Source organism: Equus caballus, chromosome 17, assembly GCF_041296265.1.
Source record: "Equus caballus isolate H_3958 breed thoroughbred chromosome 17, TB-T2T, whole genome shotgun sequence".
NCBI classification, from domain to species: domain Eukaryota; kingdom Metazoa; phylum Chordata; class Mammalia; order Perissodactyla; family Equidae; genus Equus; species Equus caballus.
Genome location: NC_091700.1, coordinates 35,159,224 through 35,403,016, shown reverse-complemented (window position 1 = coordinate 35,403,016; position 243,793 = coordinate 35,159,224). Strand labels below are relative to the sequence as shown.

General features: G+C 39.8%; 1 protein-coding gene across 4 annotated transcripts; it reads left to right on the top strand.

Moving 5' to 3' along the window:
- Nucleotides 1-622: 622 nt before the first annotated feature.
- Nucleotides 623-231,556, top strand: LHFPL6 (LHFPL tetraspan subfamily member 6). 4 transcript variants are annotated; one of them, XM_070239294.1, is made up of 5 exons: nucleotides 623-1,080; nucleotides 2,591-3,164; nucleotides 67,959-68,039; nucleotides 202,312-202,410; nucleotides 230,439-231,556. In XM_070239294.1, the coding sequence occupies exons 2-5, from the start codon at nucleotides 2,780-2,782 to the stop codon at nucleotides 230,555-230,557; spliced, it is 684 nt and encodes a 227-aa protein (XP_070095395.1). In that variant the 5' UTR covers nucleotides 623-1,080; nucleotides 2,591-2,779; the 3' UTR covers nucleotides 230,558-231,556. The 4 variants fall into 4 exon arrangements, with proteins under 4 accessions (XP_070095395.1, XP_070095396.1, XP_070095397.1 ...); XM_070239295.1 differs by lacking the exon at nucleotides 230,439-231,556 and adding an exon at nucleotides 229,710-229,743 and having other exon boundaries at nucleotides 202,312-202,417; XM_070239296.1 differs by lacking the exons at nucleotides 67,959-68,039; nucleotides 230,439-231,556 and adding an exon at nucleotides 229,710-229,743 and having other exon boundaries at nucleotides 202,312-202,417.
- Nucleotides 231,557-243,793: the final 12,237 nt, after the last annotated feature.

Genomic DNA, 243,793 nt, shown 5'->3' with positions numbered 1-243,793 from the left:
GGAAGGGAGGGCGAGAAGGGGAAGAAACGAGGGAGGGAGGGAGAGAGAGGGCGCGCAAGGCCTTGAAAGCAGTTCCCAAAGAAAGTATCTCTTGGGAGAGGCGCGCTGGAAGTCTCCCCCTGTCTTCTTCCTGGGCTGTCTGCAAAGGCGGCCTCCTGATGGAGTTGCAGAGCCTCGGGCTCTCCGCTCTTGTCTCTCATTCCCACGCCCACACTGGCCTTGTTCATCTTCTTCCCAAGTGACTACATCCCAGGAGACTCCTGAAAGCTCAAAGGGGTCATTTTAGCCAGTCTTTAAGGGTCTCCTTCTATCTACATCTCCTAAATGCGGCAGGAAACTGGAGCTTAAACCCCAAACACCAGACCCAGAAAAGCAGACAGGGAACGTGTCGCATCTTCCGTGGCCCCTCGGGAGCAACCGAGAGACAAGCAACTTTCTCCCCTACTTTTCAGTCTGCCTGCCTCCTCCACTCTTTTTGAAGGAGTCTCGAGAGGAGGTCACGAAAGGGCTTGGGGCTGGAGAGCCACGAAATCTGTCCCCGGGGGCTGAGCTTGCACCCCGTCAGCAGCGGGGTGCGCCCCCTTCCCTCCCCACCCCACCCCACCCCACCCCACCCCACCCCACCCCACCCCACCCCACGGACTGGGAAGGTCGCCGGCCGCCCCGCGTCCCCGGACTGTCTGCTGTGGGTCTGCCGGCGCGAGGGGAGGGGACAGGAGAAAGAGGAGGGCTCGGCAGCGGAGGGGAGGAGGCGGTGCGTGCCTCGCCTGCCAAAGGGAGAGCCGCTCCGCTGCTTGCGAGCCGGGCGCCCGCGCGGCCACAGCGCTCCGCCCGAGCCTCGCCGTACACACGCGGGGAGCGGGGGCTCCGCTGGGCGCGCGCGGCCGGTCCTCCGCGGACTCTCCGCCTCCTGTCCGGCCCGCTCGCTCTCCCACGTCGGGCCCGGGATCGCGGCGGCTGTTAAGACAGCGGCGAAGGAAGGAGCGTCTTCTTTGCCGTGGATGTTCCGCCCGGGAAAGACAGCAAGTTGTGCGTGCGCCCCGAACTCGGGAGAGAAGGTGGCCGCCGCCCGCCGGCCATGTGAGTAAAGCGCTCGCCGCCCCGCGGGCGTGGGCTGCGCTCCTTTCTCTCCGGGCCCCCTCGTCCCCGCCGCCGGAGTTGGGCTGCTCCCGGGCTCCGGACTTCCTGAGCTTGGCTGCTCGCTGGCCTCTCGCTGCCTGCCGCGTCCGCTCTTGGCGTCTGCCTCCGGGGGGTGCTGCCTTCCCATCCTTATCCCTCCCTTCGCCAGGGGGCCGGCTGGAAAATGCCCCTCTCCATCCTTTTGGGTTGAGGGAGCATTGTGTTTTCAGGGTGCAGGGCGGGCGAGGCCACGGCAGGGGGCTGACTATGGGCTTGTCTGGGAGAGATGCCTTACCCCAGCTGGAGATGAGGGCCCTCCTCCCCCGGTGCCGCCCCGCGCTCGTCTTCCCCAGCCTCATGGCCCAGACAGACCAACTTCAGCCATTAACGCTGACCGCAGTTGACAAGATTTAAAAAAAAAAAAAAAGAGGTAGCCGGAGCTCCCCCAAAGTGACATATTGGACTAGAAATAAGACGGCGGGTGGAAAGAAAACGATAGGGGCGAGGGCTGGGAAAGGGGCGAGGTGAGGGAAGAGGGAGTTTGCTGTGGACTCAGAAAGCTGGAGTTAAGAGTTCTGGGCATGCAAATGTAGGGTGCGTGGGCTCTGTGCTGCTGTATTCATTTCTTTACGGAAAGTGTGGGAAATGGTTCAGGAACTCTTTCTGAAAGGGAAGGAGGGGTGGAACCATTTGAATGACTGGGGTTCGATGTGGAATACTGGAAAGTATGGATTACTTTTCAGATTAGACAATCTGACAATCATTCAGCAGGAGGGATGGTTCCATTAATTTTATTGGAACCACTGAATCAAAACTGCAGACAGGAGAATAAGTCATACACAGCCTTTCTTTCATTTTCACTAGAAGACAGTTAAGACCCAAGGAATTCACAAACGCTACTGAGTGAGAACTGGGAGTGCCTAATGGTTCCATCCATTCTATGAGCCTAGACACTACATAATGTTTGTTGAATTTATGGTGCTCTGCAGTTGTGAAAATGATCTTAATTATTTTGTTTGGGCTCATGCAGAGAGTTACTGCACCTAAAGGGACACAGAAAAGTTGCTGCGAATTATGAGCATGAACTTCCAAGCCAAATAAACCATGATATGGTTCATTTTATTGTAATATTCAGAATTATGTTTGCTGCCAGTAAAAATGCTACATTACCCTTAATGTGAGGATATGAAATGAATTCACTGGCATGGCAAATAAAAGTCCTGAATTTCTTTAGGTAAATAGCTGTCAGAGTTAATTTGGGAGCATTTATAGGAGATAAAGAAATGAAAAAGCTTTGAGCTAGTTTGACAAAACTTGAATTATAGAGAAGTTTATAGAATTAGTTCATCCCGCTTTTGAAGTGTTGAGGCAAGTTTGAATGTTTATTAACTGAAAGTTGTAGACCAACTGAATTGGTGTTATCACGTCTCTAAAAACATTTAACTTTTAATATTTCTTATTGTTTTACCAGGGACCATCATCCTTACTACAGAAGATGGGAACCTGATGCTCAGTGAGACTGAAGACCTGTTCCATTAATAGACACTCCCCATTACAGAACTGTGGATTACCTGTGGTTCCCTGGTGATTTCACAACTTCCCTCACTCCTGTAGTCCCAGGGCAGTCACTTTGGGTCCTCATTGCCCTATCTGGTGAAAGATGGCATCCAGCCTGACTTGTACCGGGGTGATCTGGGCTTTGCTCTCTTTTCTTTGTGCTGCCACCTCCTGCGTGGGGTTCTTCATGCCTTACTGGCTCTGGGGATCACAGCTGGGCAAGCCTGTGTCCTTCGGTACTTTCCGGAGGTGCTCATATCCTGTGCATGATGAGAGTCGGCAGATGATGGTGATGGTGGAGGAATGTGGGCGCTATGCCTCCTTCCAGGGCATCCCCAGCGCAGAATGGAGGATCTGTACCATCGTGACAGGCCTGGGTTGTGGCCTCCTCCTCCTGGTGGCTCTCACTGCCCTCATGGGTTGCTGTGTGTCAGAGCTCATCTCCAGGACTGTGGGAAGAGTGGCTGGAGGAATTCAGTTTCTGGGGGGTAAGTGACTTGCTAAACTTGAGTTGTTTACCAGAATCCCAAAGCAATATTGAAAATTATGTTCCAGTTGTCTACTGAGATTACTATACTTGACACTTGGAATGCTCGGGAGAAATAGGCACGGAATTGCTTTGGTGATAGATTGTTAAAGTCAAAGATTTTTACTGGAATTGCTTTACAACTTCAAGAACTCTTAATTCCTGCACATCCTTAGACATATATACATCATTGGCCTGCTAAGTACCACCTACGTGAGGCAGTAATATCTAGGTTGTTTATAATGTAGTAGGGGAGACAGTCTGCATTTCATAGCTTCTTGCTCTTTATGTTCAACAGTAAGCAATTAGATGATCTGTGTCTTTCTGGAATCCTCAGGTCTTTAGAGTTGAAGACTTCTTCGTAGAAAAGATTTTTGATTCAACATTGTCATCATGAGTCTTTAATACTGTTTGATGGATGAAAAATTGACCCTTGCCCAATCTTAAACTATATTTCTGAGTAAGTGGTAACTGTTTTAAAGGCGAGATCAGTTTTACATTAACAACCATGAATTTCTTTATGCTACAAAGATAGCTGTAGGCTTAATGACCTGGTTAGGATTGAAGTTCCCTCGATGGTCTTGCCGTGAAGGGAAAAAAAAGAATATTTAGCAAATGATGTGTGCTTGGCCCAAATGGACTGGGTAGTCTCACTAACACCAGGAGAGGTTTGATTTTTACTTGGGTTTCCTCCAACAAGTATTGCTTCAATATCTCTGGTCATATGGTTTTAATTATACTTTATATATTTTCCACTGCACCTTTCACCTCCATTTTTCAACCTGACGGGCTGAACTTGTCTGATTTATAATCTGCTCTGGGGAAATATGACAACCTTCATAGATAGTATAGAGTGAGGGGAAATAGGAAGCCAGGAAAACGTATAAAATATATTTGTAACTTCCTTACAAAGTAAAAGTCTGTTACTCTTCCATTTGGTGTTTTCTTACAGTCTTTTGTGACAAATCCAGAAGAAGCAAAAGAAATAAAAATGGATAGTTCTGAGATAGAGTCTACAATGTTGGAGAAACCCCAACAGATTATTTCAGAGTATTTAATATAAAACTTTCAAGTAACATTTTAAACAAGAAAATTCTTATGCTGAGAATACAAGTGGCAAAAAGTTTTGTGTTTTGAGACGAGATAGAGTTGTCTGCAGTTCTTTATTTCCTCACCGGATGTAATTTTGTTCTCATCTGTTTTTTTCCCTGTGGTTTTGCATCTCTGCCCTAGGATGCAATTTGGGGACTTAACCGTCCTCTTGTTACTGCTTCAGTGTTCGACGTCGAGTAACAGTCTTGCATGTGATATTCATACAGAAATACAGTAAAACTATTAGGACACATAAAGAGGTGGTTGTTGAAAGTTGAAATATAAATCCAGAGTTGGAAAACTTGTTGATCCTGCAGATTTTAAGAATAGATCTAATGCCAGGAGTATTTAAAATTTTTTTCTTTACGAATAAACTTGATTTGCTGTTCGTGTTTCACTTGGCTCAGGAAAAATGCTTAGGCAGTTTCTTTTTCTCCTCTTATGGTAAATGTTACTTTCCATTTTTTTCCTTCATTTTAGGGCAGGGACTGCTATTATTTCTGGCAGAACAGGAAAATGCTTACAAAGAGAAATCAGTTTTTATTGATTATCTTTAAATGTATAATGAAGGAAGGCACCAGGAAGTGAATCTGACACCCAGGAGATTTATGCTTCCCTCTGTAAGCCATGTATAGATTTTTTGGAATTATATAGAGCTAAATGTCCTACTTTATGGAAAAGTCAAGGGGAAAGACCGTTGGGGAAGTTGTATATATTTTTCAAAGGACTGTTTTGTTTTCTTTGTATATGCTTTTTGTGAACTCTGGCTTGGTAAGAACCACTGACATTAAGCTAAGGATGCAGTTTATTACTAGAGTTGGTATTCTCTCATTTCTCCTAATTATTTCTCCTATCTGTCAAAAAAAAATTCTGAATGTAAAACCTAAGAGGCTTTTTCCCATTCACACCTCTTGAAGGCACAAATAAGTAAGTACATCCCACTACCCAAGATAATAGTAAATTTTGAATAAAAAAGTAGCTTGAATTATGGAAAAGGTTTTGAAAAATCTGCCATTCATCACTATCATTATCACTATCAATTAATGGTAGATCAGTTGACAAACGCTTCAAAAAGAATTCCTCCTGTTGTTCATTCCATAATTGTTTGGATTTTATTCCTAAAAACTAAAGTGGTAAGTAAGTTTATTTTATGAGTTTTTCCTAAAATGGGTGCGTTTCATAAAAACTGCAAAATACCAAACCAGTGAGTTCTCTGAATTCCATAGTTGGCAATGCTTCAGACATGCAGTCAACATACAGACTGCTCTGCTAGAAGGCGGATTCTCTCGCTAAAAATGATCCACCCAGAAAGGTTATGTTTAGCTAAAGTTAGGGCTGCTCCAAAAACAACAGGAAGCTGGAGAATGGCAGAGTACAGAGGCATCCTGCGTAACCCTGCCTGCTGTGTCTGAGTTTGCACATATGGTATAACATCAGGCAGGGAGACCCCTGCAGGACTTTGGATCTAGTTAAAGGACAAAGTGTCAACCTTAATTTTGAATCGTCTTGCTATGCTTGGTTAGAGGTTAAAATGTCACCTGTCAACTGATAGAATAGCACAATGTGGGACTGTTGTCCATGGACGTTTGCTCCCTTCTAGGAGGAATGCTTCCAGGAATCAAGACGTTTGCATTTCCTGTGGTCACTGGCACATCAACTTTAATTGCTACCATGTCCATCTTACATTTTAAGTCACGTTTTTGTCATGATTTTTTAATTTCTTTTTTCTTTTTTTTGAGGAAGATTAGCCCTGAGCTAACATCTGCCACCAATCCTCCTCTTTTTTGCTGAGGAAGACTGGCCCTGAGCTAACATCTGTGCCCATCTTCCTCTACTTTATATGTGGCCCACCTGCCACAGCATGGCTTGCCAGGTGGTGCATACGTCCGCATCTGGGATCCAAACTGGTGAACCCTGGGCCGCCGAAGTGGAGGATGGGAACTTAACTGCTGCGGCACTGGGCGGCCCTGTCATAATTTTTAAAAACCAGTCTGTGTTGAGTTTTACCCTCAACTGAGTTTTTAAAAGGCATGTAGAAAGACTTTGAGAAAGGTAACATATAATAAAAATGTTAACATGTATGTAGTACAGTAATAGTGTTTATGAGAAAGAGGATTTTTTTTGCTTTTTTTTTTTTTGTGGAAGATCAGCCCTGAGCTAACATCTGCTGCCAATCCTCCTCTTTTTGCTGAGGAAGACTGGCCCTGAGCTAACATCCGTGCCCATCTTCCTCTACTTTATATGTGGGACGCCTACCACAGCATGGCTTGCCAAGCAGTGCCATGTCCACACCTGGGATCCGAACCAGCAAACCCCGGGCCGCCGAAGCAGAATGTGCGAACTCAACCGCTGCGCCACCAAGCCAGCCCCAAGAAAGAGGTTTTAATGTTGTCTGTTGAATATGAAATTATGTGCTTTTGAATACTCTTGTAGTGATTAAGTACTTTAGCAGAGTTTTAAAAGATTAATGTCAAACTTTTGATGTACGTGTTAGTAAAATGTCTTATTTACGTGCTCTGTAAGTGAAACATATAAGAGCATTGCAAAGACATATTAAATCTATCTATAAGTTCTGCCAACTGAGGCTTACGAACGTCAGGATCTGAATTTGTAGATTTCATGTTAGGAAAATGAGGGTGCTGTAAGGAGAGGGCACCAAAGAGAGTCCCCTAGTTCATTAGTTTGAACGTGAGTCACATCTATGTATAAAATGGGTGTGGAATGCTAATCAGTGGCAAACAACTACCTTTCCAGTTTAGACTGTGTTCTGTTCCAAGAAGCCAGGGGAGACCATCTCCTCAACTAATTGATAGTTAACTGCTGCTCAAGACATTAATGATGACAAATTGTTTCTTTGAGCATCCCTTTCTCTATGTGCTGGAAGCATCATTGCCTCTCCAGAGTTCCCTCACCGTAGGGTCCCACCCGGGCCTGTCTTTCATCCCTTTAGGATGAGAGCTTGGGACTCTTCTCCACTTGGTCCACTTTAACCCTGATCTGTCATATGATATGCCACATTACGCTTTCCTTCATATCCAGGCTCTCTGTCAAGTGACAGCTGAGGAGTAAGATCAATGATGTGTTGGCGTATTAAAGGGCATAGTGACTTTTTAGTGACAGTGTCTTAACTGAAAGATGTTGCCCTAATTTTCAGAAATGCGGGCATTTCTTGGGTCAGTTGGGGGAACAGGCAGTGCTCTTTTGTTCCTCTTTGAATTACACCTTGTAGAGTACGAACTACTCCTTTTCCATTCAGCTCCCTCGGACTTGTGATATCAGGTCCAGGGGAGGTGTCTTGAGTTCTGAGCCAGGGTTCTCAAATGTAAGTGTGCATCAGAATCACCTGCAGGACTTTTAAAACCGTTTTTGGAGCCCACCCAGGAATTTCTGATTTAGTAGGTTTGGTGGGGTGGGGGCTGATAATTTGCATTTCTAACAAGTTTGCGGTTGATGCTGGTTCTGAGACCACACCTTGAGAACCCTGTTCTAAGTTAACTATTTCATATTTTGAAAAATGTGACTTCGGGTAAATGGTTTACTTTCAGAACTTATACTAAGTTTAGTTGTATCATGATCTGATATAAACCTCTCCAATTGGACCATAAAACGACCCCCACCTCTGTAGTTTGGTATTGGCTGAGCACATCCTTGTTCCATCTTTTCTTGTTTTTGTCACAGAAAATTTTCCTGGAGTTCTCTCTCTTAATTTGTATTATATACTTATTACAATTATTTTTAACTTTAAACATAAAACTTCCAGTTGTTTTACCAGCAAAATGAATTTATTTGGGAATAGCCAAAGAATTGCAACTTGGGATATGCATGCTATGGTGGACCATATGCAAATCTAACAAACAAGGGAGAGGAACATTATTTTGTAGAGAAAAAGGAGGAAACTGGAAGGGGTTGTGTTGACTGAAAGTCCATTGGGGAAAAACAAGAGTTTGGGGTGGTGATAGTTTCTCCTTGGCTAGGTTGCTGGGGTAGTTGATTTCTGTTTGAGATGAAATGTACGCTTCTCCCTGTAGTTGAAGATTCTTTCTTGTTGACATCTTTTTGTCAGGGTCTGTAATTGACTGTCTTTCCTGTAATTGACCTCGAGTGGCACTATATGGGAGCTCCCCTTTCTGGCTTCCTGACTCCATTTTAAATGAGGTTTCCCTTTATTAATTTTCACATTATAATACATACATTATATAATATATTCATATATATTATATATATTCTTTCATTTACCATTGTCCTATACCAGAAACAAGATTCTGTAGTTGGAGAACTCAAAATAAGACCTTAATACGCCCTCTGTAGTTTTCATGCAGTGGATTTTCAGTAAGGAATTGCTAATTGAAAGACATGGAGACCATTCTGCAGATCACAGAGAGGAGCCAGGACAGCCCTTGGACAACTTGGTAAAGCCATGTGTATCTCGGGAAAGCAGAATGGTTACCCAGGAGGGCACTCAGGAATCAGCCAGTCTGAGCTTCTGCTGCCAGGGAGGATGGTACTTAAGTCAGCTTTGACAAAGGAGAAGCTCACCTGGTCTTAAACATCTCTAGGGAAGAAGATGATGCACTCTTGCTGACTAGTAGTACTTTCTAGGGCCACAGACCACACCTTTTATCACAATCAGATGTCCTATGTACATCTCTAATAAAGAGGAGCAAGCTTGAGATGGAAGCCTCAACAGTGCAACGGTGCAAGTGGGGCTTTGCCAGCCAGGAAGGAGTGAAAGGGAGATGCAGTGTAGACAACCCAAAGAAAAGCCATGGATAGCATCTACTCCAAGCTCTGGATTTGTTAAAGGTAGGGATGTTGACGAATTAACTGATGTTTTATAAAAACGAAAACACCAATTTTCTATGTTTGTATCTAATAATGTTTTAAAATTACATCTTCAAATAGTCATTGTTACAGCCTTAGTTTTTCAAATACTTATTTTTCCTCCAGAGGAACTTGTTTTACTAAGCCTTAGTTTGGAAAGTTGTTTTTTTTGTGTGTGGAAGACTGGCCCTGAGCGAACATCTGTTGCCAATCTTCTTCTTTTTTGCTTGAGGAAGATTGTCACTGAGCTAACAGCCATGCTGATATTCCTCTATTTTGTATGTGGGACGTCACCTCAGCATGGCTTGAGCAGTGCGTAGGTCTGTGCCCAGGATCTGAACCTGTGAACCCCGGGCTGCTGAAGCAGAGTGTGCAAACTTAACCACTACGCCACCAGGCTGGCCCCGTGGAAAGTTTTTCATTGTTTTCAGACTTTCCTATGAAGCCTCCAGGTTCTCCATATTGATAATTGACATCAGCATTCAATACAATATTCTTTTAGTTCTCTAATGGGCCTAAAAGTCACCTGAGAGTTTATTCCATGGGGAGAGTCCCGAGCCCTGTCCCAGAGAGTCTGATTCGGTGGGTGTGGGCCCAGGTGAGGCACTTTTAACAAACTCCCCAGGGATTCTAGACACGCATGATCCACAGACTGCATTTTGAGAAATGTGAACCAATTTAATTCACTTCAAACCTTACGTGTTACTGGAATGGGGGCATAGACTTATACCAAGTGTTAAGCTAATTATGGGTTATCAATCTCTTTCCATCCATAGTTATTATTTTGGGGACCATGTGATATAAGCAGCAAATATCAGAATTAGTGTAGGAACAGAGCAGTTTATAACTGTGTTCTCCTTTTATTATTTTACTGACCTTACGTGTTACTGGTGATGGTCACACCTGTGTATAGACTCAGAAAGCAGAACTAAATCTTTTCCATGCTATGCTTGAATGATGACTCTATTTCAATTTGTGACTCCAGCTGCAGATCACAAACACGCTATCATTCCCAGTGCTTGTTTTGCATCCCTCACCCTGTGGCAGTGTGCTGCTGCCAGTCCACGTTAGTTAGGATACGCTCAAATCCCCGTATTCTGTCCTGCCAGGTGTACTCAGTTTTTCCCTGTTTTGAGTTACTGGTTTTTACTTCCTGAGATTGTATCTCTGGAGTCAAAAATAATAATGATAGTATTTCTTAAAATGGTGAAGTAAAGAGTTATCCATTGCTCTTGGGCCTGTCACGTTAGCAACTACGCAAGATGTTTTGTCTAGAATTATTTAGATTGTTCTTTTTGACATGGTCCACATCTTCACTTACTTTGCCTGGAGTAGAGTCTTTCTAAGAGAGTGATTTGATTTTAACGTAACTTCCCTTTGTTACCACCAGCTGACACACCTGTAGCCAGATACTACTGAGGCCAGGGTCAGTGTGGGTTAGTTAGCCTCGCCAACACAGACTGCAAATTGATTAGCTGTCTTGTAAAAACGTGTTGTTATTTACAAAGAAAACCAACTGAGGAATGTGAATTCTTAACTATTCCTGTTTAAAAACCTCAAAATGCACACTCAAGAGAGCTTTACATCGTTCTCTACAGGATCACAAGATGCATAAAATTTGCGCTCCGCACAAAGTCATCATTGTTACACTGTTAGTACTTGAACTCTCCAGCTACCTCCAAGTGGGCAAGGGTGTCTTATGTGTGTGTTGGTTATAATTAGAAGGAATAACAGCATTAAGTTCAAAACTTTTATTGTTTGATGTCATTAAAATTCATCTTTTTCCTCTTAAGTCATCACTCTCAAGTGTGTTCTGAGGAACTCTGATTCCTGGGTGTACCAGCAGGTGTTAACAGGAAAAGTGAAAGTTTTGGGAACAAGTAAACTTGAGAAACACTTGGTTATGGAAAGTTAATAGATTTCCTTACAGCAGAACTCACAGAGCCTTTAGTATGTTGATACGTATAACCAGTCTCCTAAGGGGAATGGGGAAAGTATAGTATTAAGTGCAGAATTAAGTGTTTTCCTAATATATTTGTGTCCAGCACCCAGAATGGATGGGTGATCTGTGGAACGTAGTCAGTTCTCATTTCCCCCAGTGAGGCAGATAATTTATTCTTTTTTATAGTTGAGAATACTGAATTTTAGAGGACACCCAAAGTCATCCCATTAGTTATCCATTGAGCTGTTTATGCTATCCCCATGATATTAAAGTGTTAATTGAAATTCTACCTTGTATTATATATAGAATTCAGAATTTCTGACCATGATCGATAATAAGTCTCTTAATATGGATAGATATTTTTATTGTTTCTTTGGTCCTTAGTTTATGCTTATAGTAGGATAGAACCACTTGTAGTGTTATGATATAGCAACCTTTTGCCATTTCTTAAAAAATACGTTACAGGTTAATGTTAATAAGGTAGTATGTAGTAGAGAGACCATTAGGGGAAAATGCCAAAAGCAAACATTCTGTCTTTTAAAAATTATTTAACAGAAGAACTTGATCTCTCGTGATTGCATGCTGGCGAAGTTTTCCAGTGTAGGTATTCCATTGTTAGAAGGCCTTGTGATGATTCTTTGTTAGGGCTGAAGATAATGCTAATTCCAGAGGACATACTTAAGTAACAAAGCCAAGGAGCTCGTGTCTCTCTTCAGAAATGAAGGATAAGGTTCTACTTTTTCAATCTTGATCAATAAAATGTTATGATAGAAACAAATGGAGTTCTGGCTAGGTTGCGCTAACAGAGTCCAGGGGTTTCCCAGAGCTTTGGAATGTTCGCTGTTAGAAGCTCAGGAGCTTGGATTCAACACTGTCCCGGTTCTGGCGCATTGATATTGTTGACTAATGATTGTGTTGCGGGGGAGCCAATCCCTTGTTTTCTTTATATGGTAGATGTCATACCAGTTAGTTATTTACTCTTAGAATTTATGAAGCTCTAATTGTAATGGAAGCTCCAGAACTGACCTGCTTATAACTTCAGTAATTAATTTACCGTTGCGTATTTTCAGTAATCAGACAACACTAGATACCTTGATGTACTAAAACATGTGCAGATCTTCCCCGATGTACGATGGGGTTACACCCCAATAAACCCATCTTAACTTGAAAATTTGGTTAAGTCAAAAATGCGTTTAATACATCTAACCTACCCAGCATCATAACTTAGCCTAGCCTGCCTTAAATGTGCTCAGAACAATTACATTGGCCTATAGTTGGGCAAAGTCATCTAACACAAAGCGTATTTTATGATACAGTGTTGAATATCTCATGTAATTTATTGAATACTGTACTGAAGGTGAAAAATAGAATGATGCTATGGATACAGAATGGCTGTAAGTGTATCTGTGGCTGACTGGGAGGTGTGGCTCGCCGCCATTGCCCAACATCAGGAGAGAGGATCGTACTGCATATTACTAGCCCAGGGAAAGATCAAAACTCAAAATTCGAAGTACAGCTTCTACTGCCTGTCACTTTTGCACCATGGTAAAGTCAAAAAATCGTTAAGTTGAACTATCTTAAATTAGGACCAACTGTATAAAAATACTCTCAGATCAAAAGGAAGTTCCATTTTATTGTTCTCTATTTCTCTTGTATGTCTTACCTCTTCAAATAGAGCAGGAGCTAAGGTTTATATTTTTCTTCCAGCCCTACAGTGATTAGAATAGTAAATGACATCTTATAGATTCAATTAATACATGATGTATTGTTTAGTTTTAATTATGTATTAGCAACATTTTAAACTGTGAGGTGTGCCCTTGTTCCTCTCTACTTCACAGGAATATTTCAAAGGCAAAATAAAATAATGCCACAAATGTGAAGACATTTAAATTAATGCCCCCTTAACTCCTGTCCCTGCATAATGTTAGTCCTTTGAAAAAAAGTGTTCTGTAGTCATGTATGTTGAAATGATACTGCCTAATACTACCTCTCTCTTCAAGCACGTTTTAAAAGCTCTGAATGAGCTTTATTTATTTTCTGCAATAAAGAAACCAGCTGCTATGGTCTGAATATTGATGTCCTTCTGCAAATTCATTTGTTGAAATCCTGATGCCCAATGTGATGGTATTGGGAGGTGGGGCCTTTGGGAGATGATTGGGTCATGAGGGTGGAGCCCTCATGAATGAGATTAATGCTGTTTTAAAAGGAGTCCCAGAGAGCTTCCTTGCTCCTTCTACAATGTGAGGCTACAAGGAGAAGTCTGCCACCCAGCTGGCATCCATCCCTGACTTCCAGCCTCCAGAAACGGTAAGAAATAAATTTCTGTTGTCCATAAGCCACTCAGTCTGTGGCATTTTGTCATAGGAGCCCGAATGGACTAAGACACCAGCTTAACTTTGTTGAACACTGTGTTTCACAAACTTATTTGGGAATGGCAGAGTGCTATTTACCTGTAATAGGCATTAACATCTCTTTGAATTAATGACCAGCAGAGCAAACTTTGGGAAATGCTGAGTTAAAGTATGTTGTAAATCCAGGGGATTAGTGTTTACAGGAATTTAACAGTATTTGTTGAATGCCTCCTATACGTCAAATACCCTGGTAGGTGTTGGGATGCAAATTGAGATAAGGTGCCTGGAATTGAGGAGCTCACAGTCTTATGGAGAAAGCCAACATGTGAGGTGTAATTACAATGCAAAGGACTCATGATAGATAACACACACTTGCGTGTTTTGCCGCAGAGAGTCATCAGCTGGCAAGGCTCACTCGGCAGCCAAGTAAAGTGCTCAGCAGCCTCACATAGTGTGCCAGTCATTTTCCATTCTGCCCTCCTCCTGCTTGGCTGTGTATCACAGGAGATTACATTTCCCAGAAGCCTTGACACTTGGCATCTAGGTAGGTTCAGCCAGCGGGAGGCACTTTTGCAAGACAGGAGGCAGAGAGAAGCCAGTGTATTTCTCCCTCTCTAGCTCCTCCTTGGGTGATATCTCTGGAAGCAGTTGTCTCTTCTGGAAAGCCCTGCCCTTCATGGTCCCAGCTCCTGTCAGGAAGCCAGCGTCACGAGGATACCCTAGTTAGACATCTCAGTTCTTCTAGTCATTGGTAACACCATCTTCTCCCACTATCACTCCAGTCTAATGGATGAGAACAGTTGCCAATTTCTGGGTCACCTCTTTAAGTCTTGTTTGGCTTTTTAGCTCTTCCATCATGTGTGTAACCAATTTCCTGTGTTAAATTAACTTCTCTGCATTTGAAATACCTAGGATGGTTTCTGCTTCCCTGGATAAAATGTAATACATAATTCAAATTCCTACTTCAGCCAAGTGGTGGATTTTGTCATACCATGAACTTTTGTGAGTTTTGGTGAATAGACAAAAATCACAAGTGTTTAATCTAGGAATACCCAGAGTCCATTAAAGTGTGAACAAAATGCTGTAGGAGCACAGGAGAGGGAGTGACCTGTCTGGAGGGATCTGCGAAGGCTTCATAGCAGAGGTGCTAATTAAACTAGGTCTGAAGAATGAGCAGAAGACCCTGGGCCTTGGGGCAGAGGGTATGTCAAGTTCTCAAAGCCAAGGAGTTGTAAAAAGATCTGAGGTGAGTTCGGGGAATGGCAAAATACTATAAGGTATGAGGCGAGGGTGATGTGACACACGATAAAATGGGGAGGACATAGGAATCAGGTTGTGAAGGGCTCTGTTTATAGTCCATACTCAGGATTCTATACTTATTTAAACTAGAGCTTTTGAGTGGTTATAGGTAAAATTGACTTACAAACCATATAACCTAGTAACAATGAGGAGTAAAGATTGATTTGGGGAGCAACCAAAACCAGGAAAGGTAGTGAGAGGCCTGTTATACCTGTCTCAGCCAGAGATGGTGAGAAAATCATTGGAACTGTGGGAATAAAGAGAAAAGGAGTTTGAAGACATTTCTGAGGTAGAGGCACACCAGTCTTACTGCTCCTATTTTTAGAAGAATAGATGAGTAAATGAATGAATAGCTCAGTAATTTTATGTATCTGTTTATATAAGAAACCAGACATTTTCCTTTTTTTCCTTCTAGTCCCTCAGAAAATTACAAACAAAACAAAACAAGAAAATATGACTTAAATTACAGCAGCTCTGTTTTTGATTATAGAGTGAGACATTTTAAAAAGTAATAAGTAATGTTGTTACCATGGTGTGTAGATATAACTTACTGTACAATTTTACCATGTGGATATCTCTGATTTTAGAATTGTTAGCATATTCGTCTGTGTGAAAGTGAGAGCGCCTGACTGCTCAGCACACCCGGGGGCTTCTCAGAGGAGCATTTGGATGACAGCTCAAGTAGCTGTCAGACTCATTGAACTTCACTGGCTTCTCACAAGCAGACATTTTCTTTTTCTCTCCCTAAAAGTGCAGGAAATAATGTGTGTAAATATGTAAACAATAAGTAGATGTAAGATTGAATTTATACATCTTATTTTCATGAAAAATTTTGACATTTTTAGTTATACTTTTATTTATAAAGAAATGAATGTTGTTATCAACATGTTTATAGTTGGAAATTGCTGTTACCTGTAGTAAATGCATCTTTTAGTTTGGAAACCTAGTAGAGTGCTGTCATAGTGTGTGTTAGTCATGTTACAGCTGCATATTAAGGGAAAGCAAGAAGGGAAACTAGTTATCCTCTGATTATTATTGATGAGTTAGTGTTATGTCCCATGAGCCAACTGCATTGAAGGCCATGAATCACAAAATGTACTTGTGTCACCCCAGTGTAATTTATGGTTCCCATATATTTGTCACATCAAATTTTTGAGAAAAAGTAATGCGCCTTTGAGCTCTAAACTAGTATGATTCTGTGGTTAAATCTAATCCTCTTTTGATATAGTGCTCCTTGGTGAGAGTCACTATATGAGGCATAACGTTCTTAGCTGCTTCCATTTATCTCTACCACTAAGCTCCTGCATCTACAAAAACACACACATGCCCCTAAAATTGTCTTATGATGAGATTACCCAGATTGTCCTCTCAGCAATCTACTAACATTCCTCCCATTTCGTAGCAGATTGCAGTTGATGATGTTGGGTGGGATGAGCACACACAGGAAGTACTGGCTTCCCTACAGGACCTTGGCATTCCAGCATACATGTGGCTGGAAAGGGGGAACATAGGTAAAGGATCAAAGTCGGAATAGCTTTTTCTCAGTCCTGGCTACCGTTGGCTCCCCGTAACAATCTAAGCTCCCATATCATTTCTCTTACCGTACTATGTGTGTACAGTTGTCTTGGATGCAAATATAAGAGTTTCCTTGTTCTCTTCATGTCTAGAAGGGAACTACAATGGACTCAGTATTTTCTACAATTTGGTGTATGGTGCATCATTTCTGTTGCTGTTTGCTTATTTTTCTCATTTGGGGTTGCATTACCTCGTCTAAATGGAAAATTGTAATCCTTAGGTATTAAGGAAATTCCTTTATAGTCCCTTTAGTCACTTCTGAGTAAGTAAGAAATAATTCTCCTAATAGTATTCCAAGGAAGAACATAAATTTCAACTTTAAGAGAAGTTGCCCCAGTGCTTACAAGGCTTGAAAGTGTTGACATACTAGATGCAACTACATTAAGAAAAATGTACTGTACAGTGGTACTTTTTTTCCAGTCATTTATTCAACAAATGATTTTTAAGTGCCTGCTATGTGTCAGCTTCTGTTCTAGGCAATGGAGATACAATGCTGATCGGAAAGGTATAGTTCTTGTCTGCCTAGAATTTTAGTAAGAGAAACGAATGTTGATCAAATACTCCCCAAGGTGAATGTGAAATTACAAACGTGATAAATGTTAGGAAGAAGAGGTGCATCCTGGGCAATTGTGATCTAGGTAGGGGATGCTAAGGAAGGCTTTCCTGAGGACATCAGGTTTGAGTGGAGACCTGAAGTTGGGGGGGTACAGGGTAGGGGAGAGCATCCCAGGGAGGGAACAGCAGGGACAGAGCACTCAGAGTGAGCGAGCAGGTTGCCTTTGAGGTGAACTAGAGCAGAAAGCATGAGGGAGGATGAGTAGACGAGGCTGGAGAGGCAGGCAGAAGCCAGAGGGATTAGTGTTAAGGATTTGGTTAGGAGACTTGAGAAGTTTGAAGCCAATGAAGAGATGAAGAGGTGCTGCTTGTCCCTGTACCTGCTGACACGAAAAGTTTGTTCATTTAAGGCAGGTTGTTGAAGAGTTAAGTTGAGAGGTAGTTGGCTGGAAGGCACCTGGATTCTTTCGCTTATACCAGTCCTTTTGAGGTAGAGGTAATGATTATTATATTTGAAAAGATAAAAAGTCAGTGTGAACTTTCAATATATTGTTTGAATGGGTAAGTTAAATAACACTGATATCTAGGTATTTGGTTACAGGGTGCAACTCTTAAAATTTTGCACCCCGTACTTTTCTTTTACCAAGTTTCGCACACTTGTGATTACTTAATTTTGCAGTTATATGTATAATGGCTTTCTTCTCTTATTGGTATATCACCCTCAGGGCAGAGGCCTCCTCTGTTGTATTCACCATGCTATTCCCAGAGCCTAGCAAAGGGCCTGGGAAAGAATAGGCAATAATAATTTTCTCTCTGCCTGATACTTGATAATAAGGTCTCTTTGGAAAGCTATTATATGTGTGTTTTCAATCCAGTTCAATTTTGCAGCTGTTGATTAAAGTTATATTTTGCAAAATGGTAGATGTTAGGCCTGGTGTTGAATACTGACTTGAATATGAGAGTGTCTGCCTTCAAGAGGCTCAGACTCTAGGATGAGGAATTGCAGAGACAAGTGGGATGCAAGTGCTAAGAGGGTTCAGAGAGATGTTATTTGGTTGATGTCCTCAAGATCTCGTGAGATATATGTACTGAGTAGGCTGTGGAACAGGTCAGCTTCTGCCAGCCTTACCCAAACTCCTTAGCCTTTCTCATGAGTCTTCAGCATTGCCCAATGAAAAAACAAAAAGGGCCAAGCATGGGTATACCAGGAGTTTGGGATGTTTTGCTACTGATCAAATTCCTTTGTGAAATGCTTTTCCATTCGTTCGGGGTTAGACTAGGTAGCCACATAATCATTGAATTGCAACCTTCTCTCCTACCCTGCTTTACAGAATCGACTCTGTCTTTATTTCCTTGTATTCCCAACCCTCCCAGTCCCCCACTAAGATGAAAGTCCCACCAGACTGTTCTTCACTTGGTTAGGTCTTGCTGCCCACTCCCTAGAGATCTACACAGTGAGACTCTGGGAAATGTCAGAGTCAAAGAGAGATCTCAAAAATGGCATGAAAATGCAATCAACGTGACCTGGCAACTGATTGCGTTTGGTGAGAGTGAGCTCTCTGTGTTCACATCGGTGTCCCTCCTTGAATGAGGCTGCCGTTATGAAGAGTGGGATGTCTGAAGGAGGCGTGGTTGTGAGGCAAGATGATGAGTTCAGTTCTGGACAGTTTGTGGTTCAGGTTCTGGTTGGACTTCAAGGTGGAAGGTCAAGTGGGTAGCTGGAAACATGGGCAAAGAGCTCGTGAGAAAGATCAGGGTTAAATATATAGGTTTATAAAAATAGTGTCTTTGAAAACCCTCATGTAAGAGAGTATTACTTCATTTGTTCTTAAAAAGACATAGCTTTAAGTCCTGACATTTTCTTTTACTATTTGGCTCTCATGGTTGGATTGCAAGCTCCTAGCTATGTCTAACTTGACCTTCAGCTCTAAGCCTCTCCTTGGATAGCGCCAACTGCTTAATAGCCACTTGACTGGTGGACCAGGATTACAGAGAAGTTTGCACTTTGTAGGAACAGATTTTATTTTTCTGGAATAGATTGCAAGAAAAATCAAGGTAGGAAAAGAAATCATTCTGCATGATGTTCACTAACACAAAGGTACCTTGTGGAAAGAAGATTCTAGAAATGACCATGTAGTGAAAAAGCAGAGGTGTGAAGGATGAATATTTTAACCTGTCTGTCTCTCTCTGTTTTTTTCTGGTCTCCTGCTTAAAGATGGCATTCTATTTTGATCACCTAGGGAAAGAAAGTGAGTTCGTTTATCTCATCCACCCACTGGTGGCTATCCTGATTATAGCCTCCTGGTAGGCACTATTTAAAATTCAATTTGGCTGCCTCTGCCCTTGGTGCTCAGTAGGTTTCATTAAATTACACAGCAGTGAGCTTTTCTTCTCTGTGTGGCACCTTTTTATGTACATTTGACTTCAGTGTAATTTCAGACACTTGTGCATTGTGTGGAGTGGTTTTACCGTAATAATCTTGCAGTCCAGTTAGAGCAGATCTGGAAATCTGAATCTGATGAGATTTTAAGATGGTGGAAAATATTGGACGAAGGAAGTATTTTTATTTCTCTGTACTCTCCCTATTTAGCTTGTTAGGCTTCTAAATTGTGGCAGATTGTTTTTGTAACATTACTTACAGCATCAGCTTAGGATAACAACAGTTTTTCCCACATGGGATGCTTCAGAGTTTTACATGCAATCAGATCCTAGAAAAAACCATTTCTGTAAGACTGTAAGTAAAATGAAGTGTTAGTACTTTTTTCCTGTATTAGCAAATCTTCAAGTACTGCCTTTGTTCACGTGTTCACATTATTCTGCGGCCGCATGTTGTCATGTAAAGCAAGTGAACACAGGATCTGGACAGACATGGCTGAATTCTGCCACTGGTCTGCCTCATGGCCCCGGGCAAGTTACTGATGCTCCGCCTCAGTTCCTTCACCTAATACTACTAGTAATACTAACTCATTGGGTTTTCATGCAGTTTAAATATATGTAAGTCATGTAATCTCAGGCCTGGTACAGTAAATTGCCAATAAATGGTGACTATTACTCGTAGTTCATTTGGCTTCAAATACAGTTAGTGCCCCTCATTCTTTACTCAGATATTTATTGGATCTTCCTCTGTGCTAAGCAACATTCTAGATATTGGGGGTAAAGTAGTGAATAGAAGCCGACTAAGAAAGAACCATAGGGAAAGAACCATAAATAAAGAACTTCATTGGGTTATACTTTCGTCTACTTTTAGTGTGCTCTTGCTCCCCATGGCATTCCCCCAACCAATTTTTGAACTAGTAATATTCTTATCTGCAGGTGACTTATTATGAGGACCTAGTAAAAGCATTTTGTTACTAGCTGTATGTGACCTCCACAGATCATAGTTTGAGATGCAATATAGGTGTACATAGATATAGATATATATACAATATCTGTATAGATACTCTCAAAGTCTAGACAAGTGAGTTTCTTTAGCATATGGCCCCATGTTGTGGGTTTTCTCTGTAATGATGGTATTTTTTTAAAAACATATCATCTGTAGGTTCTGTGAGGTCTTTCCTTAAACCTTCCATCTCTCCTCCAATACACTCCCATGTATTTGTAGCCTAATTACTCCTTGTCCATATTTTAACCCTTTTGAATAACCACAAAGACCAATTGAGAGTAAATTCAACTTCCAAAGAACTCAACTTGGAGAGAGCTCCAAGTCAACTAAGATCAGCTATTTTTAATACAGCGTTTTATAAGGCACCAAACACTTTTGTACACATTTTCTCCTTTAATCTTAAGATCCTGCTGCAGCTCTGTGCTTGAAACTGTGGGAGGTGCTATGGGAAATGAAAGAAGTAAATATAATACAGGGCTGTGACCTCAAGGAGTTTACAAATTCATGGCTTTGGTCACTAGACTCTTTCCCTCTGAAAGAGGTCATTGTTATTCTACCCACAGCAAGCTGCAGAATTGTGTTATATAGCTCAATCATTATTTTATCTTGACAAAATGAACCATGCCAGTGATGTTTGCAGGTGTATGCTGAAGTGATATTCTCTAAGATTAGAGCTCAATTCAGGGGTTTTGGAGCTTTTATTTCTGATCCTCTGGGGAATTGAACAAAATAAAAAGAAAGTAATATCTTTGATGGTTGTGTCTAATTCTTTAAAAACTGTACCAAATATATTGTAGGAGACAGATAAAAAGTACTTTGAAATTGAAGATAGAGGAAGGATAGAAGAATGTGCTGTAAAGGTGTGAATTATTTTGATATTAGAGGCTGAATCCCATAGAATGATGATAAATTTTACTGTCTTGAATATCTTATGAGATAGTTAACGTAATGTGTAACTATGTCTAATTGGAACATGCTACTACAACGGTCATGATCTCTGTGTGACCATTTAAGATGCCACCTGACATTCAATATTGTTCTCACTGAGTGTCATGGTATACTCTCACATTTGTTTCAAAGGGCTCAGAAGACCTGTGCTAGACCTGTGCCATCACTGGCCTCCACTCCCTTCCTGCACGCCTGACTCCCTCCTGTCCATCTGCGGGTTGCTTCCAGAGTAAGCTTCTTGGCTGTGATCATGGCCCTTCATGCTCTTAGTACCTCGCTTGCTCCCTTTAGGATGAGGATCTTCCACAGTGTGCCCCCAGGCTTCATTTGTCACACTATCATCCACTGACATCCTTTCTGTGCGTTCCATTTTGGCCAAACTGAATTTTATGATGTTTCTTGTGCACTCTCTGCATAGTCCCACTCTGGAGCCTTTGCTGACACTGTTGCCTTCACCTTTTTCTTCTCCTTTTCACAGGCCTAAATTCTTGTCTTTCAAGGCCACATCTGAATGTTGACTTCTCCATAAAGTCTTCTCTGATTACACAGCTTGAAGGAATGCTGCCTTTTTTGAGTTTCCTTAGAACTTGTTCAACATTTTTCTTTGCTGGGGGGGACACCAAGGGGAAGCACTATCTACCATGTGTGATTGTCCGTCCCCTGCTGTAATGTCTCAGCACACTCTGTACTTACCACAATTTTCACTTTCGCTTGACTGATGATTTGCTTAAAATGATTCTGGAAATTATTAAATCCAGGTATTTGATTTGATTGCTGACCTGAGCATGATCCTAATCTGGGGTCTATGACGTGCTTGGCCTGTGTTCTCCATGTAACACTAAATTCCCCCCCTTTCTTTTGGCTAGGCCACTCCTTGTGTCCAGGACTGTCACCCTCATAGTAAAATGCAGATTCTGTGGAATTTTCTGTTTTGGATGCCAATAGCCCTATGTTTAAAAGAAAGATATTTTTAAATGTAAATCTTTCTCATCAAGTTAATTTCAAAAGATGATCTTATTTTAACCATTTTAGTTACATTCAAACTGCAGTGAAAACAGCAGTGAAATAGTCATCAATTGAAGATGTTACTGTGAGACAGCTCACAGCTATTACTTCGTGTTGGTTTAGTCATTTTTGTCAGAGGTCTTTAGCAGGGTGCTTTGGTCCTGTCACTCCGTGATGATTGATTCAGCCATTTACTGTAGAAAAAAACTAACTTGGTTGCTCCTCTCCTGAAAAGGAGAAAGAGAATTGTCAGTGATATGGGTTGAGACTGAGAAACCTTCTCTTCAGTTCAGTCTTTGTGGATGGAGAGCATGTCTTTTCTGGCAAACTGCCGGGACATCCTGGCTTCTGTATTCCCAACATTTCTATTTCAAAATATTAGCAAATCTGGCGTCAATATTGGGGTTATTGGAAGGAGACCCATAAGTCATCAATTAATGTGGATACCATGAGGTTCATTAGGGCCGCCACAACAGACTACCCCTGGTGGGTGATCATGATTCAGCTTGGGGGGGGCGGGGGGTGCGTGGAACCTGGCACTTTTGAGATAAGTGGAGCACTTGAGTGTGTGTGCATTGACTTTCATTCCCTTCACTTGTACTTGGAAGCACTTGTGCTCCTTTCCGAAATGCTAACCTTTCCACATTTATAAAATGATTTCCCAAAACTGCGAACTACAGTTGGCCCTCGAGTGTTGGCTACTTCTGTTCTGCTTGGAGGAGCTCTGCCTTGTTCCTCAGTGTGGAGCACGGAGGAGAGAAGGGGAAGGTGCTTCGGAAGACCAAGAGGATCAGCCAAGCTGGATGTATTTGTTCAATTTAGCAATGTGTCCTTTTTAACTGTCATGTGGAATTTTTGCTCAAGTTCTAAAGGTCAGTTTAGCACTTAAGTATTTTTCTTATATAAATGTTATCATTGTTTTCCTGTTTTGTTTTTTCTTTAGCCTATTAACTCCATGAGGATAATGAATATGTCAGTCAATTATTAGAGTTTCTCACATTTTAGCACACAGTAGGTCTCAACAAATAGCCATTGAATGAATGATTGAATGAATTATATTCTGTTAGGAGGTAAGAACATTAGATTGATAATGTTCACACCTCTCATGCAGGACTGGTGACATAATTTGTGTGGCTCAGTGCTAAATGAAAATGCAGAGGGGCCAGCCCAGTGGTGCAGCAGTTAAGTTCGCATGTTCCATTTCCGCGGCCCAGGGTTCACTGATTCAGATCCCGAGTGCAGACCTACACACTGCCCGTCAAACCACGCTGTGGCAGGTGTTCCACATATAAAGTAGAGGAAGATGGACATGGATGTTCGCTCAGGGCCAGTCTTCCTCAGCAAAAAAGAGGAGGATTGGTGGCAGATGTTAGCTCAGGGCTAATCTTCCTCAAAAAAAAAAAAAAGAGAAAGAGAAAGAAAATGCAGAGCCCCTTATTCAAACATTATTAAGACTTTCAAGATGGTGCCAGTGGAGTATTGAGACCAGGTGTGGCTCTATGCAGTTGTACAGGTCACACGTCATGAGGCCACCCTGCTCTAATGAGGAGGAAAGAAGCCAGAGGTTTGAATGCCCATCCTTCTTGCTTTTGCTTGTGAATTAAACATATTTTATTCTTTTGTTTCTCGTTAATAGCGTGAATGCTTTGCTTCTTGGATTCCTAATGAAATAGGGAGAACAAGTACTTAATAGTAGTACCCGTCACCCCACAAATTTCAACTAATGTTGAATTTACCGTCTTTGAAGTCAGGCTGTGCCAGTTTTCTTAGCATAAAATTTAGCACAGTAAGCTCCAGCAACCTGAGCAATCTTTTCTCATCCACAGTGCTAGTATTTTACTGACGCTAACTGTGTTGCACTAGTAAATCATTTTGACCCAAATCTAGTCTGTTTGAACTCTGGTAAAATGATTATAAATTAAAGCAGTGAAAAATGAGCTAATTTCCTCTTTAGCTTTGGAGACATAGGAACAAGTTCAAAATGGGACTGCCAAAGACTCACTGGTCCCAGGAAGAGGTGAGAGAAACCCTTATGTTTCAGAAATCCCCTGGGGTAGGTTTAGTTTACAAGAGAAATTGAATTGTAATAAAGCAGAAGGAAGAGATATCTCCTCCAGGGCCACTTGCACGGTACATAAACCAGAATGGAAAGTAAATGTTGGCTCCTCCGCGGTCTCCAGAGATTTCGAAGTAAATTGGTGATTTCTAATCAGACTTGTCAGCGTAGATTATCCTTCAGCTGCTGAAAGTAAATCTGAAGATCAGGAGCAGCCTGCAGTCTGCACCCGGGCTGCCCCACGGCTAGTAGTGAGCCGCGAGGAGAAACTGCACATCCCAGGCACAGGGAACTGGACCCCGCGGAGGATGGTGCCTCGCCACTTCAGAGCCGTCCCTGTGTCCTCTTACCTCGGGACTTTGAACTTTCCGAATGTCACGTTGCTACCAGGGTCCTTTGCTGCTCCTTGTCCTTTAGTTGACTGCCTTCATGGCGTATCACTTTTTACCAAAAACTAGTCCTTCTGGAATTAAAATGAAGCTAAAAATAAGTCTGGCCATTTGTGCTTCTTGATCCCTGGACATAAAGATTTAGTAGTGAAAGAGGAAGATGTTGTGACTAAAGTGATAAATTATGATGATCTGTGGATTTTCATTATATTAGTTCTTAAGTTATATAGATAATGAAATGCTAGTAGACTGGGAAAATGTGTTTAAAAGAATCATTACTGAATTGTATGTTAAAGTGTGAGATGTAAGGAAGTGTACTAGCAGCTTCTGAAATGATTGTCCTGTGGACATTAGCTGGATCACAAACCAGGGTTTATTAACACATTATCTTTCTGCCTTCACATCTATGCTCTGTGCTCTGCTACTCCCGGGAAAGGTAATATAGCTCTGGTCACCCATGTATGTGGTCATGATTGTGTTTTCATTTGGTGAGGCAGCGGGGAGGAGGGAATAGAATGAAAACTTGTTAGACTCAGCTCCTTTCCTAATAAATGTAGGAACCACATCTTAAGTCCTCCCCACACACTTCCAGCCTCTTGTAAAGCAGTCTCATTTTGCAAGGACCTCAGTTTGTCATCTTCGAACTACCTACTGATGCTGGACCTTGCTCTGCAGTGTACTGGGAGGACAAGATTTAAGCGCACAAAAATTGATGAATAATCTAAATGTGAAATATAATCTATTATATACATTCTGTAGGCTGAACACTTTTATTTGTAATCTCTACCACATTTCGGTAAGGGAAGGTTGGCCCTATTTTACAGATGAGAAAGCTGAGGGTTAGAGAGGTCAAGCACATGGTGAAGCTAGTGACGAGCTGTAATTCAAACAGGGATCAGGTAAGTCCCAAACTGTTTCTCTTCCCACTATAATAACATGCTCCTTTCCTCTCTATGACGCAGATGAATTGTAGTAAAGCTGGACATTTTCTTTCAAGAGACAAGTCAGTTTTCTCTGGAATGATCATAGAAAGTGCCATAGACCCATTTGTAGGTTTTGAACTAAGCCTGGAAACATCTATGGTTTGAATAATTAGGAAATAGACGAAAAATATTTCTGGCTTTTAAAAAAAATATTTTATATGTATTTACTAAAAAATTTCAAGAAGATTAACTATTAGCTAACTCATAAATATTCATATTAGAAAGAATTTACTAGATGCAAGATTATTTCCAATACTTTCTCGTGGGGCAAAGTAGAACAAAGATACACTGTCATTTAAAGATTTGTTGAGTATTTTGTAACAAGTTATATTATGTAAAACAAGAGCTTATAAAGTTCTGACCTTCAAGCCCAGGAATTTTCTACTCATGAGTGGTTGCTTTTCCTTAGATGTAGACATTCATTCTATTTTTATTGTAATCTATTTTGATGATCATTGGCCCCTTTAAATGGTATTCTTTGGGGGCTGGCCAGGTGGTGTAGTGGTTACGTTTTGTGCTCTGCTTCAGTGGCCCAGAGTTCACAGGTTCCCATCCTGGGTGTGGACCTAGCACCCGCTTATTAAGCCACGCTGTGGTGGCATCCTACATAAAATACAGGAAGATGGGCACAGATGTTCGCTCAGTGACAATCTTCCTCAAGCAAAAAGAGGAAGATTGGCAACCGGTGTTAGCGCAGGGCCAATCTTCCTCACACACACAAAAAATTGTCTGTTTTTATTAAGATCTTCTAAGTATTTCTTAATTCCAGAACAAACTCTATGTGGGAAATTCTTTTTTCAAAACATACATACGAAAGATGCTTTCCTTTTGAAGGCTAAGACCTATTGATATATACTCATGTTTAAATTGTAAAATAATCTACTCCAGGAATTAATTTGTTTCATCTGTTCTTTTTTTTCCTCCTTAATAGATAGAGGAGTATTTAAGCAAGAACAAATCTTTATTCTCTATTTTCACAGGAGAAAATCTCTATTAAATTTGTTTTGTACCCCAAATGTTTTTGTATTTAGAATTGTATACTGTACATTTTTAGAAATCTTAAAGAACAATAGCCATGGCTTTGGTTAGATAAAAATAGTATGCATGCAATACATTTAGTTTCAACCCTGGTTCTTTTTTCTTTATGGGAGTATAAGCTGGGAAGTCTGCCATTATTAGACATTAGATTGTGTACCTCGCCTTTAACTTCAATACCATACTTCATTACTTTCTTGTGAATTCTGATGCCCTTGCCTGTGGCTTTATGACCTAGTGGCTCAAACATCACGTGGCTGTGGCTGTCTTAGAGGAGGAGAAGGTAATGGTCACTAACTGAAGTCTCCTAATCCTCTTACTTAGGAGAATGATAGCTTTTTCCACCAGTTTTTGATGGCTCAGCTGCGTAACCTCGCAAGGTAAAGGTTGGCTATTTGTGCAATAGCTGAGGCTTAAAGCGAAAGGTGATGATCAAAACCGACAGAGGACAGAAAGGTCAGGAAGACAGAAAGAGTGAAGGAGATGTGGGGAAGCTGAAATATTATCGAAATGAATAGAAGGAAGACAAGTGGCCAAGCTTACCTTGGTTGAAAGTTGGACTGTGATGTGTGTGCCTTTTTAAAAGTTATAAAGCTTTCACTTCTTAAAGAGAAGTTTTTGAGTGACAGGAGGTACACATATGTATAATATCATTTAATGACCATAGGACTTGAACCTCTAAATTAGGACTTTTATTTCATACATTCATAGAAGGCCCAAGTCTGGGCCCAGCATTGGTGCAGGTGTGTCCATATCTGGAACGAGGTCTCAGACTTTCATCTGATCCCCAGTGGGGACTGAGACACACATACACAGTGTAAAAAAACGACAAACCACTACTACAACTCTGAGCCCTAGATGAGTAACTCTTTAGATTGTTCTGTGTCTTAAATGTTTTATTTTACATTTGATAGTATTCAATTTTAGGTGACTTTCAAGTATTTCTATGAAACTTACTAGTTTGCTGTCTGATTGTTACTTATGTAGAGCACAAATACTATTCTAGGAATTCCTTGTTCTGTGGTATATTGTAGTTGTCCAGCTCACGTCTTTTTCCCCTGATTTAATGATTACATTTATGATCTTTTCCATATGTGGTCAAAAACACTGGCTCTTCAGCCTGATTTGTGGTATGAGGCATCTCTTGAGAGTTCCTAAAAAGAATAAGATTGGCTAAAATTTGGACTACACGAAATGGTTAGTTTTTGTTGTTGTTTATACATTCCAATGGCTATATGGTTGTACTAATGGGAATGAAGGATTCTTGTTTACTGAGTCTGATTGGATGAGGAGATAAAGAATGTAAACAATGGGTGAAAGAAATTATAGGGTTCTCTCTACTTTGAACATTCCTCTTCAAGAGATAGCCTCATTTATTTTAAGCTATTTCCTTAAGCACTTAAAAGAAAACAACAACAGCAACACCACACAGACACACACACACACTGTTACCAGATTGACAGTTGATGTTACTTAAAATGAAACCATCTGACATCTGCCATGGCTTTAATCATGATTAAGCCCTTGTTGTCCGCAAATGCTAATTGTGTGGCTATTTCCTTGCTTAGCTTTTTGATTATCATTCTATCATTTAAGGTTCCACCCCCCCCCACCTCCTCTTTTCTTGCCATTGTTTTTTATGAACCCCGCTGGATAGTTTAAAATTATATAAATCTTCTCAGGGATGAAGCAAGATTTCCGTTATCTCAATTTTGTGAGTTTGTGGTTTGGAATATAAAGGAAATCATTGAGGGAAGTACGAGTTTCCCTTGCTTCAAGTCACCAGAGCCTTCCAAGAACATGTGAGGAACTGGAAAGGCGAAATGAAGAAAGATTTGCTTGTGTTGATTGCTGATCGATCCTGATATAACTTTGGCTTCCTGTGTTCCTGTGATCAGTTCCTGAAGAAGAGTTGGCAAACACAGCAACATGCGAGTTTGGTTAAAGGGAGCTTTGGAGTCAGCACGCCTTTGGGTTTTAATCCTTTCTCTCTGCTGTTTAAACTTGTGAGCTTAACTTTAAGGCTGTTTTGAGGCACTTGGACTTTAACTTGATGTGACGGTGAGACATTGAAGGGTGTAAGCAGTGCAAAGTTATTGTGGTTTTGTGGTTTAGGTAGACTACCTTCTGTAGAATAGATTTATAAAGAGGTGAGATGTAGGGCAGAGGATCATTAGGAGACTCATGTCCCATCTGGTGAGAAGGAGTGAGGGTGTAAACTAAAGCAGCAGTTGAAGTGGGGAAGAGGACTTGGGGTTTGAATCTATTTTGGAGGCGAAATCATCAGGACCTGGTATTGGGAATGTGTCTGTGGTTGTGTCACCAATTAAAACAGAGTTCGGGGATAAAGGTGTACTGAGGGATATCAATGATTTCAATTTTGAACACTATTGAACTTGCAGCAGGTCTGTCTCGCAACCAGTTGGATACGTGGTGGTCATGTTTGAAGGAGATCGTGGCAAGACATAAATTTTATACTTGTCATTATATGGTGATGGTAAAGCTATGAGAGTGAGTGAGATAATTAAGAAAGCATGTAGAAGTCAGTAGACCACTAAGCATAATATATGCTGAATAAGATATGCCTTGTAAGACTTACTAACATGACATTACGAGTCCAGGAAAGGTTAAGATAAAAAATATTTTTTAGAGAGTGGACGGGATGAAGAGAAGTTTAAAGACAGCATATGTGATGGGCCTTTGAGGATGAGGAGAATTTTAATAACGGAATAAAATTAAAATATTAATATAATTAATATAAAATATTAAAGATATCATCCAGGAAAAGAGAGAAGAATCTGCAAAGGTGGGAAATTGTGGGGTGTGTTTGCGAAACTACACACAGTGTAATTTTGCTGGAGTGAGGAATACAAAAGGAGTAAAGAAAGATTAGGCTTGAAAAGCTAAATTGGAACCAGAAGCTGCACATGTGGTTTTTCATTATGCCATTGTTCTCCTTCTATATAGATATTTCACAGGCTTCTAGATTTTTAAGGGAAAAGGCACATGATAGTTTACTCATCTCTCATCATTCTAAGTCATCCCTTCTAGACAGCCAGAGCCACCCTGTGCTTGAACAGGTGCTTAAGACTTCTGGAAATTGTTTCATCCGTTTGACAACCTTTCCAATTGTTAGAATTTTCATTATTTCGTTATTTAAGGTTATGCTTTCTTTCCTGTAACTTCTGTTGTTTCTACTTGGACCCTCTATATATACAAGAAGATTAAGGTGTTAATTTATTCATAATACTCTTTAGTAATAATATTTCAGTCAGTTTTGAATCCACCTTACTGTCCTGCCATCCAATTTACATTTTTTCATTTTGACCATAAAGAACATTAACGTTGTCAAATACCTTGCAGAAATCAAGACACATTATGCCTGTAACATTTTCTTAGCTTCTCAAAACTAACAATGAGGAGAATTTAATACAGTTTATTCTTAGTGATATAGCACTGCTTCCTGGTAATCTTTCCCTTGAGTAAATCTTTTAGACCACTTGGTTAATAATTAAATCTGCAATTTTGGGGGGGTTTCAATATAAAATTATTGATCTGTGGTTCCAAAAACTAAAATTTCAAAATCATTTTCCCTTTTGAAAATGAGAGCAATAGTTTGAAGGGTTCTAAGACCTGGTCATCTAGACTGTTTATGCTTGCTGATATCCTTGTGATCACTTCGTTGCTAATAGGTCCCTTATATTTATAAACTCTTAAGTCACCATGTTTAACGATTATTCAAATATGTTTGCAAAGACATTTGTAGATAAACATTGCATAGTTTAGAAACCAAGCATCATTCCAATGTTTAGAGTTTTCATCCTTCCATCCATCAACTGTCTATTCATCCAGCAATATTTCCTTTCTTTATATTTACTCTATGCCAGGCACTGAGCTGAGGGCTAAAAATATATAAGGGCTAAAGGTACAAAGCAGACATGATCTTTGCTCTCATGTATCTTACTCTACTGGGGTTTTCAATTTTCAAGCAGTAATGAAAATCAGCATGGAAAATGGTTTCAAGCACCAGTGAAAATACTTAACTGCTCAGGTTGAGGAAGGATGATTGAGGAGAATGGCTGAGGGTTCACCATATAACTGCCTCTGTTTGTTGACTCCTCTATTGTTCCTCGATCTGCAGAACAGAGGTCACTGGATAAGTTAACTTAGATTCTGGTCTGCTATTGGGCAGCAAGGGAAGAATCCTTCCCTGAAGGCCGTGTTAGCCTCTGCCTAAACTGGACAGGACCAACATTGGTGGTGGTTGGTGGGGAGCCAGAGCCTGGAGCTTCTGAGATGGGCAGGAAGATGTTTTGACTTATGGCATCAGGCAGAGGGAACGTGAAATACAAAATATGAAAACAATTTCAGAGTGCGTTCCAAATTTAATTTCTAGGATAAAATATTCTGTTTACAGAATAGAGAGAAAGCTGGCTAGTTGAGAAATGTAGCTTTTGGGAATGATTTGATTTGGGTTAGTTTTTTGTATTCATATAGGCAGATATCTATGGTGTTTTGCTCTGTTTGCATAGTTTTATGTTTTTATCTAGTCTGAATTGAAATTGATAGGTAGAAGTGTCACCAACTAATGGCCCTAAGGATCTCAGGGGAGGTTTTGGAAGCATTTAACTGTTTCTCCAAATTGTTGTGTTTTTTTTAAAAAAAATTTTGTTATGTTACAAGATGCAATCACCAACGGCCCTGAACCAGCCCCAGCCCCAGTGCAAGACCAGTGCCCATACAGATGAGCCAGCTGAGCCTGCACAAGTGAATGCCCACCTCTCCCTTTTGAATATTCATCCACCATTGGAAATAAAAAGCCCCTGCTGTCCAGTGCTCTGGGAGAGCCATGACTTTGGAAATGATTCTACATGGTCTCCTATTTGCTGCAAATAAACTCTACTTTGTGTGACAACTACTTCTGGGGGAAAGTCTGATTTTAACTCACCTGGAAGTGAACCCGCTTTGGTTTGGTAACAGAAGCAACATTTTCAGAAGTGAGCAGGTCATTGTCCTGAGTAAACTGATGGAGTGTGTTCTAAAGCACCATGCAAGCTCACCCAACATTCATAGACCACAAAAGGGTGTTTCTCCTGCTTAAGTTTATGTTGTATATTCTATTCTGGGTTTTTGGATCTGCTATTTCAGCTTTGTATTGCTTTCTTTTAACATTTCATAAGAGGCAGTATTTCCCATTCTCTGTTGTTATAAAAACTGTGAAAATACGTGCCATCCATTTAAAGAAACAAGTGGATGTCCAGAATTTTTCTCTACCCAACACTAGTTTCATGTATAAAATGTATTATGTTTCGGCGTTTATGGTGTTTAGCAGTTGCAAAAAAATAAATAATTCTCTAACTAAGGCCATTTATTCTTGCTCTTTCCATAGTGGGAATGGATAGAGAAAAGTTATATTAATGAAGCATTTTCATGACTCTACAACAGAGATTGACAAACATTTTCTTGTAAAGAGCCAGATGGTTAAGTATTTTTGGATTATGGGCCATAGGTTTTCTGTTAAAACTACTCAACTCCATTTTTGGGATGGGAAAGCAGCCATAAACAATTAGTAAATGAATTGGAGTAGCTGTGTTCCAATAAAACTTTATGTATAAAGACAGGCAGGATATAAGCTCTGCTCTGTTGTTGCTGAGCCCTGCTCTAGAACAGGAATTGGAAAACTATGGCCCTTGGGCCAAATCTGGCCTGAGGCATGTTTTTGTATGGCCCTAGAACTAAGAAGTTTTTAAAGAGTTGCTAAAAAAAGAAAAGAAAGAGAAGGAGGAGGGGGATGGAGAGAGGAGGAGGGGAAGAAGGAGAAGAAGTGACAGAGACTTTCTGTGGTCCGCAAAGCCTAAAATATTTACTGTTTGGACTTTTATGGAAAATATCCATCGGCTCTTGCTCTAAAAGATCAATTACTTCTTCCTTGATAATTTCAAGTTATGCATTTGATTTTGTGCTCATTTTCTATTTTCCTGTGGTTAAAGTCTCAGTGATATGGAACAAGAAAGCTTATTAGTCAGATAAAATGTAGACTTAAAGTTTTGATAATATGTTGGATATCAGAAAAAATAGTACTGTTGGTTTTCTTTGGTCACTTCATTCTTTTAAAATTTAAGATTTTGCAGGAAATTTTTAAAATGTGAATTATTCTGTTTTCTTGAAAATGTTAAGTGGAAATATAAGGCACAATTATGTATTCCTCTTTAATTCTGTGCCTGAAATTTTGAGTCTCCTGACCTTTATTTGGGACAGAGCATGCTCTATCAATGCCAAGACGTTAAAATAATTGAAATATTCTTTGATTTTAGCCAAAAAAATAATACTAGTTAACATTTATTCAGTACTTACTATGTGAAAGGCCCCAGACAAAGTACTTAACATACATTTTCTTACAGGGATTCTGGAAGATAGGTGTGATTATAAACCCCAGTTTTAAGGCTGAAGTGATCAATGCAGAAAGAAGTTAGGTAACTTTGTCCAAGGTAACACAGCCAGTTAATGGCAGAAATTGGATTTGAACCCAGGTTTTGGACAACTTCCCCAAGTAAAGGTCACTTTCAATTTTCCTTCAAGGCCCTTTAAAGTGAGCTCTTACCCTTTCTCACTTCATCAATCTCATAAACTTTCGTGAGTCATGCTGCAAAACATAACATATATGGCGAGTCATTGAGATACCATTTCTGCTTTCTAAGGATTTATTATCTCAAAATGATGCTTGAAGTATAGCAAGTAGAAAAATAAGTTGCCTTAACAGGAAATAAAGAAAAAGAAGGTGCTAGAATGTTAGCAGTCAGATGTTCCTTTGTTCCTCTCTACAGCTAAATACAATTTCCATCCTCTTAAAGAGGGGGTGAGCGCTTCCATTTGAAGACTTCCTCCTTCCTTTTCTTTCTAGTCTTTCCAACAGGATAAAATCATGCATTGACACTTTGAACTTGAGAGACATACACTTGCTATAAAAAGTACTTACAGTTTCTCAAGTTCCCAGAAGCTCTTTCTGTATTTGAGTTTGTGTTTCAGATGTATTTTTGGGTGTAATAGTTTAAAAATTGAGTTAAAATAGAAACAAAATGGCCTTGTGGCTTTTCTATTGATTTGGCTCTTTTTCACTTGGCAGCAAGCTTTCTCATCACCTTTGTTGCTCCCCACATGACTCCCATGAGCTGGTGTGGGTCTGGAATCCCCGCATGCAGTGGGCTGGGACTCATTTGGCCTGGAAGCCCCAGTGTAGGTGGCGGAGGCAGTGAGTCAACACGACTGGAATTTGCTCACTTCAGAGTGATAATTCTCATGCAAATAGTTCTCAGATTTTCAACAGAAGGGCTTGTCAGCCTCATACTTTTGAATTGACTCTGCCAGGAATTTACAGAGTTTTACTAGATTACACAGAATGTTCTTTTATAATACTCAAATGTTCATTCAGAAATAACCCAATTAATGCAGCTTGAAAAAACCCCCACCATTCCCACCCAGATCCCTTTCAAACTACCGGTCACCTCCTGACTCTGATTCTTTGGTCCTTTCCTCCTCATTTGGTGGCTTGTTTTCTGCTCTGTGATGATTGTGCCAGCTTCCCGTCTTATTTTAACAACTACGCAAATATAAAAATCACAACACCAAAATTATAGTTGGAGCTTCATTTTGCACTATTTAAGAACTGTATTGCTATATGTAATTTGCAGTAAACTTGAACTCAAAATGAAATTAAAAAACCTCTTTTTTTTGACCATAAGGTTTAGAAGTGATACTTTCTTTGACATAAATTGGATTATTTTCTTAAGAGAATATTTTATCCCTCTGTGATGGGATGTAATTTACTTTCATTGCTCCCCCTCTATTTTTCCTTCCTGGCTTTATCTTCCCTCTGGATAGGGGATGAGCTGACGGCAAGCTTATTTCAGGACAGTTCGCTTTTTATTCTAAGCAAATGGTATCTTTAAACAGCATTGATCATTCTGGTCTGTGAAGTGTTCTTAGAGCATTGGAATGTGGAAGAAGTGTTTATGTCTTGGGATTGCCACTCACCCGGAGTGGTTCCTCTGTGAGAATACAATCTTTAATTTATTGCCCTTTATATTTATTTTACTTATTATTGAAGGATGCTAGCTATACAATATCAAGATATAATGAGGTATCTAGGCAGATTGTGCAGAACATTGCCCCATCAGCATTTTTTCATTTTGTCATTTAGAATTAGTATACTGCCCCAAATTCCAGATGAGAGTTGTTCAATGGCAGAATATGGAAGTGGTATTCTTAACCCTTTAAAATCAAAGGCTTTATATTTAAATAAGTAAATTTAATCTTTCATCAGTGTTTCCATTTCCTAAGGTCCAAAATCAGTTGACTTGCTGATGGTTAGCTGCTTTCAACTTGTATGTTTCCCAGAGGCAACCAAAATAGTGTAATGTCACAGAACGATTTTATGGAAGTCTCATTTGGTGTCACCGTAATTCTTTTTGATATACAGTTCACCTGTAGGTGGGGTAGTTACAGGTGATGTATTACAAGCAGAATGGAGGACCATTATTTAGTGGTTTTGAGTTTTGTCCTGCGTGGGCTACTTACTGCAGTTTAGAAATATGAAGATGCACACATACTTGTTGCTCTGGCTCAGTCTGGATAACACAGTCTAGATGGATTGCGTATAAATAGATAGATATTTAATATTCACTTTTTCCTTTACTGCCTTCATTGGAAGGAATCCAAAGAGGTCACCTCATTTACTCCTGGCGGTAGACTTTACCATTTTTATCCAACACTCCTCATTAAGCCCTCTATATTTACAATGGTGTGCTAGGTGCTATATTCAGAGTATACTAAATAGAGTTTATCCTTGGCCTTGGTATTTGTCTGCTGATTTGGCTAAACCTGTGCTATATTTCTTTTAAAAAAAAAACTCTCCAGAGGAAAGCAGCCCAGGATTTCCTGGATTTGACGACTCTGGATGGCAGGAAGCCTTCCAATGCAATGATAACACAGCCCACATCAGTCACTGAGTGCTCGCCATGGGCCGGCAGGGCACTAGGAGACCGATGTCCATATTACACAGTTTTGGTTGGCTTTGAGGCCTAGACAACAAATGTCTGTTCTGTACTCGACAGCCCTGAGGGATTGTGTCTATTAGCCTCATTTTACAGGGGAAGAAGCAGAAGCTCTGAGAAGTAAAGGAACATGCCATTCTTTATTCTTAATTTTGTTTCTAATCCCCTGAGTTAGCTGTTAGACTTTACGACCTGATATTGTGGCTATAATCTGTTACCCTGGCAGGAATAATAAAATATAGAGACATGACAATGGACTAATAAAGACCTGATGAGGAGCAACAACCTCCAATCACCTTAAGAAATGCTGCTCCCAGGAAAGTAGAAATGATGTTCCAAGTCCCACATCCCTCCTTCTCTTCTCTGTTTTGTTCTTATTAGCCAAGAAGGCATTAAAATAGGCAACGATGCTGCTCTTGAGGATGCCTCTGTACTGCTGACTTGTAAGCTTTTACCTTCTAGGAATATTTTTGGTCCCTTGTCTCATTATCCAACACCTATATTGAACTGTGTAAGTCACTTATCAACCCACCGGACTCATTTATTCTAGTCACTTAGGAATACGTGTGCTTTTTTCTTGTGCACAAGCATATCTTTCTGTATTTTGTTTCTGTCATCAGCAGATTTAGTCACTTTAGGGAGAATGGAATAGCACAGAAGGGGTTTTCTCACTTGATCCATCCCTCTAGTTTTTTTGCTTTTTATATGATCTTTATAATTTAAAGTTATTGGAATTTCAGCTCCCTCTTATTTTTATTTCATCCTGATTTTTATTTTTAATATTTAGCCTGGCATTTAAAAAAGTCCTTTTTTGTCATTGTTGCTTTGCTGGGTAATTCAGAGACGCTGCGTGTGTGTGTGTGTATTTCTAGTATTGTCCTGTGCCCTTTATGACTCATTTAGTGAGGAATTAAAAAAATTATTATTACTCCTACTGCATTCATTACCAGCTAACAGTCATCAGCTTTCTGCATAAAATATTTTTTCTTTGAATACCCTCCATTTCCCCTCTGTGAGGAATTTATTCTCCCCTTGGTGCGTGGGGACAAATTATATTCATAATAGCCATTAATGATAATGGGAAGAGTGTGTAAATCTTTGATGCCTTTAAAACTGAATGGTGCCCAGGTGGGTCTTTTTCTCTATCTTGCCTTTCCAGATTTTGTTTGGCAGCATGTACCATGGGTTGTTTAAAGTGCCTTTCCTCATATTTTCTTCTTTATTGTATGCACATGATGTGTATACACACACACGTGTGCGTGTGCACACACACACGCACGCATTCACAGGTGTGGGCTTAGAAAATTGAGATAAATGAAATAAGCTAAGTTCTAACATGTGATTTTGTTCTCATAGAGAGCCTGACTCTATGTCTGAGTTCTGGGTCTCTCCTCTGTGCTTCCGTCACCCCCTGGACTCCTGGCATGGCACTTCTCACGCTGGGTGAGGATTGCTCTTTATTTGGTGGGATCCCCGTGAGGGCAGGAATGGACTTGATTAGTCCTCCTCTACATCTAGTGCCATGCATGCCACATGTGGATGCTCATTAAGATTTCACTACATAAAAGAATGGATGAGTGCGTGAACCAGAAAGTGAAGTGTCTGCCAACTTGACCTTGGCAATATTCTAATGCTAAAATAAATATCATGTGACTTATTGGAGAAATATTTCTTCTTATGTCTAATGCATGAGATATAGTATAGGGAGGTGAAAAGAATATGGAATTTGAAGTTAGAAGATTTGGACCTCATCTTGCTAATCACTGCCTGTGTGAGTTTTAGGAAATTTTCTTCAAGCCTTTAGCTTCAGTTTTCTCATCTGTAACAGAGGGATTAATTCCTATCTTAGAGGGCTTTTGTGAGAATTGAATGGTGTCACGTATTGACTTTGATTCAACCAGTATTTACAGAGTATTCCCTCAGTGCTGGGCCCTGTGCTAAGTTCTGAGGATAAATAAAACTCCATCCCTCTTATCCTGAAATTCATAGACTGTGAAAGAAGTTCTTCTCAGAGTCTAAAGTGCACCAGAGTGAAGGCGATCTTGCTAGCACTGTCAATTCTGATTCTGTAAGTTTAGGGAGCATCTGAGATCCCCAGGAGATGTCAATGCTGCAGGTCTATGGACCACATCTTGACTAATAAGGTTTTAGGAAGAGGTTGGCAAGCAAGTATTAATGCAGGTGGTAAGTGCTGCTGTCCTGACATTCTAAAAGTACTAGAGAGCATAAAGAGAGCAATCAGCTAGTGCTGGGCAGCAGGAAGAAGGCAGGCAAAGCTCCGTAGAAGTGGGTCATCTGAGTCCTGAAGAGCTGAGTCAATTTACCAGGCAGAAAAGTAGGAAAGGCCTTTGGTCAAAGGCAACAACATGGATGTGGACCTGGGCCGGCTCCAGCATGGAGAGTTAGGAAAGCATGGGAAGAGGAAAGATGACAAGAGAGGAGGCTAGAGGGCTCACCTGGGGCCAGTCGGTGAAGGGATGGTCCTGTATGCCAAACTAAGCCCTTAGGCTCAACGCTGCAGTCAACACGGAGTCATGAGGTTTAGCAGAGCCGTTACATGATACTTGTAAAACTGCTTTGAAAATAGGCAAATGCTATAGCATGTTAGGTAGTTTCCATAACTTAAGGTAGATTATGCTGGAATATTCCCAGGTAGTAAATGAAAAGAATAAGACTGTAGATGAGAGGCGGGTTTAGGTTTCCGTGGGCTTTGGAGACAAACAGCAGGAAGTGAATTCTGGCCTCACTAGAAGGATTTTACTGTCTAGCTTTATAGCCTTGAGAAAATCTGTTTACTTTCTGAATCTCAGTTTTCTCATCTACAGAGCAGAGGTATTAAATACGATCTCATAAGATGATTGTGAAGATGAATCATTGACTTCATTGAGACGCCATTTTTTGGCAAAGCATGCAGTTTGGTGCCAGCAGGAGGTGCTTGCTAACTTATGACTATTAATAATGTTGATTTGAGCTCTTATAGACTCTTGCCTAGGAAATAACTTAGTGAATTTGGACAATTGCCATGCTGATGGATTACTGAGGGCCTTTTCTCCTGTGTGCCATTCTGGTGCCTTCGCAGACTGGAAGCTCAGGTGGTCTTGTGGGTGGCAGAGAGCACTGGATGTCTCTTTGGATAATCCTGTGAGAGAATTTAGATGATGTTGAGTAAAGAGTGGGAAGGATTTTCTTAAATGTTTAAAAATAAAGAAATCAAAGAAATGTTTTCTCTTTAGGGAAGAGAAGCTGGAGGACTGCCCTAGTAACGGCCCAGGGATTTATTCCATGGAACATATTGACTGTGTTTGAGAAGGTTTTCCTGACTCAACTGGATCTAGATTAGCTGGTGTCTCTGCGTTCCGCAGCAGGCAGTGGCATCTGCAACACAGGACTCATCTATTTTGCCTCCTCTACTAGACTTTGAGCTTCTTATGTCAGAGATACTCGTCTTCCTCATCTTTGTTTTCCCACTGGCTGGAGCAGGGACACAAAGTTGGCTTTCAAGAAATGCTTTCATCTTCACGATTATTCTGAGACATATTACCCTCCCTAAAAAGGAGTGACACCAGAGGAGGTGGGGCTTAAGGAGCTCTGGGGATCTGCAGTGTCATCTTCAATCAGTCCAATGCTGATTCTGTGCCCTATTTTGGATATTGTTTTTGAGATCCAACTGCCCCTCTTGAACCCTATCTGCATCTATATCTTGTTTCCTATTCATTAGGCCAATCACAGTAGAATACAGACCTTGTCTCCTCCATAATTCCCATTTCCAGAAACCAGATGCTGTCTCTGAATCCCAGCCTGGGGAGTGGAGCCAGTGGGCCTCTACGGTGGGTGTTGGATGTGGCCGTCCTGGGAGGACATTACCACCTGTCCCTGGAGGAGAGGCACTGGGTGCTCCCTTGGCCTTCAACCTGAGATCTCCTTTGCCTCTAACTGTCTCTGAGACTTCCAGCACCTGCCTGTTATCGTCTCCTTGGATGCTGTGTTTGGTCTGATAGACGGGGTCTCATCTCTGGACTGGCGTAGAACCTGTCTCTGAGCACCTCGCCAACAGGGAGCCCTGGTTCCAGGGTCTTCCCCTCCTAGTCTATTTTGTCCAGTTAAACTTGAGTGGACCAAGACCAAAGGCATGATTACATTAAATGAACAGGAATTTCATGGAATGGAATGTTTCATAGAATGTTCTTCATTTCCAATAAGGATCTTTAAAAGGTCAACTTTGCTTAAATATATGCAAAGAGGGTGGCATTTAGAGATTAGAAAACATCATTTAAGAAAATGAGAGATTCTTCCCTTCCTAAAATAGGGCATCCTGCCGAGGATTGGGGAAAGCGTTAGGTAGATCAAGGCTTTCTACTCTCTCTAGTATTTCTACTAACCAAAGTTGTTGTCAGATATTTCTTGACTTTATTTCATATGCCACCATACAACTTAAGCCAAACTTGTGTCAGACCTATTTTTGTGAATAAATTTATTGTGGCTCTTTTTATGGCATCATCATCCTGCCTTCTAGTAAACAGAGGAAGTAAGTGACTTTGAAGCATGTGCTACCTGCAAAAATAAAATATTTCAGCATTATGAGAGAATGTTGAATGATGAAAACAAATAAGAGCATTATGTAGGTGAGAGATAACTTGCATCCAGGCATTGTTAAAGTGCTTTTGAACTTTCTTTCGGATGGTGGAGAAAGGGAAATTAACATTTCTTTAGTATCTCGTATCTGGTCACTGCATGGGCATTATCTCATTCAATCTTTACAACCTCCAATGAGGCAGGAATTATTATCCCTATTTTTCCAATAATGAAATGAAGGTTAAATAACTTGTTCAAGGCCCTACAGCTCATCTACAAAGCCTGTGGTTTGTTCACTCTCTATAAGACCAGTATTTTAATATTCACAATAGTATCTTTTTTTTTTTTTTTTGAGGAAGATTAGCCCTGAGCTAACATCTGCAGCCAATCCTCCTCTTTTTTTTTGCTGAGGAGGACTGGCCCTGAGCTAAGGTCCATGCCCATCTTCCTCTACTTTATATGTGGGACGCCTACCACAGCATGGCTTGACAAGCAGTACTTAGGTCCGTACCCGCGATCTGAACCAGCGAACCCCGGGCCGCTGAAGCAGAATGTGCAAACCTAAGCGCTACACCACCGGGCCGGCCCCAGTATTCACAATAGTATCTTGATTAACTTGACCATGTGGTAGGAAGATTTTGCTCTTGTTAATTGAAATTTCTAACTAATTGAAAGCCATGAAAATACTCTATTTCTCACCTTTGTTAAAAATCTTTCAGAATTATATTGGTGTCTTTTGCTGTCCTTGTAAGTATATTATACATAATTTAGTACTTACAGTTTTTGTTACTGAAAATCTTGCATTTCCTAACATTTATTATTGTGAACACCACTTTCTCTAAACTGATGTTTAAAAAGCTCGCTGAAGCTCAGTGCTAAGTTAGTCTTAGCCACTCATTTCATAGATGAGGAAATATGGACCCAGAGGAATTAAGAGGCTTTGCTCAGGGTCACAGTGCTTCTTTTTAGAGGTAAAATATGTGCATGTAATTACAGAACTCTCTTCTGAATATAATATATGCCTGAAAGTAGCTATCGCATGAGTCCTGATAACAACTTACTTTCTTTCTTCTTTTTACAGCGGAATTAAAAAAAAATGGTTTGCTTAACAGAGAGCTCTGCTTTTCAAAGTTTTACTGTATTTAGAAATTACCCTGACTTATATGATTCTGCCAAATATGACAGACAGACAAGGGTGAGAACAGAAAGGGAATATAACAAGTCAGGGTTCTGATTCTAAATGGATTTAACATAGTCTTATTTGTCAGTTTCCTGGAGAGGAGTGAAATAGCTGATGTTGTATTGTGATACTTAAGTTTAGAGATTTGGAGTCAAAGGCTCACTTTCTGCTGTGCATAAGTTTCCATTTCTGATCATGGAGCAAAGATGTTTATTTGCCTCACATCTGGATTTAGCTATTGACCAGAAAACTAAATTCCCTCTGAACAAGTCCTCTCCTCTCTTGGACTCCAGGATCCATAGCATATTACATTTAACGTATTAAGCATTGTGCTGGGTATGTGAGGGATGCAAAGATTCACATGCCATACTGTCAAAGAATTTACGACCTTCCAGCATTCAACTAAGTATAGATTAAACTATAATGAAAAAATTGCCACAGTAGAGGCATATGTGGGATGTTGAGGGGAAAGGACAATTCCACCCACGGCATTAGGAAGCAGGTGTGAGTGGAGGGGAGGGCTGCATGTCTGTCGGAGAAGAGGGTCATAGAGTTGTCAGTAGTTGAATCAGTTGATTGGGATTCAGTAGATAGGGAAGAGAGGAAGAAAGTAACAATTCAAAGGCACAGAGATGTGGAAGAGCACGGCCCATTTGGGTGATAATTCTAGCTTGATGTGACTGAAGAGGTGTGGAGAGATGCAGTAGGCAATGACTAAAAGGAAAGACTGAGAGCAGATGGCGGAGGATCTTGAATGCCGTGCTAAGCTGTTCAGAACATTCGGTAGGCTACTGGGAGCTATTGAAGTATCTGAGATGGGCAATGATATGTCCTAACATGCATTTTAGTAAAATAATGATCTTGATTTAGTAAGAAAATTACTCTACTTTAGTGACTGAAGAATGTATAAAAAAACAAAAGAGTAAAGAAAGGAGATGATTAGAAGACAAATGGTGAAGGCCTTTACAAGTGGAGTGCAGAAAGAATGGAGAAATTCGGAAAGATTTGAGACCTACTTCTGTATAGAAGCTACAAAACTAAGTGACTGATTATGGGAGAGGCAGAGGTCAAAATCGATTGAATAATCAGTGATGATACTGGTAACTGAGAAAACACAAGGGAAAGAGAAGAGAATGGTATAGAATGCAAGCTAAGGAGCAACTTGGGAAAGTAGGTGATTGTATCAGTTAGTTTTTGCTATGTATCAAACCACCAGCAAATTTCACGGTGAAACCACAACCATGTATTAATTATGCTCTTGAGTGTATGTGTCAGAGGGGTGGTTCACAGGTCTGGGCTGGCCTGTCTCACCTGCTGTCACTCATGGGTGTGCAGTCTGCAGACAGATTGGCTAGGGGCTGCCTGGTCTAGGATGGCCTTGGCTGGGATGGCTGTCATCTATTTGTTTCTCATCCTCCAGCAGGTTAGCTCAAGCTTGTTTTCATGACAGCAGGGCTGAATTCCATGGCATGTAGAGTCTTTTTTTTTTTAAAGAGTGGCTGTCACTGCTTTTTTTCTCCCGAAAGCTCCAGTACATAGTTGTATATTCTAGTTGTAAGTCCTTCTAGTTCTTTCATGTGAGCCACCGCCACAGCATGGCTACTGACAGATGAGTGGTGCAGTTCTGTGCCCAGGAACTGAACCTGGGCTGCCGAAGTGAAGTGTGCTAACTTTAACCACTAGGCCATCAGGCTAGCTCTGTATGGCCTTTTGACATCTAGTCTTCATACTGGCATAATATCAGTTCCGCTGCATTCTTTTGGCCAAAGCCAGTCACAAGGCCAGTACAACTTCAAGGGGTCAAGCTGCAAATTTTCATTTCAAGGAGTATAAGTATAGGGAGGGGTGAAGAATGGAGGTATTATTTTAATCAATAAGGCTATTATTTTAATCAGTCTACCACAGTGATTCATAATTATTAGGTGATTATAAAAATAATTTAAAAATTGTGTCCCATTAATTCTGCTTCCCAATGAAGATTAAAATGAATGATTTTCTAATGTAAACATAAAAGTGTTGGTATTTGTTTAAATTTGTCTCATTTTGTTGACATTATAGGAATATTCTTCTGGTTTTCCTTCACTTAGTTCTTGCTGCTTTACATTTCTGCATTTAATTCCGTTCAAAAACATTGATGATGTTTTCCTCTTTTATTTAAAATTACCCACAGAAAAATAATAGTTAAGTAGACAGCCAAGCCTGCAAGTGTCAACCCCCTTTTATCATCACCTCCAAAAAAGCAACATTAAATAAAAGGACTTGAATAAATGAGTAACTGTGCCCTCATTGTCTCTGGGAGCCCTTCATTTCACATTCTTCGGAACTGCATGGGCTGCTCTGTAAGATGCCACGGTTGGCAAGGTGTGCTTTGTCTCTATAATTCTTCTGTATCATTCTTGTTAATGATGTTTTGCTAGCCCCATGCAGAGCCTTTGAATAACTTTCTCAGAAAGGACCACCCACAGTGAAAATATTAAGCCTATCCAGTGGACTTGAATGTATCCCTTATGAAGTGGAATCTCTATGTAAAATAGACACTTGGGAAGCAATTATTATTAATTACAGGCCCTTTTATCACAGCTTTTGATCCTCTGCATGCACCAATACTCACTACTGCTGTCCATGTTGATGACAGTGGTAGAGCCCAACAATGGCTTTGATGCTGTTAAGAACAAAGGGGTTTTAAAAAAAATACTCAGTTTAACAATTACTGTCACAATCATAGTCTTTGAACATGGTCGTGTGTGTTCCTCTCAGTTAATGGATTCTCCTTATATTTATGTTGGCCCCTACCTCTGCTTCAAGGGCACATGTGTAAGCTGGTCTGTTGACATTGCGGTTAGGTTGCCCAGGTGTACAATTTATTTTGATCAAAAACCCTTGTGAATGAGCTAATTGCATCCAGTTTCTGACCCCTGAAGGGAATGATAGCTGGCACAGGGGTACTGGTTTTTGAAATTTTATGTTCCCATGAATTTTTTCCAATGTTTGAATATTGCACTTGTCCAATGAAAAGCACAGGCCAACTGTATTTCCCTTATGCACACATAATTAAGAGAGTTAGCCAAGATATTCTGAATCACTATTAAGTGGAAACTTTTAGGTACAGAGGGCTACATTTATATTAGTAACTGAAAATTTAAAAGTATAAAAATGTTACTTTTTATATGTCTTAAGCACATTATTCAATGTGTCACAACTTGACTTCAAGGAATGGAGGGAGGGATAGGCAGGAATGAAAAAGGAGATGCTGGAAATAAAAACTAGATTTCCCTTTAGAAAAAAAATCAAAGAAAACCTAACTAAATGGAGAGATATAATGTGTCCTTGCGTTGGCAGAGTCAATTTTGTTAAGATGTCAGTTCTCCCCCAATTGATCTGTAGATTCACTGCATTCCTAATCAACATTCCAGCTGGACTTTATGTAGGTATTGACAAGTGCTTCAAAGATTTCAGTGGGAAAGTAATGGAACTAGAAAAGCTAAAACAATTTGGAAAAGGAAGAGCAAAGTTGGCAGACTCACACTATCTGATTTCAAGCTTTACTAGAAAGCTGCATCAGTTAAGGCAATATGTGTTGGTGTGAGGATAGATACACAGACCAATGGAACAGACTAGAGAGCCCAGAAGCAGACCCATATATATATATGTGCAAGAGAAAGTGACAACAGATAGGGTAAAAGGTCAATGATAGGTCAAGTGGGTAAGTGGTCTATAGGTGTTCTTTGTACTATTCGTTTTCTTGCAAATTTTCTATGTGTTTGACATTTTTTGAGATTTAAAAGAATTCTGCTTTCCTAGTAGAAAACTCTTAACACACTTTAAGAAAATATCCAAGAATCAAATAATTCAGTTTGGGAACATTTCTCTTAAATAAGCAATTAAATTTCCCTCTGTAAATGCTTTTCAAGAATGTAAAGCCTGTTAACATAATAAGCACATGTAAACTGAAATTTATCTTATTCATAAAACCATAATAAATAGACTCAGAGCTAGTTAATAGCTTTATAATTGTGGCTGGAAATACGTATTACTGCATTACTTTTTTTTTTTTAATTTTTGTTTTTTTCGGATGTACATCATATTTCAAATTCTGGATACATTACATCATGTTCACCACCCGAACACTAATTATAGTGCATCCCCTCACATGTGACCCTAATCACTCCTTTTGCCCTCCCCCCTCCCCCCTTTCCCTAATGGTAACCACCAGTCCAATCCCCAGTGCTATGTGTTGTTGTTTTTTTTTGTCGTTTTTATCTTCTACTTATGAGTGAGATGATATGGTATTTGACTTTCTCCCTCTGATTTATTTCACTCAGCAAAAGGAAACCATCAACAAAACGAAAAGACAACCTAACAATTGGGGAAAGATATTTGCAAACCACATATCAGATAAGGGGTTAATATCCAAAATATACAAAGAACTCATACAGCTCAACAACAAAAAACCAACAATCCAATTAGAAAATGGGCAAAAGATCTGAACAGAGATTTCTCCAAAGAAGAAATACAAATGGCCAACAGACATATGAAAAGATGCTCAACATCATTAGCTATCAGGGAAATGCAAATCAAAACTACAATGAGGTATCACCTCACTCCGGTCAGAATGGCTGTAATTAACAAGACAGGAAACAACAAATGTTGGAGAGGGTGTGGAGAGAAGGGAACCCTTGTTCACTGCTGGTGGCAGTGCAAACTGGTGCAGCCACTATGGAAAGCAGTTTGGAGTATCCTCAGAAAATTAAGGATAGATCTACCATATGATCCAGCTATTCCACTGCTGGGTATTTATCCAAAGACTTGAAAACACAAAGGCATAAAGATACTTGCACCCCTATGTTCGTTGCGGCATTATACACAATAGCCAAGACTTGGGAGCAACCTAGGTGCCCATCAAGGGACGAATGGATAAAGAAGATGCATTGCTTCTTATATTTATTTTTAAAAATGTTTAAAAATGGAATAAAACCACTTCAGTTATATAAATGTAATGACAAACCATATATCTGGAGAGATTATGATTGCGACAGACCACTGATAATACAGTATCTGGGGTAGGTGAATAGTGCTATCACTCCAATACAAATTCAAAACCATAAAAGTAATGGCTATTTTTTCTGCTAGGAAGTAAAGTTGTTTTTTATTTTTAATGTCAGGTTTATTGAGGTATTATTTACTTGCCGTAAAATTCATCCTGCTTAGTTAACTGTTACGTGAATTTTGACAAACACCTACAATTGTGTATTCTCCACTACAGTCAAGATGCACAAAAGTTCCTGCAAGCCCTTTGTACTCAACCCCTCCACATTCCCTAGCCCCTGACAACTGGTGGTCTGTTTTCTGTGCCTATCGTTTTGCCTTTGGAGAATGTTATGTAAATGAATCATATACTATGTAACCTTATTTTTTACAAAAAGAACCTTAATGAGATAAAATTCACATGCCATACAATTTACCCATTTAAAGTGTACAATTCAGTGGTTTTTAGTATATTAACAAAGGGGTGCAACTATCATCACAATCAATTTTAGAACATTTTCATCACTCCAAAAAGAATCTCAATATCCAGTAGTAGTCACTCCCTGTCTCCCCACAACCTTCTCAGCCCTGGGGGACTGCTAATCTACTTTCTGTGCTAATGCTACCTTTTGAGTCTGGCTTCTTTCACATGGCATAACGCGTTTGAGATTCATCCATGTTGTTGCATGTAACAACACTTTATTTCCTTTTATTGCTGAGTAGTATACCATTGTATGGATGTATCACATTTTGGTATTATATGTGCCAGTTGAAGGACATTTGTTTTCTTTTACTTTCAGTTTTTAGTGATTATGAATAAAGTTGCAATAAACCTGTGCCTAAAAATTTTGTGTGAGCATAAGTTTTCTTTCTCTTGCGTAAATGACTAGGAATCAGATTGCTGGATTGTATGGTATATGTGTGCCTAACTTTATAAGCCAAACTGTTTTCCAAAGTGACAGTACCATTTTGCATTCCTACCAGCAGTGTATAGGAGTTCCGGTGCTCTGCCTTCTTGTCAACACTTTGTATAGTCTGTCTTTCTAATTTTAGCTGTTCTTATGTGTGTGTAGTGATATCTAATTGTGGTTTTTGTGTTGTGTTTAATAAATCTTTGCTTAACCCAAGGTCACAAAGATTTCTTCCATGTTTTCTTCTAGAAGTTTAACTGTTTTAGGTTTTATACTTAGGTCCATTTTTGTATATGGTGGAGGCCAAATTTTTTTTTTTCTATATGGACATACAGTTGTTCCAACATCATTTGTTGTAAAGACTATTCTTCCTCCATTGAATTGCCTTTGCACTTTGGTGGAAAAATCAATTGACCATATATGCAATTTCAATCTACATTTTCCTAATGATCAGTGAGCATTATTTCATATGCCTATTTGCTATCTATGTCACTTCTTTGATGAAGCATCTCTTCAAAGTCTTTGTTCATTTTGTGATAGGATAGTTTTAGTAGGATTAAGTTTTGAGAGTTTCTTATATATCCTGGATAGATGTCCTTTATCAGATAAGTGTTTTGCAAATATTTTCTCAGTCTGTGACCTGTCTTTTCATGTTCTTCTGAATTGTGTTTTTCAAAGAGCAGAAATTTTGACTTGGATGAAGTCTAATTTATCAATTTCTACCTGTATGGATTGTGCTTTTCGTGCTTTCAAGCTGGCTCCTTCATCCTTGTGACATACATTCATCTTTTTTTCAAGCGTTTCCTCATTTTCTGGTATAACAAGATGCCTCAAGTCTCGCCTTATGCTTGCCCTGCCCACCATAGTCTCAGCCATTTCTCCAGACCAGCCCTCGTTTCTTTTACTGAGGCATGGGATTAGGCAGGCTGAATTTTGATAATTACTTTTTATCTCTTTCCTCCCCTAACACACACCATAGATTTATGAGTTATCCTGCTTAGTACTTTTGGGCATGAATTTTATTCTGAAGTTAACTATGACTTTTCCAACCAAGAAATAATAAGGAAAAAGGAAAGCTTGTCAGTGACTGTGAGTTGTCTTAAGACAAATCATAATGCGTCCATAGCTAATCTGCCTCAGTTGCTAACCGTGGGAGATGTGTTGTTATCCAAATAATGGGAATATAATAGAAAAGACACTAGTCCTTTCTATATTTTAAAAACATTCATATCGTCCTTTAATTTGAGATTTTGCTACTATATGTGGAATCTGTTGTTTTTCAAAGATTTTCTCCTCACGTTGTCGGAATATCAACAATCAAACCAACCATAGAGGAACACAGTCTCTGATTCCTAAATTTGCCCATTGATTTGTCATTGGGGAGAAATGTCTGCTTCAAATTCCCAATGTATATTCTATTATGAAATCTTTTGAAGTGGGTAATTTCCCAGGTAATGTTTCCGTAATATTTTGTTTAATTTAATTTAATTTAATTTAATGACCTGGTTGTACTCTTTGGAAGCAGTCTTTCTTAATGCTTTGTTTCACCTAGCCCTTCTTATCTTGCCCTAGTAATTGTTTTATCTAAGACCTTTAAGTTTTGTTGATTTTCCAGGGGTAGGATGGAATGGGGTGAGGGTGGGTATGTATAGACCTGTTTTCTTCTGAAAAGGAAATAGTTAAGTTTGTGTCTAATGTACTGCATTACATAGCATTCCCCACTTTGGGGAATTTTGGCTTCACTTAACCTATTGCTTCTGATAATTGAAATAAGTAATTTATGTCAGAATGACGCTTCATTCTTAACAATGTTAGTAAACAAAGAAAGGAATAAATATTGAAAAAAGAGCTAGGAAACATTAGGTGTGTTCTATGATTTGTAAAAAATTTATGATTTCAAAATTGGCTGAACCTTTCTACCCATGGCTTTGTTTCAGATTTAGCAGTATCCAACAGCAAGGCTTCATTTCTCAGTAGCTGGTCCTGGTCAGGCTTGCTGCAGTATCTCACTGTTTTGCAGAATGTTCAGGATATAGTGTCTGTGTTCACTGATTTAGTTAGCTGGATCATAGTAGGAATGAATTTAAGACCAGTTCCTTGGACAGACTTTCTATAAAGAAAAGTACCTGGCCACAAACCACACCCCCAATCTCAGCCATCAGCTTAGTAAATGCCTGTTATTGGTGGATTAAATGGTTCAGCAAAAGTAACAAGGTTAGAAGCCGGAGATTTGGTAGGAGGCCTCTCTGGAAGTCAAGGAGCAGGAGGACAACGGTGTGGAATAGGGAGTAAAAGTAGGGTTGGAAAGAGGACAAAACAAAATAGGTGGTACTTGGTCCTTGATTGGAAGTTGCAAGTGGGAAAGAGGGATGGAGTGGAGTGAAGAGTAACCCCAGGTTTCTGGTTCTGGTGCTTGGATCTCCGGCTGTATCTGGATGAGAAGGTATAGATCAGGGTAGTGGTTCTCAAACTTTAGTGTCCATCAAAATGAGCTGGAGATTTGTAAAACACGTATGATTTACTCTGGAGGTTCTAATTCACTAGATTGGGTGGACCTAAGAATTTGCGTGTCTAACAAGTTCTCGGGTGATGCAATCTTGAGAACCACTGGATTATTGGTTCTCAGATTAAAATATATGTCAGAATCTGTTCAGGTGCTTTTTAAAAATGTAGATTTCTAAAACTAAAACTAGTTAAGTTCCACTCTCTAGGGGTCAGCCCAGAAATCTACATTTTTAATGAAGACTGGAGATGACTTCTAATGTTGGTGAGTCCACAGGCCACATTTTAAGGATCACTGGTCTGGATGAAGGGCAATCTCTGGAGGCAGTCAGGCATGGATTTCCAACTGGGTCATCTGGCCTCAGTTTTCTTATTTGTAATCTCATCATGAGATTTCACAGTCTAACAGCTAATATTTATTGTAGACTTACTGTGGGCGAGGCACTCTCTAGTCACTTTACAATACATTATTTTATTAAAGGTTTGCCACACTTTCTAAAGTACATACTCTTATTATTCCCATTGTTCAGGTGATGGAACTGAGAGCGGTATCTTGCTCAAGATCCCAGAGCTACTACATAGATTTGTACCTCTCTCTGATCACACAATTCCAGCGTCACTTACTGCCTGCATGGTATACAGTTCTCGAGGGTGTAAGAGTGGTGCAATTTAGGAACTGAGGGAATATGTATGGCTGGAGGGGTAGTGGCTAGTGAGGGGCCCGGTACCAAATAGGATGCCTTCTTTCTGTTGTTATTCTGTTTGATTTTTGACCAGTTACTTGTGGTTGCTTTTTATTCATTTTTAGTAATTTTGATTTATGAAAATTAAGTTGGGTCTTAATTTGCTTACTTATAATAGGTCTATTGGTGTTATTTATTAAATAATCCTTCAGATAATTAGTTAGATGAATAATGCAAACTTAGTAATGAAAGAATACTTGAAACTTTTTGTACTCTAACAATTTTTGACATACAGGTCATTCTTTAGGACTTTTTTGCATTGACAGTTTCATTTTAGTATCATTCTTTTTACCATCTTGTAATCTTCTTCATCCTTTGCATGTGAATTATTAATGTTAGTTTATTATTTTATAAGGAAAAGATCATTCTCGTTCAATAGGCTGAGAGGGTTTCTGTTCACTTTTGTTGTACTATTTTTGTGGGCAATAATTATCCCCCACTTATCACCCAATGAAGACACCAAGTGCCCTCCCAGAAGGATCACTTGGAACTCCTTAGATTCTTAAGGAAAAGCTTCATGAAGAAAAGCAGTACTTATGTATCATTAGATTCTCTCTTCTGTGTGGTCACCCTCCACTTATTAGCCTTCCGGTTTTTGGTTCCTCCTTTTAGATTTCACCACTTCATTTCTGTCATCAGCAAATCGCCAAAACAGCTTGAACTTTCATGAGCTGGAAAAGTGTCTAATAATCTAATTCCCTGCTCATGCATTCAGAGAAGTTTCTAGAACCAGGAAAGTTCATGTAGAGACAAAATGTGCTAGCCAACGCTGACTGCAGAATAAATTATTTCTCAGTGAGAGAACCAAAACAATTTTTCCCCCAATTTTACTTGTTTTTTTCCTCTCTTTTGGTAGTATCTTCACTTAATTCTTCAAGTTTTTAGGCAAAATGAACATTATTTCCTCTCATTTCCTTCTACTTTCCAATAGTGATAACCAAGTAGTCTAGTTCTCGCTGGAAATGATACCTCCCTTGCCACTGAAGTAAAAGTCTGGGGTAGTTTTCCAAGCTGTTGAAATACAAAAGAAATAATGCAGTGGAATTGGTAAAGAAAGCTGTAAATAAACTGTTTTTGTAGATCATAAGAATTTTTAAGAGGTTTTTGATATTTTACAGATATGTTTGACGCATTTCATTGAGATATTGCTTTTCTACTTTATGCTAATTGGCATCGTACAATTTTAGAACTGAACACAATCAGTGCAACATCTTTATTTTAGGTTATAACCATAGTTTACTGCGACCCGAGGAGCATGTGACTAGGCATAGTTATGCCATAGCAAAGCTGGAACTAAAACTCACATTTCTTGACTCCCAAGCCAGCACCATTTGTACTTAGAATTTCTTGTAGATACTCTTTTCTCTGGGCTGGAGAGAGGAATTCAGTAAATATTTGTGTCTATAGGGACCAGATGTCACTAGTCTTATGTAGAGGAAAATAAGCGAGCTACCAAAGGCGGGGACTACAATTAAGTAAAGGAAACTTCAGAAAGAATCTCCTCAGGAGACCCCAGAGAAAGTCTTCCATTCATTAATAAACAGCTATTAGCTGAGTGTGTATTATGTACTGGCACCATGGTAGACAGTGGCATAAAGAGGTGAAAGAGACACATATGTCTGTGCAAAAACAAAACCCAAAGTATATTGGGTTAGAAAGTTCTAGGTTGATAGAACAAATATTGACAAAGATCAGCAAAGTGTAGGTAAGAACTAGTGCACTTTCCCTGCTAGAAATAAACTCTTCAAAAACAGGAGGTGTTGAATGGATAAACAAAATGTGGCATATATGTACAATGGAATATTTATCAGTCTTAAAAAGAAATGAAATTCTGATACATGCTACTACATGGATGAATCTTGAAAACATTATGCTAAGCCAGACATAGAAGGACAAATATTGTGTAATTCTACTTTTATGAGGTACCTGGAATAGATTTATAGAGATAGAAGGTAGAACACAGGTTGCCAGAGGCTGGGAGGAGGAGGGATGGGAAATTCTTATTCAGTGAGTATGGAGTTTCTGTTTGCGATGATGAAAAAGTTCTGGAAATGGACAGTGGTGATGGTTGTACAAGATTTTAGGTGTACTTAATGCCACTGAATTGTACACATAAAAATGATTAAAATGGTGAATTTTATGTTAGGTATATTTTACCACACACATACACAAAAAAGTGGGGACATGTCTTATTCATCATTATTACCCATTCCCCAGCACTTAGCACATGACAAGCTCAAGTATTTTTTTAACTGAATTGAACCAGGTGCCAAAGAAGGAACTGAAGAGAAAGTTGTGATATACATCATGTCAGGAGTTGCAGAGAACTGGGGATTCAGCTCAGGCAGGCATGATGGATTCCCGCAGCGGGAAGAGTGCTTCCTGGAGGGTTGGCATCCTGACAGTGAATGGCTTGTTACACAATCAGGGCTGGAGCCTTCTTGGAAGGTCTAGGCTATTGCTTGGTGCAGAGGAAGCACAGTGGAGTGATGAGCCAAGAAGGAAAGACTTTCTGTAGTGTATGCATGTGTGTGTGTGTGTGTGTGCACATGCATGCGTGTGTCTGTGTGCGTGTGCGTTATAGCTGTGTTTTCCGAGGAAAGCATCTTGTATTAGTTTGGATACTTTCTGCTACCAGTTCATTCTTGCATTTCTTCCACGATATATATGTGTGTGTGTGTGTGTGTGTGTGTGTATATATATATATATATACAGCTCAGTAAAATTTTACTATGTAAACACCGCAAAACTACCATCCAGGTGAAGATAGAGAATATTCCCAGCACTTTGGGAGGCCCCCCAATCCCTCTTTCCAGTCAGCCTTTCCCCTAGCTCCTATAGTAACTTGTTCCATGCAGTTTAAATGAGCATCTACTGTGTGTCAGACACCACTGTAGGCACTGGAGCAGATGCAAAGATGAATAAGGTGATCCCTCTCTCTAGCAGATCAGAGCTCAGAGATGTAAATAAACACGTGAACAAATAATGTGATAACTACTCCAATAGATGTATGTAGAAAGGGCTGTGAGAATAAAGGGAGATAATGCACATGAGTTGGAGGACAGTCATATGCCACAGAACAACGTTTCAGTCAACAATGGACCACATGTACGATGGTGGTCCCATTAGATTAGCACCATATAGCCTAGATGTGTAGTAGGCTATACCATCTAGGTTTGTGTAAGTGTACTCTGTGATGTTCGCACAATGGCAATATAGCTTACCGACACACTTCTCATATCCATAATGACGCAACAGAACATATCCTGTTGTTAAGTGATGCAGGACTGTAGTTAGGAAGGCTGTGCATTAGAGGTGAGAGTTAAGTCTGACCTTGAAGGACACTAGGTAGGATGCGGAGAGGAGAGTTAGAAGATGAGTCCTCCAGGTAAGGAGAGCACCAGGAGTTAAGGATCAGAGAAAGGAGTAAATGTGGCAGCGGGTTAGGGAGGGTGTAAAATCCCGCAGGACCGCATAATTGATGACATAATGTTGCACAGGTAGGGGACAGCCTGTGGAGAGCCTTGAACACTGGGATGATGAAACATGCCTGCAGGATTTAATTTAATTTTTCTTTCTGTCTGAAGTTTTTCATAAAGAGCAAATGTGGAAGAATGGCAGAATTTGATCTGTATTCAAGCTGTGTCTTTACGGCCACCCAAACCAAACTCCCCTCAATGTGGTTGTCCATGTGATCCATTTCCTCAGCAACAGCCCCGCTGGGGTGGGGTAACGGAGGGTGCTCCCCGGAACAATACTGGATTGTCCAGAGGCAGCTTACGTTCCCATGCTGGGAACCCTGATAGTTATTAACACAACCTGCTATGTTACAGGAGAAATAGACCTTTGCTAATCTTGTCAGGCTGACTCATCTTGTAGAGGAAATTATACATCTAGTATAATTGTTTCTTAGTGACAGTACTTGCCAAGCATTAGCCATTCCTATTTCATGTTAAACGTGTACTCAAAACTGCAATGTGTATTTTAGTTTCCCTCCTGGTTCGTATCTGTTCTGATGTTTAAGAGAAAAAAATTTGTAAATGCCTTTGTTGCTGCTCTTTGGTAAACTGTCTTTTATCCAAGTTAATAAGGAAAGAGGCAATCCCAAATTAGCTAAACAGAGGTTTGACAACTTAAAATCCTTTGAAAGGAGTATAATTTTATTATTTCCTCATGAAAACAACTTTTTCAACTTTAGGTAAGTATTGTCCATTGAAAGCCTATTTTACAGAAGGATCAACTATTTTATAATTATGATATTAATTGCTAACCTCCAAAACTCCCACAATGGCTTGAAAATGTATTATATCGAGTAGATTACATATATTCCTGATGATCTTATTTCTCATCCAAAACTCCTTTCTGCTGGATTAGGGCAGAGATAAATCTCCCCTCCTCTTGACAAATTTACATAAATTTCAGGATGCAAATTATTGAGAAATACAATAGTATTTCTAATAATGTATGTATTGTGTCCTGGGTAAGTACAGCACTTAAAAGCAGATATTTTAAAAACAAGTAACGTGTTTTTATAAACAACTTTCTAATAAGACTGAGTAATTTTTTATATTGTTTCTGGTCAATTTAAATTAAGAATCCAAAAATAGTACCTAGAATTAATTAAAGACTCTAGTGTGGTACTTTTTCATGAGTCTCCTACTTTACTGCCCAGTTTGAACCATAAAGTATATTACCATGAAAAATGTGGTCCCATATACAGCTTTGTATTTTATTTCAATTACTTTTATGACCATGAAACTTGGCAGGGCTGCTACTCCTCCACTGTTCTCCTCCCATTTCCAAAGAATTTATAGGCTATCTAAACTCTGTGGGGTCTTCTTTTGTCCCTAAAAATTTGAATCATGATTTGCGTTTCTTTTTATTAATAGAGGAGCTATATAACATGAATTTTCTCTGTTTTTACTTGTCATCTCTGTGAAACTCTTTTTAGTCTATTCAAATTTCACACCGTGCCATTGTCTATAAAAGTTTATTACACACAGTTTTAATGGCAGAGCACAAAACTGCAGAGACTCAAGCTTTCCATTATAGGTAAACTTTTAATAGGCAATCTGAACCAATGGTGCAACTTAATTAACCCTCTAAATATTTTATCCTGACTTCTATATTTCTAATGTCATCTTGAAGAGAAATCTGAGTGTGTGGGGATCATTTTTGCTGCATTGCTCATTTATGAGCATCCAGACAGACTGACACATCTATTTTAATTTAACCTCTACTTACTTACTAAGAGGTGCTGACCTCACTTATGCCGTGTGTGGGTTAGTTGAGTCCAGTTTGCCCAGCGGCTTATCCACTGAAGGTAGTTTATCCAGACCCATTGGGAACCCATGTTTACTCTCCCAGACCACTGGCACGTGTGGCATATTGTGCAGGAAAATAGTGATTTGCTAAGTAGCCAGCATCCCGAGGACCTGAAAGAGTGAGCTGGGTTCCAGTGGTGTAGTGAGGTGGAGGGTCCAATGGCTTTCCCAGTTGTCTTCAAAAGCTTGTCAAGTGTTGATCAGTTGCAGAACCAGAAATCCCTGGTGTATTTTGGACAGAAGAGCCTTCTCAGAGTTGAATTTCCTTCTGATAAGGTTCTTTCACTTTATAGGCACAGTGATTTTGTTTTTTAAAAATAAAATCTGAGTCACATGATGGAGAAAAAGACTAGCTGTATAGGAAAATAGTTGGCAGATATTATGGATCTCAAAGTCAGTAGGAACCATATGCTGCTGCTGTTCCAAAAGCAGAGGAAAAAAGAACTAAAAGGATAAAGTAATGCCATATTGTATATTGTGGCCAAGGACTATATTTGTTATGAGCCCAGCATCTACTTTTAATTGCAGGAGTAGATTAGGAGTCAGCAAACTGGCCTGTAGGCCCCTGTTTTTGTAAATGAAGTTTTATTGAAACACAGCCATGCACACTGATTTATGTATTGTGTATGTTTGCTTTCATGCTACAACAGTAAAGTTGTGTAAATGCAGCAGAGTCTATATGGTCCGCAAAGTCTAAAATATTTACCATGTTGCCCTCTATAGAAAAAGTTTGCCAACCTCTGGGGTAGATGTATAATCCTATGGTAGATGAATAAATCACATTTCGCGTAGAGATATTTTAGTCTAAATTAGAGATACCCTCACATTCAACCTCTAATTTCTTCAGTGGATATCTTAAAAAAAAATTTCTGTATAGCCAAATTAAAATTATTATACATAACAAAACTATTAGTAATCCCTTAATGTAATCTCATGCTAGTTCAAATAAAAATTTCTGAATTGTTCCCAAAATATAATTTACAACTGGTTTGTCCACGCCAGGAGCGAATCCAGGGCTATGCCTTGCATCTAACGTTTGTGTCTCTCAAGTCTCCTTTACGCAAGTCCCTTTTATCATGGCACTGACTTCCTGTAAGGGCCCTGCCATTTGTCCTGTAGAATATTTCACCTTCTGCAGTATATCTGATTGCTTTTGAGGGGTATCAAGTAGTACGCTCCTCTCTGCCCTTGATTGACTGTAAATTGAAAGTTGGGTCTCAACTGAATTCAGGTTAAACATGGTTGTCCAGAAATCATGAGAAGTGATCCTTAAATCTGCATCAAAGCTGAAGATTTGTGTCACCCTTGGTGACACTAAGATTGATTATCAGCTTAATCAATGAATTATTTTAAAAATATGAAAAGTGGCTTCTAAGAAGTTAAAACGTAGTGCCAGAAGTAGAGTTAGAAATGGAGCTTGAAGCCTGACGTTGATTTCCTGCTGTCTGTCCTGTCCCACGCTGGCCCTCAGCGTGTAACCTGACCTTGACTCTCTGTTGCTTTTTTAAGTGATTTTGTCCCTGGATCATGTTCTGACTCGATGAAGTTCTGTAGTAATGGTTTAGTGGCCTATTTTCCTGATAATTGTGTCTGGTTTGGGTTCTGAGTTGTGAGGGTCTTGCTTTGTTGTATTTCTTTCTTTGTTTTTAAGTAAAGGAATAACAGAGAAAAGCAACACAATGAGTAAAGATTGTAAAGATTGATAATTAGATGTGAAGAAAATTAAAAGGAATTGTGATCGATACTTAGATAAATAGAGAAACCCAAGCTGTAAGTTAAAAATTGCGTTTAGGTAATTATAACCATTTAAAAATTTGAATGAAGTTTTAAAGCATTTAAATTACCTGGTATGGAAGGGTGTAGAGGCTTCTTCTCTGGCATGAAATAAACTGGATATGTAAGGATAAATCTGCCTGGGCAGACACACGCTGGAACTTGTGACCTTTGAAGACGGACTTTCATTGTGTTACTCTAAGTTTTCCATTTTGCCTTGTAACTATTATTTCTGGGATTCATGAACTTGTGTTTTACAGCCCAGGTCTAGTTTCGTATGCATCTTAGCTAAAATCGTGTAGTGTTATTTTGTGTGTATGTTTAGGACTGTGAACTTAGAGCTGCCAGGGACCTACCCTGTCTCATGATTTTCAGGCAGGAATGCGTTTATGGCCCTTGCAAGAGGAGGGATAGAGTGAGAGGCGGGAAGACACTGCAAACAGAACAGTGAATGAACTTTAAAAATTCCCACATGGCTCAGAGGGCTCCCGTCAGTGGGGAGACCGTTAATCAAAATGACAGGTGCAGAAGTACAAGCCTGTCAGAGGGAACATGCTGAACAGCCTTGTAATGACCTCGGGGAAATGTCTGAGCTTCTCTTGGATATTGGATGTATTAGAATTGGTAGAGAGAGGAGAGAGCTAAGATTCAACAGTTGAAAAATAAAGTCATGCTTCGTTGTTTTGGGAAGAGTGACTGCCTAAAAGAAACTGCCTATCACCTGCCTGTGATGTCTTAAGTAGACAAAAGGTAAATCAGAACTCGGTTCATTACTGAGTGATTCACTATTATACGAGTTTAAATAGAATTGTAACTGCATTCTGCTGGTCAAACATGCAAGAGAGCTGGGTTTAGGGGGAAATGCTGGTGAATGATAGAAGGAGAGGGGTCAGGAGAAGGTGGAGAGAGCTACTAGACTGGACTGTAGGTGTGACCCGTGCAAAATGAGAGAAGGGAGGAAGAAGGATTGGGTGGGAAGAGCTTCAGATGTTACTGCAGTTCTGAGGAGACCTCAGCCAGGCCAATGGGGAGTCCCTGAGCACGAGTTGCCCGTGAGAAGAGCCCTGAGCCGGGCAGGAATGCCTCGATCTAGTTGTACCCTCCCTGTGCTCCATCACTGGCTGGGAGAACCTTGGCACTAGCGCAGACGGCCTGAAGATGTGGTGACCAGTGTCTACTTCATTGACCCTGCTCCCTCCTTGAAGGGAGATCTGAGTGGGGCAACTCCATGGCTGCCACAGCCAAGACTGTCCACAAAAGCAACCTCTGTCACTCCTACCTCTCTTCCTTATAGGGTTTCCACGCACTTGTAGCAATCGCTTAGTTGTATAGTTAAATTTAACACAGAGAACGACAATTTGCAACATACATTTCTTTCACATTTTAGAGATTGCTCCTATGTTTTGATAATGTAAATTGACTACTTGCTGCTTGTGAACTTAGGGCTGTGACCTGACAAACAGGTAGATCTTTTGCCAACTAGATAATGAAAAAGACACAATGCATAAAGAAAATGGTGGGATTACCGTATCTCCTTTTTCCTTTCTTACAGAGTGTCAAGTAGAGAGCTGAGGTAGGTAATCAATTAATGCTTCATGAATGGTTGAGTGAGTTTATTCTGATTTCTACTTACTGATTAGTTATTTATTTAGAATTATTTGTTTGGAATGCTGACGATCTCTGTCTAATCCCACACCCCTTCTTTCTTGTGTCCTGAGCTTAGTTTTTTATTCACTATAATAATTAAGAACAGATGATTATGACTCTTAAAGGAAAAGATGAAATCACTGCAGAAGAAAAGTGTTTTTGTCTCTAACAAATCTTCAGTTTGATTTCTTATTTCCTTTAATTTAGCTATAAAATTTAACAGTAGACGAATCTACGTAGGTCAGCTTCAACCAGATAAAAATTGAGAGCTAGTAAACAGAGTGTGTACAGACTACCACTGAATTCAGAAAGCAACCTGATCCAGTGCCTGAAATTCCCATTTAATGGTATATAATGACCTTACTTTCCTACTAATATAGCTAAAAAATATCCATCCTTCTGTTCTCTTAAATTTTTATTTAAATTTCTTCCACCAAGAGATGCATTTTCACCTTTATAATGCCAGGCAAATCTTTAAAGGAAGATGAGCGATCATTGGAGTCACCAAGCCGCTCTGTTGTATTGAGCTCAGATCAAAAAGAAGAGGGAGAAACAAGGTCTATAGAATGTAGTGAGTGACAGTGTGGATGACAGTGGTGTTATGGGGTTGAATCCGGTCCCCCTAAAAATATGTGGAAGTCCTGACCCCGGGTACCTGTGACTGTGACCTCATTTGGAAACAGGGTCTTTACAGATGTAATCAAGATGAGCTCATACTGGCGGGCTCTAATCCGGTATGACTGATGTCATTATAAGAAGAGGGAAATGTGGACAGAGTCAGAGAGAATGTCGTGTGACCACGGAGGCAGAGGTTACTGTTAAATTGCCGCAAACCAAAGAAAGCCTGGGGCTGCCAGAAGCTAGAAGAGGCAACGAAAGATCCTCCCCTGGAGGCCTGGCAGAGAGCTAGCCTTGCCAACACCTTCATTTTAGAATTCTAGTCTCCAGAACTGTGAGAGGCTAATTTTTGTTGTTTTAAGACACGCAGTTGGCGGTACTTTTGTTATAACAGTCCTATGAAAATGATGTAAGTAGTGTTTTAAATGGTAAGAGAGTGAAGATTGCAAAAGTACCAATGAGAAAATAATATATAATTATGAATTTTCGTTTATTTGAACTGGTGATGCATGGATACGGTCCACAGTTATAAAAGAATAAAAGAGGATATAGTGAAAGTGTCTCTTACTACATTTCCCCCACCTGCCCAGGTCTCCTGCGGAGGAGGTCCGCTGATACCGTTTCCTTGGATATCATTCAAAAGTATGTAATGTATTTACAAGCATGGAAGAATATTTCCTTTCCTTTCCCAACCCCTCTCAACAAATTTTGTTGTTAGTGTACTCCCGTCGATTCCGCCCCCTAGCGACCCTGTGTACAGCAGAGCAGAACCCTGCCTGGTCTTTTTGCGCCATCCTCTCGTCTTCCAGCGCTGCACCAGATCAGCCTCTGCTGCCGTTCACAGGCTTTTCATGGCCAGTTTTTTTCTGAAATGAGTGCCAGGTCCTTCTTCCTAGTCTGTCTTAGGAGGAGAGCTTTCTCTGGAAGCTCCTCTAAAACCTGTCCACCATGGCTGACCCTGCTGATGTTTGAAATACCAGTAGCGTAGCACAACTCAGCTGCCACAGTATGGCAATGACAGACCGGTGGCGACAGGTGGTGTGGTTCCCTGCCCAGGAAACAAACCCCGGCTGTGGCAGTGAGGATGCCCAATCTCAACCACTAGACCATCAGGGCTGGCTTCTCAACAAATGGCAACATGCTCTTTACGCATTTTGAACCCTGAGTTTTTCATTTACAATATATTTTTGAGATCTTTGCATATTAACACTTGTAGAACTACTCTGTAATAAGGAGAATTTAAATTTGACTTCTGTAGAGTTCTTTGTTTATGAAACCCAATAATTTTTCTGTTGCTATTACTGCTGCTATTATTAGTGTACCACACTATCATATGGAATGCGTAATACTACCGTGCTTTGAAAACTACCATGTGCTGGGTACTATGCAGCATGGTTTGCATATTTTACTTAACCTGTTCTTGGGTAGGGGCAGGAGGATTAACAAGAAAGCTTCAATTTCCTTGGCCTAAAGAACATAAAAGAATGTTTACTATTGGAACAGGATCAAGTTCCATTTGTGCTGCAGGCTCCTGAAAAGAATAAAAATGGAAATTTTTATAGGTAGTCCTGATTACTGCCAAACTGCCTGAAGGTTAGTTTTATGTTAAAATCCTTATCTCTTATCTTTTGCTTGTCATTACTAAAAGAACATTATTTCTTTGGTGCTATAAATCTAACTTTTCTTTGTACAGAACTTATGCTCAGCAAAGCAGAGCCTGGTTTTGATTTTCCTGAATGTTCTTAACTAGGATCAAAACAAGAGTACATTGTATTTTGTACTGAGGATGTTAGCCAATTACGTGTGCAACCCAACCTGCCACCCTTGAATCACTATGACTGTCACCACCACCCACGGTTCAAATATGGGTTTTTCAATGGAAACTTGACAGCTGGGAATTGGAAGGATGTGGAATGTTGTCTGTGGCCACAAAGAAGTGGGGAAATCTTTGGCATTACTGTCCTGCTTCAGCATGGAAATGTAACAGATCACATGACTTCTAACACGATCCAGAAATAGGGTAAATAGACCAGGACTTCTGAAAGTATACCAAAAGACTTCATTCTCGGCGCGGACTCCAACAACAAGGAGGACTCCCTTCTGTTGTAATTGATTGTGTCTTTGCAGAGCTATGTGGTGGCAGAGACTGATGATTTTCCATCAGCATCCCAGCTAGGGAGTTTATACCAGCCTCCTTTGCAGCTGAGTGTGGCAGGTAACCAAGTTCTGGTCAGTGGGATGTGGATGGAAGTGATGTGTAGGGGTACTACCAGGCCAGGCCCTGGAAAGAAATGGGTGCATATGCCTTTTCTGTTTCCTTTCCTGCTCTTCAGATACACATGTGATGCTGGAAACTGGAGCTGCCACCTTGGTATCAAGAGGGAATCAATGTGTTGAGGATGGCAGAGCCACCCTACCACCATGGACTATTCCTCAAGGGAGAAATAAACCACTCTCTCATGAAAGTTCCTGTATTTTGCAGTTGCTTTTTGTTTAAGCAGCTTAGATTATGCCCTGACTAATACACTCATATGCCCAGATATTGGTAGGGAAACTGGCCACCCACATCTTTCAACTACCTTCTGGAATCAAATATTAAACATGCAAATTGCAAGTCTCAGAGCAGCCTAGGTTCCAAGATAACACTTCCCTTGTTTTCTTTATTTAATTTGGTGTTTTAGAAATGTCTGTGACATGAAATGAGACGAGTTAGTATCAAGTTGGTTATAGCAATTTTTTCCAAGCTGCTTTTTAGGAAAGCTGTATTAATGAGTTAAGGATTCTGTACCCAGTTCCAGTGTGAGGGAGAGGGTTCTCCCACGCCAACAAACAATTCTCTGACACCCGCTGGATGTCCTACAATGCAGCTCAATTCTGACACTATCCACTCAGAGATAACATCAGATTCCACATGTTAAGGGCTCAGTCCAACAAGACGGCCCTCCATTTCAGATGTCAATCGCAAGTCCAAGTTGTTACTTGTACATCTGACCAACTGGCTATATAAATCAGAGGTTCCCATGACCCCTTCTTGGGTTTGATTAACTTGCTAGAGTAAACTCTGGAAACCCGTTTACTCACTAGATTACCAGCTTGTTACAAAGGACATTAAAGGATACAAGTCAAGAGCTGGATGAAGAGGTATGTGGGGCAAGGTCCTGAGCAAAGGAGCTTCCGTCTTTGTGGAGCTTGGGGCCCAGCACAGTGGCATGTGGAAGCGTTCTGGTTCCCCACCCAACCTGGGGAAGCTCTCTGAACTGCCTCCTTTTGGGTTTTTGTGGAGGCTTCATAACATAGGCATGATTGATTAACTCATTGGCCATTGATGATTGATTCTGCCTCCAGCCCCTCCCACTCCCTGGAAATCAGAGGGTAGGACTGAAAGTTCCAACCCTCTGTTCATGGTTGGTTCTCCTGGCAACCAGCCCCCATTCTTAGATGCTTTCCAAAGTCACTTTATTAACATAAACCCAATTGTGGTGGAAAGGGTCTTGTTATGAATAAGAGGACACTTTTTTCACCTTTATGTCTCTGAAGAGATCTCAAGAACTGAGAACAGGAGACCAAATAGTAAACAAAAGATGCTCCCATCACTCTTATCACTCAGGAAATTCCAAGAGTTTTGGTGGAGTTGTGCATGAAGACCAAAATATATGGTTATTATAAATCACAATATCACAGGAGTGTTCTTCTAAAAAAGGTGTGGGGGATGATTTGAAGATGCTAAGTGTGAAAAGTAGTGAGTCAAACAATTTTAACTAGTTTCTTCAGCGCCTATAATGAGAAACTAGTACCACTAATCTGCCACTGGGAGGATATAATGTGCAGGGTTTTCCAATATTATTTGGCCATGGATCTCTTTGGGACACTTATGAATGTTTTGTGTAACTAGGGTTCTCCTGAAACGTAGCTTGTGATTACAGTGTTACAACTGTCTTGTGTTTTCCTGGTCTGTGGACCGTCTGTCTCTATTAAAGAAGACTATGTGTCTCATCCATTTTGGCTTGATCAAAACTTTAACTCTTAGAAGGCAACCACATTTGCCTCATATTCAAGGTCAGGAGGAGTTCTTCACATTCAGTCCCCTGGGCTATAAACATGCTACAAGGAAAAGTATTAGTATTTGTCTTCATACAAAGAAAATTATATAAATTTGAATAATGAAATAAATATATTCTAATAAGAAACCACTTTATCTGCTATATATTACTTGGATCATCATCTGTAATATTTTATTGGCAAAAATGGCGATGTTGCAAGAAAAATAAGTTGAAAAATCATTGTTGGTGTTACTAGAGCCGTGGTGATTGTTGGGTTGGAAAACATCAACTGGGGCTGTATTGTGGGGGGTGTGATTTTATACTTAATTTGTAGGTACTTGGGAGCCACTGAAGGTTTCTGAACAGGGCAGGCGTAGAATTAGTGTTGTTCTTGAAGAAGAGTAATCTGACATCAGAAGCAACAATGGTTGGGGGTAGGCAAATGCTGGAGGGAAGCTGGATGATCGGGCAGGAGGCCATTGCAACCCATCCGGGGGAGAGGGTTGAAGGGAAGATGGTTCAGGGGTAATTTTCAGAATTTCTGTGTTTCACAGTCCTACTGTTGGCATTATATTTTGTCTAGAGCTGACGTGTGGGCTTTTAGAAACATAAATCAATACTAAAAGATTAAAACGTAGAAGCGCACGACTACACTTGAAAATATAAAAGCCGTGTCTGTCTCCTGGTTGCCGTTTGACAGCTGTTGATGAAGTGCCTCAAATGGTTCTTCACGGTTTAAGCTTATGTCGCGTGACCTGTTGCCCCATAACTCCTCATCCTTGACCGTATTTGTGGCAGAAGGGTTGAATCATGAAATTATGTTCTGCAAAGAGTCATTTGTTCAGCACAAGTTATTTACTCTTTAGTTGAATTTCCCATGCGCCTAATGTGGTGGTTGAATTCTTGCTAGGAGATTTGCAAAGCCTCCAGGCCGCATGTATCCAGTGTCCATGGTTGCTGGAGGGCTGTGGTACTTGTAAGGCATCTGCAAGAAGTCCGATTAGCTTTTGCCACCTAAAGCTCAGAGTGTGAATTCCTAATTTAAATTTGGTCCTTCTGTGTGGTGCACTTTTAGTTCTAAGAGTATATGCTTTCTTCAGTCCTGCAACAATGTTTTGACTTGAGTTGTCTAGGTTCTGCACAGAGCCTCAAGGTACATTTTTTTTAATTTAAAATAACCTCTTCCCTTTTATATAGGTGCGTTCCAATTTTTTCTTTGTTTTTAAATTTTTATATGTCTAAAGGAGAACAAAATATAAGCACAGCTGTCTACACAGAGACAATGAGGTTCGTTAATTCTCATCTGCATAAAAGCCATTTCTACCAGTACAGCCTCTTTTTCTGTTACAAACTAGGTGCAATTTGTCCAGAAAAATGAAGGATGTTTCCTAGTAGTATGTCACTAGGATATGGCCTATGTCTAGATTGCTTTTAATACTTGCTCCTGAGTTATACCGGTAAACTTTCCTCACACAGATCTTTGGAAAAAGCTGTAGTTTGTTTATTAGCTGTAATACATGATCCTGGCATGAGTTAACTTGCAGACAATTACTCTGTGACAAGCTGAGGCAGATAAGTGTATATTGCTTGTAATACGGTAGATACTTCTTGAATGCCACCCTTGTTACAAGTTTTAATTAACTGAATCTCTTCCTCTGTACAGCAAGCAAGAGGCAGTGGTTTCAGAGTTTCTGCTTGATTCTCTACCCAGCACTGTCGTTTCAACAGGATGTCCTTTAAGGAGGCTTCTTTGTCTCTGATGTTATGTAGTTGCGAGCTTGAACTGTCACTGCTACTTTTAGGCTCTTTTTCACATGCTGCTTACCTAGGTTCCGTCACAGGTGTGCAGGATCTTTCATTTACCTGATCGGGACTTCCATTTGCCCAGTTCCAGGGGACACTATTTATAGAAAATAGAAAGTGGACGGTGCCCTTTGGATTTGTGGAATGCGATGACACTGATCTTGATTACCCACATTGGAAACTTTCCAGTGATAGAATGTGCCCCATCCCCAGTGGGAGTGAGTTCAAGTTCTTAAACACAGGCAGGTCTGATACTGCACAGTCTGCCACTGCCCAGCCTTCCAGGCACCTCTCTTCCTCCCGATCTCCCCACCCTCTCACAGTTCCCAGAGGGGGAGCTGGGGTTTTTGGAGGTCTCCATGGCTTTACACACTCTCTCCTTTAGAAATGCTATTCCCACTCTAGGTTCGCCTAAAGAAATCCTACTCATTCATTCAATAATCTAACCATTATTGAATACCTACTATGCGTCATGCCTTGTACTAAGCATATAGAAAGTGCTCAACTATAGTCTTGAACTGGATAAATTAATCCTTGGAGAAGGCTCAGCATAAAATTACCTCTTTTATAAAACTTTCTCCTTCTGGTACTTTGTGCAAAACTTCTTGTAAATGATCATTTTGTTTTCATTTACATTGTGTTGTGGTTGCTTAATTTACCTGAGTATTTTCTCCTTCTGGATCATGAGTGCTTTGAATACAAGATCTTATTTTTTACTTGTTTCCCAACAAATAGCTCAGTAAATTGGAAAGAGCAAAAATTAGAGTAGAATAGACTGTTTGAATTCCAACGCCATCTCTTACCAACTGGACAAGTTAATTAACTTTTCTAAATCCTGGATTACCGATTTGTGTTTTGGAGATAAGAACATCAAATTAAATCAGTTCCACAAGGTTTATTTGTTTTTACTGTGTCCTTAGACTTTAAATGAGAACATGATTGTACATTTCCTGTACAGTGCCTTCCACACTGAGAATGAACATACTGAGGTGTCTACTCATTATAGTTCTCTTCTTCCCCTTTCCTGTACTTTGAACATAGTAGGAACTCATGAATGTCTACTGAATAAATGGACAAAGCACATATGTTTCTATCATTAAATATGTTTAGCAATGAATGAGAGAATTGGCATGAATTTTGTATATTATTTCTTGGCAGTGGCATCTCTGCTAATCAGCTCCTGGGTAACAGTGACCTTGCCCTCTAGCTGTCTTAAACAGCAACTAACAGGCTCAGCCTTAGCCATCTTTCTCTCTTTTGACAAAAGAAAGTAATTATTTGAAAATCTAGTCATATACATTTTTTTCCTTCCAAAAAAGATATAAGCAACACAATAAACAAAATTATTATTCATTCTGTATTAATCCTTCCTGCCAAATGTGAAAAATGAATTTAAAAGGAATTCCTGGAAGAATATCTGAGGACCTAAAAATAAAAATCATGGTTTTATTTTAAGCTTGTCAACAGGGGTGACAGGTGCAAGAATTGTAGCCCAGATGTACGGGAAGCAGCTCATAAATTCTATTTCTCACTGTGTTTTATCTTGCCTGCCACTTTCCCTAAAATGGAAATAATTTTTAATATCATAGAGAGAGAGATGGGAAAGTTCCACTTTTATTTGGAAAGGTGACACTGTGGTGAATGAACATTCACGGGGACACTTGGCACTTATCTATTTTAGTGGCTGGCTTCTGGGAGAGAGGGATGCCCTACAGCTTGGCACTCAAGCTCTTCAGGATGCTGCTGGGCCTGTCATTACTCTTCCTCTTTGTGGTCTCCATGCTCCTGTTAAAGGCACTAGGAGGTGACCGTGGGACCTGATTAGAAGTCCTTTTATTTTCCTAAGCCAATATTCAGAGGCTTAGCTCTTTTTAATTAGAGAGGAGAGGAAGGATTTTTAAGTTTGAGGGGGGGCGGTAGGCATCCCCATTGAGAAGGAGATTCAGCCTGGTTTTAGGGGACAGGACAGGACTACAGTACATCAATGAGTGTAGAGCTGGCCTGGACTCTGAGGCCCAGCGTGGGGAGTGTGCCGAATCGTCTTTCTGTTTGACTTCTGGCTTGTTTCATAGTGTGGACCACTAGATCCTTCTTGTTACCAACAAAAGCCACAATGGTGACTTGTCTTTTTGTAGGGCTGTCTCCTGTGGAAGGAGATGAGATTCTGTATGACGTAAAACTAGACCATGAGCTACGGAGTCTGTGCAAAATAGGAGGTAGGTCAGATACAAACCATATTTTCTAGCCTAAATTTTTATGACTGCAGGTATTATTTCTAACAGAAGTAACTTGGAATTCTCAAACCTATAATTCTGACAACTTGGTCGAACCCCTGGCATGTGTATGGAAGTTTCTGCAATGTAAATAAGGAGAAGTGTGAGAGTAGGTCCCTGTCCTCCCGATTTTATAATCTATTTGGGGAGGCTAAAAGCAATTGCTAAAGCTAAGTAACAAGGAAACAGGAAATAACCAGTACGTAAATAGAAGCTGCCCTCAGTTTGATACCAACGCCGGGAAGTTCTTGGGTCCAGTGCAAAACTGGAGACCTGACTTGGTGTGTTCTGACCACAGAGCAGTAGATGGTTTCTGCTCTGGGGAGCACAGTGTCATCCTGTGGAGTTAACTTTGGCTAGGTAGGTCCCAATCTAGCAGCGCAAATGTGTCACAGGAAAGAAAGAAGAAACAATCCCACTGCTCAAAGAGGTGGAATTTAGCTTTCATTAGGTTGTAGAATATACACTTTTTTTTTCTTTAACAACAGATAGAACCATGTTGTCTATAGTTCAAGGATGGACAGGAGACAGAAATCTCTTATTCACATGAAGTTAGCCCTAACCAAAGCTATTTATAGTCTCTTCCCTAAGTATTATCCTGTTTCCCACAAAGCTGCCTTGCTTGTTGCACAACATTATATGTGGCTTTGGTCAAAAGTAGACCACGTCAGGCAATAGCGTGAAGGTCAAAGGCCTCTTGGCTAGGGATGGATGTGAAAGGTTGGTGGATTGGGGATCAATTGAGGAAAGGAGGACATTGGGGCAAATGCAAATACCGTACAGCATTGTTTAGTAAGAAATCTATATGATCAGATGGCGGAAAATATAAGAGCTTTTAACCCAGAATGCTAATTTCTAGATATTTATACTTTTTTGGTGTATCAAAAGTCACTGAGCCGTATAGGTACCAGCACTTACTAGAATTTATTGAGTACCCCTACACTGAGTACTAGGGACTTGGGATACAGTTGTAAATAAGCTCTTGAAGCTTTCATCAGTCGATATAGGAGTGTTGCCTATTTACCAAGATTATTTTTAGGTTTTTGTCTGTTTGGTGATATGATAATGCACATATTTATTCCCTAACCAATATTCTTTAATAATATTATAATTTAATAACCAATAATGTTACGAAACAGTGTTAATAGCGGAAGGTGAGAGGCTTCATTTTAACGGGCAGGACTTGGTTCTCTCTAGGATGCTGCATTTGTTAAGGTTTAGTGCCTATTGAATAACACTCTCTTTGACTGATCAGAAGCATTTCTTTAAACTTTCCCATATCCACTGAGTTTTAAGTAAAATGAAGAAAAACTGTTATTATGTATTAGTAACCTTGAGACTTTTTATGAGGATTATGCTTTTACTGTGTTGGTGATAAGAAATGCCTTTTGTGTGAGTGGTGCCCTGGTTTCTATCATACAATTATGAATGATTCCTAATGGATCAGCTTAAAAAGAGATAAACCCTCTTGAATACATGACTTTTGGGTACATGTCTTTGGCCTGACCGTCCTTATTTTTTATTGTCATTGTTCTTCAATGTCAGAGCGCATAAAGAGGATGCAAGGTTACGTAGGCAGTTAAGTACCATTTACCAGTCACCCTCCCTTTCCAGTGGCTCAATGCTATTTAATTTAACCCTTGAGTAGTTATTCTGGAATTAGCGTGTAACGTTAAACTTAACTATGGCTGGACATGAAGGCTTAAGATAATGTTAAATGCAGAGAAACTCCTTACTGAATTGGATGATATCCTTCCAGAAATACAACACTATGACAAAAGATGTTCTTCTGGAAATTAGTTATTTTATCTTCTTTCATATAAATTTTAAGTCATAAGCAGAACTATGTCACAATGTTTTCAGTTTTGTTTTTTTTTTGTGGGGGGAAGATTGACTCTGAGCTAACATCTGTGCCAATCTTCCTCTATTTTGTATGTGGGACACCGCCACAGTGTGGTTTGTCGAGCGGTGTGTAGGTCCATGCCCGGGATCTGAACCTGTGAACCCTAGGCCACTGAAGCGGAGCGTATGAACCTAACCACTATGCCACCAGGTTGGCCCCAATGCTTTTCAGTTTTGAAACTCAAGTATTAGAAAGACAATTTCCTTTCTCAGGCAGTGACTCCAGAAATAAACCCATATTAAGGATTTGCAATGAAAATGACTTTTAAAAGGATCTGAGAGGTAGAAATATGATTCACGTCCAAAAAAATTAAAAATTCCAAAAAACCCTAAAAAACAGGCCACCCAGAGGGTTGCAGCAAGATCGGAAGGAAGGCAATCAACAGCTCCTTTGGTCACCTTCTGCCCATGCTCTTCTCCTGCTCCTGTGTGCAGAACTCAGATGCCCGAAGCATTTCCCATGGGAGGGCTGCAAATGCAGTTTTTTTCAGTCATGTTCTCTTTCATTTCTATCAGCTGGGCTCATTTTCTAGCCATTATTTCATCAGCAGCATAGCAAAGTTGCCACTCCTGGCAGATAATAAAATTATTCAAGCGATTTTATTTCCTTTGCTGATCTTATATTCTCATCATTCTGTATATCCCAGACTTGGACAGAACCCCCACTTATATGCTATTTTAGTAACATTTTCTACTTACCTATAAGATTTCCCATAAAAGTAGTTTATTATTCCTGTACCTACTAGTGTTAAGGTCAACCTCTCCGGGGGCCTCTAAGCTCCATGATAGTGGGAGACCCGTTTGTCTCATTTCCCACTAAATCCATTGCTGCATACTAGGTGTGGACAAAGGCAATCAAATGTGGCTACTATTTATACCATTCCTTTAAAGTGCTATTGGTAAAAGAAGACCAGGGTTTTCTAAAAGTCCAGGTACCTTTCTCCTTTTGCACAAAGTACTGTCTACAGATCAAAACGGGTAACTGCAAGGGGCCGGCCTGGTGGTGCAGCGGTTAAATGTGCACATTCTGCTTCGGCGGCCTGGGGTTCGCCAGTTCGGATCCTAGGTGCGGACATGGCACTGCTTGGCAAGCCATGCTGTGGTAGGCATCCCATGTATAAAGTAGAGTAAGATGGGCACGGATGTTAGCTCAGGGCCAGTCTTCCTCAGCAAAAAGAGGAGGATTTGCAGCAGATGTTAGCTCAGGGCTAATCTTCCTCAAAAGAAAAAAAAAGGTAACTGCAAAATGCTCTAGAGGGTTGAGTCAAGCTCTGGTTCTTTTCTTTTGGTGAACCTTTGAGTCAGGCAATGGTACCAGTTCTAAGTAGGTTCATTTCCTGCAAATTTTGTAATATAAATTTTGTGTAATTCATTATGTGTAATGAATTTTGAAAGGTGTATTAATAAATTTGGTTTTGATGGACCCACTTAGAATCTCTCCCACCCCTCTTTTATTCCAGGCCTTTCCTATGAATTGCTTTCCTTAAAAACTGCTGATTAAACCATGTTTATTTGGAAGAAAATCCAGTCCATACAAAATAGACTCAATTTCCCTCAATATATGTACTAAAGAGATATTTGTTGAACAGTTAATTCTCAAAGGTGCAGTGGCATTTTTACGTCTCTTGGCTTCCTTCTTTCCTTTATCTAAGCTTCTGTTTCATATTTCCTACCATTAGTATGTTCTTTCCATCTTTAAACTATGACTGTTTGTATTTCAACCATCCTGTCATCGCCCTTGCTTTTTATTATCGTTTATTCGTATGCATGCCATCTTGTCCTGTGTTCCCTAATACGACTATTCAAACAGTCCTTTCTTTTCAGTGTTAAGATGGTGTTAACTCTCTTTTGAAGTTCACCCAGCCTATTTAGGGAGTCTCACTTTAGTCTTAAGGCTGTACTCCATTAAGCTCTTTTCTGTCCCTCTTCTCTCATTTATTCTAAGACCAGTCTTAATTCTGGAACTTTTACTTACTTTTTCATCTTTTGTAACATAAATGGGCCTTGTATTGATATACCTACTTAGAGAGCAGAGCAGCTGTGGTAGAAAAAGATAAAAAAGTAAATTCTGTATCTAAGATTTCTCTCCCAGACCTTTTACAGTTCTTTTTGACATCATTCTGGAATATTCTCCAGAATCCAATCCCATTGCAAAGTTCTCTGACCAATGAAGTGTCCAACAGACTCGTTCCTCCTGTGGTCTGGATCTTCATATCTGTTAATGCAGCTTCAGTCTGCACTAACTTTTTAGTAATTAAGCCACATCGTTGGCTAGTATTGAGTTTTCAGGAACCTAAATCCCTTATAATAGTAGTAACAACAATAGTTACAAGAAACTGCATTCTTTCTGTATAACAGGCAGTCTGCCTGTGTCCATTCTAAAGCGTGAGGTTATATAGAATGTGAAATAAAGGCTTGAAGTGGTTCTGTAAATTATCCAAGCTTATGCAATTAGTAAGGGTCAAAGCAGGTATTTTTAAATTTTTTGCTTTTTCTCCCCTGCGATGACTTGTGAAGTTGTCTTTCTTTCATCCTACATTCTAATGCTGCTCATTTTGGGCTTTTTTATGTATTCATATGATATTCCAGTTATGGTAGTTTCAACCCATTCTTTGAGGCTGATTTTGTCATGCTATTTTTTTCTATCCGTCTCATATATTTGCATCCTCCAATGACCTGATAAATGTTCCTTCTGTGTCCGCCTGAAAGTTATTGACAAAAAGTGCTTGTCAAGACAGGACCGAGAACATAGGAGAGTTGCCCACCACCTGAAGATTCCTGTCATGGTGACTGTCCATTCATCAACACATTTTGGATAGAATTGATCAGCAAGCTATGGCTCCATTTAATTATACTATCATTCAGCCCCTATTTCTATATTGTCCACAAGAAGAATTTAATGCAACTGAAATCAACAAGAGTGAGCCACCACTTCAGATCCTGTGCAAACGACAAACAGAACAAAACACAGTCTTTTTGTGGTTGTGGGGAGGAGGGAACAGGCAAGTACACAGGTAATTGTAGTTAAACATGATGAGTTTTCTCCATATATACATAAAACTAGAGAAATATGAAATGGAAGAGAATAGATCTTGCCTAGGGGGTTAAAGAAGGCTATATCTGGATGGTAGTCTGCCCCCTGAACCTTAAAGGGGGTGTAGAGGGCTGTGTGGGCTGAGAGGACATCGCCTGTACATGTGGACATGGACTGGTGCAGACATGGGGGTGGAACAGCCAGTCATCTACTCTGCCTTGTGAAGTGTGGGGTGCTTGGGAGAGTGCAGTAGGCAATCGTGTTGGAGGGCTTGGTCATGGACTGACATGGAGAACTTTTGTCATGCTAAGGAGCTTGGACTTGGCCACACCGACAGCAGTGTGCCAGTTAGGAGCACAGACTCTGGAGCCAGACTGCCCAGGCTTGAATCCTGCTGTGGCACATATTGCTGTGTAACCTTAGGTGAATTACTAAAACCTTCTGTGCCTCAGTTTACCTCTCTGCAAAATGAAGTTAAAATATCAACTACCTCTTAAGGTTTTTGTGAGGATTAACTGAGTGAATATTTGTTAAGCACTTACACATTGCCTGTCAGATGGTAAGCGCGAAGTGTTTGTTCAAGAGGAGATTTTTGTCTTTGGAGGAGGAAAGTGATGTGACAAAAATTGAACAGCAGAATGCTCCCTCTGGGGTCAGTGAGAATGCTGGACTAGTGAGAAGCCCGGCGTGTACGGGAGACTGGGGAAAGGTGGAGGCTGTAGTGAAAGCAATTAGAAAGCCAATGGAATGAGCCACTTTCATTCAGTATTCCATTCATTTTCCTTCTGCTAATTGGCCTCTCCTTGTTGCTTGGTCAGAGTTAAATCTCAGTGCACAAGCTCCCATTTTGTTCTCTTCCATCTTCTGAGAAAAGAAATTATCAGGCAGGCAATTCGGCCGTCAGGCATCTTCCAGCTGCTCTGGAGTGGGCACAGTAAGACATGTTGTCGATATTTGGATAGATGATGGTTCTTCATCATGCCTACATCTTAACCTCTGTAATTTGAGGAAAGCGTCCAATTCACTGCTTTCTGTGTGGAGGTGGCTAATAAACAACAAACACACGTAAAAAAAACCCAGCAACAGCATATCTGATCAGCAGTCCTGCTGTATGTAAAATCCTGTGTCTGTTGCTGACGAAATGGTATGAGCCTGATAATTAAGCCGGAAGTTCTTCCTGTAGAGTAGAGGAAATGGGATTTTCATTTTTAACCTCTAATCTGCTTTTCATCACGTGAAATGTACATGAAACACACATCCAGCAAATGGTAGGTTAACAGTAGACCCTGGCTATGTGTAATATTTGGTATTTCAGGACACTCTGAAGTTCTGCTTTCTAAGATTCAAGTCAAGATAAAAGGCTCACGTGAGTATTGTAACGCACAGCCCTGGTGGTGAGTCTTTGCTTCAAACTTGGAAGCAATATTGATTGAAGCTCTGAGCAAGGGCCCTCGTTTCTGTCTCTGGATTTGTCGAAATGATCCATCTAAAAGGCTGTAGGCACGTTATGCTCCCTCAGACCTATGAAGGTAAGACAGTTGTTAAAAGGAAGGCACAGAATCGGTGTCTGCAGAGACAGTTTCAGGATGATATGGAGTTTGATTCTAGGCCTGTGTTTTCAGATCCCAGCATCTCCAGTTGCCTTTTCCCCACAACAAGCACTACACATGGCCCGTCAGTTGTCCTTCCACAGTCCTGAAGTCATTCTCAACCCTGGCTGCACAGTGAAACCACTTTGAGCACTAAAAAATATCAATGCCCAGGCCCCACACCCAGAGAGGCTGATGTGATTAGATTGGCATCAGTGATTCTCATGTGCAGCCAGAGTTGAGAACCTTTGTTCTAGAGACCGCCTGGACCTTAGGCAGGAGGGATCTAAGGAGTTGGAGGTGTGCATTGGCTCAGCTTTCCCATGATTATTGCTATTGTCTGGCTTTGACATGGCTACACTTTTTGAAGCTGATTTCTCTACCAGCATCAAAGACCTGAATCCCCTTTGACCCACTTCTGATGACAGAAGTCCAGCCTTCTTTCCCTGTGGTTGAATGAGTTCACGACTTGTTAATCTGCCCAGTTCATCACAGTCTCTGAAAGACCAGAGCTTTTTATTTTTTGCCCGTGAAGAATTGGAGCCTGGCTTGGTGAATTGCCGCTAGAATTCCTTGGTCTTAACTAGGTGTTCTATATAGCACTATTCCTGAATGCCCCCTTTCACTAGTCTCGCTCCTGGGACGTGTTCTTGCCTCTGTTGGGTGTCTCTGCGATGAGGTCTGCTCAGAACAACGACCAGGCGCCATGTTCCCAAGTAGCTTTGCACTTGGTTGATTAGACCTGATGCACATGAAGCTGGGTCTTATCTTGTTTTCCCACTGTTTATTGGAGCGGAGAAGCTGGATCTAGTTCTTGATTTGGGCCCCTTCAAATCTACTTCCCTCTGTTCTAACTGTAGGTCATTGAATTCTACGTAGCCCTTTACATAATGAAAATTATTAATTCAAATGAACCCATTTTGAAGACCAGGCTGCTGGGCATTCTGCTTCTGGACAGGGATGGTGGATCTGAACCTTCAGAGAATTCTGATACATCCTGTTTTCCACTGAAATCACTGATTTATGAGGCTTGGAATCCTTTCTTGTGTGGACGATTCCTATGAATATCTCCAACTGGTGAGACCAGTGGTTAGTGGATGCCTAGGGGCATCATAGGTCTGTAGGCAGGTGGCTTGAATGTTAGTGATTTGCTTTGGGTGGATTTAACCTCATTTCAGTGATTTTTTTTCTTTGTTAATAATACCCAGAGTGCTTCATATATTACCTTATCTAGCCTCCAGAAGTCCAGGTGTGAGGATTTGTGGATGCTCTTTCTCTTATTGAGATAGAAGGAGAAAGCGTGGGGCTCCCATGAAGATCACAGGAAGAGTAGGAATAGATGGCAGCTTCCATTCTCAGCCTTGTATATTTCTCATATATCATGCTTAGCTTCACAAGTTTAGCTAGTGAAAATGCTTAGAAAAAATTGATCTATTAGTGTTCGGTCAGTGAGGATTTTGTTTGTTGTTAAAGCCATGACTTGAAATTCCCTGGTCTAACTGATGTGACATCAGTTACAGATGGAGGGGGAGATGTAGAAGATGGCAAACTAATATTTGATAACTCTTTTAACATTCAGAGTGTTCTGGGGCTTTGATGCTGACCTAATCAGTAATTTGAAGAAAAAGTCCCTGCTGGCTCCACTGAAAAATTCATATGTTCAAAAGCCAAATTTAAGGCAATTAAATTAGTGACTTTTTAGAAGTGGATTTATTGTAGAATTTCTACAGTTAGCAAACTCCTCACACATATTTATATTTGAATTGGACTTGTAAAATTTACAATTTTATGCATGAAACATTTCTGTAGACATGTTGGTAATCTGTGTTTTTGAGGCAACGTAGGAGGAAGACTTATTTTAATGATATTATTTCCATTTTGGTAGAATGTTGCTGATCTTCCCAGATTTGATTGCTTTAAAGTAAATGGTTTTTATGTGAGGGTTGCTTTTTGGTATTGTTGTGGGTTTGAAGAGAATTAGCCAGAAGCTGGTTATGTTCTAGTATTCAAAAAGTCACTAAATAGCTTTGAGTACCATTTGTCTGTCACTTGACCCTTTCTGAGTGAAAGCCTCATTTTAGAGTGATATGCATTGATTTGGCAAATCTTTTGACAGGCAGGTTGAACTGTGACCCTGAGGAGAGAAACCCAGTGGAATCAGCTTGTGGAAGTCCTAAGCTGGAGAGGGTGGGGGTTTTGGATTCGCTGAAAGCTTATGGAAGGGAGGCGTATCTGACTTCTTTTCCTTTATTTTTTAAAGTTAAATAGTCTTCAGTAGTGTTTTGTTTTGTGATAGCTCCTTTTAATTTTTGGTAAGAAAGAAGTGCTTCTGGGAGCCTCTCTTTATAGGTACTGATGGATAATTCTGAATTACATTTTTTAGCTCTTATAGGGTTAACTATTTTGCTCTTAATTCTTAGCCCTAAAGAAAATGGAAATGTTAGGATAATAATGTATAGCGAACGCACTTTCGCCTGCCCTTCTAGCTTTCTTAGTTATGCATATTGGCTCACATTTACATTGCTGGTGTACGTGAATATGTCTTGAAAATTCACCTGGACCAGTGGTATCATGATCAAAATAATAAACTATATGCATCATGTGAAAATTTTTACTATCAAGAGAGAAATCCAGTTTGAACTCCATATCTAGTTTTCTCTTAACGGTTTTTTACATACCCAAATTGGTAGTATACTTACCTTCACTATGCTCTTAGTATATGTAGACATAATTTTAGGATTATATAAAATTTGACTAGTTTGGATAGTATGAAGCAAGATTCCTAGAAATAAACCCCAATTTTAAAATATTTACATATTTTAAATAGTTTCTCACATACTTGGGCTCTGATTTTCCAAGCAACTACTTTGCTTAACACCTCTTTTATTAATTCATTTTCAAATGGAAACCAAGTAAGCTTTGGTTCTGCTGGTTTGTCAGTTCTCTGAGTGTTCCGCCGTGGACTGCATGCTCTTCATCATTGTCCGTCTGCAGGGAGCATTGGCACACACACCTGTTGGGGCCTCATCTCTGGAGATTCTGGTTCCTTAAGTCACAGATGGGTGCCTGAGCATGTGCATTTTTGAAAAGCTCTCCAGGTGAATCTAATGTATCTACTATTGTAGAAGGACTCAAATAAACCCCAGACAGGTGTGGCCTTTAAAGACTTCAACTCTGAGATTCCTTACAGGTTGGTCCAGAGTGAGGTATCAGAAAGTTTTAGAAAGATTTAGAAAACTTACGAAAATGAGAAGTTAACAAACAGAAAAATACACATTATAAAAGAATCGTCTATCGTTCAGAAGGACTTTCTCCAGGGCTATTTCAAATAGAAAGCTTCTCTAGTACATTCAAAATATCAATGCAAATTCTTAAAAAATGTGAAATGACTGACGTGTAGTTTTTTGAAACACAGCTACTGAGGACAGTGGCCAGATTGTCCCAGATCTCTTGTCTTTGACCAGAAAAGAAGTTGTTCGGGACCTGAACTGTTGACTTATCAATACTTTAGGATCTGGGAAAACTAACTCAAAGTTTTACATTATTATTATTAATAGGGAGGTTCCCATATAGTTAAATTTGATGAACATGTAATACATTTTTCGACAAAAATGTAACAAACATGCAATGTTTTTTATTATTGGTCTTTCCTCTCAGTTAATAATGCTTTTTATTTAAGCAGTTTCTTCAATTTGCATCTCCTTTCCCTCTCTCATCACCATTTGTATGTTTGTATGGCTAGAAAGATAATGTTGACGTTACTGAATGATTAGGTCAAATCACGGAGGACTTTGAATTTGGTGCTGTAAAGCATTTAAATTGTTTTCTGAAAGTAGGCAAAGCCAGTGAAGCAGGAAGGTGACCTGATTAGATTTTCACTTTAGAAAGATTCACCTATGCTGGATGAATTGGAGGGAAGGGCACCATGGAGATTGGAAGCCTAGTTAATAGGTTATTTCAGCAGCTGGAGCTAGAGACGATGATATAGACCTACCTAAAGCTAGGGTGGGTGGAGTGGAGGAGATGGGGAATGGATACGGTGACCACATAATGTATCCTTCCAATCTGGACCATTGTGAGTGTGAAAGGAAGCATTATTAATAATTGCCGCAGGACAACAGGCATCAGCTGGGACTGTCCCAGACGAACATATATCGGTACCATGTGTGGGGAGAATAGAGACAACTACTAGGGATCTTCAAGAAGTTGAGGGAAGTTGGACGGAAATTTGGATGTGGGGAATGTCTGGGCTGGAGACGTGTATTTGGGGTCTTCAGTATAGAGAGGATTGATAAAAGCTGATGCCTGGCTTCTTGAGGTTGTTTTGGATTTTGAATAAAGAAAAGGAAGACAAGGACCTTGTATCTATTTGTAAAATCAGAGCAGAAAAGCATTTTTTCATCTGATCCTCTTGAAAATCTTGAATGCTTAGAGCATAAGCAGATAGGGTTTTTTTCCTCCCTCCCATCCCATAAATCTTCGCTGGCTTAACATGTGGTATCTTCGTTACCCTCTTTGTACTTCGTTATTTTTTTGTTTCCCAATCAGCAAATTGCATTTTAAATAGTCTGGGGTACTCAGGAACTAATTATATAATTTGGAAGTGTCAAAGTTCTCATTACCCGCCTACAGTCTGCAGTGTTTTTCTTTGGAACCCTCAGAACACTTGGCAAGCCTTTCCCTTTAACACCATGCTAGGGTTTCTTTAAAGCAATTTCTAGGAAAAGGTATTATTTTTGGATCCCGTAGGGAGATCAGAATTTTTTTTTTTTAATGTCCTTCTCTCCTTAAAACTGCATAGCACACTCTGTGTCCAATATGAGAGATGGAAATTGCCGTCACGTCGTGTGCTTTACATCAATGGTGTGCTCTGCAGGCTGACTTAAGAGACCCGGTAATATGTTGGACAGCTGAAGTGATACAGCTCCCTCCTGGGCTGGCACTTTTGATGTTTGCTTTGTGTTTTGACTATTGTCTTTGGGATTGTAAATTACTCCAGAAAGCTCATCAGAGTCAATTAAATTCAACATCTAATTTTCATCAAGGTTTTTGTTTTATTCAGTTTTACTGTTCAGCTAATTGAGGCTTATGGAGGTCAAGTGCCTTGGCCAAGGTCGTCTAGCATGTCAATGTCTTAGCTCAGATGAGTTTTCTTTTAGTCCCTGTTGATTCCTGTATTATGCACTCATCAATCTGTTAATTAACATCTGAGTCATCCTTGTTGCTCTCCTGATGAACTGGCTGTGTTTAAGGGCCCTCAGCACCCTTTATGGGAAGTTTATGGGAAGTCTGCACACTCATGCGTTATCTTTTATCTGCAAATGAGAAACATATAGGGATCACTTATGATAATCTCCTGCACGGCAGATGCAGCTCTCTGGGGATTTGTCACCCCACGCCAGTGAAATCAAGCTGCGGGCTGCTCCGGCTCGCCACTGGGATGCCTGTGTGGGGTGGGAGATAAGTCATGCACTGTCTGGTATTTGAAGCTGGCATGGCAGAAGGCAGGGTGGCCTGCACATAAATTACTTCATTTCAGGGGCACGAAGGCTTTCCTTTGCCAGGAGAGAAATGTTTTGCATTCATTTCCTAGAGGCTGCTGGAAGTGTGGCATGGCTGTTAAATTTTTGTTGCTGCTGCTGAAGGGCCTTGTCTGCTCAGATACCAAATGTGAAGCTCGCAGGAATCCTGCTAGGAGACTATTCCAGAAGGATTAGACAATAGAAACCCGCAATTAGCCTCCATAGTAGTGAGCCTTCTAGGATATGCTAGAATGCGAAACACTTTGAAAAATTCCTTGGTTGAAATTTAATTTAAGTGAATAGCATGAATAAAGAGAAGGGTATACTGTAATTATATCTAACTTTTGAGGTATGAGTTCATCTAAAGCTATACTCAAGCTACAGTTTTTTCTCTCCTGTGAAACTGTATTCCCATAGTAATTCATTTTTTTAATGAAAGCAAATTCTTTTATTATTGGTCTCCCCTCTCAGTTAATAATGCTTTTTACTTAAGCCCTTCCTTCAATTTGTGTCTCTCCCGTCCTTCCCTCATCACCACTCGTGTCCATGTGCCTGGGAAGACAATGTTGATGTTCATTTAGGGACAGTCTGTGAGCCAGTTAATCGCCTACCTCCGCACAGATAGCTCGGGAGCTGCTTTGCTGTCGGGCAGAGATAAATTAGAAAGGGAGAAAGATGATTTAAAGCAATGCTTTCAAATGATTATCAAACAAAGGCAAGCATTTAGGAAGCTGTTAAGCTGGAGAGAAATCCCCAGAAAGGATATGACGACGGACTTTATCTCGCAATAAGGGCGAATGGTAAAAATAAAGTGTCAGCCCAGGCACATTTTGTGTCAATTCAAGTGAAGAAAGGCCAATTTGGCACAGCAAGTGTTTGGATCATATGCTGTAAAATGCACAACCTTGTTTCGTGATGCTGATTTATAGCTTTGTGTGCTTCAGGCTTCATTTTGCCCTCTGAAAAAATCCTGGACCCTCCATGGAAAAGTGGGCAAAGCCTGAAGTGGCTGCAGACTTCAAGGCGCATCACTTCTTGAGGGCAACAGGGCACATTCCTGGTTTAGATGGCTTTGTGCGTGGAGCTAACAGGCAGGGACAGTATTTTGTCAGAAAAACCGTAAGGTGTGAAGTAGAATAAGATTCTTTGCAGGTGAAGTGGGCAGACCTGTTAGAGGGGCAACCACTCCATTTAAAGGGGATTCGGGTCTCATCAGGATCAAATGAAGTTGAGCAGCAGTGGCTCAGACGGCCCTCAAAGAAGTGCATCCGACTGCTTTGGTAGTTATTTATTGATCTGATCTATTCCTGCAAATGTCCGGAAAGCTCACATGTTCATCTTACACCTTCTTTGAGCTTGTTTCTAACACGTGGCATTTCTTGGGGGCTAGGAGTCCTTATGCTTTAGCACTTACTTTGCTATTTTTCTTTTGATGTTTGGCTGGCTGGAATGAAAAATTTTACATCTGTCAGTTGTGTCCTTGGTTAGCTTCTTCAGCTTTGGGGTTATTGAATTCTTTCTTTTCTGCGTAAGAGCAGAAATGCATTTACATTTAAGTCGAGGCCCTGCTGCTCCATGCCTGCCCCTGGTTTTGGAGCTCTGCTGAGTTGGCGGGGTGTGCCTTTCCCTCCTCCCATCCCTTGGCATTCTGTTAATCTCAGCAGAATAATAATGAGCTACTCCGGCGAGATTTGTGGCTCACATGTCTTTGGTAAGTTTTGTTTTCACGTATAGCACGGTGTTCCTGCTTAGACTATCGTGGTCCCCGTTGGTAACCTGCTTTTCAGAGCAGATACAACGTGGTGCCAGGGGACCAGCATTGATGCCAGACCACTTTTCCTTTATCAGCGTAAACACTGAGTAGACTGATCAGACTTCAAAGAACAGACGTTAGTCATTGCTCTGCTGAGCCACAGGTGCAGAGTGAGGATAAGGCTCTTGTCTGTGCTTTGTCACTGTGGCTCCACTCTTCCTTTTAGTCTATGTTTTAGTCCATTTATAACCAGGGAAATAAGAGGGAATTGCAAAATCCTGGAGCTTGCTGGGACTTTAGAAGTCATCTTTCCAGTCATTCAGTTCACAGATGAAGGGAGTGAACCCAGTTACTTTAATTCAGCCGGTTTCAATAATCAGTGCCTAAGACTGGGTCAGAATGTGGGTCTCCTGACCCTCAGTCTAAAACATTCTTCTCTAATCACTCAGCTTCTCACTGAGGTGAGGGTAATGACCAGGAGCAGGGATTACAGAGACTGCTTGTTGGATTTCAAGAAGCATGTTGGAAAGAGTGGGCTCATCAGTTTTTTTGACTGGTTCTCAGAGTTGGAAAGAGGGGAGCATTCTTGAATATTCCATAAGGATCTAAGTATTAGTCTCTGTAACAGCCTTTCAGTTTTGCCTGGAGAAATCTGACCTCTTGCTTTCATTATTAGTCAGGAGACATTGCTGTTCCTGGACTAGCCATTGATTTTCCACTTGCTTCAGCTTTCTCCTGTGTAAAGTCAGAATAATAGTCCTCATCACCACAGGTAGGAGATGATATGAGCCTCCATCTGTCCTAAGTTTCTTGTGTGGGAGGTTGATCATTCTGGGGGTGATCTAAATCAGTGGTTCTCAAAGTGTGGTCCCCACATCAGCATCAGCATCACCTGGAAACTTGTTAGAAATGCAAATCCTTGGGCCTCATCCCTGACCTCCTCTGTATCACAAACTCTGGGGTAGAGTCTAGCACTCTGTGTTTTAATGAGGCTTCCAAGTGATTCTAATGCACACTAAAGTGTGAAAACCACTGATCTAAACAACTCTTTCTCGCCTTCCTCTAGCATAGATGATAGTCACGGAACTAAGTTAAAAGATAGTATGTATATGAGAATAGACTAATATTCGCAGAAAACTAATTACCACTTAAACTTCAGGAAGGAAAACCAAGTGTTCTGTAGCTCTTTGTTTTGTATTCCATGCCTTTATTATTAGCTACATGGGGCGGTGGGGTGGGGGGGGGGGGGGCTGGAAATGAGAATCTGTACCCAGCTGTAAGCTCTGTAGGGCAGGGGCCACACCTGGCATGTTCTCTGTTATTTCCACAGCATCTATCATAGTCTCTAGAAGGCACTTTGGATTGAGCATTTCTTGAAGGATGAATGAATGAGTTTAATATGCCTTGGCACTATAGCATGTGGAAGAAGCATGAAATTGGACAAAGAACAAGTCCAAAGTCCAAGTTTGATCCTCTTTAGCTGCGTAAACTTTGTTGGGTTCCTTATTCTTTAGGGTTGAGGGTCCTCGTCCATGTAATGATAGGATTGAGCTACAGTCGCTATTGGAGGGCTCTCCCACTCTAACATGGAATATTCTGTGAAAGCAGGTGCAAGGGCAAGTGGAGTGTAGGTAAAATCTCAAGCTTCATTAAGGCTTAGTTTAATTAGTTCTTTTCCATGGGGTTTCCCATGTCTCTATCAGTCCATCAAGATCTTCCTTTTCTAATATATTGATTGTATTTCTCTCTCTGCCTCCCCCTACCCAATTTTTTTATGATTACTTGGCTCTTATTTGGAAAAAATGGAATATATTCATACTAAAGCTATTGAGGACAGGCGCTAAATTGTATATATTATTTATCCCACAGTATACTAGTGCAGTAGGAATCATATAATACATATTCAATAAATACTTCCTGAGTGTAATTGGTGAAAAGCATTATGTGAACTAATAAGGGTTGTATGCATGTTCTTACCATGAAGGTCAGAATCATAAAGACCTGGGTTTAAATCTGGGCTTAGAAGGTGTATGACCTTGGACAATGAAGTTTATTCTCTCTGAAGTTCAGTTTCCTACCTGCAGAGTGGAAATAATACTTACTTTATAGAGTTATTGTGAAGATTAAATATGGTAACATGAAAGCTTCTACTATAGTGCCTGGCACAGAGTGAACACAATAAAATATAGTTTACTTTCCTTATTTTCACACTTCCTTGTGAACTAGCTTTCTAAACATCTACAGAACATACATACTTATGTATATATATGCATATATACTTGTGTTCATTCTCAGAACTTTCTATCTTTAGGTAGTTTTAGCCCTTAAGACTTTCAGAGAATGTCTTGAGAGATTCAAATAAAGAAGCCCTCTGGAAGATGTAGAACAGAAATATAACCCAGAAGCAAAACTGAGTGTAGAAGATGATCCAAATTTGAGAGTATAAGAGATAAGAGCTGAGAAAATTTTACCTGGATGATTAGAATAAAAGAGTTGCTTTAGGTCATAATTCCATGAATGCCATAAAAAGTGTCATTCCCTTCTACTTCCAACTGTAAGTTATTTGATATGATCTAAAATGGTTGAACTTAGGACAAACACTCTCAGAACCAACATTTCCAGCTAGTAAATTTTTTAATTTATTCACTAGTATTCGAAAAATGCCTTTTGAACTTACAAAGGAAGAGATGTGGGGTCAGGGAGGGCAAAGCCAGCAAATGGTGAGGATATTTCTTCTCTAGCAACACCCAGCACATCTTGGCCATAAGTCTTGATAAATGTCGTTTCTCCGGTAGCCAAGAGCAGAGAAATGAAAGGCAGAACAATGTAGGCATGTCTGGGTGGGCCTTTCCCACCCCTGCCAGCCATCCAAACCTTCCAAGGGCAAGGGATGGTCCTTAGAAAAAAAGTGGCAGGAAGAAAGCCTGGATTCTTATCTTGTCTTCTTCCAAATTCCAAACATCCCAGGCCCAGTCAAGCTGCCCCAACTGTTTTTAGAATTGAAGAGCAGCCTGAAGATATGAAAATTTTCCAAAACGACTTCACAGAGTAAAATAAAAAAAGAGAACAGGATTGGCTCAAACATTTTGTAACTGATGACAGAGAGAAATTGGTTTTTATTTCTTATATATTTTACATACTATGAAAGGAAAAAATGAAAAGTCTGGCTTGGTTTTCAGTCAAGGAAACAGATGCCACACAGACAGAGCTGTAGAATGAAGTAAGATAAGATAAAACATGAAGACAGAGCATTAAGCATGAAGAAGAGGTCAGGATTGGGAAGTTGTTGACATTGTAGGTAAACATTGGAAACTTTATTTGAGCTTTATATTTATTGAGTCTTCCATTAAAAAAAAATCTTAATCATTCATCCTACTTCAGAATCAGAAAACAAAAGGGGTTAACAGGTGGACACAGGACAGTCTTGTGAACCACTTGTCAAGAGAAGGAAACTTTCAGAGAACCCACAGGTATTTTCTGGGTTGGTTGAGAAATCTAACAGGTATATGCTGCAGAAAATGCTGGAAAATACTGAGTGGATGATAGGAAGTTATGATGGAGGGTGCAGGAAGGAACCCTATGTCATTGTTACTATCAAGAAGCATTTCCCAAGGACAGCTCTGCACCTGTTTTTGTTCTATGAAGCAGATACCTGATTGCAGGCAAAAATCTTGCTACGGAGCACCAGAAAAATACATAGCAAATACCTTTTCAGTATAACTCTTGATCCAGAGAAAACTAGACTTTAAATTGGTCATTGATTCCAAAATATTACTAAAATTCAGAGAAAAAAAGTTTTTCATTATCTTCCTAACCTTTGCCCTTTCTTTCAATACCTTGGGATTTTCACAGAAAGAAAATAATATGGCCTGAGGTAATTCATTTTTCATAAAGCAAAATTTCTGCAAGTATTAGTAAAGTCAAGCCAATTGGTCTAGAAAGCTCAATTTCCCCCCATTTTTAAGTTGATCTTTTTGTTTACTCCTCTTATGCATTTATCAGGGATGATAATTACATTTTTTTTGAACCAATTTTAATCAGTTGATGGAGGTAAGGAACAAAGAAGCCATGATTGATTACTAATGCCTGCGGAAGGTGGGAGGGAGTATAAGTCTATTTCTCATGCCTTGCAGTTCATTCTTACTTGTAAATTTTTAATCAAGAATGACTGTATGTATAACACTGTATTATTTAAGAAATAAATAAATTTGGTAAAATGTTAAGATTTGATAAATTGGGAAGTGGGTACAGAAATGTTCATTGTATTAACCCAAGACTTTCTATGTATTTGAAATACTTTATGAGGAAATATTTTAAAAATAATAACCAAGGATCCAGTTCCAGTAATTTAATTTCAGGTTTAAATTGCATATTTCAAACTGTAGTTTCTCTCTTCAACTATTTTTTGTTGTTTTTTTTTTTGTTGTACTTAACTTTGCTACCCAGGAAGCAAAGCTTCATATCTGTAAAGAATACTTAGTTTCAATTAGTTCCTGTGACTCCTAACTTGTTACAGTATTCCCCCTTCTTTCTTTTTTTCCTCTTTTTCTAGAAAGATGCATACTAATCTCCTCATTAACGTCGGGTTTGTTGAAGAATTTAAGTTTTAGATCCAGTGATTTCAGACCAATGTAAAAAATGCAAGTTTCCTGGGCGCCCGCCATTCCTGCCTCCCAATGCTGAAAAGTGAAAATCCTGGAGCAGCAGCAGATGCAATTACTTGTGGGTTTCCAGTTTCTAGTGACCTATCCTTGGAGAGGACAAAGTAGCATTCCTGGCCGATACTACAGACTGCTCCTCCCAGTTTGCTCCAGGGCAAAAGTAGCACTTTCTGGAAAACTGGAAAAGTGTCATGTGAAAAAGGGTTTTATAATTGGGAAAAAAAGAAGATGAAGATAAAGGAACCTTGAGAAGTATTGCTTATAAACCATGCTGCTCAGAATGTATAATTTGCCAGACTTAACTCTGCCTTTAATGAGTGGTGCTATCTTTAATTAGTTTTTTAATCTTGAGTGAGGGGCCTTGATTGTACAGTCATCACTCTGTATGGGGGTGGGGGGCATTGGTTCCAGGACCCATGCAGATATCGAAATTAGTGGATGCTCAAGTCCTTTGTATAAAATGACATAGTGTTTGCATATAACCTAGCATATCCTCTTGTATACTTTAAATCTCTAGATTACTTACAATACATAATACAAGGTAAATGCTACATAAATAGTTGTTATACTGTGTTGTTTAGGGAATAATGACAGGGGAAAAAAGCGTGTGCGTGTTCAGTGCAGGCACAACCCTCGTAGGCCCTTAGATCCGTGGTTAGTTGAATCTGCAAATGCCTTAGAGCCATGGTTGGTTGAATCCGCAAATGCAGAACCTGCGGAAAGGAGGGCTGACTACATAGGACTCCAGAACAATGCTGTATTGCCCTGCATTGTCACCATCTGCAGACCAATCAATAACCGCCAGCAGATGGGAGATTGAGTGGGATTCAGTCTTCTGTCAGGATTCTCTCTGAGCATAGTGAGTTCCTCTCTCGGAGCCTAGTCTACATCTTAGAACCTGTCAGCTGTTCATTTAATATTGTCTGGTTTATACTATTTATCCTTCTGTATTGATCATCTTGGCATTCCTAAAGAAAAAGCATTGATAACATTGGAACAGAAGGACGCTTTAAAACCGTCAAAAATAAAAGATTTTAGGGGCCAGCACAGTGGCTCAGCGGTTAAGTTTGTACATTTCTCCTCGGCAGCCCAGGGTTTGTGGGTTCCAATCCTGGGTGCGGACCTACACACCGCTTGTCAAGCCATCCTGTGGCAGGCATTCTACATATAAAATAGAGGAAGACAGACACGAATGCTAGCTCAGGGCCAGTCTTCCTCAGCAAAAAGAGGAGGATTTGTGGCAGATGTTAGCTCAGGGCTAATCTTCCTCAAAAAAAAAAATTTAAAGAATGAAATATAGAATAGTGAAATAAAAAATAATCAAATCATAAATATACATATGCAAAAAAGAACTTCAGCTCATACCTCAGAACATATTCAAAATTAACCCCAAACATATCATATTCCTAAATGTAAAACTTAAAACTTTAAAACCTCTAGGAGAAAATGTAGGAAGAAATATTTGTGACCTCATGTTAGGCTAAGATTTCTTAGATACAATATCAAAAGCATGAACCATAAAAGAAAGAATGATCAAATCTGCCTTGGTTAAAATTAAGAATGTCTGTTCTTTGAAAAACACTAGGAGAAAATATTTACAAATCACCTATCTGGTAGAGGACTTGTAGCCAAAATACATAAAAATGCACCAAACTTGATAATAAGAAAATAAGATAATAAGACTTGATAATAAGATAATAAGAAACTTGATAATAAGAAAACAAACAATGCAATTAAAAATGGGCAAAATGAGGGGCTGGCCTGCTGGCTTAGTGGTGAAGTTCACACACTCTGCTTTAGCTGCCTGGAGTTCATGGGTTCAGATCCCAGGTGCAGACCTGCACACCGCTCATCAAGCCATGCTGTGGCAGCATCCCACATATGAAAAATAGAGGAAGATTGGCACAGCTGTTAGCTTAGGGACAGTCTTCCTCCCCCCCACAAAAGGGCAAAATGTTTGAACAAAGAAGATATATGGATGCAAATAACCACATGAAAAGATATTCAATGTCATTTGTCATTATGGAAATGCAAATTAAAATCATAACGAGACACTATTCAGCACCTGTTATAATGATTAAAGTTAAAAAGACTAACCATACTAAAGTGTCAGTGAGGATGTGAATGAGCTGGAACTGTTACATACTGCTGATGGCGATGGAAAATGGTACAACTGCTTTGGAAAACAACTTGGCAGCTTCTTTAAAAAGTTAAACATACACATACCATATTACCATTCATACTATGTTACCCAGCCATTCCACTTCTAGGTATTTGCCAAAGAGAAATGAATGCAGATATTCATACAAGGACTTGTGTATGATTGGTAATAGCAGCTGTATATATAATAGCCCCAAACTGGCAACAATCCAGATGTTCATCACTACATGAGTGGATAAACAAATTGTGGTGTATCCATATGCTGGAATATTATTCAGCAATAAAAAGGATTTCATAAAAAGAATTTATGATACATGTGACATGGATGAATCTCAAAATAGTTATGCTGAGTGAAAGAAACTAGACAAAAAAAAATAGTGAATACTGTATGATTCCACTTATATAGAATTCTCAAAAATTCAAACTAATATATAATGAAAGAACACATTAGTGGTTGCCTAGAAAGGAGGAGTATGGAATGGGGGCAGAGAGGAATTACAGAGGATCGTGAGGAAACTTGATGGGGTGATGGATATATTTATTTTCTTCATTATGGTGATGTTTCTACTGTTATATACACATCAAAATGTATCAAATTGTACACTTTAAGATCAGCTTACTATATGTCAATTATACCTCCATAAAACTGTTAAAAAGAAAGAAAGGGAAGGGAAAGGGAAGAGAAGGAGAGGATGAAGGGACAGAAAGAAAAGGAAGGAAGGGAAAGAAGGAGGGAGGAAGGGGAAGGAGGGAAGGAAGGCAGGAAGGGAAGGAGGAAGAAAGGAGAGAGGGAGGAAGGGAACGAAGAGAGGAAGAAGGGAGGGAAGGAAGGAGGTGGGGCAGGAGGGATGTTAAAGTGGATGTGGGGAGGAGAAAAGAAGCGGGCATGTTCATCTTTTCCTGTGAGATGGAAAATAAAACCTGAAACTTGTTAGACTGCTCCTCGCACAGGAACTGCTCTCTGGCTGCCCTCCTGTGTGGGGTCTGCAGGTCCCAGCATGCAGTGCTCCAATTTAATGTGGGCCACAGAGCACTGCTTTAAGGACGTGCAGTTTCTGTGGGTTACCCCCGGTAGAGAGTAATTGAAGCAGAAACGGGCAATAAATTCTTAATACATCACACACATTATGCATCATGTTATTTTTAAACAAAAGGCATACCACACATTTTCCCTGTAAGCTAGAATACATCTATGCTTACCAAGAGGTGGACAGCTATTGTTTGGATAACATAAAGATCTTTTATCAACATAAAAATGTTGATAAAGAAATTGTTTAGAAACATGCATATACTTGTCAAAAAAATTGGCGTTTTTGTTTCCATGAAACATCTACTCCTTGGATAGCCCAGAGTGTGGAAGTCGATGCAAAGCGCTAAGCCATTTAAAATCTAAATCAGACTTTAATAAGGGAATGTCATGTTTCATTTAAAAGCTTCTCTTCACCTCTTTTCTTATGCTGTCAAGTGAAAGAAAAGCTGACTTTATAATTACATGGCTGCCTCTGCGTTAGATTCTATGTGAGATCTCACATTATTTTTCCACACCTTTCCCTCTCTCAAGCCCTATCCCACCTCCTTCCATGTCTGCTATCTAATCCCCCCTCCCCAGCTTTCTTCCTTCTGCTTCCTGCTTCTTAATGAGCTGACAGAATAATGGAGCTCTGTTGATTAAGCTGCTGAATGGCGGTGGCCCTTATTAATTTAGGAATGACGAGCAAAAAATAAAGTAAATGACGAGTGTGAAATGTTTCTCACTGTGGATCATCATCGTAGCCCTACTGGGTAGAAGATTAGGTGATTTTGGTTTCCACTGCACAGCAGAGCGTGAAATCAGATGGAATTTAACTTTGACAGATATTTACTCTCTTCCATTCGGTGCTCCTACGCTGTGCTTGTACCCCTGAGCTCTTTTCTCACAGTTGGTGGTAGTGTTCGACACTGAACATTAGGATCCTCACCCCGTTAAAAACTTGGCGAAGGTATTAGCAGCAGTAACAACAGGATCTCTTTCATATATATTTTCTGGGAGCCTCTCTTTTTTTCCCTCCTAATCACAATGATTAACTGCACTGTTGGTCACAGAATAGGAATATGAAGTCCACGAAGCCAGTGCTGAATATTGGAAACCATCACATAGTTCCCTAGAAAGTTGTTTTGTAACCAAGATAATGCGGAAGTTCACCATGTAGAATGAAGATATGTTATTTTAATTCTATTTCCTGCTGTGATATACTTGGAGTTATTTTGTCTGTAAAGAGAGATGCTTCTTGCCCGGTCCCCTGCAGGACAAGGTGGCCAGTTTTGATTGAAGGCCTGATCTGAGTTTAGTGGCAGAGGGTAGAGGGAGAGGTGTGTCACAGATCCTTTACAATGACTGGTGAGGACTGAAGAAATTTTGGCTAATTCCTCTGTGATAGTAAGGTAAGGCATCATTGAATGATAATATTTTTATTTATACTCTAGACAAAGTATTATTTAGACAATGCATAAAAATAGACATTTTCATTCACTGTATTGTTGGAAACCTGTAGAGAGAGTGAACCTAATGGGAGAGTCTCCGATTTGGAAGGAGCAAGGAAGTTGTTTATTTTCTGCCAGACACATGAATGCCTCTACAGCACCGGCGAGCCTTGGTTTGAATATACTCAGTGAGAGGGAGACCCCAGGGTTCCTGGATAGTTTTGTTAGGCAGTCATCTTTCTGTATCCAAAATCAGCCTCTCAGGATTTGAACCAGTTGATCCAACTCTGCATTCTGAAGCCTCTGAGAATAAATTGAATCCTTCTTCTGCTGGAGAGCCCTCCAGTTTTTTGGACAGCTTTCCTTTCTCAACTAAATCTTTCATTCGCCAAGTAAAAAAATCCTCACTTCTTTCAGTAGTTTCTCGCTAAATCTCCCTTGGGTCTTGCACAATTCCTTACACATAGTAGGCCTTCGGGGAGTGTTTAACTTGACAAAATTCCGACACCAATTTTGTTTTGAATTCTACTGACAACTGTGCTCCTCTCGGATTACACTCTATGTAATGTGGAAATAGCAGTGATTCCTGGGATGTTTTGATGTTGATAACATCTATACATGTTGATTTTAAACCGTTAATTTAATCTCTTGTTTCCTCCTGGATTGGTTGACTGATCCTCCCTAAGGTGGATTTTTTTTCTATTTTTAATTTGCACCAATGCCCAGAGAAGCATGTTTAGGAGAAACAGGCATGTCTGTGTAAACCAATCTAAAATAAAATATCTAGGAAGAAAGCCTGAGCTTTGAGGAAAATATAAACTCTTTTTCTCTCCCTAGTCGATGAGAAAAACTAGAAATATTTATTGTAGTTAAATTAATTTTAATTAATTCATTTATATTATCAGCCAGTTCATTTCTGTTTACTTTAGGGAGATCATGTGCATTGAATATGAAATTGTGTGTTTTTCTTTTAGCTTTTGGTTGCGTATATGACAGCAGGTAAAGATGTGAAATTATTTGCTTATTCCTGAATGTTCTAAGCATTAGAATTAGGACTGTAGGTGTTATGAGCTGAATTGTGTCCTCCAAAATTCATATGGTGAGACTCTAACCCCCAGTACCTCAGAATGTGACTATATTTGGAGATGGGGTCTTCAAAGAGATAATGAAGTTAAAATGGAGGCATTAGAGTGGGCCCTAGTCCAATATGAGTGGTGTCCTTATAAGAAGAGGAATTGGGACATGGACACACACGGAGGGAAGACCATGTGAAGACACAGGGAGAAGATGGCTATCTACAAGCCAAGGAGAGAGCCTTTGAAGAAACCAATCCTGCCGACACTTTGATCTGACTCCCAGCCTCCAAAACCATGAGAAGATAGATTTCTGTTCTTTAGCCCCCAGGCTGTGGTACTTTGTTATGGCAGCTCCAGCAAACGAAGAGAGTAGGGAAAGGCTTACAGTGTCAATTCTGAAACCTGAAGCCAAACTAAGATTAAAGAATGCTTAAGACCCCATAAGATGTAACTACAAGGAATTGGTCACTGATGATAATATTGGGTCTTGTTCATGTGAAATCAAACCAGTCCTTTCCTTCTAACAGTTTTGAAAGAAAAATTTATGAAACTTGGTGATTGAACTATATGTTTTAAAACGTTATTATTTGATGTAACTTAATTAGTATAATTTGGAACATGTTAGTATTCCTCCTGATGACTCACTGACGCATTGCTTACTATACTCATGTATTTATTACAACTTTGCTGTGGAGCCTCAAAGCTAAGTTAGCATTTTGCAAAGGAATCCTATGCCAAAACTTCTAATTTGTCATTTTATCATCTATCTTATTTGCACATGGTCTATCATCACGTATAGTTCTTGGCCACCATGCATAGTCGTTAACCTGTGGAGGAAGCTTTTTGTATTTGACTGGTCAAATGGAACATTCTGAGAAATTGGGCTGATGACTTAAGTAGGCACCCAGCAAGTTATTGGCAAACAAGCAACGGAATTTTAATTGTGTCAGTGCTTTTCACTAACCAAGTAGTGAGTTGTAGCCAACACTTTAATAAAATAAATGAGAATCGAATTGGATCGACCATATCAGAGTACATTCCATAGTAAAGTTAAGGATTGTTGTGTGAAGTTTTGTTTCAATTATATTCATTAATTCAACAGATGTTTATTGAGCACCTACTACATACCAGGCACTATTCTAGGTGCTTGGGATACATCAGTAGACAAACAAAGACCCCTAACCTCACAGTGCTTACCCTGCAGCAGGAGAAGAAAGGTCATAAACAATAAGCATAATAAGTAAATTATGTGACATGTTAGAAGGTGATAGTTTAGAGCAAAAAGAAAAAAAAAGTCCAAGAAAGAGGGTATTAAGAGTTACAGGAAGAGAGGATGCCTGCAGTTTTAAATAGGATGATCCGAGTGGTCCTTATCGAGCTGTTGTTAAGCAGAGACTTACGGGAGATGAGGGAGTTGGCCATGTGGGTATCTGGGGGAAGAGTGTCCTAGGCAGAGAGGACGGCAAGTGCAAAAGCACAAAGACAGGAATTCCTGGAGTGTTTGTAGAATAGCAAGGGGCTGTGTGTCTGGAGAGGAAGGAGTGAGGGAGTGATGGTGTCCAAGAAGTAATAGTGGGCCAGATCATGTCGTGCTTGTGGGCCACTGTCAGGGTTCTGGGTGTTATGCTGAGTGAAATTGGAAACCGCTCAGGGATCTGGGCAGAGGACTGACAGATGTATAGATTGTAATAGAAATGAATTTATTGCTCTGAGTCTCTAAAGAAAAGACTAAAAGAGACTGTACAACTCCCATGAAATGGAGTTTCTGTTTTCGATATGTTGGGAGTAAATAGAAAGTTCCGTAGATGGTCTCTTAAATTTTGCAATTGGTTTACCAAACCTCAGTGAAAATCAGAATCACCTGGAGCTTTGTAAAGATCCTGTTTCCCGGCCTCACTCCAGACCTACTAGAGTAAGATGTGTATTTTTAATAAGCAGCTCAAGTGGTGGTTTTATGATCAGGATCGTTTAGAGATCATTGACTTTTTTGAAAGATCTGGGTTCAATTCCTGCCACTTTCTAGCAGTGAGGCAGTGGTCAAGTCATGTAACCTGGAGCCACAATGCCTACCTCGCAGGGTTGTTTTGAGGTGTTCGTGAGCAATCTGCACCTCGCAGTAAACACTCAGGAAATGGGAACTATCTAAGTCCTGCCATTTTCCTTAAGTGCGGCACTTCAGACTGGGAATACAGGGCAAAGGATTCCCGAGGGAGTGATTTACAAGAAAATGAGTTCTGCCTGTGAACAGTTAGTCGAAGGTCTCCAGGGCTGTTTGCTAACTGCTCTCAGAGAGTCATGTGGGCCTGTTGAAGTCTGTGAGCCCAGGTCCCCTTTGATGTGGCTAATTATAGTGAAGCATGAAAAAAATGTTAATTGCTTGACTCTTGGCTCCTGTTTTCCTTAGCATCATGCTTCTCTGCCTGGCTCACTCTGGGCCAGCCCCTTGTCAAGCTTTAGAACACATGGTTGATGCCTCTTCAGAATCACCATGCCCACACGAAGAGCAAGGTTCCAGCCTGCACTCTTCATGGGGAAATGAAAGAGAGCAGGAAACAATGAATCTTGTTTTTGTGAAATACTGCAAATGACCGTTCTCCACCATGGTAATGGGGTGGAGAATTCCATAGACAGTGCCAATAGGAATCCCCAATCTATTTTGTAGGAAATCTGTTAATAATTGTCAGGAGGAGAGGAAGCAGGATTATTTTGGGCCTAGGATGTAATTTATTTTAATGCACAGACTTTCTAAAAATTGAATTTTAATTGAATTAGGCTGAAGGAAAAAATATATTCTGTGATTTAAGGAAAAAATTCTGGGCTGTTCAAAGAAAGATAATTTCAAATATTGTAATAGAACAGAGTAATAGAACGAGACTGAGAAAGGATGATGTTAGAGGCGGGTACTATAATGAAAGGTAGGGTCACACAAGAGATATTGAAAGGTAAAACATCTCTGAAAGAGATATTGTTGAGTTAAAGGAATCCTGGACTGGGAATCAGAAGACCATCAACTTCCTGTTGCTAACACCAATAATATCACTACCAGTAATAAGAGTCGGAATTTACCAAGCATGTACTGTGTGCTGAACCTTGTGAGAAACACTTCTACTCCTTGTCCGTGAGATAAGTACGGAAATATTGTAATTGCCTTGTGCTACACGTTAGGAAGTGGAAGCCTAGAGAGAGTGAGGAATTTGCTTGGTCAGTTCACTCAACAACATGGTGGATCTGGATGGTAATCTAGTCTGTGTGACCACAGAGTTCAGACTCAGAACCTTGGGCTCTGTTGCCTCAGATCATAATTTCTTGTGGTCATGGAGAGGCAGGGATGAAGTTCTGGATCTAGACCTCAAAGACCACGCTCCTCTTAAAAATGGGGTGGAGGAAAGAAGGAACATGCATTCAGGACAATGGTTCTCAAACTATGGTCCTCAAACCTGAGAATCAGCATCACTTGGGGATGTGTTGGAAGTGCGCATTCTCACGCCCTACCCTAGAGCTACTGAAAAACAAACCAGGCAAGGAACCAGTAATCTGTGTTTTCCTAAGCTTTCCAGGTGATTCTGATGTTCATTCAAGTTTGAGAACCACTGTTCTTGGGGATACAATCCAAATTTCTTGGCCAAGTTCAGTTTAAAAATGTATATTTGGTATTATACCAAATATTGAGTTTGGTTTTGGTCACCATATTTGATTTGTTTTGACGTTTCAGATGACATTAAAAGAGATGTGGAATGTTCAGTTATCAAAAGGGGTAGCATAAATTTTAAAAGGTTTGAGAACACTCATTATACATTCACAGTCCTTTTCTTAAGAAATGTATAATTTAATTGAGGAAACAACATGTCCATGTATCTGTCATCAGGTGCATACTGAAGGAGTACAGGAAATAAACAAGTGCTGACAGGAGGTAGAATGAAAAGTTCGGATGAGTTTTGAGAATAGCATTGAAAGATGCAAAGGACTTTTATTTAGAAAAGGAGATAATAAAGGGGTTTGAGAAAAGCACTGAGCCAAGACCAAGAGGGTGAAGGCAGGGAGAAACTGGCATGTCTGGAATAAAGGGACTAAATAAATTGGAAAGAGAGAGGAGTTTGGAAAGGAAGAATGGACCGGCTTGGATTTCACAGGAAACTCTTCTGGAATCCTGAGCAAAAGAGCATACTGGAGGAGTTCTTGACTAAGAATGTTGTGTCAGAGGTGTGTGTGATTGTATCAGCCAAGATTATTTCAGCAGAAATAAGTGACAAGTGACAGAACCCAATTCAAAGTGGCTGAATCAAAAAAGGAGGATTTATTGGCTCATGTCATAAAGCCCAAGGACAGCCTGATTTGGGCCTGTTGCATCCAGGGCTCCAGCAAGGTTATTAGTTATGCATGCCCTTCTTGCCATCTCTGTGCCCAGCTTCTCTCTCAGGGAGGTGCCCTTGTTGTGGTGATAAGCTGGTAGTCAGAAGTTTCAGGCCTACATCAAATCCTCAGAAACCCAGGCAGTGCCCTAGAACTGAATTTTGGGTTCAGATGGGCAGGACCAGGTCCCTGCCCCTCCTGGAAGTGGGTGGGTAGAGCCGTTGACCCCTGAACCTCGTGGCTTGAGAGTGGGAGTAGGAGGAGGGTGGTTCCACTGTACACGGGAGTCTGGGTACTGGAAAGAGGCCGCCTAAGTCTGGGGCTGCAGGCCTGTCCTCGATAGGGACATTGCAGTGAGGAAGGATTGAGAAGGAAGATCAGCAAGGAGGCTGCTGCCCTGATCCAAGGACAGACTGATGAGGCAGGCTTGCAGTTGGTTCTGGAAAATTGAAGAGGACAAGCTTTGACCATCACTGGAAAGAAATAATCACCGTGACTTTTAACAGCACAATAAAAGAAAAACACCTCGTTGTCATGCCTGGTGTATAGGAAAGAGATTGGTTGGTGCTCTTGATAGCCACAGTGAAGTGAAGAAGTTTGGAGAAGTGGCGAGGCCTCACAGTCTCACGGGGGGAGGGTTTTGTGGTTGCTGGTGGGAGATCCAGGCGGCACTGTCCGAGCCATGGCCAGAGATGTAAACTGTGGACACTCACCCTCTGCATCCTCCATCTTTGAATTCTTAATACCGAGAGCTGGCAGTGCTTATGTGCCTTTTTGCTTCCTTTGTCAAACTATGTTTTGGGGGCCTTCTGTGTCCCCGCCCAATGAAGCTGTAAGCGTTAAGAGCTTGCTATGTCCTGGACTTCCTGAGCACAGCTGCACACCCTAATCACTCAGACTTTCTGTCTCTCCTGACTTTTTCTCCCTGATTTTAACCTTTAAAGTAAATAAATCTCAGGAGGAAAAGTGGTTAATATGACTTTCTAAAATTATAAAGTATCTTGATCCTCCTTGTTCTATATGTAGTTGGAAAATGTGCTCAATGTTGGAAGCACTTTCACGAATGGAGCACGCTTAGCGTGCTCCTGTCATCCAGGTTTAGCACAGCCCTGCGCAGAGTGGGTGCTGGAGAAATGCTCTTTCTCTTAATGGAGCAGTTGACGAGGAAACAAAGTTTTCAGTTAGTTCTTAATTGGGCATTGGATAACTCAGATCTCAGGAGAGCCACATGTCCTCTGTAGGTCTTAACTGGGAACCAGACCACTTACCTTTTGTGGAGTCATTTGGGAAGAGTCACCAAAAACAGAGCCAAACACTTGGAAAATAAAGCGATACTAAAATGTTAAATATGCCCTAAGGCAAAATGGCCGTATTCAGTGTTCAGTGGTTTTAACTGATAGGGACCCTTTGTGGGGCGAGGGGATTTACATAGCATGGTTCCCAGCTAAGAAGAGCGGCACTTTACAAGAGTGCGCTAGCACACAATCAGACAGTGTCTTAGTTAGAGGATTAATCATGGCAGCAGTGGGAATTAAACTTGGCAACGTGACAGAGGAGCTGACATCAGAGATATTAAATTGAAAAGACTGCCACTCAGATCAAATCAGATCATGCTATTGTCATCATCTTTGGCACCCTCAAAACTACACTAAAGAGAGTGGAGAAAACAAACCCTAAGTTAGACAGCTGTGTGCCTCTGCCCCATCCCTGGGACAGCTGTCATAATACCAGAAGATTAAATATGAAGACAAAACAGGAAGACTTATCACTGATTGATTCCTATACAAATATTCGAAGTTCATTGGTCCCAAACTAATTTTTCCCATGGCTAAAAAGTGGAAAGAGAGCGTCTTATTGCCTGAGAGAAGTAAATTACACTAGTAAATTTAAGCCAAGTGTTAAAACATGCACACTTTGCTCTTCAAGGGCTTTGTTCCTTATGCCTCTGTAGCATGAGAGCATCTCTAGGGATGACATGAAATTCTTCCTGGGAATTTGGTAGAGTTCCTATAAATCGGAATGTTCTCTCCCTCAATCATGGCAAAGTTAGTGAAACAAGCCCATGAATCAAGAATAAAATCAGCTTTTTCAGACCTCTGTCACCTTGACCCTTCCTTTCCATGGTGTTTGCAGTCAGTGCCGGTAACTAAAGCCCTTGTGGTTTAGTGATCACCCGATTTCCTACCTCACTCTGGCTTAGCATTGCCATAAAACCCGCCATCGTGCCCCTTCTGCCTCTTGCGGAGACTGCAGTAAGTGGGGGTTTGGCTTCAGGCCCATGAGTAGATGTGGAAAGTGGTTTACTTGCTCGAGATGATGAGTGACACGATCTATCACTAAATCCATACTCCCTACTGAAGTTTAATTGTTCAGTTTTATTGTTCTGGCTCCGCAGTTTACAGCCAGCAGGTAGATTTGGGACAGGCTTCTGCATTCTGGGTGGAGAGTGTTACTGTGACTAACTGAAGGAAGACAGAGGCTTCAGGCGGCCACCTGCAGCCTGCGCACCAGAGGTGTTCTGAATGCTGTGGTCTTTGCTTCTGGGGACTGAGCTACACCCGGGGTTTTCTGGAAAGTAATGACTGTGCTTCACACCTGGCCAGTCACTGGAAATGCCTGTGGCATGAGTGACCTCTGGATCTCTGGGGTGGCCAGCAGAGCAAACATTTTCTAAAATGAGATGTAATTAGCCTTTTCACTAATAACAGATTGCCTGCTGTCCTGTGGTGACTATTTTTGGTCTAGCCACTCTTGGAGATGCGCACTCTTTTCCATAGCTCTCTCCTGGAGAGTTGCCCTGTCTGTGGTGTGCAGGAGAGATGTCTTTCTGTGGCACTCAGACACTTGGTCCTTCTCTCATTGGGGAGGTGTAAATGCCATGGTATGCATGCGTTTTTGAAGTGCTGGGTTTTGAAAGAACCTTTTTAAGGGTCTGTTCTATCACATTTCATAACACTGGTCTCAGCAAGATGTCAAGGGATTGAGTTGGCTGAGCTCTCTGTCTTTTTCTTTCCTTCCCTCTAGTCTCCAGTTTCCACAGAGTTACTATTAATAGAATACCTACCACGTGCCAGACACTTGATATCCGTTATCTTATTTTACCTATACATTTGCCTGGAAGTTGTTTCCGTTGGCTCTAGATGAAGAAACTGAAGCTCAGAAAAGTAAAATGACTCCTAAAGTCACCGAGCTGGTAGCAATTGAGCCAGGATTTGAATTCCAGGACATTTCAGTTCCAGGTCACTTGTGTAACCTGATGAGTTACAAAACCCCTTGAGTTACATCCCAAGCTCGTATCCTTAGCCCAAGCTTCGCGCCTGGGACTTAGTAGACACATTACAAATATTAATTTGATGCCCAGCAGTTTGGGGCGGGTAGTAATCAATCTGTAATGTTTGAGTCATGGAATGACCATGTACTTACAGACAAATCTTGACGGGGTTGTTGAAAGGAGGTACGTCCTCGCTCCGTGTAGCACCACAATTCTTATATCTTCATTCCCAGCCTCTAAAATGGGCATAATTTCTTTTTATGTTCGTAACTGAAATGTTGTGATTACTCAATGAATGCTTTGAGAACTATAAAGTACAATACAAATGAAAGGTATTATTATCATCAGACAAATGATAAGAGCAATTCCGTATGTAACTGACAGGATTCACTGAGTCTGATTAAATGAAATCACGGGTCAGAGTGCACAAGGTTGTAAACTGGGACTATAGTTTACTGAAGAGGTTCTGGGAGACCCACCGCTGACATCTGAAGAGATGTGTAAACTTGAGGTCTGTTTTTATGTTAATAAAATGTGTTACAAGGTCTTGAGGCAATACACAGGGAATGTACTTGGAAAATAGACTTTTCCCTGTTTGATCCACAATGTTTCTGAAGACCTTTTTCTTTTAAGTCTCAAAGTTAATTGAGTTCAACTGTTTTCCATTGCTCCCTTCTCCCAGCACATGGGAATGTGGAGAACAAGGAAAATTTGGGATAGGAGAATGGGGTGCAGTCATTTCCTGTTCTCACTAAATGCCTGAGGTTGACGTTTGGAATGTAGTGGCCTGAAGGTACAGACAGTTCACAGTCACATGGTCACATGGTCACTTACTGCTTCCAGCTCATGTGATCAGTGGTACAAACAATTGGTTAATAAAAATGGAAAATCCTAAACTAATTAATTAAAAAAGGAATGCCCATAATCTCAGAGAAACATTTATTTGGCACTGGACAATTCGGTTCTCCTGTGAGTACTATAATACAGTAAGTTTGGCAAATTTTATTAAAATTAAACCTAAATGACTCTGGAACCTAATTTCAAATTGAGTACTCCAGTGAATCTAGTTTTTTGAGCAAGAGCTATGGAAAGGGTTTTCTTTGAATTATTTTTCTTTCACTCTGATGTTATTGGGATAATCGTTCGCATTAGCTAGAAATGGTTTACATATAAATAAGTACATAAACTTCATTCTGATTATGTAAATAGTGCTCAGAGCAGAGGTTAAGAGCCTGGTGGAGCGGAACCGGGAAGAGAGAGGAAGGAGGGAGGGAGTCAGGCTCTGGAGCCAGACTGCCTGGGCTGAAATCCCACCTCTGGCGCTTTTTTAAGTAAAGGACCTCAGGCAACTTATTTATCTTCTCTATCATTCAGTTTTCCCATATGTAAAATGGGGATATTAACAAGCTCTTAATATTTCCCCATCTGCCAAAGGGGAAAATGGTGAAAACTAATGTGAACAGCTTAGCATAGTGTCTTCCTTACGGGCAGCACGAAAAGACAGCTGACGCTAGTAATAGTCCTGCAAGTGGTAACAGCAGCGTTGAGGCCAGTGTGCTTTAGCTGTCCTTATGCTTTTTCATATGGGCAGTTGTTTCAACACTGTGGTCATGACCATCTGCCCAGTGTTTTTGAATGGTATTATGGGGGACCCTTGGCAGAATCCCCTACACAGAAGACCTGAGAGTCTGTGACATGGTAACGTAATGATTTTTCTTTCTAAGGGGAAGCAGATGAACTTAACATTAGATGACTATTGTCCCAAGGTTTTAAGAAGGTCACCGAGTCTTTAAGCCCCTATCAGAAGGGGGTTGAGAGCATGCACTGTGTTCAAACTCCCTGTTAAGTCTTTGTTTGCTTAGAAATCACGCTGGCTTGCTTTTTTATATAGGAATATAGAGAAAGTTGTCTCACAGTGTCCTAAATAACTTAAAGTTGTTCTTGGATGTCACCATGGGCCATGATGTCTTCTCTGAGGACATTAGTGACAGCGTCTCAGCACCCTGTGGTCTTAACCACGACACTCTATGGACTCCTTAACAGAAAATTGTGTCTATTATAGAACTTTTGATATGTGGAAATATGGAGGTGGAAACAAATATAATTACTTTCTAGTCTCTCAGCCGAGGAAAACCATTGCTAGTATTTTTCTATATCTTTCCCAGGCTTTTTTTCCCCCCTCTCTATGTATAGATTTTGGTTTTGATTTAAAAACTGGTGATTATACTACTTATGTAATTTGATGTTATGTTTTTTTTACTTACTTTTGTATTTTGTCTCATTTCAAATTTTCCGTAAACAACTTTTGTAAGTTTTATAATATTCATATAACATAATTTACTCTTCTTTTGTGGTTTGATGTTAAAGCCAGTTAGCAGTCTTACACTATTATAAATAATTCTTGGATGCCCATTGAGGCTTGTTTCCTTAAGATATTTTCCTGGAAGTGGAGTCAGTAGTCAAAGCTATAGATATTTTAAGTCTCTTGATGCAGATTGCCAAATGGCATTCTGGAAGATTGGAAACAACGTTGATGACCAACAGTGGGGATATGGCTATATAAATTATGGCATTTTCCCATGATGGGATATTATGCAGCTGTAAAAATTGTTTTAAAAGAATGCTGACATTTCTTGTGGTATAAAGATTTGCTTTATTTAGAGAAAAAGTTGATATATATATATATACATTTTTTATACAGAAAAACGACATAAAGGAAATATAATAATTTCTCAGCAGTGAACATCTTTGGTTATGTTATTGTATATAACTTTTATTTTGTCCTTTATTATTTAAATAATTTTCAAAGCTTTTATAAGACATACATATTGCTTTAATAATCAGAAAATTGCTTTCTAAAAGCATTAAACTAAATGTATGATGGTGTTAAGTTTCTGCCTTTTATATGAGTCCTTTGGCATTTTTAAAGCTCTTGAGAAAAATAACACCACCAATTTCACTATGAAAATGAAACTTCAGTTCTTCCAGCTATTCAGTTCTATACTCTAGTATCTTGATTTTTGGAGCAATCAGGGAATGAAGCTATAGAGACAGCGCAGAGTTGCTACCTTCACCCATTAAGACATTTGCCTAAATTCATCTCTTTAAATGGTGAGCTCTAAACTGCATACACGTAATGTGTTCATTCATTAACTCATCTGTGTATTCATTCAGAGTTGTTTATTGAGCACTGACAGTGCTTAGGACTGTACTAGGGCCTTGGAGATAGAAAGATGGATGGAAAACGATGCCTGTCCTCTAGAAGTTCACAGCTTAATGTACTTTAACAGGCACTTGATACATGCCAAAATTTTGGGGAAGTTACCAAAAGTAATGGAAATTTTTGCCTTCTGTTACTTGGACACATTTTAAATATTATTTCTCTTGATTTTTTTGACATCTGTGCAATATTTATGACTTGAGAACTGTGCTGTCCAATACAGTAGACACTAGACACATGTAGCCATATAAATTTAAATTAATTAAAATGAAATAAAATTTAAAATTCAATTTCTCTGCCACACTAGCCACATTTCAAGAACTTAGTGAGCATGTCTGACTGGTGGCGACCACATTGGATGGTGCAGATAGAGAATATTTCCATCATTGCAGAAAGTTGTATTGGACAGCCCTACCCTAGGAGGAAGTGTATCACTCTCCTTTCCCACCATCCCCACTCCATGTCCTCACCAAGTCCTTCTGAGACTTTTATTGTAGCCCCCCAAGTGGACTCCAGTGATTCCCCTTACAATCAATCTTGCCCATCCTCCTCAGACACATAAACCTTAAAGAACCGTGAAGAACTGTGGCTCCCCAATTAAAAAATGTTTCATCCACTTATCTCTTGACTTCCCAATAAACTCCAGCCTCTTTAGGCTAGCCCTGTATAACCCATCCTCCACTTCCCTCTCAGGCCTATGGATGACTTCAGCTAGTTGCAACCATTCCCCATCTCCCAAGCTCCCTCTGCTCTTTCTTGCCTTTGAGCCACCCTTCATGCTAACCCAGCTGTCAAAAATGCCATTTTCCCTCTTGGCCCAGAGAAAGAATCACTTCAAAATGCCACCTTTGCCATGAGTCTTTCTTTGATCCCCAATCAGAAGGCCCCCCTTCCCCCTCTTAGCTTAGGGCTAAGAATTTCTAACATTACATGGCATTATTGCATAACAGATTGTATTGTATTTCTTGCTCATCCCCTTTCCTCTTCTAGGCTGTAAAGTCTTAGAATGGTTTAAATGTGCCGTGATAGGACTCAAAAATTTTTGTTGACTAAATTTAGAGGCACACAGGAGTCACTATCTTTATTTTAATTGTACCATTTAAGTGCATTAAATACCAGAGTGGCTCTTATTCTAGGAGTTTGAGTTGATAGTCCGTTTTAGAGAGCTAGTATTTTGCTCACATGCCTGGTGTAATTGGAAGTACTGGGATTTCACACGGATCTTTTGGTAGGACTTCCAGGAAAATCAGGTTTAAATACAAAAGAGAACCACATTAACAATAGAAACATTTCTAAAACCAAATAAGTAGGAATGAGTAAAGAAAAGCTGTATCTTTAGCAGCTGTCCTTGCCAGCTTTACTTTTCAAATTAAATGAATAATTAAAGCTTCCTTGAGGCTTTGTGGTGTTATTGTTTTACGTGTTGGTGTTATCAGTTCACAGATCGTAGTTGCAATTTTGTGGCAGATGCTTTGCTTTACAGCTAATTACATGGCCACAGATGTAGCTATAATTCCAGCATTAGCGCCTAATTACTTGCAGTAACCAGATCCTTTCCCTAAACAGTCCAGCAACTCGGCATTCATTGCATCTAGCATCATTCTTTTTAGTGTGGAGATGGAGTTTACAGAGACTGATACACCTGAGAAATACTCTACCCTTGGCAAGACTAGAACAGTCTGTCTTTGGGACGTCAGAGGGTTGTTCATCCGTGTACCCATTTAGAGACCACAATTTGGTCCACCCTGCTTTATTCCTCCATCAGGCTTTTATGGACTTATTCCCCTCTTGGTTTGTACTTGTGTTGCAGTTCTGTTCTCTCAATTTGGGGCATCAAAAAACGTCTAAACTGGGGCCGGCCTGGTGGTGCAGGGGTTAAGTTTGCACGTTCTGCTTCGGTGGCCCGGGGTTCACCGTTTGGATCCCAGGTGCGGACCTATGCTCTGCTTGTCAAGCCATGCTGTGGCAGGCGTCCCACATATAAAGTAGAGGAAGATGGGCATGGATGTTAGCTCAGGTCCAGTCTTCCTTGACAAAAAAAGAGGAGGATTGGTGGCAGATGTTAGTTCAAGGCTAATCTTCCTCAAAAAAAAAGAAAGTCTAAACAATTCCTGCATCTTTTGGGATCAGTGAATAGGAAGGAGAGGCTCAGTCCCCCACAGGACCCTCTTTATTTCGTTATTTTATCTATCTTTTGTTAGCTACTATTCCTTTATTTGTTGCCTCCAGCTTTCCAACTTCTAGTACAGGAACAACAGTTTAGATTTTATTTAAATTGGTGCTTGCTTTTAGTTTCATATCTGTTACCTTTCCTTGTTTATGTGGACTGTTTTTGGGGAGAACTTTAAGTAGAAGTTTATACTTATTCCAGCTCTCCAAATGTTGCACAGAAAATCAGAATCAATCATTCAAAAAACCATAGCAGATTTCTCCATTCCTTTAATATATCTTTTAAATAAACATGATTAGGAAAAGTCATGGAATCATATTATTATATATATTTTGAGATTAATAGGGAGTTGAGGGGCCTGCCCCATGGCCGAGCACCCCAAGGTTACACTGATTTGGATCCTGGGTGCGGACCTAGCACCACTCGTCAGGCCATGCTGAGGTGGTGTCCCATAGAGCACAACCAGAAGGACCTGCAACTAGAATATACAACTATGTATATTCTAGAACATAGAATACTATGAACATAAAATACTATGTATTCTATGTGTATACAAATATACGGCAGGGGGGCTTTTGTGGGGGAGGAGGAGGAGGAAGAAAAAGATTGGCAATAGACGTTAGCTCAGGTGCTAATCTTTAAAAAAAAAGGTAGAGAGTTGAGAGATCATCAAGTTCAACCCTTCTGAAGAAACGTTGGCCTAGGAAACTGAAATACCTTATCTAGGGTCTGCTCCGGCTCAGGGGCAGCACTGGGACTAGAACTCACGTCCCCTGAATTCCAGCTCAGTGCTCCATCAGCAAGATTCTTTAGCTCTGGAAATAGAAGAAACTATCAGCTTTGCAGAGCAATTCCTCAGGGTTGTACAGTAGTGTCCTAGACCTCCCAATGGTTAGCATTTAGGTTCTCTGCCATTGTTCAATGACTTTGCACACCAGTTATGGTGTGAGCATCAACCAAAACCTCTTGATGAGATGCCACAAAACCCTCCACAGCAAAGAACATATCGGGACTGCATAATGCACTGGCAGATCTGTTTTTGTAAGAAAGGAGTGATGGGAGTCTTTAAATGATGTTGGGCAGGTCATGCATGAGAAATGGGGTAAAAGGAAATTAAAGCCAACAGATAAAGGAAGGCATAGGAGCCACATAAACTGAGCAAGTTTCCATTAATGAGGTTTTTGTCTCCATCTTCCAAATTCATGATGAAGGACATAGAATAGAATCTGAAGCAATATCTACAAAGTCACATGTGTTGAGACCAAGTACAGTCATGCATTGCTTAACGATGGGGATATGTTCTCAGAAATGTATCAGGTGATTTCACGGTTGTGTGACCATCATAATGTGTACATATGCAAGCCTAGATGGTATAGCCTACTACACACCTAGGCTATATGGTGCTACTCTTATGGGACCACTGCCGTATATGTAGTCTGTCATTGATTAAAACGTTCTTATGCTGCACGTGACTGGGTGGTATTGGTGACAGTTTATTTTTGAAACTTTGCACTGTGATAAACATCTAAAGAGTATTTTAGAACTAATCAGCACCATTCAATGCATGGCCACGGAACTGAGAGTGCTGTGCTTGCTCGTGTTACTCTTTAGGAAGTGGGAGCCCAGGGCCTGGCACCTAGGCACCGACAGTCTTACGAGGGTCATATGTTGGCATAAAGTTCACTACAGTTAGCAGTGTATGACATGAGCCAACAAGACGTAATCACAGCTTCATTTGATAGTTAAGATTTTCTCCATATGGCTAGAGTGATAGAAATAGGGTGTATCTGACCTGAAAAGTCTGCCTTAGAAATTGCATCTTTGATGAGAGAGAAGGATGTGATGCTGTGGAGAGTGAGAGAGGAGGTCATCGTGATAGTGTTAAGGGCAGGATTGGGAAAAGGCACAAACTGCTGAGATAAAAGCGACAATCCCCTCACCAGCTATCCGTTACCTGTTCTCAGAGCTCTCACTGAAACAGTCAAAGGCTGATCTTTTACTTGGATACTTTTGTAATTCTCACTAAACTGGAGATGAGATTTTAAAATTGCCTTTCTTCTTCTTCCTCCCTAGGGTAAATAGCAAAAGCAATTAAACAAGATATTTCTTTTAGTTTTACCTAAAGCCTCACCGCAAAGTAACCTGCATGCACTTTACCAAGGAAAGCCTGGGCCGCAATCCTGTGGACCACACATGCTACATTAATGTGGGAATTTGCTAACTGTTCTCAGATGCTGTTAAAGCATAAACATTTTCAAAGCCCAGTATGATTAATTCATAAAACACTTCAGTGAGGTATGTAGGTGCTGAGCCTTATTATTGTTGTTATTATCTTCCTTATTTCACAGTTGGACACACTAAAATGCAAGAAGGTTAAGTGCTTTACCCAAGGTCACTCAGGAAGCCAGTGGTGTAGCTGGAGCAGGACAGGAGAGCTCCAGGCTGAAGAAGGATCCAATCCTTTGTCTACTAAAAATGGGGAGATTGCTCTTTTGTCTACTAAAAATTAAACCAAAAAGGCACTATAAAGTTTTTGAGAATTGAGGAATCTCTATTCCATTTCCGTTTGTTTCTTGAATAATGTTGGAGGGGCATATAGTATTTCCCAATTTGGTCCATTTATCATTTTTAACAATTTTTGGAAGAAATGATTTCCAGAGTGGCCCTTTTTGTCTGTATGATAGTTTCCAAAAGCTTCCAAGATTGTACCTTTAGTTTCTGAGAAACAGCTTCCATTTCATTTATCAGTGAGTTAATGACGTGTCTTCCTTTGAATACAAAGGGTAAATATGCATTCATTGGGTTGAGTGTTGACCCTTTTGTAAGCTGTGGCTGCCTCAGAAGACGGCAGCATTTGTACTAAAGTCTCTGCTGTGTGCTGATTAAGTACCACTGAATGAATTAATAAGAATATTGAAACAACTTTTAGTGTTTTTTTAATAAGCAAAGACACAGTTTCAATCTGTTTTTTAGGACCACCTGCTTGTTCTAAATTATTGAGGCAGAGTAATCCAGTCAGGAGCTAAACTGTTTTCTCTTTTGAAATTAGACATCCTGATATGTTAGCGTTTCTTTCTCTTCTATAAAAGGGGCTCAAAGTGACCCCTGCTTTCCAAGCTGGTGAGATTACACTTCCACTTGTAGTGACAGATTGCAATGCCTCTCTTCCTGACAAATCTATCTTTAGAGTGGAGCAAGACACCCTGACCGCCGTCATCGCATTGGCAGTAACACTCAGTGACTGCTTGGGACGATACAGTTTGCATCCCAGCGTCTGCTCCAGTGGCCCGCTGGGATGGGTTTGTATGTGTACTACACATTTGTAAGTGAGAGCACAGGGCTGCAATACATTTTTAAAATATTACGTTAGCGAACACAATCTATACTGTTGGTAGCAAAAGCACTCCTATCCCCACACACGGCAACTGCATTGCTGCAGCTGGTCTTTCTGTAGAAACAAAAACGACACTAAAACAAACCAAAGTCCCCTACCAAAATGGAGACACAGTCCGTAGTACTTATTGAGCACTGCACACAAGACAATGAGTGATGCAAAGATGTGGAACTTCTGGGTCCTTGTCCACTAAGGATTCCATCAGATGCTTGCAGTCTCATTAAGAAAGAGAATAAGACCTGTACACGGTTACACCTGACATTGAGAAAGCTGTGTGTAGAGGGTTTGGGGGTCAGCCAGTCTCGGGTCCACACTTTACTTGACCACTGACCTAGGGGTCTTTGTGGCCTTGAGCAGGTTACTTACCCTGAGCCTTTGTTTTCTTATCAGTAAAATGGGAATGATAATACTTATCTTGGAGGGTTGTTGTAAGGATTAGAAACATTGTAAGATGCCTAACATAGCCTAGAATTTAGTCAAAGATCAATAAATGTCAACTATTAGCATTACTGACAATAATGGCACAAGCCAGTGTGTGCTCAGTGCCACATTGGTGATACAGGTATAAATGCTGTAGAGGGTAAAGCAAATTAAATTTCTTTCAGTCCAATTTCTAGATTTTAAAAAATTGTAGTTCATTTGTCATTTTCCTTTAGTTCCATCCTGATTTCTTTTGTTCCCTGAAAATGTACTGATTTTCATAGCTGCCTTTGTAATGGCGAGCTCTTGATTCTTCACAGTGGTGGAAGCCAAGGAACACATAAATAATTGAAATTCCAAGGTAGAACATGGGGAAATCTTATTTTAGTCTACTTTCTAGTCCAGTCTTTCATGGGCCAGAATTCTTCCAGAAACATAGTAAGCAGCAACGTGAACTGGTTTTAATCTTCCTTTCCCCATTGCTTGCCCATTGTCCCAGGTGCTGCTCATGACTTGTGAAACGAATGAAAGATGGCTGTCAGGTGGGAGAAGAACAGATTTCCCTTGAATCATTTATAAATTAGATAAGTAATTGTAGAATACTTGAAAAATAGCTGAACCCTTTTCTCTGAATCTGAGATACAAATAAAATTTTCGGAGAGTATTAAAATGCCTCTGAGGCATTGTTCAGTTAGAAAGTGGTAGTGTTGATAATACAAACTATGAGCTATACCAGAAACATTCCTATTTGTGCTTTGTATGCAATATGATTTTTCCTGCTGATTTGTCTTCCTTCATATTTTTCTTAATCCAATATTAAATGTAGTTGGTATTCCCTGAACAGTACCTGACTAATGAGGGGAAAGTGACCCTGAGGGATAGAAGCTATCAGTAGAAACCTTCTGGAATTAAAAATTGGCCATGGAAGATCCACAGGCTTACAAGTGGATGATTGTGAATTGACTCTAGATGAAAACTGCCATGTTTGGTCATTTGTCTTCATCACTGTGAATATCAGTAAGTTCTCTCTTGCTATGCAAGGAAGGGAAAACAAGTCCCAGGGGTCATTCTGAAGGTGAGGGTGATGGTAGGCAGTGACATATAAAAATCTCTAGGGAACAGGCCTGCACCCCCTCATTTTGAAAGTCACCCCCCCAACACACACAGTGTGAACTTCTGCATATATTGAGAGATATTCCTGAGAGTAGTTTATGGCAAATGCAGATGAGGTGAAGGCTCATATTTAAAGCCCCCGTAACTGACTGCAGCCTCCTACTATGACACATTGTTCTTCTAGGGGACGTTCACACTCATGGGAAAGAATTCAAAAACGAAAATAAATCATCCCAGTACATGAAGGCAGAGAGGAAACCAGTAAAAGAAAGAGCGGGAAGAAAAGAGGACGGGAGGGGCTGCCGATTTTCTGTCAGTGGCTGATTTTCCCCAAGAGAGCGTGCCCTGATTTACAATTCAGGATCATATGTTCGTTGAAGAAATGATTTGTCTGACCAGCCAGGGTTTCCTCTCATTAAGTTTTCTTACAACGTAGTAAACTAAAGTAAAATTTAGAAAACTGTGTTTGGAAAGTAGAACTAAAAAGTACCTGTGTAATTGTACTCCTCCAAGTGCATTTTTTTAAACTGAGAGAAATAACTTATTTTTCAACTAAGAAGATGAATAATAATTCTGTGGCTGTGATCAGTAGTATCCTTCTTCTTTATGGAATGCCAGACTTTAAACTACCTTAAACATCTGAAGTCTCTTATAAATGTTAAAAGGCAAACTGAGCTCAGTGCATCTCAAGCCACTCTCTTCCACGGCAGGAAAAGGGTGACAGATACTCATGAGTGATGGCTGCAACTCTAGCTACTTCCCGTTTCTCAGTCAATGAGCTATTTACATTGGCGGCTCCATCTTCTTCCTCTTTGCATTGATTTTTGGTTGTTTTGTAGAGTCCTAAATTGGGTCTGCTTGGGTTCTGAAACCAATGAAGAAAACTGCATCAGTATTTCATCTAAAAAAAAAAATTAAAAGGAAATAGAATCTACATCAATAAACTGTGTGTTTCATGACATCGTAAAATGCCTTTGCCTGAGGCAGAATTGGATGAAAAGCAGCAGGATGTGGTTTTGTTAAAAAATCATGACCAGGCAGATAGCAGTTTGGGATAATTTAGACCTATTGTTTTTGTATATGCAACATTTTTATGTTAGACTTGAGTTAGGAGCAAAGAATTCTGGTTGAGTTCCAAAATCACAATATTGGTGCAGTTTCTGGAGCCTTTGCCCCAAACTCAATCCCTAGAAAGAAACTGACAAGAAGAGAAGCGTGTTTGACAGCTGGAAAGCTGCAACAGGGCAGAGATTGTGCCACAAAATTTTCTCTCTTTTTAATGTATGTTCGAATAGATCTCTTGTGTAACATTACAATTTTTAAAGTTTTCAATGTTTCCAGTTTGCTCCAGTTGTCTCGTTCAATATTTGGTTTATAAATAATGTTTGTCTTCATTATAAGTGTAATATATGCTTATTATAGAAACTTCAGAAAATACAAAAAAAAGTGTTGTAGCATTACAATAAAATCCACCAATAATCCAACCCATCCAAGATAACTACTGTTAAAATTGGAAAGACGAAAGATGGCAGCTCCCCCACCCATCCTCTCCAATGTTTACCCGACGGTCTGCATGTGTTCCATGTTCTGACTTCCCTTTTGTTACAGTGGATGAAGGGCAACCACTTGAACCCTGTATCTAATCCCTTCTCTTGCAGTCAGCTTTGTACCTTCCTTTCTTTAATGAAACTACATTTCCTTCCAAATGCTACTACTTTGCTAGCTTTCATACAATTGGGTTTCTGTATTTGCTGTCTTTACTTCCTCCTATCCTATTCTTTCCTTCTCCTGCTCCACTGGGTCTTCCTTTTCCAACACTCTACCAAAACTGTCATTGTCCAGGTCACCCGTGGCCTCAGTGTTGCAAATCCAGTGGTTAATTCTCTGTGCCATTTTACCTCTATGCAGTATTTGATACATTGATCATTTCTCCTTCTTGAAATAGTCTTTGGGCTCATCTTCCACGACATCGTATCCTCCTAGGCTTCTTGATTACTCATCAGCTATTCTTATCTTCCTCTGCTTGACCTGTTAGTTTGGACAGGATTGATTCTTCTTGAATATTCTCTACTTGCCCTCACTTTTTATGTGACTATGCTTTAAATGTCATTTCCATGGCAGTAATTCCTAAGTTTTTCACCAATCCTATCCTCTGCACTGAGCTTCAGATAGCCAGCTGCATACTAGGCACTTTACATGGTATGTCCAACAAGACATGGCCAGATCGAACTTTTGGTTCTCTAGATCCGTATCCTACCACTCCAAAATGTGTCCCCCTCTTAGCGGTCATCACAGGATGGCACTACCATCTAGCCATAGCTCTAAACTTTGGAGTCATGCTTGATATCTCTTCTTCTCCCAAACGTCACCTCTACTCCATCAACAAGTACTTAGATGATGTCACACTCCTGTTTAAAATCTTACTGTGAATGCTAATTAACTAAATAAAAGGCAGATTCATTACTTTGGCTTTGCAGGATCTGACCCTTGTCTGTTCTCTGAATGCATCTTGTCGCAGTCTCCCCACCTTCTTGCTCCCCATGTTCCAGCCCCAACAATCTCGTTTAATTTAGGCGTCTTTGTCCTTTTATTGCTTATTCCTCCTGTCCTTACACCATCAAATGCTGGTGCTTTCCCCTCCTATTCAGGTTCCATCCCAGATACCTTTCCTCAAGGCAGCAACCCCATCCCTCCCACTTACCTTCCATCACATATGCCTGTTATAGTTTCTTCACAGCATTTACCAGAAACTGAAAAGATCTTGTTTCTTTAAGTATTTGACCATCGTATTTTATTCATTTAGAATGTAAGTTCCAGGAAAGCAGTGACCTTGTCTGTCTTCTCTACCACTTTAGACTCAGGGACTAGAACAGTGCTTCATATGAAGTAGGTGCTTAATAAATATGGGTTGAATGATTATTGAACACATTTTTTTTTTTTGAGGAAGATTAACCCTGAGCTAACTGCTGCCAATCCTCCTCTTTTCACTGAGGAAGACTGGCCCTGAGCTAACATCTGTGCCCATCTTCCTCTACTTTATATGTGGGACGCCTAACACATCATGGCATGCCAAGTAGTGCCATGTCCGCACCTGGCATCTGAACCGGCGAACCCCGGGCCGCTGAAGCAGAACGTGCGAACTTAACCGCTGTGCCACCGGGCCAGCCCCAAACAAATATTTTGAAGTAATTTCCTCAAGTCCTTTTTTACTGTGAACTAAAAATACTGTATTTTAATCATGTCTTACATAGTTTTTCATTGCCTGATTTTTTTCAATTACTATCATAAAATTAGCATTTTCCTGTGTTGTTAGACATTTTTTACAATTTTGTTTAAATTAAAAAAACTAATACAAGTTGGTTGGGCAAACTTCAACGTATAGGTAAACTAAAAGAAGAGGGAAAACTGACCCGTAATTCTCATCGATAATTTGCCACATAGCCCTTCATATATAGACGTATAAATACATAATACATTATATTAAATTATACATGCTTAATAAATACAGCTTTTAATGACTAAATAGTGTTTTGTCCCTATGGCTGTGTCGTAACTCATTCATTATTCTATGAATATTAGTTAATTCCAGTTTTTCAATTCTAAAATAATGTTGCAGTATGATCTTTTGATCTGTAAAGCTAATTTCAAATTCTATGATTCTAAGATTCGTTCTTTTAATAATATTGGTAAGAGATAAGCTTGTAGTCTTGTGTTTACTTCATGTTAATAATCATAACACAATGACATCATAGCTGCCTAATTCTGCTTTGACTTACTATTTCCAAGTGTGTCTTTCTAAAGGGATTTTCTTGAGTGGAGAAAGGTTGCTTCTTAAACCAAGGAGTACCTATGAGAGGGAAGGACTAGAGGGACCCACATAAACATATTCCTTTTGTGGCATTTTCTCTAAGACTTATTCACAAGCTACCAATTAAGACAAATCCTTTTGGGGTAACAGTAAATGGCCTTCATCCCAAGGGATTTGCTTGGTATCTCTCCATCTTAACAAGACCAGAAGGGATCCTTTATCTTGGGACAGCAGTGGACAAATGACAGGGCCAGTTGAGAAGAATTATAGTAGGGGGCAGGCCCCATGGCCAACTGGTTATGTTTGTGCATTCCGTTTCGGCAGGCCAGGATTTGCTGGCCTAGATCCTGGGCGCAGACCTAGCACTGCTCACCGGGCCATGCTGAGGTGGCGTCCCACATAGCACAACCAGAAGTACCTGCAACTAGAATATACAACCATGTACTGCCACTTTGGGGAGAAAAAAAAAAAGAGGAAGATTGACAACAGATGTTAGCTCAGGGCCAATCTTCCTCACCACCCTTTCCCCCCAAAATTATAGTAAATAGATGCTCTGTATGAAATATACATATAATATATTATAATTACATATATATATAATTACATATATTACATATAATATATGTCTATAGATGCTTCATATCAAGATGCAAGTGTAAAATTCATATGTAACTATCATGTGTTTTGGGTAGTAAGCACTTTCACTTAAATATAGTTGAAAACCTTTATCCAGGAGGTCAACATTACGTTATCTCATAATCTAGGTCCAATTTCACATTTTTTTCTTCTTGTACTTTTTAAATACTCTTGTCTTTCTCAAGTTGGTGCCTTTGGAAGAATCTGTGCCAAGATATTAATGGGGGTTTTCTATGCCTGTGGAATTGTGGGTGGAGTTTCCCCTCATTTTTATTTATCTATATTTTCTAGTTTGTTAAATTAACTTGTTTTCAGAGTTTCCAATAACATAGGAAAATGCAAATTTTACACTGTAAGTTAAAAAAATCGGGCTATGAAATACGACATAGATGTGCTTGGATCCACATTAATGGGTTTTTGGCACTTTGGTAGTCAGCCTCGCCCTGGCATTCGCATGTCGAAGTGAGGTCATGTCCGTTGCAGGGGATTAGCCATATCCACCTGCTCTCAAAATATGTTTTCTGGCCCATGACATAGAGTGCTGATTATGGTTTATGGTGTTTCTATTATCCGTTCCTATTTTATCTTTTCTTTGTATTCCTGTCTCTGTTTTTCTATTCTGAAGTGTTATCAGGCAGTAGCTTTGCAGTGATCCCGAGACAGCTCTGGAGAGCCCTGTGGTCCCTGCCTTCCCTGTGGCTGATGAACTCCTCTGGGGAAGGGAAGAGAGACCTCCTCGATGAATTCAGATAAAGCACTCTTAGTCAGCTTCTGCCCAGGGGTCCCCAGTACTCAGATGTTTTCGGAATTACTTCCTATCTCTCACTTTCAAAGGGCATTTGTGTCATCTTGCTGTTACTCTGCTCATGACCACAATAGATGGGTAAATCTTAAAAGCTAGGTAATTGAGCTAGATTTTTTAGATTAAAAGTACATTTACTGTGCTATTAGTATCAAAGTTATGGAGTAATTCTTGTGTGTTCGTAGGTCTACTCTGAATTCTTTCAACTGTTATTTTTTTTATGATTGTATTTCCAGCAGTTAGCACAGTGCCTGGCACCCCAAAGAGGCTCAAAAAATGTTTGCAGCTTAGTTCTGGTTTCCTAAAGGAAAATTCAATGAAGATATAATTGACTCTGAAGAGCCTCCTATGGATATTCTAAATTCCATTTAGATATCACTTTTCAGAACCTCCATTAATTACCGTGTTGAACATGCCCACTCCTTGAAACCTTCTTAACGATGCTTCTTAGAGACCTCCCTCCCTTTCCTCCTTAGAGTGGTGCTGCCTGTGTAGTAAGTGCTCAGTAAACTGATCATACTTCAGTTGGATTTTGTAAATGGGAGGACTGTCCTCATTTTGGAGCATTTTCTTAATTTAATTCCTCTCAAAACTGGACATTGGTTTCAAGAGCAATGCTGTTAAATTGGCATTGATTAGCTTATATCTTCATAATTCCATCAATATTCTTTTGGGATGAGTTTATCCATGATTGACTTTTAGGGAAATCAATATATGAATGATTCATGTTTAGTAAGACCATCACTGCTTATTAGCTACCTGTTGACTCCATGACATGCCACCAAGGTGCTTCTCATAAACCAGGAGAAGAGCTAGAACCAGAACCAAAAAATCATTTGGTCTTTTTTTCTTCTCAAAAGTCACACTTTCTTTCCACTTAACTAGGGAGCAGATATATCAGTAAACAAAAGACGGTTATTTTCTCAGGACAAACTCTCATATGCTATGAAAGTGACTCTTGGTTGACATACAGAACACTTTTTCTTTCTTGACAGGATCCTAAAACAAGGTACCTGGGGGATTCAGTAACAGGATTTTGTTCCTCTTCACCAGTCCTCTTGGGACAAAGAGTTTGTTTGCAGATCAAGTTCTACTGCTAAACATGATACTCCATAGTTTCCATGGTGGAGATGCAAATAGAATTCTGAAAATACTCGTGAATAAGTCCCATCCCATGAAACCTACTCAGAGAAACAGAAGCACATGAAGTGCTGTCATGAAATAAGCGATGTAGTGCTGACTGTATGCACAACAGTGGTTTAGGGAGAGGAGAGAACCCACCCAAGATGGAATAGTTAGAAAAGGCTTCAGAGTCGCGGAGGAGGAATCCGGTCATGAAGAGCATCATCAGCTCAGAAGCAGGGGCTGGGGGGGGGTGGGAGAGCTGGTGATGGCAAAGTCAGGGGAGATGGGGGAGTATTGGTTTGGCTGCACAGTGAGAAGACCAGGTTCTGAAAGCACAGAATGCATGCTAGGGAGCAAAGGGACACGAGATTGAGTTTTTAAAGTGTCAAAATCTCTCTTTTACTAACCATGTTGGATCTGTTACTATTTGCAAATATTGTCAACAGCTTATCAAAGATTCTGTTTGTGTAACCACAAAGACAGTACAGAATACCCTCCTTGGCAGTGGAGCAATGGGCTTCACATTTAATGAGGCTCAAAGACTGCATATTTCATTGAACTCAGACACGACGTTTAAGCTTGAGAGTCTTTGCTGTGGTCATAAAGGGAAGAGCCTCCTTGCAGGTTCTGGAATATTCAGTACGTACATTATTAAATATGACTGCTGCTGTCACTTTGCAAATATCATTTACAAATTCTTCAGACCTGAAGTACGTTTTTTACAAAACTTATATTCCTGGTGATGCTACAGTTGATATAAATTGTATTGGAGGCTGGAGGAAATGCAATAAGAATGCACTTTGCCCTCAATTCAGTTTTTATTAAAATTTTTACTTACCTTCTACAGAATCTCTTTAGACTCAGCTACTCTGCCAAATTCTTGCTAGATCTTTAGTAAGAATTTAGAAGTTATGCCAAGGACCAAATAACTCTTTGGCACATGGTATCTTATTTTAGGTGCAAGCCTTGATTCAAATAGTATCTATCTAATTGAATTTAAAATAGAGCTTATTTTTTATTTTGGAGTTCAAATTTTTATTTTTAATTTAGTTAATACTCATTTCAATGAAACTAGAGTTCTCATACAGTCTAAAAAACCAGGATATATGCTTCTTTATGTTGAGTACAATATCGATCATGTGTTTTTGCTATAATTCATTAATAGAAATAGTGAATATTCAGTTTATGGAAAAAGGTAATTAATCTTTTTAGTTTGGATCAAATAAAAATGTCACTGGTAATATATAGTCAGGACACAAATATGAGCACACACCATCACCTACATGATGTTTCATTTCCTGCATTGTGGAACTCTTTGCTATGAAGTAGCTGTTCCACACAGGGGTGCTGTGGACTCAGCCCTTCACTCTTGGTGGCAGTGCCACATATCATTGTTTGTGCTCCCCCTAGGTGGTGTGGGATAGAGGGTAGTAATCCTCCGACATTTTTACTGGAACTGATAACTGGTGTCGCTTCATTTATAGTCTGACCATGGTCCCCTGTTGCTGCTACTTCATGTGGGGGCCTCCTTGTGATGTTAACTGACATCTCCTAGCAGTTGGTGGTCTCACCTGGGATGCAGAGCTGTCCCTGGACACTTCATGGTGCCAAAGAGAAGAAGGTGGCTGCTGTCCCAGAAGCCCCCTTTTGTGTGGCTGTAGATGGTGTCTGCAGTATTCGTGGGCCAGCCGGCATCATCTGTTATGAAACGTCCTGCTACCACAGTACCCCAAAATGTTGGTGGTCATTTTAAACCATTGTGTTCCGACATTAGTATCTGCATTAAAAACACCAAAAAAGGTATTTCTCATTTCTTCATGGCTTTAAAAAATGGATTAACTAATCAAATTGAAAGGATTGGCCCTCAACTTTGTTACTATCCTGAAAAGTTATTAAGCACATTTGATCTTATTTCTGATTTTTATTAACACTGAAATTGATTTTCCATCACATTCAGGATCAAGTTCAAGCTCCTACACATGGAAAGCAAGGCCTTCATGATCAGGCACCTACCTACATCTCTGATATCTTTGCCCTTCAATTTCTTAGTTACTCCATGCCTATGCACACTGCCCTACTGTCATTTCACAGATGGCTCCTCCTGCCACCTCCATTCCACTACCTACCCCATCTGTCTGCTTTGTGGTGCTCCAAGGAGGGTCCTGGGACCACTTAAATTAAGATCAGATGGGAAGCTTATTAAAAACACAGATTTCTGGGTCACATCTGAGATATATTGCATATGATTCTCAGGGAGAGCGGAGTTGGGCTCTGTTTTTAACAAGGTCAACCTAACATGTGAGAACCACTGATCTACAAAATGACTTTCTTCTTTGAAGAATTGGTTCCACCATCGTCCATCTAGGAGGTCCTTACTTGTTAGGATCTCTCCTCGCCACCTGCTCCTCTGGTGTTGTGTGTAGTGTGCAATGCTTTACTGCCTGCTGTATTTGCCTGTCCCTGCCACTGGTCCTGGAGCTCCTCATGGGCTGTGACATCATCTGACAGCTCCCTTCGTCCAGGACTTAGCACACAGTTTAATAAGTGCCTATTTATTTGTTCATTGCCAACTCCAGATTAGCATGCTGTGACATTAAATTATCCTAAGAGTATTCAAATTAAAGTCACACTGACTTGTTAGTTTGACTCTAGAAGCCTGAGAAAGTAGGTGGAGAAGCATTGTTTTCTCCGTCTTTTTTAAAGAGATCCTGTTTAAGCAAGTGAGGGGAAAATAATAATATGACATTTTAAGTTATGAAGTAAAAACCAAGTATGAATAAAAAGTTGTTACCTGTTTGTCTTGCCAAGCTTCTTCGTATGTGAAAACTGAAACATTGACTCAGATAAGGAAGAATGGAAAAATAAAGACAAGTGAAATTCTCTTCATGAAAATGAAAAATAATTTATATTGTTATTTGAAACAAACCCATAAAATAGAAAAGCTGTATTGCTACAACAAGTAGACAATTTGTTCCTTTTATTTCTAAAGTGATATTACTTAAACCTTTTTTTATTACATTTTCACAGACCACAAGATACAGAATGTTTAATACAGGGTCATAAAAAAGGCATACCCATAAAATATCTGTAAGCAGAGGCTCTGTGGCAGAATTCTTCTGGTGTTGCAATTGCAATGTTATTCAGGAAGATAAACAATCCAGCATCGCCCTCGAATCAATGACTGTGTATTGAATAGTTACTCTTTCTCCAAACTATGTCCTCACATATTGAGGACATTTTGTGTAATTGGAAATTTGCTAGATAGTCATTTAGTTCTGGGACGTTTTTTTTCTCCTCATTTCTTATTATCTCTCTAGAGGAGTAGAGAAAGATAGAAATTGGACTTAACATGTTCCTTAGTCATACAAAAAGAATCCAAAGGATATTCAAAAGTAGCATTGATGGTTTATTCAGCTTTAAAGTTGCTCTTTGCCAAGACACTAAGTTGGACTTTAATTATAAACTTGTCTCAGTGAGAATTTGTATTGGTTCAGCAGCAGACCAAGGAGTTCCCTGTTGGTATTTACATCCTCGTGTAAATACCATTCCTGTTTTGAAACCATCCTCCTGATTCAATGCGAATTCCTGTACTTGGATCTCTCAGCCATTTGAAGTGTCCTTTGAGCTGTTGTGGACAATTTGCAGTTGTGATATAATGTCAATAGTGTTTACTTTGTAACTGCAAATAGTATTTGGCTGTCATAAGTCTAAGTAATACAATTGTTTTGTGTTTTAACTCTACCACTGTCCACTGAAAGATTATTTCATACTGAATATTGGTGTATGACGTGTTCACCTAAAGTGACTCAAGAAGGACGTCTCTAGGTGAGGTTGAGGCAGACTGCTGTCAACGTGTCTGAAAGAAAGACTTCAGTGAGCTCAACTATGTAAAATCTTCTAGATTAACATAATAGAAAAGGTGAAATTGGACACATTTATACTGGAAGAAATTAAATTAAGTTTGAATAGCATTGTGGGGGAACAAAAATGCTGCCTCCTTCACCTGAACTGTCATTGGCTTTCCTTCTTTCACTCCGGAGTCTCTGAGGAACTCAATGACTGCCTGCAAGTTGTATAAGATATTTCTCAGTGTGGCCTATTGGATGGGTAAACACAAAATGTACTTGTGTTTAATTTGTATGTGTGTATGTGTGTGTGTGTATGATCTTCTATCTTCCTGTCCTTATTCTGGAAGAGTTGGGCGTTTCCCTGGAGACCTTTGGTTCTTCAAGCACATCTGTTCCAAGGGGGCAGGTGAGGTGGTGTCACGGCCCAGGTTGTGTGGATATAGAGAGGATCTGGGCCATCTTTAGAGCTCTTGTTTGAGAGGCAAGCTCCCTGCAAACCTGTGTTCCCCACGCCCCATCTCCACCCTCTGCCCCAGCCCACATATCTGCGTAGCTGGTGGTATGAGGGCTCCAGGAGTGAGTGCTCTGTTATCTGGAGATGCACACCTTGGCTGTGCTCCAGCTGTCCCCTTCCCCCTATAATTCCCACTCCCCTGAAGCAAAGTCTCATCACAGTGCTAATCCTTCCAGGGATTTTAGCTGCACTTATAGATAGAGCTGTACCGGTGCAGAGGACTCTTGTTAATAAAGAAGGGAAAGTTCATTAAGAGAAAAGAAATGTTCCTGCTCTCACTGCTGAGCCTTGTCATATTCCCCAGGAAATAAAACAAATGGAAGCAGTGTGTTCTTTATCAGACTTTGAGGTACGAGTTCTGTAACAAGGAAGACACCAGGAGAATGAGAAAGGGGGCAGTGGTCTTCCTTACACACACCTGGTGGGGACATGAGCCTGAGAAAGTGAGTGGAAGAGGGAGTTGTAAGGATGCTAATAACTTAGAAGGGGAAGGCATTTTAAATTGGGTTAAACTAATCGGTGACTTTAGTTGTTATTGACTGGTTCTTTTCTCCTCTGCAAATGACTGAATAGTACATATTTGGGAAAGGATACACTCAGCTGCAGGGAGCAGGCTTGTTTATAAACTACTAAAAATCTGGGGCTAGCAAGATGAGGGGAAGGAAAGATGGATTGAGAACCAGAAGACCCAGGAGTCCCAGGTTTCACTCACAGCTCTGTCACCAATTTGCTGTGTGATTTGGGGAATACCGCCTCGCCTGTCTGGAGTGTTTATTCCCTTCCTGTGACACCAGGTAGAAGAAAATAAATTCATCACATGTATCCTATCCACACCATCTTCTGGAAGGGACAAGAATCAGTCTGTGATGAGTTGGTGAAAAGGTTTTAGAATAAGTCCCTTTTTATTGAAAATAAATCTGAATTTTTCTAGAATAACAGTGAATGGGAATAATAATCGTGTTTACATTGTTCAGTTTTATGCTACAAGAATAACTTCTAATGCCTACAAAGTTCATTACAGTGCCTTGGTTAATTTCTCCACAAGGTTGACCACCCTGGTCCCTAGTGAGATGTGTGATACCTATGGTACAATACATGCATGAATAATGATACATAACATAATGCCAGCTAAAATCTAACAGCAGCAGATTTATATGTGTTCTTGATAAATCTTTTTGCAGGGGATTCAGAACTGAGGCTGGGAGGCAGAGAGGCTTGGAGGGATCTCTGAGGTGCTGGGACCTATGTGGCGACCGTGTTTATAGGAATTCCTGAGTGGGCTGTGTGGATAAAGGGCTGTTGAGGCATTGTTGCTGTCTGCAAGGTAAAGTGACAGCCTTCTCCTTTCTGTCCTCACTAGACCTTAACTTGTCTTGGTACCTAAAGCCCTCTAGGGAATTCATTTATTAATATCTTCCAGGAGAAAATGCTGAGGGTCTGAAATAAAGCAATGGCAGTGACGATGGAGAGAAGGGAGCAGATTTCAGTGATATTTTCAAGGTGCAAAGGTGGAAATGATAGATATTCGTGCCTCGTTTTCCTGAAATAGCCTTCTCTTCTGGCTGACACTTCCTCATCCTTCAGTCTTTCAAAATTCAGTACAGGCATCATTTCCTCCAGAAAATCTTTCTTCCTCACTCTGATTGGACACTCCTCTAACATCCAGCTTCTACTTCCACTGCACCTGCACTGTGCTTATTGATTTTCTTGGTGTCTCCCTGAAGGACCCTCTTATTTTAACTTGTTGCTCAGGGTGCCTAGAATAGAGCTTTGCTCACTGTGGTTACACAATGAATATTTATTGAGCAGATGTCTGAAGGCCTGAATTGGAGGGTGAGGGCAAAGGAAGCATCTAGAATGATGATCAGATTTCTGTTTTGGAACACTCATTGAAATGTTCACTGTTGTTATCTAATAACGTTTTATAAATTGAAAAGCATTATCTAAAACCTATTATTCAACTTACTTTGAAATCAGTATTTTTTCACTCAAATTCTTTTTAAAATTGACTTCCAAGTTTACAAAGTTGTTGGACCGAGAATTAGGCTTTTCTTTGTATTTGACAGAAAGATTATAAAATCTTTCATACATGTATCATGGAGCATGAATTTATAGGAGTGTCCATTCCTCTGTTTAGTAAGTTAGAAGCATATGTGTGTAGTTGAAATGCAGTCTGTTAAATCTCAAAAGAAATTTTCATTTTGATTTATTGAGATTTTTTTAGTCTCCATTTGTAATTAAAAGAAGTTTCCTTTTCAATTTAGTTCTTAGCAGCCAATGTTTAATTATCATATAGAAAAACTGACACACAATGGTGAGTTAAAAGTTGACAGTGTGAAAAAAACAGAATATAAACTGAGAATAAATTGCTAAATATTAAATTGAAATTGAAGCTTGTTATTCTCTAAATTTGACAGGAAGTTTCTTAACAAATTGAACACATTAGATGGTTTTCCTCTGCACTTCTTTGAACACACCCAGCACAAAATGTTGTATTTGATATGGGAAATATTGAAGAAGAGTTCACCTTGTCCATTTACTTTAGCAAAATTTTACCAAAGGAATTTTTCACTTTAGCTGGCTATTTTGACTTTGATTATGTATGTTAAACAGGGAGCAGCAGAGAGATGAAATGGTTAGCTTGATTATTCAACCCCAAATGCCATTTCACTTTAAGTTCTGGAAAGAACTATAGCCCTTTGCAGGACTTTCCTAACATTCCTTTGAATCTTCTTGGAGGCATAATTTATACTGGTGATTTGTGCTCTCCTAGCACTTTGCATGTGTTTCTACTGTAGATATGATGCCATCACAGTGTGAGTAACTGTCTGAGACTATAGCTGGTTGTAAGAGCTTCATAGAAAGAGACAATTTGTGGCATTGTCATCTTTGGTTTTCCTAGTGCCTAGCACACAGTAGATATTCAGCAAAGGCTTTGTAAAATTACTTTAATTATCCCTTGGCTCTGTTTCAGTTTGGTGAGGAGACAGATGTAGTTCAACTGAAACCACGAATGTCTGCTCCAAGGTCACTCCATTAGCCTATTTGGTCTTCCAAAGACAGGGCGTATTATATTGCTTTGAAGACTTTCTCTTGATTTATTTTTGGCCCTGGACACTTACCCATTTGCTTTCTCTTAGAGCTAGTAAGGAAGTAGGGCCATGGTAGGGAGGATCTGGGGGTTAATTCCAGATTCGACAAGCATCCTGGGAGCCTTAAATATCCCATATTTTATAGGAGTGAAAAAAGGCATCAGCCACCTAGGAGGAGGAAAAAAAGAGCTAGAGGACCATGGACCGTGTTGATAAACAGGGAGAGAGAAAGTGGTGGATAGTGTACGCATATGATAGAGAAGTGGGCCCAGACAGAGCTATGAACTGAATGACCTCAAGAATCTGAATCTCAGGAGTATTTTCAACATTAGGTTACTTCCTGGCTGCTGGTAACATAAAGTGTGTGTTGTAGGGTGGAGGGTGTGAAAGAGAGGTGGCGAGAAAGGGAAAGAAGCTGTCAGGGAGGCCAGGAGACAAAAGGCAGAGTCTGACTTGAAGCACTTTGAGGATGGCCCTACTGGGAAGAGAGTTAAGAAATGTCATGTTGCGGTGACTGGTGACTTACAGTTGAAATCTTTGTGAGTATGAGTTTTCTCCTAGAATAGCTACTGCTGTCCTAGGCCTTACACAATTATGCTAGCCTGGGGTGTACAAACTTAGTTAAAACATTTCTAGCATGGAAAACAATGCTTTGGTGCTTACTTAAGAGAACGTTGAATTTTGAACCTATTATAGGTCTTTATTCTTACATTTTGGCATCTTCCCACTGTACAAATGGTGAAAAGAAGATGCTAATCATAACATTAATTCCCATAGGAAATCAAGATTGAGAGTTGTTTTTTGTTTTTTGTTTTTGTTGTTGTTGAGGAAGATTCACCCTGAGCTAACATCTGTTGCCAGTCTTCCTCTATTTTGTATGTGTGTCACTGCCACAGTACGGCTGATGAGTGGTGAGGTCTACACCTGGGATCCGAACCCTTGAACCCAGGCTGCCAAATTGGAGCTCACTGAACTTAACCAGTACACCATGGGGCCAGCCCCTAGATTGACTTTTTGATGAGAGAAAAAAAAAACCTAAGACTTGGCTTCCTCTGAGAATTTTTTTCATGTGTAGGGAAGTTCTAAGTAGTTGGTAATGAGAATGTAAAAGGATAATGTTGGATATTTTCGCTCAAGAAGATGTATTTGGATAATTTCCTGGGGACTATGAATAATCCTCATGAACTTCAGAGTGCAAATCATAACATTCTATTTAGGACATGGCCAAAGATGAAGAGATACATCATGGAGGCATTATGCTGGTGACGGAAATGTCAAGATATTTCATGAATCTTGGCCCAGTTCAAGAAATCAGCCAGCATTTTTTTTTCCAGGAACCATTAAATACTAGAGGGTCTGCCCATGGTTAGAGCGCAGGAGCTGAGTCCCAGGCCCTGCTGCCCTCGCCAACTCGCTGTTTGGAATGAAGTGATTAAGGCCAGGCAAAAATGCATGATAACCCTACAGTGGCTATAAAGGGAACTGTTTAATGATCATTCTCTATTATGGAAAAATGAAAAGATAAGTAAGAGGAATGACTTGAGGAATAAAGAATTTTCAGAAAGGCAGTAAGAGAAAGGTGATAAAGGAATATGAGAAATACAGAAGCTTGCACAGATCTGCTAATACTCATCAAGAAGTTTGCCTTAGGTAATATAACTATGAAGACTTGGGTTTGTGTGGATGGGTGGAAAAAAAACAGCAATACGGTGCCATTTCAAGAATTTCGAGGAGAGTAGTGGTTGGGAAAGACTGCAATGACATTGAATGTAAGGATTTGGAACAGAGAAATGAGTTTTGTATTAATATGACAGGCAAGAGGAGCCCTTAACCCTGTGGACATGGACACACCCTTCAAAAATTATGAGAGACGAATGTTGAAAATAGTTGGGAGAAGATTCACTAACTCACTCCTTCAACACACGTGTGTGGAGTGCTTTCCATATGCCAGGTGTTGTACTCAACATGACGAATAAAAACATAAATAAGAGATGGCACCCAAACTCAGGCAACTTAGCATCTCGAAGAGAGGCAGGAATCATGGCAAATAAAGGCAGCAAAGGGGGAGAAGTGCTCTTCACGGGGACACAGAGGAGAGGGTGAAGAAGAAACCCAGGCTCCCTCCGTGAAGAAGAATCAGAAGTGCTCTAGACCTTTGCCCAATTTTATCAGAACTCACCTTTTGTTGTTTTAGTCTGGCAGACCTCTATGTTGTCTTTGTCCCCTGTCACTGAGTAACAAAGGTCAGTTTATAAAAAGTAATGTAGGACTCAGAGATTAAAATAAATAGATGATTGAAGATAGTGCAAAATTTCTAAGTTTAGTCCTTGATATTCAATATATGGTTACCTAAGAGTTACTTAGCAAAACCTACGTAAGAACAACAAAACTAATTTATTCCACACTGTTTTCGTATGATAACTACTTAAGAGGTTTGGTGGGAGAAGGTGTTTGCTGATGAAGCGTGGAGTCTTCTATAACCTCATTTATTATTTATTTTATATAGAGATGTGAGTGAGGAGCAAGGGCTTTAGTTACTTTTATAAATGCTATGTAATGAGATGATATTACAAATTACCTTGGGTCACACAATTTGTCATTGACTGAGTCTTATTTCAGCCTGAGCCATCTGGTTCTGAAGCCTGGGGTCCAAACTACTAATTAGATTACTTGCCTGAATGAGACCATGCACGGGAGGATACTCTGAGCACTTTCGTCTTATTTGTGAACTTTGTGAAGTCAGGCACTACATATTAATCAGACTCATAAGGTGCGTCATATCTTCTGTGCAAGACAATAAGGTATAAATACAGAGAAATATTCATCCCTGCTTTTCTCACAGAAGTTCTTTGCACGTGCCCAGGGTGCCGTTAATATTTGCTAACTTAAATTTAGATATCAGGTGGAAGTGAATCTGAATCAGAAGATCTTCTTTTACCCTCTTTATTAGTCTTTGTGACTGAGGATTCTGTTTTTCTCAATCTGGGAGTGTCTAGAATCAAGTGACAATATTGAGAGAACTTTAGTAAAATCAGTCAGTTAATCAATCAAACAAACAAACTCAGATACAAATATTTTAGCTGAATATTTTAAGGCTTCCTAAATAATGTCTCCAAATCTCTCGTCTTAGTGAAAGGTACAGAGCTGAAGAACAGAGAGAAGTGGCCTTTTCCATAAAAGAGAGCCTACCTTGAGCTGAAGGCTAGCATCCAAGAGGGAAATACTTTTTAAAAGAGCATAGAGGGCATTGCTCCAGGGAAGGGCATGCACATTCCACTCAGCCGCCCCACATTTAGGATCACAGACATGGGATTTTAGAGGAAGTCACCGCTGCGAGCTCTGCTAGCCCAGCCTTCTGAGCAGTGGGAGGCAGTCTTCCAAACTAACATCTGAATAGGTCATTATGGCCTCTGCTAGACCATCATTTTTCAGTGAAGGAAACTCTCTGTCCATTCAGGTGACTCTTTTCTTCTTCTTCATCTTGATTCAAACCAGGATCTGTCTAATGTGCTGCCTCTGCTTTCTGAGGCCACTCTGAAATTCCACACCTTGAAACTGTGTAGGATAGGTTTGATCTTTTTTTTCTACAGATGAACATTTCAAAAGTTTTCAAACAAGGATTAAGAAGTACTTTCCCAGTTTTTCTTTTCGAGATGAGCATCCCTAGTAACATGATGTGCTCAACTCCTAACCTTTCCTCCTGAAATTGGATGCTGGGACGGAGGACAAACATATGGGGAAATATGATCTCAGGACAGTGGGACTCTCACTTTTTTTAACCTAAAATTGCATTAATTGAGTAATGGCCATTTGAAACCCTTGAATATGTTGGGTAAGTAGTTCCTAAATTAGGGAAATGAGTTCTTTAGAGGCCACAGAGACAGGAAGACCCTAGAATTTTTGAGCTCTCACCTCAGGTGCTGTCCAGGCATCGCCTTCTTGAAACTCTTGTTAATGATAGATTGGGATGCCTCTAGCTGCCTCAGGTCACTTTAAAAATTAGTATTGGTAAAGCCAGTTAAACACTTCAGAAGAGAAGCAATTGCCAAGTATTATTATTATTATTTTTTTTGGCCATAGTCAGTAACCTGGTGGGTGTTTTCTCTTTGTAGTTACTGATTTCTGTGAAATCCCATGAGAGTACAGAATCTCTCAGGTGATCAAATCTTCAACCCTTCCCTGATTGCCGTAGCAACAAATCTATCTTTACTACTCAAATTAGTTAATCAATTGTGGTCCCTCATTTATGTTGCTTGACATAACCATCTCTGAGGATTACTGGCTCTTTGTTCTTCTTTAGCTAATAAGTGCCCCATTAGAAGACAGTATTCCCAGATATAACATACACTGAATTATCTGAAGCACTCCTTCAGTGTGTGAGTCAGAGATCTCATTCCAGGATAATTAGTTTGACTATCAGTTAAGGCCATGTTTTCCCTCATTGTATGTTACTGATTAAGGAGAGAAACGTGCACAATTCAGTTTACTGGAAATAGGTCGTATATTTTATTTCTGTAGTGACCAAATATTTAAAACCCAAATCAAGACATCAGGTCTGACAAAGACCATATTGGTTTTTTTTCCTGATATTTGAATTTATTTACGTTGAATCTTTGAAATGTTACAGAAATAAAATCATACTTAGGTATATCTTTAGTCTACTCAACAGACTTCGTTGAGTAGAATAAAAGAACTGCAGATTTGGGCTTCTGTACATTTTTTTGTAGCAGTTTGTTATTGAAATGTGGTTTTTTTCCATATATTCTTTCATATGGAGTCAACTACTACAGTTCACCCAAAATTCAATATTAACAGTCTGTAGCAACTACTAAGGTTATGAATTTATCTTCCGTTTCATTTGACTTCCACCTCTGTTTGGTTAGCCACTTTCATTTTGTTGGTCTGGGTCAAATGTGAAATGCTGACTGTCCTTTGCTGTTTTATCTAGGGTATGTTTGCTAGCATCAGTTCCTCAATCATTGATTTGTATAAAAATTACCACCAGAGGGGCTGGCCCCGTGGCCGAGTGGTTAAGTTCGCGCGCTCCGCTGCAGGCGGCCCAGTGTTTCGTTAGTTCGAATCCTGGGCGCGGACATAGCACTGCTCATCAGACCACGCTGAGGCAGCGTCCCACATGCCACAACTAGAGGAACCCACAACGAAGAATACACAACTATGTACCGGGGGGCTTTGGGGAGAAAAAGGAAAAAAATAAAATCTTAAAAAGAAAAAAAAAATACCACCAGAAAGATTTAATTGGCCCCAAAGTATCACTTCTAGTTGGGTATAATCCACCAATTTTCACTGGTGTTTCTGTGCTGTACGGAGATTTCTTAATGGGTCACTCCTTTGAATCCTAATTCATGAACTACTTCATCGCTGAACTTATAAGAAAGAAATGTAAATTACTGACCTACTTGAAAACTCACCTTTTTTGAGTATCTCCCTAGTTCCTAATTCCCTTTGTGCCTGGCGTATTTTATGTGTGTAGAGTTTGTGACCATGTGAATTATGACTCCAAATCTCAATTCTGGCCATTGTCTTGTTAACAGCAAAACAAGAGGGCTTCCTCATCACAGTGAGGGCCTCCATGTCCATTCAGCGTCAATGTATTAGAGTTGCTCAGTTTGTATATCTAGAAAACTTATAGCCGGATGAGCAGGAGTAGCAGGCGACCTGCAGTGTGCACCTATCACATCTGGAGTCCACTAATTGGGGTTTGTTCATATAGCATGAGTGTGGTACAACAGAACCCCTCAGGAGACCAATTACTGCAAGAGAATTCTCCACTACAAAGAATGAGAACTATGAGATTCACCATGATTCTAGTACCAAGTCCAGTGCATGGGTTTTTTCCCCATACATCCAAGCAGTTCTCCAACATCAGCTGGGCGTCCTATGATTCAACTCAACACTATCAACCTGGAGGTAGCATCAAATTCCAGGGGTTAAGGGCTCAGTTCCACAAGACTGTTCCCCTCACCACATCCCCGCTTCAGGTGCCATTTGCAAGCCCAGATTATCACCTGTGCTTCTGACCCACTGGCTATACATTGGAGATTCCCACAACCCACCCTTGGGTTTGATGAATTTGCTAAAGTGGCTCACAGAACTCAGAGAAACATTTTACTTACTAGATTACCAGTTTACTATAAAAGGATATAACTCAGGAACAGCCAGATGGAAGGGAAGCACAGGGCAAGGTATGGGGGAAGGGTGCAGAGCTTCCTTGCCCTCTCCAAGTGCTCCCCTCTCCCTGCATCTCCGTGTGTTCACCAACCCAGATACTCTCCCAACCCAGTCCATCTGGCTTTTTATGGAGGCTTCATTACATCATCATGATTGATTAAATCCTTGGCCATTGAAGTTGAACTCAATCTGTGGGGGTGGGTCAGGACTGAAAGTTCCAACCTTCTAATCACATGGTTGGCTCCCCTGGCAATCTGCATCCATCCTTAGGTTTACCAAAAGTCATCTTATTAACATAACAGAAGACACCTTTTACCACTCTCCTCACTTAGGAAATTCCAACAATTTTAGGAGCTGTGTGTCAGGAACAGGGTAGAAGACCAAATATGTATTTCTTATTATAAATCACAATATCACAAAGTTCCTCACCTTCCTGCCCTTTTCTCTCCTGACACGCCTGATTGAAAGTCTGTAGCTGAAATCTTCAGAGCTTTCTTATCCAACTGTAGGGTGTCTCCATACCTAAAAGGGAACTCATGGACCGTCAAAGGCACCCATCTAGAGATCAAGGTACTATGACCTTTACCTCTACCCCAAATTAATATTTGTATGCAAGATATGTTAATAGGAAATTTGTATGCAAGATTAGATCATTTTATGTTGGATACTTTTTTGTTACATTTAAGAGTTTTATCATCCATATAAGTACCCTTCCAAGGCTACCTCTGATCAGCTTCCACTAATTACACCAACACCAGGAGAGTAAACATAGTAGGATCCATTGTAGACCTTGGATCTACCTCCCCAGTTTTGACAATGTGTAAATTGCCAAAATCCTTTTATGGTTGTGGAGAAGTTGTAGGGATGATGGTAGGGGAGATTGAAGCCATATGGGGTTGAAATCATTTGGCCAGGCTCATACCAGGAGCAAAAATGTAGGGAGGACAGCGAGTCTTTGCTAATTGATTCTGTACCCTTGTCGTGGCCCAGAATCTTTTCGGTCCATCACTCTTGAGAGCATCTCTCAATCTGAGTTGACAATAGTGATGGTACCCATTTCCTGTGCTGCCTTAGATGGCTTTGTGGGTGAGGTGGAGGAAGAGGACGCTCATGAAGGATGTGAAGTTCCCTTGGGAGCTACTTTCCTTCCTGAACATGCTAGTGGGACCCTTCTCAGAGAAGCAGAGGGCATTAGCTGATAATAGCTTACATCATTACAGCCTGGTTTGGCTTAGCCTTTCCTTGCGGATAACCATGATAACACTCCCAGCCCTAACCTGAAGAATGATCCTAAGCCTGTCAGAGGCGACTGTCACCTTGTACTCACAAAACATCAATTCCTGAGACCTTTTAAGGGTCACAATAAGCAGAGGAAAGGACACCAATGGAACTTAGAATCACAGAGACTTGGGTTTAATTCTTGCCTATGCCATGTACCCCTTGTGAGACTTACCTGAATTTGTTCCTGATCCAATAAACGATGACAGTAATATCCACTTCCTGCTTCACAGAGTGAGACATAATGGGAAGTGCAAAGCCTAGTGTGAGGCATTGATTTCTTGCTTAATATAGGTTTGTTCCCTTTCTCTGAAAGTCCTTGAATGACGTACGAATTTATAGGGATAGGATGGTAGAATGTGGAAATATTTGTAGAGGAGAATGAGTTTAAACATATTGACCATTATGTGCGTGAGAGCAAAAGCCAGATGTTTTCAATTCACTAAACTTTGCCAAAGACACGGTGCATGAGATATAATGGGACACATGTTAGGAGAAAGAGGAAAAGGGAACCAAAGTGAAGGAATTTTAGCTGTAGTCCAGAAGAAACTCTATCCAGGGAGCACTGCTTTGTAGTGACAGTTTGATAAATAAATCCTTGGGGGAGTGTTTCTGAGAGTTGAGCCATCTCTTCTCCTTCCTCTAAAGGTAGTGTCCGCACTGTCATCCCCAAGCTTTCTGAGGAGGCAGATAATGAGGGAAAAGGGATCCAGTGCTGAGTGTCTGCTCCATCCACAAAGAGTTACAGGATGCACGTTTAGTTCAGTGAGAGAAGACAGCCCACAGGTCTGCAAGTTCCCTGAGCTTCTGAGGCAGGAAACCAATAATGTCAGTCTATCACTGCTGAGTACTGAAATGGGGGACTGACTTCCCATAATCCCCAGATGACAGACTCAGCCACAGAGCTTTTTCTACGAATCCTTGTCTGCTCCTCTCTCTGTTGTTGTGAGAGGTTTCTAACTAACTCTCTAAAAAATTTAGAGATTGAAAAAATAGTAATAGTTGATGGCATGACGAATGCCTCTAGTAAACTCTTATTTAGGGAAGAAGAAATTCCAGTTGGGTGTACCGTTGTATGCCGGTTTGAGACTTTTTAAATACACATCCTTCAGCAGCAAGTGTCCAGGTAGATTTTTATCTTGGCTTTTGCAGCTATCCCTCCACCTCCACCCTCCATGCTTCTCTCTTCCCCAGGTGTATCTAGCTAAGGGTCATATTTTTTTTTCCTTCTGGCTGTAGACTAGCCTTAGTATCTCTGACTCCAAACCTCAGCTGTAAGGAAAGCTTGCCTAAGGCACAGTGACTTGTGATGATGTTCAAGTTCTCCAGATGCGCTGTTGACTGTGGAGTTATGCGACCCCCTACTGGCCCTTGCAACTGTAGCTGTAAACACATACGGATGAGGACGTTTGGTTTTAAAGCACTAGCAGGACCACAGAGAGAGTCTTTTCTCCCCATTAATATTTGCAAAGAGGAAACTAAATGTCTACTCCAAGGGAGCTAACTCCTACGTAGAGCATCTGTTAGGAGTTTAAAACTCTTAGGAGTGTGACTCTCAAAATAACCAACACTGTTTGCATTTGTTTTGCCATCAAATACTGTTTATTAAGGGCCCACAAATGTCGTCCTGGGTTCTGTACCAAGTAACTGAAAAGGACCAGCTATTGCTCTTTGAGAAATCGTAATTTCGAATTGCTGCTTGTTTGTGTTTTGTTTTCTTTGCTCCTGCAAGTCGAAATCGGCGTGCAAGATGTCTTGCAAGTCTGCAATTTTAGTATTTGCACCGTGGTTCATGTTGAAGCGTCTCCTTTTGAGCAATCATTGGAAATCACTAGGAAAAACGAGAGTGAGAGAAGCTCTGAGACAAGCATGGATATGAGCTTGCTTTCAAAGGGAAGGGTTGAAGTTTCTAATTGATTTGATCTGAGGGCTTTTCATAACCTTACTTTAGATAATCAGCCATTGGATTCTTGAGCCTTGACTTGCATAAAGGTAGATGTAAGCTTTGCTCTTTCTTGAGCCTGTCCTGTCATCCAGGGTTGTATCAAGTAAATTACCAAGCATCCTGTATGACCGGCCTACTAGTTTGCAGAGAGCAATTAGTCATAGTGTGAAAAGAGAAATTTCAATAGGTACTCAAGGGGTTTATTGAATAAGCGCAAAGTAAATGAAGACGAGGAGGGATTAAGATATATAAAGGTATATTATCTTTTAAAAAAAAGATCCTCTTATACTACATTATTTCTGATAATTGTGGGAATCTAAAAGAGTTGAAAGGTGTGCTGATATGCCAACACCAGTTAGCATATTTTCAAACCTACGTAAGTGATTTCTTGCACGTCAAATTCTTTGCTAAAATGAGGCCCGTTTTCCTGAAAGTGTTTGTGGTTTAGGTTGCTGGAGCTTTTGTTGTTGCCATAATTGATTATCCTCTGTTTGGATGATCCTGTTTACATCTTCAGCTCTGAAGGACCCTCAGGCTATCTTGTCAGGCTGAGTTTTAAAATTCCAAACTGAATTGTGAAGACAAGACATTTAGGAGATGGGGAGATAATTGTGTGTAACTGGAAAATTATCCAGAAAGGCTTAAATTCTCATAGGAAAGAAAGTCTTGCTTTTACATTGAAAAGGGTTAATATTGGAGGATAGAACAGTCGATAGTTGCTTCTCCTTAATGTTAAAACACTGAAAGTTACTGATAAGTTAGCCATCTCCACGCCAGTCCAAATCTTGAGTAGAACCGACCCCTTGTGGTTTTATGTTCTCAGTAGCTGACACAGTGCTCAGCGTAGCGTATGCTCTCAATATTCGTTGGAAGGGACGAAGAAGGGACGAAGAAAAGAAGGGACGGAGAGAGCTTGAGAAAAGGATTGAGGGAAGGAAGGGAAAAGCAAGCGTTAAGAGAGAAAGAAGAGTAAAAGGAACTGGAAGAGAGTTTGTTTTGTTAAAGTATGTGTGCACGCGCACGCGCGCGCACACACACACACACAAATTAAGGGACTTGTCCAACCCGTGCAGCTGCTGACAGACTTGGAAACAGAATACAGGTGTGTCTTTGTAATATATCTCCTTCTTGTCCTTCTGCTTCGCAGTGGGAAATTGTTTCATAAGCACTTTCAAATCTTTGAAAAGAGTTATAAAAATAAGGTATAAATTAAAATGTCCTTGGAAGAGAAACCATGACTTAAATTGAGTTAAGTTTAAGGGAGCCAAAGAAGATTTTGAAAGGCCCCAGGAAGGTTACATTTCATAGAAGGAAAAAAAATTATGTTGAGAACATCTGGAAAGAAGTTCTTCAAGTTCTCTCTCTGATAGTTCCCTGAAATATTTTAATTTTATAAAAAAATAATACACTGGCAGGTTCATATATCACATTGCCATCCAAATTTGGACATCTTAACTCTCCTTAACCTCGTTTTTTTCTTTCCTCATTTGTGGTGTCCATATTTTTCTTTTCTCTCCTTATCTGTTCTGCTTGGTTTCTGACTCTGCATGCTTTCCTTTACCTTGATTATTAGTTCTCACATCTCTTATTTGTCTCTGTGCTTTTCCTTTGATATCATTCAGTTCTTCCTCAGCTTTTCCCTTAACCTCTTTTCACCTGGTCCTTTTCTGCTGGTTTATTTGCCAGCTGTTCCTCTTCCTGGTTGGCACTGCTCTCTCCCCTTCTCACTTTCGGTCATTTTTTTTTTTAAGAAGTTATTTATTTATTTATTTATTTTGAGGAAGATTAGCCCTGAGCTAACATCTACTGCTAATCCTCTTTTTTTTTGCTGAGGAAGACTGGCTCTGAGCTGACGTCTGTGCCCCTCCTCCTCTACTTTATATGTGGGACGCCTGCCAAAGCATGGCTTGCTGAGCGGTGCCATGTCCACACCCAGGATCCAAACCAGCAAACCCTGGGCCACTGAAGCAAATTGTGTGAACTTAACCCCTGTGCCACCGGGCCGGTCCCTCTCCCCTTCTCACTCTAACCCTCCTTCTTCCATCCTCTCCCCTCCCACTCTTTCCTCTTCTATTCTCCAAGATTTACTAATGGCAGACTGTCACTAGAAATCTCTGATAGGACTGAGATATTTCTCCAGTATGTAATTTAGTGTACCCAGAAACAGCTGTTCTTACTGGGTTTTTTTCCCCCCGATCAAGATTTTGCCAGAAAATAAAATTCTACTGGATGATATTCATAGTATTGGAAGGTAGTTTGCTTAGGTTGGACTTGACATTTTAGCATCTGGATTTCTGATCACTCCTTTCTCAAGATCTTATCTTCACTGTCTTATTCTGTGGTGGTTTTTCTTGGGACTGTGTTATTTTCTTTATCAAAAGCAGTAGACAAAGAGAAATACTTATATAATTTAAAATTTTATTTATTAAGGTATTTAATGAAATAAAATTCACTCATTTTGAGAGTATGGCTTCATGAATTTCTGTAATGTACACAGTTGTTTCACCACCACCACTGTGGGATACGGAACAATTCCCTCAAAAAAAAAGGTTTCCTCGTGCCCCCTTACAGTCGAGCCTCACACCCTGTCACTGCTCTGCTTCTTGTCACCGTGGTTTTGCCTTTGTGCAGACTTCAGTTTTCATTTCTCTTGGATAAATTCCTAGGAATGGAATTGCTAGGTCGTATGGTAAATATGTCTTTAATTTTATGAAATATTGCCTTACTGTTTTCCAAAGTATTGGTACCATTTTTCATTCTCATCAGCAACGTAAGAGAGTTCCAGCTTCTCCACCTCCCTCCCAGCACTTAAGATTGTCAGTTTTTTTGACTACAGCCAGTCCAGTAGGTGTGTAGTCGTGTCTCATTGTGGTTTTAATTTACATTTCCCTATAACTAGTGATGTTGAATGTATTTTAATATACTTATTATCCATTTGTATACCTTCCTTTGTGAAGTATTTGTTCAAATATTTTGCTCACTTTTAACTGGATTGTCAGTCTTCTTGAATTGTACGAGTTCTTTATATATTCTGGATACAAGCTATTTGTTGGACATATGTTTTGCAAATATTTTCTCCTAGTCTGTTGCTTGTATTTGTTTTAACTATCTCTTTCAAATAATAAAGTTTTTAGCCTTGAAGAAGTTTATTTGAGTAATTCTTTCTTTCATAATTGAGGCTTAAGAAATTTTTGTTTAAGAAATCTTTACCTAACCTAATGTCACAAATATTTTCTCCTATGTTTTCTTCTAAAATTTTAGCTCTTATATTTAGGTCCATGAACCATTTCGACTTTATTTTTGCATGTAATATGAGGTTAAGAGGCAAAGTGCTTTTGCTTTTTGCTGTACAGATGTCCAGTTGATGTGGTTCCATTTGCCTCTTTTCCCCCATTGACTTACCTTGGTGAATTACATTAATTGCCTTGCATTTCTGGTATAAACCCCACTTGGTCATGATATATTGTCCTAATTGTATATTTTTTGATTCAATTTTTTAATATTTTTTAAGAATTTTTTTCTATTGGTCTTTAGTTCTCATTTCTTGTGATGTCTTTGTCTTACTTGGCATCAGGTTATTACTAGTCTCATAAATGAAGTGGGATATGTTCCCTCCTCCTCTATTTCTGAAGAAGTTGGTTAGGATTGGCATTATTTCTATATTTGTTTTCAAAATGCAAAGATAAACCCAAAAAGAGCGATATACTAGATGTAGATATTCACATCCATCTCTTGGATCTCTGGGCTTGTTCTAGATTCTTAGGTCAAATAGTGCCATGTAGGGAAATACATTAATCCTTTGATTTTCCCAATTTATCAAAAGTGAAAATTTGTGTTTATGCTATCTAAGATCAACTTTTTTACAGATTTGGGAGTAAAATCAAATCCTTGAATAGCCATTTTCTAAACAGTCCTCTGAAATTTGGAAGAGTAAATACATCTCCGAAAGCTCAATCTTTTGCCAGTCCGAAGGCTATCCACAGGAAGGTTTGGCTCAAGTTGGTTAACAGATCCCTTCAAGAAACTGACACTCGTTTAGATGTGAGTCCAAATATGTTACCAATGGCTTTGCCCTAAGGTGGCTTGTACTCTTCTCTTGCTTACACTAGTAGACTCTTCTTATTTCCCTGTTAACCGTGCTGAATAATGCATTATAGCTTTGACCATTCTCATCCTCTGGCAGTTGAAACTCTAAGAATCAATAATCACCTTGAATATATTTGTTTCCTTTGTAGGGTGTTTAGGAGATGATGATTCTCACTATACTGTGGATTTCAGAGGCATTCGTGTTTACAAACACACACAAAATGGCTCATCATAAATTTAACCAAATTTCTATGATCATTTTATTTTTCACGTGTTTTGTTTATTTGAACACCAACATTGGTTGTGTGATTTTAATGTGGTTCTAAAAGATCACTTCTTTTTCTCCACTCTCTCACGTGGTAATCTTATTTGCCAGTGATGGCTAGAGCATATGAAGTAAATGCTTCATAACATTTGCTAAATACATCTACCATGAGAAGTAGCAAGACACTTGAAAGCCGTATTCCCTAGAGAAATAAAATCAGGTTATTGTTCTCATCAACCATTTCTCTTTCCAGGCTTCTGAGCTGAAGTCATTGCTGCTTCGACTAGCATGTCTGCTCTCTCTGGAACTAATGGAACTCTTTGGAAATTTAGAGTAACGATCATTATTTTTAACAAAATGGAAAATAGGGTTTATTATCCAACAATCTAATTAGTTTACATTGAAAATATTGATGGTGTGTCACAACAAAGGCACGCCTTTTCTTCTTTGAGGAGAGCAGAGTATGTCTTTATATTCAGTTATTTCAGAGCATGCTGTGAAATCTCCAACTTTTCCACTTCCTGTATCCTTCAATGAGTAACCCAGATGGGGTTAGCGGCTGCTGCCGCCACCAGTTTGTAGCAGCTACAGGTAGAGAGTTGTGTGTACTCTGGCTGCCCAGTGAATTTTATTAAATGATTTAGACATTAAAAAACTGAAAACCACTTGACTTGTACTAACAGAATTGCCAAAGTGACAATAATAAGAAGAAAAAAGTGAAGGACACTCTACAATGATAACATTTATTTTTCTAAAAGAGTTAAAATGCCAGCAATTACATGCATTGTGACCTTTTGGATGAAAATATATCTCTATTCTTTAAACAATATCACTAGGAAGCCAAAAATGATGAATATGTATAATAATAAGTTCATTTTATCTATAAAAAGCAGCTCTTTAAAGCATTCATGTTAATTAGCTGATGCTAAAATGGAGTCATGGAAAGAAGAACTTCAGTCTTATCTTTAAAGTGCATCCAACTTGTACCCAGGCACACTTGATTACCACTCTAAGGACACATTATGAAGAGAAGAAAAACATGTCACCAACCCAGAAGACCAAATGGTGTTGGATTCTGTTTTAAAGTACAACTATAGCTTTCAATAATCTTGGTTTCCTTATTCTGGGCTCTTAACTTGTCCTGCAGAGGTATAATAATTTACCATGCAGACATATTAGAAGGTTATACTGGTAGTTGGAGATGTAATGTTCCTTAAATTCTCAATTTTACCTCAGTTTTTTATTATCCACAGGGATGAAGGGAAGCTGTGTTGGACCATTCAAAGATAGTTCCAAAATTAATTGCCTTTGCCCGGGGGATGCAGTAAAAGAACTCACTTGAAGTACATCCAGGCATGCACGTGTAGACACTCAACACCTCTGGTCCTGGCCTTGACTGTCCTTTCTCAGTTCTCTCTGGGAGTTGATGGTCTAGTGTATTGAAGAGAAGTTTAGATTCTGCTTTTCTTTAAATATATCAGACACATGGCTTGCTTGTTGAGTTCTTTCTCCAGTCACGGTGAAGACTTTGCAGTAGTCCATCTGTCTTGTACAACCCATACCCCTGGTATTGAGTTAAAGAATGACTGAATGGACTGCCCCCCCAGGGAAGGCAAGGGACTCACTTCAGATCAGGTTGCCAATGATGAGGCGGAAGTGAAAACACTCCGTTACCAATTGTATGGCTTGGTTTTCATTTAGCTTCTTTGTACACCAATTTGTCCTTATAAACAGGGGATAATAATACTTATCTGGCCAATGCCATGTGTTTTAATGAAAATTAAATGAAATCATTAACATAATTTTTTTTAAATTTCAGCACTATAAAAAACATGATACATAAAAGTTTTTATTTCCTTTTCAAGATAAAACGTTCTGTATTTTTAGATGAAAGGCACTGCATGAGTTTAAATGCACATCATGATACACTTCAAGGCTTCCAACAAAAATACTACATAAGCCTAAAATTGATGTAGCTTAATTAATCTTTCTTAATTAGCCTGATGCTGCCTTTTTACTGCAGTCATGTACATTCAATGACATGTTGCTTAGATATTTTATTTGAATAATTAAACTACCCTGTCTTAAGCCATAACCACAGTGTCATCACTTAAATGTAATTCTTCAAATAAAGCCAGTGAAAATGTATTCTCTTCGATCGGAGAATGACCCAATTCCCAGGGTAAAGCCAAAAAAGGAACAGCCTGGTGTGTTCCTCTGCCCAGTGTGTGTAGGTGAGTGGAGTCAGCAGGCTTCTCTTTATCCTAAGTGTCCATAAAAAGCTTCAGAAAGGTCAGGATTCCAGGGAGATGTCTTTGTTGCTGGCATCTCAGTTTTCCCCAGGCTGCCTTTGGCACACACGTTTGTGCCTTTCTGCAGAGTAGCAATAACGTTACACTCTCTGGGGGAAGAAACTGGGACAGATGGACAAAGCCAGAGGGTGGATCTGAATGATAGAGAACAGGGCCCACTAGGCAAGGGGTAGGCCTTGAAAGGGAAAAGGACTGGGGTGTCCTGTATTATAACTGAATGGCCTTTGTAATTAATAGAATCAATGGATATCTCTGTTTTTAAATTCTCCTACTTTTATGCACTGGCCACTATTCCTGCTGTTCTGCCTTTAGCTTGAATTACAGCCTTTAACATCTTAACTCCAGTATTTGAAGGGGAGACTTGCAGAGGCGGCAGAAAAGGAATGTGTGTGAGACGGCCGGCGTCTGGGTGTCATCGTAATAGGCCGTTTCAAAGCCCCGCCGCCCCACACTCCAGCAGACATGGGAGACAACCCTGCTGTTTGTAAGGGAATAGAGGAGCATCTCCCTCACCGCTCAACCTGAGATTTGAAGACATAATTGTAGTATTGGCAGTTGTGGTTTTACCTAGGGTTTGGGTTTGCCCTGACCGTAATGTATGACCCCCTTCCTCTTCTCTAAATTGAAGGCTGTATTTCTGAATTTGGCGATTCCTATCAAAACCTGGGCTGACTGAGTAAGAGTTTCTCTCTGAAGGGCAGACTTTGAAATAATAAGTTCTAACAGCACTCCATAACCCGGGCTGGCTGAAGATTGTTTTCCAGCGCGACTCTGTGTTGATTTTCTTTCTCTGTGAAGCTTTGTCTGGATTAAACCTCAGGTATCGTGTGGGTTGCCTCACTTCCCTCAGCAGCCTGGTGGGCAGTGGCACCAGCTGGTGTAATTCTGTTGACCTCTTTTACACCCTCGGTTTTACACTTTTTCTTTTTAAACTTGATGTAGCTGTACATGACGAATTTTCTATGGAAAGCTTTTGTTCCTTTTACGTGCAGGGAACCTCTTTGGGCTCCATGAAGTCCACATGGACTCAATTCATGCTCTTGATCCAAAAATGTTTCTTAAGCCCATTTAGTCTCAAGAGAGAGCAATACACACACATACACACACACACACACACACACACGTATTTCGTGTAGTTTTGTGCTTCTGCGTTCTGTAGTTTTATTAGTATGCTTAGATAGGATTTTTCTCCCAAAATTTAGTAGGAATGTTTGAATATACTTGAATCTTTAGGAATATTAGTGTAGGGTGCAACTTGATAAAGCTAAAAACAAACAAACAGGAAAACAAAACCTATTTGGCTTAACTCTACCTTATGAGACTTATTGGAAAGAAACATTAGCTGTAGAGATGTGTGATATAATAGAACATGTGAAGAATTAAAGTACCATTATAGTAACATGCTTGGTTACAAACAGGTTTATGTACTTTCAAACTGTACTATTTTAGTCTTGCGAATAACATATACTTCAGTACAAAACAAGCTCCTTTAATAGTCTACAAATAGTGCAGGTGCTTCCTACAGTGGCTTCTTGTGAACAGTTTTATCTTTGACTAGAATATGTAATAGATAGAATGCAAGTTTTTTTTTTCAGGAGAGATTATCAATTGTTATAAATCTTGATCTTCTGAAATCAAAAGCATACACCCAGCTGGGAAAGAAAATTACTTATAGTAAAACCATAATACCATTTGATGTTTTTCTTTTTTCCATTATTAATCCCCCAATATCTTAGTTGTTGGAGAATAAAACAGAAGTGGTTTTTTTTGGTTTGTTTTACTAGAGATACGAGCAAACAATAATTTCTTCCATTGTCTCCACAAACTATTTGTAACTACCCTGTCCCCTTGCTAAATTAATAAACAAACAAAATGGAGCCCATGACTCGGAGAAGAGCCTGAGATTTCAGATTTCCTGGGTGATCATAAGCCAGCAATGAGCTATCTTCTGGGTAGTATAAGTAAAATACCTCCCAATACTAGTGTGAGTTAAAATTAAACTCTTCATGGTGAATTTGTGGTAACTGAGGATCCTAATCTATGACCTTTCAAATAGCAACCTTTTTATCATCATCATGATTTCCATTGAAACATTAACCAAGTTTTTCATGCTAGGGTCCCCACTATCCAATTACTGTAAATATATATAACCTAATTTTTTAATTGGCCTAAGTAAAACATAATATGGAGAAGGTAAGCAGATCACAAAATAGTCCATAAGGCTTTGAAATGTGTACTAATAGGTACAGCCATGTGAAATTGCCAATATTTGACTACTTTTCACCTACAAAAATGGCATTCACTTAGATCAGAGCTACCAAAATGCCACTATTTAGTGGTTCAAGTCAAGAAACCACCATTGGTGAAGTGAAATGTGTGGTGAAGGGGTTCAAAAGGAGCAGACTTTCAGTTATAAATAAATGTCATAAAAACCAGAAACCCCCCCATGGAGTGCTCCCAGAGCAAAGATTAGTTCAGCGCAAAGAGCGTGGACTTTGGAGCAAATCAGTGCTGTGTTTCTGCACAGACGCTGGCCTTGTAGCTCTAAACTCAGGCCAAGTTGTTCACCTTTCCTGAGCCCAGTCTTCTCATTGATAAAATGGAGACCAGACCTACCTTTCTCTGCTATTTTGAGAATTAGAAATAATTTGTGAAAGAAGCCTACCATAATACTTGGGGCTTAGTACAAAACCAGTAAATAAGATTTGTTTTCTTTTTATTATTATTTCTATCTTCTAGACACTATGCTAAATATAAGAGGTACATGACTAATTGAAAATTGAATTCAGGCAAAATCAACTTGAAATTCTTAGAATCTAAGCATCTCTCTCTCTTTCTCTCTCTCTCTCAAGATAGGTAGGTAGATAGATAGATAGATACCCACCCACCTACACATGCGTGTATACACATATACATATAGATATTGCTTTGAGCCTTTTAAATGGATACTTTTCTAAAATAAGTTAGTACTTTTATGACTTGTTAAATGGACTAACCAAACAAAATACGAACTTTTCTGAATGAATCAGACATCAACATGACCATCAGTTCTTCTGCCATGCATATAATACCATGAGGCCAGTGGGACCTATTGAGTTGTATTAGGTCTTGTCTTTTTCTCCCCAGAATAATGTGTTTTGTAAGCTTTTGTCAGTTTTAATAGATTTTCTACTTCCTCTACTATTGTGGCCATGATTTCTCTGTGCTGTCATAGAACCTATAGCAAGTCCTAACCCAACTTACTTATGGCTTCTAATATTCTTTGGATTTAGAAAATAGGTCACCAAGCTTGTCATATTTTTAGATAAAGCATAAAAGCAAATAATCTGTGAAGTCAATGGTGTAAGAGCCTTTCCTCCAAGACACAGCAGAGAATTTCATTGCTTGAATTTTGTGACTTGACTCATTGATTCTCAATTATGTTCCAAATATGTAAGATTGCCAGATAGATATTGGTGGATAAATGAGATGTCTCAATAAGGAACCAGGGGTGGTAAATCTGATGCAGAGCTGATAGAAATTCCCAAATTATTCGATTTTAATTTGAAACTCGTTTCGTTTCTTTCACCTCAGAATCATTAAACTCTTAACCATTAGCTTTGGGTGGACTTGGCAGTTCAGTCACAGATATAGTTGTTATCTCTTCATTGGCATAATACCTTTAGTTTTCAGTGCAGCTTCTAATAGTGGCTACAGGAATGAAAGCTTAGCTGCTTGGATATTTGGGTCAGTATCTGTAGATCTCTCTCATATTCTATCTTGAAAACAAGCTCCACCATATAAATGAAAGGTAGGGCAAGTGTATTGCATAAACTCAGTCTCATTTTTAATTCTAAACTTTGAAGTAAATGTTAAATATTTCAAACTCATGATATTTTTTAGATGACAAAACTGTAAATCAACTTTTGTACATAATATTGTAGAAAAATCATAGTGCCTGTAACCTTGAAAAAATGCTTTTCCTGTCAACATTATTTTTTGTTTTCCATACTTCCTCATACCATGTCCATTTACACTCTTGACCATGACAAACTGGGAAATACTGATAATAACTCTAACCTTTTATGTAAGTAAAAATTTCTTTGTTAATTTATCTGATTGAGAATTAGGTGTTAATTTCTTGGGTTTGCCATTGAAGTACATTTCAAACATGTATGTGTTTAGTGCATATTTAAATATAACTATCATGAAATATAGTAAGGAGTATCATTGGTCATTCGATGCAAAGTGTCAGTTTCCAGTTGACCTGGACTTCTGTTTCTATGAGAAGTAGAGGCATCAGGTGCCATTAGAAAGCTTCTCCCTCTGACTGTGAGGTAAGTCTCACCTCCTTTCGTTCTACTAAGGCTACAAACTAGAAATAAACTTCCATTTTTGCATCCACATGGTTGAGGCAGTTTTAGGAAGTATGACTGCATTGGGATCTGCATTTCCCAGATCAGATGATTCCTAATGCATCTGCTCACATGATTTTGCCAGCACCAATTGGCTAAGTTCCTCTCAGGCTCCTTTCATTGCAAAATCTAATCCGATTAGTTTCTTTTCCTTTGGAAAACAGAGCATTACTCTTCTTTTTTATCTTGAAATAAATTCATTAAGGAATTTATTATCGTCTTCCAGTAAATGATTTCTATTAGGCAGTTTAAATATTTCCAAACGATCTTGCTGGATTAAGATCAGTAAATTAGAATCCATCACCTTTCTAAATTTAGAGTTCTCTCATGAATGATGCTTTGAACAACCGAAAATTCTGTTAAAAAGAAGTGTAGCCATTTGATTTCTCTTAATAGGGCTTTTCCATATTTAAATCTACAGTGACCACCAGAAAGTATGATAGCAATTTCATACATAAAGTTGTGCATTGTTTACAGAAAATAAAAATATAGACATTGGAGCAAATGATGAATTCCTAGTGTATGTAATACCTGGTCTTTTCATAATTGCAGAATTTTTCCAACGTGCCAGATACTTTAGCTAACATTCACCTGCCTCTTCAAAGGACACTTCTCTATTTTTCACTATTCCTCATTTTTTTACTTGATGAATAAATGTGCACTATGCACTACAAGCAAGGCTCCTACATAGAAGCATTGGAACTCAGAATGTTATGTTATGAGGTTTAAGATCCAAGGCCAGCACATGAAAGCCTATTTAACTCAAAATTACCTGAATAACAGTTCTATCAAACTTAGTCGTCTTGGAGAACATTATTTCTATGAAAAGACAGACTTCTAAATTAAATGCAACCAACAAAGCTACTCTCACTGAAACTATAGAGGAGATGCCCACAAGTCTGAATGTGTGATTGCTGTGGCCCCGCCTGGCTACGATGAGGGAGATTAAGAGTGGGATTAGGGTGGTTCAAAGAGTTATAATGAAGAAAGTAGGAAGATGTTAGGAGGTTTGGACTGAGGGAGGAGGAATGGAAGAGCAGCCCCAGATGAGTTCCCTTCTCCTACTTTCTTCCATTCTTCCCCTTATCCTTTCTGTTTCTCACTTTCCAGCCTTTTCAAAATTAGCAAGAGTCTATGGAGGGTGAAGATCAATGGCCCACATACTATACTAGGCAGAGGTTACAGCTCCCTCGTCTTGCTTGCTTCTCTTTTCCTCTCCTGCTCTGCAAGAACTCAGCCCTTAAGTGAGTTTCATTCAGCTGAGAAGTGGGTGGGTGGGACTGAGCCTTGTGTAGAGGACAAGCGCAGTGTGCTGTTGAATAGGCCTGAAGCCCAGTAGCAACAGGTTAGGGGAAGCGGTGTCCTGTGTCAGACTTTCTCGGCTTACAGATCTTAGCAGTTACGTGAGTGGTGTTATTGCTTTTTATTTAGGACACACTATGGGATACTTTTATAGGATACTCTCAAACCAAGAATTCGAGGTCTGCTTTTGCCTATGGGGTGGAGTTTAATGAATCCAATGAAAAATTGGCATCTTGACCATGATTCTTCTAAAGACCCTGATTCTTATGGTAGATATATTATTTTCAAAGCAAAAAACAAGATGTAGCAAAGCGGAGGCATTGCTGCTGCCAGGGAACCCCAAAATAAGATTACTGTTTTCCCTTATAGTTTCATTTGTTTTGGGATACTTGGAGGACATGCTGTGTGCTAAATGGGGGCACACACAAAATCAGTGCATATTAACTCTGTGCTCCTATAAAGGGTCAGCTCAGGTTGTGATTTGAAAGGATTTGGACCCTAATTTTTCCACCTAATAGTCTATGGCTAATTAACTGACTTGGTTAGAAATTAGCCCTCGAGAGCTTAAGGTCAAGGGTTTAGTTTCCCTGTGGACCAGTTTATCTTCTCTGTTTCACGGTCATTGATTACACTCCTAATCTCTCTTCAGGTGACTTGCAAAGTTATGTTATTGATTATGGAAGATTGAGTATGAATGAATCAAAGCAAAGCCATTACCAGAGCAAAATTACTGCCTGTGGTTGGCAGGTCAAAATGGCACACTAGTTACCATCATGAAGTTTGCTGTTGGACGGGACCTCAATGAAAATCCTGCCTCTGCCACTTTACTAGAGTACTTTGGGCAAGAGGTTTCACTTCTCTAAATCTTAGTTTCTCTAGCCACAAAATGAGGATGATATTAGCCTCACAGGGCAGTTATGAGGATTATCAAGACGTGAGCTGTTATACACAGGAGGAAATATGATCCTTGTGTACACTGGCCCAGCTCCCCTGGGGTGTGGCTTTCTCACATGCTCAGGGTCCCAGAACCTCTTCCCATTCCAACATGCTCTGCTGCTGCTCATGTGTCTGCTCAACTCCCTGCCCCACCCTAGTTCAGGCAACTGCCGTCTGGAGCCATCCACCGGGAGAGCTGCCTATGAGGGCAATTTGTTCAATGATTTCATTTATTTAATAGCACCTTTAAACTAAATGATTCTGAGTCGTGGGAGTTATACAGCACAAGGAGAGGATGGGAATCTCACAGAAATGTACACAAAAGATAAATAGGCCTATTCTGTTGGAGGAAATTACCTAGATGGGCTTAAAGCTGTATCTGAATCTCCATATTTCTTCCACTTTATCAGGGCCTTCCAGTTAGTTCTAGTCCTAAAGTCATTTTCAAGTTTGTGCTCCTGAGTAACTACTCTGCTTGTTTCCTCATTTGCAAATTTGCTCATCTCCTAGGAGAGGGCTGGGAGTAATAGGGACCATAAAGAAGATTCAGCATACAAATTATAAATAAGATCAATAAAAATATGACGGAATGATGCTTTTAAATTCTCCTTCTAAGATTATTAGCTCTTTTTTTGTGGAGAGAAAAATGCAAATGTGATGCTAATTATGAAGATCCATCTGTTATACTTAAAGTACCATAGAAAAAAGCCTAAATTTAAAGCTGTTCTGTGGTACTTTGCCATCTTTGAAGACCCATTTTGGAGAGGCTGTTTCTCTTTCAAACAAACTTTGATGTCCTCTAAGGTAGCGGGTCTTCCTGAAAGACTCTGAGCTGCTGTTCGAAGGGCCCAGGTTATTCTGATCATACCACTTTTTGTTTGTTTCATTCTGCAGTAAATATGTGGTCTGTACCAAATATATCCTTACTGGACAATTGAATACTTTGGAAAAGGCTGTCAAGTAAATTATGAAAAGCAAGTGTCAGCTAACGACCAACCCCTGAGGAGCTGTTCAGAATATTTGTCTCTTTTAATACCTCACTGACAGGGATTCCAAAGAATGCCTTAACAAAAACAAAAGTTTACTGAAATCAGCTCTGCGCTAGGACTGGGCACTCTCCTGTCAATTTTGGTAAGGTCCAACTTAGTAGCTGGGTGGGTAATTAATCTGACCTCTCTCATTCTATGTTTTTTTTAATTAGTAAGATTGGAAAAGTTATTTCCAACAGCTCTTTGCAAAGTCCTGAGTTAAAGGGCATTTCTAAGTATTGTTAAATCCCCAAAGCTATTCCCAAAACCCTTTTCCATTATGTGATGTGACATCATTAGGCTTAGAGATAGAAATGTGTAAGTTATTGATACACAAGTACTAGTGGAAGACACTAGAAATTGTCAGCTATTTGAAAGAGAAGAGAGAGAGGGTGGCCGTTCAGGAACTGAGCCATGAGGGCCTGCCACAATTGAGGACAGAAGTCCATGGGATGAGACCCTGAGTTGCCCTCACAGTGAAAGCCAAGGAAAGAGTTTTCAGGAGACTCTTGTAAGTAGTGTCAATGATGCAGAGGCCGGGAGAGTGACAAGGCACAAGTTCACAATACAAGAAATAAAATGAAGAACAGAATTTCAGAGCTCAAAGAAACTTCTGAGATGTTTAAGTCCAGTCCTCCCAGTATTATACACAGACTGAGAAACTGAGGTCAGGAGAAATGAAGGCACTTGGGCGAAGCCACACAACTAATCAGCAGTAGATCCCGGATCAGTTCCGTCTCCTGATTCTCAGCCCGGGGCTTCTGCAGCTTTATGGCCTTCCTTTGCCTTTGCCCCCAGGCGATGCCCACACAGACCCTTGAGCATTTCCAAAGTTTTGATGAAAGTGATATTTTGTTTATTTATTCATTTTTTGAGATTATGAAGTAGTTTATTAGGCTCCTACTTCAGTGAGCACACACACTTCTTGCTTGGAAAAGAACTAATTAAAAACTTCCCTACCATCTACAATTTTAACTGAGTTGAAAAAAAAGGAACCTCTGTGGTAATTTTTCATAGACAGGAAATGATAATGATTTCTAAAAAAATCATAGAAGCCTTGCATTGCTTCAGTGAATGCAACCAGCATCTGTGAGTTTTGGTGTGTAACTCAGAGCATGATTGTCTTTATGTAGAATGGATCCAATTTCCCACCTCTAACTCTGATGTGATTTTTTTTTTAATTTACTTTATTGAGGTCATATTGGCTTACAATATTGTATAAATTTCAGGTGTGCATCATTGTATTTCAATTTCTGTATAGACGGCATCAAGTTCGCCACCAGTAGTCTAGTTTTATCTGTCACCGTACATATGTGCCCCTTTCGCCCCCCCCCCACCGCCTTCCCCTCTACTAACCATTAATCTGTTCCTCTTATCTATGTGTTTTTTTGTTTATCTTCCACATATGAATGAAATCCTATGGTATTTGTCTTTCTCTGTCTGATCTCTTTATAGTCTGTCACATAGAGCGATATTTTAAATGTGACTGTGAATCTTTCTGGAAAGTTTCTCTCCACACAGAAACATTGTGTTTTTTCTTAAAGTTTGCCCAAGAGCTTCTTACACTTTAGAACTTACTCATTATCTCTTAATACTTGGCGATGTGTTTCCTAATAGGAAATAGAGAGATTTTGTGATATAACATTTTAAACAGTTTAACAGTATACTTACTGAAATATTCAAACTTTCCAATCATTTAAAAAAAATACTCAGTTCTCTTCCCCAACCATGGAAGAATATTTAATGAAGTTGGACTAGAAAAGAAAGTAGCCACTGTTACCCATTATAATGATGTCTACGGAAAGCAGAACTAAATGAGGAGTTAACGTCTAGAATCACGTCAGTAACAGTGATACTAATAATATAGTAAAAGCACAGCGGCGAGCAATTACCGTCTATCAGAATATGTAAGACTTTTAACATTATAATAACTGTGTAAAGTTCCTCGCTTTTTGGAAGCAGAAATTGAGATTAAGAGAGTTTATAAAATATACGCAGGGGCTCAGAACTGTGGATTTTCTTTCAGTTCTGTTGGACTCTAGTGGCTTAATCACTGAGCCATGAGGTGGCTAAGTGGACCCAACATGCAGGTCATTCTTCTCACCACCTCTGCCATTGTTTGGACCGTAGCTCTCTTTTAGCCCATTGTTAGGTGTCAGTGGGATGCTGGAAAGTGAGACTGGCTGAAGAAACTGCAGTGATCAACATAATTTGATGTGCAACCTGCAACAGGTATGATTGCACAAAACATAGTGTTGTCACTGGGCTTTACAATAAATAATTGGAGACAACAATGACTTTAGTATTTGTTCATCACCTTCATGAGAAGAAAGGTTGTTTTATAAGATAAAGTATTGGTGGGACTTAGAGGGTTAGGGACCCTCAACCAGGAGGCAGGGTCTGTGAGACGAAATGTGCATATGAGGAATTTATAGCTGGGCAGAAAGAAAGGTGGGCATTGAATAAAAATAAGAGGCTATGGAGAAAGAAGTTTCTTTCCTAGAGTAAAACTATTATCATGTATGACTTAATTCAGGTATTCATTTGTTTAACAATTTGTTATCTTTGTATGTAAGCAATATTCATTTTATAAAAAGTTTAACAAAACATTAAAACTAAAAAACATTGCAATTTCACAACTTACAGATACTGTTAACATTGAAGTACATCTCCCTTCAGTTATTTTTTCTTTTCATGTTATATTTTATCTTTCTCGACTAATCTTCTGGAATATTCAGTGGCTACATAAAATTCCCTTATATCACTGCTTCTCAAATGAATAGGTCTTAGGACCTCTTTACAGTCTTAAAAATTACTGAAACCTCCAAAGAACTCTGGTTTATATGAGTTATAGCTATTGATATTTACCTTAGTAGAAATTAAAACTGAGAAAAGATTAACATATTTATTTATTAACTAATTAAAAAATATTAAACCCAATACATGTTACTAGAAATGTATTTTCCCAAACAAAACATAGTTAAGAACAGTGGCATTGTTTCACATTTTTGTAAATTTCTTTAACGTCTGGTTTAATAGATGACAGCTAAATTCTCATATGTGTTTGTGCATTCAATCTGTTGCAATATATTGTTTTGATTGAGTAGATGAAGAAAATTCATGCTGACACAAATACGTAGTTGTAAAAGAAAACGGTATTTTGGTAGCATTTTCAGATAATTATGTATATTCTCCTTTGGAGCCACATTAAAACTTGATAAGCGGTGATTTCTTAAAAGTTCGTTGAAATGTAGAATCCTTGAACTCTTCATATTTTGTTACATTAAAATCCATTGTCTTATCTTGCGTTTTGAATGGAGCCTTTACCCTTGCATAATTTTGTAACATCATACATTAGTCACCTGGAAAATTGATTTACTAAGTTTATAAATCTTCCAAATATTGATACCTTTCACTTTACAATATACAAAAAATTATATTTATTAATATCACTAATGACTTCACCTGAAAGATCTTTAAGTATTGAGAATATGTCAATCATACTGTGATGGAAACAAATTTTCCACAATTCTTATTTTTGCTTGAAAGCTCAAATGTTATCATTGGGAAAAAACACTGTCAGCGCTGGGTTCACTTTCCTCATTGTAAATAAAATGTCTGCCAAATACTCAAGTCGGAACAATACTTTGCCATTTGTTGTTTCAAATAAAAATGATGTTTCACGAACAATGAGGATAGTTCAACTTGAATCTTAAAACGATCAACTACACAAATGCTTTACCTCAAGACAAACATCATATTTCTGTGTGCAAACTTGCCATTTTGTTACCTAGAATGTTAAAAAGACATGCACTCAAGGGTTGATGTTTAATAAAATTAATATTTTGTATTTGTTCATCAAGGATATTCTTAAGTGACACTGCACTATTCTTCAATTGCAAGTATGTGGTGGTGAAGACTAAGTGGCTGCTAGTACACTTTGGTGTGGCTGTTAGTACCATTTGGTGCTGCCACCTTGACTTGTGCTAAGCTGCCTGCAATTTTAGCCACTGTTGCTTTTGCACTGTTGGTGCAAATGTCAGCACAGTGAAAATGGCTCATAATATCCTAGTGTTATTATGAAAGCAGATTCAACCTCATGAACCCCTGCCGGGGATCCACAGACCACACTTTGAAAACCACTGTAATACATTGAAATTTCAAAATTAATTCTGTCAATCTCCTGCTTTGGGGGCATTCTGGTTATTTCTAGAACTGTAAAGAAAATTTTTGTAAAATATGTTTCTAGAAGTGGAGTTGCTGTATTAAAACAAATAAATAATTTGCAAAACTTTTGAGGCATATTATCAAATTGTCCTTTAGAAAATTATATACGTGCATCAGCAACATAATTGTGTGCTTTATTTTCATATGAGCTTTCAATAAGTGTGCACAGCTTTCATGCTTAGAAGATATTTAACTTGACGCCAAAATGATTAGCATTTGTGTCCATTTGACCACTGTACAGTATGCAAAGGAGAAAGTAACATTGGAATCACTCATGCTATAATGCTTAATGGAGATACAGCGTGTCAGAGCAGCAAGCGGGGAGTCTTACGTTGGAATCCTGGTGTCTCCTTTGTATATTTATTAGCTATGTGACTTTAGATGAGTCATTTAACTTCTCAGGTCTTCCATCTGTAAAGTGTCACTAATAATGAATTTCCTCACAAAGATGTTGTAGGGGTTAAATGAGACTACATGGGCAAAGTGCCCAATGCAGTACCTGCCATATGGAAGGTGTTCGTTAAGTAGAAGAGCTTATATTCTTATTGATAATTGTGGGAAACCTCTTCCTGATTCCAGGACTGAGGCTGAGAGGCTCTTAGTTAGACCTGTAGCCGCCTCGGAGAGGGCAAATCAAAGAACCCGTTGGTAGATGTGGTAGCAGAATCTGGGCAGAGCGATGGGCATCAAAAAGCCTGATACAGAGTTGATAAGAGTTACCAGAACAGAAAGAGGGTCAGACATAGGTCCAGAGAGCCAGGGAAACGGGGTTGGAAATCAATGTGTTGAAGGAGTAGAAGAAACAAGGTTTAGACCAAAGGAGGCCCCTGGTGGCTGCTGGATTATTCGAGCTCTGTGACTGAGGGAGCTGGTTTATAGGGCCGGGGTGGGACAAATCAGAATTCCTATACTTTTAGGCTGAAAGAGAATTTTCTTGTCAACTTGACAGCTTTGAGCAGCAATCAAGGGCTTCACATTTTCATGAAATCTGAGGTTGCTCAGCTTGCATCTTACTTGCCAGTTTTGTTATTATCCCTAGTTTCATATTGGATTTGGGGTAGTAATTGTTTATCACTGAATATGAGATTGACACTAATTCTTTCTCTAGGGTCTTCTGTACAGATCACTGACTTTTGAACAGATGTTCATGTCCAAATGTCTACAGCCTTGTCAGGAGTTTCCCCTGGCCTCATTGCTGCTTTTTGATATTTATTAAGCACTCCTCAACGTGATGGATCATCAAAGGAATATGCATATTCCATGCTCTTTATAGAAAGTGCATTAAAGACAGAATTGTGCATGCACATCCATCATATAAAGTTGTAAAAACCTTAATTACAAGAAATGCCAGTTACTTCTGGTGCTTAGCTTTGTTGTTACCATTCTAACATTAATCAAAAGAAAGCTAGAGTGGCTGTATTAATAGCAGACAAGTAGATTTCAGAGCAAAAAAATGTTATCGGGAAACAAAACCATTCCCTACTGACAGAGAGGTCAGGATGACCTAATAGTTCTAAATACTTATGCACCCAATAATAGAACTTCAAAATATATGAGCCAAAAAAAGGTAGAACTGCAAGGAGAAATAGACAAATTCACAATTATAGTAAGAGACTTCAATACCTCCCTCTCAGTAATTGATTGAACAGTGAGAAAGAAAACAAACAAGTACATGGAAGACTTGAACAACACTGTCAACCAACTTGACCTCATAGACATTTTCAGAATACTCCACCCAACAATGGTAGAATATACATTTTTTCAAGTGCAAAAGGAACATTTACCAAGATAGACCATATACCAGACTATAAAACAAGTATCAATAAATTTAAAAAGATTCAGGTTACATAACATATGTTGTTTGACCACAATGGAATTAGCTTAGAAATGAATAATATAAAGATATCTGAAAATTAGCAATTAAGTGAAATATAAATAAGACGTTTCTTAATAACCCATGAGTCAAGAAGAAATAAAAAGAGAAACTAGTATTTTGAACTGAATGGAAATGAAGATAAATATATCAAAATTTGTGGGATCCTGCTAGAGCAGTATTTGCAGAGAAATTTACCTGAAGACAGTATTATACTATTAGAATAGAAATGTCTCGAATCAGTGACCTCACTTCCACTTTAAAAAAAAGGAAAAGAGAGTAAATGAAATCCAGAGTAAAGAAAAGAAAGGAAATAAATATCAGAGTGGAAATCAATGAAATACGAAACAGACAAAACAATAGAGAAAAGTGCTGAAACCAAAAGCTGATTCTTTGAGAAGATCAATAAAACTAATAAAGCTCTAGCCAGACCAATTGGAAAAAAAAGGAGAGAAGACACTAATTACAAATATCAGGAATGACAGAAGTGATATCACTAAAGATTCTATAGATGTTAAAAGAATAATAAGAGAATATTATGAATTGCTACATGCCAGTAAATTTGACAACTTAGATGAAATGGAAAATTCCTCAAAAAAAGCAAGCCACCAGAGAAGGAATAGAAAAGATGAGCAGCCCTGTATCTATTTTTAAAATGAATTTGTGGTTAAATATCTCCCCTTCAAGAAAACTCCAGGCCCAGCTGACATCACTGGTGAATTCCACCAAATATTTAGGAAGAAATAATATTAACTCTATAAATGTCTTCCAGAAAACTGAATAGGAGAGACTACTTCCCAACACATTCTCTAAGGCCAGTGTTATCTGTAAGGCCTGACAAAGACATTACAAGAAAAGAATACAGTTCACTATCATTCATGAACATAAGTGCCAAAGTTCTTTAAAAATTTCAGCAAACTGTATCCAACAATATGTAAAGGTATAATATCTCAGGACCAAGTGGAATTTATTCTCGTAATGCAGGGCTGGTGTAACATTCAAAAATCAACCAATGTAAATCACCATATTTTTAAAACTTAAAAAATTAAAGCATGTGATCATTTCAACAGAAGTAGTAAAAGCGTTTGACAAATCCAGCATCCGTACCTGATAAACACTCCCAGCAGACCAAGAATAGAATGGAACTTGCATAGCCTAGCAAAGGGCATCTATGGAAACCCTATAGTTAGCATCATTTTTAATGATGAGAGGCTGACTGCTGTCCCTGAAGATGGGGAACAAGGCAGAGAAGTCCTCTCACCTCCCTTCATTCAACATTGAACTGGAGGTTCTAACCACTGCAATAAAATGAGAAAAAGAAATACAAAGCATCCAGATTAGAAAGGAAGAAAGAAAACTGTCTTTATTCTCAGATATCATGTATGTCCATGTTGAAAATCAGAATGAATTCCCCCCAAAATTTCTTGAACTAATAAATGAATTTAGTAAAGTTGAAGGATACAAGATCACTATACAAAAATTAATTGTATTTTTATATACTAGCAACGAGCACATACATGGACAACAGATTTTTGACAAAGGTGCAAAGGCAGTTCAGTGGAGAAAGAATAATTTTTTCAATAAATGGGCCCGGAACAATTGGAGACAGACAAAACTTGGAGATACTGCAGGTTTGGTTCCAGACCACCACCGTAAAGCGAATATGGCAATAAAGTCAGTCACACAAACTGTTTAGTTTCCTAGTGCATATAAAAGTTACGTTCACACTATACTGTTGTCTATTAAGTGTGCAATAGCTTTATGCCTTAAAAAAGTACATACTTTCTTTTAAAAATACTTTATTTTATTAAAAATGCTAACCATCATATGAGCCTTCAGCACCGATAGACTTGTTTGAAGCAGGATTGCCACAAACTTTCAATTTGTGAAAAAACACAGTATCTGCAAAGCGCAATAAAACGGGATATGCCTGTATTCATGTGCAATAAAATGCACTTCAGTCTATACTTCATACCGTATACAAAAAAGGAACTCAAAATGAGCCAAAACCTAAATATAAAACCTAAGACTATAAAAATGTATAAGCAAACATGGGAGAAAATCTTTGTAATCTTTAGTTAGTCAAAAATTTCTTGGGTATGAAGCCAAATATACGATCAATAAAGAGAGCACATTGATAAATTGGACTTCATAAAAATAAAAATTTCTGCTCATTAGAAGATTGTTAAGGAAAAAAAAATGGGGGCATATACATTTTTTGTTGTTAGTGCCATTGAGTCAGTTCGGACTCCTAGCAACCCTGCGTAGAGCAGGGCGGAACCCTGCCCAGGCTTTTTGTGCCACTCTCTCACCTTCTCCTGTATCAGACAATGCTCTTCTGCTATTCACTGGGTTTTCATGGCCATTTTTTTCAGAAGTGGGTGGCCAGGTCCTTCTTCTTAGTCTGAAAGCTCTGCTGAAACCTGTCCTCCATGGGTGACCCTGCTGGTATTTGAAATATCGGTGGCATCACTTTCAGCATCACGGCAACACGCAGCCACCACAGTATGACAACCAACAGACCAGTAATGTGGTTCCCTGACCAGGAAAGAACCTGGGCTGCGGCATTGGGAGTGCTGAGTCTTAATGGCTAGATCACCCAGGCTGGCCGGCATGTGCCTGCCATGGAATATAATTCAGTCATATAAACGAATGAAGTTCTGATACATGGTGCAACACGGATCAACCTTGAAAACATTATACTAAGGGAAATAAGCCAGACAAAAAAGGACAAATACTGTATGATTCCACTTACCTGAAATGTCTAGAATAGGTAAATTCATAGAGAGAAAGTAAATTAGAGGCTACCACAGCTTGGGGGAGTGTAGAGTTATTGCTTAATGGTTACAGAATTTCTATTTGAGGTGATAAAGTTTTGGAAATAGTGGTGATGGTTGCATAACATGGTGAATCTAATTAATGCCACTGAATTGTATACTTAAAAATGGTTAAAATAGCAAATTTTATGTTATATATATTTTATCACAATAAAAATAGAAATTTTTTAAAAGACTGTTAAGAATGAAAAGACAAGTCATAGACAGGGAGAAAATATTTGTATATCATATATTAGTAAAGGACTTATGTCAGAATATATAAAGAACTCTCCAAACTCAATAAGAAAACAAAAAGAAAACAATCCGTTAACAAAAATGGGGAAAAGATTTGAACAAACGCTTCATCAAAGACAGTATATGGACAGCAGATAAGCACACGATGAGATGCTCCACATCATTAGGCATTAGGGGAATGGAAATCAAAACCACAGTGAGATGCCACTACACAGCTATTAGATTGGCTAAAATTAGGAAGAGGGACCATACAAAGTGTGGGTGAGGATGTAGATGAACCCAGACTCTCATGTACTGCTGGTGGAAAAGTAGAATGGTAATGCCACTCTGGAAAGCAGTTTGGCAGTTACTTAAAAAGTTAAACATACACCTGTCGTATGATCCAGCCATTCTAGTCTTAGATATTTCCCCATAAGCAAAGGAAATATCTGTCCATACATAGACACTTGTATACAAATGCGTATTGCAGCTTTGTTTGTAGTAGTAAAAAATGGAAGCAACACAAATGTTATCAGCAGGTGAACAGATAGTAAATTTTATATCCATGCAATGGATGATTGCTCAGCAATAAAAAGGAATGAACTGCTGATATATGCTAAGGCATGGATGAATCTCAAAATAATTACGCTGAGTGAAAGAAGCCACACAAAGGGTACATACTGTATGATTCCATTTATATAAAACTATAGAGAATGCTAGCTAACCTGTAATGACTGAAAGCCAATCAGTGGGTGCCTGATGGAGGAGAGACGTTGGCAGGGGTAAGAGAGAGGGGTTACAGAGGGACACAAGGAAATTTGGGGGAGATTTTTATCTTGATTGTGGCCATGGTTTCCTGGGTATATACTTGCCTAAGTTTACCAGATTGTACATTTTAGATATGTGGAGTTTATTGTATGTCGTTTATACCTAATAAATCTGCCTAAAATAATTTAAGGGTACAAAATAAAACTGTAACTTCAATAGCCAAAAAATGCTAAGATACTTTGCCCTATTTTAAGAGTTCTCAGAAATATTCTAGGAATGTATGGTGCCCTTTGTCTAAGTTTCATGTTAATTTATTAGAGACAGAAATAAGATATGATAGCCACATAGATTCCAGATCGCTGAAAGTATACCAGGGCATTTTCATCATTTTGAAAAAATGCAATAACATTTTTTTAACTTGGTAAAAATCCCTGTAATTTTAAATTGTCGTGTCACTACCTATTTATGTGAATGTAGGCTGGCACATAAACAAGTGATACATTTTTCTGTAGCTCCACTTTGCAATTTCTTTACTATGTGCCCTTGTACTTCACATTCGCAGAATATGGGTGTTTCCTTCACAGCCCACATTCTTATTATCAGTATAATGAGGCTGAGCTCATGGTACAATTGTTGACAGCTTTATTTAGCAGTCTGTTCATAACAACTTGGTGTTTTTCATTTTCACAACTTTCATTTATTTCAGCCTTCTTAAAACTTTATTCTCCTGAATTCTGGGATGAGACTCTAAGATGGAAATCTACTTTTTCCAATTTTTATTGAATTTCCAAATCTAAGGTCAAACTATTTTGAAAAGCTTTTCCATGTTATTATCCACTTTCACCTAATCTGAGTTCTATTTTCATTTTAATGCATGAGCCACTTTAGGAAAAACCATGATTTTATGTAACTATCTTGTACATGCTCTTTTTAAAATATGTATATTTATGCTGGCTTATAGGAATTCAATACAGAGGAGATTTCACCTTCTTCCCTCCCACTGCCCTTACTGTAGTTCTTTGCCACTATCATCCCTGGATTACTGCTGTAATCTCCTGACTGTTTTCCAGGGTCCCATTTCACCTGCTTTTATCCAGTTCCAGCCAGAGTTAGCATTCTAAAATATAATCATGTCACAATACTGCAGAGAATCCTTCTACAACTCCCCATGGCTTTGGAAAAAGAATGCAGACTACTCAGTGTGACTTACATAAGGTCCGGTATGCCCTGGCACCACTTTATCTCATCTCTCTATTCCCTTTCTCATACTTGACTCATTCTCCATTGACGTTCTTTTGGGCCTTTTTCACAGATACTCTTTCTTGTGCCTGGGATCACTCTTTCCCACCTCCTAATTCTTACTTATCTTCCACGTCTCAGCTTATACATTACGTTTCTCCAGAAGCCTTCCTTTTCCCAAGCTGGGTTTGATGCTTCTTTGTGCATTGTGGAGCACACTGCATTCTTCCTGTCAGACCCTTTATTAGAGTGTTTGAATTCTCTGTGAACCGTCTGTTTCTCCCACTGTATCATATGCTGTATGAAGTTAGGGACTATGTCTGTCTTGATCAGGCATCAAGACATCAAGACAATCAAATGGTGTCTTGATCACCATTTTATCCTCAGGGCCTACCTAGCATCATATCTGGTATATGACAGGAGGCGAATAACAGATGAATTAACCTGAAAAGGAAAGGCACGCATAATAAACTAAAAGCATTTGTGATCATTTTAGAGCAAAAAGTAAAGACTTTTTTTCTATTCAGAATTAAAGATACTCAAGCCAACAAAAGGAAGTCTACCCATGAACAAAAGCCAACTTAATTAGCTTGATGTGTTTATTTCTTGAGATAAACATTATTCTACTTTTGCCTTTTAAATGTAAGCCAGCTTAATTTCCCCTAATGATGTACCTAGAATATCAAATTCACAAAGAGAAAGCGGAATGGTGGTTCCCCAGGGCTGGGAGAAGGGGCAACGGGGAGTTAGTGTTTAATGGAGACAGTTTCAGTTTGGGATGTTGAAAAAGTTCTGGAGATGGATAGTGGTGTTGGTTGTACAACAATGTAAGTGTACCCCGTGCCACTGCATATACACTTAAAAATGATGAAAATGGTAAATATTATGTATATTTCACCATAATAAAAAATATGTAGAGATGTGAAAAAAACTCAATCAACCTAAAACTCTATTATGAGTAAAATTACATACATCCCCCAGTCCTATAACTAATTCATTTTGAAGTTTGAGAGTGAGGATAAGATGGAAAATGGAAGACAAAGAGAGACCATCATTGAGAAATGCGAGGCAAAAAGGTTCCAAGGTAAACAGCTCAGGTCCCATAGTTTATTTAGACAAGTACATATCGTGCAGTGTCTGTATGTCAGAGAGTTACTGGCATTTGAATCAATTGTCTCAAATTACTATTTTCCTCTCAAATTTTAATTTGCTGTTAATAGAGAATTAACGCATATTAATAAGGAAAAAGCATACCTTTAAAAATTGCTTGTGAATTTTAGAGACACTGGTCAATGTAGCCTTGAGTAAAGTTTTTTGGCATTTAAAAGTTGTTTCTTGCTTTATCTTTTTTGAAAAAATGGTGTTTTTTCATTTGATAATACTTGAAGTTTCTCTTAACCAGCTATTTGTGTCAATGTTGTGTTTCCCTAGTCCATACTAAGCCCCATTTTATATTGTGTCTAGAAAAATACAGTATAACCAAAATCAAGGCAATGCTCCAATTATACACATGTTAAACACTGCTTTAATTATAGTAATACATTCCTAATGTAATAACTGTAGGAGCTATTGAAGGGGAATTTTTTTGTAGAGTTTTAGTGTCACTTCTATGAACTTCCTGAAGAATATTTTATATTAATCAGGATTAGCCTGTGGCCTAAGGATCCTCCACTTGGTTGTAGCTTGGCCTCCAAAGGCCTGTGTCTTCTAACCCGACACTTAGCCATGGTTAATCTGTACAATTATCTAGAAGGTAGTGATTATAGGTTCACATTGACAGTGCAGTTTGTAAACCAAATGTACACATTAATGATCTAGGAATATAGAGTTTTCCCACAGCTCTGATGGACAAGGAAGTATATGAGTTGTCAGACAAGGAGAGGACAGAAATTTTGACCCCTGATACTCTGATAATGAATTAAACACTAAGAGTTTCTGTTTTATCTATGAGACTGCAGATGATTCTGTAGTTAACACCAGAATGTGGAAGAAATTAAAGCAAATAAGGAAGAGAAATGAAAGTTTTTTGCCGGTGCAATTCCCAGCTATAGAAACTAGTATCTACAAAATCCCATGTAGACTGGACTTTATGCCCTATATAGTCCATATAACTTTGAAGATTTCACTGCATTGTGTGTTTGAAAAGTACATAACTTCAAATATTCCTGAAACAAGCCTAAACTGTAGTCCGTTGGCATATGGAAGTGTTGTTATTCCAATCAAGTAAATTTCTGTGTAATGTCTGAGATAATCTGAGAACTGCAAGAGACCTCTTGAGAATTATACACATGTGACATCCTTTAATTTGTTATTGGAACCAATAAAAGTCACACCAATGAGGCTCCTGACTCAAAATAAGTTGCTGAGGGAAAGGAACTAAAATAAGAGCTTTCCAGGTAAAAGAGTATATTTTTATAGGGAACTTATGGCTGTCGCCCACTGTATTTAATTCTTGAAGTGACATACACCAGCATCACTTTTTTAGAATTAATAATACCTAAATTAAAACATGCCATGTAGTCTGCTGCCATTTATCTAGAAGATCATGATGATAGCAGCATAACCTCTTTCATCACTTGCCATTTCCTAGTACTGCCCCCAGGTTATTGACCCATGATAATCTCGGACAAAATCTGCTAAAATGGACGTGAGACAAAGTCATCTCCTGAAGATTTAAGTAGAAACAAACGAACACATAAATAATGGTAACAATAATAAAAACCCCAAACCAATTGTTTATGCTTACTCACCGTTTATATTACTGAGCCAGCCAAGTGTTAAGACAACCAGTCTACTTGATTGTCCCCAATGAGCAGACAGATTCCTGAGATTGATTTTGTGCATGTGTATTTTGCCAGGTAAGGGAACAGAATTCAAATATGCTATATAAAAGGCTTTGTTCATATAGCCAGCCTTCAAACTATAGCATTCAGAAACTACTGTTCAACCTTTCACCGTCTTCCCTGGAAGGTCCTTTTGTTAGACTGCTTTGAGTAAGCAGAAACACAGAAGACAACTGTGAGTTTCCAAAATGGACCCATTAATTTCTCCGCTGTTTACCAGTGGGAATGAACTGGAACCTTGAATTTGTCAGTCCATTAACATGGGATCTTGCCAAGTGAATGTTCATTTGGAAATAATAATTATTAGTATGAAACATCTGATTTCATACCTTGTAAAACAAAAAGTGGAACAGTGGACTACCATTCACCCAAAGAAGTCATCTAAATGACATCGAGAATGGTTTTAAATTCTTTCAACATATAGGATCAGTCATAAAGCTGGAATCTGTTTCATCACAGTATGTGTGTGATTGGTATGTTATGAACCTAAGGCTTAAAGGTTTATGAATTCAATAGTTAGTACATCTGTAAGAGTAATTTAAAATTATTAGTTATATTTTGCAAAACATTTTTTAAAATATTTTTTAAATTGAGGACATTTTAAACCAATAAGCACATATGATATCCAAGCATCACTTTTTGAAGTTTTGCTTTCAATCTCTGGCTTTTCTCCATGATTGACAGCCTGTCTGTTGGGGATTTAATAGGAAAGTAAATGGGCATCCACACTTGTGATTTAGTTTTTGTGATCTGTTAGACAGATATTCGATATTGCTACCACCAGGAGTAAGAATGCCCTCCTGGCAAAACAGAAATGATCAAGCATAACTCCTTTTCAATTCTGTTACCAAACTATTTCCTAGTTTTGAGAAAGAAAATAACCCAGACTCAGAATTTAAAGACAAGATATTGCTGTTTATAAGAACTGCACTGTAGGAAAGAATGAGGCGAATTCTTTCCAGGACAAATAACTTCAGGACCACTGGTACGAACTGAGACACTGCTGGGCAAATACAGACTAGGGAATTCCTAGCAGTTTTTATCTGCTTACCGTTGTCTGCATCGGTAGACCAGAAGGTCCACTTCCTGCCTCTCAACTTGTCCATTTCCCTGAAGTAGCTCTTACAATGAAAGTGAAAAAACAATTCTTTCAAGCCTTTCAAATAGCCTTTTGAGAGTTTTCTAACTGTTGACAAAATTCCCCTTCGCCTTCCCTGCTGAAAGTTTTAAGGTGTTATCTTTCCTACCCTAATGTCACACAGCTCTCCTCCCTTGATATTCACAAGCCTATTCTTGGAGGGGCCTTGGGCTGTGCTTATCTATGGAAGAAATCCTGTAATTTTGATGTGGTAGGAAAACTGGTGGGGTGGGTCCCAGTTTCTGGCTATGAGACTAATTCTTTTAATTGGCAAAGTCTTATTTTTCCCCCATGATGCTAGCTAGCAACATTAATTGCTACTTATAGAAAGAAGACACAAAGTGTGAATGGTCCATTAATCAAACCTGCCTAAAGAGGTTCAAGTTCAGGTATAGATTACACTTGGATAGGCAAAGGCAGTCTCTGTGTGTTGAGGATTACATAATAAGCCAGACTATAATCTTCTGACTCTCCAGAGGAGTCTTTGGGAAATAATCCATATTTCTGAGGGTGTGGTTCACATCAGTTAGGAAAGGAGCTGTGTAAGAACAGTGGCTACAGATTCCAGAAAGCCTAATTTAAAGGAGGCTTGTCTGATACTATAAAGGCCAGGGCAGCTAAGCAGGTGCAGACACAGCTGGTGATCCAGACCTTCTAGGAACACACAGGCTGTTAAGCTGTGTGTTTTCTATGAAACCTCATTTTGCCTTTGGTCACTTTATTGAAAATCATCACTCCTTCTATTTTTATTTCTGTAAAAGAATTATGTATCTTATTAACAGTTATAAAAAGTACTTGGATTTTTTAAGTATCTCTAGAAGAAGACTTAGTTAATTCTAACCTGTGTCGTTCAACCTCAAATTGGGGAAAGACCCTCAAGAAAAAAAGAAAAATAGTTTCTGAACTCTTTGCAGGCGTGGGAACAGGATGTTATTTTTAATTTGGGACTGATATGAGCAGAACTCATAATGATTAAAAATTTCAATAAAAATTAGGATTTAGAAGGAATTATGAACTTCAACTACTTTGACCAAACAATTAGGAATTAACAACTTCAGTAGAAGTTAAGACATTTTAATTAATTTCAGAAGACTAACTCAACTCTTATTTCACATACAGTGAATGAGGAATTTATTGGTTGTAAACTTTTTACTTAGGATTTTTTAATGGAGTAAAGTTATGTTTATTTAAGAATTGTAATAATTTATTTTACATTTTTTTCTAGAGAAGAGGGTGAGAATACCAACTACGTTTTGAAACGATTTCATCCAAAGCTGGCTGAAAATGTTCCTCTCTTTCTTTGTTCACCAATATGTAAAAGACTTTGACCTTAGATCACTGTAGTCCCACCAGTGACATCAGTTGTAAACTTACTGACAAGAGGAGATGGAATTGTGCTTGTATTTTACAAGACGCAAGCAGTCCCAGAGTATAGAAACAACCTGTTATTATTTGTCATTTATTTCACGTTTAGAAGCGTTTGTTCTCTTTTGCAAGCAAGACAGAGTTCAGTTCAGAAGAGAGGCAGGCTGTCCTGGGTTTTGTGGGACTGTTCTAAGTCCCTACTAAGTTCTAAGTTCTAAGTGTTTGGGATTAGCACACCCAACCTTTGAAATGTAGACTGATTCACCTGTTGACAAATTGGACTTAATCCACCCCCTTACTATTTTTCTTTTTGAAAGAAAAAAGGAAGAGAAGTAACATTGCAGAAACATTTCAGAAAAAGTGAATCTGTTGAATCCTTGGTCTGATCATTGACCACTGCCTTATATATGATTAAATATTGAATCAGTTTTCCACCTTTACTCTCCTAGGCGGCTCAGGATGAATGTGACTGTCTATATGCTATAAAGTCTGCAGGGCTGGTTGGCAACAGTGGATATTTTATGTTAATGCTGGAGATTCAGAGTATGAAATAGGAAAGGCAACGCTGTTTGATTTCCCAAAGATAAGACAATAATGTGAGATTTCTGTGACCAGATCAGATATTTTATTTGGATAAGTGAAGAAAATGCACACCTGCTATTTGGATGTTTAAGGAATTCTGCCTGAATGAGGGTTTTGCAGATGTCTATCATTTAACGTGTATGATAATCATCAGGGGCTGCACACATTCAAATTGATATTACTTCTACCATTTTTAACATGCAGCCACGTGCATTATAAGGAGATTTATGGATAAAAGGTAAAATATGCATAAATCTGTTAAAAATCAGGCCGTAATACAAAACTAAGATATGGCCAGTTCTTTTTACTCCAATATTAGCTCTATTGCATCCTAAAAAAACAAAAACTTTACTATTCTTTAAAATTTTATTTTGGAAATCAGAGTATATTTCTAGCCAATGAGTAATTTAATTTTGACTCTGTTACACTCCATGTGGATAATGAGGACACCTTAATTAATTTGTTAAGTTCACTGAATGTTTAAATATTCCTGTAGCACTTTTTTTCCAAATTCCATAAAAAAGAATTAGCAACTAATTCAGCTTTTGCCTCTACATTCTTCATAAGAAAAAAAATTATAAACAAGACTTGCCATAGCCAAAAAGAACTTGTTTATTTCATTAATTCATTCATTCATATTTTTTTTTGCCATGACAGAGTAGAAGTGAGATGGTGGCGGGGTAAGAGTAGTTGTGGGTTTTGTTTAGGTTTAATTTGAATCTATTTTAGAAGATGATGTATAATGTCTTTGGCCTTCTTTTCAAGCAGATCTGCCTGTGGATTGGGTGCTGGGACACAAGAATAAATCTTCTTTCTTTCCCTCCATAATGCTCTAAATCTTCCAACAATACTGACTCAATGACTCCAAATCCCATGCCCTTTTCTTCCTTTCTTTGGCTTTCTAAACATGTTTGTGTTATGAATCATCCTCAGACCCAGGGCCCATTCGATGGCAGGGGCTGGGTTTCCTTGTCCCCACCTCACTGGATTGGAATGCAGCCCACAGAGCTGCCCCTGCCCTGGCCCAGGAGCTCCCCAGGCTGGGGAGAGTTCATTGATGTGCTGAATATCACAAAGACTTAATTCTGCGCTGAAAGGTTAAAAAGAAAGGAGGGGGAAGGGGAAAAGAGAGAGGCATAAAGATGAGGTCTGTGGAGAATGGTTTATTCAGCTAATGAACTTTTGCAGAACGGCTAACAAGGAAGAATTTTGCTGAAGGAAACTTGGTCATTGATGTGACTCCTTCCCCGCTGCTCTTTGCCATTTTGAGGAGGAGGAAAGTTAAAGGAGTTGTTGGTTAAACGACAGAGGAGGAGAGAAAGATGTATTCTACAAAAGCAAAACAAAAACTCCCACTTTGGCCTCCAATTCCTGCTTTTAGGAATGTCAGCATCCTGTGGATTTGCTCACACGGTCCTTGCCTCATTCAGTATTATGCAGTTGATTTGACCTACTTTAGCCTTGTCAATCTGTGGTATACAAGTCAGAGATTCGATGGCTTCCCACAGATGCCTCTGCACCATGGCTGCCAACAGACAGCACCTTTGAGAGAAAGACTGTGTAGTTAGTCTTTATGGTAAAGTCCAGTCTCAAGCTCCATATGAATAAGCCAGGGTGATTTCAAGGAGAGAAAAGACACTGGTAGGAAGTGTCATAAGAACAAGTCTGACCTGTTCACCTGTTTCTTCCTGGAGTTGAGAGGAATCTCCATACACCCTTGGGCTCTTGTAACTTTGTCATAACCTAAATGTATAGTCAGGACAGAAAAAATCCACAAATGACATTTTAAAACAAAAATGTGTTGACGTTTATGAAAACAACATTATATGATTGCCCAAAATATATTCATCATTTAAATGCCTGTGACAAATGTTTATATGCCTATTGTAGACAGCAAGATAAAAATAAGTGCTGGAACCAGCACAACTGAGGTTTTAACAACTTGAGGAAGAAAATTGCAATTGCACGCCATTTACAAATGCTTTCCACCACCTCTGACACCAGAGTTATAAAAGTTGAAAAAACTGCACAGTGACTTTACAACTTCCCTATATTTGATTTATGTTCACGCAAACTGTAAAAGAGGGAGAGCTGGCACTTTCTTCTCTCTCTTGCAATTAAATAATCCACTGTACACTAAATAGATGAATCCAGTTCTACTGTTCTCCAGCTTCAATCTTTTGACTTTATTGCCCAAATATTAAGAGATTGTAAAGAAAAGGAGCCCGAGGTGGGGAGAGAAAGAAAACCTTTTATTCCCCATCTTTTTATCCTTTAAACTGTACAATCATAACTGTCATTATGTGGCACCACCATTGGACAGTATTGTTATCTTCCGCTTTCAGTTGAGAAGATCTAGAGTAAAATGAACTGGCCAACGAATGCACCTAATATAAAAGTGTTTAATACCCCTCTTTTTTTCTTTTTAATACTTTAAAGTTTATTCATTCATTCAACAAATATGTGCTGGGAATCCACAATGTGCTAGCCATTGTTCTAGACCCTTGGGATACGTTAGTGAACAAAGCAGATGAAGATACCAGCCCTCCTGGGATTTCTCTCCTAGGGCAGAATCTTGGTCTGAGCCATAGAACCTGATGCTAATTGTTCAGATTCCCCCACCCCCCACATCTTCTCAATATTCTTAATCCTAGCAAAGACTTCAGTTCATATTAATTTTATTTACCATTCCCATTGCAGTTTATATTTGCTCAGTGCTCCACTTTCAGATGTTATCCATAGAGACTACGTAATCTCATCCACTGGACATTTCTTCAACTTATATCCATTCTATTTCTTATTAAACACTTCCCATGGGCAGACAAATAGAGGCGATATCTGAAACGTATTCCTAGTCTTTATTCTGTAAATACTTAAGTATCAAATATCCACTGAAGCTTGGTAAGTACTGTTTCCTTTTCTCTCCTCATTTCTTTTTTTTTTTTTTTAATTATTGAGTTAATGATAGGTTACAATCTTGTGAAATTTCAGTTGTACATTATTGTTTGTCAGTCGTGTTGTAGGTGCACCACTTCACCTTTTGTGCCCACCCCCCACCCCACCTTTCCCCTGGTAGCCGCTAATCTGTTCTCTTTGTCTACATTTTTAAATTCCTCATATGAGTGGAGTCATACAGAGATTGTCCATCTCAAACTGGCTTATCTCACTTAACATAATTCCCTCAAGGTCCATCCATGTTGTTGCAAATGGGATTTCTCTCCTCATTTCTTAATATATTTACCAAAGGTCTGGGCAGAAACTTGACTGCAAACGGGAATGGCTTGAGAAGAGTCAAATTCAGCACTTCGACTCTGAAGCTTGGCTGCTTGTTTTATTTATTCTCCCATTCACTTATTCATTCATTTATTCTTCACCCAGTAGACTTCTGGTTACTGCAAACTATGTGCCCGACACTGACCCCACCACTAAGGAGAGCGAGAACAAACCAGACAGCCATTCTCTCTGGAATTCAGTCTGGTGGGGGACCAGGATGCTTCTTTGCAAACACAATTCCTGACTTCATGTCATGAAGGACTTAAGTGTTTCTTCAGCTGGCTTTTGCATTTTTCTTTTTGATATTTTTATGGCAAGTTGTCTGTGCCATCAGAGGAATACACCATGAACACACTGATTACAGATTTGAGTTGTTTGGCACATGTGTGTGCGCACGCTGCATACACACGTGTACATGCATACACATGTGCACAAAGATTTATTTTTCCTCAGCTTTGCTGAAGTGCTTTTCCTTCAACTATCTGGCATGGCAATACAGTGATACACAAGCCTTTCAGAAATCCGATGGGATTCATGCCCAACTGAATTATTTCATTCTGCACTCTGGGTCAGTTCCTGGAAATTAACAATAGACCATTTCACTTTGGTCTTTGATCCCACCAGCTCAGTCATGGTATTTTTCCAGATGTTTCCGTCTTGGTTTGCTATTACAAAAAAGCACAACTTAAACCAGGCCAAGTTGTTCTGTCCCCGGGGGCTGAGGAATGTGCTCTTCACCAAATAACCTGGTTGTGTGCCATGTAAAGGTCAGGAAGAGGGAGAAACTCAAACTTGAAAATCTGAGTGATCCCTTGACTTATAAGTGTTTTTAAGAAAAATATCATGCCCAGTGTCTTCACAAAGACATTAATTTGGCCTGGTTCTAGTATATTTATGCTTTAAAATAAATTGACATGCTGTTTTCTTTCAGTTTAATTTACCCCAACCTGTCTGACACTTGAAGGATCTAAACACCAATTGACAAGGAAAATAGTCTTAACTGCCAAGGGATTATGCTGTTTAGGTATTTGGGCAGAGATAAGATGAATAATTGGCATTATTATGCCATCTATCAGAATTTCATGAGCAAAAATTTCATAGCATGTTTTAACACAAATGGCAAAAAATGAGCCCACAGCAATAGGAACTTGAAGCACTGTATGTGAAATTCCCTTGATTGCACTAGAATTAGAAGAACCAGTGAAAAAATTGCCCGAGAGAGATTCCCCAGAGGCCTAGCACCCAAACCCGAGGTCCTTGCTCTTCCTGCACTCCAGCCAAAATCGACCATGAGGACATTTTTAGATGTCCTGAAGCACATGCCCTAAAGCTCAGTATGAGGTTTTAAAAGCAATTTCTTGGAAAATGACTACTAGAGTCAGTCCCTTTGATAGGCTACCAATGAACTGTGGCTAAAATCTAGCTCTAGAAAGAGTAATCAGAAAGATTGTGTGCTGTGGCACTTCTATTCTCACAACCCGTGCTTATTTTATTAAGTCGTTCTGATTTGCTTTGTGCTTTCGCTGACACATCACATGATTTACTGACCTTCGTTCCCAGGTAGGAAAGATCTTTAAATTGCCTACATACCCTATAATCTAGCAATTTTCCTCCTAGGTATATTCCACACAGCAATATGTAGATATGGGGATAAAAAGATATATATCAGAATGTTTGTAGAGGCATTTTTTATAGCAAACAAAAACTGGAGACTATCAAAATGCCTACAACAGTAGAGTGGATAAATTATGGTGTATTCACACAATGGAAAGTTATGCGACAATGACAATAAAACAATTATGTTGACGCTCAGCAGTATGGATGACATAAACATCTCACAAACATAAAGTTGAGTGAAAGAAATCGTAACGAAAGAGTACATAATTTATGATTCCATTTATATAAGTACAAAGACAGGCCAAACCAAACCTAGGCTGTTAGAAGTTAGGATAATGGTTACCCTTGGGATAGGGTAGTGATTAAAAAGGAGCCGAAGGAAGGCTTCTGGGGCACCGATCACATTTTGTTTTTTAATCTAAGTAAAGGTTACATGGTGTATTCAGTTTATGAGAATTCTTTGAGCTGTGCCCTTACATGTGCACTTCTCAATATGCATGTGAGATTTCAATCTACTTGTACAAATGCAAACACATGTTCACTCTTTAATAAAAGAGTAACACAGCAGAAAAACTCATTTAAAATATACTTTAAAAAACCCCACAAAGTAGCTCAGGGTTTGAAGTTTAAATAGGAACATATTTTATGAATATTCAAATCTTATTTTCTTACTTTAAATAATAGACTCATTTCCTGAGTGCATGTTAGTGTGGATACATTTTGTAGTTATTATTTGACTAGGTACTCTTTGAAGAGCTGGCGTAAAATGGTGCTCAATCAAAGTATGTTGAGTTGAATTAAAACAAATAACAAATGCTATTTTCCTCCATAAAATATTCCAAGTTTTTTAAATTAGATATCCTCTCTCCTTTCTTTGAAACTCAGAATATTTTGTCTTTTCCTAGTGATGCGTATATGACCTTATATGATACATAATTTTATGAACTGCTTGGGTCAGAGTCAAGTCTCATTCATCTTTGAATCTCCCGTGATAATCTGGAGATGGGCAATATAGTGATGAGATTAAGAGCATGCACCCTGGTTCCAGACGGCAAGGGTTCAAGTCCCTTCTCTGCCTCTTAAGTACACTTTGCCTCTCTGTACTTACGTTTGCTTATTTTCCAAATGGGGACAATTGTGGCACCTGTCTCTTAGGGTTGTTTTAATGATTGAATAAATGAGATGCATGAAGTTCTGAGAACCATTCTAGACACATAGTAAGTGCTCAATAATTGTTAGCTGCTATTTTTAGTCATTCTAGTATCTTTATGATTCCTAATGTGGTTCTGAATGAGAAAAAGAAAAGAAAAAAAACTAAAAAGACCTAGGAGTAGTGGTCAATCAAAAAGTTGTATAAAAATGCAGAATTGTTTGGTAAAGGCCCTGTCTGCTAATTCCCAAATACAACTTTTTTCTCAGATACTCTTCAAACACAATGTGTTGATCACTTGTAGTTAAGTCTATTCAAACTGTTCTAAATCAGTTTGTTATACACAATTATTAGGTTCATTTTGATAAATATTGATGATTTCCTGACTCAGGCAGGTAGACTAGACTTTGGTAATAAATGGATCCAAAAATGTGTAATTGCTGAAACACAATAAAAGTTTACTTCTAGGGGCTGGCCCGGTGGCATAGTGGTTAAGTTTGCATGCTCCACTTTGGCGGCCTGAGGTTCACAGGTTCAGATCCTGGGCACAGACCTAGCACCCCTCATCAAGCCATGCCGTGGCGGCATCCCACATGAAACAGAGGAAGACCGGCAACAGATGTTAGCTCAGGGCCAATCTTTCTCACACACACACACACACAAAGTTTACTTCCAGCTCACATTACAGTCCAAGTAGATATTACGAGTCAGCTTCCATATGATGACTCAAGGACTCAGGCTCCTTCTATAGGCCCATTCCCTAAGCCTTATCTATTCCTATATCTAGTTGACAGAGAGGGAAAAGAGTGCAGAGATGCTGCATTTACTTCCTAAAAACCATGATGCCAAATGGCATACATCACTTGTTCTCTTATTCCTTTTGGCTAGACTTCAGTTAATGCTCACATCCATTTGAAGAGAGGCTGGTAAGTGTGTGCCTTAAGAAAAAGAAATTGAATTTTGGCAACAGTTAGCAGTGTTTGTCAGTGTTTAGAGATCGTTGAGGGTTATAGCTCCCCTCCGTCACCATCCCACTACAAATATAGAAGCATACTCAAAACAAATTTTCCCACACATATATTTATTAACAATCAGGCCCTAACAATAAAAGTATCTTTTCTGAAGCTCATCAAAATCCCAGGTCTCTGTCCTTTTAGGTGCTTCAACCACAGCTGACATGAAAGAGTCCCCTTAGGGTAAACAAAACAATATTCCCGGGGCAGGACTTCAGTTAACCTGAGAGATGGAGTCAGGCAACCAAAATCCTATGCAACAGGCCTGGATACAGCGCTACTTTGGATTCAAGTCTCAGGAACCATTTCAGAGAATATTGCCTCCATAGCTCACTAGATTCTTCTAGATTCTTCTCGTATGTCTGTATAAGAGTGAAGGATGTCTCTATTCTAGCCAATCCACATATCTTAAGCACCAGTAATTTCACTAACCAAAACCCCCACCTCTTACATCCATTTTGCCAATTGTAGAAACTTTGAAGGTTAGTGTAGACAAAATTAATTTAAGCAAATCTATAGCAGCGACCCTGGAATACAGCTTTTGATGAAACCCTAGCTAACCATAGTTGATGTGTATCTTCCTCGTTAGAGAAACTAATCACCCCTAAAGTATAAAGTGAACAGATTACTCAGACTTAGCTGTCATACTGCCCATGCAGAAACATGTTTATTACAGACAACATACCATTATGAAAAGCAAATTTAGCCTTTTATTCAAATATACCCCTGGCAGAGACATCCACCTCGGAAGGTTTCCCTATAACAAACCATTTATTTGTAATTCTATGGTTTAATGTGTAATACTTATTTGAAATGTGGAATGTTGATTGGAAGACCAGCAGCCGTGCTGTGCCATGAGGAAGTTGTAGATCCCTGCCATTATTTTTTTCGCTTCAAAGATTAATTCAAAGACCAGAGAGGACAATGACTTCCTGATTCAATAACCTTCAGAAAAGAAGGAAGCAATGCAATGTTAGCATTCTTCCGAGACTTTCTTTTGGAAAACATCCCAAAGCCACTGTGCACTGATTGATCATCTCAGTGGGGGTGTCCTCTGGGTGGTTTTGTACAAAATACTTGTGTTTAGCTTGTGCTGCAAGGAGCTGCACCTCCCCAGGATGTGGGACGTATCTGTTGTGAATGTTATTCATACCTTTTTTTTTTCAGATACGGGAAAGTTCTTGTCTTTCTTGAGAGTCTTTTGTTAGTTTTGTATCACAGCTGCTAATGGGATGGAGGAAAGAGGGTCTGTTTCCCTGAAATGGTATTTGAAGCGATGTTTTCTAGATCCTGGACGGAGGGTTCATTTCCAAGTTGTAATAATTTGTTTTTAAGTTCAATGGTGGTGTTCCAAAGGAATATTGGAGACCACCCTACTTGTGCTGGGGGACTGCTATCTTCATCCGCTGTGATTTTCACCATGGCAATGGGAATAGAATTTCCAGTGCTCTGAACTCTTCTGCATTCTTAAGCAAGCTTGCATAATACTGCTGGGGACAAAACAGTTGCCTGCTGAAAGCCAAGGGAATGAATAAATTTGGCCTCAGGATTTTTGAACTGTTTTGAAAGACTTTTTGTTTCTTGGCTTTTTTTTTTAAAATCACAGTTAGAAAATTTTTTCTTTCGATGATATCCTTGTTATCTAAAAAAGTGATGTGTAATCCAGATAGGCAGACAACTTTAGCGCATAAAAGTTATAAATAAAATATTTGGGTATCTGAACAATGCTTTCCAGTCTATATTTTTAAGAATTTTTATATTACATAAAAGCTCCCCTTTTAAACATTTGTCTGGCATTTGGAGCTGAGCATGCTCCAGCACAGGGTTATTGTGTCTGGAACAAAAATGATAAACTCTCTAGAACCTGGCTTAGAGATCTTGCTGTAGTATGGAACAGCATTAAACAATATTGAATTATTCTTTTTCTAGAAGATGACTGAGGCCAAAAGGAGCCTATTGTTATAGAACAACTTATTTTGGATTGATTTTGTTTTGTTTTCTTTTTTTTTTCCTTTTGTCACATTATCATCCCTAACCAAGTACCAGTTTGAAATAACCATTACCTAAAGACCATTCTTGTAAGTTTTATCAAAATAACTCAGTGATTACTTTAGGAAATGTCAAGAGTTATTGTGTATGTTGAATAGTCATGTCAGATTGTGTGTGGGTAGAAGGCAGACATTTAGCTCAATAAGGACCACTTGGCCCAGAGACATATGTAAATGTCTAAAGCTCATCAGGGCTAGAACACTATGATGACAAAAAATGCCTGTCAATGCCAGTCATGTATAGTATCTCAGTGCATCTTAATTTGAACTATAAAGTGTTTAGATGTCAGGTAAGATGAACCAAGGAGTTATGTCTTGAAGCGAAAACCCACTTAGAATTGTGAATCAAAAGCCATTTTCAGGGCCAGCCCAGTGATGTAGTGGTTAAGTTCACGCACTCTGCCCTGACGGCCGAGGTTCCCAGGTTTGGATCCTGGGCACAGACCTACTCACCACTCAGCTCATCAAGCCATGCTGTGGTGGCATGCCACATACAAAATAGACGAAGGTTGGCACAGATGTTAACTCAGGGCCAGTCCTCCTCAAGCAAAAAGAGGAAGATGGGCAACAGATGTTAGCTCGGGGCCAATCTTCCTCACCAAAAGAAAAAGAAAAAAGCCATTTTGGTCTATAGATCTAGGTGATGTTGTTAGTCACCTGCTTACAATGACAAATTCCTCATATCTTACAGTACACTAAGGCACTTTCCTACTATAGCACCTTAACCTTCGACTACTTTCATTGTTGTGATGGCTCTTTACAAAGCATTCAAGTTGTTTTAGGTGAAGTAAGCCAAATGAGAAGCCCTTATTTTCTTAAAGACAACCAGTTTAGCCAATTCAAAAAATAATAACCTAAACTTCTCATCCCTTTCATTACTATTAAGAATGTTTCTTTAAATTACATTTCTGGCCATGCTGCTGGAAACTCCAGACTGGACCTGCTTCATCTTTTTGAAGATGACAGGCAAGGTGTCATTGTGACAGGACATCAACTGGTTGTCTGTCATGGTCCACTTCCATTTGAACTTGGTTTTTATTTTTCGATGACTCAAACCACAGCAGTTCAATCTGGGCAAGGGTTAAAGGTAAGGAATAAGTATTTATTGTGCATTTGGTGCAAAACATAGGAAAGCACCATAACAAAAATAGAATGGGCCCAAATTGTGGGAGGATGCATTATTTATTAAATCATTTTGGTTTCCTGTAATGAGAACCGGAAAGTCTCCGGGTATTTATAATTGACTCTATGCAAGCAGTATTCCTGGAAGATCTGTATAAGGATCACATAAATTACACTTAAATAAATGATTGTATCAGGAACTTTGTAACATTGTTTTAAATTTGAAGATGAAAAGATGTCTTCATTGCTATGGAATAATTCCCTGGCCTTCTGGTCTGATAGTCTGGGGTAAGATTTCTGCCTGCATTGGGGCAGTTTAGTCTGTCAGTTAGACCACCAAGATACTGTCATAAATAAAACAATAATTTCAATTTATGTAACTTATTAATGTTTGCCTAAAACTCAGCTATTTCTCAGCATAATTGAATAGTTTATTCAATAGTTTTTGACATTTTTAAGATTGCGTATATATATTTTTTTATTTGTTTAATTTCCATTGTATTTGAAAAAGGATTTGAGATAACTAAATATAAACATCCTGCTTTATTCTATGGCAGGTACAAAGTAAATAAGTGACTTCTGGCATCCATTTCCACTCCTCGGTTATTAGGCAGAAGCAAAGCCCAGTGCTGGACACTATGCCCCAAACAGGCACCTGCCACCTTCCATCAGAAAGAAAATGCTCCTGTTTCTTTTCAAGAGAATCCAGTACTGTTTATCTGACTCTAATAATTGTTTTGTTACATAGTCATCGATGGCTAATTAAGTTAGTCAACTTTTATAAAGTGATTCTTGAAAAAAAGTTGATAGGTCATAAATCAGTTGTTAATAATCGCATGCAAAGGTATATGTTCTGTGTACTTATGTGTATGGATGGATCAGTGAATATTAAGATGAAACACCATTTTAAATACATGTTTAATATGTAGAAAAGCATCACTTTCATTGCTCATTACCTTTAACTCCTATTTGTAACTCAGATCTTCTTTTTGATTATAAGTAGATATTTTCTAAAGCTTGTCTGAATCATTCTTCTTAGCAAATACCAAGTTTTGATAACATGACCTAATTCTTCCAGTTTTCAGTTTCTGAGCTGTTTGGCCTGTGCTCCATTTGGCACTTACCGGGGAAGGATCAAGTAAAGTTAGTGAAGATGTTTGTAGCTAAAGGTCAGGAAAAAGGCAAACTTGAATGCTGTAGAGTAATGCCTTAGCCAGCGTCCAGGTCAACTTCATGCAGAGCTGTGTTCAGAATATGGGGTACTCGGGGGCTTGGTCTGAAAGAACCAGATTCTACCCTAGAAATTCTCAGGCAGGAATCTACAACAGTATTAGAGAGACTAGGAAAATCATTAACTAGTTGGTTCGTACAGAAGTTTTCTTAAAAAGGGAAAAGGATCCATGGACTCCAATGAAGAAATTAAATATCTATAAAACTCAAATAAACACAAATAAATACAATTTGAAAAAAGGAAGGACATGAGTTCCAAACTTAATGTGGGTTGCAAAATTATGTTAATAGAGGAAAATTAAGTGAAGGTAGGCCTTTCATCTAGAGACCTGGGCTACAAGACCACCCTGTTTGGAGGGCATGGTCTTGAGATCCATGTTGGTTTAATGACTGTCAAAGCAAAATTACGTTGGCACATTGACAATGGTACCAAGAAAAATTAGCCTGGATCTCTTGCAGTTCCTGAGTTTACCTCTAGGCTGAAACCTGCCGTTGATATTCAGTCACTCCCAGTGAAGAATGTAGTCTCAAACTTCTGCTTATCAGCGTGACCACAAAATTGTTTGAGGTGATTTGGTTGTTTTCGTAAGAAGACTTAAAATTAAATGTACAATGGAGAATCACCACATAATATTAAACGTTTTTGTATAAAAAATTTGGATGTCAATGACATCTTAACTGTTTGAATATCTTCATTGAGCCCTGGTGATTAAATTAACATGGATGATTGACTATTTTATTCAGACTTGTATTTTTAAGTTAAAATATTAATAAGTTCATAAACAATATTGAACCCTTTGAGATAACTTAAGATTCACTATATTTAAGGTTTAATCTATTGTATTTACAAGAACTGCTTATGTGTGTCGTAGAGTTTATACTCAAACAATTGAAGCAATTAAGGAAGATAAACATAGTCAATTTATAAATGTGGTTTAAAATGTTTGAGTTTGATTAAATTAATAAATGGGCCTAGTCATTGATCAAAGATCACTTAAAAGAAATTATTAACATTTGCTAAATCTAAAAAGAGAATAAAAAGATTTTAAAAATTTTGGACTTAGAAACTTTGAGAATATCTATTTTTTAAAAATAGCTTCTAGGTAATCTTAATTATGCACAAACACCACCCTGGGGAATACTAAAAAGTTGCACACTGATACTATCCTGACACAATTCTTCCTCAAATGGTGTATTGTTTATTGAAAAGAAAAGACACCCAACTGGACAACATTTTACATAACAATTTCACGCCTTGATTGGGAGAGAGAATCTGCTGCCTTCTGAGACACAAGACTGAGCTGGACCACGGAGTGAAACTGCTAAACGCCTTATTGTCATTTCCCATTCATCCTGAACTCTGGGGAGCTCAGTTACAATACAGAATAATAAGTTAATGTCAGGCACACCCGCAAGGCCTCTTTAATGTTACCCACTGCAAAACTAGTTTGGACAAATTCCATCCTTTGCTTTAATAGGATGAGTCCTGCCATTAACTCCGTTTTAGCCTAGAAAATGGGCTGTCGCTGCTCCCCAAGCAGCTTGAACTAATCTTGTGTGTTCTTCTTTAGGATTTTTACCACATGCCTTCTTTCACCCTGGAGCTCCCTAGGATTTATTCATCCTCTCTCTCTGATGTGGCCTGTGAACACTACCTTAATTTGCGGCACCTGCTTATGTTATGAGGCAAAAGGGCCCCGGAGCTTCTTTGGGTTTGTTTGTTTAGGTGTTGTCTTCTTGAAATTAGCAAGAATATTTATTGTCCCCTGCCCCCAATCTGGGTTCCTACTCATAAGTCATCTATTCCTGCCGGATGCAGAAATTGTGGTTTGTAGAGACAGCCTAGAAAACGTTTACATCATCAAGGATTTGAATGGAAGATAAGAATGCAAGGAGAGTAAATATTTTAGAGCACACAAACACATCTATTTCTTCCAGCACAGCTCTATGATTCTACAGGCTGATCCTTTCAGTATTATCCCAAATGCTTGATCAGAATTAAATAAAGATGACAGTTTTCGAGGTGGTGATATTTCTTTCACATTTTGTGAGTGAATCTAGTTTTCTGATTCAGGTAAGCGAAAGGCTGCTGATTTAGGTGAACGCCGCATGAAGATCAGGAAGACTTAGTGGGTGGTGGAATTCAAAAATCTGAGAGAAAGTACAAAGCTGGGATGGACGGAGATAGCCTGCACTGTACAATTTATAAATTTGCCTGTCCATACCCAAGTTCACTCAGAAAAGCCTTGGAGGACAATTGTCCATACATCTGTGTTACTTGTCACCTTGTACTCACTGTCACTAGGTAAGCCCTTGCTTTTTATGTATTCTGCCTCATTAGTTCTCTTATGATTTCATATGCATTAATCCTGCTTACAAATAGATTGCAAAATCCCTCCTATCATTTCTAAGTACCTGTTAGAAAACTGGTCACACAGCACTCAAATATTTGGTTAGTTGGCTAGTTTTAATTGGTAGAGAAAGTATCAGTAAAGAGGTAAATATTGAATTTCTTTTGCACAAATATATATTGAGCACCTCCTATGTACCAGGCACTGTACTAGCTGTTTCAGATGCTGAGATGAGAAAAATAGTCAAGAGCTTGGCCCTCTTGGAACGTTCAGTCTAGGAAGCAGAAAGCACCAAAACAAAAATCGCACAGCTAATTATAAAATAAGAAAATGTACAGAGAGCTATGAGAAGCTAAATTACAGAGGGACCTAAATTAGGTGGAGCGGTTAGCGAAGTCTTCACTGAGAAAAATAACATTGAAGTCCCTGATTCCCAAATGGCTGCACAATGGGATCCTCTAGGAAATCTTTAAAAAGTACTGATGCCTGGCTCCCGCCTCCAGATGTTCTGATTTAATTTGTATGGGGTGTGACCTGGGCTGCGGGATTTTTTAGAAGCTGTCTGGGTGATTTTAATGTGTAGCAAAGTCTGGGAACCAGAGATTTATGTCAAGACCTGAAACGTGAATCAGAATTGACGAGGTGAAGAATGCCGAGGGGGACTTCACTGTGCCCTGGAGGCAGGAAGGATTGTACACCCAAGGACTGAAAGAAGGCTGTTGGATCAGGGTGAAAAAGGAGGCTGTTGCCTACGGACCTAAGCCAGTTTGACCATACACGACACCCAGGTTAATTTTGTTAGATCATAGTGACAACTAAGAAGTTCCAGGTAGGTGAGAGAAAGCCACTCCCTTATCACCAGGCTACTAGGTTATAAAACATGTAAATTTCAAACAGAATTCTATCACACATTTATTTAATGAAGAGCAAAGCAGGCACAAAACAGTTCATACCCTTTGTTTCCTAAGCCCCATAAAGTCTCAACTCTCTATTTCTAGGTATGCTGACTACCTTGTATGAAAGATTTACTTGAGATAAAAACAACATCATTTACAAGGGAGCATTCCAGGCTTTCTACTTGGCATCATAAATCAGGAATCCTTCTAAACCAGTGGCTGGGCACGAATCCAACTAGGGATCAAGCCACAGGCACCACTCTTCCAAGAGATGCAGGAGTCAGGCCTAAGGGATACAGGATACAGGCTGGGCTGGATTCTGACAGCCTCATGCAACTGTGGGGGTTTGGCTAACTTATTTTTGTTAGTGCACATACCTTGAGTATCTGAAATGTCACCCAATGAGATCCTGTTATTACATCCGTCCTGCCAATTACCAAAACATTACTTTCACCAATAAGAACCCATTGTTGATGTTTATTTGTATTGGCAGAATTTCTGCTCTTGACTGATGGACAGATAACAGCAGGGCTTGTGGTGGCTACTTCTCTAGACTGTGGCTCCCTCTGAGATGTTACCTCGCCACCTTGGCCTGGACATTCTTCATAGCATGTCAGCTGATGACTCCTGGGCATGAAAGTTTAAACCAACTGGTATATGCACAATATCACACTGATTATAATGAAGTAATTTAAAGTAAATTACAGACTTTTTAACTAGGGAGTAATGGTCATCTCTAAGCCTGGAAAGATTAAAAAGGAGGCAGGGATAAATTCCTCTTGGATGAGAAAGCTGACGCTAATTAACTTCCCTTCCTGCCTATTTATAGAACACAGAGCTTATATAGCACAAGGACATAAACTTGGAAATGAAGGCAGAAACAGAGAGCTGTTTGATTGTTCCCTTTTCTAAACTGGCGAATGCCTTCATTATCTTGCTCTGTGAAGGACTTGAATTGCCATTAGATAAAAGCATCTCTTCTCCCAGTTCTCATACAATGTATTGATCCTTATTTTTCCCTGTATCAATATCTGGGGATTTAAATATTATTCAGAAAACTCTCAGATGTAATTATCAAATTATCTTGCTGTCTCCCTGGGTCATTGTATACCCTGCTGGAGAATTCCTTCCAGGAGCCTTTGACTCTTTTGCAGTAATGAGGTGCCATATTTGATCAAGAGAAAATCAAAGTGAGGATTTGAGTCCCTCAGAGTCACAGCCCCAACCTCTAGCAGACTGTGAGCGCTCGGTTCCCACAGTCAGTTCAAAAGACAGCACAGGGATTTTGAAATCTGCGCTTGATTTCTTTTTGATACTAATAGATTACATAGCTTCAGCTGCTGGCTAGGCCTTTATGTTGCTCTCAATAGTAGAGATATTTATGATGCCTTCTCCAGTTCCAGCCACTCTTCTGCTTTTGATGCCCGAGGATTCTTTTGCCTTCATAGCAGATAATTTTTAGAGTGCTTTTCATGAGTCAGCATTTTCTAAGCTCTTTTGTATTACAGATAGAGCCTGTGATCATGGTCCCTGTCATCAGTAGAAATATAATATGGGCCACATATGTCATTTAAAATTTTCTAGGAGCTATATTTTAAGAAGCAAAAAGAAGCATGAAATTAACTTTAATAATATGTCTTTTTGGAATCCAATACATCAAAATATTGTCCTTTCAACATGTTATCAATATAAAAATTATTAATGAGGTATTTTACTTTTTTTCATACTAAATCTTTGTAATCAGTGTGTATTTTACAATTTCAGCATATCTCCATTTGAACTAGCCACAGTTCAGGTGCTCAATAGCCACATGTAGCTAGTGGCTAACATGTTGGACAGTAGAAGTTTATATAATATTACTAAGAAACTTATTATCTAAATAATTGATTTCCTATTCACCTTATCATTTGGATTAAATGCATATGCCCAAAACCTTCCCTCTTTTCCCAGTGGTTCCCCCAACCAATGGCCCCCGTTTTTGAAATGACAGGGTTCAGGGTATGGCTGGAGGGGAGTTAACTGGCCCTGTGGAGTTCAAACATGTGACCTGAAGTCTTTAGTCCCGTGTCCTAACCATTTTGGTCAAATGTTCACAACAATATAAAAGTGATAGAAATCAGACTGATGGCTGACGGTGGTAGAGTAGTGGCAAATCAGGAAAGGTGTGAGAATGATTAAGCAGTAGAGCTCATGATACGCTTGTGAAAGCTAAATTTTAAAAAATCAGAAGGAAAAGGCTGAGCATGTATATTACCAAGAAGCACAGAGATATTCATAGTGCTAATCTTTCTGCTTTAGCGCCAGTCTAATAATAACTACTGGAAAGAACAGGCACCAATGGAGAGTGTCCCCCTCTCCACACCTTTGGAATCTGACAGCTTGAGACGGTAAGGGCATTATTTCCCCTGTTGACTCCAAGTCTCGCTTCTCTGTATCATCCTGAAGCTGATGAATTTCCCCTCTTCAGCGAAAACAGTGAAGTTCTCATTTTTAAAAGAGAGAAAAAGAGAAGGAGGCACAAACTGTACTTGTTTTCTTCTTTTCCGGTTTCTACTTTTATCGTTATTTATATAAGAGGGTTCATGCAAATGACTTTGGCACTTGTGTGCACTTTTTAGAAGTCCAAATAAATGTTATAAAGTCATCCACCTTTGAAAGGGTTTTGGGGATTCTGTAACTGTTGGACTGGAGGATACTCAGTGTGTCTGCTCTGGATATTTCTAAGTACACTCAACATAGATGTGAGATCAGAATTTAAGGTCACATAGGCTCCGTAAAGGAAGAATTCAAATTAGTTTTCTATATATTAATTATAGGATGTCATGCTCTATGTTTAAATTATCTTTTTCTATAATATTTCTCCCTTGTTTATTTCTATCATGGTTAAGCTTGAAAACTGGTGAAACTGAGACATAGTAATGAAAAAGAACAAATGAAGAAAGTTTAGAATAAACACAATGGATGATGCTGACAGGCATTTTGGTGCCAGGAAGACACAGAAGGATCTTACTAATATCAGCCATCCTTATAATAGTCTAAAAGGTCTGAAAAGTGTTCCCTCTAAAGCAGTGTTGTCCAATAGAACTGTCTGCAAATGATGAACATGCCTTATATCTGTGCTGTCCACTACAGCAGCCACTAGCCTTGTGTGGCTGTTGAAGATGTGAAATGTGGCTAATGGGACTGAGAAACTGAATATTTCATTTACATTTTGATTGAACTCAGGTCTTTTTTTTTTTTACAAGTTAACATTAACAGAAAATATCAATTGAAGCAAAAGATATCACACTGAGGTACACATTATTGTCATCCTTCATTTTAAATTTGCCTATTATTACTTTCCACTTCACTTGGGTTTGCTTTCCTGGATCAGACTTCATTTTATGCATTTCTTTATTTTAATCCTGGCAGTCAAAGTCCTCTGAGCTTCAGAGGCCCTGCAACCCCTTTCGGGTGCCGATAATGATGGAATTCATCTTGCCCAAGATTCAAGAGGCAGCATTAGGCAATATTACCCATAACATTTTGACCTCTCAAGGAATTTCTTTCTTTTTCACAATGTTGTCTTTGTAGAGCACTATCCTTCTAAGTCCCCATGCTTCTCCCCTTCCACAAACAAGAGTTAGTAATTCCCATCTTGCTTTCCCAAGTCAGCTATACTAAGCTTCCAATCACAATATACCTACATAAATTTTTCGCGTGTATGTGACGAAGATTGTCACTGAGCTAACGTCTGTGCCAATCTTCCTCTATTTTATGTGGGATGCCACCACAGCATGGCCTGATGAGCAGTGCTAGGTCTGCACCTGGGATCCAAACCTACGAACCCTGGGCTGCCAAAAACTTAACCACTACGCCACCAGGCCAGGCCCCTATGTAAATGTTTTTGATAAGAGTTTAGAAATAACTTGTGGACCCCCTTCCAATTTTATCTCCTTTCTCTTCTGATAAATGCTAATTAATATACTTTTCTTGCTGGTTTAGAACTGTCTGTTTTAACATCCTTTTGCTCAAAGAGGCAAAACTTAGTTTTTCCTCTGAATCCTTCAGATCATTTTGAGCAGACATGAATACATCCAAACCACTTCAGGCTGTGATTTCTGTACTGTTTTTCACAACAAGATGGCTGCAGATACCATAGAAATGTGGTTAGTTACAGATTTTAATATAAGCAACAGAATAAACCAGATTGAGTATTAATCTTGGCTTGAAACCACTTGTGTTGAAACATTGAAAGCTCTTGGTTGCCGTTTTATAGCATCTGAAAAACTTTAGGGTTTTAAACACTTGAATTCTTGCACTAATTGTTGGCTCAAGGAAAGACTTCGAGTTGTAGGGTGGGTTGGCCTCATACACATCAAATGATGTAACGAATGCTCTGCTGAATTAGAAGCCGACGGCACTTGGTTGAATCTCATCAATCCATAATATCCAAGAAAGCAAACTGGTACCAACAGAGCTCCCAGGTTGGTAAAATGTCGCCTCAGAAATGGGCTAGTAAAGATTGAAGTGCTTACTTTTGCTCCACCCTCTGCAGCAGAGCTTTAACGCTTGGCAAATCGAGAAATACAGATATTAACATTTCTCCTTATGGTAAATGAAAGGCAGAGCCGCACAGATCAGGTCCAGAGAACCCAATGTTACATGGTACTTTTTTTTTTCTTTTTAATAACTTCTTTTTCTAAAGAGCTCAAAGAAATTTACTGATCTTTCTTGAATCTTTGCCTAACATCCAATAAGGTGCTCAGGGGATAGAACTGCTTATTCAGCTCAGTAGGAAAGCAAGCAAAGGAGAAGCAGCCCTTTAAAATAGGGGCTGGAGCTGAAGTCCCTCTTTCTCCAGTTTCCTTGATTATTTCTCTTCCACGTCTCCTGGGCACAGCAGTCCTGGGAAGAGTTCCAATGGAACACAGTCTGAAAACTGACCAAAAGAGTTATGAAAGATGTGTGTGATGATGAGGTGTCTGCTGAGATGCTGAGATGCTGTCTCCACCCCTAAAAGACTTTTTATGGCATTCTGATGCCATTTGGCAAGGCTATTGCTTCTCTTTCTCTCTCTCTCTACACACACACACACACACACACACGCATACTGAGTCTCTTAGACTCAAGAAAATTCAGGAGTGCAGGCTTTAAATGGTAATTCCAGAATAGATTGGCCCTTTCTGAGCAACCTCCCCCAAAAAGGGAGGGGGAAGTGGGGATAATTTTCTTCTACTGACCAGGAGCTCCCAGAAATAGAGTGATGTGGATATATGAACATCAGCTTCAAAATGCAAGTCTGTATATCAAGAGAAGAGAAACTCAGCAATCCCGAAAATAAGAATAAAGGGGAGAACAAGTGGCCCTACCTTGAGATGCCAGAGGAAAGGGGGATATATGACCTTACTTTACCTTTTTCATGGATGGCTTGCAAGGATTAATTAAGTAAAAGTCTGTAAATTTCTTCGAGCCCTTTGGAGAAAGGAGCTATTTAAATATAAATGATGATCACGCAGCTTGCATCTCACATATCAAGCACGCATGGTTGACTGTGTCTGATGTGTAAGTTATGCTTCCTCCAGGTTATAAAGACGAGGATCCCTGACTGACCTTCTTTCTTAGACCCAGGGTAAGGCAGAGATTTACGGTGTGACATGTGGCATCTGAATGCAGGCCTCCTCTTTGAACCTTGGTGTTGTTCTTGGAGAAACCAGAGCCTCTGTGTATGGCTTTTCTTGGAAGCATTTTCTTAAGAGACATATGGAGTGGGGGTGGGGGTGAGGGGTAGGAGTTGGTTAGTAAACTGAGAAAATAACTTTCTACTTTTTTCTTTTAATGTACTTCCCTTTAATCAGCTTATTACCTAAGAGGGTAAAAAAATTACAAAGTGAGAGAAGAAAATATTTTTGACCAGGTCTATTGGTTTCCCTGTAAACTTTCCCACAGGCTGCTGTAAGGAAAGACCACAAACTGGGAAGCTTAAAACAACAGAAATTTCCTCTCTTGCCCTTCTAGAGGCTGGAAGTCTAGCATCAAGGTGTTGGTTGCGCTATGCTCCCTTTGAATGTTCTAGAGAAGAGTCCTCCCTGGCCTCTTCCTAGTTTCTGGTGGCTCCAGGTTATCCTTGGCTTGTGGCAGCATAACTCCAAACTCTGCTGCCATTGTCACACGGCCGTCTTCCCTCCGCATCTGTCTTCACATGGCCGCCTTCTTGTAAGGACACCAGAGATACTACATTGGGGCCAAGTCTACTCCTGTATGGCCTCATCTTAACTAATTGCATCTGCAATGACCCTATTTCCAAATAAGATGACATGCTGAGGCCCTAGGGGTTAGGGCCTCAACATATCTCTTTGGGGGAGAGGGGACACAATTCAACCCATAACACCAGGTTAGGGTAGTTTCAAAAACGTTTAGGAGCTGAACCTTTCCCTCGTATAAAATATCGTGTGGAAGCCCAGTGTGAGAGCAGATAAGAGCAGCACTGCCCTGGTGGAAGCAGCAGTGGAGCCCAGGGCCTTTCTGTTCTCCGCCTGTCCACATCTCCTTGCTCTTTCCCACCTGTGTATGTGCTCTTTAAACACCACGGGAATCCCACCAGGGCTTCGAGGGGCACAGTGGACGGGGGTTGAGGGGGGTGGGGGAGGAGCTGTGGAACTAGATGTCCCATTGGGTTCCTTTCTCAAGTAAAATCCCATTCCTTTATAGTAGCAGCTTTAAGGAACCTAAATTCTGAAAATAGTCTGTTTACAAAGCTTGTTTGAAAGCAGTTGTATTTCCTTTGTTTGTTGTTTTTAACATAAAGGAAATAGAATCTATACTGAAAGCAGACCTCCTCCAGTGTCGCCTTAGCATTGTCACCAGCAGCCATTCAGAGTTGGGTGAAAAGCTTAACACAGACGAGGGATTGATTTTCTTTCCCCCTAGACTTGAACATCTGTATAAAATTGTGGCATACAGTTCACCTTCTAGAATCTAACTCTCTCCTTTCCTAAAAATTAGGAAAGTAGAAACTCATCCTTGGAAGAACTGAAACAGACTGATTCCCGGCCAGTCCCACCTCTGGGGCAGCACCAGGTCCACCAACAAAACCAATTAGTCCCCAAGAAAAACTCTGACAGGGGCACATGCCACATCCCTGCCCAAACCATGGAGCCCTTGGAAAGTGTTGCCAGGCTCCTGGGAAGAATGCTGTCTTGCTTATCAGTCTTTGGGAGGCATTGATCTCCCCCAGCAAGGAGAAAGAACAGTATTTTTTAGATAGTTAGATGCTGTTGGAAGAGCAGGCTCTGGGAAAGAATACACAAAACAGCCCAAGGGGAAAGTCCTAACGTTAACTCCATAAAAGGAGGCTTTACATGGTCTCAGCTGATCCATATTTTTAGAAAATTGTTTTGGCTCAGCCTGCCTGACTGTAATACTATTGCCAGAACCAGCAATGAAAGGGAGATAAACATGGTGTTGTGATCTTTCTTTTTATGCCTCCCATGAAGCCCTGGGTGGTATAAATCATACTTGACAGGCTTTGATTAGCAGCTGCTCAGTTCCACTCAGGAAAGGAAGCATTTATCAGAGGCTCTGTTCTCCCTTTCAAATAAGCTAGAAATTTCAGCGTAGGGCATAGTTCCCCTGGAGGAAGCCTGGTCTAAGCCATCTCTTTCACACTGCTCAAGATAGCTCTGTTTGCAGCCCTGTTGGTGGGCAGTGGCTGGTGGGGCGTGGTGGAGTCCATGGGGCCAACTGGGGAATTCTGTGTCTCACTCTGAGGGTAGTGCTGGGTGACATAGGAGCCTTTTTGAATGAGATGTGCCCTGTGCTAGTCAGATCAGGTACTTTCTTTTCTGTGTCATAATGCAGTGTTGCAGAAAAAGCTTTGGACAGAGGGATAAGAGGTATCATCTCGTTTCTGATTCCTTTACTAACTAGGACTTTGAGCATATCACTTAATCTTTCGGAGCTGCAGCCTAGATTCTTCTAAAACTGAGCTCCATGTGTACTAAAAGGGAAAAGGGTGGCTCGGACACATACGCAAAGCCACAGGACAAAACCCAAATATCTCACTGGAGCATCAATTTTACTTCAACGTTTTGGAGAAAGCATTTTTATGCAAAAAATAAGGCTGTCTGTGGAGGAGAATGGAAAGTCCCACGATGATTTTTCAGGTAGAAGTAAGGAGGACCTGTTTCAGAGGAGAACTGATTTAAGATACAACCCATGACTCCATAAGGTATGAAGTTCGCTTTTCTTGGTCTTTAGGAATATTTTGGTGGCACAGTTTGAGAAGCACCAGATTAGATCATCTTGAGGGTCCCTTTCTGGGGAACCCAATTCACATACCTTAAGGCCCCTTTACCCACTCAGTAAAGACCAACTCTCTTGGCCCAGAATTAATGACCTTCTGCAAGGGTTGCTGACCCATCCTAACTATTTGGCCACTGCTCTCCTCGACTCCCTTGATTCCTACCTTATTCTCCTTTCATTTTCCCTAAATTTGCCTTGAACCTGCCCATCTCCAGACTTCTTTTCCCCACCCAAGAGGACGACATCTAGTTATCAAAACCCTGTTCATCCTTCAAGGGCCACCTTCCCTTATTTCTAGCCAATAATTAACTGATCTCTGTGGTAATGATTAGTTTTGCCACTAAATGGCAGAAGTCCAAACTCGAAATGTGATTGTTTCTGTGTTTCTTTTCTTCCTCTCAGATCCTAGAGTGTGTGGACCTCCTTCAGTTTCTTAATTCCTCCACAGTGAGAGGCCCCCCGCTGTGCACAGACCCAATAGCCCACCAGCTTAATTCATGAAGCACATGAATTAGTATTGCTTTCTCTACCAAATATTTTATATATGTATATTTTTAAACACATCTCATGGTTTAAACCCTGGGTATTATCTGGTGTTGAGTCTTTGCTTGTATAAAATTCCTCTTCTGATAACCAGATCATGAGGCTAAGAATGAGAATTCCTGATTCTACCTTCTGCTCGTTCTGTTATTTGAGAAGCAGCATTTACTCACTTAGGGTTTTGTTTTTACATTTATTTTAATGTGCTTCTTAGGATAAGCTATTTGAAAAAGATATGAGTGATTTCATTGTGACTACTTATGATATTTTAAATACTTAGAGTATTTTTTCCTATTGTGAAATAGTTTGTAATCCTATTTCAATGTATGTTTTTAAATATTTTAATTTTTAAATATCAAAAAAATTTAAGACAGAATGTCGTACTTTAAAAATGGAATTAAAATTGAAAAGACAATATTGGACTGACTGGAAACAAATTCTTGAGTACTTTCAAAACTTGTTTGGGACTGATCTGTAAATCACAGATGGAAAAGTAAAAAGTTTCGGTTATCCTTGACATTTCAATACGGAAAGAAAACAGAAAAGGAAAATCATTATAGCTGTCTTGAAAGAAATTGCTTCCAAATTGTTGTCTGTTAGCTATTCCAGATGGCTTTGCTGTTTTTTAGTGGAGCTGATGGTATTTTAAAAAGACCTGAGGAAAATAGATGGGGTTTTTCTTTCCTGATGTCCCAGAAGGTGGATGAAGGAAAAAACCGTCTTTAAAGAACTGTCTGTTTTAGGTACATTGGCTGCCTGTACCACCTCATTGATGGTCCCCATTCATGAACTTATGGTATATTTATACTCTCTAATTTTTTAGTGTGAAAAAAGTGTTTATGAGTATATAAGTTGTGAAAATAATATATATCCTTAAGCTTGAAGGTTAGTAGAAGCCTGTTACAAAGGTCTTACATAGTCTAGACAAAAAATATATATGCACATATATAATTTAGACAAAAAATATATATGCACATATATAATTTAGATATATCATATTCAAATTATAATATAAGCTACATATATAATTATATATGGTTTGTGTGTATGTGTACATATGCACACACATATATGTATGCCTGTATGTTTGTTTTCTATGTATATAAAATAATGCATACAGCACCTCTATAGTGTGGATTTTATTCCTATTTTATTGATGAGGAAACGTGCCCAAGAGAAAGGGAAGAAAGCCACCCAGGACTCCAGAGCCAGAGGGGATGTGTCATACTTCCAAGGCTGCGTGTGGAGTCACCCCACAACATTATGGCAGTGTTTGTGGAATGCAGGTGGCGTGTGCTTCTCACTGTGGCATCAAAATCAGTTGTAAAGACCTAGATTTAAGTGTCGCCTCTGCTGCAGTAGCTTGGCAAGACCAGAAAATCCAGACAACTTCAGGCTTTAATATTTTTGTTTGGAAGCTAGTGTGAGTAATATCTGCTACCAAACTATCTAGAACTTAAAGAAAAAAATGCCATGCCACCGTGTGATAGGCTAGTTTTCATTGGTACAAAGAAGTTTCACTTGATACTCTCTGCAGTACATTTTCAAAAGCCTTTTAAATACTCTTCCCATTTGCCTAAGCTTCGAGGCTCCACGTGGCTCACTGTGACAGGTTGCAAACTGCACAGAGGCCTCATCCAAGTCAATTTGTAGAAGGTCTTTCACTAATTATTCATTTTATTACATATAGATTTTACTACTTTTTCAACATATGCCTGGCATCCTACTTTATTATTATCATGGGGCCCCCGATTGAAGTATTTAAGGACCTTAAAAATAAATAGGAAGATAAATCATTTCTTACCCTGACACTTTTTTTAAGTCCAGCAGAAATGAATGAATAGGGTTTGGAAGGAAGGACTGTCCATTGTTAGGCAGCTGAAGTGTTGGTTAAGGCACTAGTTGGGAGAGAGGTTTTGCTTTGCCTCCTAAATATGTTATGTTAGAACTGAAACAGGTTCCTGGAATAGAGCTTAGTTCGTAGGGAAGCTGCAGTAAAAGCCCCAGGGATTATCAGTCCTTTACAAGAGGCCTCTGCCTGGGCTCTCCACTGTCTTGAGTAAGTTTATGATATTAGCATGTCAGAACTAGGGAGGGAGACGTTTCCCTCCAAATACTTTGCCCTCTCTGTGTGCTTATCCTGAGTCATCTGCAGGGCACTCTCTCCTGTGTTGTGTGAACATGCTGTACCACCATCTACTGGAGCATCTGCCATGTACCGGGCAATTGGCGTGCATTGCTCTGATTGTCACACCATCCCAGAGAGGTGCAGGTGGCTTTATCCACATGGGCCATGAAGGAGTGGCTGACGCTCAAAGGGAGTGACCTGCCTTAGACCAGCAGGGCAGAGCCTGGCTCCACACTGAAGGGCCTCTGGCTCCTAAGCCTCCTGCCCTTCCTCTGCAGCAGCCTTCCAAGTCAGGACTCCACTGGAGTTAAAACCTAGCCATGCCCCTTGAGGGGGCTTCAGACTCTATGGCTTTAGATAATAATTAAAAATTAATAATTTAATGTTTTTTGCAACCATATGAAAAGATTCGTACTCTGGCCCCTTGTCTCCAACCCACAATCCTTCCTCTCTTTTCTTCCAAGGAAATTGGTTACTCATACCCGACTAATTCCCGACTCAGCCAGCCCCTTCCCCAAGTCCCTGGGTCTGTAGGTCCACTGTGTATCTGTGCAATAAACAATGTCCTTTCTCACATGATCTACACAGAACCAGGGCAGCTCAGTTCCACTGTTGTCTCCATTCCAACAGGACAGGACCCCCAAATCCGCTGCAGTTCTTGCAGGAGACAGTGTGTTGCAGGAGCCTCTTCTCCAGCTGACTCTGTCTATACATTCCTGGGCCCTCAATCTCATCACCACTGGCGCTGGGGTCAGCTCACCCAAGGCCTTTGGGATGAGCACACAAGGGCATATGTGATGTTATCACCCACTCCCAGGGCAAATCCCTCTACGGGCTGGAGGCGAAAGGGAACTGGGAGTTAGTGCTTTAGCGGGAATCAAGGCAAAGATCTCTAGGCATGTGGGGGGGAGGGGGCGGGAGGAAGGCTCAGAGGTGGCTGGGGATGGCATTGTAGTTTCTGATGTGATTTGCTGTGATATGTTCCCTGTGAGTCTTCAGACACGTGGCATCATCTGCCCTAGAATCCCAGCAGATGTTCCGCAAACCTGTCCCACAAACCAATGCATCCTGGTGGTGGTGCACTTTGCTTTCATAAAGCTCCTGTTGTGTAAATAAAAACAAGTGTTTCTGGGGCCGGCTCTGTGGCTGAGTGGTTAAGTTCGCGCGCTCTGCTGCGGCGGCCCAGGGTTCAGATCCTGGGTGCGGACATGGCACTGCTCGTCAGGCCACATTGAGGCGGCTTCCCATGAGCCACAACTAGAAGGACCTGCAACTAAGATATACAACTATGTGCGGGGGGGCGGGCGGGCGGGAGTTGGAGAGATAAAGCAGAAAAAACAAACAAAAAACACAAGTGTTTCGAGTGTTACCTTTCCTTTATTTTCCTCATTATTTCGTAAGAGGGAAGCTACTTCTGCATGCTCTGTGCTGTTCTGGAACATTTTATCTAATCCATTCAGCAACTCTTCGAAGAGGCATCCGTATGTCCGTTTTATAGATGGAGCTCTTGGGGCTCAAGTCGAAGAGACTTGCTCAGTCAGCATCTGGTAAGTAGCGACTCAGTATCTGAATACAGGACTCTGACTCCAAAACACTTGTTCTAACAGTTTTACTACCTGAATGTTTATCTGAGTGTGGATAACCACAGTTTGGCAACGTGCACTGACCGGAGTTTGGTTTGGAATAGACAATGCATTTTCAAAGCAGAGGCGAGATGGGTTCAGAGTTTGCAGTGTAACTGTACTTATAGCTGGAGTTATTTTGTTTGTTTGTTATTTATTTTTCATTTTCTAGTCAGAAATTTTCTGATAGGATGTGGTTGGAGCCTAGTCCTGCCCCTGGAAAGCGTTCATGTTGAAGTGTGATGATCATGTTAGTCCTTTTTTTCTTCTTTAGAGGGTATCAAGAGTGACTCATTTTGTACAAAACAGCAGTGATCCTTAAGAGAAAATATATCCACTGAAAACTCTGAGCTGAGTGGCCGGGCTCTGCTGGAACTCTATGTTGTTGTCATTCCGGGCTTTGTGAAATGTCTCGTGAAGTTCATTGGTATTTCTGGGTCAGACAGCTGAAGCAAGCTGATCCTATTTTAGGTTGTAGGATGGTTGTTAGAGAAATGTGAAAAGCTTGGAGGTATTCACTGCTCTAGATTGGTATATAAATCACTTCCAGGTCCCAATTTAGTGCCATCAGGCCGTAGGCTTACAGTCTTGTGTCAGTTACGCCTTTTGGGTCTAGCTTTTGTGGTCTGCTTCATAGGTCTGCGCAGACTGCTGGGCCAAGGGAAGAAAGAGGGTGGAGTATGAATTATGAAAAGAAGCTTCACATGTGCTGATGCTTGAAACCTACTGTGATAAGCATCTCCCTCCCCCCCAGAAATGGTGGGTTGATGGATCAGTACAGGAATGGGAAAATGGATGGATAGATGATAAAGCAAATTTTAAAAGCCTGTTAATCATAGAACTTAGATGGTGTGTGTGGTGGAGGTATGGGTGTTTACTATATAATTCTTCCAACTCTTCTGTAAGTTTGAAATTTTTCGTAATATAATGTTGGGGGAGGGGGCGAGAAATGTGATCACTTTTAGCTGTAGCGATGTGGTCAGTTCCAGAAAATATCTGCATTGTGAAGATGTGAGCAAGCAATAAGGCAGAGCCCTCTGCTTTTGATTAGGTAGTGTTTTTGTGTATTTGTTTGTTTTAAACTGGTGAGCACCAGTAGCTGCTAATGAAGAATCTGAAACTGGCAGGGAAAATAGAATGACATGTTTGCAATTCTAAGGAAGCGGCTCCAGTGGTACAATATCACTGTTAATAGTGACACCAACCACTACCATTTAATGAGACCCTATCTTATGCCAAGACCTGAACTGGGCACACTTAGTAAGCCTTTCATTTATTCCCAATAACAGTGCTAAAGATATGGGCACCACTAGATCTATTTTGTAGATGAAAATCTGAGCTCAGCGAAGTCAAAAGCATGCTGCTCCAGGTCACACATCTGGGTAGGTTTTGATCGACATCAAAGCCTGCACTATTTCCACTAGACCCTTGCTGCTCTAAGTGTGGTCTGGACAGCAGCCTTGGTCTCACCAGGAGCTGGTTCCGAATGCAGGAGGTCCAGCCCTGCCCCAGAACTATGGAGCCAGAATCTGCATTTTAGCAAGCCCCCAGCTGTCCTGTGTGCACATCAATCTGAGAAGCACTGTCCTGGACCACACCGCTCTGGAAACGTGGGACGGTGTCTTTATTTTTCTCCTGGTGTAGCACAGGACACCTCAGGGTCGGTGAAAACTAGCATTTCTTTGTTTCAGAGGTGTAGCTGCAGTACTGAGCATTGTTAGCTTCCTTTCCAGCAGTCTCAGAGTGAAGCCAGTAAACCAAAGCACAGAAAGAGAAGTCCGGGGCCCTGAGTTTGTGTCCCAGCTCTGCCTTTGCTTTTCCACTTGATGACACTCAGATTTCCCCACCTGTCTTTGACTCCATTCCTTCATCTACCAAGTGGGAACATCAGTTCTGGCTCTATCTGCCTCACAGAAACGCCCGAAGTGCCTGTAAAAGTAAAAAAGCAAAAACAAGACAAAAAAATGGCACAAACCAAAGTAGTACTATCCTTGTACAAATCCAGGCTGTGGCTGTTTCATTGGCACCTACTGAGGTCTGCATGGCTGATATGACTGCGGGGCAGGTGTTCATTGCTCACAGTTGGTTTCAGGAATGCGCTTGCTGAACCTTTCCTACATTCCATCGAAGAAGAGGAGCTTCTCTGAGAGAGGAGGACTCGATTTCAGGCAAGTGTATACAAACACACATTGGCTTCAACCAAATCCACCACGCTCCCCCACATGCAGCCCCAAACCAAAAGCTTAACAATAGAGACCATTCACTGAATTATAGTGAGGGGCTGTGCCCATCTCTTGACGTGCACTCTCTCATTTAATCCTCACAACCACCCTGAGAGAGAGGTCTTTTCCCCATTTTACACATTAAAAAAACTGAGACCTAACGAAGTGAAATGGCGGAAATGGGGCACTCTTAACTACTATCTGCTTTCAGTCAGATGTAATTTACCAGAAAACTCTCCCATAGAAATTGCAAAATCTCCCCCAAAGTTTCATCATTTGAAACAAATTTATTTTTTTCTATCAATGATTGCCTAGGACTCTAGACAGACCAAAGATGACACGACACTCATGGCTGAAATTAGCTTGTGAAGTTTTTGCTTTGAGCTAAGGAGCAGATATTCTGGCATCTAATATGCTGTGTATGTCTTTTGTGTGCCTTCAAACACGTGAACACATGGAGGAGAAGAAATGAGAATCAAGGAGCTATTCTGGAAAACGTTTTAACAAGACCTAAAGTATTCTGCAGGATGTTTTCAGCAAAAAAATAAGTCTTGTGATTTGTAAAAATATTTTTGATAGTTCAGAAGTGATCGTATTTTTATTTTATATTGTAGCATTAGGACAAGATATGCTTTCCTTGGCTAAACTTCTGATGATAAAGAATTCATCACTCATCTTTATGACTTAATGTGCTCTTTGTGCACAAGCTTTGTGTGTTAGGGCTCACATCCAGGATCTGCTTCCCTGTCACTCAGGGAAGGGGGATCTGTAAAGTTCCCAAGGGCCCTTGCCTGTGGTTACAGGTGGGACTAGAGTCAATCCTGGAGAAATGGTGCCTTGAAATCTCTCTTCATCTTCTGCCGCATTCTGCCTTCTCCGTTTATATATATGGAGTTCAGTACATGCATGGACATGAGTGGTCAGCCCAGAGCTGGGGCCACGAACACTTGGGGATCTGGGAGGCATTAGAAGGTAAAGGTTAGGAGTACTGGGTGAGGGCTCAGGCAGACTGGAAGTAAGTCCCTGGATCTGCCGCTTACTAGCCTCATGAACATGAGGCTGCTTCTCTAAGCTTCAGTTTCCTCCTCTGCCAAATGAAAGCAATTATATGTTTTCTATTATCTATTATATAGCTATCACATAATTATTCTGAGGCTCTTCTAAATGTTGAATAAATAATATTACTTAGTATTTAACAAATACCATGAGTTGGTGAGCAAGCGAACATATGCTAGAGTTTCTAACCTTCCAGGAGATGTGATACTGACAAATAACTACCATGCAAGGTGGAAGGCCCCAAATAAACGGTACAGAGTGCACCCCAGTAGGAGTTCACGCGAGGGCGTAAAACCTGTAGCTCACTGCTGGCCTGGGCAGGGCAGGGTGCATGTTGAGGTTTCTAGACCTTAACAGCCAGTATTTTCATGGTGGTGTCTCAGCTTATGGTAAGGAGAAAGAGTGTCTCAGTCAGAGAGAAGAGCTTCAACTTTCAGAGATGAGCAAGTTCAAGACGTATTCAAAGAACCAGTAATGGCTGAAGTAAGCCAGGGATCCCCATTCTGACATGCCTTCTGGACTGGCCAGAGCACCTGAGCTGTTTAATGGGACCACCATGACTTGGCTCCAGCCAGCTGTGTGCAGGCTCACTGTTGGCACGTCTTTCAATCGTTCAAGAGACACAAGAAATCTGGTCTTGCAGGTGAAAAGTTCCACTTAGTAAAACATGATGTTGGTCAAATCCAACATGTCTGTGGCTGAACTCAGGTTGTGGGTGGTGACCATGGGACCTTAGAGTGGACTTATGTCCCAGTATTGGGATCATGATAGGTGGGGAAAAGCCCTGCACTGGGACCTGGGAGCCTGTCATTGACCTGGGCTCTGTGTCCTTGGACAAACCTCTTCCGTCATCTGTGCCTCAGTTTCCAGAAAGCACTTTGAAAGGAGCTGTGGTTTACAAGGCTGAAGAGTTGTAGTACTGGCCCTTGCTCTCGTTCCCTCCCCACTCTGGATTTATTTTGTTGTTACATTTTGTAAAGGGACCCTTATCTAAGACTGAAAATGCTCGAATATCCTGTACATAAATTAGCATATGGAGACTTGGAGATGGAACCGTGCCAACGTCTTCCAAAGAGAAGTCCAGATAACAGGCTACAAGACTGGCAGCTTTCATGAGAAAAGTAAAGAAAACAATTTCCCTCGGTGCTTGCCACGGAAACGACGATAAAGGAACTGGAGGACGGATAAAAGTATCCAAAAAAACATAAAAGATGAATTGATGGGAAACGCTGCTGTGACCACTGAAGGGGCGATAGGTGGCAAAAGTCACACTGTAGGAAAAAAATAACAAACTGTGGAAAAAGAATGGAGCAATAGTCATGGAAAAAAAAGTGAGATCACATAAAAACTTTCAAGCGTGGCCTGGAAAAAATAAGGCTTTATGAGTTTCACATGAGGATTCTATTCTTCCCACCTGTGGAGAGTAATTGGCGTTGGCTGACTAGAGGTTTGTTTTGCCTTCTTGGCAGGAGCCGAATTGTTATGTTAATATTCCGCTGGCTAAGTGTTAAGTACTGACTTTGAATAGAAAGAGTTTTGCAGAAGGGAAAATTCCCAGCATTGGGTTCTTACTCTGACCACTGCGTTCTTTAGACTTCAGACTTCACTCTCAAATTCTAAGAAATAATTAGTATCATGGCAGATATTTCCAGCATTGTGCGAAACGAATAGAGTTCCCACTAGCAACTCTCTCCCGTAGGTGGTTTACGGGCAGGCAGTGTGTCCGAGCTAAGGGTCAGGCACAGCAGTCCATTTGGGGCTGAAGGCAGACCTCTGATAACACAGCATCATTGCACACACAGCTGCCAAGTGCTCCCACCCTTTGCATTTGTCTGTGCTTTCACTTCTCCGTTAACGTTGTCTTCTCCCTAGATGTCATTTCACTGACCTGGCTCTGAAAATATTTTAATTATCTTGAACAGAGTGAGGCCAAAACCCTAGGGTACTCAGGTTGAAATGGCCTAATAGTCAATGCATTATTCAAATGAAGTTTGTTAAATTTAAGAATTACTGAGTCATTTGTTGGATTTTTTTTTTCCTTTTTAGGAGGCAGCCTCTCTCTAAATTTCTAAGACCTCCTACAAAATGACCTTCCTCATGGTCTTTTGCTTCCCCCAGATAGCTGATTTCAGCTAGTTGCTGGGTGAAAACTTAGAGATTGAACTGATTTACACTAATTTGTGATTTACTCCTGACCCCTTAAAAGTTGCAAAGTCTTTAGGATTGCAAAAATAGATTCATTCTTAATTGCAAATGAGCCTGTAACTGCAAACGATCTCACACCTCTTCCACCCACCTCATCTCTGTTGCCACCTTCCTGGATTGTTTCCTCAATTTACAGTCTTTTCTCACTTCTACTCCTATGCTCACCGACATTCAGAAAGTGTGATAATGTGACATTTTTTTAATGATGTCTTTTATGGCAGTGACATAGGAATTTGGTTAAAATACCACATAATTAAGCCCATGTGGTAACCACAAGATTTATAAATCTAATAAAGAAAATCCATGTAAATAATATAAAAGTTTGTGAGCCAGCAATTCTAACTAAGCCGTTTACTCCCCAGGAGCGAATTAGCCAACTGGAGCTTTTAAAACCCCTTAGGTCACCAAGACATCATTTGAGCAACCACCTCAAATTCCAGAATATTCTCTGAGCCCCATTTTCAGTACACAGTATAATATCTAAGTGGTATCTAATTCAGGAATTTTCAAACTATGCTTCCATCACACGATTTCCACAAGCTGGTCTAGGGTTTAACACTGCTAAAACCAAACAGTGCAGAAGAGGTTAATTAGCGTGTTAACTTCCCTAACCAGAGCCCATACCACAGAGGTGGGTTAACACAAAGCCTTCTAACATCACTATCTCTACTTACTCAAATGTTTGTTAATTAGCATAAACTGTATTAGAGATAATTTTTTTTTAAAGATTGGCACCTGAGCTAACATCTGTTGCCAATCTCTCTTTTTTTTTTCTTCTTCTCCCCAAATGCCCCCAGTACATAGTTGTATATTTTAGTTGCGGGCCCATCTAGTTGTAGCATGTGGAACACTGCCTCAGTGTGACCTGACAAGCAGTGCCATGTCCATGGCCAGGATCCGAAACCCTGGGCCACTGAAGCAGAGCGCACGACCTTAACCACTCGGCCACGGGGCCAGCCCCGAGATAATTTTTAATTAAGAAAATGGATGATGTTCAAGTAGAGGGGAGGATAGAAAGATTTGTATCAGTCCCTCTGTCCTTGCACATGGACATGGGCATGCGCCAGCCAATGTCTGGCCAGCAAAAGAAACCACTCTAGGTATTTCAAGTGGGAAGGGACGTGGCCCAGGGGTTTAAAGTTTCACAGACCTAGTAGAAGGTTTTGGGAAGTGGAGGCCAGAGAAGCTGCTTTGACGAATTCAGGAAATCAGGAAATTAAGGGTAGGTGATGATCTGCCCTTCGTGGGTGATGCTGAGGGAGATGCCTGGAAGCCACTCCCAAAATCTCACATCTAACTCTCTGCAGAAAGGCATGCCCCTGGCTGCAGCTGCTAATGGGGAACGTGGAGTATCCTTCTCTTTTGCCTTCCAAATCTCACTTGAGGGCTTCTCACTGACAGAGTATAAACCGGAACTCCTGCTAGCAGGAGAGTTTTTGAAATGTAGCTTCCTGGCCTTTAGTTCCAAGTACAAAAGGAGAATCTAAAAGAGCAGGGATGATTTTGATTGTTAACAAGTAGTATCAGGCTTAGGGTATTGGAATCTGGCCAGCCCAGCATCCTTTTGAAGGATGTCTTAGGTCTAGAACATCCCTCTCCAAGAGCACTTTCTGCGATTATGAAAATGGTTCAGTAGCACATGGCTACTGAGCTATTTGGCATGGCTATTAGGCAGTGTACGTCTAGAACTCTCTTTGGTCCTGTGCCCCCTCTACCGTTCCATTTTGTTGCTAGTGCCATGGAGTCCATTCTGACGCCTAGTGACGCTGTGTACAGCAGAGTGGAATCCTGCCCAGTTAATATTTTTCAGGAGTGGGTGGCCAGATCCTTCTTCCTAGTCTGTCGGTCTGGAAGCTCCACTGAAACCTGTGCATCAATGGATGTATTTGAAATACCAGTGGCATAGCTTTCAGCATCACAACAAAGCACTATGACACCCGACAGACAAGTGGTATGGTTCCCTGACCAGGAAATAAAATTGGGCCCCGGCAGTGAGAGTGCAGAATATTAACCACTAGATCACCAGGGCTGGCTTCTCATTCCATTAAATGGAAGCTATTGCCTGCTCTGACCTGAAATGCCCTCCTCTTGCTATTTGAATATTTGTTGTACTTGTGTGTTGAAGGTGCTGGTTAGAATGGCTATCTGATGGAGTCGGGGGAAGGGATTCACTGAGCTTACAGTATTGGCCATCTGACTGCTTTTTGTGACAACTTGCTAATAAGTATTTGTTGTATATTTGGCCGAATTTGGTCTGAGACTTGCTTTCACCTTAACCCACAGTGGTAGCAAGGTGTTGAGGAGGGCACTGCTGTTTACTTACAGAACCTAATAATTGCAACAGCCAATTTAGACTGATCAATTTGCAACATACACTTTTCTCCCAGGAGTGTTTCTCAAACTTTCAGAATCTGCAGTATCTTTGCTGTTAGCAAACATTCCCAGATGACAAAAGAAAGACTACGTAAATATTAATATAAAAATCCAGATAAGCTAATCGCCCTGCAGTGAACAACTCTTTTTAATGTGAGCGTATGCTCATGGTATTTTTCTTTTTTAAAAATCATACACTTAACACAAATTTCCTGTGCATAAAATTGTTCCTAATTTTTGTTGTTGAATCAACATTTCGTAGTGTCCAAAGACAGCCCAGTGTTCTACAGAAGAGCCCTGACTGCCACGTGCTCTACCGCTCGGAGGACCACAGGCCCTCTTGCTTTATATATAGGTGTTTATAAGCTCCTCTCTGTTGAGCCTCCCAAAGTGCCCAGCATAATACTGGACCAAAGCAGGTGATTTCATGAATGCATGACATGTATTTTTTCAGCCATACTTAAAAGAACACTAGCTTTTCAAATGAAACTGTTCATCATTTATTTGCTGTCAGATAAAGAGAAAACTGATGGTTTAAATGTTACTGTTTTTCATTTTCCTCACACTTGGACATTTTCTAACTGCCTGTCTCCCTTGTCATCCGTAAACAATTGCTCACAAGTCTCAGAAAGTGGTGTTACTTATTAATTCAAGAACTGAGTATCATGGAAAGGATACTGCATTATTTATTAAACGTTCATGAATTCAGTTTACACAAACTTTGGCATCCTCGTTGTCTCTTTACCTGATGGTGGTAAAACTAGTTTGGAGTTGTTTTCAGAGTGTTGTAAATTCTATCCTAAGGGCAAAAGCCTAAGGAAGCTGGTCACTAGGGCACTTGCTTAGTCAGCGAAACCTCCTATTACTGCTTTCTGGATTATTCTTCTGCCTCAACACAATTCACATTCATACAATTGCATATGGGCATCCTGGGATTAGTGATTTGCAGCTTCAGTGACTATAGGTGTTTCCTTGGATCACAGCCCCTCTGCATTAGGTGGTCGCTTTATTCTTGACCAAAGGACAGATTGGAGAGAGGGGCACCAGGATGGGAAAAGCGTGTCAGTTCATGGAGGATGTCTCTCCTAACAGCTCAGCATAGAGGTTGGGGGAAGGGGGTGGAAAGGAGCTGCTCCTTAGATGCCTGTGAGGAAACAGACTATTTGTATAGGTTACAACTGCTCCAGTCCCACCAGAGGTGGGGGAGAAGGACCAGAGAGGGGCAGGAAGAGACCCAATCCAGAAATATTGGTGGTCTCCTCTTCTAGATGCATTTGGGACCCTGTTATTCCACCTCTATGTTACCATATTAATGGATTTTCTCCTTTAGGGGGCTCCCTCATTTAGTACCTTAGAACCCACATTCCCCCAGACATGGCTGGTGTTCTCACCAATCAGAATGTGGATGCATTGGTCCTAACGGCTCAGCACGCTTGTGGGACTAACAGGTTATGATAAGACTCATAATACTTGCTGATTGATGTGACAGGATGTGGCTTTCAGATTAGCCTACACATTCAAATGCTGAGTGCTTAAGTCTCATTCAGCTTCTTGTAAAACCACGTAGGTTTAGACGCAAAAGTAAAGATTTGCCAATGGACAACTGTCAGCTCAGAGTGTGCTGCCATTATAGCTTAATTTATATTAAAATAAAATGATCACTTTCTTCAGTTTCATCGTTAAACTTTTTGGTCTTAGCTGCAAGGAGGACTTAGATTACACTAAGTGTCTGTCTTCTAGGGTATTTCTGAGACAAGTGGATGGATGCTCCCTGATTCTCAACTTCTCAGTGGAGCATAATGGCACATATTACAGTTCACAGGTTCAATCAATGTGTCAAAGTGGGTCCTGAATATCTCTACGTTCCCTCTGCCCTGGTAAAATTTGGTGATGCTGAAACAGTCTATTCTGATTCTTAAATTGGAAAAAAACACTTTAGTGAATGATGAAGCGTAACCTATTAGGCACTTTTGCTTGCTCTTGAATTACTTGTTTACACGGATTGATGGTGGAATTGGTTGGCTTTTTACAAGAGTGATTAAACGGGCTTCTGGGTTGTATTTCCTAAACAGGATTTGCAAGGCTTTTAATGCTTTAAAAGGCAAAGTTGGAACCAATCTGAGCTGTCTGTCAAGGTTTTTTTTCCTGTTAAGCAGACTTGAGATTGTTCTTGGAATTGAACTGACCTTTGATTGCTTAAGGGAGCTGTGGCTGGTGCTTTCCAAGAAGCAGACACCATGCTCCTTTGTTATCGTGCTAATACTGATACCCCATCCCCCCCCCCCACACTTTATCTAGAGATGCAGAGGGGCACTGGTAAAAGCCCTCTCCTCTATCTCTTTGCAGGCTTGTTGATCGGTGCTGGCTGTGCCCTCTACCCCTTGGGCTGGGACAGTGAGGAAGTCCGGCAGACTTGTGGCTACGTTTCTGGCCAGTTTGACCTGGGTAAGTGATCTTTATGGATGGCTTTCCTTTTAGAAAAGAACCTCATCGCATCTCTCATAGACGCAGAAGGTGGAAAAGGGACAGGGAAGAAAAGCACATCCCAGTATTACAGCCAGCAGTCATGTGTACTAATACACATATGTTATTTATCTGTTTATTTAATGAAGAGTTATTGATAATCCACTGTTTGCCTGCACTGTGGGAAGTATTGTACATAAAAAGAAAAGAAATGGCCCTGCTCTGAAGAGTTTATACTCATTGATTAATTCATTCAAAATCATATATTTATTACTCATTGCATATGCTAAAAATAACTCTCTCTGTGGAATTCACAGTCTATCTGAGAAGATAAAGCAAACAAAATGATCAAGGCGAAGACAGGAAGGGCTAAAGAATCCAAAGTAATTTCACTCCAGCGTCATCAATAACTTTGTGAAAGGGGTGGGCATCGAGCTGGGTCTTGAACAAAAGGATGCACGCGGATTGTCTGGCAGCAGACAGAAGCACCTTGCAGGCAAGGATTACAGTATAGCGAGGCAGGAGGGAGGAATCAGTAAGGCTCCTCAGATCAGAGAGACCAAGAAGGGGGAGAGGTGTGGTTAAATAGGTGAGAATTCACATGCTAATGAAGGGCTCCTGAATTTTCCTGTGTACTAAAGAGAAAATTTCAGGTATTTTTCACTTGTACATGTGTGACTATCTACTTCTTTAGCATTCTATAAAAATTTTTGGCATGGTACTATATGGTTTGCACCATTATAATTTGTGATGATTAGGTAATATTTCAGTGGGTTGATAAACCTATATTTACATAACCACTTCTTTCGTTTTAGTTGGACCTTTAGTCTATTCCAGGTTCAGTTATTTTAAGACATATTGCAATGAGTAGTTTAATGAATGTCTTTTCTTAACTGAATTATTTTCTTATGATGTTTTTCTAGAATTATTGTTACTAGATCAAAGACTATGACCCCATAAAACACATTGCCAAATGAGAGCAAATATATTTCCCCTTAATGTATGGATAGACTAGGTTTTTGACAATTAGTGCATAGTGAGTTACTAACTTAAACATCCACTTTTCACATTAAATATTTCACTCTAAGAAGAAAAGTTTTGAGGGAATTGATCCAGTGGCAGTATTACTATATCCCAAAACATTTACAACAATTTTTGTTAGAACGTCTATGAAAAAAAATGTTCTGTTGGATACTGAGAAAAATGGACAGTGTGACACCAGATCGAAAGTCTGCGAATTTGAAAATGAAGCAATTTTTGTTTGACCCAGTGGATGACAGACTCCCTGCTTCCCTCAAAATAATCCTGGCTCTTGGAGTAGAGAAGACAATGCTCTAAATACCACCTAATTTGCATGGATAAAAAATAAGAGATTTCCCACTGCCCATTCTTCCCTCCTTGATGACGAAGCTTTCCTAAGTCTGGATTCGTTTGTGATGGCCATAAATGCAGAGAAGGGAAAAATGCTGGCACAAAGTTGACGGTCAGCTTTTATTTTTTTTGGAAGGCAAACTGTCCAGGGGAGCTATTTTAGTACAGTGTTTGGTATTTTGCTTTCTCTGGTGTTGGAGGCCTTTTTGGCTCTTTCACACAGGCCTCAACTTGATTAGAAGCCTCTTCTTGCTGATCGCTTGCTGTTGTATATTGTTAGATTAATTAGCAGGTTATAATGAAACTCAGATCCTGTTTTTGCAATTTTCATTACTGCACCCCAGTATTTTATAGCTTCTCAGAATTGTGGATTAAAAATTTGAATGCCAAACTTTAATTTTAAAAAATAAAACACTTGCCTCTTTACCAGTGATAATAATTTCTTACGTTATTGAACTCACCAAAGCCATTTTAGCAATTTAAAAAACTATAATTTTGTTTTAATTTTTGCCTCTTTATTTTTAAATTTCTCTTAGATTGGATGAGGAGAGAAAAAATCAAAACTGGCATCATCTACAGATAAAATGGTTCTAGTTCCCTTGAATAAGTACTTTGGATTTATTGAGATCTATTTCTCTAGTTACTATTATTTTTGTAGATTCCATGATCTTTTCTTTCAAAAGAAGACCTAATGAGAAACTGTGGCACAGAGATGTCACTGTGCCTGACCCATGTAACTTCCTATTTTTCTGGCTTGATAAAATTATTGCTATTGCCCTGAACACTGATGAAGCCTAAACTTCAGTGAATGAGTGAAGTCACAGATTATGGAGCAAACTTGGGAGAGAACCTTGGACTGGGGTTAGGAGCTGTAGCATGTGTGTGAGGGTGAGCATGCTCAGTAAGGATGGCTCTGGGGCCCAGTTTTAGTGGCATATATGCTGCTTGCCATGGCCACATCCTGTCTCTGCCACTTCTGAAAATCCAGCTTATTTTTGCCTCCTCTCAGAGGAGACAGCATGCGGACATGTCTTCCTTCCAAGGATTGGGACATATTAACATTATTAAGCTTCATGCCCTCCTTTTTGTGGAATATGGGTCACTTCCTTGGCATGCTGTTGTTGAAATGTCGTTACTCTCTCTCCAGAGACACCCTGGAAGAAATAATTGTTGTTGATTCCACATGGAAGATTATTTAAGGAGTGCGTTCATTCAATTATTCAGCCAACAAATATTTGTGGGATGCTTACAATGTGCCAGGCCCTGTGCTAGGTGCTGGGGATATGGCATCAGCAATGAATTTAAACAGACACTATTCACCGTCTTTAGGAAATTTAAAAACTAGCAGGAGAGGCAGATATTCAAAAAGAGAATGTCCATGGGAAGTGTGTGAGAAAGGACAAAGTGTCAGGCACTGCGGTGGGCATTGTGGTTGCCTTGCCAATATTATTCCACTCTCGATGGTGAATCTAAGCCAGAGGTTGGCAAACGCCTCTGTAAAGAGCCAGATAGTTTTCAGCTTCGTGAGCCATATGGTCTCTGTTGCAACTACTCAGTTCTGCAATTGTAGCATGAAAGATGATTCACGTATCAATGGGTATGACTATGTCCCAATAAAACTTTATTTACAAAAAGAGATGGTGGAGCTGTAATTTGAAGATCCCTGATCTCAATCAAAGCATACCCCTGACATGCCAGGAATGTCTTCATTCCAGATGTGCTCATTTATTCATCTCTTTCGCCCCTAGAGCAGCTGGTCAGCCTAGACCCTGCACTGAGCAGCCCCATCCAATTATCCTACTATGCTGTATAAATACTACAATTTCCTTGTTATGTGGTGTTGTGAAATAACTTGGCAAGCACTGTAAATTAAGCTTGGTCATCCCACCTCTTGACACTAGCATAGGATGGGAAAGTTTAAGCCCATTTGGGCCGGTAAGACTGGAGGAGATGTTTCCAGAGGCTTCTGAGGAAGAAGGGATCACACGCCCAAGAAAGAGGCACCAGAAGCCACACTCTCCCTCTCTGGCAGCCACCACTGCCCAGGTGGAATGGCAGGAGGAAGCAGCCTATGGGACCAAAGATGGGCAGAAAAACCCACCGGTGGTTCAGTCCTGCCTGAAGCAGGCCTTCCCTGGGAATTTCCAACCTTGCTGCACACAGAAATCCATTTCCTTGTTGGGTAAAGTTTGAGGTGTGCTTTCTCTTACTTGCAGCTGAAAGCGGCCTGACTGGTATTTTATTTAGTTGCTCTATCACCATTCAAGGGATCCTGACCTCACCTGGGGGCCATCTAAGGAAGTATTATTTTTAGCTGAGCCCTCAAGTCTGTAGAGGATTTAGGTAGGTAAAGAGGGAGTGTGGGTGTGTTTTGGGGGGCATAGAGGTAGGTTTCAGGAAGGCAGGGCTAAGATCAGGAAGGAGGCTGAGTAGGCACACTGGAGGGGGTAGGAATACTTGGAGGGATAGGAAGGGCCTCCCAGGGAAAGAACATTGAAACCAAGTCCAAAAATAGTCATAGTAGTTAGGCAAGGAAGGGGACTTCATAAAATAGTTCACATTTGTGGTTGTAATGTAATGTGGCAGGAGTCTGATAGAATCTACTTTTAAAAATGCCTCCTTCCTTTAGAAAGGAGGTTTGGGGAAAATTTTTTTTTTTTAGCATGCCTTGAAAACAATTTTATAAGGCTATTGATTATTTCTCAAGCATCATCATATTTTATCAAGTGCAGCACCTTGAAGCAATTTTGCAAAGATACTCACTTTTGCAAATCAAAGATTGTTATTCTGCTTATCTTTGGAACTTATTTATAAAGAAGCAAGGAGCAGGTTTGAGTACATACATTTTTTAAACAGGGCAACAGGAGTCCAAACAGGCTGCATAATGAATTTCTAAATTCCCCCGCTGAAATTGTATAGCTTGTCTTGACAGTAGCTCTCAACCTTTAGCATTAGAATCAGAGGTAGACTTGTTGAGAATGTAGATTTTTAGTTTCTATGCCCCAGAATTGATGATTCTCTCATTTGTATTTTAAATAGGTATCCGGGTGATTCTGTTGCAAGTGGTCAGCGACCATACTTTGAAAAAAACTGCCCCACTTTATATAAAAATTAATTTTTCCTACTTTGCTAGAATTTAGTTTAACAAATTTCATTTTGTTTTATATAAATTAGGATGCTCTAGCTTTAGGTTACAAAATCTGGCTCAAACAGGCTTAAACAAAGACATTTAAGATCTTTTATTACAAGAGGGTCAGAGCTACGGTGAGCTGCAGATTTGACTGATCCAGGGGCTCAGAGATGTTGTCCATCTCAAAGTGGGCTTCATCCTGAGGCCACTTTTCCCATTGGTCATAAGATGATTGCATTTGGCACTTCAGGCTGTAAGCATCCTTGTTCACGTCAAACAGGAGAGGGCGAGCTTCTCCCTCAAAATAATGGAATAAAAGTCTCTTTCCTCAGTCTAATTAGGCCAACTTTGTCAAGTGCCCAGTCTTGAATGAATAACTGCCACCAGGGGATACCATGTACTAATTGGCTTTTTATAGTCCAGCTTGAATGTAGTCCGAGTTTTGTAGACCCGGATTTTAGTGAGAAGTACCGTCATTTGTAAGTGGAAGATGAGGCTAAGAGGAGAAAAGGCATCTGAGTCTGTCTTCCATTTGTTGGACTTCAATGCCCTGTGCTCCTTCAATGTGAAGTTTGTGGTTGTGGACGAAGGGTCAGTAATGGTTTATGCTGTGTAAGTGTTAACAATGGTAATTTTATTTATTACTTTTTTAGAGAAGAAAACAGTACAAGTGATAAGAATAATACATAGTGTAGCTCAGCATCCTCATATAATAAAAGCCCAGTAGATGTTTCCTATTGTTGATCACAGTGTTTATACAGGACCATTTTTAATGACTATTGCTGATCGATTTTTATTCTTCCTTTTACATTCCATAACAGTAAGTTTGGATTGACACATTAAGCATAAGGTCTTTATAATCAGGTTGTCTAATTGATTTAATTCATGCCTCAGAGATATTTTCATCCACCAAAAACTTTTCTAATTATATCCTTATGATCAAAAGTAGTGTTTCAATTAATTTGTCTTGCTAATTTGCCAAGTAAATTTGAGTAATTATTGCTTTCATTTTGCTATTTAATTTGATTAAGAAGCCATCGTGTTTCCTGTTCTTGAAATTATGCTCTTGGCTTCTCAAGAACAGTACCAGAAACTCTGAAAACTCAGAGCCTCTCAGGGCTGGAAAAGATGAGAGTGTGTTTCTTCCACATTTTCAATTCAGTGAAGAAATCTCTTCTACTCTAATCTGAGCACTGACCATCCCACATCTCTTTGGACACAACTCCTTTAACTCTGACTCCTGACTCATGTTTTCTTTCCTCTAAAGTCTATTCACACTTGGGAAAAAGCAACTTGGAAGTTCTGGGGAGGTCAGTGGGCAAAAATGGGAACAGAAATAGAAAATTTGTTTTTTGAGCTTTTTCAAGCTTGGTGTTAGTGGGTTCTTCTTAAACTGAGTGACCTAGTTTTTTTGATGGCCACACAGAAGCCTCTACTTCTGCAGAAAACAACAGGAGAAGCTGCTATCTGCTTCTGTGATATTTAATAAAATAAGCTTCTCTTTAGCCAGAAAGTAGAAGACTCCTTTGACTGATGTGGACTCTCAAGGCTGCTTCATGCCCATGCTGAGCAGGCAGCTGAGGCTCTGCCCCATGGCTGCAGGCAGCTGAGTTGCGTGCTGCCTGACTTGCCCACCAGGTGTTTGTGGAGAATCTGTCACTCAGTCCAGGAAGAGGCTCCTAGCCCTTGAGGAGTTTCTTGTCATTGCTTAAGGAAAATTTATGATTCCAGTCTGAGATTGCTGTTTGGGAGATTGGTTAGCAGCGAAGTGTTGAGTATGCATTGAGATTTAGACAAATTTAAAGTCTTTGAAGCTGCAATGATGTCCTGTCTCCTCCATGGCTGTTAACTGCATCTGTTCCAGACTTTTGACACTGAAGTCCAAGTTGCTGGGAGTCATTTGGAAAGTTCAGCAGGAGCCTGTGTTCCCTCATGCAAAGCTCAGGTGCAAGAGGATGACAGAGGAAAGCCAGAAAGCTGCTATGAGTTAAACCAAGGCTCAAACTGAGTAGGCCCAGGGGCACCCAGGGGATACTCTGGAATGTGATGCTAGATATGATGCCAAGAAACTGCCACAGGCAGAGGAAGCCCAGCGTGGCTAGTGATGAAGTGATGGAGCAAAGTGTCCGGGTACCTCCAAGGAAGAAAGAGTCAGCTTCGTTGATCACTCAGCCTTCTTAGAGACCTCTTTTCATGAGAGGAAGGGTTTTTCCATTCATCCCAGAAAGTGGAAAGAAGAACCAATTCATTTTAGGGGCATGAATTCAACCTGTCCATTCCAGGGGGACCATGATAACAACAGTAGAGCCTGAACATTTCCACTTTCAGTTACAGCTTCATAAATGCTTCTAGTCCTGCTTTAGGAAAAAGTACCCCATTCTGTATAATCACAGATCCAATTCTAACTGTTTCCCTAAACACATCTTTGCAGGTTCCACATGAACCTATGGGGCAGGATTTTTGCAACTTCAGTGCATATATCAGTGTTTAGCCCATAGCAGTATTCAATAGATTTATTTATTTATTCAACAAATATTTATTAAGCACATACTAGGTAACAAAAATTGTGCCACATACTTAGGATGAAATTATAAATAAGGTAGACATAATCCTTACCTGCATGTCACATATCTGCCATCTACTGAATGGTTAAAAGAAGAGAGGGAGGAAGGAAGGCAGGAGGAGAGGGAAAGAAGAAGGAGAGGAAAAAAGAAGGCAGAAACGATATTGCTAATTTCCACCATCATATTTCTGTATATGCTTGCCCACTGATATCCTGGTGAAAATCATAGTGTTACTCTTCAAGGGCCAATGGCTTAACCATCTCCCAGAAAAAAATCAAGTTCAAGGTCATGGTTTAAAGAACCAAATGCCCTGAGAGATGAAAAAAGTAGTTGCTCTAAATCTTTCCTTCTTGAAGTCTTTTTTGGTTTGGTTATTTCAGAGCAGGATCATTGCCATTCTTGTATTAATGCCTTTTTGAAACCTAATTCAGTGGCATGTGGCAATTTGTAGCAATGGAATTCAGTGATTACAGGAAAAAGGAAATTCTTTTAGCAAACCTGTGGGAAATAATATTTCTCAAGATACAGTCAATGAAACTATTGGAAAAAATATGCTAGTCTCTCTTTTAAAGAATCTTCATTTTTTTCAATGCTATCCTTTTGTAAAAACAAAAACAAACAAACAAAAGACCCCCAAAAATAGATATACCTGAGTTGTGTACTTTTTTAGATATACTTTACTTAAGCAAGTTTAGGAAAATGAACTGGTTCGTTCTAATTATTCTTTTGTGTTATGAGCTCTTAACTATTTGCTAGTATGTTTCACTTGAATGTTGCTCTGGGGGTAGAAATGCACTCATTTTAACTCAATTAAGTTTAACTGTTTGTGATGTTTTAGATCCTCTCTCAGGAATTAACTTTGTTCAATTGACTATGTCAAAGATATCTGTAAGAAAGAAAGGGCAATTAAGGCAAATGGCCTATATGAACATCATCTTGAATAAGTCTGTCGATTTTACTAAAATTTTCTGGTACTTAAGGATTTGGGGCTAATCTATTAATTAAGAAGAAGAAGCTGCCTGCTTGCCACCCCTCACCCCTGCCATCCCCAGCTGAGTACTTCTGATAATGTAATGCAACCCCGTTGGGAAGTACCTTATGTGCTCCCTGCCCTCAAGGAGATTAGAGTTGAGAGATTTATCACAGCTTTATCTTAGACCATCTCTATATAATTATATATTCTTTCAGAATAGTAGCACTCTTCACTGATATTGTTGGGAGATTTGTCTCTGTGAACACTAGGGAGGGTTCTTTCAAATCTTTGTGTTACGGTGCTTCATCCCAGGAGAAATATTTCTGCCCCAGAATGGAGAAATTGTATTAGTGTGTTAACACATGTGTTTGTGACCTTGCTGTGTATTTTTGCCTTTGTTCCATGATAGAAGATAGAAATTAGCCACTTCCTCTTAAGAAGTGTCCTGTTAGGAAAGGACCATTTGTAAGCATTATGGATTAATAAACCTATCATAAGTGTTTTTAGAATAAAACCAAAAACATAACAAAGTAATCAAAGGGCTGATCTGACTTCCAGCCTGACTTTTAACCTGGTAGAATGTTGACAAAAAGTAATAAATATAGAGGATTTATAGAGAAAAACTAATTTTTCAGATCTTTTCAGAAATTCCATGTGAATGAATTATTCCAGATAAATGAATTTTCCCCCCAAAGGAAAAGTCAATGGAAAACATGTGGACTGGATTTGAATCTCAATTTGACTCTCTAACCACTTTTTGATTCTGGGCAATTTATTTGAGCTCTTGAAACTTCAGTTCTTTAGTCTTTTAAAAGAAAGGACAGTACCTACTTCACAGGCCTGTTAAAGGGATTAAATGTGATATTGGAAGGTGCTTTGCACATGGAAGACATACAATAAATATGAGTCCCTCCTTTCTGCCTTAAACACCAACACATTTCCTATTGTAATCAGATTGAAATAGTTTTAGGATGTATTATATACTTTTCCATCCTTTGAGCCAGGATATATAAAACCTATAAGAAACATAAACAAGTCTTCTTTTTTTTATCATTAGTGGTTATGCTATCCTGTGAAGTCATTCCTAATAGTTGTGGACATTTATAGAGTGATTCACCCTTTCACTAAATTACCAAGACTGAAAAAAATTTTGAGTTCTTTCTATTTTTTTTGTTGTTTTGCAACATTTTTGTGTCACACTGTCAGCGATTATTCATTGCGGTTATTAATTATGCCTTTCTCTCTTCATTCCCTCACTTCTAATTTGTGTCCTTTCTAATCGAATCATTGTAAATCATCTTAGAATCATGCTTTAAAAGAACACAGTTCAGCTCTGTTTCCGTGCACTGTGGATCTTTGAAGCACTGAATTTTGTAAGCTCTGGACAGTTTTTGGTGACCTCCTGATTTGGGGTCTGGCTTCAGGTAGCTGAAGATATCAGTCACACAATATCTGAATACAGAAGCTACTTTGAGTTAGCAAATGGATATTTTGATGATACTGGTAAATGATTTCAATGTTATAGTAACCCTTGTTCCAGGGGTAGATTTTTCTTGAGGTCTCCAGACCATTCAAGGGGCCCAAAGTCCATCCATAGCCTTCAAGGAATTTGTGATCCTGCTGAAATTGTGTGCAAACTTTACATGCTTATGGGTATGTGTTTTTTTATGAGGAGAGTATTTATAGCTTTTATTTATTATCAAATGGGTTCCTGACATCTGAAGACTTAGAACCTCTGGTAAACAAGATTTGGAAGTCTGACCTTAGAAAGCTTAGAGACTTGAACTCTAGAGGTAACCTCCCAAGAAGCTTCAATCTTCCCAGGAAGCTGGAAAGCCATTGAACCCCTTTGACTTTATTTCATTATCTATGAAAGCATTCATCAGAGGGATGTTATAGGGGAAAACACCTCTGCTTACAATAAGCATTATTGCAAATAAGTACTTCCATACACCAATTCTAATTTGAAATCGTATCTATGAAAAAGAGTATTCGACCTTCCTAGTGAGTTGACTGTACTTCCACTTAGAATCCTAACCAGTTTCATTAGTGTCGCTGCTGGGAGAAGATTCTCCAGCATGTCTCAAGAGCACTTTGTTCCTAAATATCTTTTCAAAGATGTTGGTGTAGTGAATAGCTTTGGAAGACAATGAATTCTGCGAAAGAGGACAGGTTTCTTTATTGTTTACTATAATAAAGATGATGTCTCCTTCTGGGGCTAAGTTTTGGCAGATTTGCTTGCAGACTATTATAAAAAATTGGGGTTCCCTAAGCTTTAGATTCCTCAGCTGTGACACAAACCCACTGAGTTTGCCACCTCAGGCCCTGTGGGATGTGGGAGGCAAAGGGATGGATGCAGACATGAAGTTGATGCTCCTGGCTGTGCCGTGAGTAATACAGTCCTCTATCTCTGACCCAGGAGTCCCCTATCTTTTGCCAGCATCTCTGAAATTGTGGCAGTCTAACTTGTTGGCTTGCAAGTAGATAAAATCTCAGACCCTTCAGTTCTTGACACCACTGTTACAGAGGCTGTAATTCATTTTTAAATACTTCAGGATAGACAGAGTGAGATGTATGCGTCAGTTAGGGGAGGTCACAACTGAGGTGCCTCCTCTGCAGTGGAAACTCAAGACTTCTAGTCCAAGTGTTCCTTTATCCCTATCTCAACCAACACCAGAAGCTTTACTGTTAGTAGAACAATGGTCAGAAATGGATTTTTATTGGTGGAATTAGTGTCTTATTAATTAGCAGGATGAATGTTAAAAATGGACTCTCATCGGGGAAATTAAAGGTATTCTAGATTGTGGATTGGCTATAAGAGTTAGAGACACTCCCTATCCTTGCATGAAAGGATTTAAGCATCCATCCAGATATATAGCCATTATTCTAAGCCCGAGTGATACTCAAAATATTTAACAACCAATATGTCGTAGGCCATGACAAATCTGAACTAAAACAAATACTGGCCCTGGCGCTACAGCAGGATCCCAAGTGGCCCTGCTCTGCTGGGCAGAAACTCTTCAGTTTCTGGGACATGAGACTAGGATTCTCTAGGGTTCCCAGGGGAGGGAAGGGACAATGGGACATTTGGGGATTGGGGCATGGCTGTTTACCTACCAGTACAGAGGTACATATTTTAGTATTTTTAACAACCAGTACAGCTTTACTGGAGCATTCTGGCTGTGCCCATTCTGTCCAGATGAATGGCAGCCAAGGCCTGAGCATCCCTAAAAGGCACGGTTTCTAGTCTTTGGTTTGGAGGATTTCTGGATGTTTGTTGCCAGAGGGAACAGAATCCTGCCCTGGAAGCTTGCAGCATTTGCCTTTAGTGGTTCTTTCACGCAAGGTGGTAATCCAAACACTTAAAAAGATAGAGAGCTAGGATTTAACTAGCTCCCAGAACAAGTTGATGAGCTGGTTTGTGCCTGCTTTTTGATAGCTGTTTGTTTAATAAGTGTCTGTGTGTGTAGCAGGATCTGGTCTGAAACTGCTTTCGTTATAACTTGGAAATGAGGTTGTAGGAGAGTTGCTACTCCTCAGCATCCCTCACACTCTTTCAGTGGGTATTGTCATTTACCAAAGAGTCTCGCAGTTGTGCTTGACTAAATTGGATTAGGTTCATTCCCAAGAGCTATCTTACAAGCAAGGAGGGATCATTCAGGAAGCCTGTTGGACTGAGGGCAGTTCACCAACATCAAAGCAGCCCTTGCTGCAGCCCATTTCCATTTAACTGGATACAGAGTACATTCAGAAGCTGCTCAGTGGCCAATGGAAGCATGAGGAGTACAAACGGGGGAGGGTAGATAAAATGCCATCAGGATGGAATGCAGCATCTCTTCACGTGGGTTTGTCGGGAAATTGGCTGCAGCCACAGATCACACTGGGGAGCAGCAATTAGAGACAGTCTGGGTCCTTTCACTCTCTTTGGGACCGTCCAGGAGTCAAAGGTGCTGAATTTCAGATCGTTCCATCCTTTCTAAATAGCAGCTATAGACAGAAACTAAAGGATGATCTTTACTGCTGTACTCTGAATAAAGCCCCACTGGTTATCTTAGCCACCCCCAGATGGAGATCAGATTCTGTCTGTTCACAGCGTGAACACAAAGGACACCAGCATACATCTTGTATATAGAGCCAATGTGTGTGCCTTATCATCTTAACAATGGCATTATCTCTAGTGAAACTTTTAGGATGGATTCGGTGCTAAAGGGCAACGACTAATAACACTGTGCTCGTAGAGACTCAGCCAGCCAGCCAGGACAAGGGGTAAACCATTTTTTGTGTGTAAATGGTGCAAACGTGTTATATTAACAAAACTATCCACAGGGCTACGGAACAGAGGTCCATTTGACTGGTGTGATCAGAAGAATTCAGATGCTGCTCCACTCATCCTACTTTTCTGACACTTAAACTGAAATTTGTTTACGTTTCTGGTGGCACCAGGGTATTTTTATATCTCTTGCCATTCCTTTGTGTTATGGGAGTGCTGTGTAGGAAAAGCATCTTTGCCACCCTTTTCATGATTATGCGATTCTTGCTGAGACTCAGGATGGGATAATGCAGGGCCTGATTCAGTGTAGACTTTGGGAGGAAGGACTCTAGATGGATCTGATGTGAAGGAGAAACAATTAGCAGGTTTGGCGTGGTACAAAAGGGAAGATCCTTGGGAGCCAAGATGTGAGAGGAAGTGAAGAAGCCTCAGTTCCCAGGGAGCCGCACCCAGCCAAATCACTTGCATGTCTAGTACGTAGACCTTCCAGTTTCTCTGATTGCCCCATCTCTGCTCTGTTCTCCATCCCAAGTAGCACTGCTCTATTTTTGTTAAACTGTGGTAAAATATATATAACACAAAATTTACCATTTTAACCATTTTTAAAGTATACAATTTAATGGCATTAAGTACATTCACAATGTTGTGCAACCATCACCAATATCTGCTTCCAGAACTTTTTCATTATCCCAAATAGCCTCTGTACCCATTAAACAATTACTGTCCATTATCCCCTACCCTCATGCCGTATCCACTATTCTACTTCCTGTCTCTGTGAATTTGCCTGTTCTAGGTACGTCATATAAGTGGAATCATACAATATTTGTCCTTTTGTGTCTGGCTTCTTTCACTTAGCATAATGTCTTCAAGGTTCATCCATGTTGGAGCATATGTCAGGATTTCATTCCTTTTTATGGCTGAATAACATTCCGTTGTATGGATAAACCACATTTCGTTTATCCATTCATCTAACACTGCTCATTTTTTATCTAGAACTGTTCTCACTCTAGTGATTTACTTGTATTGACCTGAAGTACATTATGTCCAAATGTACTTGTTTGTTGGCAAAAAAGGTTGCTTGTTAATTTTTTTCCCCCACGACTTTGTAATTATTTGCTTTGGCTATGTGAAATTAACTTTAAAAGCGCAGGTAGATATTTATGAGGTACATATACTTATAACCCAAATAGTCAGGACTAGCTTTTTGGTTAAGAATAACCCAGCATTAGCACCCTGCTTTAGACGGGGAACTGGGAAATTTTGAATTATAAACAAAGAGAAAGGCTCTCCTATTGAAGAGAACACATTCAGGAGATCTGGGAAAGTCACTTTAGTCTCCTGGGCCACAGTATCCTCATCAGTAAAATACAGGAGGTGACCTGGATTGTGGGTCAGCAAACTATGGGACAAATCAATCCTGCCTGGTTTTTAAATAAAGTTTTATTGGAACACAGCCATGCTCATGCATTTACTTGGTGTCTATGGCTACTTTTAACCTAAAGTATTTACTCTCTGGCCCTTTTCAGAAAAAAGTGAGCAACCCTTGACCTAGATGATCCTTCTCCAGTGTCCCTTTGGCTCTAAAATCTGTGATGCCGAGATGTGCTCAGTGGCAGGAGGAGTGAGGAAAGGATAAAGTCAAAAGGACACAGCAGTGGAGGTGTGATGCACTGGGTCTTTACAAGGCTTGAATGTAAGAAAGCCTCTGTCCTGTCAGGTTTAATCCCTTTACTGTCATCCCTGACTCTGCCTTCCTCCTGCCTTCCTGTCTTGCCGCAAGTACCCACAGCTGGAGCTGCCAGCGGCTGACTTTGATTGCACAGAAAAATCCTATAGTCTTTCTCTTATGGAGCGCATGCTTTGCTTGTGTAAAATCCTTCTATGTATCAGCTGGAAAAACCCCTTTCCTTCAGTGGGAAACTGCTGTTTCCAGATGAAGTATATCACTATTTCATCCTGTGGGACTGGAGAAATTTTGTGGAAGAAAATGGGCCCTCTGTGCCCCCCTGCCGCCCTGGTCCTCTGCTGCATGCATCCTAGAGAAGATGGAGTCCACACTCTGTTTCCTCCCTACCTGGGCACACGTGTCCTGCACACATATGCCCCTCACATACTGTTTCACAGTACTGTATGATGAATGCCAGAATGTCCTCTTTCTTTGGTGGATTTAATTTGTAGACTGTTCGTTGTCTGTGGTTGGCTGTGGTCGGCTGTGGTTGCTGGGCATGGGATGAGGTTTTGTGTTGGACAGGATGCGGCCAGAGGGCAGGGACTTCCTCGGACACCTCGCTGTGTGCTGGGCTCAGCAGAACTACACGTGCAAATGAGTGCAAGAGGGTGAATGAATATTTTCATGAGGAAATGCACAGATTAAAAATTGCCATTATGCAGGTTTCTCATTTTGGGTGCATATAGTATCAAAATATTTATTGAGCTCTTGCTCTTTATACTTACAAGTATAGAAGTCTCCCACTGATTTTATATATATGTATATCTATATACATATGTGCATATATAAATTTTTATATTTGCTTAATTTTGATTTTGAAATGATCTCAGATTTATGGAAAAGTTGCAAAAATAGTACAAAGAGTTCTCATATACTCTTCACCCAGATCCCCTTAATGTTAAATTTCATCATATTTGCTTTGTCATTCCTTAATTCCTTAAAATAACATCCTTTTACATAGCAGTACAATTGCCCAAAGCAGGAAATTATCATTGATACAAGACTTTCATCTAATCTGCAGACCTTACATTGATATATTTTGAGTATAGAATGAGGCATGGGAGAGATGGCATTTATTTGTTTTTCTCGTCCTGGGTATCACTCGTTCGGGACTTTATTTCTGCTTTATGGTTTTGCATTTGCAGAAAATAACAAACAGAAAGCAGTATTTAAAATCCCTGATGCTCAAAATGAAAAAAAAAAAAAAATGTCCAAACCTGATCTGAGAACTTATTAAGATTCCAGGAAAGAAAGTATTAATAACAATAGTAATAATAACAGCAACATCTTTTCTCCCTGATGTAGAGTTGGGCTCAGTACTACTGACTCTTATGTCAAGTCCAGCTCCCATCCTGGTGTCCTCCCTCTCACGAATCTGAGCAGCTGTGCAAGTAGGAGTCCTCAGAGAGGTCCTTTCTGGAAAATCCCTGTGTCGATGATGGCTAGCACCATCTCCTTGGGGGACAGTAAATAGTACTTGAGCGAAACTCTTCTTTTCTTTTTTCCTCAGCTCCTCACCCTAAAAGTGGAGCTAAAACATTTCTATGGGGGCAAGAAAGAAACAACAGAGCAAATTAAAATTATGGCTCTTTAGCAAAATTTTTGTGGGAATCCAGAAGAGACGTGTACACGGTTGAATAGAATTAATTTGTAATTCAGGAAGGTCTTTTTCCCTACCATCTGAGCCCCATACAGCATGCACTCATATCTGAGGATGGTGCTTGCCCAGCGGTCACTGTACCTCATGTTCTCCTCTGGGTAACCAGCTCCTTACTCCTGCTCCACTACAGAATGAATGAAGCTGTACTGGATAAAATTTACAAGGCCGATATATATTTTCCTATCAGAATTCACTGTGGCAGATCTCCTTAGACATAGTGCTGTTAGGAGCTCTTTACAGAAAGAGATCTTCTCCCTTCCGGACAGTCAATCCCTGCTCCCTGTGACATGCACGTGGTTATGGAGAATACTTACTAATGCCGTAGCTTGAGTGCATCCATCCTTACCAATGGACACATCCGCCTGTTATATTCTGACTCCTTACATCCTGGCTACCTCTGTGGAGAGAGTAGGGCAAACAAAGAAGGTGGGGGAATCTTTGCAGAAATGTCTTGCCTCCTCTTTTTTGCTGAAGTGGCTCCAGTGCTCCAAGCTAGAATATCATACAGTGAGGCATACTGTGTGTTTTGGGGAAAAGGTATCATTTAATGCCAGGAGAGTTCAAATCCTGCTGTTCAGTCTCCTAAACCTGGGAAGGAAGGGGCAGGAGAGGTAGAAAGAGAGAGCCCGCCTAGTTCATTAGAGTCAGGAGCTGCAGTTCTTGAGAAGTGCTGAGCCCGTGCACTGTAGGAGGCATGAAGATGGCCAACCCTTGCTGAGACATTCTGTACACAAACTCAGTGCTTAGCACGTGGGGGATTCTGCCAGTACACGGACCTGGGCGCTGTCTCCTCTTTCGGGAAGGACTACTAATGGGGTGGGGGGGCATTCCCGAGATCTGCTTGCGGACAGCACCCCCTGGAGCACATCCCTAGGGACACATGGAGTACATATAAATGGGGCCCTGACGCTGTGTACAGGACAGCCCTGATAAACAATGCGAGTTTATACTTCCAGTAATAAACAGACACAAACCAGCAAAGGAGCTTGAAAAAGAGCCACCCCTCACAAACTTTCTTCCCTCAGCCTTTTTTCTTCTATATTTTTTGCCCACAACCAAGTCTGGGTGTTCTTCTCTTCTTTTAAGATACATGAGCTATCGTTTTGACTCCTTGTTCCATTAAAAGTTTGAATTAAAGCTTTTGTATGTTTTAGGTTAAAGGTTTAAGACCTGTTCCTTTTTCACCAGCGACACCTTTGTTCAGTAAAGAACAAATGAAATTGGTCCCATGACAGATTCTTTTTGCTCTTGGTTTTTATGCATATGCAAACAAGATGGTCTGAATATGAAGAGGCATGAAGGAATTTATTCAAAAGGAGAAAGACCTATCAAACTTTTGTCCATGGTATTTAAAAGAGTACAAAAGTTTTTCTGTCTCCCCTGATCCTTCCACCTTTCTGCCTTTATTATTTATACAGCAAAAAGGATGAAATCTAATATTCCTGCTGCTTCTCTACACAAACTTTGCATTTATATCTTAACATGTTAGAAACTTAAAAATACCGCAGATGCAAGATATTCTGCCTTGAAAATGAATTCAGTTGGCTTATCATATCTGGACTCAGGCACTTGTGGCCGCAAGGCTGGGAACTCAGCAGTGACCTCGTGAGGAGAGAGGTAAGCTAGGACCCAGTGGGGCTCAGGTTCAAATGCAGAGCACAGAATGCCTGGCACACCTGGAAGTTTGGGTTAGAGGCACCAGTTAGACGGCAGGACTACCTGAGTGACCACGTTTTGGGCTGCGCCTAACAGAGCAACACTGCACACAGTGGGGCGGTGCTGTGGCAGTCTCTGGGTAGGAGTGAGGATGGCATGGTGGCTCCCGCCAACCTGCTGAGGGTTCGTAGGCAGACAGCTTGAGGGGGAGCTGGAATGTGCCCAGGACCTGGAGCCCGTCACCAGCTCGGCTCAGAGAGAGTCAGGGACTGCTCAAAAACACCCAGTTTGCTGGGGGTGGGGGGGGTGGGGAGGTGTGGGGAGGAGGGTACTGTTCATAGCCAGGTGATTACCCAGGAAGAATCAGTTATCTGAATTCATCCAGCAAGTTTATTGGACCCCACCTCCCCGCATCCTCTAGAGGGGATGGGGTTGCCAAGAGAGTGCCGTTTTGGTTCCATTGACTCAAGAATTGGGGGTGCAAGTTTGCAAGATGCAGGCCTTTAATAATTGGAACCGTGCAAGGTGGACACGGGGATGGGGAGTCTTCTAAAAAGACTGATCAATTCAAAGGGGTAAAACATGTTTTATTTCTTCTTGGCGTATAAGTTCTAACAAAGGCAAGTACTGTCTAACAAATGGAAAAAATACATTTGATATAGATCTTCCTAATACATTATCTGAGCACAGGAAAATGTTCTGGAATCAGTTTGACCCAAGTTCAGATTCAAGCTTCCCCACTTATTTGAGATACTGGGCAAGTTGCTTGTCTTACATGTAATTCAATTTCTTCATCTTCAGAATGGGAGTATTGTTGGGAAAGTATAAACAGATTTACTTCTCTAATTTCCTAAAGGCCTAGGCAAAAATGATTATTAAATGAGATGCCCCTTCTAAACTGTTTAGCACCTGGCTCACAGTCTATACATGACAGCTATTATGTAATTATTACTTTCAGATTTCCATTCTCAGCACAATTAGAGTGTCTGATATCCGTTCACACCGTGAACATGTGTGATTGCCTGCTGTGGTCTAGGCATCATCCTGAACATCACATCCGGAAGTGAAGCAGGTAGACACAGTGACACATAGTAGGCTCTGAAATGTTAATTGAATAAATGAATGAAAACTGTGAAGTCCTCAAAGGATGCAGAGATCACTGCAGTTCCATTGTTATTTGTAGTAGGGCTAGCTGCTTTGCACCTTTTCTTCTGTCTCTTTTACTAACAAAAGCTGCACTAAAAACTAATGTGAACCGGGGCTGGCTCCGTGGCTGAGTGGTTAAGTTCGCGCGCTCCGCTGCAGGCGGCCCAGTGTTTCGTTGGTTCGAATCCTGGGCACGGACGTGGCACTGTTCATCAAATCACGCTGAGGCAGCGTCCCATATGCCACAACTAGAAGGACCCACAACAAAGAATATACAACTATGTACCGGGGGGCTTTGGGGAGAAAAAGGAAAAAAATAAAATCTTAGGAAAAAAAAAAAAAAACTAATGTGAACCACCCTAAAAAATCAGCCACACCTCTCGCACCCTCTCTCCTCTCCCGGGCTGCCCTGGAATGCCTCCACGGCATCTTCTTCCATCGACTTGGCAGGTGGCTGTGGTTTGCTGCTTTCTGTTCCATTAACCTCTATTTTATCTGTCGAGTGTAGTCTTCCCCGTTGTTGAAAGCAGCAATTTGCCAACCAAGCGAGCTTGGAGTCCTGTGTGATGGAGCATTACAGAGAGCAAAAGGGAAAGTTTAAACGAATTTGCTTCTCTAATTTTCTGAAAGGATCACAGACAAAACTTACCCTCTGGTAAAATGCTTTCTGTTTGCGTTATAATAACAAGCATTTATGGCCAGGACAGAGGAGAGAGAGGCCATGGAAGAATGGCTCCACATTTCCTGGTTTCATTTCATTTAGTTCTTACTCCTGGTGGACTACCCTGCTGTTTAAAACATATAAACTTAAAGATCTGCTCTTTCCTAATAGCCTAATGTACTCAAAAAGACTTTTTCTCCTATTATTGTAAAACACAGTGCTAATTTCTTTTTATTGAGCACAGGGATTTTAACAATGGAGTCATGCTCAGAGAGAAAGTTCTACTTTTCCTTTTCCTTTGCAGAAGTTCAAGGTACAGTGTCCAGTCTGTGGTTGGAACATCCATAGTCCCGTTCACTGCTGTGTCTGCACCTCCTGTAACATTGCAACACATATACTAGGGGCTCAAGACTTATTGAGGAGTGTTGCATACTTCACATTTCTATCCCACAGTCCAGGTGAAAATTCTGAAGAGAAAGCTTTCAAGCTTCAAGCTGTGAGACTCTGGAAGTGGTCATTCCCAACCCCATCTCTCCTTTACACCCAAAGTGGCATCCATCTCTGGCTTGAGCAATACTTTAACAAGACCCAGATCCACCTACGTTTCTCCGTTACATTTCTCATCCCCCTACTGCAAGTACACTCTTTCCTGGCTTCCCACATTCCCACTTGGCTAGCTCCTGCTCGTCTGCCAGGTCTCAGCTTAAATTCCACTTCTAACTTAAGGCTCTCCTTCACTGACCACACTATATAAGATCCCTTGTGATTTGCTGTCTTAGCATCCTGATTTTTTTTCTTCAAAGCACATATCACAACTATCATTATATAATTTTCTGAGTTACTACTGTTTAATACTTACTTCCTTGACTAGACAATAGCTCCTTGTTGTCAGAGACTGTGTCTAACTTGCTCCCAACTAGATCCCCAGCACCCAGTGGTTCCTAGTTGGAATAGGCAGTTAAATATTTGTTGGATGGATGAACAAATTGAGAGAGAGAGGGAGAGAGGAAGAATAGGAGGAAAGAAATCAAGGAATCAGGAATTAGGAGCTGGATGACTTAGTGTTTCTTTAGATTTGCCTAAATCACTATTGACACCTGTTAATCTTACTCATCTGATCTTGAGTATTTCTTGGTTCTCAAAAGATGTGTGTGTGTGTGTGTGTGTGGTGTGTGTGTGTGTGTGTATGCTTTTGTATATGTTTTTGAGGCTAGTTTGATGGGCTGGCTATATTTCTTTGTAGTACAAAATACCAGAATAAATCCACATCGATTTAATAATTATTTATTTTATGAATTTCTTAGTAAATAAAAGTCTTCATGTCTGAAATAGAGGAATATTTTTCTTTTAAGTCACACTAAACAATAGTTGCTCATTTGTTGGATTAGTTGCTCGTTAGATTAGTTGGATCTTAGCCCGTTGTTGATTTTAAACCACAAAATGTATAAATTGCACACAAAAGCTTACATATATATGTAATTAGCAGCAATATTTTGTGATATCCTCAAACATTTTCTTCTACAATGTATGCCTTTTTTTTTTTTTGGCGGGGCAGATTGGCCTAGGACGAACATCTGTTGCTAATCTTCCTCTTTTTGCTTGAGGAAGATTGTTGCTGAGCTAACATCTGTGCCAACCTTTCTCTACTTTTGTATGTGGGATGCTGCCACAGCATGGCTTGATGAGCAGTGTGTACGTCCATACCCGGGATCCAAACCCTTGAACCCCAGGCCACCAAAGCAGAGCACAAGAACTTAATCCTTATGCCACCAGACCAGCCCAAATGTACACTTTTGAAGTACCTTTATTTAGTTGCATTTTCATTTGATTGACAGTTGGTCTGATGAGTTGACTGTATGTTTCAGGACAAAAACAAGAAAGGCTCCAGAAACATAACAATGGTTAGAAATGACACATACACACTTAACAAGACAAGGAGCTGGATTTGCCCCGGGAAGATGGTAGCCCAGGGGAAGGGTGAGACAACTGGTGCTGAAGGCTCTTTCCTGGCTCTGGCAGGGGACGGTAGATCTTGGGGGCTGGGGGGTGGCATGGTGAAGCCTCTGATAACTGAGGAAACTTCACAGACCCTTATTATGATAAAGAAAGCCAGATAGACTTTGTTCATTTGCTCTTATCTTAAATCTGTGTTCCCCAGAGCAGATCCTGAGATGAGGGTTCATGTTCAAATAATCAAGGAAACGTGCCAAGGAGAAACCAGCTAAGGAAGTGGGAAAGGAAGGGAGTGAAGGAGTAAACACCAAGCAAGGATGCAATTTCAGGTGATGTCCCAGCCTCATCCTGAACTCACAGCGGCTCTGGAACATTCATTACACTGCAGAGTTTGTCCCACCTGGAGGCAAGAAAGCGAGCTTTCATACTCCTGCACCAGTCCGTCATTGGCTACAGGTCATGCCAGGGGGCACCTCAGCTTTCTCAGAGTTGGGGCAAAGTGGCTCTGTGCTTAGGGGTCCACTGAAGAGGGTTGCATGTGTAAGCTTTTAGTAGCAAAGCACAATCAGAAGCTGAGGGATGGGAGCCCAGAACCAGCAGAGGGATCCAGAGGAATTGGGTGGAGCATCTACACCATCTGCTACAGCAACCCTGCCAGTTAAGAGCCGCAAAAGTTTAAACTTCTGCGATTTTATTGAATTCCCTGGAGAAAAAAAGAATTACACTTTCTCTCCTGTGTCCTCTGATAATCAACCCTTTAGTAGTTTTTTTTTTTTTTATCTTTATTTAACACATATGGCTACTGTCACATATACTATTCTCAAGTAATTAGCCTCGCCAACTACTTTTCCTTAAGTGCCCAATAATTAAGAAAGAATTACATACTCTGCTTTTCATGTTAGGTCACGAACTGTGTGTTGGTCAGTATCTTGTTATTAATGAACAATTGGTTGTGTTCTACATTATGAGCCCTGTGCTGAATGGACCACAAATTTTGCTGACTTTTTGAAAGGTTCTAAACCACTAGTGCCATCTCTTAGCTACCTATTAATTCTGCCTCCGAGATTTATTTTATCCAACTAAAGAGTAATTCAAAATGGAGATGAATCCCAAGACTCACAGCCACATTAGCCTGTGGTTATCAGCAAATCTGGTGCATGAAGGGGACTCTGTCACCCTTGAAAAATGCTTATCTATCAGTCTGAATGGAGGTGGTTGTGCCAGTGAGACCTGCCCTCAGGTGGAGATGAGATCCTCCAAGACCTAGTGTCCTGTTCAGTGTAGCACTTTCTGCATGAGGCTACAAATGCATAGTTGGTTTGGGAACTTCTCTCCAAAAGTCCTGCGGAAAACAGAACCACAATTACTCTTAAAATAAAATCCCAGATTTACTGTGTTTTTCGGGAACTGGCTGGCTGCCTACTTTGCTTCTTTTCTTCCTGTTTTTTCTTTTACTTTGCCTTTCATTTAACATTTGTTTATGGAGTGCCTACTAGGAGCCCGGCTCCTAGTTGTAGGGGTACAATGGAGAACAAAACATACAAAGGTCTCCCCTAATTGAAGCTTTTATTCTAGTGAGAGACTGAAATTACACAGACACACACACACACAGTATTTACAAACCGTGGTTAAGTGCTACAAAGGTAAGAAAGTGAGGTGAAGGGATAGAATGACTTCGATGAGGCGGGTGGGGAGGCGGTGGGAGGTATCTTTACAGAGGTGCCATTTGAGAAGGAGCCGGCTCTCTAAGGACCTGGAAGTAGAATTTCCCGAGTGGAAGGAATACTGAGTGTGATGCACCCAAGGCAGCAACAAGCCTGATGTGGTCCAGAGAAGGCAGCCAGTGTGGCCAGAAAGAAGAGGGAAGGTGGTCTTGAGGTCTGAGAGGTAGGCAGATACTCGCTCATTCAAGGCCTCATAGGCCATTGGAAGGAGATTGGGGTGTTGAGAACTCATTAGAGGATTCTAAGTAAGAGAGTGACTTAACATGATTGCTTTATTGTTGGTGATAGAAGCAGGGGGACAGGGAAACAGCAACAGTGGGTAAGACTGCCTGGGGATGCTGTAGGCACTTGAGAAGTGGTAGTACACAGGATGCATTTCGGAGAGGGAGGCAAAGGACGCGTCTTACTAACGATAAGTCCTTGGGCAGGTGATTGACCTTTCCTTGGCCTTAGTTTTCTCATCTGAGTGATGGGATGATACTCATGTACCTACAGCTTTATGTTCTTATGAGGATTAAATGAATTAGTACTTACGCCATGTAACTAATACTTTTCTGACAATTTGGAACAAACAGTAATCAATATGTAAGTCAACCAATAAATTGCTACTTTTAACTTGTTATTATGGTTGGATGTAGAAAGGAAGAAATCAAGGATGACTCCTAGGTCGAAGATTCACCCACATAGCTGATTGTCTTTGTGCACAGGTAATGTCCTAGGGGATACAGAGGCCCTTGGTCTCATTTTGCCACCATTGACTGACAAGCCAATGACTCATTTAGCTTTGCCTCACTTTACCTTCTTATTTGTAAATAGGGCACATGCCAACTACCCCTCCAGTAAATTTCAGTGAAGATATGAAGTCAAATTGCATGCTATACCTAACAGACTTTGTATTTTTCAATAAAGTTATTAATGAACAAGGTAAAAATGACTGATCTGTAAAAAAAAAAAAAGGATATACTTTTCAATCTATGGTTTATATGTTCAATGACTGTGAAATCCAAGTATCTTTGTATATGTGTTTTTGTCTAATGTAATGTGTAAACAAGAGCAAAAGGAAAGGGAGGAAGTAGTTGTTAGAGCATTTTCTGATCAGATCACAAGACTAAAAGAGGGACTAAAATTGGAGCAGAAAAGACAATGTTCGGTGAGAGAGATAGAAACCTCTCTTACTGTTCATGCAAGAAGAATAACTTGGATGCTGTTAAAAAAAAAATAAAAGAAGAAGAAGAAAGGATTAATGAAGGCAGAAACCCATTCCACTAACTCAGGTAGGATCTTTTGGGTCAATGACTTCTTATTCTTAGGACCTGGAACCCAGGTTTGAATTCTGGGTCTGAAGGGCATCTTGGTTGCTTCACAGTTTTGGCAATTATGGATAAAGCTGCTATAAACATTGTGTGCAGATTTTTGTGTGGACAAGTTTTCAGCTTCTTTTGGTAAAAACCAAGGAGTGTGACTGCTGGATTGTGCAGTAAAAGTATGTTTAGTTTTGTCAGAAAATGCCAAACTGTCTTCCAAAGTGACTGTACCATTTTGCATTTTCACCACAGTGTATGAGAGTTCCTGTCGTTCCACATCCTCGCCAGCATTTGGTAGTGTCAATGTTCCAGATTTTGGCCATTCTAATGGGTGTGTAGTGATATCTCACTCTTGTTTTAATTTGCATTTCCCTATGACATATGATGTGGAGCATCTTTTCAGATACTTATTTGCCATCTGTATATCTTCTTTGGTGAGGTGTCTGTTATGGTCTTCAGCCCATTTTTCCATGAGGTTGTTTGTTTTCTTATTGTTGAGTTTTAAGAGTTCTTTGTCCATTTTGGGTAGTAGCCTTTTAGCAGATGTATCTTTTGCAAATATTTTCTCCCAGTCTGTGGCTCATCTTCTCATTCTCTCAACGCTGTCTTTCAGTTTTTTAATTTTAATGAAGTCCAGCTTATCAGTTAGTTCTTTCATGGATTATGCCTTTGGTGGTGTATCTAGAGTCATCACCATACTCAAGTTTATGTAGGTTTTCTCTTAAGTTAGCTTCTAAGAGCTTTATAGTTTTATGTCTTATCCATTTTGTGAAGGGTGTAAGGTCTGTGTCTAGTTTCCTTTTTTTTTTTCTTTTTGCATGTGAATGTCCAGTTGTTCCAGCACTGTTTGTTGAAGAGACTATCTTTGCTCCATTATATTCCCTTTGCTCTTTTGTCAAAGATCAGTTGACTATATTGATGGAAGTCTACTTCTGGGCTCTCTATTCTGTTCTATTGATCTATCCATCTATTCTTTCATCAACATCACAGTCTTGATTACTGGCAATTTATTCTAAGTCTTGATGTCAAGTAGTGTCAGTCATCTGACTTTGTTCTTCTCCTTCAATATTGTGTTGGTTATTCTGGGTCTTTTTCCTCTCCATATAAACTCCAGAATCAGTTTATCAATATCCACAAAATAACTGCTGGGATTTTGATTGGGATTGCATTGAATCTATAGATCAAATTGGGAGGAACTGACTTCTTGACAATATTGAGTCTTCCTATTCACGAACATGGAATATCTCTTGATTTGTTTATTTATTTTTATTTCAATCATCAGAGTTTTGTAGTTTTCCTTATATGGATCCTGTATACATTTTGTTAGATTTATTCTTAATTATTTCATTTTTGGGAGTGATAATGCAAATTGTGTTTTTAATTTCAAATTCTACTTGTTCATTGCTGGTGTATAGGAAGCAATTGACTTTTGTATATTAACCTCGTATCCTGCAACCTTGCTATAATGGCTTATTAGTTCCAGGAGTTTTTTTGTGGATTATTTCACATTTTCTACATAGATAATCATGTCATCTCCAAAGACAGTTTTATTTCTCCTTCCAAATCTGTATCTTTCATTTCCTTTTCCTGCTTCTTGCATTAGCTAAGGCCTCCAGCATGATGTTGAAAAGGTGTGGGAGAGGGGACATCCTTGCCTTGCACCTGATCATAGTGGGAAAGTTTGGAGTTTCTCACCATTAAGTATAATATTACCTGTAGGATTTTTATAGATAGTCTTTATCAAGTTGAGAAAGTTCCCCTCCATCCCTAGTTTACTGAGAGTCTTTCTCATATATGGGTCTTGGATTTTGTTAAATATTTTTCTGTATCTATTGATAAGATCATGTGATTTTTCTTTTTTAGTCTGTTGATGTGATGGATTACATTAATTGATTTTTGAATGTCGAACCAGCCTTTTATACCTGTGATAAATCTCACTTGGTCATGCTGTATAATTCTTTTTATACATTGTTGGGTTTGATTTGCTAATATTTCGTTGAGGATTTTTCCGTCTATGTTCATTAGAGATATTGGTTTTAGTTTTTTTTCTGGTAATGTCTTTGTCTGGCTTTGGTATTTGGGTTATGCTGACCTCATAGAATGTCATTGGTTTCTGCTCTTATTCTTACTATTTCTTTTCTTCTGCTTACTTTGAGTTTAATTTGCATTTCTTTTTCTAGGTTTCTAAGGTGAAAATTTAGATAATTGACTTTCGATATTGTGTCTTTTCTAATACATGCATTCAGTGCTATAAATTTCTCTCTAAGCACTGTTTTTGCTGCATCCCACTAATTTTGATAAATTATATTTTCATTTTCATTTAATTCAAAATATTTTAAAATTTCTCTTGAGATTTTGTCTTTGCCCCATGTGTTATTTAGAAGTGTGTTGCTAGGGCCGGCCCTATGGCACAGCGGTTAAGTGCGCACGTTCCACTTCAGCAGCCTGGGGTTTGCCGGTTCGGATCCCAGGTGCAGGCATGGCACCCCTTGGCAAGCCATGCTGTGGTAGGTGTCCCACATACAAAGTAGAGGAAGATGGGCACGGATGTTAGCTCAGGACCATTCTTCCTCAGCAAAAAGAGGAGGATTGGCGGCAGATGTTAGCTCAGGGCTAATCTTCCTCAAAAAGAAAAAAAAAAGTGTGTTGCTTAAGCTCCACAAATTTTGGGATTTTCCAGTCATCTTTTTCTTATTGATTTCTAGTTTCATGCCACTGTGGTCTAAGATCAGACATTGTATGACTTCTATTCTTTTTAAATGCATCAAGGTGTGTTTTATGACCCAGAATCTTGATGAATGTTGCATCTGATCTTGAGAAGAATGTGCATTCTGTTGTTGTTGGATGAATTAGTTTATAGATATAAATTATATTCAGTTGATTGATAGTGTTGTTGAATCCTACTGTGTCCTTACAGATTTTTTCTGCCTGCTGGATCTGTGCTAATATAAGATTGTTGCAGTCTTCAACAATGATAATGGATTCATCTATTTCTCCTCGAAGTCTGTCAATTTTTGCCTCACATAGTTTGATGCTCTCTTCTTAGGCACACACACATTAAGAATTATTATATCTTCTTGGAGAATTGAGTCCTTTATCATTATGTAATGCTCTTTGTTGTCCCTGATAACTTCTTACTTTGAAATCGGCTCTCTCTGAAATTAATATAGCTACTCCTGTTTTCTTTTACTAATTGTATTTTTAGTATGGTGGATGTGTTATTGTTACTACTAATACTAATCCAACTCTGAGAGACTGGGATCCGTTTGGACCCTTGTCTTTATGTTCTGAGTTACATGATGCTTTAACTTAAAGGTGAGTGCTGACCCTAGGAAAATCTGGGAGGTTTCTTCTTCAGTTCAAATCGTAGAATTTGAGTCATTTGGCAGTTCTGTGTAAATAGCAGTATTCACTCTAGCATTATCCTTCAAATAAGTCTCTTCCTTATAGTGGCCCTTTGCAAAAAGACTATGTCTACTTTGAATTTTTCCTAAGGTGTACCTCATTACACATATGAGTTTGGGTGATTTAAATTAGAATTAATACCTTCATCTCTTCTATCCTGATTGCTGACCTTTCTCCTTTTCTTCAGCTAGGGCTGTGGGCATGGGTGGAGGAGAATAGGCTTCTATATTCTTAGCTAGCAGGAGGCATAGTCATTGAGGTCCTTCTGAAATGCACACAACCATTCTGGCTTTCTTCAGTCTCGAGAGAGTTTTCAGCACCTGTTATCATTGCCTTTGGCTGAGTACACCACATTTCTAATGGGCATTTCAGTTTCACTTCTGTACACCAGGGAGAAATAGCAGAGCCTCCTGCAGAATCATCCTGATCTATGCCTGCTTTCTCTGCCTTTCTTGTGTCCCTAGGTAAGTGTGAAATCGGCTGGGCCTACTACTGCACAGGAGCAGGTGCTGCCGCCGCCATGCTGCTGTGCACGTGGCTGGCTTGCTTCTCTGGCAAGAAACAGAAGCAGTACCCGTACTGAGATGGAGCCACCAAGAGCAAACAGAGGAGGAGATGAGCCGAAGGGGCTCAGAGGTCCTGAAGCATCCAGCTACTTTCAAAAGGTGGAATAGTGGTTCTAATCTTACAGTGCTAATGAAATGAAACCCAATGGAATCAGAAACATTATATAATGTGGAAGGGTTGTGCACGATTTGTGAAAGAAATGGAGAGCATGGAATGATAGAGGAAAATGGACCAAAGGCTAAAAATATTGCAGGGTGTTGGGTGTTTCTCTTCCACAGAGTATTGTTAATGCAGAACACAAACACACACAAACAAATTTATATATGCAAACTAGGGTTTGGTTTCTTTTAAAGATGAGGACTCAGAGCATCAAAGGGCTAGTAGAAACAGTATTATGTCTGGAAGCAGGGTACCCCGCAGATGTTCCCTGTAGGTCATGGCGCTTCTGAAAGCACACGAGCACATACAGACACACGCATCCACACACATGCCCACGCACAAACATATACACTGTTGCACAGACTGTATGAGAGGTTAAGCCATGCATTACTCCTCTGTTTTCTTTTAAATATACATTTAAAACACAGTATTATCACTTTATAAAGCATCTGTTAAACCTAATAAATGGACCAATAAGGCACTCTATCAGTATTTTGTATATCCTGCGTAAACTCTTTATGCCCTCAACATGTTTTCAGTGTTTATGCAGACTTTTAGAGTAACGCCTTTGTATTTCAATATTATTCAAAAATATGCAGGATTCCTCTGAGTAGCTTCTGCTATGATATTCTTACGAAGTAAAGGGGCAAATTTCAGTCGACTGTAGGGGAGAATTCAGCTGAAGATATGAAAGTAATGGGAGACACTTTCCAGTCATTAGATGGTGTTTTCTTTTGCCCATTATTGTACTGTGCTGTACCACATTTATTTCAATATTCATTTTGTAAAGAATAAAAAAGTGCTATTTTGTTTGTATTTGAAAAGCTCTGTGAATAAATTCTCTCTTTGATCAATACCTAAATGAGTCGTAGAGTGTTCGTTCAGTCATTGGGTTTGCTTCCTCAGTTTCCTAAATATAGCCTTTCAGCTCCAACGTTCCTGTAAATTTCTCTTTTTCTTTCAAGGCCTCCCATTAATTCACTTAATAATTTCCAGCAAGGCATTGTTCTAGGCACACAAGCTACCAAAGGTGAGTAAGACATAGTTCTTACTTTCAACTGAAATTCTTTGCAACCAGAATTCTAACTTCCTAACTTCAGTCATGACCAAATTCTTAAAAGAGAATTTCAAATCTATTTTGGATTAAGTTTGAGAATATGGACAATACTCAGATGTGGTTTAGGGCAACAAGAGCCAGGTCATGGTTCAGGAGGTGTCTGGGCCAACAGTTTCCCTGATGACGACAGAGTTGTCACAAGCAGCCAGTGACTTGCTGCCCCTCCACTTTTTGCAGCGTGCTGCATTTCTTCAGTACTTCTGTGCCAAGGGCAATTTCACACTACTCTCTTTCGGGGATCTTTGCCATTTTAGGAAGATTATCTCACACTCCTGCGCCCAGCGTAAAGCCTTGACTAGAGAGAAAGATGTGGACCCTTTCATGACCCCCTAACAGAACCAACTCTCTCAGGAGCAAAGATTGCATACTGGTTAACGGATAGATTCTTTTATTAGGCAATGCTAAATTATTGCATCAAATCCATAAAACTTCAGTTTCGATTAGTTTCTAAATTATATACTTTCGCTTTTGGAAATTGAATATTCTGGCTACTTATACATTAACTATATTTTTTATTCTCTCCCTGTATTTATCAGTTTAAGTTGAATATCTGAGTATCACGCTTGCTTCTGGTTCTTTTAATCACCCAGGGTGAGGATTCTTGCTGCCCTGGAACAATGCAAGAATCTGGCCAATAAAATTCTGGACTTTCTGAGGCTTTGTTACTATGGAAAAAGTCACTCTGCTCTCAAATGCTTAATTCATAATGTGCTGAATGTCGTTTGATTGTGTTTCTTTGTCCACTGAGCAGGGGCTTCTCCACTCTGCGGTTTCCTGCGGAGAGGAGACGTTTGCACTTTGCTTCCTCAATTAACCCGTCATTTTCATGTATTGCTGGTGCTTTTCAACTTTTTTTTCACTGCATTTTCCTGTCAGAATAGGATTATGACTTCTTAGCTCTCATTATCAAGTTAGAGTTCTCTACGGAATTCACTAAAGTCTAATTTCTTGGACAAATTTGATGATGACGTTGTCCCTTTTGTGTGATCCATATGAATTTAGACATTAGCGAACCTCACTAGAATAAAAAGCTGGTCACTCTGACATGATGAAGTCAAATGGCAAATGCTCACATCTCAAGTTCTGGCTAGTCATGGGTTTTTCTGTTTCATGGTGGCCCAGCACTTCATGAGGAGCATCTAATTAATTAAAGATTACATATACTGCTTTTCAAATGAAAATTAGGATTCATGAAATAATAATAATAAAAATCTGTGAAAAGTACATATTCACAGGCTGCTTACTGGTATATATTTAAGAGGCAAAAATAAGCTCCATTTTCACAACCTCATAAAGCTTTCATTGCTTGTACGTGTGTGGGGACCTGGAATTGGCCACCCCAAGATATGTCTCTTTGGCATCAGGATTATTTGAGGTTGATTGCTTTTGATAAACTGGGACAGGGAAGGAGGCTCTGAGGAATGGAACTTGCCCTTTGTTAGGACACATTTACATTTGTAAGGTAAATCTCTATCTGTAAAAGGTGCCTCCCTCTCTGTACCAGGAAGAAGAAAGGAGATGACCTTTTCTCCAAAAACTCTTAATCAATACCAAAGGCAAGGACTTAAATCTGCATTTTATTGTGGTAGTCTGGTAACCTCCTGTAACTGACTTCCCTCCCCCTCCCAACGTTGGCATTTCTTAAGGATTAAGCATCTTTCCTTAGGCTAGGAACTGATTGCTGTGCTCACCTGTGACCACCCAGCTCCAGACAATCGACTTGCCTCCTGCTACGCCCTCTGAGACAGCAGACCACTACCTGCTGTGTCCATCAAGCGCTGTGCCGACAGGGCAATCTTGTGACTATTATGGGAGGGACATTTCAATCATATGTGAAACACCCTGTTTGGGGGTATATAACCACTATGTGTACCCCACTTCTTCGGTGCCCTTTCTTCCTTCGGGAAGAAAGGCCCCGGGCCATGGTTCCTCATAAAGCTTTGTTTAATTTTCTCTTGCTGTTCTGTCTCATGTGAACTTAATTCATTCTCCGGCCAGACAAACCCACATTTGGGGAGAGGAAATGTCCTCCTCCCCTACACATGCTTGAGAGGTAGGTGGGGAGTTTTCCTTGTTTTCAGGAAGAAAAAATGACATGCAAAGAAGTTAATTGATGAAATTGAATTGATTCTTTCAATTTTCAACATACTTATTTTGTGTATTTGGGTACTAAACAGTTCTTGAGCACCTGCTACTTACTAGGCATTCTACTAGATATAAAGCTCTTAATAAAACACAACCACTGCTCTCAAGTTGGTCTCCAGGTAGTCAGGGAGAAAAAGAGTGAGATCACCAGTGATTACCATATCCTGTGATGTCAGTTGGCTCTCAAAGACAAGGAGGAAGTTTCTCCCAGGTAAGAAATCCTGCATAGATAAATTAAAAAGGGTAAAGAAAAGAAAGATGATAAATTGCATTTTTCTACTCTTTAAGAGACATCATTAGGAAAATAAAAAGGTAAGTCAAAGATGAGAAAAGTTATGTATTTGGCAAAAAACTTATATTCAGGACACATAAGGAACTCCTTCAAATGAATAATAAAAAGACGGACAACTCAACTTTTTAAATGGGTAAAAACTTGGATGAGACATTTTACAAAAGAGGATGTATAAATGCCAATAATCACCTTGAAAAGGTGCTCAACATCATTAGTCAGGAAGAAAATGAAACTTAGAACCACAATGAAACACCACTTAAAATACTCTAGAGTGATGAAAATAAAAATATTAACACCAAGAGAATATATAAATGCTGAGGATGAGGATGCATGGTTGGAAGACCATTAGGCAGTTTCTTATTAAATTAACCATAGTAATTCCCCTCCTAGGGATTTATAGAAAAAAAAACCTATGTCCACAAAAAGATTACATAAGAACGTTATACATAATAAACCTAAACTGAGAACAACTAAAATGTCTACCAATAATAAAAAAATTGTGGTATATTTAAACAATGGAATACTACTCAGCAATTTAGAAAGAATGAACTTCTGGTATACACAACAACACAGATGAATCTCACAGACATTATGTGGAACAAAAGAAGCCAGACACAGGCAAAACTGACATGATAGAAATCAGAACAGTGATTAATTTGAAGTGATTAACTGGTAAGTACATGGGGAACTTCCTGGGATGGTGGAGATGTTCTATATATTGGCTAGGGCGGTGGTTACACGGATGTATACGCTTTGCAGAATCCATCAGTACGTGCACTGACAGTCTGCACTTTATTGTATGTTAATTGTCCCTTAATAAAAAGAGAGGAAAAGGTCTTTAAAGAATAGTGGTGCTGTGAGTTGTCTCACAGGGCTGCAGTGAGGGTGCATTGGGGCATGGTGAGAGATGAGACTAGAGATGAGGCAGGAGAAAGGAAAACAGTGTTTTGTGTGCCATGCTAAGAGAATTAAATTGATCCTGGAGGCAGTGGCAGGATTTGAAGTTGGGGGAGATGTGCATGACTACCTTTGTGTTTTAGAAAGATTCCTGGAGCAAGTATGGTGAGTCACTGGGTGGTAGATGTGGGGAGAGACATTGTTATAGTGTATTCATTTCACCATCAAAGGGTTGTTGAACACCTGCTATGGTCTAAGTGCTTGGGAAGAGAAGGCAAACAAGTAGGGAGATGTCACCCAGGTGAGAAATGATAGGGCCCTAAACTGGGCAAAGTTAGTGGAGGTGGAGAGAATGGGACCAATTAGAAGTGGAGGATAGAATCAGTAGATGCCTAGGATATAGAGAGTGGGAAGGACAAAAGTAGAGATGGTTCAGGTCTCATGTGGGCAGTTGAGTGGATGAACATGCCCCACACAGAGATAGGATACGAAATAACAGGAATGTAATTAAAGACTTATTGCGCAATGTGCCTGTGAGATATCCAGGTGGAGATGCCTAGTGGATAGTTGGAAATTAAGGCCTCAGGCTCAGGAGAAATTTGGGGTGTATAGATAACAAATATGGGTGATATCAGTGAATATTCATTCATTAATAAGAAACGAATGCAGAAGAAGCCTTAGGGAACATCATCATTTAAAGGATAGGAATACTAAAAGGATTCCGTTGAAGGAGCCATCAGAGACATAGGAGAAAATTCAAAAGAAGATATTGTTACAGACACCAATGGAAGAGAAAAGGATTTCAAGAGGGAGGGGATCTCAATAGTATTTATGACAAATGCCTCGGGTGAGTCAAGTTATGTTTATTTGGTTTGGTAACTAGAAGATTATCACAGAAAAGAGCAGTTTTAGTAGAGTGGTGGGGGTGGAAATGAAATTTTTAGGGGTAGAAGAGTGAATAAGAGATACAGAAGAAGAGACAATTACAGAGCAATCTTTCCGAGAAATTTTGCTGTAGGAGGGAGGAGACAGTGGGGAGTTTCTGTTCAACGGATATAAAGTTACAATCATACAAGACGAGTATGTTCTGGAGATCTGCTGTACAACATGGTGGCTGTAGTTAACAATACGGTATTGTGCACTTAAAAACTCATTAATATGGTAGATCTTATGTTGTGTTCTTAGCACACACACAAAAAGGGATGCAAGGAAACTTTTTAAGATGACGGATATGTTTATTACCTTGATTGTGCTGAAGGTATCATAGGTGTATGCATATGTCTAAATTCATCTAATTGTGTACTTTAAATATGTGCAGTTATTTTGTGTATCATTTATATCTCGTTAACTTGTGAATAGAAAGAAACTTAGCAGTAAAGGGAAGGAGAGAGATGGAATTCATTATGCATTTTTGTTAACGGTAAAATGGTCTTTATAAAAACTGTTTTTGCAGTCCTTGGTGACTGGAGTGAGTTTGTCAGAACATCCAGTGTTCATGCACCCCTGTTTGATCCAGGCTCTCTCTCATATAGTAGATTGCCTATCTCAAGACAGCCTGCATGGAAATGAGACCACTAGATCATTACACCAGGTTCCAGCAAGCACACAGGACCTAGAAGAAATTGCCTGTCACCTCAAGAGCAATTTCTGAGGGAACAGAATGGAACTAATTCCCTAGAACAAGGCAAGAGGATGCCAGGAACTGGGTCACCGCACTAACACATACCAATGGAGTTCAATGAGAAAATAATTGATTTTTCCCTGGAGGAATTCACCTATTGTAGAAGGAGGATGATCTTCTCATGACCCAGGTCTTCTTTAGTTCTGTATTTTTAGTGCCTACCCTAGTTTTGTGTGCTCAAGTGGCAGTTAACATAAATATGCATATCTGAAATAAATGCTTGGCAGTAATGAAAAATGAGAATGTTTTTAATACGAACAAGAGCAGAGAGAGTATGTCATGCTATGCAGCCATCTGTGGCCACACTGAAGCTGAATTACTTGCACCAGCAATTGGATCTGAAAATTCTTCCTCTTCTATTTTTTTCTTAACAACTTTCACAATTGCCGTATCTCTGGAATATGCGGAGAAACTGTTGCTTGTCCTATTCTGAAGATTATGCTGTATCTTCTATGTATGATTGCCCAGGCTATTTAGTTTGGCTCACCTAGAATGCCTTATGGTTTCTGATATCCTGGTATTATTCTTTTAACTATATTGATTCATTTAAAAATTGTGTACCGACCACATTATGCATCTTACACTGTGACAAAATCTACCATTGACATTTTTTACCTTTCATTATGGCCTTTACATTTTTCTATTCACTTAAATTCTTTAAAACAAGTACTCTTTGTTACGAGTCTATAAGCATGTATTAGATCATTATACCAAAAATAATAATTTTTTCAAAAATGAATGTTGAACTTGTAGTGCACACAGAAATAAGCTTCATTAGGAGAGACTTTTTATAAGGTCTGTCTGTTTTTCTGCACCACTTATCTGGAAAGAATTATTATTTGCTTGAGGCAAGTTAAGTGGTTAGTTTCCAAGCCACTTGACTGAAAAACAGCCATGAGATTAAGGAAAAGCTAACATAAAGAGATGGACAGTTTAGGGCTAGTTATTAGCAGTGAACTTAGATCCTGCTGTTTGGCTAAAATTTTATGCATACATTAGTGATTAAGAGATTCCGACTTGGGGCCAGACTGGTGGTGCAGCAGTTAAGTTCACACATTCTGCTTCGGCGACCCAGGGTTCGTCGCTTCAGATCCCGGGTGTGGACATGGTACCACTTGGCACGCCTTGCTGTGGCAGACATCCCACATATAAAGTAGAGGAAGATGGGCATGGATGTTAGCTCGGGGCCAGTCTTCCTCAGCAAAAAAAAAAAAAAAAAAAAAAGAGGAGAATTGGCAGCAGATGTTAGCTCAGGGCTAATCTTCATTAAAAAAAAAAAAGAGAGAGAGAGAGACATTCCGACTGGGAGTGCCCAAGTTTGAATCCTGATTCCGTCACGTCTTAGTTGTGTGAACTTGGGTAAGTGTCCTACCCTTAGTTTCCTCGTTGTAGAATCTGAACAATAATCTTACCTTCCTAATAGAGTCTTAAGAGGATCACACAAGATAATCCATGGGGAGCTCTTTGTAGTTTTTAGCATGTAGTAAGCACTCGATACATGGTAATGCTCGTTATCATCATTATTTTTTTGGTTTCTTTCAGTCTGAGTCCTGGAGTTTTCATTAATAATAAAGGAGAGTCCACACATTCCAAGTATATGACTGTAACACTATCAAGAGGAGCGAAAGAACGCCAGATTTTGTAAGGTGTCCAAAACGATTTGTTACAAATGCTATATCAAAACTTGATAATAAAAACGAGACAGAGAATACAGTTTCTGATCCCTGTCTTCAGTTTCCCCTGAAGAAGTGGTAATCACCCTTTTCCGTGGAAGCTCAGGGGATGATTTTTGCTAGTTTAGTTTGTCTTTCGTGTGATCCACATTGCTTTGTCCTGTAAGGTCGGATAAGCTTTAGAATGTCTTCTTCCAAAACACAGATCTCTAGTCCTAAGTCTTTGTTAGTTTATTTCCCTGCATTGTTTTGCTCACTACCAATTACCCTGACATGTGCTGGCTCTGACTTTGCTGCTGCAGCTCGCTGAGATTCTGAGCTGAGCCCTCTGAACATCTCTCTGTGTGCTCTTTGGTACCTGCCCCCTCTGTGTTCTGCCGTTTGTCCTGATGAGAAGGGAGCTTCAAACTCCTGAAAGAAGAATCATTTCAATTTGCACACGTGCAAGATGATAAAGGGACAAGGTTTCTATAGAGGCATTTGTAGTAATAGCAAAAGTCTGGAAACAACTGAAATTACTATCAGTAGGGAACTCCTTAAATAAATTATGGTGTATCCATGTGTAGAAAACTATGTGGTCATTTAAAAAGCAGTATTTCTGTACTGATATAGAAGATCTCCAGGATCTAGTAAGAAGGCAAGATGCAGAAGAGTTTACATAGTGTGCTAAAATTTCTGAGAACATTTTTAAAGAATATACAAGTATTTGCTTTATACAAATAGAATGTCTCTGGAATGGTAAATAAGAAACAGATGGTAATGGTTGCTTCTGGATAAGAGACAGGGTGGGAGGTAGGCTTACTGTAAGTGCTCTTTGCACTGTTAAACTTATGACTGTATTACCTATTCAAAAACAATTTTAAAATAATACAAAGAGATCATTTAAAAATGTATCACCCAGATATGAGATGACAGATATGCCTTTCCCTCAAAATCTATAGAAAATAAACCCTTCAATTCCACAGCCTATTAGAGTTCAAAGCCAGCCCCCAAATTTCTGCAAATTCCTGGGGGGATGTTTTCAGAGGCTACCTCGTATGTATCCACATGCAGCCTTTTTCCCTTATTCCTTTGACTCTTACAGGAAACTCATTGGTTTCTAAAAAAAAAAATTAATAATAATGACTCATAGTAAACATTTATGAGTTTTCTAGGTTTTAGTGAAGATTGGGCAGATGAAGCTGGAGGAGGCATTTACAATGGAGCATCACAAACAACTTTAAATACATCAGAAGACCACCTTCCTTTAGCTGCCCTCCCACTTTGAAGTTCCAGTAACGACACCAGCCTGCTCTCTTCAGCGAACTGCCTCCTCTGTCCTCTTTCTTTAAAAAGGAAAATAAATTCTTTTTCTCTCCTGTGTCGTGGTTCTGTGTTCTGTTTCATTGCTTAAGTGTGCCGTCGAAGTGGTCTCTGCTTCAGTTGGCTTATCAAAGTATTTGTCCAAGGAAAGGCAAGACTTACCTGAAAAGGAATTTTGCTATCGGTCATAAAGTTATGTAAAATGCTGCATATTTGCTAGAGTAACAGTACCAAAATCATTATTGATTTATGTGCTCCGGTACTCAAACTTTAAATGTTGGAGTTCTTCAGGGCCCTTTTTTCCTTCTAAGCCATTATCTGCCGGGCAATCTCACATACTCTTGTACCTTCAACTACATCTATTCATCATCTAGGGTACGTCTTCAACCCTAGATCTCTTATAACCAACTGCATATGCAACATCTCTATTTAGCAAACTCGACAATATATCAAACCCAGCTGTCCAAACTGAATTTATAATCTTCTTCCTAAACCAGCTCTGTCACCAGTGTTCCTTGTCTCTGTATATCATACTCCCGTGAACCAATGCTCATGCCAGAAACCCTAGTCATGCGTCATACTTTCCTCTCCCTCATGCACGTCGTCTACCCCATACGTAGACTACCATAAGGTAGATCCACTTTTCTCCATCTCCACAATACTCTCTTAATCCAGTTATTGTTAACTGACCTGAGCCAATTTAGCCAATCCCACGTACACCTTCTTGCTGCAAATATCGCTAGTTTAGGATGTTTGGGGATTAGTGAGAGCTCTAAGTATCCTCCGCCACAAGTTTGCCACCAGATGGGATGTTAAAATTAAAGCGAATCTCAAACCAGATTCTGCCACAAATACAAACATTTGTTTGCAAGTAAGCACAGAAACTGTTATACAATCTGTTCCACTTATTTGTACTCTAGGCACTTTGAAGGGTACCCAGCATGAAAGGTTCGCTTGAGCAGATGTGGTAATATTCTAGCCACAGGATTCAGCTCACCTCCTTTTGAATCAGAATTCTCTGTTAACTACTGAGACACAGAACTAAGTGTCTGGTTACCAATGCCTAGGTTACCACTCCAAGTGGTGAGGGAGGCTGCTGGGCCCCCCAGATTCTCAGAACACTATTCATGCCCAGGTACAAATGGTTGTATAATTGTCCATAGTCAATTCATAAGTTTTGAATGTCATTCTTTTCACCAATGGAATATTCTTTCTGGCATTCCTATGCCAATGAGCAAATTCTCTCATGAAGGTTTAATAGTGATATTTGAAGACATTTGTTGTAGCTGCTTCTGGTGAATGGATGTCTGATGAGGGTAGATCAAATGTTAAGTAACCACCTCTAGGATGGAGAGTAAAAAGAACTTACATAGTTTTGCTTATAGTTATATATTATAATATCACATATTATATAGTATACACACACGTATATACATACACATATATGTGTGTATTTATATATCACATTTTAAAAATACATTGATAGATGAATGGATAAACATGTGGCATACATACACACACACACACACACACACACACACAATGGAATATTACTCAGCCATTAAAAAGAATGAAACCTTGCCATTTGCAACAACATAGATGGACCTAGAGGATATTATGCTAAGTGACATAAGTTAGATGGAGAAAGACAAACCATATGATTTTGCTTATATGTGGAATCTAAAAAACAAAACAAATGAACACATTAAACAGAAATAGACTCGTAGATACAGAGAACCTGTAGTTGCTAGAAGGGAGGGGGGTTGGGCGAAAGAGGTGAAGAGGTTTAGAAGTACAACCTTCCAGTTATAAATCCAATAAATCACGAGGATATAGTACACAGCATAGGAAATATAGCCAACAATATTGTAATCACTTTGCATGGTAACAGATGCTTACTAGACTTATGGTGATCATTTTGTAAAGTACATAATGTCGAATCACTGTTGTACGCCTGAAACTAACATGCTATTGCATGTCAACTATACTTGACTAACAAAAAAAAAACTAGATCAAAAGAAAAATTACATTGCAGACAATATATCCCTTCTTATCTGCGTACTCCTGACTCATCTTCCTATATGTCCACTTACTCTCCTCTAAACCCAGTTTCCACACTGGTGAAATAATCAATGTGTAAATCACAGATATAATCATTCCCCAGCTTCAGTGACTTCTCACTTCTCTTGTTTTACCCTGTATGTATGCATCTTATCACCCTCTCCTTTGTTACTCTTCTCCTTACCTGTTGTGCTTGACTATACTGTCCCCCTGTCTGTTCCTTCAATTGGCTAAGACACCAAGTGCCTTGTAGCATTTGCTCTTCTGTTCTCCCTGCCTGGAACATCATTTTCCATCTCTCTCCGCCTAACTAAATTCTACGCATAACTGAGGCCACAAATAAAGTAAACCATTGCTGACTCTTCCCACCTCAGTTGAGATGAGCCTCATGGTAGGCCCTCCCGTGACCAAAGTCGCAATTAATTAATTGTCTGATGTCTGTCACTTGACTGTCATCATTTCAGGGACAAGGTTCTTGTCTGTCTTCCTCACTTAGCACAGCCTTTGTCTCATTGTTAGTATTCAACAGATATTCGCTACTCAACAGAGTGAATTTAACAACTAGATTGTATCTGAGGAACCCCAGCCACACACCTACATTGTGCTTCCTATTGGAACATGGCTTTGTTTGTTGTGATGTCTTGGAAGACCAACTCGTGTAGACTTTTCAGTGAGATTCTTTGGAAAACGATATGACACATTGATTACAGAAATAGACATACAGAGAAGGTATAAATTTGATATCCTTTGAAATCTAAATCCTAAATCCCCCTTATCTGATGGCTCCTAAATGTCTTTGAGAAGAAAAAACAACATTTAGGACAAGAATGAATACAAATAATTGCACACCATGTCTGGAAGGAGTTTCCCCGTTGCTGTTCCTCAAGGTCTCCTGCAGAAAGCATAGCAGGGGTCAAAGGTGGGGCACAGAAAGGCCTTAAAAACAGAAGCCAAAGGAATTTTCCCAGCAAACTAGTTCGGAAACTGTGCTGTGAATTAACTCCATATGGGGAAATGCTACAAAGGGCAACATCCATTTGTCTGCATTGCTTAAGTAAACACAGATTAGAAATCTATTTGTTTATATTGCAAGGATTGGGTTTCTTTTATGGCATTCTACAGTGTCTTGGAGGCAGTTCAAGAGATAATTTATGCATTAAAAGATTGCCAATAACATTTCAGGCATTAAAATGATCACACAATGTTCCTTCTATTGTATTGCTTATTAAAAATACAGATGCTTGGGCCTAACTCTCAGAGATTATCGTTCAGGAAGTATGGTTTGGGGCCCATAACTTGCAGTTAAAAAATAAGTTAAGACATTAAAAGATCAAGAAAGCCATAAGAAAGGATACAGCTAACATCTGTATAAACCCTATTCACACATACAGACGTGGTTCGCCACTTTGACCTGTTGCAGAGAGTTCCACCCTGTTATAATCCTCACCACTGGAATCATTGATGACCTTGGAGGGTATCAATGGATATCTTACTGAGGAACTGGGGCAACTTGAGTTTGAAATGGAAGTGAATATTATTACAAATGAGGGAATAGAAAACAGGTAGCTGGATTTTTTTCCTCCAAGGAGCAGCCTACGTTGTCTTTTCAGCAATATTTACAACACAGGAATATTATTATATACATAAATTATTATTATTTTAATAATTACAAGTTAGTATATATTATATAAATATTACAACACAATAATATATACTAGCACAGGTGTGACTTTCTCATATCTCTTTATTTGAAAAATCCAAATTTCCACAATAGATAAATGATGGCTAGTAATTTAAATGGCATGCTCCTGTAAACACATTTAATATATGAATGGATCTACAATATTCTGACTTAAAACAGGAACACACCTTCTTTCCAAAGACAGATACTCTTGTAAATCTAGTTTCAATAAGAACAAAAAGTT

Bases quoted from the DNA above. Each gene is read 5' to 3' on its own strand.
- LHFPL6 (XM_070239294.1), top strand. From the start codon at position 2,780: ATGGCATCCAGCCTGACTTGTACCGGGGTGATCTGGGCTTTGCTCTCT. The intron at 68,040-202,311 runs GTAGGTCAGATA...ATCTCTTTGCAG, and splicing joins GAGTCTGTGCAAAATAGGAG to GCTTGTTGATCGGTGCTGGC. The intron at 202,411-230,438 runs GTAAGTGATCTT...TTGTGTCCCTAG, and splicing joins TTCTGGCCAGTTTGACCTGG to GTAAGTGTGAAATCGGCTGG.